The sequence below is a fragment of the Microcebus murinus genome, chromosome 10 (assembly GCF_040939455.1).
Source record: "Microcebus murinus isolate Inina chromosome 10, M.murinus_Inina_mat1.0, whole genome shotgun sequence".
NCBI lineage: Eukaryota > Metazoa > Chordata > Mammalia > Primates > Cheirogaleidae > Microcebus > Microcebus murinus.
In genome coordinates this window covers 194080-431130 of record NC_134113.1, presented here as the reverse complement: position 1 = coordinate 431130, position 237051 = coordinate 194080, and the positions used below count along the sequence as shown (strand labels likewise).

Below are 237051 nucleotides of genomic sequence, written 5' to 3'. Positions count from 1 at the left end.
TTATCTATTAGTTGGCCAATTAATTTCTTTATAGTAGAGACGGGTCTCCCTCTTGCTCAAGCTGGTTTCGAACTCCTGGCCTCAAGCAACCCGCGTGCCTCGGCCTCCCAGAGTGCTAGGATTACAGGCCTGAGCCACTGTGCTGGGCCTATTTAACTGTTTAAAATGGGGTTGATGACTACAGACAGGCGGGCAGAAACAGGAGGGGAGCCAGCCCCGCTGCCAGTCTCTGGGGTGTTCAGCTTGGCGGGTGCTTTACTTCCACTTCTCTGGGGACACGGATGGTGCGAGATGGTGCCCAGCCCCGCTGGGGCAGGCCCTGCCTTGCCCGGGCAGGGTGGCTCCACGTCCCCAACCCCTCCCCCGCGGGCCGCAGTGGCATTCGTGAGGCCCAACAGGTGGCACCCTTCTTCCTCCCTGTCTCCATGGCTCAGGACGGGGCTAAGGGCAGAGGTAGATGGGGAGACTTGGGGGCCGGATACCGCCTGGCTCCAGGGGCGGCGAGGGAGCTCAGGAGCTGGAAGGGGGCATGCTGACTCCTTGCTGGAGAAAAGGCCAAGACCAAGCAGGAGAACGCGGACACCTGGCGATCGTGTGTATCGATCGCCTGGTAACACCCTGCACCTCCGCCACTAAAAGGAAACCACCTTAGAGACTGACCCGTTCCTCTCTCTGGAGTGTATGCTCATGTTGTGTAGCTTTCTTCTCTTCTTCTTTTCTGCAGTGAAAGCTGTTTGTGTGGAATTGCTGCCTTGTCTGTTCACTTGCACCGAGCCTTCTTGCAATTCTTGCAAGCAAGGAGCCAAAGAACCAGGACAACATTTCTCTCAAAAACCCAACCCTGGCCTGGGCGCGGTGGCTCCGCCTGTAATCCTAGCACTCTGGGAGGCAGAGGCAGGAGGATCGCTCAAGGTCAGGAGTTCAAAACCATACTGAGCAAGAGCAAGACCCTGTCTCTACCAAAAAGTAGAAAGAAATTAATTGGCCAACTAGAAATATACAGAAAAAATTAGCCGGGCATGGTGGCGCATCCTGTAGTCCCAGCTACTCGGGAGGCTAAGGCAGTAGGATCACTTGAGCCCAGGAGTTTGAGGTTGCTGTGAGCTAGGCTGACGCCACGGCACTCACTGTAGCCCGGGCAACACAGTGAGACTCTGTCTCAAAACAAAAACAAAAACAAAAACCCAACCCTGACAAGCGTAGGCTGGTCTCTCAGAAATGCCAAGCCGCCCGCACAGTTTTCCTTTCCAGGGCGGGGAGACGTGGGAAGCTGTGTCAGATCCTCTCCCTCCCAATCAAGGGTCCACCTCCCCAGGTGGGGTCTGCACAGTCCCCGCCCCGGTGTGCAAGAGCGGGTTTGGAGCTGAGGGGCAGGGACTAAGAACGCATGCACATGTACAGCCCTGCCCCCATTAGGGTGTTGCGTCATCCACGAACGTCATGGGCGATAGTGGTCCCTAAATACCGTAAGACCATAGTTCTATATTTTTACTGTACTGTTTCTATATCTAGATGTGTTTAGAAACACAAGTACTCACCCTTGTGTTACAGTTGCCTATGATATCCAGCACAGTCACAGGCTGTACTGGTGTGTAGCCTAGGAGCAATAGGCTGTACTGCACCGCATAGCCTAGTTGTATAGTAGGCTGTAGGTTTGTGTGAATACACTCCAACATCCACACAAAGATGAAACCACCTAAGAATGCATTACCCAGAACCCATCCTGTCATTAAGCCATGCATGACTGTATTGTATTTTTTGTGAGAGCCCTCCATTCCATGGCTAGTGGGGCTAGGGTAGGGTAGGCTAGGGTAGGGTAGGGTAGGCTAGGGTAGGGTAGGCTAGTGGGGCTAGGGTAGGGTAGGCTAGGCTGCAGTAACAACTCCCAAGTCATTGGTGGCTGGTCAACTCACGCATGGACTGGCGAGAGAGTCAGGTGGCATCTCTGCACTAGCTCTACCTCCAGAACACATGGCCTCGGAGGTCACTGGCAGTGGAAAACACAGATTGGTGAGGCCCACTGGCCATTTTTGTCCACTGTCTTTTTCTTTTCTTTTTTTTTTTTTTTTGAGACAGGCTCTCACTCTGTCACCTGGACTAGAGTGCAGTGGTATAATCATAGCTCACTGCAGCCTCAAACTGCTGGGCTCAAGCGATCCTTCTGCCTCCACCTCCTAAGTAGCTGGGACTACAGGATGTAGCACCACAGCCAGCTAATTTTTTTTTTTTTTTAATTTTTTGGAGAGGTGGTCTTGTGCAGGCTAGTCTCAAACTCTTGGCCTCAAGCAATCCTCCCCTGCCTCGGCCTCCCAGAGTGCTGGGATCACAGGCATGTGCCACTGTGCCCAGCCTGTCCACTGGCTTTTTAAAAATTTATTTAAAAATTTATTTTTCCTTTTTTTCATGATGTGGGTTATAAAAGTGTTCAGTTGTCCACTGACTTTTTTTTTTTTTTGAGACAGAGTCTCGCTTTGTTGCACAGGCTAGAGTGAGTGCCCTAGCATCAGCCTAGCTCACAGCAACCTCAAACTCCTGGGCTCAAGCAATCCTGCTGCCTCCGCCTCCCGAGTAGCTGGGACTACAGGCATGCGCCACCATGCCCGGCTAATTTTTTTTTTTCTAGATATATATTAGTTGGCCAATTAATTTCTTTCTATATTTATAGTAGAGATGGGGTCTCACTCTTGCTCAGGCTGGTTTTTTGAACTCCTGACCTCGAGCAATCCGCCCGCCTCGGCCTCCCAGAGTGCTATGTCCACTGACTTTTAATTGCTTTGGCCTAGAAGTGATAAAGTTCTACTTAGAGTCCATCAGCCAAAACTAGTCACATGGTCCCAACCAGGGAAATGTGGGGCATATGGTATTTGGTGAGCCACAAAATTATTACCCTTTAGGCCGGGCTCGGTGGCTCACACCTGTAATCCTAGGACTCTAGGAGGCCGAGGGGGGAGGATTGCTCAAGGTCAGGAGTTTGAAACCAGCCTTAGCAAGAGCAAGACCCAGTCTTTACTATAAATAGAAATAAATTAATTGGCCAACTAATATATATAGAAAAAATTAACCGGGCATGGTGGCGCATGCCTGTATTCCCAGCTACTTGGGAGGCTGAGGCAGTAGGATTGTTTGAGCCCAGAAGTTTGAGGTTGCTGTGAGCTAGGCTGACGCCATGGCACTCACTGTAGCCTGGGCAACAAAGAGAGACTCTGTCTCAAAAAAAAAAAAAAAAGGACAATTGCAGACATCCATACACTCATCCCTAAGCGCTTCAGTATGTATGTTTATTATTATACTTGTTCTTGGGTTTTTTTTTTCTTTTTCTTTTTTAGGTAAAATTTATACCTAGTGAAATGTGTGAATCTTAAATGGACTCTTCAATGAGCTTTGACAAATGAACACATCCACATGATCCAAGCACTAGCAAGATAAGGAACATTACTACTACCCCGCAAAGTTCCCTCATGCCTCTTTCTAGTCAGTCTCCATACCCAGACTCCGTTTTTCTGGTTTTCTTCACCCCAGTTCAGGCATCCACTGATCTGCATTCTCTCACTATGATTTTGCCTTTTCTCAAAATTTCATATAAATAGCTCAGGCATGGTGGCTCACGTCTGTAATCCTAGCACTCTGGGAGGCCGAGACAGGAGGATCACTCAAGGTCAGGAGTTTGAGACCAGCCTGAGCAAGACCAAGACCCCGTCTCTACTAAAAATAGAAAGAAATTAATTGGCCAACTAAAAACATAGAAAAAAATTAGCCGCGCATGGTGGCACCTGCCTGTAGTCCCAGCTACTTGGGAGGCTGAGGCAGGAGGATCGTTTGAGCCCAGGAGTTTGAGGTTGCTGTGAGCTAGACTAATACCACAGCACTGTAGCCCGAACAACAGTGAGGCTTTGTCTCAAAAAAAAAAAAAAAAATCATATAAATGGAAGGTACAATGTGGTAGGCTAAATAATTACCCCCCAATATGTTTTTGTGCTTGATCATCTCTGGAACCTGTGAATGTTTTTTGTTTGTTTGTTTGTTTTTCACATGGGGTAAAAGGGACTTTGCATATGTGAATAAATTGAGGATATTGAGATAGAGAGACCATTCTGGGTTATCTGGGTGGGCCCGATGTAAGGGTCCTTTTACAAAGGATGCAGTAGGATGAGAGCCAGAGCAGGCAATGCGATGATGGGATCTGAGAAAGAACATGGAAGATGCAATGCTGCTGGCTTTGGAGACGATGGAAAAGACCATATGCCAAGGAATGCAGGAAAAGCTGGAAAAGTTAAGGAAGCAGATTCTCCCCTGGAGTTTCCAGAGGGAAGTTGACACCTTGATTTTAGGCTCATAGGATTTGTTTCAGATTTGTTACCTCCAGAACTGTAAGATAATAAATTTGTGTTGGTTTAAGCCATTAAGTTTGTAATGTGTTACTGTAGCAATAGGAAACAGATACATAAAAGATACAGTTTTTTCTATGTGGTCTCTTGCACTTAGTATTATGTTTTTAAGGTCGTCAGTTGTACATATCAGTAGTTTGTTCCTTTTCATGAATAGTATAACACTGTATGGATATATGACATTTTGTTTATTCCATTACCAATTGATGGACATTTGGATTGTTTCCACTTTTTGCTTATTATGAATACTGCTGTGTACATTTGTGTACACATCTTTGTTTTTTGTTTGTTTTTGTCTTTATTTGTATTTATTTATTTATTTTTTGAGACAGAGTCTCACTTTGTTGCCCAGGCTAGAGTGAGTGCCGTGGCGTCAGCCTAGCTCACAGCAACCTCAAACTCCCGGGCTCAAGCGATCCTACTGCCTCAGCCTCCCGAGTAGCTGGGACTACAGGCATGTGCCACCATGCCCGGCTAATTTTTTTATATATATATATCAGTTGGCCAATTAATTTCTTTCTATTTATAGTAGAGACGGGGTCTCATTCTTGCTCAGGCTGGTTTCAAATGGACCTCAAGCAATCCGCCCGCCTCAGCCTCCCAGAGTGCTAGGATTACAGGCGTGAGCCACCACATCCAGCCTTGTTTTTATCTTTTTAGGCAGAGTCTCATTCTGTTGCTTGCCCCGGCTAGAGTGCCGTGGCATCAGCGTAGCTCACAGTAACCTCAAACTCCTGGGCTCAAGCAATCCTCCTGCCTCAGCCTCCTGAGTAGCTGGGACTACAGGCATGCACCACCATGCCCAGCTCATTTTTTCTATATATTTTTAGTTGACCAATTAATTTCTTTCTATTTTTAGTAGGGACAGGGGTCTTGCTCTTGCTCAGGCTGGTCTCAAACTCCTGAGCTCAAACAGTCCTCCCGCCTCAGCCTCCCAGAGTGCTAGAATTACAGATGTGAGCCACCACGCCTGGCCTACATTTGTGTACACATCTTTATGTGGACATGTTTTAATTTTTCTTGGGTAGATATCTAGGAGTGAAAGTGTTTGGTTGTATGGTAAGTTTATATTTATCTTTTTAAGAAATTGTCAAAATGTTTTCTGAAGTAGCTATGCCATTTTATGTTCCCACTAGGAATGGATGAAGGTTCCAGTCTTCCATGTCCCCCTCAACACTTGGTACCATCAGTCCTTTTAATTATAGTCATTCAAGGGGGTTTGTAGTGGTATTGTGGGTTAATACACAATACCACTTTTAAGAGTTTTAAAAAAAACATATATTTTGAAATCTAGCCCTTTATTAGATGATTTGCAAATATTTTTCCGCCTTGTGGCTTGCCTTTTATTTTTATTTTTATTTTCTGAGACAGAGTCTTACTCTGTTGCCCTGGCTAGAGTGCTGTGGTGTCAGCCCAGCTCATAGCAACCACAAACTCCTGGGCTCAAGCAATCCTCCTGCCTCAGCCTCCTAAGTAGCTGGGACTACAGGCATGCAGCACCATACCCGGCTAATTTTTTCTATTTTTGGTAGAGACGGAGTCTCACTCTTGCTCAGGCTGGTCTTTTTTTTTTTTTTTTTTTTTTGAGACAGAGTCTCGCTTTGTTGCACAGGCTAGAGTGAGTGCCGTGGCATCAACTTAGCTCACAGCAACCTCAAACTCCTGGGCTCAAGCAATCCTTCTGCCTCAGCTTCCCGAGTAGCTGGGACTATAGGCATGCGCCACCATGCCCGGCTAATTTTATATATATATATTAGTCGGCCAATTAATTTCTTTCTATTTATAGTAGAGACGGGGTCTTGCTCTTGCTCAGGCTGGTTTTGAACTCCTGACCTCGAGCAATCCGCCCACCTCGGCCTCCCAGAGTGCTAGGATTACAGGCTTGAGCCACCGCGCCCGGCCCAGGCTGGTCTTTTATTTTTCTTAATGGTATCTTTCAAAGAGAAAAAATTTATCAACATTTTTATTTAATGGATTCAGCTTTTGGTGTCATATCTAAGAAATGTTTTCTTAACCTAAGGTCCTTCCCCAAATAATACTTCTTATGTTTCTTCCAGTAGTTTATTTATTTTTTTCATTGAGACAAGGTCTTACTCTGTGACCTAGAGTGTAGTACCGTCATCACAGCTCACAGCAACCTCAAGCTTCTGGGCTCAAGTGATCCTTCTGCCTCAGCCTTCTGAGTAGCTGGGACTACAGGTGCACACCACCAGCCACCCAGCTAATTTTTCTCTGTTTTTGTAGTAGAAATGGAGGCATCTCAGTCTTGTTCAGGATGGTCTAGAACTCCTGGACTCAAGCGATCCTCTCACATTGGCCTCTCAAAGTGCTAGGATTACAAGCATTACAAGCACCCAGCCATCTTCTAGAAGTTTTGTAGCTCTTATGTTTAGGTCTATTGTCCATTTTGAATTATTAGGTTGGTGCAAAAGTAATTGCCGTTTTAGCATTGTTGAAATTTGCCATTTGATATTGGAATATATTCTTTTTTTTTTTTTTTTGAGACAGAGTCTCGCTTTGTTGCCCAGGCTAGAGTGAGTGCCGTGGCATCAGCCTAGCTCACAGAAACCTCAAACTCCTGGGCTCAAGCAATCCTCCTGCCTCAGCCTCCTGAGTAGCTGGGACTACAGGCATGTGCCACCATGCCTGGCTAATTTTTTTGTATATACTAGTTGTCCAATTAATTTATTTCTGTTTATAGTGGAAACATGGTCTCGGTCTTGCTCAGACTGGTTTCAAACTCCTGACCTCGAGCAATCCACCTGCCTCGGCCTTCCAGAGTGCTAGGATTACAGGCTTGAGCCACCATGCCTGGCCTGGAATATATTCTTAAATGTGTTTATGTTATAGGTCATTTTAATGTCCATTTCTTGATTTTTGTTGTTTTGCCAATGACTTAGTACTTGCTGTTTATTTTATATTTATTTTAGACTATGGAAATGATGTTAGACAAAAAGCAAATCTGAGCAATATTCTTATTTTAGTTCAAAATGGGTCGTAAAGCAGGAGAGACAACTCGTGACATCAACAACGCATTTGGCCCAGGAACTGCTAACGAATGTACAGTGCAGTGGTGGTTCTAGAAGTTTTGCAAAGGACAGGAGAGCCTTGAAGGTGAGGATCGCAGTGGCCGACCATCAGAAGTTATCAACAACCAATCGAGAGCAATCATCGAAGTTGATCCTTTTACAACTAACTACACAAGAAGCTGCCAAAGAACTCAACATTGACCATTCCATAGTGGTTTGGCATTTGGAGCAAATTGGAAAGGTGAAAACGCTCGGTAAGTGGGTACCTCATGAGCTGACCCCAAATCAGAAAAAATGTCGTTTTGAAGTGTCCTCTTCTTGTATACAATGAGCCATTTCTCGATGGGATTATAATGTGCAACGAAAAGTGGATTTTATGTGACAACCTGCAGTGACCAGCTCAGTGGTTGGACTGAGAAGAAGCTCCAAAGCACTTCCCAGAGCCAAACTTGCACCAAAGAAAGGTGATGGTCACTATTTGGTGGTCTGCTGCCAGTCTGATCCACTACAGCTTTCGAATCCCAGAGAAACCATTACATCTGAGTAGTCTGCTCAGCAAATCAGCAAGATGCACCAAAGCCTGCAGCCAGCATTGGTCAACAGGAGGGCCCAATTCTTCAAAAGTTGAATGCATTGGGCTGTGAGATGTTGCCTTATCCACCATGTTCACCTGACCTCTTGCAATTGACTACCACTTCTATAACCATCTTCACAACTTTTTGTAGGGAAAATGTTTTCACAACCAGCAAGATGCAGAAAATGCTTTCCAAGAGTTTTCAAATCCTGAAGCACAGATTTTAATGCTACAGGAATAAACAAACTTATTTCTTGTTGGCAAAAATTTGTTGATTGTAATGGTTCCTATTTTGATTAATAAAGATGTGCTTGAGCCTAGTTATAATGATTTAAAATTCATGGTCTGAAACCACAATTACGTTTTTTATTTTTCGAGACAGAGTCTTGCACTGTTGCCTGGGCTAGAGTGCTGTGGCGTCAGCTTAGCTCATGGCAACCTCAAACTTCTGAGCTCAAGCAATATACTTCTGCCTCAGCCTCCCGAGTAGCTGGGACTACAGGCAAGCACCACCATGCCTGGCTAATTTTTTCTATGTACTTTTAGTTGTCCAGCTGATTTTTTTTTTAATTATTTTTTCTTTATAAGTGCTAGGATTACAGGCGTGAGCCACCGCACCGGGCCTCCATTCCTTCTTTTGTTCCTGTTGCAGGGCTGCCAGCGGCAGGTGTCGGGGACACACAGTTGTACTTGTCCTCCCAAGTTTTGGTGCCACCCCTGTGGATAGCTTCCCACTCAGCTTCAGTGGCAACCCCATGAGTGGATTTCCAGCCAGTCACGCAGGCACCTTGGCAGGTTTTCTAGCCTTTGTCCTCGTGCACTTGGAGGAGTGTATTCCGGTTATTAAAGCATCAGCTCTATCCCAGGACAACCCAGGAAATGTCTCTGCTGTGTCATTTGGGCTGCCACACACTTCTCCACCAAGGAATGAACTCCCACCTTGGGGAGGTGACCCCTTTCCAAGTTTTGCCCCTTCTTTTTTTTTTTTTTGAGACAGAGTCTCACATTGTTGCCCAGGCTAGAGAGAGTGCCATGGTGTCTTAGCATGAGGTTGCTCACAGCAACCTCAAACTCCTGGGCTCAAGCAATCCTCCTGCCTCAGCCTCAAGAGTAGCTAGGACTACAGGCATGCGCCACCATGCCCGGCTGATTTTTTTCTATATATATTAGTTGGCCAATTCATTTCTTTCTATCTATAGTAGAGATGGGGTCTCGCTTTTGCTCAGGCTGGTTTCGAACTTCGGACCTCTAGCAATCCTCCCGCCTCGGCCTCCCAGAGTGCTAGGATTATAGGCAAGAGCCACTGCGCCTGGCCTGTCTGTCCCTTCTTGAATATAGAGTTATCATCATTCCTTATAATTATTACAATCTCCTGTTATTGATATATTTACATCAAACTTTACCTGTTGAAATCATTGTGTGGTTTCTGTCCTGTTAGTGGACTGTGACTACTGATAAAATTGTGAAGGAGTAAAAAAACCCAAGCAGGGAAGGGGGGCTACGAAGTATGGTGTATGCAGGCTTGACATTTTAAATAGGGTGGCCAGGGGAGCCTTCACTGAGAAGGGGACAATGGACCTAGGAGGCAAGCACCTCTTAGCAAAAGCTAAGGGAAGAGCATGCAAGGATGCAGGGCAACCTGAAGAGGCTGTCACTCAAGCCAACGAACGGGAGCAGCAAGATGAGATTGGACTCTGTGGGACCTTGTGGGCAACAGCAACAACTTTGGCTTTCACACCGTGAGACAAGAGTCCCTGCCGGAAAAATCCAAACTCTGAGATACCCTGTTTCCCCGAAAATAAGACAGGGTCTTATATTTTTCCTTAAGAAGACACCCTAGGGCTTATTTTCAGGGGATGTGTTATTTTTTTTAAGTACGGTACAACATTCTACGTTTATTCAAATATAGTTAAGTTGTCTTCTTCTGGAACATCATCATAACTCTTCAAACCCCAAATTCCATCCTGAATTTCTTGCGACTCTATTTCCTTTAGAACCATTGGCCCCAATCTTTCATGCCGAGCAATAAAGAGCTCTCATGGGGCAGATGAGAAGGGCTGCTCATCTTTTTTACTGCTCTGAGAAGAAATGCATGGGTTGTGCAGATACGCTGCATAGCCATGCCCATCACTAGGTCTTATTTGGGGTAGGGTTATATTGTGCAAATGCTTAGAAGTCCTGCTAGGGCTTATTTTATGGGTAGGTTTTATTTTGGGGGAAACACAGTAGTTAAAAGAATTTTATTGTGAGCCAAACTTGAGGACTATGACCCAGGCCACTCTCAAGAAGCCTTGAGCAAGTGGGCTCGGTGTGGCTGGGTTACAGTTTGATTTTATACATTTCAGGGGGACAGGGGTTACAGGTAAAGTCATAAATCAATACGTGGGAGGCATACATTGGCTTGGCCCAAAAAGGTGGGACATCGCCAAGCGGGAGCATACAGGTTATAGGTGGGTTTAAAGATTCTTTGTCTTGTAATTGGTTAAAGACATGAAGCTTTGTCTAAAGGCTAGGAATGTTTCAACATAAGGAGCCATTATCAGAGATAAGCCAACGGACATGTATTTGTTGTGTAAATTGAGGACCTGCAGATTTGTCTTGCATACCCTTAGGCCTGTTAATGGGTTACAGAGGATGTCCCCAAGAAGGAAGGAGGGCATAAAGCATCTCTGACCTTCCTCCAGACAGTAAATCTAGTTTTAGGATATTCCTTTGGCCACGACGGGGTCCTTTTAGTCAGCTGGTGTGTGTGTGTGTGGGGTGAGCCTGAAAATTTTATTTTAGTTCACACTTATTTTAACTGGATCTCTGGGTGCTCTGCTGATCACAGCACCCCGAGCTGCAGCAAGTACCCCCGGAAAGAAGTGGGGAGCCGGCTGGGAGACTTCTGTTGAGTCAGGTGAGTGGTGCTGGCTGCACATCCAAGTGGAGGAACAGGTTTGCCAACGGATCCAGCGTGGGTGTGACGGGCTCCTGCTGACCGGGGCACGGCCGGAGCACAGGGAGAGAGCCAAGTGCTGGCAGACGGTAGCCCAGTACCGGCACCTGCTGCACCCGGCTTCGCAGGCTGCGGGACAGCCCAGGGACGCGGGGCCTCTCCTCTCGGGTGTGAGGCTGGCGCTTTTTTCCCAACTTGCCATGCAGAGCAGGGCCAGGCCGGAGCCTTCTCCCGAGACGCCTCTCGGGCGCCCTCCGCTGCCGAGGCGCGCCCAGGCCCCGGGAGGAGCGCGGGGCGGCCGGACCGCTTTCGCAGAGCCGAGAGGCCGCGGCTGGTGGCTGGCGGGTGTCGCGGTATTCCTCAAGCGTTCAGTTTTTCCCCCGAAACCTTCCCTCAGCTCACGCTCGCGCCCCAAACAGTAATTCCCGCGTTAGGGTCAGTACGGACAATTCCAGCGCGCGTCGAATGCGCACATGCTCCGTCGGAAACGCCGCGCAAGGGCCCCTGGGGGTACGGGACCGGAGGCTCGGCGGGGAGGAAGGCCCAGAACCGGGGACGCCCGCCGCCTCCACAGGAAGTCCCGCCTCCGGCGCGGCCCGCCGCAGGGTGGTTCTGGGGCGACGTTGCCTTGGAAACGCCTGGTTGCACAACAAAAGTGAACCTTGCTGGCATGAAAGTTAGCCATTGCCGCACAGGGAAAAGGGGGAAACACGCACCCCTAACCGCCACGCTACAGGGCCGCAGACAGCGCGCGCGGCCCAGCCCGCAGCCCTCAGTCAGCGTCTCTCGCAGCTTTGCCTGTCCGGCCCCGGCCCCGCCCCACCGAGGCGTGCGCGCCCCAGGCGCAGGCCCCGCCCCCGACCGTGCGCGTCCCCGCGCAGTCTCCGCCGCCATTTTGGAGCGATCCGAGCGCCGCCCGCGGCCCCGAGCCGGTCCCGAGCCGCCGGCCGGCTGCGCCCGTGTCGTAGGCGCCGCGCCTGGGCCGGGCCCATGTGCGTGCGGCCCTCCCGAGGCCGCCCGGGCTTCGCCTCCACCAGCGCCCTGGCCTCCACGTGGGCCTCCACCTGGGCCTCCAAGGAGCCGCCGCGACGCCCGGCCCGCGGGGCAGGTAAGTGCGACCGCCCGCCCGTGGTCAGTCGGTGACCCCCCTCCCCCCCGCGTCAGTCAGTGACTCTGTCAGTCAGTGCCTGTCAGTCAGTGACCCCGTCAGTCAGTGCTTGTCTGTCAGTCAGTGACCCCGTCAGTCAGTGCTTGTCTGTCTGTCAGTGACCCCGTCAGTCAGTGCCTGTCAGTCAGTCAGTTCCCTGTCAGTCAGTGCCCCGTCAGTCAGTGCCTCGTTGGTCAGTCAGTGACCCTGTCAGTCAGTTCCCCGTCAGTCAGTCAGTGACCCCGTCATTCAGTTCCCTGTCAGTCAGTGACCCCATCAGTCATTGTCTCGTCAGTCAGTGACCCTGTCAGTCAGTTCCTCGTCAGTCAGTCAGTGACCCCGTCATTCAGTTCCCTGTCAGTCAGTCAGTGACCCCATCAGTCAGTGCCTCGTCGGTCAGTCAGTGACCCCGTCATTAGTTCCCTGTCAGTCAGTCAGTGACCCCATCAGTCAGTGCCTCGTCGGTCAGTCAGTCAGTGACTCCGTCAGTCAGTTCCCCGTCAGTCAGTCATTGCCCCCTCAGTCATTGCCCGGTCAGTCAGGCAGTGACCCAATTAGTCAGTTTCATCAGTCAGGACCCGCGACCTCATCAGCCAGTGACCCCATCAGTCGGTCAGTACCTCCTGTCAGTCAGTGCGCCTGTTGGTCACTGCCCTGTCAATCCCCTCATCAGTCATTGCCCCCTCAGTCAGTACCCCCGTCATTCATTGTGCCCTATCAGTGTCCCCCTGGCAGTGCCCCTCCATCGTCAGTGCCTGCCCATCAGTGTCCCCTCTCAGTGGCCCTGCCAGTTGGTGCTCCCCGTCAGTGACCACTCAGCAGTCAGTTTCCCCTGTTAGTCAGTGTCCCCTCTCTGTCAGTACCCCCTTAAGTCAGTATCTCTCCACATCAGTGCCCCTTCTCTTTAGTCAGTACCCCCAAGCCATTCAGTGTCCTTTCCTGTCAGTCAGATCCCCTCTGTCCAGTCAGTGCCCCGTCACTCCACCCCAGTCAGTCCCCCCCAACCATCTTGCCCCCTCATTAGTCTATGCCCCCTCGTGCCACTCAGTGCCCCTCCTACCCCTGCCCTCCCCATCGGTAACCCCCTTCCTTCCCCTGCCTGGCAGGGTCCCCCAAGTCAGTGCCCCATCCCCCTGAGATGCACCCTTCCAGTGCCTTCTCTGTCAGTCCCAGCTGTCATTGCCCACCTCCGCCTGTCGTCCTGTAGTGCCCCCACTGCCCGTGAGTTCCCCTCATAAATGTTCCCCCTCCCTGCCTGTCAAGCTCCCTCCTCTCTTTGCTTTCAGTGCTCCCAGTCAGCACCTGTCAAGGCTCTGCCCCACCCTTGCCTGTTAAGGTGCTCCCTATCAGTTATCCCTGATGTCAGTGCCTGTCCCCTGTCATTGTTCCCTCTTTAGTGCTACCCCCAACCCCTGATCTGTCAGGGACTCTTCCCGTTAGTCCCCTGCCCTGCTGTTAGAGATCTGGCTGTCAGTGTCCCCCCCACTGTTTTTCTTCTGCCTGTCAGTTTGTCACATTTCCCTCTCAGTGACCGCTGTCATCACTCCTCTTGTCCAATCACTGAATCCTCTTTCTGTTACCTCCTCCTCTTTGCATCACTACTCCTCTTTCCTGTCATGCCCCCCTCCCATTATGGCTTCATATGTCATCAGTCACCTACCCCATTCTGTCACCTTCCCAGGCCTGTCACCATAACTCTCCCTGCCCTGTTCCTTCCTCCATCCCATTCCATTTCTTCCTTCATACCTGTCACCTTCCTCCATGCACCTTACTGTGCCCCCTTTGTGATTCCCCTTACCTGCTACTTTGTATCCTTGCAGCCTACTTACCTGTATTGTCCATTCATTTTTTTTTTGAGGCTGACTCGCACTCTGTTGCCAGGCTAGAGTGCTGTGGCATCAGCCTAGCTCACAGCAACATCAAACTCCTGGGCTCAAGCGATCCTCCTGCCTCAGCCTCCTGAGTAGCTGGGACTACAGGCATGCGCCACCATGCCCGGCTAATTTTTTCTATATATTTTTAGTTGGCCAATTAATTTCTTTCTATTTTTAGTAGAGATGGGGTCTCGCTCTTGCTCAGGCTGGTCTTGAACTCCTGAGCTCAAAATATCTGCCCGCCTTGACCTCCCACAGTGCTAGGATTACAGGTATGAGCCACCACACCTGGCCTCCATTCATTCGTTACTACTGATTGGTCCCAGTTTGCTACTGATCCCCTGCCCTGTCACCACACCAGCTTCTCTAAGTCTGTCACTTCCACTTAGTCCCTGTCTCTTATTGCAACCCCCCCATTTTGTCACTGTGCCCACCCATCTTGTTTCTATGCTCTCTTCCAACCTGTTACTTATTGATTGATTGATTGATTGATTGATTGAGGCTGGGTCTCAGTCTGTTGCCCAGACTAGAGTGCGGTGGCATGATCATAGCTCACTGCACCCTCCAACTCCTGGGCTTAAGGGCTCCTCCTGCCTCCAGCCTCTCAAGTAGCTGGGGCTACAGACATGCACCACCGTGCCTGGTCCAGACTGTTATTCTTTCACATACCCCGCCCCTCCACGTCACCTCCTCCCCCATGGCCTATCCCTGCCATCACTGACACCCGTAGCTGGTCACCTCTTCTTCTTTTTTTTTTGGGACAGAGTCTCACTCTGTTTCCCAGGCTAGAGTGCTGTGGCATCAGCCTAGCTCACAGCAACCTCAAACTCCTGGGCTCAAGCGATCCTTTTGCCTCAGCCTCCCGAGTAGCTGGGACTACAGGCATGCGCCACCATGCCTGGCTAATTTTTTCTATTTTTTTTTTTTTTTTTTTTTTTTTTTTTTTTTTAGACAGAGTCTCGCTTTGTTGCCCAGGCTAGAGTGAGTGCCGTGGCGTCAGCCTAGCTCACAGCAACCTCAAACTCCTGGGCTCAAGCAATCCTCCTGCCTCAGCCTCCCAAGTAGCTGGGACTACAGGCATTCGCCACCATGCCCAGCTAATTTTTTGTATATATATTAGTTGGCCAATTAATTTCTTTCTATTTATAGTAGAGACGGGGTCTCGCTCTTGCTCAGGCTGGTTTCGAACTCCTGACCTCGAGCAATCCGCCCGCCTCGGCCTCCCAGAGAGCTAGGATTACAGGCGTGAGCCACCTCGCCCGGCCTAATTTTTTCTATTTTTTATTAGAGATGGAGTCTTGCTCTTGCTCAGGCTGCTCTTGAACTCCTGAGTTCAAAGGATCCGCCCATTTTGGCCTCCCAGAATGCTAAGATTACAGGCATGAGCCACCACACTGGGCCTACCTCTTCTTTTTTTTTTTTTTTTTTTTTTTGAGGCAGAGTCTCACTTTGTTGCCTAGGCTAGAGTGAGTACCGTGGCGTCAGCCTGGCTCACAGCAACCTCAAACTCCTGGGCTCAGCTATCCTACTGCCTCAGCCTCCCGAATAGCTGGGACTACAGGCATGCGCCACCATGCCCGGCTAATTTTTTGTATATATATTTTTAGTTGGTCAATTAATTTCTTTCTATTTTTGGTAGAGACGGGGTCTCGCTCAGGCTGGTTTCGAACTCCTGACCTTGAGCAATCCACCCACCTCGGCCTCCCAAAGTGCTAGGATTACAGGCGTGAGCCACCGCGCCCGGCCTACCTCTTCTTTATGTCCCTTTCTTTCTTGTTCTCTTCCCATTTGACTTTTCTTTTTTTTTTTTTTTTTTTTTTTTTTTTGAGACAGAGTCTCACTTTTGTTGTCCAGGCTAGAGTGAGTGCCGTGGCGTCAGCCTAGCTCACAGCAACCTCAAACTCCTGGGCTCAAGCGATCCTTCTGCCTCAGCCTCCCGAGTAGCTGGGACTACAGGCATGTGCCACCATGCCCGGCTAATTTTTTTTTTTATATATATATCAGTTGGCCAATTAATTTCTTTCTGTTTATAGTAGAGACGGGGTCTCGCTCTTGCTCAGGCTGGTTTTGAACTCCTGACCTTGAGCAATCCGCCCGCCTCGGCCTCCCAAGAGCTAGGATTACAGGCGTGAGCCACAGCGCCCGGCCCCATTTGACTTTTCTAACTCTCATGTCAATTAAGCTCTGGAATGTGAGTAGAAGCTAGGTATGAGAAGAGTCAGGGCTCAGAGTCTTTCAGGTTGAGAGGACAATACATGCAGGTGGGAAAGGGCTCAGTATCCTCCAGGAAACAAGATAAGACTGATGTGGCTAAGGTGAGGGGGAGATAGGAGCTTGGGTTGGAAAGCTGGTCTTCCAATAATGCTGTCCCTTGAAGGTGTAGGTGAGGAGTTGGGCCTTGAGTCTGAGTTGTAGGGGAAACCTGGACTGGAGATTGAGTTGGGGAGTGCCATGATCTTATGGACATTGGTATATGGATAGGAGGGAGGTGAGGTGAAAAGTTGGGAGGTGGGTGTAGTTGTTGCAGTGGTTTAGACTTTGGTGGTTCACTTAGGGAGATATTTTGGAGATAGAGCTGTTGGGACGTGCTGATAGATTAGGAGTATGAGGAAATGAGAGCACTCAGGGTGACTTCCTGGCTTCTTGATGGAACAAATGGGTGGACAGTGGCACTCTTTACTGAAATGGGGAAGCTGGATTGGGGTGGTGGCAGGGGTGGGGGAGTTATTGTAGCTTGAAGGTAGAAAGCAAGTAGTGGGAGTCTGAGAAGTCCAAGGGGTGTTAGGGAGAAAGTTACAGGCGTAACTTTTCATTCAGTGAAAACTTTTCATTCTCTTGCAGAAGAATCTGAAGCCCAAAGCAGAGGTCAGGCCGCAAATATACATCCATCAGTATGGGGATAATGTGTAAAGCCTTGGGAGGAGCTGTTTATTTAAACCACACACATAGCAGAATGTATGAGCATTTTATCGTGTGCTATTGTGTTGAATGCTTTATTTGACTTAACTTCATTTAATCCTCACAATAACCCTAGGGCAGGTGTCCTCAAACTATGGCCCACGGGCCACATGCGGGTGTTTTTGCCTGTTTTGTTTTGTTTTTTGAGACAGAGTCTCACTTTGTTGCTCAGGATAGAGTGAGTGCCATGGCGTCAGCCTAGCTCACAGTAACCTCAGACTCCTGGGCTCAAGCAATCCTCCTGCCTCAGCCTCCCAAGTGGCTGGGACTACAAGCATGTACCACCATGCCTGGCTAATTTTTTCTATATATATATTAGTTGGCCAGTTAATTTCTATTATAGTAGAGATGAGGTCTCACTCTTGCTCAGGCTGGTTTCGAACTCCTGACCTCTAGCAATCCGCCCGCCTCGGCCTCCCAGAGTGCTAGGATTACAAGTGTGAGACACTGCACCCGGCCGCCCATTTGTTTTTTTACTTCAAAATAAGATATGTGCAGTGGTGCAGTATGCATAGGAATTTGTTCATAGTTTTTTTTTTTTTTGAGACAGCATCTCACTTTATTGCCTAGGCTAGAGTGAGTGCCGTGGTATCAGCCTAGCTCACAGCAACCTCAATCTCCTGGGCTCAATCGATCCTACTGCCTCAACCTCTTGAGTAGCTGGGAGTAGCGCCACCATGCCTGGCTAATTTTTTTCTTGTAAAAATATTTTTAGTTGGTCAATTAATTTCTTTCTTTTTTTTTTTTTTTTTTTTTTTTTTTTTTTTTTTCCCTTGAGGTAGAGTTGTCATTAGGTTTTTCTTTTTTTTTTTTTTTTTTTTTTTTTTTTTTTTTTTTCAATTTCTTTCTATTTATAGTAGAAACGGGGTCTTGCTCTCGGTCAGGCTTGTTTCGAACTCCTGACCTTGAGCGATCCGCCCACCTCAGCCTCCCAGAGTGCTAGGATTACAGTGTGAGCCACCGTGCCCGGCCCGCATAGATTTTTTTAAACTATAGTCCGGGCCTCCAACTGTCTGAGAGACAGTGAACTGGCCCCCTATTTAAAAAGTTTGAGGTGCCTTAGGGTGTAGGTACTACAGGCATACCTTGGAGATACTACAGGTTTGATTCCAGACCCCTGCAATAAAACAAATATCATAATAAAGTGAGTCACATGAAGTTTTTTGTTTCTCAGGGCATATAAAAATTATGTTTACATTATACTGTAGTCTGTTAAGTATATAGTAGCCTTATGTCTAGAAAAATAATGTATATACCTTAATTAAAATACTTCATTGGCTCACACCTATATTCCCAACACTTTGAGAGGCCAAAGGAGGATTGCTTAAAGCCAGGAGTTTGAGACCAGCCTGGGCAACATAGCGAGACCCCATTTCTACAAAAAATTTTTTAAAAATTACCTGGATGTGGTGGCATGTGCCTGTAGACCTAGGTACTTGGGAGGCTGAAGTGGGAGGATTGCTTGAGCCCAGGTGTTCGAGGCTGCAGTAAGCTATGATCATGCCACTGCGCTACAGCCTGAGTGACAGAGCAAGTCTCTAAAAACCAAACAACCCCCCCCCCAAATGTTATTGTTGAAAAATGCCAATGATCCTCTGAGCCTTCAGTGAGTCATACTCTTTTTGTTAGTGGATAGTCTTGCCTTGATATTGATGTCTGCTGACTGATCAGAGTGGTGGTTGCTGAATATTGGTGTGACTGTGGCAATTTCTTTTTTTCTTTTTTTTTTTTTTGAGACAGAGTCTCGCTTTGTTGCCCAGGCTAGAGTGAGTGCCGTGGCGTCAGCCTAGCTCACAGCAACCTCAAACTCCTGGGCTCAAGTGATCCTCCTGCCTCAGCCTCACCAGTAGCTGGGACTACAGGCATGCGCCACCATGCCCGGCTAATTTTTTCTATATATATTAGTTGGCCAATTAATTTCTTTCGATTTATAGTAGAGATGGGGTCTTGCTCTTGCTCAGGCTGGTTTCGAACTCCTGACCTTGAGCAATCCGCCCGCCTCAGCCTCCCAGAGTGCTAGGATTACAGGCGTGAGCCACCGTGCCTGGCCAATTTCTTAAAATAATACAATAATGAAGTTTGTCACATGAATTCGCTCCTCCTTTAATGAAAGATTTCTCTGTAACTTTTGCGATGCTGTGGGTAAACAGTAAAATGCTTTCAAAATTGGAGTTAATCCTCTCAAACCCTGCCACTGCATTATCAACTAAGTTTATGGGATATTCTGAATCCTTTGTTGTCATTTCAGTAATGTTCACAGCATCTTCACTAGGAGTATACTCCATCTCAAGAAATCACTTTCTTTGCTTATCCATAAGAGGCAACTTCTCATCCATTCAAGTTTTACTTGAGATTGCAACAATTCGATCATACTTTTAGGCTCCACTTATAATTCTAGTTCTCTTACTGTTTTCACCATACATGCAGTCACTTCCTCCACTAAATTTGATTTTTTTGATACAGAGTTTTGCTTTGTTGCCCTGGCTAGAGTGCAGTGGCATCATCATCGCTCACTGCAACCCCAAACTTTTGCACGATCCTCTTGCCTCAGCCTCCCGAGTAGCTGGGACTGTAGGCATGCACCAGGATACCTGGTTAATTTTTCTATTTTTAGTAGAGACAGGGTCTCATTCTTGCTCAGGCTGGTCTTGAATTCCTGAGTTCAAGCCATCCTCCAGCCTTGGCTTCCCAGAGTCCTAGGATTACAGGCATGAGCCACCATGCCTGGCCTCCACTAAATTTTTGAATTCCTCAAAGTCATCCATGAGGGTTGAAATCAGTTTCTTCCAAACTCTTGTTAATGTTGATATTTTAACCTCCTCCTGTGAATCACGAATGTTCTTAATGGCATCCAGAATGGTGAATCCTTTCCAGAAGGTTTTCATTTGACAGTCCAGATCCATAGGAGTCACTATCTATGGCAGCCATATCTTTACAAAATACATTTGTTAAATAACAAGACTTGAAAGTTGAAATTACTCCTTGATCCATGGGCTGCAGAATGATGTTGTATGGCATGAAATAGCAGGCATGAAAATAACATTAATCTCCTTGTACGTCTCTGTCAGAGCTCTTGGGTGACCAGGTATGTTGTAAGTGAGCAGTAATATTTTGAAAGGAATCTTTTTTTCTGAGCAGTAGGTCTCAACAGGTTAGCTTAAAATAGTAAAACAGGCCGGGTGTGGTGGCCTATTATGATGCTGAGGTGACAGGGTGAGACCCTGTCTCAACAAAAATTTAATAAAACATCCTGCAAACAGATGTGCTGTCATCTAGGCTTTATAATTTAAGGGCCCTAAGATTTTTGGAATGGTAAGTGAACATTGGCTTCAACTTAAAGTCACCAGCTGCATTAGCCTCTAACAAGAGAGTTGGCCTGTCCTTTGAAGGCAGGCATTGACTTCTCTTCTCTAGCTGTGAAAGTCCTAGATGGCATCTTCTTCCATCATAAGACTGTTTGCCTGCATTGAAAATATGTTGTTTAATGTAGCCACCTTCATCAGTGATCTTAACTAGATCTGGATAATTTGCTGCAGCTTCTACATCAGCACTGGTTGCTTCACCTTGCACTTTTATGTTGTGGAGGTGGCTTCTTTCCTTCATATCAGCAATAAGGCTGTTTTGCTTTCTTTCTTTTTTTTTTTTTTTTGAGACAGAGTCTCGCTTTGTTGCCCAGGCTAGAGTGAGTGCCGTGGCGTCAGCCTAGCTCACAGCAACCTCACACTCCTGGGCTCGAGTGATCCTTCTGCCTCAGCCTTTGAGTAGCTGGGACTACAGGCATGCACCACCATGCCCGGCTAATTTTTTATATACATATCAGTTGGCCAATTAATTTCTTTCTATTTATAGTAGAGACGGGGTCTCGCTCTTGCTCAGGCTGGTTTCCAACTCCTGACCTCGAGCAATCCGCCCGCCTCGGCCTCCCAGAGAGCTAGGATTACAGGCGTGAGCCACCGTGCCCGGCCTTTTCTATATATTTTTAGTTGGCCAATTAATTTCATTCTATTTTTTTAGTAGAGACGAGGTCTTGCTCTTGCTCACACTGGTTTTGAACTCCTGAGCTTGAGCGATCCTCCAGCCTTGGCCTCCCAGAGTGCTAGGATTACAGTCGTGAGCCACTCTGCTGGGAATTCTTCATTCATTTTTACAGAGCAGATTTCTATCTAGAATCATTTTCCTTCAGCCTGAAGCACTTTCTTCAGTATTTCTTGTAGTGTGGGTATTATGGGGACAAATTCTTTTAGCTTTTGTTTGTCTGAAAGTATCTTCATTTATTCTTCTGGGGTTTTTTTTTTTTGAGACAGAGTCTTGCTTTGTTGCCCAGGCTAGGGTGAGTGCCGTGGCGTCAGTCTACCTCACAGCAACCTCAAACTCCTGGGCTCAAGCGATCCTCCTGCCTCAGCCTCCAGAGTAGCTGGGACTACAGGCATGCGCCACCATGCCCGGCTAATTTTTTCTATATATATTAGTTGGCCAATTAATTTCTTTCTATTTATAGTAGAGATGGGGTCTCGCTCTTGCTCAGGCTGGTTTCGAACTCCTAACCTCGAGCAATCCGCCCGCTTTGGCCTTATTCTTCTCTGTTTTGAAGGATATTTTTGCTGTATATAGAATTGCATAGGTTGATAGCTTTTTTTTCAGCATTTAATTAATTTATTTTGAGACAGAGTCTTGCTCTGTCACCCAGGCTAGAGTACAGTGGCATCACTATAGCTCACTGCAGCCTCGAGCTTCTGGGCTCAAGCAATCCTCCTGTCTCAGTCTCCCAAGCAGCTGGGATGATAGGTGCATACTACCACGCCCAGCTAAATTTTCTATTTTTTGTAGGGACAAATAGAAAATAGAAAATTGTTTTCTATTTTGCTCTTGCTCAGGCTAGTCTTGAACTCCTGGCCTCAACTGATCCTCCCACCTTGGCTTCCCAAAGTGCTAGCATTATAGACATGAGTCACTGTGCCCGGCCTTCTTTCAGCACTTTAAACACATTATTCTATTGTTTTCTAGCTTCTGTTGTTTCTGATGAGAAGTCAGCTGTTATGCTTATTGTTGTTCACCTAATATAATACTTTTTTTCTGCTGTGTTTAAGGTATTTTCTTTATTTTTATAATTTTTTTTTGTTTACTTTGACTGTAATATTCTAGGTGTGGTATTTGTATTTATCCTTATTGGAGTTTCTTAGTTCCTAGATCTGTGGGTTGATGTTTCATCTTTGGAAACATTGTAGCCATTGCCACTTTATATCTTCTGTCCCATTTTCTTTTTCCTTTACTTTTGGGACTCCAACTATATCTATTTTATTTATTTTATTTTTTAGAGATGGAGTCTTGCTATGTTGCCCAGGCTGGACTCAGGTTCCTGGGCTCAACCAATTCTCCCACCTCAGGCTCCCAAGTAGATGAAACTATAGGCATGTGCCACCATACCTGACTTTATATCTATTTTATATTGTTTGATGTTATTCCACAGTCTTTAGATATGTTAGTATTTTTTAAATTCTTTTTCTCTCCATGTTTACATTTGTGTATTTTCTACTCAAGCTATCTTTATTTATTTTTTTGAGACAGAGTCTCACTTTGTTGCCCAGGCTAGAGTGAGTGCCGTGTTGTCATCCTAGCTCACAGCAACCTCAATCTCCTGGGCTCAAGCGATCCTACTGCCTCAGCCTCCCTAGTAGCTGGGACTACAGGCATGCACCACCATGCCCGGCTAATTTTTTCTTTATATTTTTAGTTGGTCAGTTAATTTCTTTCTATTTATAGTAGAGACGGAGTCTCGCTCTTGCTGGTTTTGAACTCCTGACCTTGAGTGATCCACCCGCCTCAGCCTCCCAGAGTGCTAGGATTACAGGCGTGAGCCACCGCGCCTGGCCCCTTTTGGTTTTTTTTCTGAGTTTGCATTTTTCTGCTCTAATGTTTACCTGTTCATTTCTTATGTTTTCTTTTCCCCAAATCCTTTAACATATTTATAATTGCTGTTTTGACATTATTGTCTGCCAATTCCAACATATGGTCATTTGTAGGTTCTATAGATTGTTTTTTCTCTTGATCATGGGTCACATTTTTCTGCTTTATATGTTTTATAATCTTTGATTGTGTAATGGACATTGTGGATGGTACCTTCTAGAGACTCTTGTTTATGTTATCTACCATAACAATTATTGAATTGTGTTAGGGCAGGCTGTTAAATTACTAGGAGATCATCTTGCTACTGTAGAGGCCTTATTGTAGGCTTTGGTAGGGTTTCTGTTTTGGTTTTGCACTAAGTTTTAGGACATTGCCCTTACTTCTGGAACATGGGTTTTCTAAGACATGGCCAAATGGGGTTATAATGGAAAACCTCTAATGTGGCAGAACTTGAACTCCAAATTTTGTTTTCCCAGTTGTGGACAGCTCCTGAAATCTTTGCTTAGCTCTTTCACCTTGTACTTAGTTCCTTAGAGTTTCATCCCACCATGTGCAGTTTAGGAATCAGTTAAGGATGTGGGAGGAATTTTTTTTTTTTTTGAGACAGAGTCTCATTTTGTTGCCCAGGCTAGAGTGAGTGCCATGGCATCAGCCTAGCTCACAGCAACCTCAAACTCCTGGGCTCAAGCAATCCTCCTGCCTCAGCCTCCCGAGTAGCTGGGAATACAGGCACGTGCCACCATGCCCGGCTAATTTTTTCTATATATATTAATTTCTTTCTATTTATGGTAGAGACGGGGTCTTGCTCTTGCTCAGGCTGGTTACGAACTCCTGACCTCGAGCAATCTGCCCGCCTCGGCCTCCCAGAGTGCTAGGATTACAGGTGAGAGCCACCACCACGCCTGGCCTGTGGAAGGAATTTAATGCAGATTTTGAGGCTCCTTTCTTTGTTGGAATTTCTGTTTCATTTTCAACACTTCTGGTAGCCCTGAACTCTGACCCTTTTTTTTCCTCACTGTAGTAAGATTGATACTTTTACTTTTAAGCACTGTTACACCATGCTCTGTGAGAACTGAGAAGTGCCTCAGGTCAAAAGCCACTTCACTAGCACTCTGTGAGGCCAAGGCAGGTGGATTGCTGGAGGTCAGGGGTTCGAAACCAGCCTGAGCAAGAGCGAGACCCTGTCCTTACTATAAATAGAAAGAAATTAATTGGCCAACTAATATATATAGAAAAAAATCAGCCAGGCATGGTGGCGCATGCCTGTAGTCCCAGCTACTCGGGAGGCTGAGGCAGTAGGATTGCTTGAGCCCAGGAGATTGAAGTTGCCGTGAGCTAGGCCGACGCCACGGCACTCACTCTAGTCTGGGCAACAGAGCGAAAGCGACTTCAAAGTAGAGCTCATCTAGTTTGCTCTCCTTTCAAGGGTTGTGTCCTCTCTAGTTTCTGCATATTTTTGGCTGGTCTCCCGTGCTATCAAATAGCTCTTTCTTATGTTTTGTCCAGAGCTTCTAAGTACTAGCAGGAGGCCTAGTCTGCTTCATCATTTCTGGACCTAGAGCTCTTAGAGCTGTACTTGTAAACCCTATTATTTTGCACACCCAACATGAGGAGAGAAGAGAGACCAGGACTGAACAGAGTTAGAGCAGAGGAACATAGCTCCTGACAAGGAGTAGCTATGGGGTCTGGAAGAAACTAAGAGGGTGTGATGTCAAAGAAGCTAAGAGAGGCTATTGCTTTAAAAAGGAGGGACTGACCTACGTCAGACTGCTGAGATGTTGAGTGAAATGAGAGCTGAGAAGTAGTCTTTGCTGGTCGTTGGTTTCCTTGACAAAGACAGCTTGGTGGAATGATGGTAAGAGAGGCCAGATAGGAGAAGAGGGATTGTGGATAGTGAGTACAGACAGTTCCTTCAGGAAACATTGCCATGCTCAGGGATTGGAGAAATGTCTGTGGGGCTAAAGGAGTATGTGTATGTGTGCATGTGTGTATATATATGTGCGCACGTACAGCCAGTAATGCTCAAGTAAAGGGGGAGAAACTGGAGATACCAGAGGGAGAGGTGCCAGAAATAGCAGTCTTGGGAAGGTGTGAGTGGGGTCTGGAGTACAGTGGAGGGTCTTGTCTCTGATGGGATGGATATAGGACATAGATGATGGTCCTTTTCTGTTTATTATAGACCTTTGGGTGGGTATTTCTTTATCATTCTCTCTTATTTTAACTCTTGTATGATTTTCCTGAAATCTTTTCTCACTCATGTTTAGATGATGAATTTAAGGAGCTAAAAAGAAAGGGGCTTTCAAACTCTATTGGCTTTTTTCCCTATCTTTTGTTTTTAGTCTATCCTAGACCTTTTAAAAACTCTATCTGATAAACCTAATAAGAAATGTGCACATTTATTTGAGTAACAGTGTAAAGCACTCTTGAAAGACTCCAAATCAGACTTTAACAAATGGACAGATACACCAAGTTCTTAGCTAGAAAGTTTCATAAAAATATCAATTCTAAAGTTAGTTTATAAATTTAGTATGATCATAAGAAAAATACCATCACTTTTTTTTCCTGTAGCTAGAAAAGCTTATATTGTTCATATGGAAGAATAAGTAAAATAAATTTCCCCTTGGAAGTGCTGGGGGTGGGAGAGGGAATGGAGCTGGGGGAGTGGGGGAAGTGTGGCTGGTTCTACCACATCTTAAGGTATATTTAAAGCCTTCATAATTAAAATGCTGTGGTATTAGCATTTGTATAGACAAAGCAATGGAACAGATTGAGAAAGCCAGAAATACATCTATGCATATATGGAAATTTAGTGTGTGGGCCAGGCTCAGTGGTTGACACCTGTAATCCTTTTTAAGAGGCATTTTAAGAGGCCAAAATAGGAGGATGGCTTGAGCTGAGGAGATTAAGACCAGGCTGGGCAATATAGCAAGACCCTGTCTCTACAAAAAATAGAAAAATTGGCTGGGCATGGTGCTGTACACCTGTAGTCCCAGCTACTTGGGAGGCTGAGGCAGGAGGATCTCTTAAGCCTAGGAGTTGGAGGTTGCAGTGAGCTGTGATGACGCCACTGCAGTCTAGCTCCAGCAGCAGAGCAAGATCCTTTCTCAAAAAAATCAAAAAACTTCCAAGATAATTGGCTCAGAACCAAAAAAACGAAGAAGAAAAAGCCACAGAGTAGTGTTTATAGTACGCTCTCTTTTGTGCAACAAGGATTGAAAAGAATATGAAAAAAAGTACATATTTTTGTCTTTAAAAAGACACAGTGAAGCAATAAACCAGAAAATTAATAAAAATAGTAGTTACATTGAGAGGAAGGGAGCAGGGTCAGGTGACAGGGATAGGGGTGAGACTTCTGTGAGGTATTTTGTTATAAGTTTCTCTTATAAAATTTGGAAATTTTTTGGCTATAATTTCTTAATATATTTTTATGCCTTTTTCTTTCATATCCTTCTGGGATTTCTGTTATAGGTGTAGACCACTTAAAAGTCCCAGAGGTCACTGAGGCTCTTCATTTTTTTTTTTTCTTTTTGAGGCAGAGTATCGCTTTGTTGTCCAGGCTAGAGTGAGTGCTGTGGCATCAGCCTAGCTCACAGCAACCTCAAACTCCTGGGCTCAAGGGATCCTACTGCCTCAGCCTCCCGAGTAGCTGGGACTACAGGCATGCACCACCATGCCCGGCTAATTTTTTCTATATATATTAGTTTGCCAATTAATTTCTTTCTATTTATAGTAGAGACAGGGTCTCGCTCTTGCTCAGGCTGGTTTTGAACTCCTGACCTCGAGCAATCTGCCTGCCTCAGCCTTCCAGCTCTTCATTTTTTAAAAGTCTTTTTTGGAGGCCGGGCGCGTGGCTCACACCTGTAATCCTAACACTCTGGGAGGCTGAGGCAGACGGATTGCTGGAGTCCTGAAACCAGCCTGAGCGAGACCCCGTGTCTACTAAAATTAGAAAGAAATTAATTGACCAACTTAAAGTATATATACAAAAAATTAGCTGGGCATGGTGGCACATGCCTGTAGTCTCAGCTACTCGGGAGGCTGAGGCAGTAGGATCGATTGAGCCCAGGAGGTTGAGGTTGCTGTAAGATAGGCTGATGCCACGGCACTCACTCTAGTCTGGGCAACAAAGTGAGACTCTGTCTCCAAAAAAAAAGTGTAAAAGTAAAGAACAAAAGCAGACCCAACCCTTCCCTTCCTCATTGAACATAAACACAAACAATGACCCTGACTGTGTTAAGTTGGTGGCATAATCATACAGAGGAAAATATTACTGTCAGTTGACTTACAGATAGTATTTTAGATGTATATCATCCTACTGAGATATATTTTAAGGTCAGAAGAAGAGGAAATTAATCTTAAAATGTATTTAGTAGCCTTTTCTAGTAGTAGCTATTATTTTGAAACAATTGCTTTTATAAATTACAGCAAATCAGTAATTATATTAATCTTGTTAGGAAATAAGATTTGTGGCCAGGCCTGATGGTGTAGGCCTGTAGTCCCAGCTACTCAGGAAGCTGAGGTGGGAGGATTGTTTGAGCCTGGGAGTTTGAGACCAGCATGGGTAACATAGTGAGACCTCATCTCAAAAAAATAAATTAAAAACAATGTTTGAAAAACCCAACTGATTTGTAACAGAAACCGGTATTATTTAGGGATCTACCTTTCAGGACTCTGATTCTTTCTTTTGACTAGTGTGAGATTGCGTAGCCAAATCGTTAGCTGTGAGACCTGCAACCAGTTAAAGGTTGTTTTGAGGATTCAATGAGTTAATACATATAAAGTGCTTACAGTGGCAGCTGACACCTACTCAGTATTCCATAAATGTTTAGCTCTGTGTTTATTACCCAGAGTACAACACAAAAAGATGGAAATGGAAGAGAGTATAGGATGAAAAGATCTCAGATATATGTTGGTGTTCCAGAAGAGGGGGGTGTAGAAAGAATGGGGGAGATGTAATATTCAAAGAGATTATAGTTGAAAATTAGGAAAAAAAATGTATAAAATTGATGAAATCCATGAACCAAACAAATCTTGAGGAGGTTAAATACAATAAATCTACAACCTAAATACAAGAAAAAAGCAATCAAGCAAATTACATCTTGACCAAGTGGGTTTTTCTAAGGAGAATAGGATGGCTTAGCAATAGTAAATCTGTTAATCTTATCCACTACATTAGTGGATTAAAGGAGAAAAAAGAGGCTGGGTATGGTGGCTCACGCTTGGAATCGCAGCACTTTGGGAGGCTGAAGTGGGAGGATCACTTGAGGCCAGGAGTTTGAGACCAGCCTGAGCAACATAGCTAGACTCCATCTCTACAAAAAAATTTTAAAAATTAGCTGGGCGTTGTGGTGCATGCCTGTAGTTGCAGCTACTTGGGAGGCTGAGGTCAGAGGATCACTTAAGCCCAGGATTATTTGAGGCTTCAGTGAGCAATGATTGTGCCACTGTACTTCAGCCTAGGTGATAGAGCAAGATCTGTCTCCAAAAAATAAAAAATTTAAAAAAGGAAGAAAAAGTCCTATTATTTCAATAGATAAAGAAAGGGCATTCTTGGCTGGACACGGTGGCTCATGCCTGTAATCCTAGCTCTCTGTGAGGCTGAGATGGGCGGATTGCTCGAGGTCAGGAGTTCGAGGCCAGCCTGAGCAAGAGCGAGACCCTGTCTCTACTATAAATAGAAAGAAATTAATTGGCCAACTAATATATATAGAAAAAATTAGCTGAGCATGGTGGCGCATGCCTGTAGTCCCAGCCACTTGGGAGGCTGAGGCAGTAGGATCGCTTGAGCCCAGTAGTTTGAGGTTGCTGTGAGCTAGGCTGACGCCACGGCACTCACTCTAGCCTGGGCAACAATGTGAGACTCTGTCTCAAAAAAAAAAAAAAAAAGAAAGGGCATTCAGTAAATTTCAACACTCAGTATAAAACTTTTAGAAAACTAGTAGTACTGAGAATTTCCTTTATATGATATAGTGCTTAGTGGTGAAACTTTAGTTGTATTTTCTTTAAAGTCAAAAACAAGAGTAGTCGGTGGCTCACGCCTATAATCCTAGCACTCTTGGAGGCTGAGGCGGGTGGATTGCTCGAGGTCAGGAGTTTGAAACCAGCCTGAGCAAGAGACCCCCATCTCTACTATAAATAGAAAGAAATGAATTGACCAACTAATATATATAGAAAAAATTAGCTGGGCATGGTGGCGCATGCCTATAGTCCCAGCTACCCTGGAGGCTGAGGCAGCAGGATTGCTTGAGCCCAAGAGTTTGAGGTTGCTGTGAGCTAGGCTGACGCCACGGCACTCACTCTAGCCTGGGCAACAAAGCAAGACTCTGTCTCAAAAAACAAAACAAAACAAACAAAAAAAACCCCTAAACTATGTGCAGATTAAGTTAAACAAAATTAAAACAAAACAAAAAAAAAACAAGAGTAGTTGTTTATTCTTACTATTTCTGTTCAGTTCTATGGTGGGGGTCCTAGCCAGCCTAGTTAAAAGAAAAAGAAGCAAGAATTGTACAAATTATCATTTTTTCAGGTTTCTACATAGAAAATCTGGGACACGTAACACTAATGAGAGTTTAGCAAAGTTGCTGAATTACAAAGATGTGATTTTAAAAAGATTCAGTTTGTATTATTAAGTAGCATCCAAAATGTAAGGAATCTCAGAATGTGTCTAACCAAGACAATGTTTAAGACCTTTATGAAGTAAGTTATAAAATTATGCTGAAAGACATAAAACTTGAGTAAGTGGCAAGATGTATTATGTTAAATGGCTGAGAACCTTCAGTATTTTAACAATATTAGTTTCCCACATTTAATCTCTAAATTCACTGCAATTCCAATTATAATCTCAACATACTCTTTCATGGAATTTTGTAAGGCTGATCTTGAAACTCACTTGTTAGAGTAAAGGGTGAACAACAACCAAGATGAGGTGAAAAATAAGGAGGGAGTGTTGCCATAACAGAGTTTCAAAACTTACTATGAGGCCAACTGAAAAGAGCTTAGAAGGGCCCTATACACATGGGAATTGGGCATGTGATGGAAGTGTTGGTTCGTGTATCAGTGAGGAAAGCAAGTGCTGTCTAGTAAATGGGCTGGGAAATTTTCCTTTTGGGGGAAAAATTAGATTTTTTACCTCATCCTATTTTCTAAAACAAATTACAAGTAGATTTAAGATGTAAACATGAACGAATTAAAATTTTTAGAAGTACGGAATGTCTTTATTTCCTCAAGATAGTGGGAAGGATTTTGTACAAATAAGACAAACATAAGGAAAAAAGTGATAATTTTACATTGAAATTAAACACTTCTGTACATCAAAAGATGCTATATATGGAATTAAGATGGAATTGAAAGATAAGCCACAAATTGAAAGAATATTTTTTTTTTTTTTGAGACAGAGTCTCTCGCTTTGTTGCCCAGGCTAGAGTGAGTGCCATGGCGTCAGCCAAGCTCACAGCAACCTCAAACTCCTGGGCTCAGGCGATCCTCCTGCCTCAGCCTCCCCAGTAGCTGGGACTACAGGCATGCGCCACCAGGCCCAGCTAATTTTTTTTTTTCTTTATATATTAGTTGGCCAATTAATTTCTTTCTATTTATAGTAGAGACAGGGTCTTGCTCTTGCTCAGGCTGGTTTCGAACTCCTGACCTTGAGCAATCCACCCGCCTCGGCCTCCCAGAGAACTAGGATTATAGGCGTGAGCCACCATGCCCGGCCAGATTTTTTTTTTTTGAGACAGTTTCACTTTGTTGCCGGGGCTAGAGTGCCGTGGCATCAGCCTAGCTCACAGCAACCTCAGACTCCTGGGGTCAAGCAATCCTTCTGCCTCAGTCTCCCAAGTAGCTGGAACTACAGCTACAGCCTCCTAAGTAGCTGGGACTACATGCGCCACCATGCCCGGCTAATTTTTTCTATATATATTAATTGGCCAATGAATTTCTTTCTATTTATAGTAGAGATGGGGTCTCACCCTTGCTCAGGCTGGTTTCGAACTCCTGACCTTGAGCGATCCTCCTGCCTCAGCCTCCCAGAATGCTAGGATTACAGGCATAAGCCACCACGCCCGGCCTGGAAGAAGATATTTTAATTACCATTCATATAATCCACAGAGGACTAGTAGCTAGGCTACATAAAGAACTCTTAAGCAGTAAGTGCTTGCCCAATATAAAAATGGGCAAAAATATGAAGAATTAATTCACAGAAGAAGAAACCTGAATGGCCAATAAACCTACGAAAAGGAGCACAGCCTCAGTAATTATAATGGAGGTCCCAATTAAAAGGAGAATTCCATGTTACACTTATCAAAATAAAAAAAATGAAAAAGTTTGACAATGCCAAGGGTAGGCAGTGTGGGGAATGGGAATAAGTGGAGGGGAGTGCAAATTAATTTAGTCAGGCACTTAGAGAGTGGTGTCTAACAAAGTTTAAAGCATATATCCTGTGACTCCGCAATTCTACCTCCAGGCAAATAAAAGCTGAGAAACACCCTGTGCAAAAGGAGACATATGCAAAGTACTCAGGCAACCTTGTTGTGGTAATGACAATTAGAAACAACCTAAAAGTACCTCAGTAGGGAGATGGGTAAAAATTACCTATATAAAGGAATAGTGTCTATAGTGTTTAAAATGAAAGAATTTACCTGCCTGTTTCCTTATAGATAATTTTCAAAAAATTCAAGGTGAGATTAAAAGATTGGAAAGCACATGAATATATTATAAAAGTATTCGAATATATTTTTAAAACAATGTATCATTTGTAGATATGTAAGTAGTAAAAGAATGAAATTATGGATACTGTGAGTTAGTTGCTGAGTTCTTCAGCGTTTTAGAAACATTTTAAATAGGCATATGAGCTCATGTTAATATTTATTAAATCTTAATACATGGATATTTGTTATACTCTTCTCTGGACCTTTTAAAATGTTTTAAAAATTTGGTAATTAAAAATATTTAAAACTAGGTTTTTATAGTGTAATTCTCGAAAAGGTATAAACAGCATCTTGTGAGAGCCCTGGGGAAAGACTCAGAAAGGTTGGCAAATGGGTTGTAGTTGAATTTCAGACATGAAGAGTAGGCAGGAGTTTGCCAACTAGAGAAAGTGGGAAGAGGGCATTCCAGGCAGAGGGAACTGTATTTGCAGAGGTATTAGCTGTGAGAGACATCTTGTCAACAGAAAAGAACCCAGACTATAAAATAATTTAAGGAGGTTTATTCTGAGCTGAGTAGGTCTCACCGTGGTTGGGACACAGTTTGGTCTGTACATTTCAGGGAGACAGGAATTACATGTAAAGTCATAAATCAATACATGGAAGGTGTACATTGGTTTGGCCTGAATAGGCAGGACATTTCCAAGTGGGGAATTACAGGTTATAGGTGGGTTAAAAGATTCTTTGATGTGTAATTGGTTAAAGAAATGAAGCTTTGTCTAAAGGCTTGGAATGTGTTAAGATGAGGACGTCTGTTATTCAGAGACAAGCCACCGGACATAGACTCACAAGATCTGTTAAGTAAATTGAGGACCTGTAGGTGTGATTTAAACTTCATCTTGCAAAGCCTTGGGCCTGGTGCTGAGTTATGAGAACATCTCCAAGATGGGATGGGGGCATGATGAAGCTGTCTGACCTCCCTTCTCAGGGCCAGCAGCTCAGCTTTAGGGTACTTCTGGGGTCTCCTTGGCCAAGAGGGGGTCCATTCAGTCAGCTGGGGGTGCTTAAGATTTTATTTTAGTTCACATTTAACATATTTAGGTAGTAATGAGTTTTGGTGTATTTAGTGAATCAGGGGTGAGGATGAGGAAAGAGTGCCAAAGATACATTGTGTGGTGGTCCCACTTAAGATAATGGGAAGGATTTTGTAAAAATAAGACAAACTACAGGAGTTCAAAACCAGCCTGAGCAAGAGCGAGACCCCATCTCTACTATAAATAGAAAGAAATTAATTGGCCAACTAATATATATATATATATATATATATATATATATATATATATATATATATATAAAAAATTAGCCGGGCAGGGTGGCATATGCCTGTAGTCCCAGCTACTCGGGAGGCTGAGATAGAAGGATTGCTTGAGCCCAGGAGTTTGAGGTTGCTGTGAGCTAGGCTGACGCCATGGCACTCACTCTAGCCTGGGCAACAAAGTGAGACTCTGTCTCAAAAAAAAAAAAAAAAAAAATAAGACAAACTCTACAGGAAAAAAGTGATAATTTTACTACATTGAAATCAAACACTGTTCCATGTAGAGGCTCACAGAAGTATGGTGTATTCTTTGTTCCCCTTTCCTCTTTTTTTTGCATCCTTTTGGATTAAGAGTATTTTTATGATTATCTTTGAGTCTTTGTCTATCTTCCATGTCTCTACTTAACATGTCTAATCTTTCCTCTGGGCTTTTGAAGATATGGGATGCATTTATAGCAACTATTTGTCCTTGTATGTTAATTCATCTGTGTTATTTCTGTGGTGGTTTTGTTTGATTTTCCTCCTCATTATGGTTTGTGTTTTCATGTTCCCTTGCATGCTGGGTACTTTTTGATTGGATGCCTAGACATTGTGAATTTTATCTTGTTGGATGCTGAGTATTTTTGTATTCCTATAAATATTCTTTTTTTTTTTTTTTTTTTTTGAGACAGAGTCTCACTCTGTTTCCTGGGCTAGAGTGCTGTGGAGTCAGCCTAGCTCACAGCAATCTCAAACTATTGGGCTCAAGCAATCCTTCTGCCTCAGCCTCCCGAGTAGCTGAGACTACAGGCATGCACCACCATGCCCGGCTAATTTTTTCTATGTATATTAGTTGGCCAACTAATTTCTTTCTTATTTATAGTAGAGACGAGGTCTCGCTCTTGCTCAGGCTGGTTTCGAACTCCTGACCTTGAGCAATCCACCTGCCTCAGCCTCCCAGAGTGCTAGGATTATAGACGTGTGTCACCATGCCTGGCCCCTATAAATATTCTTGACTTTTGTTCTGGGATAAGGTAAATTACTTGGAAACATTTTGATTCTGGTAGGTGCTGCATTTAAGCTTTGTTAGGTGAAACCATAGTGGTTAATGTAGGGCTAATTTTGCCCACCACTGAGGAAGAGTTTTCTCTTTGTCCAGTACTATGTCCAGTACTATGTCCAGTGCCCCGTGGATGATGAGGTTTTCCACTCTGACTGGCAGGAAGAGGATCTACCTTCGCCCTGTGTTCCTACTAACCTTTTTGAGTGATGTTTTCCTGGCTCATGTGCTTTCCTCACACACGCGCTAATCAGTGCTCAGCTGCAGACTGGAGAGTCAGTATCCTCTGCAGATCTTGAACGCCCTCTGTCCCGCTCTGCCCTCTGTGTTGCTCTGCCCTCTGTGCCACTCTGCCCTCTCTGGTATTCTGCTTATGAACTCCAGCCCCTACCCTCTCTGTACCCCCAGCTCTGTTTTTCTGTGTCATTCTGGGTTGGTTTTGTTTGATTTTTCTCCTCATTATGGAAATGCAAACAAGTCTCATATTCCAACGCTATTTTTAGCCCAACAATTATAACCTGTCAAAAATTATTTATATGCATCTGTTTGTTTTTATTAAATAAGCAAAGGTCAGTTATATAAAAGAATAATTTACAAGAATGGTACTTGGCACTAGGTAGGTTACCTTAATGCTTCTGTGATAAATAGAAGCATTTAGAAAATACCAGCTCTTTTTTTTTTTTTTTTTTTTTGAGACAGAGTCTCGCTTTTTTGCCCAGGCTAGAGTGAGTGCCGTGGCGTCAGCCTAGCTCACAGCAACCTCATACTTCCGGGCTCAAGCAATCCTGCTGCCTCAGCCTCCCAAGTAGCTGGGACTACAGGCATGCACTACCATGCCTAGCTAATTTTTTCTATATATTTTTAGTTGGCCAATTAATTTTTTTCTATTTTAGTAGAGACGAGGTCTCGCTCTTGCTCAGGCTGGTTTCAAACTCCTGACCTTGAGCGATCTACCAACCTCCGCCTCCCAGAGTGCTAGGATTACAGGCGTGAGCCACCATGCCTGGCCTACCAAAAGCATTTTTAAATGTTACTTTTCCATTGGTAGATTCTGTGGAGTCTAGTCCCAGCTAACATGGTTGATTTTTAAAAAAATACATGGTTGATTTATTTTAAAAAATAAATCCCTAAGCTACATGGTAATGGAATACTACATTTGCTTTTTATATAACACAGAAAACAGTGATCAACACTTTGCCAATCTTTTTTTTATCTGTCCTTCTCCCTCTTAAATTTTTTTAGTTCTTGTTCTCTGGTGGAGTATTTTAAAATCAAATCCCAGAAATAATGTCATTTCACCTATGAATAGCTCATTTCTCTAACAGAAAAGGGCAGTTTTTATTTTTGAAAATATAAGTACTATGTTGTTATTATAGCTAAGAAAATGCACAATAATTCGTTACTATCATCTAACTAGCAGTTCATATTCAGATTTTCCCAATAGCTTCAAAAATGTCTTTTTCTAGTTGATCTACTCTGATTGGACCCAAATAAGATGTACATATTACATTTGATGCTCTTAAGTCTCATATTCTAGAATAATTGTCCCTCTCTGCTGCTAAAGTATAATTTTCAAAAGATAAAGTCATGTCTGTCATGTAAATACAAAATGAACAGTCCCAAGCTCCACTTATACATGTTTTGTATGTTACTTTGCCAAGGAATGCGGGTTGCTTCATTTGGAAATGGTATTTAGAGACCACAACTTTGAGTGCTTTTCTTCTAGAAATTGTGATGGATTATCAGTGAGCTATCTAATTGTCTTGTGACTGGAGATATGTGTTTCTTGATGGTGATAGTTTATAGTTATAAAATTGGAAACTAGTGTAGAAATCCTTTGCACTTCCTTGGATTATTTAGTGAGATATTCTAACCACTGAGCCAGTTAACTAGACATAGACTGGGTTTATGTCGTTGGTAAATCTCTTTGGAACAAGCAAATACAAGGGAGTTTGTAGTTTGTTAATCATGAAATATTCTGATAGTTCGAATACTAAGTAAAGGTACTGCTTTTGGTTTCCTTTTTTTTTTTTTTTTGCCTGCCATTTTGTTAACTTTACAAAGGAAGAACTTAAAATAAGCCTTTTCCTCTTATTTTTCAGGTAAAGAGATTATAAATTTACTGAATGAAAAAAATTTTCTTGAAGTTGCATATACTCCAAGAAAAAACTACAAATGTTTTTCTGTTTTGCCTAAATACAAGATTTAAACAAGAAATTTCCACAGACGGTAAGATAAGTTTCCTTTTCAATTTGATTCAGCTTTATTGTGTAATTTACACAAAAATACTGTATTGATGAAACTTCAAAGATGCATGACATCAAAAAATTTAGTTTTGAAGGTGTGCTTATGATCTACTGTCTCTTGGTTGTTTTTTGATCCTCCTGTGTCTGGTTTTGAGATAATCTGTATGTCTGTGGTAGGTTACTTGGTCTCTCCAAGCCAAACGTGTAATCTATATAAAATGAGGACAGTCATCCATATGTAGTGAAGTGTATGTTCCATCTTACTTGTAGGGAACATGTAAGATAGGGCATATACACTGTCATGGTTGCCATTCAGAGCACACACTCATGTAGAAATTGAAAAAGGGAGGGAGAGACTTCTGCTTCCAGCAGTATTAGATTCTCTTAAAAGGCACTTGCATTACAATCCAATTAGATGCTGGATAAATTACAATAAATATAATTTCTTGTGAACACTTTGGTGCATTAAAAATTATGATAACTCTGCAAAAGGCAAAAGAAAAAAGTAAAAGGACCAGTGAGCATTATGATAGCTCTCCTTTGCTTCTTGCTGAAGAAAACATAGATCTTCTAAGGAAAGCATGTTCAGGCCATGTGTGGTGGCTTACGCCTGTAATCCTAGCACTCTGGGAGGCCGAGGCAAATGGATCATTTGAGCTCGGGAGTTTGAAACCAGCCTGAGTAAGAGGGAGACCCCCTCTCTACTAAAAAAAATAGAAATAAATTAGCTGGATAACTGAAAATATATATAGAAAAAAATTAGCCGGGCATGGTGGTGCATGCCTGTAGTCCCAGCTACTCAGGAGGCTGAGGCAGTAGCATTGCGTGAGCCCAGGAGTCTGAGCTAGGCTAATGCCACAGTACTCCATCCCAGGCAACAGAGTGAGGCTCTGTCTCAACAACAACAACAACAACAAAAAGCAAGAAAGCATGGTCAATGTAGGTCTTCAAGATTTCTATAGATTAAATTTAAACAAACTTGAGCTTATAATCAAAATACACGTATACACACACATACACACACACACACACACACACACACACACACACACGGCATTATGAGGAAGAGTTAGCATAATTAGATGCCCTAGGGCTCTAGATATTGATCCAAATAGAACTTTTAGAAATAAAAAAAAGTTGAAAGTAAAAACTCAATATGTGTATTAAACAGATTAAACACAGATGAAGATGGAATTAATAAACTGAAACATATTATATCTGAAGAAATTATTCAAAGTACAACACTGGAGATGGAAGTAAATATATAGTTGGAACTCTAGAATGAAAAAATAGGGAAAATGGAGGTGAGTTATTATTTAAAATATTAAGCTTTGAACTTTTCAGAAACTAATAAGACATAAATCCATAGATTTAAGAAGCACGATATATCCAAAGCAATATTAAACACACATACACCCAAACATTGAAATTGTATAGCACCAAAAAGGAAAAGAGGATATTAAGAAAGAATTAAAAAATTACCTAAAATGGAACATCAACTAGGTTGACAGCAGATATCTCATCAGCATGAACAGAAGCTGGTAGAAAGCAGAATAATTCCTTAAAGCGATGAGAGAATATAAATTGCAGTATAATTGTGTATCAGATAAATTTTGCAAGAAAAACGGCAAGATTTTATATTTTTGAGAATGTTAGCCTGGGTTATTTGGATTACCTTCTCCCCCACCCCATAGAAAACAACTAAAATGGTTGGATTAAAAAGAAATCAAAGAACTGACAATATGGCAAGGAAGTTCTAGATGAAAATTCAACTGAAAGTAAGAACTGAGAAAAGTAATTTGAACATCTTTGAATGGAATCTGCATTTGCCTTGAGGGCATTTGCTGAAGTGGACAAAGAGGGGCTTTGATTTTAAAGGACTCTAGGGTGAAAACAACATTAGCTAAGATCAGCAGCCCTGTCCAGTTGGGGAGCCCAAAAGACCCTCCCCACATTAAATGAAACTCCTCAAGGTAAGGACAAACCACTTGCCTCACTTTATTCACTGCCCCCTTGTGATTGTCTTTTTACTAAATGTAGCAGGAAAAAAAAGAAAAGGGGGAAAAAAACCTGTGTCTCAGAACTCTGGCCATAGATTGGCCTTTGTGAGGATTTTAGCCCAGGTTTACATTGCCTGGTACTTAGGGAAATCAAGCATGAATTTAATTTAAGGTGTTTCTGGCTTGGTAGGGCTTTCAGGCATCTGACAGGAGCAAACATAAAACCACTTTGGAGGAAGTTACCTCCATCATAAGATACAAAACATCTCTACACATTTTTTTTTTTTTTTTTTTGAGACAGAGTCTCACTTTGTTGCCGAGGCTAGAGTGAGTGCGTGGCATCAGCCTAGCTCATAGCAACCTCAGTCTCCTGGGCTCAAGCAATCCTTCTGCCTCAGCCTCCGAGTAGCTGGGACTACTACCAGCTACTGGCATGCGCCACCATGCCTGGCTAATTTTTTCTATATATATTAGTTGGCCAATTAATTTCTTTCTATTTATAGTAGAGACAGGGGTCTCACTCTTGCTCAGACTGGTTTCGAACTCCTGACCTCGAGCAATCCGCCCGCCTCGGCCTCCCAGAGTGCTAGGATTACAGGTGTGAGCCACTGTGCCTGGCCTTCTACACATATTATTTAAAGACATTAGCAGTCTAGGAGAGGAAAAGGAAATGGAAAGGGAACCTCAAAGACTTCAGATATTGGAATTATCAGAAACAGACTGTAAAACAAATGTGCTTTTTTTTTTTTCTTTCCCTTGCACAATATTTTTTATTTTAAAAAATATTTGGCCGGGCGCGGTGGCTCACGCCTGAAATCCTAGCACTCTGGGAGGCTGAAGTGGGCAGATAGTTTGAGCTCAGGAGTTCAAGACCAGCCTGAGCAAGAGCAAGACCCTGTCTCTACTATAAATAGAAATAAATTAATTGGCCGACTAATATATATATAGAAAAAATTAGCCGGGCATGGTGGCGCATGCCTGTAGTCCTAGCTACTCAGAAGGCTGAGGCAGCAGGATTGCTTGAGCCTAGGAGTTTGTGGTTACTGTGAGCTAGGCTGACGCCACGGCACTCACTCTAGCCTGGGCAACAGAGTGAGACTCTGTCTCAAAAAAAAAGAAAAAAAAATATTTTAGGATAGGGTCTCACTTTCATCCATGGTGGGCTCCTGGGGTCAAGCCACCCTTTCTCAGCCTTCCCAGTGGCTGGGACCCCAAGCACACTGACTGCCCAGACGGCTGGGTAGGTGGACCCACAGGGTAGAAACCAAGGAAACTCAAGTCAGCTGACATGAGCTGCAGGTGGGGCCAGCAGGTTATCTGGAGGAAGGAGAGTTAGTGAATCCTAAATGCAAACAAGTTGCTCTTAGAAGATGTCTTCCTCAAACAGTAGTGCTTCTTACTATTAAATAAATAAAATAAATATTTAACAAAATAAAAAATCTGTAGGAAACTATAAAAGGTAATTTAGAATATTTGAAAAAGAATCAAATAGAATTTCTAGAAATAAAGAACATAATATCCAGTGTTAAGAATTCAGTGTGTGGGCCAGGCGCAGTGGCTTACACCTGTAATCCTAGCACTCTGGGAGGCCAAGGCGGGTGGATCATTCAAGGTCAGGAGTTTCAAACCAACCTGAGCAAGAGGGAGACCCTGTCTCTACTATAAAAATAGAAATTAATTGCTAACTAAATATATATAAAAAAAATTAGTCGGGCATGGTGGTGCATGCCTGTAGTCCCAGCTACTGGGGAGGCTGAGGCAGGAGGATCGCTTGAGTCCAGGAGTTTGAGATTGTTGTGAGCTATGCTGACGCCACAGCACCCTAGCCCAGACAACAGAAGTGAGACTCTGTCTCAAAAAAAAAAAAAAAAAAGAATTCAGTGTATGGGTTTAATAACAAAATATATACATTGAAGAGAAAATCAGTTAATCAGAAAACAGATCAGAAGAAATTACCCAGAATGAAACAGAGAAAAAGTAAGAAATACAGAATAGAGGTTAAGTGGCTTAGAGCATGAAGGGAGAATGTCTAATGTACATCTAATTGGTATTCTATAAGGAGAAAAGAGAGAATGGGCAGATTTATTATTAGAAAAGATAAAGACTACAATTTTCCTGACTTGATGAGAGAAATTTGTAGACTTAAGAAGACAAATGAATGGTAAGCAAGATAAATAGAAAGTAAATTTATCACTAGTCAAAAAAGAATAAAACTGCCAAGTCACAAAGACAGAGGGATCTCAAAATAAACCTGAAGAATAAGACAGATTAATTTCATCTGAGCAAGAGGTTGATGGCTGATTTCTTAAGTGCAGCAACAGAAGCAAGAAGTCAGTGCAGTAATGTCTTCATTGTGCTGAAAGTAAACAACTACTAATTTCTAACTTTATCTTAGGCTTTAGGGAGAAAACAGTGTTCTCAAGCAGAAGAACTGAAATTCAAGAAAGAAGGAAAATGTAACATATATCTTATAGTTTATATATAGCAAATATAAATGGACATTAATTGTTTAGTAACATAGTGTTTATGGAGTAAAAACAAGGTAGAATTACATAATACATGAAACAATAGTGTATAAATCAGCAAGGTGAGTAAAGGAAGTTAAAGCATTCCAGTCTTTGTGATAGCTGAGATTAGGATTGACTGCAGATTTCAATAAGTGTACCATTTACAAATTCTAAGGAACCACTATAAGAATAGAAACAGTATACAACTTACAAAGTAAGAGAAGTAGTGGAAGAGAAAGTAGTGGAACTGTATGTGTGTATGTAGAGATGGGTGTCTCACTGTGTTATCCAGGCTAGTCTTGAACTCCGTGGCCTCAAGTGATCTTCCCATCTTGACCTGCCAAAGTTCTGGGATTACTGGCATGGAGCCACCATGCCCAGCTTGATGTCCTTTATTCTTATAAAGAAAAGTTGCAAAAAATTTTGGGGGGCAACAACCAACTTAATAACGCTTCATTGAAAACTTTCCCTTTGAAAGTAGAAAGAAGATAGAGTGCTTGCTTTTACCACTTCTGTTGAGGATTGTAAAGGAGGTTTTAGCCAGCCCAGTAAATCAGAAAAAGAGGGAAAAGGCTGAATGCAATGTCTCATCCCTGTAATCCTCAGCACTTTGGGAGGCCTAGGTGAGAGGATTGCTTTAGCCCAGTTGTTGGAGGTTGCAGTGAGCTATGATTGTGCTTCTGCACTCTAGCCTGGGTGACAAAATGACATCCTGTCTCTAAAAAAAAAAAGGGGGGGGAGAGGGAATAAGGCTGGGTGTAGTGGCTTCACGCCTGTAATCCTAGCACTCTGGGAGGCCAAGATGGGCGGATTGCTTGAGGTCAGGAGTTTGAAACCAGCCTGAGCAAGAGCGAGACCCCATCTCTACTATAAATAGAAATAAATTAATTGGCCAACTAATATATATAGAAAAAATTAGCCAAGCATGATGGCGCATGCCTGTAGTCCCAGCTACTCCGGAGGCTGAGGCAGTATGATTGCTTGAGCCCAGGAGTTTGAGGTTGCTGCGAGCTAGGCTGACGCCACGGCACTCACTCTAGCCTGGGCAACAAAGCGAGACACTGTCTCAAAAAAAAAAAAAAAAAAAAAAAGGGAATAAAGATGTACAAAACTTCTGTAGAGAACAATTTTGAGAGAAGTTAAAGAAGGTTTGAATACATTGACATATATACCTTGGTTTTGGGTTGGAAAACTCAGTGTTGTAAATATGCCACTTTTCCTCAAACTGATCTAGAATTCCAATGTGATCCCAGTCAAAACTCCAAAAGGTTTTGGGGTGGGGTGGAGGGAAGAGTGGAACTGACAAGCTGATTTTAAAATTATAAGAAAGTGAAAAAATCCATGAACACTGAAGACCCTGTTTAAGAATTCTGATTCATTCCATGTTTCAAGGACATCATGAAGACATTGTTTTGAAAGCTGGTATGCTGGCATTTTTGGTATTGGTGGGGTGCTCATCAGTTCTGGTTTGCCCAGGTTTCTTGGTTTTTGCCTGTAGTTCTGGTCTCATTATTAAACCAGGTGCTTTCATCATGAGTCTCTTTGGAAGTCTGATTCTGCTGTTTTGGGAAAGGATTAACTAATTTTGGTTTAGTTTATTATTTTTATTTTTTGAGTTGCTCAATTTTTCCAAATATACAACTCTAGACCAGAGAGTAGCATCTTACAATAATAGATAAAGATTGATTCCTTGGTGTGGTGGTCAGGAAGGAGCATGAGGTAGCATTACACCAGGCCCCAGGCCTGTCTTTTGCCCTCTCTTCTTGCTCCAGTGGGTTCTTGGGGCTTTCCTCTTCTGGATGGAAAGAAAGCCAGGAAGGCACAGCCGTGTCCTCTCATGCTATGTTTTTCTGCCACTGGGAAATGAGTGTGAGTATTAAAACTAATTTTAAAAGGAGAAGAAATGAACACTCGAGCTTATGATACGTGTCAGTGACAGCACATCCCTTCTTCCCTTCATTCAGTAAATTCAGGGTCTATATGTTGAGCACTTATTGTATGACAGGTGCATTATGTAACTCCTATAACCTTTTGAAGAGAGTGTTATTTTATAGGTGAAAAAGCTGAAGCTCAGTGTGTTAGTCTATTTTCTGTTGCTTATGACAGAATATCTGAAACTAGGAAATTTATAAAGAAAAGGAATTTATTTCTTTGAGTTACAGAGGCTAAGAAGTCCAAAAGGGGCCCCATCTGGTGAAGGCCTTCTTGCTGGTGGGGGACGCTGCAGAGTCCCAAGGTGGTGCAGGGCATCTGTGGTGAGGGGCTGAGCCTGCTGACGTGCTGGCTCAGGTTTCTTGCTCTTGTGAAGCCACCAGTCCTCACTCTTATGATAACCCATTAATCCATTAATCCATGAGTAGATTAATCTGTTCACGAGGGCAGAGCCCTCATGACCCAGTCACCTCTTAATGGCCCCACCTCTCAATACTGCACATCAGGATTAAGTTTCAACATGAGTATTGGAGGGATAAATATTTAAACCATAGCACCCGGGGAGATTAAGAAGCTTGCTCAAATTATATTAAGGTACAGACTAAGCTGCTGCAACAGAGAGGTCCCGAAGAACAGTGGCTTGAATGAGGTGGAATACCTTTCTCCCACTTAACATCTAGGCTGGTAGGTGGCCTTCTTCAACCTGTGGCTTCTACTCATGGACCTGGGAGGTTGCTCTGGTTCTTGGTCTTCCAGTAGGTGGAAGGGTCAGAAGAACCAAGAAACCTCAAACCAGGAAGACTTGAGGTTCCAGTGTTACTTCCACTCCCATCCCATTGGCCAGAGTTTAGTCACGTGACTATAGCTGGCTGCAAGGAAGGCTGGAAAAGTTAGGCTTGAGGAGGGTGGCTCTGTACTGAACTATTAATAAAACTGTTACTGTTGGATAGAGGGAGAATGGAAATTGAGGGCAGTGGAATTCTCCCACACCTGCTTAGAGTATGTCGGTAGGGGAGCTGTATGTGATCCCACCCTATGTTCCTGTCTGCCCTGCTCTTCCACTGCACTCCCATTACCATTTGGGGGAGAGGCAGCCTTTGAGAACTTAATGATTCATTGATTCGCTAAACCTATAGAGGATGCCAGCTGTATGTCCAGCCTGGAGTTATGCCCTAGGGATATGAAGGGCTGTCACAGCCCCTGTCCTGAAGGAGCTCTTAGTCTGTTCTGGAAACCAGCACATATGCTAATGTTCCTTCAGAGCCTTGCAGCCTGTGGAGCAGGCTGTACACTACCTCATTCAAGCCACAGTTCTTTGGGACCTCTGGAGCGGCTGGACTCACAGTCTGCACAGGGCTGGCGTGTATTTTTAGCAATCTCAGACAGCTCAGGCTGTCTTTGAATGCCTTCACATAGACTTGTGTATATTATTCTTCTATAGTTATTTTAATTTGCCTTTATGCTTGTGGTTATTTGCTGTTTTCACTTCTCATTTTGGATTTTTATTTACCTATTTGCCCCACTCCATCCCCTTTTTAAAGTTGGACTTTTTTTCTTGTCTTCTTTTCCCAGTGGTAAAAAATTATGCTCAATAATAGACATGGTCTCAGTTATTCTTTGACTTATTGTACAAATATTCATTGCCATTTTTTTCCAGTCCAATGGGATTCAAGCATTCAGCTTGTCTAGTGGTATGTTGGTAAATGTTTAACAACTGGCTCTGTGGGAGAGGAAAAGCCCTCCTGGTTTGCAGCATTTAGTGATTTCCATGGTGTTAACACTCCGCCATGTCCAACTTGCACTACCAGTGTGATGCCCTGGTGGTGGGACTGGGAAGAGAGGCACTCAGGTCAGCACTCTGGCCACCACTGGGCTGTCCTCCATGGGCACAATGAACTTATCTCTGTTTCCTTCTCTTCTTTACGCTTAGGGTCTTTGAGAGTGAAATGTGCTGGGAACTGCTCTAAGCCCTTTTCATGGAGTAACTCGGTTAATTCTCATCTCAATTCTGTGAGATGGGGGTGCTTATTGTCCCCATTTTACAGATGAGGAAACTGGAGCATGAGAGCTCATGAAACTGGCCTCAGGGTCACACAGCAGAGCCAAGACTTGGATTATAATTTTTTTTTTTTGAGATAAGATCTTACTCTGTTGCTTGGGTTAGAGTGCAGTGGTGTCATCACTGTAGCCTCAAGCTCCTGGGCTCAAGCATAAATCTTTAAAAAAAAAGAACGATGAGTGGCCAAAGAGGTACTAGGGCATTTCAGATTCTAATTTTGTCTTAGCAACAGTCTCTACCACAGAATGTTCTTTTTTGAAGGGCTCTTTCATGGAACCCTATGATCATATGGGCAACATTTCTGCTTGAAATCTGCCTTCTGTCTAATGGTTTTTCCAACCTGAAAAAGTAAATAAAGAAGCAGAACTTCAGGTTCCATTCATTTGGCTGTTGGATAAGAGTGAAGACGCTGGTGATCTCGTGCTTGGCACCCCAGATGGCTCATTGAGGATGGTTGTGGCGGTGAAAGGAATCCTTCTGCCCTGTTAGAACTGCAGGTATAATCAGAGATATCTCAGATAAACAACCAGGTCATGAGCCAGTTGTGGGTCTTCTAAGGAAGGGAAATCAAGGCCTTCCCTGTAGCTGAGGGCCAACTGAGGAGCTGCCGGCCTCTCTGTGGAGGGTGTAGTGTAGCTGCTTGGATGTGAGAAGTGTTTGAAGAGAAGAATGCTGTGCTGTGTGCATAAATGTTCTGGAATCAGTTTACACCAGTTCCTTTGATGGTGAAATTAGCTGCAACTAAACCAGTGCCAGCGCAGTGAACTCTTAAAGGAGCCGCTGATATGACCATTTTTGAGTATTTCTTAGAATTTGTGGATAGCTGACAGAAACATGGAAATACTCTTGTTATACATAGATTTTTGATTTAATGGTATAGCAAAGTGAACTGATATAAACTAATGAGGCAGTGGCCAACCTAAATTAACCAGTTTTATTTCAATCATCAGTGCTAATGTAGGTAGAGGTTCTCAAATACTGGAATTTAATACTGGTAAGATGAGCAAAGTAAGTGTAATGAGGTGAGTTTTTCTTAAAATGACATTTTTTTCAAAGTAGAACATTTTCCTCAGTCCTAAGATTATGGTCTGCCTTTTTTTGATATTAAAAAGTCATTGTTTTGGGGGCTGGGCACGGTGGCTCAACCCTATAATCCTAGCACTTCAGGGTGGGGGGGAGGCTGAGGCAGGAGGGTCACTTGAGGCCCGGAGTTGGAGGTTGCAGTAAGCTGTGATGATAGTACTGCTAATGCCACTGCACTCTAGCCTGGGTGACAGGGCAAGAGACTGTCTCCCCAAAAAAAGTCATTGTTTTCTGAAAGTAAGGTAATTGTCGATGTAGTTTACCTTTTCTTTCTTTTCCTTTCCTTCTTTGTGTCTCGTTTTCTTTCTCTTTCTCTCCCTCCCACCTCCTTACTTGGCAGAGTTAAAAAGTTGGTAACCTTCTGTAAATTTTCTAGATTAAAAGACAAAAAAGTTTACTGGCTTGCAAAATCCAGTCTTCTTGTTGTTGTTGAGACAGTCTCATTCTGTCACCTCAGCTAGAGTGCAGTGATGTCATCATAGCTCACAGCAACCTCCAACTCCTGGCCTCAAGCCATCCTCTTGCCTCAGCCTCCCAAGTAGCGGGGACTACAAGCATGTGCCACCATGCCCAGCTAATTTTTCTATTTTTAGTAGAGATGGGATCTCACTCTTACACGGGCTGGTCTCAAATTCCTGAGCTCAAGTGATTGTCCCGCCTCAGCCTCCCAGAGTGCTGGGATTACAGGTGTGAGCCACCGTGCCCAGCCCAATATCCAGTCTTAAAACCACTGAGCTCAGCTAACTTTTACAAACAGGTCCCTTAGGGCTTGATTTAGGGAGTAGAAAGTTAGTGATCTATTGGAACACTGACTGTAAAAATGTCATGGGTTCTCTCAGAAGCCCTTGTATGTCTTGTTTACAGCGTGGATATCCTTGCTAAACTTTCTGTTTAAATAAGCTGATGTTAACTTAGTTTAGATGTTAACTCAGTTTATTGTTTTAAATTTCAAAAGTTAATAAGTGCGTAATATGGTGATAGTTATTTGGGTTTAATTTTGGTTTTGCTGTATAGGATTTGTTCCAAATTTAAGTCCTCTAGAATCTAGTTCTTAAATTTGTTCCAAATTTAAGTCCTCTAGAATCTTTGATTGAATTCATAAAATGTGTGACCTAACCCTACCATGAGGGAACTTGTGGTCCATGGGCTGGCAGGTGGGGCCCCTGGGGTCTATGTTTGAGGTGCTGGTGTCCCGCAGAGCAGTTCAACCGCCCCTGTTGTCAGCGGGTGGAAAGGGTAGATGCCTCTGCGCAATGCTGCCTGTGCTGCACGTGAGGTAAAAAGACCACTTACGTGAAAGGGACCCAGTAAGCCTTAGGACAGACTTAGGACAGCGGCTGATGACGCTGGACAGCATTACAGAAGAAGCCTGGGCAATGGAATGGGTTAATAACTGGGATGGGTGGGGGGCGATTGTCTAGGCAAGACAGGATGGGCCATGAGGTGGTCACTGTGGAGCCTGAGTGGGCACTCGGGGGCTTGTTGCACTGCTCTCTCTACTGTTAGGCTTGTGTGAAACTTCCCAAAATAAGTTAAAATGAAAGCATAAAAAAAAGCAAAAAACAAACAAAAAAACCCAGCCACTTGGGCACAGTGTTGAGGTGGGAATTAGGACTTGGACCTGGGTTCCTGGTTGCCTGGAGGGTTGCTGAACAGCTGTGGCGGGAGAAAAGCACACCGGTGAACTGTACTTCTGAAGAAATTACCCTTGTAGCTACATAGACACTCGACAGACTTGGTGTATTTAAGTCCTACGTGCTTATCCTTATTCCCTCCTATGTCTTTTGGAACCTCTGAGTGTGGGCAGAGTTAACTGTGTCTGTGCCTCCAGGACACCTCGCTCCTCAGTGGTCTGGCAGGGCCCCTGGCTTGCCCTGGTGTTTCCTTCAATGTCCAGTCCTCTCGCTATAGGCGATCAGTGTGATGTGTTTCCTGTGTGTCTTATGTGTGTATTCCTATAAGTGCACATTATTGGCATATGTATTCTAAATTATATAGATGTATTGTGTTATGGACTTGATTCTATTTCATTCAGCCCCACTGTCTCTAGCTGTGCACTCTTTCTTTCCACCTCATCTTCCTGCGTGATCCTCCAGTAGGCAAGAGTGGGATTGCTGGGCCAGGGGTGGGCACTGGTGAATTCAGTAAGTGCTGTCATGGTTACCCCAAAGCAGTGACCCTGTCTCTGCTGTCCAGAGTGTGTGAGGCTGCTCCTTCCACCTGCCCTCCAGCACTGCCAGTGATCTGGCCAGTCCAGCAGGGGGAAAGTAAGAGTACTTAATTATTTTTTCAAAGAACGAGTTTTTAGTTTAGGTTATCTTGCTTTTTAAATTTCCTGTCTCATTGATTCATGTTAGTATATTTACTCTTTCTTTATCTTTTGGTTTATTTTGCTGTTATTTTCTAATTTCAAGTGAATTGATTATTTTATCTAGTTTTAACCTTTCTTACTATACATTCTTTTCTAAAGTATACTTATAGCTGTGTCTCAGAAATTTTGATATATAATAATTTTGTTATTTAATTGTGAATATCTCTTTTTTTTTTTTTTTTTTTTTTTTTTGAGACAGTCTCACTCTATTGCCTGGGCTAGAGTGCTGTGGCATCAGCCTCGCTCACAGCAACCTCAAACTCCTGGGTTCAAGCAATCCTTCTGCCTCAGCCTCCTGAGTAGCTGGGACTATAGGCACATACCACCATGCCCAGCTAATTTTTTTTTTTTTTTTTTTTGAGACAGAGTCTCGCTTTGTTGCCCAGGCTAGAGTGAGTGCCATGGCGTCAGCCTAGCTCACAGCAACCTCAAACTCCTGGCTCAAGCAATCCTCCTGCCTCAGCCTCCCAAGTAGCTGGGACTACAGGCATTCACCACCATGCCTGGCTAATTTTTTGTGTATATATATTAGTTGGCCAATTAATTTCTTTCTATTTATAGTAGAGACGGGGTCTCACTCTTGCTCAGGCTGGTTTCGAACTCCTGACCTCGAGCAATCTGCCCGCCTTGGCTTCCCAGAGAGCTAGGATTACAGGCGTGAGCCACCGCGCCCGGCCAGCTAATTTTTTCTATATATTTTTAGTTGGCCAATTAAACTCCTGACCTCAAGCGATCCTCCCACCTGGGCCTCCCCAAATGCTAGGATTACAGGCATGAGCCACCACGCCCGGCCAATTGTGAATATCTATTAATTACTTCTGTATCTTAAGGGGTTTTTATGGATATGTTATTTAGTTTGAGGCACATAGGATGTTAAAAAACAATTTATTGAGATAAAATTTGCACACTAAAATTCAGTCATTTAAAGTATACAATTCAGTGGCTTTTAGTGTATTCACAGAATTGTGCAACCATCACCACAGTTTTAGAACATTTTCGTCACCTCAGAAAGAAGCACCTTCCTCCTCATTTCCTCCCAGCCTTTCCATCCTCCCTGCCTAAGGCAACCATTAATCTGTTTTATCTGTATGGATTTGCCTTATGCTAGACAGTCTATGTAAATGGTGTCACGCAGCATGTGGTCTTTTGTGTCTGGCTGTTTTCACGTAGTGTGCTGTTTTCCAGGTTTACCCAGCTTGTAGTATGTATCAGAACTGAGTTCCTTTTCATTACTGAATAATATTCCATTCCTTAATGGACATTTGAGTTGTTTCCATTTTTTGCTTTTATGAATAATGCTGGTTTGAATATTTGTGTAAAGCTTTGTGTGTGGACATATGTTTTCATTTCTTTCGGGTGTATACCTAGGAGTAGAATTGCTATGTCATATCCTAAGTCTGTGTTTAATCATTTGAGGAATCTTGCCAGAGTGTTTTCCAAAGCAGTTGCACCATTTTGCATTCCAGCCAGTGATGTATAAGGCTTCTAGTTTCTCCACATTTTCACCAACACACTTGTTATTACATCTGTCTTTTTGATTATAGCCATCCTAGTAGGTATGTAGTAGTATCTCATTGTGTTTTTTTAGTTTTGCTTTGGTTTTTAAGAGACGGGGTCTCACTTTTTCACCCAGGCTGGAGTGCAGTAGTGTCATCATAGGTCACTGCAGCCTCCAACTCCTGGCCTAAAGTGATCCTCTTGCCTCAGCCTCCCAAAGTGCTGAGATTACAGGCGTTAGCCACTGCTCCTGGCCTCTGATTGTGGTTTGGATTTGCATTTCCCTGATGATTAATGGTGTTGAGCATTTTTTCATGTGGTTAGTGGCCACTTAGATATTTTTCTTGAAGAAAAGTCTGTTCAGATGCCTTGCTCACTATTAAATTTGTCTTTTTGGGGAGGATGAGACATTCTTCTACAGATTAAATCTGTCTTTTTATTATTGTATTATAAGAGTTCTTTATATATTCTAGATACAAGTCCCTTCTCAGATACATGATTTGTAAAAATTTTTCTCCCATTTTGTAGGTTGTCTTTATACTTAGTCAAAGGTATCATTTGAAGCACAAATGTTTTATTTTTGATGAAATCTAATTTGTTTATTATTTTCTTTTATTGTTTTTGGTAGCATGTGTAAAAAACTACTTCCAAATTCAAGGTCATGATTTGCCTCTATGTTTTCTTCTAAGAATATTTATAATTTAAGCTCTTAAATTTAGGTTTTTGATCCATTTTGAGTAAATTTTTGTATATGTTCTTAGATAGGAGTCTAGCTTCTTCTTTTTTGAGACAGATTCTTACTCTTGCCCAGGCTAGAGTGCCATGGTGTCAGCCTAGCTCACAGCAACCTCAAACTCCTGGGCTCAAGCGATCCTGCTGCCTCAGCCTCCCGAGTAGCTGGGACTACATGCATGCACCACCATGCCCGGCTAATTTTTTCTATATATATTAGTTGGCCAATTAATTTCTTTCTATTTTTAGTAGAGACAGGGTCTCGCTCTTGCTCAGGCTGGTTTTGAACTTCTGACCTTAAGTGATCCTCCAGCCACGACCTCCCAGAGTGCTAGGATTACAGGCGTGAGCCACTGTACCTGGCCCGGAGTCTGACTTCTTTCCTTTGCTTGTGTATATATCTGATTTTTTCCCCATCAGTTGTTGAAAAGACTGTGCTTTTCTCATTAATGGTCCTGGCACCCTTGTGAAAAATCACTTGACCATATATGTTTGGTTTTATTTCTTAACTCTCAATCCTATTTCATTGGTCTTTATGTCTGTCCTTATGCTGGCACCACACTGTCTTGGTTACTGTAACTTTGTAGTAAATTTTGAAATCGAGAATGTGAGTTTTCCAACTTTGTTCTTTTTCAAGATTGTTTTGTCTGTTCTAGGACCCCTGCATTTCCATGTGAATTTTCAGAACAGCCTGTCAATTTGGTCATAGGATTTTAAAAACCTGTCCTTTAGATATTAATTTCTATACCGTGTTGTGTTTGGAGAACACATTCTATAAGATAATGGTCTTTTGGAGTTTTGTTTTTTTTTTTTGAGACAGAGTCTCACTTTGTTGCCCAGGGTAGAGTGAGTGCCGTGGCGTCAGCCTGGCTCACAGCGACCTCAGTCTCCGGGGCTCAGCGATCCTACTGCCTCAGCCTCCCGAGTAGCTGGGACTACAGCCATGCACCACCATGCCTGGCTAATTTTTTGTATATATATTTTTAGTTGGCCAATTAATTTCTTTCTATTTATAGTAGAGACAGGGTCTCGCTCTTGCTCAGGGTGGTTTCGAACTCCTGACCTTGAGCAATCCTCCCGCTTCGGCCTCCCAGAGTGCTAGGATTACAGGCGTGAGCCACCGCGCCCTGCCAGCTTGAGTTTATTAATATTTACCTTTCTAATGTTGCAACTGTAGGAAAGCATGTAGAGATCCCTCTCATACTCTGACCAGTTTCCCCAGAGGTGACATTTTATAAAATCACAGTAGAACATTACAACCAGGAATTGGCATTGATACAACCTACTGATCTTATTCAGACTTCCCCAGTTTATAATATTTGTGTGTGTAATAGTGCATGTTTAGTGCTCTGTAAGTTTTTCATTTGTGTAGGTTCGAGAATCCATCTTTGTACACACCCACTTCCCTCCTCCCAGCTATCCCTTCCTCAACCCTAATCACCTCAACCAATAATCTGTCCTCCACTTCCAAAATTTTATCATTTTTGCCTGGCAGGGTGGCTCATGCCTGTATCCCAGCACTCTGGGCAGCTGAGGTGAAAGGATCGATTGAGACCAGGAATTGGAGGTTGCAGTGAGTGATGATAACGCCACTGCACTCAACCCAGGGCAACAGAGTGGGACTCTGTATGGAAAAAAAAAAGGAAACTGAACCCCCCTCTTCTCCTCGACTCATTTTTTTTTTTTTTTTTGAGACAGAGTCTCACTTTGGTGCCCAGGCTAGAGTGAGTGCCATGGCGTCAGCGTAGCTCACAGCAACCTCAAACTCCTGGACTCAAGTGATCCTCCTGCCTTAGCCTCCCAAGTAGCTGGGACTACAGGCATGCACCACCATGCCCGGCTAATTTTTTTCTATGTATATTAGTTGGCCAACTAATTTCTTTCTTATTTATAGTAGAGACGAGGTCTCGCTCTTGCTCAGGCTGATTTCGAACTCCTGACCTTGAGCAATCCGCCCACCTCGGCTTCCCCTGACTCATATTAAAATAAATAAATAAAGGCTCAAGTTTTGGTTTAGTTTTTTAAAATCATATCATTTCAAAAATGTTATTGATGAGCCAGGCGTGGTGGCTCACACCTGCAAACTTAGTACTCTGAGAGGCTGAGGCAGGGGGATCATTTGAACTCAGGAGTTTGAGACCAGTCTGAGTAAGAACGAGTCTCCATCTCTACTAAAAAAATAGAAATAAATTACCTGGACAACTAAAAATATATAGAAAAAATTAACCGGGCCTGGTGTGGCGCATGCCTGTAGTCCCAGCTACTTGGGAGGCTGAGGCAGAAGGATTGCTTGAGCCCAGGAGTTTGAGGTTGCTGTGAGCTAGGCTGATGCCACAGCACTCTAACCTGGGCAACAGAGTGAGACTCTGTCTCAAAAAAAAAAAAAGTTATTAATGGAATCATGCAGTATATAACCTTTTGGGACTGATTTTCTTTTCTTTTCTTTTTTTTTGCTTAGGGATGTAATTCCCTAGAGACACATCCAAGTTGTGTGCATCAGTAATTCCTTTTTATTGCTGAGTAGTCTTCATGGTATGTATGTACCACAGTTTGTGTAAATATTTGCATGTCGAAGGTCATCTGGACTGGTTCCAGTTTTTGACTGTTACAAATAAAGCTGCTATGAACATTAGTACACAAATTTCTGTGTGAGTTTAACTTTTTACTTTTCTAGGATCAATGCCCAGGGCCAAGACAGTTTTTATTTATGGATTTCTATCAGTTGCTGCTTTATAGAGGGTGAAGAATACTATAAGGTGCAGACAAGGAAGCCAGCCACCTGTAGCTGCCTTGTCTTGCAAGTTCTTATTTTGGGGAAAAAATCCTTGACCAGGTGGGGTTTCCCTCTTTCCCTGGATTGCATGTTACCTGAGCGTCTGAGTCGTCCTGTTGGCATTTAGAAGAGGGCATCCAACGTGTTTGCGTGAAGGCAGCCGTCTTTTTCTGAAAGTACTTTTAGTAATTATTATTTCTGGTCCTTTAAAGTTTGTTGCTACCACCCAGAAATATCCATCCACACTCCTTACAAGAGGAATAAGGAAGATCTGTTGACCCAGAAGGAAAACTGAATGCAATGTCAGTGTGCACATGGAGTCCTTGCACTGAAAGTCAAAGTAGCTCCACTTGAGGACCTTCAGAGCTCCCCCTCTGGGCTCTCACATCACAGGCAGCATGGGCAGGAGTGAGGCCACCAACCTTTAGCGCAGTCTGGCGCTGGGAGGGGAGAGCACATGCAGAACGATAAAAGTTGTGAAGTGCAGTCTGTGTGGGAAGAAAAGTGCAGTGTCCTTGTGGGAAGGGTGGGGGCCGTGTAGGGAGCATCCTGGGAACCTCTGGAGCCAGCAGGGCTTCCGAAGTGGAGATGAGAGGACATGAAGATGTAGCAGCAAGGACCAGAGGCTGTGGGTGTGGCTGGACGGGAGGCTCCGCATCACAGCTCCCAGGACAGCCCAGGCCGCAAAGACAGGCAAACCAGGGCATGGATGTCTGTGGTCAGTCCTTTATTTTTCTAAGCAAAAATGTCAGGTAAGATAATGCCATCTACTGTTACCATAATTTTGTAATTAATGTTTCATGCAACACTGAAAAGATTCATAATCTCAAAATACAGTTTTAACTTTGTTAAAGATGTAGGCTTTATGTTTTCTTTTTGTATCAGAACAGTGAAAACTTTGTTGCTAACCTACCTGGCCTACAGACTGACATGTGAGACTCACAGTGGTGAGCACACTTTGTCTAGTCCAGGCAAAGACAGCAAGAGCCGGGAGCAGGTTTGGGGAGGCAGAGGAAAGGCTGAGTCCATGGTGACTCCTTAGGTTGCTGTGGCAAGACCTAGTGCCCAGCTGGTGTCCCTGTGAGGGAGGTGCCGGTGCCAAGGACAACCTCGGGTGTTATCAGCCAGGGGGGGACATCGAGTGGAGGGGCTGGGTGGTTGGAGGAGGCAGAGGAGCACAGGGCCAAGCAGAATGAGTTGTCTTGCATTTGACTTGCTGAGTTTGTGTTCTGTGAGACTTTTGGGGGGGAGACATTGAATGTTCACTCAGGATGGAGGGACATTGCTGGCTCTGACACACAGGAGACATCTAGGCATCAGGGTGTGCTGAGCACTGTGGCTAGCTGGTAGAGGCAGTGTGGGGAATGAGGGTGAGCAGGGGGCAGCCCAGAGAAGAACCTGGAGAAGCAGGTCCTGGAGCTGAGAGCACAGCGTCGAGTTACTGAGCAGCTGGGAAGTTGGTGCTAGGCTTTGAGCCTGACCTGGGGAGAGCCCTGCCATTCTGAGTCCCAGGAACACGTGTGCTCATGTTGAGGATGGACTTCTGGACTTTGGTGTAGAGCTGCTAAGGGTAGATTCGCAGAGGGGAGACGGGAGAGTAGTGACCCTTTTGTCTTTGCTTGCAGCCCTGTGGCCGTCACAATGTTCTGGAAGTTTGACCTGAACACCACGTCCCATGTCGACAAACTGCTGGACAAGGAGCATGTGACACTGCGGGAGTTGATGGATGAAGATGACATCCTGCAGGAGTGTAAGGCTCAGAACCAGAAGCTGCTGGACTTCCTGTGCAGGCAGCAGTGTATGGAGGAGCTGGTGAGCCTTGTCACACAGGACCCACCTCTGGACATGGAGGAGAAGGTCCGCTTCAAGTATGTACCGGGGCTGTGACCAGGGCCCGGTGTGCTGGGCAGTGCTGCAGGGAGGCCGGGGCTTTCTGATGGAGAAGCCGGCCTTACACATTACCCCACCTGGAAAGTGAGGAGGCCACTCCTGTGGGATTTGTCATTTGTGATATTTAAGAGTTCGGAATCTCTTGTGTATGTATGTGTTTTCTCATTCTGAGTTATAAGTAAGTTTATGTGAAGTTGGTGCACGTCAGAGGGTTTTGAGTGTCAATATGCTGAAAGAAAAAGACTGATCCCATGGTAGAGAGGCAGGCGGGATTGCAGTGTGAGGGTGTACCATCAGCAGGGGTGCCCCCAGTCCTGGCAAATGACCAGGCAGGAGAGATGTGCGGTACCTGAGTCCTCGCCCCTGAGAAGTGCCTCACTTTGTTAGGAGACGACAGGAAGGGAAAGGGGCAGTGTGGCAAGATGGTTGGAGCCAACAAGGGATTTAGGTCAGGACGGAGGAGTGTGAACAAGGAAGGGCTTGGGTGACAGGGAGGACAGGTAGACCCAGCCTCCCGGCTTCTCAGGTGCAGCTCTGTAAGGAGGCCATGTGGGCTGCAGTGTCCGCAGGTGATAGGAGGGGTCAGGTCAGACACAGCAGCCTCACGAGGAAGCATGAAATATGTGTGTGGTGGTACTGTCTTGGAGTAGGGTCAGCAAACTACAGCCTGCACATCAAATCCTAGTTTGTGTGGCCTATGAGCCTAAGAATGGTTTTACATTTCAATTTAATAAATAGTTGGAAAAAAATCAAAGAAAGAATATTTTGTTACATGTGAACATGACATGGAATTCACATTTAAATGTCCACCAATCCGGTCTTGTTGGACAGGGCCACACTCATCCACACAGAGTGCCGAGTTGGGGAGTCGCAACAGAGACCATCAAAATGTTTATTATCTGGCCCTTTACAGAGCATCTTTGCTGACCTTTGTCTTAGAAGGAAAACAAAGCAGGATAGGAGGATGGGACGTGCCTGTGCTGGGGTTGGTTGGGAGTCAGTGAGTGGTCAGTCAGGTCCTCTCTGACAAGGGGAGCCATGCTGGTTATAGGGGAAGAGAGTTCTAGAAAGAGCAGGGGCTTGCTCCCAAGGAGCCAAGGTTTAGGGATAGGGTGGTCATAGTTAGAGGCTGTCATGGCCTGGGGTTTGCCTGGCCAACACTGGTTGTCTCTTTTTTTCTTTTGAGACAGAGTCTTGCTCTGTCTCCTGGGTTAGAGTACCGTGGCAACAGCCTAGCTCACAGCAACCTCAAATTCCTGGGCTCAAATATTCCTCCTTCCTCAGCCTCCCAAGTAGCTGAGACTATAGGCTCACGCCACCATGCCTGGCTAATTTTTCTATTTTTAGTAGAGATGGGGTTTCGCTCTTGCTCAGGCTGGTCTCGAACTCCTGACCTCAAGCAATCCTCCCACCTCAGCCTCCCAGAGCGCTAGGATTACAGGCATGAGCCACCAGGCCCGGCCAGTTGTCTCAACAACACTATTAATAGCCCCCCATCCCTCTCACTCCCAAATATGTCCTAGTTTGGTGACAAATTGGAACAAAGTAACAGGGGTTGGGGAGGAGAGCTGGGGGGTTCTTCTGGTCAGGGCAGTGGATCCCAGAGCTGCATCAATGAGCCAGGAGAGTTGCTTAGTCAGAGTTTGGGAGAAATCAGTAGTAGATAAGAACAAAAGTAAGCAAACAGTGCAACAAGAAAACTGTTAACCCTGGGGGAGGACTTATGTGAGTAAGCACATATAACTGGAGTAAACACACCGGCTCTGCTGCAGGCAGTATTAATATTTATGTGTTTATGCCAAGGCAAACACTGAATAACCATTTAAGTAAAATTTGTGGTATAATTTTGTAGGGAGGGAGAGGGGAGTCAGGTGGTGTGAGTTAAAGCTTCATCTTCCATTGTTGTAAGTCAATCACAGTGTCTAAAATTGATAAGTGAAGAAGAAATTTTTGTGTATTATTTAGAAACAGAGGTGAATGTCAGAAAACCCTGCTCACAGTCTACAGTGATTGCCTCTGAGGAGTGACCTGGGACAGGGCAGCAAGTCTTCTCACCAGCTCTGTCAGCTGTCCGAGTTTTCAGAGCACATAACCCTTGAAGAAAAAACATTAAAGCACTTTTTTGAGACTGGTCAGAGTGCAGTGGTGTTTACAGTGAGTTGATCACAACGAGTTATAACTTTCATTGTTCCTTCCCCACTCCCACTGACTGTTCCACTTGACTTGTCTTAAAACAGACAAACAAACCCACTTCTCTTGAGAAAAGAAATAGGATGGATGGGTGAGGTGGTAGCTAAAGGAACAAGTAGTATCAAGATTATTATTATTATTATTTTGAGACAGAGTCTCACTCTGTTGCCTGGGCTAGAATGCCATGGTTTCAGCCTAGCTCACAGCAACCTCAAACTTCTGGACTCCCACCTCAGCCTCCCAGAGTGCTAGGATTACAGGCATGAGCCACCGTGCCCAGCCAAGATTATTTTTCAAAGATGGGGAAGAGCCAGGCGTTGTGGTGGCTCCTATAGTCCCAGCTACTTGGGAGCTGAGGTGGAAGGATTGCTTGGGCCTGGGAGTGCAGGGCTACAGTGTGCCACAATTGCACCTGGGCACAGCCACTGCACTCCTAGAGCACTCTGAACAGCATAGTGAGAAACTGTCTCTTAAAAAAAGTGGAGAAGATATAAATATGTGTGTATGCCAGGAGTTGTAAAACTTTATCTGTGAAAGGTCAGATTGTGAATATTCTAGGCTTGTTGCATAAGGCCATAAGGTCTGTTGCAACTACTCAACTCTGAAGTTGTAGCATGAAAGTAGTAAGCAAGTCGATGTGGCTTTGTTCCAATAAAGCTTTAACTAGTGGCTGTGCTTCTCCAGACTCAAGACTACTTCCAGTTGGGGCTGGCTCTGACGGGGTGAATAGCACCTCCTTCAATAGCGTGTGGCCCTTAGAGGTCAGGGTGCTGCCACAGTGCAGGTTGGACACCCTCAGGACTAGAGGTTTAGAGAGAGCTCTTCCTGAAAACAGAGAATCTGCCTGAGCTGTGCCTGTTCAGGAGAAGCTGCTCCTGAGTGGTTTGGGGTCAGGTAGCAGCCACTGACTCTGCTGAGAACCAGAGCTGCTCTAGGTAGGTGAGGCCACATGCTGTCTCTCTTCCTCCAGGCCTGACAAGCAGCGGGGCCCTGCCTCTGTGGAGCAGCCCTTACTTGAAAATCTGCTGCAGCCAGGCTATGCTCAGTCACCTTCCAGATCAGAGTGCTGCCTGCTGCTCACTCAGGCCATGGCAGAAGGTGCCATCCCTGGGATGGGAACCGTGGCAGCCATGTGGCCCAGCCCAAGAACCACACGAATGTTTCTGGTCTTTTTCATGAGGTTCCTGTCTAGTTTGCTTGTCAAGTTCTGGATCATTTGAGAAATAAAACAAAAAAAACAGCAGATAGGCACTAAGGCATTACTTTGTTACTCATAAAGCAGTGTAGTTTATAACTCGGGCTGTGAGCTCACTCCTAATTGCAGAATTAGAGTTGCTCACCCTATGGGAAGCAGCCTGGATCAGGGCAGACCCCAGCAAGAACCCCCTGTCTCAGAAATACTTGCTGCACTCAGGTAGGCCCGAGAGGAAGTGTTGGGAGAGGAAGAGAACTTGTGCCATAAGAATTCCTGGACCCTCCATCCCACATTCATAATTAAACTGTCTGTCTTCATTGATTTCTTCTTTCTCTTCCTTGGTTTACTTCCTATGGTAAATTGTGTTCGCTGGCAGCTCCCTGAGAAAGATTACGGGGTGGTGCTGTTTAGGGACCAAAGTGTCTGAGATGCCTTCTCCTCATGCTTGTTCGAGACGCCCTCTTGTTTGAGTCCAGCTTGGGCATCACCCGTGGGGTTTTGGAGACTCCTGCGGTTCTAGTCTCCAAGTTGGATGCAACAAGCCCTTACTCATATGTGTCACCTCTTTTCTTTCCTCTGTGAGGGCATTGGGGTCCTTTTCTAAACCCAATAATGTGAAATTATTCTCTGGGTCAAGACAGGGATCCCAGAGCTACATGGGTGAGCCAGGAGAGTTTCATTGTCAAAGTTTGGGAACAGTTAGTAATAGAAACTTACAAAACAACGAGAAACTAATAACTCGGGAAAAACATATAAGTAAGCAAATATAACCAGAGTAAACAAATCAGCTCAGCTGTAAGCAGTATTTACATGTTCATAATACAATGAACACTGGATATTGACTTTTTCTCATTTGTTATGCTAGGCACTCCATGGGCCTTTTGATCTGTATGTTCATGACATTAGCAGAGGGAAATTTCTTTTAGTATTTCTGTAATAATATTCTTCCCTCCAGTTTTTCCTCTTTTCTCTCTTTCTAGGACTTCTAATCAGGTGTTAGATCACCGGAATTAATACTTTCCTTATCCATGTTTTGTCTTTCCTTTTTTGGTCCACATCTGAGAGGTTTCTTCAACTTTTAAGCTCTCATCCTTTTATTGACTTTTGAAATTTCTACCATCATATTTTTAATTTCTAAGAGCTCTTTCTTATTCTCAGATATTTTTTTTTTTTTTTTTTTTTTTTTGAGACAGAGTCTCGCTTTCTTGCCTAGGCTAGAGTGAGTGCCGTGGCGTCAGCCTAGCTCGCAGCAACCTCAAACTCCTGGGCTCAAGCAATCCTCCTGCCTCAGCCTCCCGAGTAGCTGGGACTACAGGCATGCGCCACCATGCCCGGCTGATTTTTATATTATATATATTAGTTGGCCAATTCATTTCTTTCTATTTTTATGGTAGAGACGGGGTCTCGCTCAGGCTGGTTTTGAACTCCTGACCTTGAGCAATCCGCCCCGCCTCGGCCTCCCAGAGTGCTAGGATTACAGGCGTGAGCCACCGCGCCCGGCCTATTCTCAGATATTTTAATTAAAGCTTCTAGTTTTTATTCACAGATATACTGTTCCAGTGTATCATCTCTGGAAATATCAGTTTTTAAAGTCTCCTTCTGTTCTCCACACTCTCCTCCTCTGCACGCCTTGTCTCTTGCCTGTCAGCACTGTGCTCCTTTCAAGAGTGAAGCCCCAAACCTTGCACAGAGCTTGGGGTCTGGGCGGGGCTTGCTCACTGCAGGCTTCACCTCGGCGGTTCAGCGGCTGACCCTCTGGTTAGATGACAACTAGTTGACTTTTCTACAGAAAAGGATGCTTCTAGCTCTTAGCTGTGACTATACACTAGTCAGCATCCTGGGAGCTGAGTCAGGAAGAGGGGCTGAGTGTTGTTTTTACCAACTCCCCTCTTTCTGGACAGCACCTGCTCCACCCCTCAGCCGTCATTCAAGAGCTCCAGCCTACTTTTCCCAGGAGGGTGCAGGGAGGGGCCAGGGTCCCACTGCTCTGTGACGGTTTCATTCCACCCTTGCCAGCCACTGCCTCAGTGTTCAGGCCTCTCCTGAGCCATGGGGCCCGAGTCCTTAGCTCCAGTTGGTGTCCCTTCTGTGGGCTCCTGAGGTCCTACCTTCCCTGCACTGAGTTGTGCTCACTAGGCTGCTTTTGTCCCCAGGCCTTGTCCAGTATCATTTCCACTTCTCTTTTCCTGTCTTTTAAATTCTTTGCATTATTTTAACAGAAGTTTGAAAGGGATTATCAACATGTCTGTGTGCTCCATCTGCTGTGTTTAACTGGAATTCCTATTCCTCGTATGAATTTTAAAAACTACTAGAGCAGGCCGGGCACGGTGGCTCACGCCTGTAATCTTAGCTCTCTGGGAGGCCAAGGTGGGCAGATTGCTCAGGGTCAGGAGTTCGAAACCAGCCTGAGCAAGAGCGAGACCCCGTCTCTACTATAAATAGAAAGAAATTAATTGGCCAACTAACATATATATAGAAAAAAAAATTAGCCGGGCTTCGTGGCACATCCCTGTAGTCCCAGCTACTTGGGAGGCTGAGACAGTAGGATTACTTGAGCCCAGGAGTTTGAGGTTGCTGTGAGCTAGGCTGACGCCACAGCACTCACTCTAGCCTGGACAACAAAGCGAGACTCCGTCTCAAAAACAAACAAACAAACAAACAAACAAACAAACTACTAGAGCAGTACCTCTTCTTTGAAGAATAATTGTAAAGTACTGATAAAGAAAAAAAAGGGGCAGACGTGGGAGCCTGTGCCTGTTGGACCGGTGCTTTGGGAGGATCACTTCAGGCCATTCGAGACCAGCCTGGACCCTGTCTCTACAAGAAAAAGAAAAGAGGAAATCTCAGTCCCTCCTACTAGAAAGTCAGCTTCTTGTAGCCCATTTTGTGCCATATATGCACACATTTGTTACTCAGACAAGATCGGTTTGTTCCCTGTGCTCTTGAAACACTTTTCCAAAGCGTGGTCTGTACTTGTTTTTCTCTGCTTCCTCAACTTTGCTTTTCCTCCTCACCCCATGGGATTTGACCTCTCCCTCTCACCCCCATCCATCCTGTCTTGTTTAGAGTCTGGTAGATGCAGAACCTCGCTGTGGCCCTCAGGGTTGCTGGACTGGCCTTTCCCCCTGCTCCATCTGGTCCTCTTGCCCAAGTACCTGAGTGTCAACCACTGTGCTGAGCATGTGTTGTCCAGTCCTTGCCACATCCTAAGGTGGGCACTGGCTACCCCATTTCACAGACAAGGACACTAAAGGCCAGAAAAATCGGCGACTGAGGGGATGCACCTGGGCTTGAGCCACTCCCTGCCCCCAGCTTTCAGACCCCTGTCCTCACACACCTGCCTGTTGTACCCCATGTGCTGACCATGCCTGCGTGGGCCCCAGCCAGGTCCTCTCTCTAGCCGCCAGCCTGCTGGCTTAGCTCCTGCTGTTGGGCCACTCTTTGTGACCCAGAAGGTCCATCACACTCAGCCTGCCCTCATGACTCTGTTCCTCAGAGCTCTAGAAGCTGCTCTTTCTTGTCTGGGCTGGTGAGGAACACCCTCCCCAGCAGCCGAGGCTACTCCCCTCCTTCCCCTTCCACACCTGTTTGGCCACTGTGCTTGGCCAGCCGTGTCGGCCACAGTCTCACAAACCCAGCCCGTAGCTAGTCACAGTGACCACCTGGGCTTAGGCCCAGTGCTGGGGCCTCCTCTGTGCCTGGCACCAGCCATGTGTTGGCAAGAGAAGGAAGGTCATAGCACTGACCTCGTATGTGCCAGGCACTGCTCTGCCTTATACCCGTTATTCCCTGTTATCCTCACAAGAGACCCCTGGGATGGGCAGGTACCCTCACCTGCATATTCAAAGGAGAAAACCTAGACACAGAGAGGTCAGGTGACTTGCCTGGTATAGGGACGGCCTATTCCAAAGCAGTCAGTTCCACTGGGTTCTTGCCTTTCCCGTGCTACCACACACAGGCATGGAGCACTAGGCCTTGTTACTGGCACCACTGTGGAGGCCTCTGTCCTAGCTACGGGCCAAATGTGCCTGTCCTGGGGTGACAGCCGTCACGCACCCCATGTCTGCCAGATGCTAAGCAGGGAGCACAGTGACGTCATCATGGGATTGCACGTAATGGACTAAGGATGATTTTGTATTTGTTTGTACATTTTCACTAAACAAAAAGTACATCACTCACAAATACTGGTATTTCTTAATGCTAAATTGCTTGCCTAACGCCTCATAGCTGATGCTACACAGCAGGCTGCTGCTGTGATGTATCTCCAGCCTAGGGCAGGTGGGGTCTGTGCGTGTAGGTAGGAAGGGAGGAGGAGAGGCAGGTTGAGGAGAGGAGAGGCAGGCTTGATGGGGGGGGTGGCGTGTCTGCAGACGTGGCCTCGTGGTAGTGCGGTCACACAGGAAGTGAGGGCCTGGCGGTGAGCACCAGGCCTGGAGAGAGGAGACACCATAGGCCAGGAAAGTTTATTTAGAAGGTGGAAATAGAGTTAGAGACTGTAGGACGTCTGATTAAAGGGTATGAGGAGCCTTTAAAAGGTATATTAAAAACTTTGAGCTTCTGGTGGTCAAGAATACCAGTTATTCTCAGAAGAATCACGTTTCTGTTCTGTTCTGATCACGCGGGTCTGCTTCCTAAGATGCAGGTTGTTGAAGCAGCTCCTGAGAGTTGGAGAAGACTAATTTCACCTCCAGTTGCTTGGACTGTGCCCTTTTAGATACCCAAACACAGCCTGTGAGCTTCTGACTTGTGATGTGCCACAGATCAGCGACAGACTGGGCGGGGACGGGCGTCTGCTGGGCCTCCTGTGTGACTTCCTGGGCCGCGAGCCGCCACTCAACCCGCTGCTCGCCAGTTTCTTCAGCAAGACCATCGGCAACCTCATCGCAAGGAAGACTGAGCAGGTGAATAACACACGGAGCCCACGTGGCTTTGGATGCTGTCTGGGTGGGTGCTGGTGCCACTGGCGGCCTTGCCAAGGGCCTCAGCATCAGACTGTGGGGCGTACGTGTGGAGTAGCGTGGGGTGCTCTCTGCTAGCTGGGGTTTGAATGGGAATGTGGCATCCCCTGAAGTGTTCTTGAGGGCTGGCTCTGGAACATCTGCCCTTCCTGCCATCCCAGAGTAGGCCAGCTCGTCACGTCACTAGCCAGGTACAGGCCTGAGGTCCTGGGATGTGCCTTTGTCACACAGAACCTTCTGAGGTCTCTGCTTCATCTGTGCTGGTGACGTGTGTCTATCCAGGTCACTTAGTGTTTCAAAGCAAATAAAAGGTAACTTGTAGCATTAGACCTCTGCAGAAGTAACAGGTAGATCCGTCCCATTCAGCTGCAGCGTGCTCCTCCTGGAGTCCACCTGCCTGACATCCGACCTTTGGCCCCTCCACACTGTGGACACATGGGTAGAGGGAGGTGTGAGGGTGCCCTGGGCCTGGACCAGTCCTTCCTGGCCAGTCTTCTTCATCTGTTATCCCCTGCCTGCATCCCTACTGGTTTTGAACCCCTGACATTGAGCCATCCACCCGCCTTGGCCTCCCAGAGTGCTAGGATTACAGGCCTGAGCCACCTCGCCCGGCCCCTACTGGATTATTTTAGAGCAAATCCCAGAGATCAGATCATTTCTTCTGTATTTCAGTATGTATCTCTAAAATAAGGACTTTTTTCTTTTAAATAAAACTAGAATTTTGTTATCACACCCCAGAAATACTAACTGTATTGTTTAATACCATCAAATATCCAATCAGGGAACAAACCAATATTTTGTGTCTGTGTCTTGAGCTCTGAGAAGGTGCAACCCCAGGAAGGTGGACATTTCACTTGAGGAAATTCCGCTGGCGTGTTGTGAGTATCCAGTGGAATGTCATCTTTCATAGATCAGGAATCTGAGGTTTACGAGGGACCCCTGATGACTGCCTCACCTTAAATCTTTTTTTGCAGCAGAATCTAAAGGAAGAGTAGCCGCAGCGGTGGGTGGTAGGGTGGGGTGCTCCCCTGGGGGCGGCTGCAGGATGGGAATGTGAGTTCTGGTCACAGCAGGAACCGTGCTGGATAAAGATCTTTTTGTGTGTGGCCTTTGCAGCCCCATGACTGGATGTATGTTATCTCATGATTTGACTATAAGCTGATCATATGCCTCTGCACTTTCAGATACTTTCTTTATAATTTAACTGCTTCATATAATATTTCCTTTTTCTTCCCTTACCCAGTGCTTGCTGCCTTAAAGTGATATGCATTGAATTCTTTTTTTTTTTTTTTTTTCCCCTGGAGACACAGTCTCGCTCTTGCCCCAGCTAGGGTGAGTGCTGTGGCCTCATCACAGCTCACTACAGTCTCAAACTCCTGGGCTCAAGTGATCCTCCTGCCGCAGCCTCTGGAGTAGCTGGGACTACAGGCGCACACCACCACAACCAGCTAATTTTTTTATTTTCGGTAGAAATGGGGTCTCACTGTTGCCCCTGCTGGTCTTGAGCTCTGAGCTCAAGTGATCCTCCCGCCTCATCCTCCCAGAGTGTTGGAATAAGGGCGCAAGCCACCGTGCTGGCCTTTCCAGTTTTATTTGTACTCATTTGTGTGTGTGTTTATTAAGTTCTATGCCACTTACCACCCATGCACATTCCTGTGTCCACTGTCATGGGGGAGATAGAGAACGGTTCTGACACCAGAAGGACCGTTTGTGTGCCCTTTTGTAACCACATCCTCCTTCCTCCTGTCCCAGCCTTCGCTGACCCTTACGAACCCTGGCAACTACTAATCTGTTCTCAATTTCTAAAATTTTGTCATTTTAAAATGTTAGTTACACATATATAGCCTTTGGGCATCAGCTTTTTTGCCGAGAGTGATTTCCTGCAGATTCATCTGAGCGGCTATGTGCGTCAGTAGTCCTTCCCTTTTTACTGCCACAGCTGTGTCACCACTTGTGTTGGGGCAGTATAGACTGAGTCCAGATTTTGGTGATTATCAATAAAGCTAATGTTAATTCTAATGACATATTTTTTTGTTTTACTTGTGTACAAGATCATGTTGTCTGTGATTAATGACAGTTTTATTTTGTTCTTTACAGTTCTTATTCTTTTTATCTCTTTTTCTTGCCTTCTTGCATTGCTGGAACCTTTAGTACAACGTGGAACAGAAGTGGGGATAGTGGGCCCTTGTTTTATCTGTTACCTTGGAGGACATGTTTCCAACATTTTACAATTGGATATGATGTTCATTGTGGGGGTTTTATAGATTTTTTAAAAAATCAGACTTAGGGGAATTTTCCTAATTCCTAGTTTTTAAAAGTTTATAACATGAATGGTTGTTGAAATTTAGCATATGTTTTATTCTGGCTATTTGACTTGATCATATAATTTTTCTACTCTATTAATAGGTAAATTATACTGATTAGTTATTTAACACTAAACAAATATCACATTCCTGGAACACACTCATCTTGGTTGTGATGTATTATTTTTCTTTTCTTTTCTTTTCTTTTCTTTTTTTTTTTTTTTTTTTTTTTGAGACGGAGTCTCACTCTGTTGCCCAGGCTAGAGTGCTGTGGCATCAGCCTAGCTCACAGCAACCTCAAACTCCTGGACTTAAGTGATCCTTCTGCCTTAGCCTCCCTAGTAGCTAGGACTACAGGCATGCGCCACCATGCCTGGCTAATTTTTTCTATATAATTTTAGTTGTCAGTTAATTTCTTGCTATTTTTAGTAGAAATGGGGTCTCACTCTTGCTTAGGCTGGTTTCGAACTCCTGACTTTGAGAGATCCTCCCGCCTCAGCCTCTCAGAGTGCTAGGATTACAGGCGTGAGACACCGTGCCCTGCCTTATTTTCTCTCTTATGTTGCCAGATTTTGCATCTTTGGTTATCAATGAGATTGGGCTGTAACTTCTTTCTTAAAATGCCATTGTCAGGTTTTAGAATCAAGGTTTTATGTCCTTGTATCAGGAGGAGGCTTTTATCTATGGATTTTGTTTCTTCTGATGTTCTAGAACTATTCAGATTTTCTGTTTCTTCAGTTTAGATAAATGTTTTTCAAGGAAATTTTTCTAAGTTTACACAAATTGGCATAACATTGTTCCTACTAACTTCTCATAATAGTTTTTTTTTTTTTTTTTGAGACAGAGTCTCACTTTGTTGTCCAGGCTAGAGTGAGTGCCGTGGCGTCAGCCTAGCTCACAGCAACCTCAAACTCCTGGGCTCGAGTGATCCTTCTGCCTCAGCCTCCCGAGTAGCTGGGACTACAGGCATGCGCCACTATGCCCGGCTAATTTTTTTTTATATATATATCAGTTGGCCAATTAATTTCTTTCTGTTTATAGTAGAGATGGGGTCTCGCTCTTGCTCAGGCTGGTTTTGAACTCCTGACCTTGAGCAATCCGCCCGCCTCGGCCTCCCAAGAGCTAGGATTACAGGCGTGAGCCACAGCGCCCGGCCTCTCATAATAGTTTTTATGTCTGTAGGATCTTTAGCAATGTCTCTTGTTTCATTCCTGATGTTATTTGCTCCTTCTGTTTTGTTCTTAGTGTTCTCTCTAGGAATTTAATTATGCTTTTCTTTCTTTCTTTCTTTCTTTCTTTCTTTCTTTCTTTCTTTCTTTCTTTCTTTCTTTCTTTCTTTCTTTCCCTTTCCCTTTCCCTTTCCCTTTCCCTTTCCCTTTCCCTTTCCCTTTCCCTTTCCCTTTCCCTTTCCCTTTCCCTTTCCCTTTCCCTTTCCCTTTCCCTTTCCCTTTCCCTTTCCCTTTCCCTTTCCCTTTCCCTTTCCCTTTCCCTTTCCGTCTCGCTTTGTTGCCCAGGCTAGAGTGAGTGCCGTGGGGTCAGCCTAGCTCACAGCAACCTTAAACTCCTGGGCTCAAGCATTCCTTCTGCCTCAGCCTCCCGAGTAGCTGGGACTACAGGCATGTGCCACCATACCCGGCTAATTTTTTCTATATATATTAGTTGGCCAATTAATTTCTTTCTAATTATAGTAGAGACGGGGTCTTACTCTTGCTCAGGCTGGTTTCGAACTCCTGACCTCGAGCAATCCGCCCGCCTCAGCCTCTCAGAGTGCTAGACACCCTGCCTTCCTCCACTCCTGTGTCCGCTCTCCTCTCTCCTCCCTCTTCTTTCTCCTTCTCTCTTTTCCCATACTCCCTTCTTCCTCTTCCTTCTCATCTTAGCATTTGTGAGCAAGCTTGGCTGAGGTCCCCCAGCTGTGTGGACCTTCTCCATGTTTCCGTTGTTCCCAGTGGAATGCTAGGGCTTCCTCAGCCCCCAATCCAGTGGCCTGGGTATAGCAGGCACTTCATCTGTGCCTGCTGAGCTGAGCTGCACTTGTAGTGAGAGGCAAACAGACTCAGCCCAGGAGTCTTGACCTCTCCATTCAACCTACAATCTACCACGTCCGTGTCACCCTCATGGGTTTACATTTAGCTGTTCACACCTCATTGGCACTGTCACTGTCCTGCTGTATGATGCCTCCTTTTCTTTTCTGAAACCTGTCTTGTTTTCCCTTTGACTAGTTTTGAGCTTCTGGCAGTGACTGGCATCTCGTGCACTCTGTGCCCCCTGGGGTTTATGTTCTGGGCCTGGGACTGTCAGCAATGACCATCATCTCCCAGCTCAACTCCATCTGCGCCATCCGTTTCTGTTGGAAACACTTGAACTGTCACATACTGAACTGTGACTGTGCACAGCAGCCGTTGCTGCCCGGCTTGGCACATTCTGCAGAGCCTCAGCTGTGCGGCAGATCGCCCACAGCCTAGGCCTCATGTGCACCACTGCCTGGAAGGACTCTCTGCCTGTCCTTGGAGAGGCCTTTCTTACAGCTTTTTCTAGGCCTTTACATCATTTCTGCTCAATACAATTAAAATTCCTCTTTCTCATGAGAGTTCTCGGAAGAGGCACCTCAGGTTGTTGGGTCTGCACTGCTTGCTTACCAGGTTTGTTTGGTTTCAGGTGATTACGTTCTTGAAGAAGAAGGACAAGTTCATCAGCCTGGTGTTGAAGCACATCGGCACCTCGGCTCTCATGGACCTGCTGTTGCGCCTGGTCAGCTGTGTGGAGCCTGCTGGGCTCCGGCAGGAAGTCCTGCAGGTGAGTCTCAGAGTTCCCTTTCATTCCCTGAGGGAACACCAGGGCCTGTGTCCCCAGCTCTCTGCCCAGTCTGTGTGTCTGTCCTCTGCTCTTCTCAAGGGTTCCTTCTCCGTTGTCCTGCCTCAACCCATTCCGAAGAGCAGAGAGGTCCCTTCTCCCCAGCACTGTCTGGCTTCTGTTCTGTGAAGAGGAGAAATGGGCTTTCCTCACCACACTCACTTGCACTGCCAGCACCACCCGTGGCATAGAGCAGAAGCACAGTGAGGTGCTGGCTCTGTGTCCTGGCACCTGCCTCTGAGGACAGGCCAGCTGGTAGCACATGCAGGCAGAGGCCTATGTCCTGGTGGTCAGTCAGTGAAAGGAGCTGCCTGTTATCCCTGCAAAAAGGAGGATCCTTTCCCAGGGAAGACTAGAAAATCAGTGCTGGACAAACTTCTATTCACTGTTGTTTTGTAGGTTTTGTAACACATTTTATTTTATTTATTTTTGAAACAGAGTCTCACTCTGTTGCCCAGGCTAGAGTGCCATGGTGGCATCAGCCTACCTTACAGCAACCTCAAACTCCTGGGCTCAAGCGATCCTCTTGCCTTAGCCTCCCAAGTAACTAGGACTACAGGCATGTGCTACCACGCCCAGCTAATTTTTTTGTATTTTTTAGTAGAGATGGGGTCTTGCTCTTGCTCAGGCTGGTCTCGAACTCCTGAGCTCAAATGATCCGCCTACAGAGTGCTAGGATTACAGGCGTGAGCCACCACACCCGGCCTGGAATGCATTTTAAAATAAAATGAACTGTTGGGCCTTCTGTCCATTTCCTAGCTCCTAGACTCAGGGGTCATCTAGGTGGTAGACCTCACTGTCAGGTTAATGACTCATTTCCTTGTGGAGCAGCCTCTCACTGAGAGTGAGTGGTGATGGCTGACGTCTGTCTACACAGTGGAGGCAGTGTGAGCATCAGCTCCTGCCGTCAGCTGTTGGGGGGAAGCCTGCATAACCGCAGCAACCTTCTAGCCTTGTGGCTTTACTCAGTTTGCCAAGCAGCCCTGCGGGGCAGGTCATCCCATTTTAAGATAAGGAACTCAAGACACAGGGTACAGCAGTGCAGTGGAGAAGCCAGGTGTGCCTGAGCCCTGACACTCACCCCCATCACCCTCGGACCTCAAAAAGTGTCACACGCTATAGCCCTCACAGTGCTCCTGTGGCCTTGCCAGGGCTGCTCTGCTATTCTGATCCTGGCACGGCCCCGATGCCCCAGGAGCAGCAGAGCCTTGTCTGGCCTTGGCGCCCAGCTGGGTTCCCAGCTATAGCGCATTCAGGCTGATTTGCACCCTGGTCTTCGGACAGATGTCTGGAAGACAGAGCTTGCGTGTATACTTAGGACAGGTGGACATTCCGTTATACTCAAGCTATTCCCAGAGTTTGGGCATCACGTGTCCTTTGTGTTCTCTCTGGTCTGTGTAGATTGGTGTGTCAAGCGGTCTCTTTCCCAGGAGCCTGGGTGTGCGGATTTCTGCTGTATGGAAGGACTTCCCTTCTGTTTGGTTACATGTGAACTGTGACAGTGACAGGCCTTTTTTCCCTTTCAGTGGCTTGATGAAGAGAGGATCATCCAGAGACTTGTGGAATTGATCCATCCGAGTCAGGACGAGGATGTGAGTGTGACGCCCACGAGCTCACCTGTGTGCGCAAATGCCCCGTGCCCAGGCGCTGTTGGGTCACTTGCTGCTGCTGACCCTGGAAGTGAGGGAGGGGGCAGTCACTTCTTTCCTCAGATTTCTTTTTTTTTTTTACTAAAAAGTAATGTGTATGTATTATAAAAACAATTCTAACAGAACTATATTAGTTATCTATGGCTGAGTAACAAATTACCCCAAAACTTATTTTCTTATAACAACAAGTATTTTTTATTTTTAGCAATATCAGTTTCTGTGGATCAGGGATCCAGATGTGGCCTAGTGGCTCAGGGTCTTTCACAAGACTGTGGCCATCTCAGGGCTCAGCCAGGGAGAGTCCGCTTCACAGTCACGGTTCCTTGGCTGTACTCAGCTCCTCAGGGGCTGCTGGCCAAGGCCACCCTCAGCTCTGCACCATATGGGCCTCTCACAGGGCAGCTGGCGTGTCAGTCTTTTGTATGCTCATGTGGGCAGTGGCAGCTGCCACTCTGCTGTATCCTGCTCTTTCGATGTCAGTGGCTAGGGCAGCCTGCATTCAGAAGATAGGTTTATAACTGCATGAATTCTGGGAGGGGATCATCAGGGCCTCCTAGAAGCCACCCACCCCTGAAGCACGGAAACTAGCAGTGGGGCTTCCTCTCTCAACCATCTTCCTTCCCCCCCCCACCAAGGATACGCCTTTTTCTATGCATTATAAGTATTAATATATCCACACAATCTCCTTTGCACATTGATAAACAGTGGTGCTGGCTCACATCTGGGTCCTCAGTGCTGCCCAGCTGCTTTACTTTGTTCCCTGTGCCCCTGGGGCACCCTCAGATAGATGGAGGAGGCCAGGTTGTCACTGGATATCTCCAGGTCTCAAAGGTGCAGCCCAGCCCTGGGTACAAGTGGTGGTGGCTGACTGGCCTCCCCTGATCCTAAAGGCAGGCTCAAGGCCACAGAGCCAACCTGGCTGCTTTAATTTTTCCCTGAAAGAGCCACATAAGGCCGGGCGCAGTGGCTCAGGCCTGTAATCCTAGCACTCTGGGAGGCCGAGGCAGGAGGATTGCTCGAGGTCAAGAGTTTGAGACCAGCCTGAGCAAGAGCAAGACCCTGTCTCTACTATAAATAGAAAGAAATTAATTGACAACTAAAAATGTATATAGAAAAAATTAGCCAGGCATGGTGGCGTATGCCTGTAGTCCCAGCTACTTGGGAGGCTGAGGCAGGAGGATCGCCTGAGCCCAGGAGATTGAGGTTGCTATGAGCTAGGCTGACGTCTCAAAAATAAATAAATAAAATAAAATAAAATAAAATAAAATAAAATAAAATAAAATAAAATAAAATACAGGATCAATAGCATGGTTATATATTCCTTATTTGTCAAAACCTGGGCCAGGAGTGGAGAGCAGTATCTATGTTGTACCATGTTTGACCATTATGAGCTCTATTTTGAATTCCTGAGGGTGGTTCAATACAGCTAAAAAAAAATCTATCCAGATCTACATTTTGATATGGAAAAGGCAGACACAGCCTTCTTTGAAATGAAGCTATTGGTTTGGAACCTTGCAGAAACTGGTTTAGAGAAAGTCTGACACTTCAGAGAAGCGAGCAGCCTGTGCCAGGTGTGCCCAGCAGGTTGGTTCTGCTGCGTTTCTCCTCACCACTGAGGGGCTCTGTTTCCTTTATCTTTTTAGAAGCAGTCGAATGCGTCTCAGACTCTCTGCGACATCGTGAGGCTGGGCAGAGACCAGGGCAGTCAGCTGCAGGAGGCTGCGGAGCCAGACCCCCTCCTCGCCACGATGGAGTCGTGAGTCCTGGTGGGCTGCAGTGCTGGTGGGCTGCTCCTGAGTCAAGGGGATGTCTCTGAGCCCCAGGACATGCTGCCCCCTCCTCTGTTTCAGATTCTGATGAGCTGGTTGTGAAATGCTCCCTGGTTCAGAGCCCAAGTTAATTTGAGGGGCTTGTTTCTCGAGGGAGGGGTCTCCAGAGGAGACCTGGCAGGTCCAGAGAGCTGGGGCCAACAGAGGCATTGCTGGGGTCCTGCACAGGGATGGGAGGCCACCCTGCACCCTGTCTGTGTGTCTGCCAGGCAGGAGTGCGTGGAGCAGCTTCTGAGGAACATGTTTGATGAAGACCAGACCGAGAGCTGCCTTGTCAGCGGGACTCAGGTGTTACTCACCTTGCTGGAAACCAGACGGGCTGGGTGAGTCTCACTCATAAGGGAAAACATAGGAAAGCAGAGTTTGACACTACTGATGTGGCAGCGCAGATGATCAGTCTGGATTATGTCGTTTGTGTTTTTCATCACTTTTTGATTATACAAGTAGTGAAAGGGTCAACCTTGGGCTGGACACGGTGGCTCAGGCCTGTAATCCTAGCACTCTGGGAGGCTGAGGCAAGCAGATCGCTCAAGGTCAGGAGTTCGAGACCAGCCTGAGCAAGAGCAAGACCTCGTCTCTACTAAAAATAGAAACAAATTAATTGACAACTAAAAATGTATAGAAAAAATTAACCATGCATGGTGGTGCATGCCTATAGTCCCAGCCACTCAGGAGGCTGAGGCAGTAGGATCGTTTGAGCCCCAGGAGTTTGAGGTTGCTGTGAGCTAGGCTGACACTGCAGCACTCTAGCCCAGCAACAGACTGAGACTCTGTCTCAAAAAAAAAAAAAAAGAAAAGAAAGAGTCTGCCTTATGGCTGCAGCCAAGTTCCCATTGACCCTCATTGTCTGCTGTGGTTCCACCCCACCCCATAGGCACCCACCATTGCCTTGCAGCGTGTTTACAGATGTGTGTGGAATAGGCGTGGTTGGCAGGCTTTCCCCAAGGCCTCTTCTGAGAAGTCCTCCTGGCCTCTGTGTGTGTGCATATGAGTGTTCCACAGGTTTCCACCCTGGTGCACAGTGATGTGTACACATCCATTGCCTGTGCCAGACTGTAGGCCCTTGCGGGCGTATGTGTTGTAGTCATCTTCATCTCCTAAGCCCCATGTACATACAGATTAATACTGTCTACTGAGCACTGAATGAAGGCAGCTGTCCCCATCTCGCTTTCTCATGCATCAGGTGTCATTTGTTCACCTACCACATCACCAGCATGGGGCTCAGGAGATAGTTGAGATGTGGCCTATCTCCTCTAAGTGTTCCCTGTCTGGCACGGGAGATTCGTGTGTGGACAGGAAGCGTGGTGCAGTGTGGTGAGTGAAGTGGACACTCACCCGGTACCATTTGGGCCATGAGACATGAGGCTACTGGGCGGAGCCTCCAGATCAAGGAGGTTTTCCCTGGAAGGCCACATCTAGTTAGAGACAGTCCTCGGGCTAAGGCAGTGAGGGGTCCCAGTGTGGCGGGGGGCAGTATTGGGTGTGACAGCTGCACCTGAGGTGCAGAGATGGGAGCCAACAGGAGCAAGTTTGAGTGAAAAAGTTAGCGTTTGTGTGGGATACTGGTGCTTGAGACACTCCAGGACCCCAGGCAGATGTTCCAGGAAGTCTTTGGAACTGTCTGTGGATCAAGGGGGCCTAGTCTGGCTCTCAGGTCACAGTGGGTTGGATGCTACCAAGACCATCTGAGCAAATGAGACTTTTGGGGCACTGTGCAAGTGACAAAGGGAGGCCAGGAGAGGAGGCAACAGAGAGAGGGCACTGCAGTTCTCTGGGCACCATCCCTCTTGCCTCCTCCCCAGTCCTCACGCTCCATCAGTGGGCTCAGGCTCCCTGAATGCCATGGGCCCTGCAGTCTCCAGGACATCCCTATCTCCTCTGTCCCTTCAAGTGCTGGGACAGTGTCGGACTCTCTGAAGGTGGCTCTAGTTCTCGTATTTCCGCATGCTATCTAGACCTTCAGTTAGCCCCCGACACTGATAACCTGTACATTTTTTAAAAAGAAAGAAAGAATAGGAAAATGATAAGAAATTGGCTTAATCTTGGTAGTGAGATTATTAGCAGTTCTTCCTCATACTACTTAATGCATATTTATTAGATTATTCCCTAAAAATAGAATTATGACGTTATAATCATTTTCTCTAGTTAGGCAACCGGAATATTGATTTTTTTTATCTTTGTAAATCTGGGAAATCTGGACCACTTCTCAGGGCCGAGCTCAATACTGCATGTAATAGAGGAGATGCTGCAAAAATTAGGAAAATAGAGATAAGCCAGCTGTTTCTCTGTTGTTTTTTTTTATCCTTTTGCATATTAAAAATTTTCATAATGATTACGTATTACTTTTACAAATAACTCAGTTAGAAAAACTTGCTTAAAAAAGACAAAGGGACAATGAGGACAGTTCTGTCTGCTGTTTCTCAGCTGAGTGCTGGGGACAACAGTGAATATTTTCAAAGCAGGAGCAGGAACGGCCTGTCCAGGGGCCACAGCCTAGGTCACTTCTTCTGGCTCTGCATTCTCGAATGTCACCCAGTACCGTTCTTTTCTCTCTGGCAGTCATCAAATCATGTGTGGAGGCCTTAAGTCGTCTCACTGTTGAGATTGCTTTTGGGAAAATTAAAAAGAGCTCTCTTTGGAAGATGATGAGTTGAAACATTGGCTAGGAAGTGAGTAGTGGCCTGGGTGTGCCGCGTCCCCATCTGCTCTCCTCTCCACAGGACAGAGGGCTTGGTGGATTCCTTTTCTCAGGGACTGGAAAGGTCGTACGTTGTCAGCAGCAGTGTCCTGCAGGGCATTGAGCCACGGCTGAAGGACTTCCACCAGCTCCTGCTCAACCCGCCAAAGGTAAATGGCCATAAACGGCTTTTGAGCACCTTTGGAGATATCATAGGATTGGATGATTCATGAGAAGCCCCCACAGTTTATCCCAGGCAAGGCAGAGTGTGGAATGAATGTGACCCCCCCATCTGTGAATGTCCATCTCTGCCTCCATAAGGGAGGCCTGGGAGTGGGACATTTGCAGCCTCCCCAGGCAGCTAAGCCTGAGGTCACCAGAGGGCTGGCCTCCAAGCTGGCGACACCCAGCCAAGGGAAGCTCAGCTCTGGTGGGGGCAGATTTCCCAGAGGAGGCCCTTTGCTCAGCTCAGAGCTCTGGGCAGTATGTAGGCCATGTTGAAGAGGGTGATGTGCACGAAGGCACCTTCCACATCAGCAGTCGACACCCTATCTGCCCAGTCTTTTGCTGCAGCCCCTCTCTCCAGGCGCAACCCCATCCCCCTCCTTGGTGCTCAGCACCCACCCTGATCTGCAATGCAGTTATCTTACCAGCTTGTTTGTTGTCTGCCTCCCTTACTAGTATGTAAGCTTCATGGACACAGGGATTCTGTTACATCAGCCTGGAACATTCAGTTGATGAGAAGGCGGACTCATTATGCTGACTGTGGGATCAGAAAATACCTGCATCCAGTCTTATGAGGCTGGCTTTACCACCAGTCTCTCCCGAGAGTGTTCTCGTGGCGTTTGTTAATTTAACTCTGTGTCCTGAGGCTGGGTCTCCAGAGAGAGCCCTCGTGGCGTTTGTTAATTTAACTCTGTGTCCTGAGGCTGGGTCCCCAGAGAGAGCCCTGTGGGCATCTACAGTCGATTGTGGGGTCTGGCCACCCCCAGACTGGTCCCACGGGCCCCACCCCTGGACACATCTTATATATCAAGGTGCATAGCTCTTTGGCCTGGCAGGCCCAGACTGGAGTGCCCTGGGCTTCCTGGGAACAGTGGACTACCCTGGCCACTCTTTGTGAGTCCCTGAGTGGTTCTTAAGCCTGGCAGAGTGTTTCTTAAGCCTGTCAATCCTCTCATCACCTCTTGCAGGTAACCCTCTGTTGAGGACCCCCACACACATGCCCACTCTCCCCTAGGCTGGGCCCATGTCATAGAGCAATGGAGCAGTTGGCACAGGGGGCTCAGGCACAGGGGGCCCAGCCCTTGATCAGGGGGCTCAGAGAAGCCGGCAGTGACATCATGGTCACAAGTCTCCAACTGGGTGGTGCCTGCTGTGTTTGCAGAAAGAAGCAATCCTGACCACCATCGGTGTGCTGGAGGAGCCCTTGGGGAACGCCCGTCTGCATGGTGCCCGCCTCATGGCCGCACTGCTGCACACAAACACGCCCAACATCAACCAGGAGCTCTGCCGGCTCAACACCATGGACTTACTGCTGGTAAGGGAGCTCCACGGCCAGCCCCCATGTCTCTGAATATGCCGCACATGGTCTGCATACAGGTCAGGGGCAGCAGAGCAGGGTCCATTGGAGCAGGCAGCTGGACCTCAGCACTTGGACAAAGGTCTGCCTAGCAGGAGGTTGTAGTCCCAAGTTCCGAGGCTTGACTGTAGGTTGCTGGTGGGACACAGAGTGACAGTGCCTTAGCCACAGGTTCACAGGAGGTAGTGTATCTATTGTAGAATTGTCCTGAAAGGGTCAGGTGCAGTGGCTCATGCTTATAATCCCAATTATTCAAGAGGTTGAGACAGGAGGATCCCTTGAGCCCAAGAATTTGAGGCTGCAGTGAGATGTGATGGTGCCACAGCTCTCTAGCCCAGGTGACAGAGCAAGACCCTTTCTCTAAAAGAATTGCCCTGAAAGTAGAGGGCAGATCCTGTTGTTTGAGGGAATGGATTAATACATCTGTCTCCTTTCTCATACTCTGACTTAACAAGATAGAAGTTACACTGTAGCTGTTAAATGTAAAATGTACTAAAAGAGAAGCTCTTCGTCTTCCACAAGACAAAGTCACCCTAGCAGTTCTTGTCAGAGCCAGTGGGAAATGCTGTCCGGTGGCCTGCAGGATGCTCTGGGTGTCTGAGAAGAGGATGGTGGGTAGTGCTGGTGGGCAGTGCTGGCTGTGGGCAGCAGCTCCACTGCAGGGAGCACAGGCTGCCCACTGAGAAGAGTGCTGATGGGGGGCATGGCCCCAAGTGGGTGTTGCCAGCAGATACAGCCCCATCCTCTGCCTTCCTCGTGGGCCTCTGCTCCTAGGAAGCTGGAATCTCTCTGCAATCTTAGTCCCAAAATGAGCCGGCCTCAGAGCTGGACCTAAAGTACTGTCCACCTCAGTTCTTTCAGCGTTTGGAAGTTACTGGGCACTGCTGTGACTCTGAACTCCCAGTCTGGAGCAGGGGAGCAATTATAAAATATGACCTGCTTTCCTTTTCCTCTTTTCAAAAGAATTCTCTTTTGTACCCTCTTCCTTTTTTTTATATTTGTTGTGGTAAAATTACATAAAATTTGCCATTTTAAACATTTTTAAGCATACTGTTCAGTGCATTAAGTACATTCACAAACATGTATAACTATTACAACTATCTATTTCTAGAACTTTTTAATATTCTGAAACAGAAACTCTAGCCATTAAACACTAACTCCCCATTACCGCTCTCCAGCCCATGGCAATCACCAATCTACTGTCTCCAAATTTGGCTGTCAAGGTTTTTTGTATCAGTGCAGTGAGTGTATTGCCTTTTTTTGTTTGTTTGTTTTTTACAAAATAGGGTCTCACTCTGTCACCCAGGCTAGAATGCAATGATAACATTATAGCTCACTGCAACCTCAAACTACCAGGTTCAAGTAATCCTCCCATCTCAGCCTAAGTAGCTGGGACTGCAGGCATGTATCACCATGGCAGCAAATTTTTCTTTTTCTTTTTCTTTTTTTTTTTTTTTTTTTTTTTGAGACAGAGTCTCGCTTTGTTGCTCAGGCTAGAGTGAGTGCCGTGGCGTCAGCCTAGCTCACAGCAACCTCAAACTCCTAGGCTCGAGTGATCCTTCTGCCTCAGCCTCCCGGGTAGCTGGGACTACAGGCATGCGCCACCATGCCCGGCTAATTTTTTATATATGTATCAGTTGGCCAATTAATTCCTTTCTATTTATAGTAGAGACGGGGTCTCACTCTTGCTCAGGCTGGTTTTGAACTCCTGACCTTGAGCAATCCGCCCGCCTCGGCCTCCCAAGAGCTAGGATTACAGGCGTGAGCCACAGCGCCCGGCCTCTTTTTTTTTTTTTTTTTTTTTTAAAGAGATGGTGTCTTGCTGTGTTGCTCAGGCTGGTCTAGAATTCCTGGCCTCAAGCAGTCCTCCTGCCTTGGCCTCCCACAGTGCTAGGATTATAGCGTGAGCTGCAGCATCCTGCCGAGTATTTTTGTGTGTGTGTTGGCTTATTTCACTTAGCATAATGTCCCTAAGGCTCACCGAGTATTGTAGTGTATGTCAAAAATTCCCTCCTTTTTAAGGCTGAATTACTGTATTGTGTTATAGACCGCACTTTGTTTATCCATTCATCAGTGGACACTTGGGTTGCTTCCACCTTTTGGCTGTTGTGAGTGATGCTGCTGTGCATTTGTGTGTACAAATACCTGAGTCTCTGCTTTCAGTACTTTTGGATATATACCTAGAAGTGGAATTGTGGAGTCATAGGGCAATTCTGTGGTTTACGGTGTTTTTTTGTTTGTTTTTTTTTGAGACAGAGTCTCGCTTTGTTGCCCAGGCTACAGTGAGTGCCATGGCATCAGCTTAGCTCACAGCAACCTCAAACTCCTGAGCTCAAGCGATCCTCCTGCCTCAGCCTCCCAAGTAGCTGGGACTATAGGCATGCACCATCATGCCCGGCTATTTTTTCTATATATATTAGTTGGCCAATTAATTTCTTTCTATTTATAGTAGAGACAGGGTCTCGCTCTTGCTCAGGTTGGTTTCGAACTCCTGAGCTCAAACGATCCACCTGCCTAGGCCTCCCAGAGAGCTAGGATTACAGGCGTAAGCCACCGTACCCGGCCCTGTGGTTTACTTTTTAAGGAACTACCAAACTATTTTCCATAGAGAGTGCACCATTTTACATTCCTACCATCGAGGAGTTTGTCTTCTCCACACCCTCACCAACGCTTGTTGTTTTCCTTCTTTTGATACAAGCCATCCTATGTGTGGGGGGTGGTATCTCATGCTGCCTTTGATTTGTATTTCCCTAATGATTAGTGATGTGTTGAGCATCTTTTCATGTGTTTGTTGGCCATCTGTATATCTTCTTTGGAGAAATGTCTATTCAAGTCCTTTGCCCATTTTTGAGTTGAGCGGTTTATTTTTTGTTTGAGTTGTAGGAGTTCTTTATATATTCTGGATATTAATCATTTATCAGATATATGATTTTCAAATATTTTCTTCCTTTCTTTGGGTTATATTTTTACTCTTGATAGTAACCTTTTTTTTTTTAAGAGACAAGGTTTCATTCCGTTGCCCAGTCTAGAGTGCAGTGGCACAATCATAGCCCACTGTAGCCTTGAACTCCCAGGCTCAACTGATCCTCCTGCCTCAGCCTCTCGAATAGCTGGGACTCCAAGCACATGCTACCACGCCTGGCAGATTTTTAAAATCTTTTATAGAGCCGGGGTCTCACTCTGTTGTCCGGGCTGGTCTCAAACTCCTGGCCTCAAGTAATCCTCCAGCCTCAGTCTCCCAAAGTGCTGGGATTACAGGCGTGAGCCACTGCACTCAGCCAATAGTGACCTTTGACACACAAAAGTTTTAATTTTGATGAAATGCAGTTACTTTTTTTTTTTTTATTGCTTATGCTTTTGGTCTCATATATAAGAAATCATTGCCTAATCCAATGTCATGAAGCTTTTCCTGTGTGTTTTCTTCAAAAGGTTTTATAGTTTAGCTCTTATGTTTAGGTCTTTGATCTACTTTGAGTTAATTTTTGTTCATGGTGTAATGTAGGGTTCAACTTTAGTATTGCTATGTGGATAATCAGTTTTCCCTGCCTACTTGTTTAAAAGACTGTCCTTTCCCCATTGAGTGGTCTTGGCACCCTTATTGAAAATCAGTCGACCTATATATGTGAAGGATTATTTTGGGGCTATTATATTCCTTTGGTCTGTATATCTATCCTTATGTTAGTACTGCACTGTTTTGATTACTGTAGCTTTGTACAGTAATGAAAGTTTGAAAGTAGGAAGTGTGAGTTCTCCAACTTTGTTCTCCTTTTTCAAAATTATTTTGGCTATTCAGGATCCCTTGAGATTCCATATGAATTTTAGAATGGGTTTTTTCATTTCTGCAAAAAAAAAAAATGCTGTTGAGATAGAGGTTGCATTGAATTTGTAGATCACTTTGGGTAATATTGTCTCAACAATATTATGTCTTCAATCTCTGAACATAGGTGTTTTCCTATTTATTTAAATAAATCTTTAAATTGTTTCACCAGTGTCTTACAGTTTTCATTGTATAAGTCTTTTACCTCTTTAGTTTAACTTATTCTTAAGTATTTTATTCTTTTGGGTGCTATCATATATAAAATTATTTAATTTCCTTTTTGGACTGTTAATTGCTAGTATATAGAAATGCAACTGATTTTTTTGTATTAATTATGTATGGTACATCTTTGCTGAATTCATTTATTAGCTCTTAACAGTTTATGTGGAATCTTTAGAATGTTCCATATATTTTGGGAACAGAGATAACTTACTTTTTCCTTTCCAATTTGAATGCCTTTTATTTCTTTTTCTTGCCTAATTGCTTTGGCTAGGCCTTCTAGAACTTGTTGAATGGAGGAGGTGAGAGTGGGCCTCCTTCCCTTGTTACTGATCTTAGAGGAAGAGCTTTTAGTCTTTCAACAGTGAATATGTTATGAGGTGTGGGCTTTTTGTAGATGCCTTTATCATGTTGAGGAAGGTTCCTTCTATTCCAAGTTATTGATTATTTTTGTCAAGAAAGTATGTGGAACTGTTTTGTTTTTTTTTGAGACAGAGTCTCACTCTGTTGCCCAGGCTAGAGTGAGTGCCGTGGCATCAGCCTAGCTCACAGCAACCTCAAACTCCTGGGCTCAAGCAATCCTTCTGCCTCAGCCTCCCGAATAGCTGGGACTACAGGCATGCTCCACCATGCCTGGCTAATTTTTTTTCTAGATATGTTAGTTAGCCAATTAATTTCTTTCTATTTATAATAGAGATGGGGTCTCGCTCTTGCTCAGGCTGGTTTCAAACTCCTGACCTCGAGCAATCTGCCTGCCTCAGCCTCCCAGAGAGCTAGGATTACAGGCGTGAGCCACCATGCCCGGCTTTTTTAAATGCCTTTTTTTGTATGACTTGAAATGCTCATTTGGCTTTTGTCCTTCATTCTGTTAATGTAGTGTATTACCCTGATTGATTTTCATTTGTTGAACTATCCTTCCATTCCAGGATTGAACCCTACTTTGTCATAGTATGCAGTTCTTTTAATATGGTGCTGAATTCAGTCTGAATTCAGGAGTATGTCAAACAGATGGGCTTCCTGCCTTTCTCCAGCTCCCCACTTCCTGGTGTAAAAGAGGGACCCAAACTCATATCTGGGTGTGGAGTATGCTCTCCATCCCTGTCCCCCCAGCATGTCCCCTCTCTATGTGGGCAGCAGAGGGTCTGGGACATAGGCTGCTATGGCCCCTGGTATGTGTGAGGTGGCCCTTGTCCCCTCAGTGTCCTGGGCTGGAAAAGGCTGTGTGGGAGACAGGGCAGTAGTTTGTCCTCATTCAGCTGCCTCTGTCTTCCGGCAAGTCCCGAGATGGCGAGAACCTCCTCTGGGCTTCAGCCTGTCTTGCCTGGATTTGGGCTCACACTTTGTCTGCTCACTCTGGATGGATTCCTGTGTGCCTGAGAGTTTAACACACTTCTAGTAACTCATGGGTCAGAGACAAAATCATAAAGGAAATCTTCAAATACTTAAAACTGAAGAAAAATAAAAATGCCATATAGCAAAATGTGTAGAATGTAAAGTGGGTTTTATACAAGAAAATATATAGCCTTTAGAAAATAGACTGGAAGGCTGGGCTCAGTGGCGCATGCCTGTAGTCCCAGCTACTTGGGAAGTGAAGGCAGGAGGATCACTTGAGCCCAGGAGTTTGAGGTTGCTGTGAGCTAATACCACTGTACTTTATCCTGGGCAACAGAGTGAGACTGTGTCTCAAAACACACATGCACACACAAAAACAGACTGGAAAAGAAGGAAAGCTAAAAATTAATGAGTTAAACTTTCATCTAAGGACAATAGAATAAACCCACAGAAAGCGGAGAGACTGTTATTCAGATAAGGGCAGAGATTAACGGGACAGAAACCAGCAGGCAGGGGATCAAAGAGTGGATGACTCTTTGAAAAAGCTGCCTGGTGGAGCAGTGGGTCACAAGGAACCATCCTAGAGCAGTTTCCTTGCCGCCTAAGACTGGACAGGTAAGAAGTTAGGGTATATCTGGGAATGGCTTCCCTTCATGTTTGTGATTTAGCTGTTAGGAGAAAACCAATCTAAGAACTCTCTTCTGCCCTCTGTTTACCCAGGACTTGTTTTTTAAGTATACCTGGAATAACTTTTTGCACTTCCAAGTGGAACTATGCATAGCCGCCATTCTCTCCCATGCCGCCCGGGAAGAGAGAGCAGATGCCAGTGGATCCGAGAGCAAGGTGGAGCCTCTGCCTGGGAACTTGAACGGGAACCTGGAAACCCCTCAGCCTGCCGCTGGTCTCCCTGAGAACATGATGGTGACCCACGTAAGTCTAAGCCACCATCCCTGTGACACTTCCCCCTGCAGCCTGAGCCTATCCAACCATGCTGATGTCAGCGTCGATTGTGGGCGTTCTGCAGCCAACACTGCCAGCGCCTTGTGTGTGGCCTGTGACCCTCCTGTGGGGGAGGTGCCGCTCTCCTTTCACCCCCCAAGGATGCCCAGTCACAGACAAACACCCAGGTCTGCCAGGTCACAGAGCCAGCGGCAGGGGAGGGGTGGTGAAGCAGCGTCTGTACCAGGCTGGTGTTGCCTATTGTTGGCTGCCACCCTTGAATGGGGAAGAGTCACCTGGACGCTGCCCCCAGCGTGCCCCTCCTTCCAGGGCTGTGCTGGGGTATCCCCACCGTGTCTGCAGCTCACTGTTAAACCAGACCAAGAGGGAAAAAGCAGGAGAAAGAGAGAAAATGTGTCCAATTGTAATGATAAAACTTTCTGGGGATTTGGACCTTTTAAAAACTAGATGCCTTCACCTTCTCCATGACACTCCTCTCTCTGTCCCCTGGGAAGGCCATGCAGTCATGTGCTCACAGCCTTCTCTTCCTGGGGCCGTGCACAGTGCCTGGTGTCCACATCCATGTCTCACTCCTACCCTGGCTTCTGCATCGTCACACCTGGTAGAGAGCAGGCCTTTCTGAGTATCCTCAGGGAAGGAAGGAAAGGGGCAGCTTGGTGCCATGAGCACATATAGGGCTCGGATGCCATTTGAGGCCACTGGCCTGGAAGGATAGAGGTGGCAGGGCGTGGCCTGGACCAAGCGGCGCAGCTGAGAGGAGGGAAGAGGCTTAGAAAGGGGCTCCCCAGACATCTGGGCAGAGGCCTCATAGACATCAGGGCTGGAGTGGACTTGCAGGTTCCACTCTGCCCGCCCAGGACAGGTGTCCTGGTGCCTGCTGTGTGCAGGCCTGGTAGGGTTCAGTACTGGAGGAGACAGGTCCAGTCTGGCCCACAGCTGGCAATGTGGGGTTGGTGAGAGCCACGTGGTAGAGAGGGGCTGTGCAGGGGCCCAACAGGCCAGCGAGGGACCCTCACCCAGATAGGCTGTGGGTACATAAGGGTGTGAGTTGGGGTCCAAAATAAACGTCCTGGGCACAAGAAACAGTCTGTGTCAGGGCTTGGAAGTGAGAAAATTGCTGAGGGCCTCAGCTCTTCTTCCTTCTGGGCACTGAGGAGGGAGGTGGGAGGATGGCCAGAGGGGCCGGGGGTGTCCAGGAGGCGGAGGAGAGCGAGGCATGCTGTTTTTAGGGCGCTCAGCAGCTGAGCATTTGGGGCCCTGGCAGCCCCTCCCCTCTGGGTTGGGAGGCTGTACATGTGTCGCAGCCCACAGGGTCCCTGGTGCTGACTTCCTCGCTGCCTGCAGGGTCCACTCAGACCTGGTGGCTGCTGGCCCTGCTCAGTCCGGGGGGTGGGGTGCAGCCTTGCAGACCCCGACTCACGCCGCCCACCCCACAGCTGTTCCAGAAGTGCTGCCTGGTACAGAGGATCCTGGAGGCCTGGGAAGCCAACGACCACACACAGTAAGAGCTGCCTGGACACTGAGGTGTGCGCCTCTGAGGGACCCGGGCCTGGCCAGTCAGGGATGCAGAGCTGCCCCTCACCAGGCCACTGGTGACACTACACATGTAACTCCAGGCTCAGTGTGGGCGTCAGGTGTGCAGCACAGCCCTGTGTCCCGGGGCTGCCATGGAAGGGGGCCCTGCTGCTGGGCACACAGCTATGAATGCTGCCCAGGAAGGACACAGGGAGTTGACAAGGGCAGGCCAAGGTATGGGCAGGCCTGCACTGGGGCCAGGGGCAGCCCCTTCCCGGAGTCTGCTCTGGACCCGGTCCAACCGCCTTGCCTGGGCTTTGCCCACGCGTGTTCCCACGCCCATCTTCCTCTTCCCCAAGAACTTGGGGTGCCCTCTTTCGGTACTTGCACTCAGGGATGTGTCTTTATTTTAATTCTTCCATGTCTTCTGGTTAACTGAATGTTCCCTCGAGTCAGGAAGCATGTCCTGCTCATTGTCCTGTGCCAGGGCCCAAGGCTGTCCCCGCCCATTTGCTGTCCTGCTACAGGGGTCCAATACAGTGTGGACGCAGCCCTGGGTCCTCCTATAGGGCAAGGAGAAGCTGATTTGGCCTAGGGGTGTGGAGGCCACGCCCTGTCCGGCCGCGTGCTGGGCCTGAACTTCGCAGCTGACAATCCTGGGCTCAGTTCCTGCTCCATGTGGGCCCCACCACAGTCTTTATGCCTCAGTTTTCCCATGTGTACAGTGGGCTGAGAGCAGTGTCTGTTTCATGAGCACCTCTTGATAGGAGATTGATGAACCTGCTGCACGTGGCAGGTGCTTTCCAGATGAGAGTGTCCTGTGAGCAGGGCCAGGCGGATACTCTGGAGACCAACCTGAGGGCCTGATTGGGCAGCTCTCCCCGCCCCTGGTCTGGGAAGGCCGTGTGGCCGCTCTGATGGTGCCTGTTGCTTTCAGGGCCGCAGGTGGCATGCGGCGTGGGAACATGGGCCACCTCACGAGGATCGCCAACGCAGTGGTGCAGAACCTGGAGCGTGGCCCCGTGCAGACCCACATCCGAGAGATCATCCGAGGTAAGCCCCTTCCCTGGTCACCCCTCTGCAGCAGGTGCAGGGGCCCTGACTGGAGCTGCATCTGAAGTGCCACTGCCAGATGCTGCCCTCTGGCCCCTGCCCCCTGCAGGCAACGACGGCACCACTTGACGGACCCTGCAGCCTCCCTTGTGTCCTCCCCCTCCCACGTTGGATCCCTGCCCAGGGTGGGCCAGGTCTGGTGTGTCAGTTCTGTGGGGAAGACCTGTGGAGACCTTGTCAGGCATCTGAGTAGGTGACACAGGAGACCTAGGCGCTGTCGGGGGACAGTTCATGGCTGGCGCCCAGAAGCCATGAGCATGCCAGGCTCTCCTGCAGCTTACGGGCCACCCAGAGTGCTGCCTAAGTGTGGCAGTCCTCGTCTGCATTCCAGCTTTACGCTGAGCTCAGGTGGTTTTGGGAGCCCTCCTAGCACGAGTCTCAGGGGAGCCAGGAGAGAAGGTTGCGTCCTGTTTCCTGAGAGCAGGTGGTAGGGACAGGCCCACAGCAGCCCAAGCCCTGTTGGGGATGGGCAGTCCTGTGCTGAGCCCTCAGCAGAGCAGCTCCGTGCAGCCTGTGTGGCCCCTCCTCTGTCTGGGCACCACCCCGCTCTCTGCCCATGGTACCCGCCACCCCAGGCACCCTCCACTGCCCACTCCTTCCTGGCACTCTCATGTCCTGCACACACAGTCTAGCTCTGTGGCCATGTCCTTGTCTTCTGTCCTGAGTGCAGGGGCTGAGCAGAGGAGGGGTTGAGTGGGGGAGGCAGGTGGCTCAGATGGGCCTGTGTGGCCTCACTGGGGAGGAGGAAGACACCCTGCAACCCTGAGTAGGGTGTGCCCAGGCCCCTTGAGGTGTGGTCAGAGTGGATGGGCAGGTGGACTCAGAGATCCCCAGGAATTGGTGTATGCACAGATGGGCGAGGACTTTGTTGTTAGGACCCCAGGTTTGCTGGTGGGTGGCAGTCATGTCTACTGTCACATCCAGGACAGTCTGCCCCCACCTCACACAGGGCTGGGCCTCGGTGAGATGGATGCTTGTACTCAGTGAATGTTCAACAAGTGAGTCTGTCCGGGGGGCCTGGCCCTCAATCTGGGGCTACAGCCCCACAGGGATGTCAGAAGGTGGCCTGGCTGGTGCAGGGGTGCCTGTTTGGCATCAGGGCCAGACCTCGGGTGCTTGTGAGCCTGAGGCAGGCACAGGCCTCTTGGGAACGTGCTGGGATCTGCTCCACATCATGTTGAGAAGACCACAGCATAGTGGGTTGGGTGAGTGCGGGCCAGAGGGCAGAGGTAGGTGCTGGCCCATGGCCCTGCCTGATTGGCCACCTTGTCCCTGAGGGTGGTCTTGGCGATGGCCCTCTCCTGTTTAGGTCCCCTGGGCAGGTAGTAAGTGGGGAAGCTCTGGGCGGTTCTCCTTCCCATCCATCAAGTCCCTGCTTTGGGTCTGTCCCAGGACAATAGGGAGGGGATCTCCTTGGTCACGCTCTATAGCCCTGGTGAGATTAAGCCTTTGGCCCATTGTCGCACGTGAGGAGGGTGCGTGGGCCAGGGTGGCTTCGAAAGTGTGGCAGGAGGAGGTCCCTGTGCCACTAGAGGGGCACAGTATGTGGGGTAGAGGCTGGGCCAGAGAAGGCTCCCCCAGATGAGGGCAGTTTGGGGAGATGAGACGAACGCAGGAAGCTCTTTAATCCTACACCATTTCCAGATCATGAATCTTTCTGGGGCTGTGACATCCCCCCACAGATAGATAGACCTCATGCACACACACACACGCGCAAGCGCTCCCCTGCAGAATGCCTGTGAGCGGGGATGTAGAAGGAAGTTGGGATGCTGTCTCAGCCTCTGTTCCAGTTTCTGTGTTTATGGGAGTTGCTCAGGGGCTTACACACCAGCACACTGAGAACTCTGATGCCCACTGAGGTCTCCGAAGCCCTGCTCAGCGTTGCTGTACTCCACCCTTACTATGGCCCCAAGGCCTGTACAACCCTTCCCATCCAGCAAGCCCCTGCTTTGCCCCTCAGATGGGCTGACCATGGCAGCACTGCCCCACCCTCCCAGGACCAGGATGCACCTGCCGGAGCTCCTGGGTGTCCTGTGCCACCTGCACGGAGCTCCCAAGGGCTTACCGGGCAGCACTTCCCTTGCAGGGCTCCCTGCGGATTGCCGTGGCCGCTGGGAGAGCTTTGTGGAGGAGACGCTGACTGAGACCAACCGCAGGAACACTGTGGACCTGGTGAGGAGGCACAGGCTGCTCCTGAGGCGTGTGGCGCAGTGTGAGGACACAGGCAGATGTTCCTGCCTCTGCCCTGCGCTCAGGCCAAGGGAGGCGTGAGGCAGCACAGCACCTGAGCCACGGTCCTGCCTGTGGTCCTAGCACGTGGGCGTCCTACAAGCATGCGGTGCAGCCTCTGCCTGGTGTCCACAGCACAGACCCTGTCCTGTGTTACAGCAGGGCTGGCTCCCTGAGGACCTCTGCAGAGCTGCTGTGACCCCTGGGTCCCTTCCCTCCCACGCCAGCAGCTGTAGCTTATTGGTAGAGGTCTCCTTTTGCCTGAGGCCACATGTGCCACCTGCAGCAGGGGATTGGGCTATCATGGGGCCTCAGCCTCACCTGGGCACCTCCTTACGGCATGGCCTCCCAGGCCCAGAGGTCTGACAAGTGCTAGGCTGGGCAGGGTCCTTGGGGCACTGGACTGGACGGGATCTGGGGCTCTGGGTTGGACGGGGTCTGGGTTGCTGGGCTGGCTCACACTCCCACCCCATCTGGCCTGTGTTTTAGGTGAGCACTCACCACCTTCACTCCTCAAGTGAGGACGAGGACATTGAGGGTGCTTTCCCTAACGAGCTGTCCCTTCAGCAGGTGAGGGTGTGGCCGGCACTCTGCACCCTGCCGGGCCCTTCCCAGCGCCTGTGTGCGCTTGCTAGCTGTTAGTCCTCTAGACGTGTCGCCACTGGGATCTCACTAGCAAAGGGGAGAGGTGGCTCATCCCCAAGCATATGTAGGGGAGAGGGGGTCTGGGGGGAGAGCTCCGAAGTCACTTCACTTTGGTGAGACCACACTTGAAATGTAGAGCCAGTGAGGCGCTATTTCCGACGTGACCATGGTGAACGTGCAGCCTAAGTTTTGATGGAATCCTGAGCTCTCAACAGACAGAATTTAGTGCCCACGTTTGCTAGAAGAGAAACTCCTGAACAGCCAGAGAGATTCTGGTCCCACAGAATGGCCCAGGGTCTGAGGCCTGCTCTGTGACAGATGCCTTCCCTGCCAGGCTTTCTCAGAGTACCAGATCCAGCAGATGACGGCCAACTTCGTGGATCAGTTTGGCTTCAACGACGAGGAGTTTGCAGACCAAGACGACAACATCAAGTGAGTCTGCTCACATGTCCCTCTGGCCTCAGACGCAGGCCAGCTTCCCCTCTCCTCTCTGCCTGCTCCCTGTGGTCTTGCCAGGAATGCAGCCTGGTGTCCCCCAGGAGACAGCAAATGTTCCCTGGCCACTCGAGGGCGCCAAGCCCATGGGACCAGCGCTGGCAGAGGAGGCACTAAGGGTCGGCTCCCTTGCTCTTGCAGTGCCCCGTTTGACAGGATCGCGGAGATTAACTTCAACATCGATGCCGAAGAGGACAGTGTGAGTGAGCAGGGCCTGCTCCAGGGGCACACGGGCATGTTGTGGGGGTAGGGCATGCAGCCGTCTTTCATCCTACTTGCCCAGACTGCTTAGGCTGAACCTGGGGCTCAGCCTTGTCGGGGGGATGAGTGGGGAGCCCTGAGCCAGTGGGACATGTGTGACAGGGATGGGGGGCCCCGTGTGGGAGCTCGGAGCAGAGTTGCTGCCTTGCTGCCCCCATCCCGCCCTCCAGCCAGGCAGGCGTCTCACATCCTGAGGGCTAAGCCCCTCTGGGAACCCAGGGCCTTCTGTCTCTCTGAGGCCCTCAAGAAACTGACTTCCGTGGTATGTCCTGCAGCCCAGCGCAGCTCTGTTTGAGGCCTGCTGCAGTGATCGCATCCAGCCCTTTGACGATGACGAGGAGGAGGACATCTGGGAAGACAAGGAGACTCGCTGTGTCACCCGGGCAATGGCCAGAGCCAGGTGCAGGGGCCCCCCATCCTTCTGAAGCTCTGCCAAGAGGCATGAGGCCCCAGGAATAGGCATTGGATGCCCGGCCATGTTGCTGGTGGTTATACCGCCCCTCACGGAGCGGGAGCCCCAGGGCCTGGAAAGGGTGACCAGAGGTGGCCAGAGCTGAGACCTGGAGCCAATCGATGCTCCTCTCTCATGACCCCCACCCCCACCCTCTCTCTGGCCCCCACCCCAGCCCTAGCCCCCCAAACCCTCCAGTGTTGGGCACCCATCCTGAGCCACTAGGTGTCTGACTTTGTGCCCTCCCTCAAGGTTTGGAGCCCCCCAGGCTTCAGAGAGCTGCTCAAAGAATGGCCTGGAGCACAAAGGCCGGGACGGGAAGGTGCACTTGGAAGCAGACAGGGAGACCCCTGGGGCAGGCACCCCCACGGTCCCTGTGAGCAACGAAGGTGCTCCAACGGAAGCTGATTCAGAAGGTAGCTCTGAGGCCGGGCAGGGGACTTAGGTGTTGGAGACAGGACGTGGTGCCCCGGCCTGGGTGTTATGGGGGCTTCATTTGGAGCCGGGGCTTCATTTGGAGCTGAGGCATCTTGGGCTGCCTGTGGCCTGGGCCTGCAGGGCCTGCCCCTCTGTCTGCACATGGCTGTGCTGCTCTCCTGGGGCAGCAGGCGCCCAGCTTTCCTGGCCAGGGGCCTGCTGTGCGCCGAGCCCAGCACAAGGTGGTCTCCTGCCTCTGCCCCCTCTCCTGTGGTCACTCAGCTGCATCTCCACGGGTGGCATTTATTGTCCAGCTGGTCCCCATCAGGGGCTTGCCCCACATAGTCTGGGCAGCACCAACGTGTCTGTGTCATGGGTGGCCTGACTGCCCGCAGATGCCCTCAGCACAGGGGCACAGCCGGACGTCCAGGCAGGAGCTAGTCTAGCCCACAGGCTCTACCACCCAGCAGACCCTCTTCTCCCCTCTGCCCTGCAGGCGGCACTGAGGCACTCAGACTTGGGGGAGGGGGCGTGGGTCTCTGTTGGGAGCTGCTGGGCTGAGACAGAAGATGGGCTGGGGGACCCTGGGGAGGCAGAAATGTCCCCAGCAGGAGGAAGGTGACCCATACGCAAAGCCAGGGAAGGGGCAGCAGTGCTTGGCGAGCTGCCCTGCATCCCCAGACCTGGTCCTAGCCAGTACACTGGACGGCGTGTGGAGGCAGCCACAGCCCATCCACGTTGTCAGCCCTGCTAGAGGCCCAACGGCTCCCACAGGTGCCCAATAGCCCCACGTCTTGGTGACTCACAAGCGCCCCAGGGGTCACGGTGGTTTATCAGAACCCTTGATCCGCCCCTCTTGCTCTCAGTGTTGCGAGGGCTTGGCGGGCCACGCCACCCTCTGGTGGGGAGCTGCTTCCAGGGGCACTGCCCAGGAGTGAGGCCAAGCGTCTTTCCTGGGAATAGCCCTCTGCTCCTGCCAAGCTCTGTGACCCCGGGGTGGGAGATGCTGCCTCTCCTTTGCCCACAGCACTCCAGGCCTGCCCACACCTGACTACCGTGTCTCTCCCTAGCGGGCACTGCGTGGACAGCAGTGTTTGACGAACCAGTAAACGCGACACCCACAGCCCCGGGAGTGGTGAAGGACGTGGGCTCCAGTGTGTGGGCAGCCAGCGCTTTGGCTCCAGAGGAGAGAGGCTGGGCCAAGTTCACCGACTTCCAGCCTTTCTGCTGGTAACAAATGCGTCAGCATGTGGGGCTGTGCCGGGAAGCCCTGTCGGGGTCGGGGCCAGTGGGTGCCTATCCCCTGAGAGCTCTCCCTGACCTCGTCCTTATTTGCAGCTCCGAGTCAGGGCCCAGGTGCAGCTCTCCCGTGGACACGGAACACAGCCATGCCGAGGGCGGCCGAAGCCAGGACCTGGAGAAAGCCTGTGAGTAGGAGCAGTGATGGCAGCACCCCAGGCTGCTGGGGGGGACCTGGCCTTATCCAATTCCAAGGCCTGAGGCAGGCGGCCCCTCCTTAGGAACAGTGGGAGGAGGTGGCCAAGGCCCTAGATGAGGCCATGTCTCATTGGTGATGCTGGGGCTTGCATGCACCTGTGGGACTGGCCCCGCCATGTGCAGATGGGATCCCCAGCCATGGAAAGTGTGGGGGGGCAGCCAGGCCATCAGGCTGCCCTTTGACCCAGATGTGACCAGGCTGCATGGCCCAGGTCTGCGCCCGGGTCCTGGGCAGCAGCACTTGGGTTCCAGCATAGAGAATTGTTTGGATGGGCTGGTGGCAGGAAGCTGTCCTGGGACCTAATCAATGCCCTTGGCCCCCCCAAACCCCCAATCAGGCTCAGAAGTTCACCTAGAGCAGGCCGAGAGCTCCAGGCAAGTAACAGCTGACCCCAACACTTCTGTCTCTAGTGCTGGGTTCTTTGGACTTGGAGCCGTGGCAGGGCCACACAGGGCTGAGGGGGCCCCCAGGCCTCTGCTTCCTGGTCTGAGAGCAGGGCACAGTCCCCTGTCTTATGGGGTAAGGAGCAGGATAGCCTGCGTGGAGAGCACACAGCAAGTGTGTGAGCTATCTGCCCCTTCACGTGGTTCCTGCACAGTCACACATGTGCAGGCGGTGCAGCATGTGTCATAGGCTGTACTCTGGCCCCACATGGGTTTGGGGGCTCTGAGGTCATGGTGGCTATGCTTGGTGGCCCTTCTGCCCTCACTGGACATCACAGTCCTCCTGTTTTGCAGTTGGCCCAGCCTCCCCGTGTGCCTGGAATGTGTGTGTCACCAGGAAGGCCCCCCTGGTGGTCTCTGACAGCAGCTCCTCAGGGGGGTCTGACAGTGAGGATGATGAGAAGGCAGCTGGTACCATGGAAACCATGAACAGGGGCCCCAGCCAGGAGGCCCCCCTGCTGCCCACAGTGGCCAGGACCGAGGAGGCTGTCGTCAGCAGGTGAGGGGGTGGTGGCCTGCCCAGGCCCCTGGGTGCCCAGTGTGGCTTCCAGGCTCTGTCCTCGGCTCTTAGCTCCCAGAACCCCGTTATCATGCAGGGGCTGGCTCAGGAATTGGGGTGGGGTCTGACACCGGTGCATTTAAATAGAGGGTGGACAGGTTTGGGGGGCTTCTTTGACATAGTATCTGTTTTCTCTGTTGTAAGTAGTTAAGATGAGAAGATGGGGCCTCAGTGTCCCAGATGGCACCCCAGGGACATGGGGTGCAGCTCCTGCCACAGAGGCCCTGTTTGGAGAGCACAGCACAGCTCTTGGGGTTCCGGGAGCAGCTAAGCTGCCTGCACTTGGTGTGCCCTGGATGGCGTGGGCAGGACGAGGCCTCTGACTCACTGTCCGGCAGATGCGCATCTGTGGGGCTTGCCCAGACCGTGTCTGCTGCCCCTTTCTGTGGGGGCCCTATGCTAATTGTCAGACATGTGCCCGCCTCAACCCAGGCACGTCAGGAACACCTGTTGCGCTCGCACAGGAGGATGGGGAATGCTTCAGGAGTGCGCTCGGGGCACCTGAAAGCTGGCTTGGGGTTGGAGGTGGACGGAGGCCCTTGAGAACTGTCCCTGGGGAGTGGGGAGGACATCCCCCTTGTGAGGCGACTGGGGCCCACTGGCCCCTCTAGCAAGCTCAACCCTGTACACCTCCCACAGGAAGAAGGTCTCTGGGCCCCATCAATGAACAGACAGACCCCTCCTGCCTTTGGGGAGTTGGGAGCACCCACACATCAGGAGCTGGTGCTGTCGTGGGACACAGGCTGGGCCAGCAGGAGGTGCCAGGGTCAGGTGGACCTGGCGAGGAGGTGCAAAGGCCCTGAGGTTCAGGGAGCAGCGGGGAGGTCCCTGGGCTGGATCCCACCAGGCTGGACATCTGGGCAAGGACTTGGCATCTGCTCCAAGTGAAACAGTACCCGAGGACCCTCAAGTCCATCCATTGTCCCCAACCATTCCTGGCTCCAGGGTTGGGAAGAGCTGGACCAGGGGTGCTCCCTGCCCAAGTTACCCTTTCCCCTGCCAACAGGTGGGGCAAGTCTGATACCTCAGAGGGCTCTGCCCACTGACCCCTGGGGGGTCCTTCTGGTATTGGGACTCTGGATATCTCCCCTGGCCATGCTATGAGCTCAGTGCCAGGCCAGACTTGTCCCATTGGTGTGGCAGGTCCAGTTTGGGCACGTAGCCTCACCTCACAGTCTGCTTGCAGCTTGTAGCCCAGCTACGTGGCTGGCCAAGGCTCCCTGAGGCCCTGGACCCACATTCCAGCAACCCCAGACACGGCATGGCCTGTCCAGCTAGCTACTCTGCCCTTCGTGGATTTGCAGCAAGAGGGAGTCACAGCCTAGGGTGGGGCCAAGGCCACAGAGACAGCCGTTGGGGAGAGGGAGCCTTGTCCTTGATGATGCCAACACCTGGCAAGAGTCCTGTGGGTTGGACTTCACAAGTCCCTGAGTGGACTTAATTTTTCTTGAGTTTAGAATCACAGAAATTCTTTAAAATCTTTACCCTCTTTTCTAAACATCCCTTAAAAAACTACTTAAGTCTGCTCTGAAAAGCAGGTAACGTTATCCACAGAGCAAGGCACCACGTTCCCCAGACCCCTGCATACAGCCACCCGGAACTCCCACTGTACCACTGCAGCTGTCCCCACCCACCCAGGTGACACAGCTCACTGTATCCCCAACCCCGCCCCCCATCTGAGTGCTCCTCCCTGTGTTAGACTCTGGCTCAGTGTCTGCCCATTTGCTGCTGGTGGCCAGGCTAGGCCTTGGGGTGCCTCACCACCCCAGAGCAGGCCCCAGGTGCCAGCAGGGTCCTGCTCCCATCCTTGGGTGGTCCCCCACCTCCCATGTAGTGTAAGGTTGGAGTTGAAGTCACGTAGTGGGAGCATCCTGGGCCCTGGAGAACAAGGTGCCTCACTTTGAACAGGATCTGAGCGCTGCCTGGAAGGTCTGAGGCCGTGACTGGTGTTTGGAGCTCACATGATTCCTGGGCCGCCCACAGCGGGCAGGGGCAGGGGCAAGAGGAGCCCCATGTGGAGCTCTCAGGCCATCTTCTGGACCGTTGCACCCTGCTGGTCTCCAGAGTGGGGCGTCACTGAGGGTGGGGCACCTATAACCAGAGCCCATGTCTGCCACACAGGGCCGAGAGTACTGATAGCACGCTGCCAGACCCTGCCCGCCCCGCCCCTGAGGAAGTCACCACCGCCCTGGCCATGGCTGCACCCCCGGAGACCACTACCACCACAGCACCGAGCAAGGCTGGCCCCTCTGTGGCCCCCACGGCAGTCTCTTCTGCAGTGGCTGTGGCAGTCCCCCCAGGGCCCATCGTGGCAGTCCCCCTGGGGACAGTGACAAAAGACAGGTGAGCAGGTTGCAGAGGGAGCTAGATGGCCTGGGTCCCCCAGCCTGAGTGGCTCCAATCCCACCCTGTTCCTGCAGGAAGACGGACGCCCTGCCAGGAGGAGCTGCCTTAAATGGCCCCGTGTGATGCTGCTGCTGCCCGGCCACGGCCCGCCCTGGTCAGGCTGCGTCCTTAATCAAGAAAACTACCTGGTGATGCAATTTGGTTTTCTTTTTTAATTTAATTTAATTTTAAAATAAATGCTGCATTGGTAAAGCTGGCAGTTGGAACCAGTCGGACGGCCCAGCTTGCGTCTCTCCTGCCCAACCTGAGTGGGACCCTGGTCACTGGGCCCTGCTGGAGGACAAGGGTGCACCTCGGCCTTCCCCAGGGCTCGAGCACAGCAGTGCCTCAGGTATGCAGCCTCCGCCTGCAGGCCTGGGGCCACATCCTGAGATGCCACCAGGACCTGATGGGCCAGGAAGGGTGTGGACGCTGAAGCTGTTTTCACTGATTTGTTTTTTTAATTAATACAGGAAGAGCCAAGGTTTTTTGCACTTTGTATCCAGTTGTAGCGCAGGGTCTCCCCGGCTCAGGGCGGAGCTGAGGGCCCGGGTAGGGGAAACCCAACTCCCACAAATGTGTGGGAGTCTGGGCAGTAGCAGATCTGGCCAGGCAAGGTCTCAGACCCCAAGGGGTGTAGCAGCTCCGAGCCCTGGGAGCTGGCATTGGACCAGGCTGCAAAATGTGACTGCCTTAAGAAAACAAGACCATCTAAGACTGGTGGAAGTATCCTGTCCCCAGCAGCACTCTGGAGTAGGAGGTTGGGGTATCTGGTGGGAGCTGACCACTGTCGTGTGGGTGGGGGGCACGGTAGGGTGCTGAGGGGCTTGGCACCGGGCAGAGCTGTGCTGTCCTGGAAGGGTCCAGAAGATCATTTACACTGAGTCTATTTCTGATTGTCTGCCAGGGTGCCCAGAACCCCTGATTCCCAATAAAAGCTGTACCCTTCTTATAGGCAGCCTGTGTACTGTTCAGCTGCAGACCTGGGAGCACCAGTCTGGCCAGGGCTGGGCCATCTTCTCCTCCAGCACCTTACTGCTGTTCCCCAGGCCCATCCCTGTGCGTAATAGGTAGGGGTGGAACTGGCCACGTCACAGCAGCAGGTGTGAGCAGATACTGAGCTTTTTCTGTTTAGAATAAAAACGTTCTGCCTGAAGCTCCTGAATCAAACATATTAGTCCATGGGCAGGTGGGCCCAAGGGTGCTGTACCTGAGGACCCCTGTCCATGTGCCAGCTTCCCCTCCCACCCTCTCTTGTCCTCACTGTAATGTTAAGCAGGAGGAGCTGGGAGAGACCAGACCCCCAGGGTTTGTCTGAGAAGTGACTCAGCCAGAGGGGGGTCGAGGCCCAGCTCCCTCCAGCACTCACCCCTCATCTCCTTAGCAGGCCCTGTGGTGCGTCCAGGGCAGCCAGTTGCCATCAGCTGCTCTCAGCTCCCACCACGACTCACCCCTCACACGTGAAATTAGGAGGGCAGGGTCCTTTCTCCCCTTACTCAGACCCATGGGTTTCCTAGATGCTGGAGACCTTGGTCAGAGTCTACCTTATCCGGTCCTGGGGAGCCCTGGGCAGTCTCAACAGCCCACCTAAGGACACCCCCAAGGTGTCCCAGCCCACACAGCCCCCCTCACCCACTGCTCCAGCCAACACCTGGGCCTGGCCTTGCCCACCATTACTGAACCCTTCCCCTCTTCTGCACCTGCTGCTCACTCCCACCCGAGAGCCAGGTCACCAGTGGCCACCCCTGGACACTGTGGGCTTTCTTTCTGCCTTCACAACACCCCTACCCTCTTCTCTACCTGCTACTGCCAGCCCCACCCTGGCCAGTGCCTGTCACAGGCAAGGACACAGCAGCCAGGCAGGTGCCCTGGTGGACTGCTATAGGAACCGAGCAGCCAGCGATAAGCCCAACAACAGACACAAGATGCAGGCCACCGAGGGCCGCTGAGAGGACACCCTCGGGACAAGAGAAAGGTGTCTACAGCAAAAGTCCCAAGAACTGAGGGCGTCACGTCCTGTGGGCATGAGCCCACCCTCTGACACCACCGTCCCATCCATCTGACCAGGGACCAGCCCATCTCCCTGAAGCTGGAACACCTGCCCGGGGCCTGGGCAAATGACCATCCGCCCCTTCCCCACACACCCCTGGAACCTGCCCCTAGCCGTGCCAGGCACCACCTTAGGGCCCAATGGAGCCTCCCAGAGCAAAGCCACAGCCAGAGCCACAGAAGCTCAGAGACAGTGGCCAGCCACCAGGGAAGGCCAACGAGAAGGACACTGACCTCCCCCACAGTGGGCCTGGTGTGGGCTAGAGGGGACCTGCTAGGTAGGCCGAGGACATGCTGGCCCTGAGCTAAGAGCGGGGCATGGGCAAGGCAGGCACATGAGCACGGCGTTAGTTCTTTCTTTATATAGACTCTGGTTCTAGAAACAATTCACCTGCGGCCGGCCGGCCGGGGCCAGCACGCTGATGGGGCTGGACTATTTACAGGCCCATCTTGGGGCTGTACCATGGCCACCTCCCAGCACGGCGCTCAGCTAAGACGCCAAAATAAGTTAGAGCTGGCCGGGCGGGGTGGGGCGGGGCAGGGGGCGGGGCTGTACACACAAGTGCTGGGGATCGGGGCCTCAATACTGTCGAGGGCCGGGGCTGTAAACATGGCCGGGGCGGCCCTGCCCACCCCTAGTGGTCTGTAACGACTGGAAGCAGAGCAGCCCGGGTGGGGCCGGGGAGCTCAGGCGTCTGACAGGCAGCTCTGAATCCGGTCCACCCACTGCTGGGCTGAGGGCACATCCTGGGCACAGAAGTTGTAAACACGACGCGTCGTCTTCACCTAGGAACAGGTGGGTCAGTGACTCCACGGCCCCAGGCAGGAGCCCCTCCCTCCCCACTCCCGGGCCTGGCCGAGGCTCACGTCAAAGAAGGCCTTCTCGTCCACAGTCTTGGGGGCGCCCATGGTGGGTGCGCCTGGTGCCACAGCCTCCACCTCCGCCAGGTCGATGACGCCCTTGCACTCTGTGTCCACACGGTGGTTGTAGTAGCGAAGCTGGAAGGGCCAAAGAGTCAGGGCAGCCGCTCCCCCGGCCCTCCTCCCCCCACCACTCACTCACCTGGTGCTTGGTCTTGTCCAGCACGAACCAGCGGGCCTTCCACGGCTTCATGAAGGCCCCCTTCTTGTACAAGGTACCCTCGTAGGACCTGCGTTTGCAGAGTCAGGGCCAGACTGGCCATCACAGCCCAGCCACACTCAGGCCCCAGCAGCTGCCCCACCCGCTGTCCCAGGCCAGGCTATGCCCCATAGCACTGGCCAGGGGGCCACAAAGAAGCCCTGGGGCAACAGACCCCGGAAGAGGATTATCCCCAGAAAGGAGAGGTGGGGGGTCCATCACACCCCTCCGGACACCACGGAGGGTCCCACAACACCAGAGCCTTGGGGTCTTGGGAAAGCAGCCTCATGCAAGGCAGGTTCGGCCAGGAAGAAAGCTCTCAGCAGGCAGGTCTACGGAGGCTGCCACGGCAACATGGCTCCTCCAGCCTCAGGGTGGGATGCAGTGTCCCACAGCCCCTGCCCCTCCTGCAGCCTGGCTGTGGTCCCTGGTTCCATGGTTCAACTCCGTCCAACACTGGCTTATGCTTGGGGACCAGTGCAGCCTCCCACCCTAAGAAATGACTGGAGCTCCCTAAAGGCACCTGCAGCCCCCACTGAGAACTACCCAGGAGCCCAGACTTTGCTCAGAGATGCCCATGCAGTGGTGGGAGGTGCCCTCTTACCTGTTCTCACTCTCAGCTGTCTGGAACTGGCTGTACAGGGTGCTGGTGCTGCGGCGGGCAGCTTGGCGGGAGCTGGATGCTGTCGAGCCGCTGCTCTGGTCGCTGTCCAGGCTGAGGCTCAGGGTGGAGCCCACAGGCCCCTCCTGCAGGTAGACACCCAGCGAGCGGCGGTGGTGGGGCACGCTGGACACTAGTAGGGAGCTGGGGGTGCCCTGGGGACAAGACAGTGGGGCCTGTGTTGGGGGTGGGCAGATTCCACTTTCTCCTGGCAACACGCTCACGACCACCCCCACCTCCGCTCACATGTACGTCTGGCCGGCATTCGAGGCGCTGTGCAGCCTTCACCCGGTCCCAAGTGTCCTTCCAGCGCTCAGGGGGTCGGCCCAGCTCTGTCTCCAGCCGCTGCAGCTCCTGGGGGAGAATTAGCAAACTATTAATACAAGGTTATTCAGGAGAAAATATCCACACTGAAGCATAAAAAGACAAAATGATAAATATATATATATATAAACATATATATATATATAGGACAGATATAGTGTAATTGGAGTACAGAGGGTGACAAGAGGGAAGGAAGGAATGGGCAAAATGAATATTTGGAGACAACAGTTAAAAAATTTCCCAAACTAACCAGAGGCATCAAACAACATAATCAAGAAGCACTACAAATTCCAAATAGGATACATTAAATACAAACACCCCAAAATGGCACAGAAAAATTGCTGGAAAACAAAAAGAAAAATCCCAAAACCAGATGGAAGAAAAAAAAACATACTCTCTTTGAAACAGCAATAAAACTGATGGCTGACTTCCACTTCCAGCCACGACAGAGGAGTCTCAGACTGCCCTCCGTCCACATGCAACTGTAAAACCGGGCAGGCACAGGGAGCAGCTGTTTTCAGACAGTTGGACTGGCTGGACAACCAGCACTGCAGCACTGAGACCAAGACACAGAACCACACAAGGAGGCCCTACAGCCGCCCACTTTCTGCCTAGCCAGAGTGCAAGGCCGAAATGGCACACCGTGGCCTTGCTGAGCTGAGGATGCAGAGACCCAACGTTGGGGATGGCAGTGCAGGTGGATCCGCAGGGCAGCCTAGTGAGGGGAGGGAGGATCAGAGAAGGAGCTTCAGAAATCTACACAGAGGCCTCCCCGAGTCTTTGGCCAAATTAAGCTTCCATGTGCAAAGCAATGTGCCACACGTCCTGGCAGAGAAAAGGTATTAAAAAGTTGTGAACTGAATCTAAATCCTAGAGGTTATACAATGCTGGAAGATGCAGGAATTCCAAACAGCCAGAGTGGCAAGACCTCACTAAAGACACAAAAACTTCAACTGAAACCCTAGAGAGGCCAGGCCTCAGGAGTAGGGCTCCTAGAACCCTGGAGCTCCTCAGCTTCTTTGTAGAGCCACCCTAACAATGCTTCAGAACGAACTGACCCATGAGTTCACTATCTGTAAGAATAAAACCTAGGATTCTTTAAAGGAAGATAACACAGTCCTGATCCTTGACAAGACAGGATCCACAATGTCCAGCTTAAAAGATGAAAAAAGCAAAAAGGCAGCAAAACAGGAGAAAAAAATTGAAAGAAACAGACTCAGAAATCAAACAGGTTTTAGAATATACAAGAAATTCAAAACAGTTATTATAAACATGCTTCAAGATTTAAAGGAAAGAGACATAATGGTTGAACAGAGGGAGAATCTCTACAGAAAATACAAACTGTTCAAAAATGGAAATTTTAGAGCTGAAAAATACAGTTAAAATAAATTCATTAGATAGGCTTGAGTATATTAAACACAAGAAAGCAGTAATCTTGAAGACAGGACAATAGAAATCATCTACAATAAAGTGCAGAGAGAAAAAAGATTGAGGAATAAGAACAAACATAGCCGCAGTAACCTATGGGACAACAGATTCCAGAAGGAAAGGAGGGAAAGATTATGCAGAAAAAGAAATTTAAAGAAGCAATGCCCTAAAATGTACTAGGTCATTAAATATGAAATGTCCACTTTCTAATCAAAAGTTTATTATATCTCAAACAAGAAGCAGTACAATTAGTCAAAGTATGCACCCAAACTATCAACACTTAATGGTAGCTTGTTTGTGTCAGCAGTAAAGAAGCCTGGAGAATAAGTGGTGATGAAATCAGGAAAGGCATTTTCCACAGCTTGTGGAGCACTGAATATTTTTCCTTGTAAGAAGTGGTCCAGGCCGGGCGCGGTGGCTCACGCCTGTAATCCTAGCTCTCTGGGAGGCCGAGGCGGGCGGATTGCTCAAGGTCAGGAGTTCGAAACCAGCCTGAGCAAGAGCGAGACCCCGTATCTACTATAAATAGAAAGAAATTAATTGGCCAACTAATATATACAAAAAAAAAAAAAAATTAGCCGGGCATGGTGGTGAATGCCTGTAGTCCCAGCTACTTGGGAGGCTGAGGCAGGAGGATTGCTTGAGCCAGGAGTTTGAGGTTGCTGTGAGCTAGGCTGACGCCACGGCACTCACGCTAGCCTGGGCAACAAAGTGAGACTCTGTCTCAAAAAAAAAAAAAAAAAAAAGAAGTGGTCCAAAGCCTGGAAGAAGTGGCAGTCAATAGTCGGTGCAGGTCTGGCGAATACGGTAGATGACAGAGAGTTGCTGAGTCCAGCTGCTGTAGTTTGAGCAGTGTTGTTTGTGCAACATGTGGTCAAGGTTGTCTTGCAAGAGGACTGACCTGTCTCTATTTTTTTTTTTTTTTGGAGACAGAGTCTCACTCTGTTGCCCTGGCTAGAGTGCCGTGGCGTCAGCCTAGCTCACAGCAACCTCAAACTCCTGGGCTCAAGCAATCCTGCTGCCTCAGCCTCCCCAGATGCTGGGACTACAGGCATGTGCGACCATGCCCCACTAATTTTTTCTATATGTTTTTAGTTGACCAATTTGTTTCTATTTTTAGTAGAGACAGGGGTCTCGCTCTTGCTCAAGCTGGTTTCGAGGATTACTGGTGTGAGCAACTGCGCCCAGCCTGGCCTGTCTCTATTGACCAATCTCGGCCACTTAATCGCAATCATCCTCATCATTTCTTCAAATGGGTTCCAGCAGACATCTGCTGTGATCAATTGACCAGGTCTCATGAAGCTATAGTGGATAATACTAGTGCTGGACCACCAAACAGACACCATTAGCTTTTTTTGACGAACATTCAGTTTTGGTCCGTGTTTCGGCACTTCACCTGTATCCAACCACTGTGCTGAACGCTTAACAATTGTCAAAAAGAATCCATTTTTCATCACATGTCACAATACGGTGTAGAAATGGTTCACCTTTGTGTTGTGACAGCAAAGAAAGGCAAGCTTTGAGACAATTTCTCTTCTGACACTTGTTTCACGCAGAACCCATCTCTATCCAGCTGCTTTACCTTGCCCATTTGTTTCAAATGGTCCAATATTGTTGGAATAGTAACGTCAAACCTTGCTGCTAATTCATGCCTAAGTTCAGATGGATTCACTTCTACTACAGCTTTCAGCTCATCATTATACAGCTTGGTTTCAGGTCACCTACGTGGCTCATTTTCAAGATTAAAATCACCAGAATGGAATTTCTGAAACCATCCACATACTGTGTGTTCATTAGCCACATCCTTCCCAAACACTTCGTTATTTCAAGCTGTCTTGTGCTGCAATTGTTCCACCATGAAATTCACAGTCAAAAATTACATGTATTTTTGACTTATCCATGGTTTCACAAAAATTGCTCTAAGAAAAAATTTGAAAGATAACTGCAAGCTGAAACGCACATTTGAAAGACTGAGGATGTACCTTCACAATAAAAATAAAACAAGAAATGTCAGAGATATCAACTGGCAAACTTAGTACTTAGGAAATGGACATTTCATACTTAATAACCTAATATTAAATATAAAAATGATCATCCCCAGGCTGGGCGTGGTGGCTCAAGCCTGTAATCCTAGCACTCTGGGAGGCCGAGGCGGTCGGATTGCTTGAGGTCAGGAATTTGAAACCAGCCTGAGCAAGATCGAGACCCCGTCTCTACTATAAATAGAAATAAATTAATTGGCCAACTAATATATATAGAAAAAAAAATTAGCCGGGCATGGTGTGGTACATGCCTATAGTCCCAGCTACTTGGGAGGCTGAGGAAGAAGGATTGCTTGAGTCCAAGAGATTGAGGTTGCTGTGAGCTAGGCTGACTCCACGGCATTCACTCTAGCCTAGGCAACAAAGTGAAACTCTGTCTCAAAAAAAAAAAAAAAAAAAGGAACCTTAAGCAGGATGAACACAAAGAAAAACCACTTCATGTTCAAATTGCTGAAACTAAAGATGAAGAAAAAATCTTAAAAGTACAGGAAAAAAATGGTGACATTATACACAGTTTAAAAGGATGAGAATGAACACGGACTTCTAATCAGAACCAATGCAAGCAGAAAACAACATAAGGGTATCTTTAAACTGCCGAATGTAAAAACGCTGTCAACCTATCCTATAACCAGAGAAAACACCCTTTAAAAATTAACGGCACAATGAAGACATTTTTAGACAAGCAAAAGCTGAGGGAATTTGTGACCGGCAGATCTGCACTACAAGAAATATTAAGAGTTCTTCAGGCTGAAGGGAAATGACACCAGACCAGATCTACACTGAAAGGTTGAATAATACTGGAAATGGCAAAGATGGAAGGTGTTTTCCTTTTTTCTCAATTTCTTTAAAACAAAGCTGAGTATTTAAACAAAAATAACACATGCTGGGTGTTGATGCTACATGGAGAGGTAAACTGTGAGACGACAGCAGCAGCAGCACAGGAGACAGGAAGGGGCTACGCGGAAGTGCCCGGCCACGAGGTCCCTGCGTGTGAAAGGTGGGTGTCCTTTCAAGATGACTGACGACTGCAGTCCCTGGCAACCACTAAAACAATAACACAGAGGTATAGCTCGAAAGCCAAATTAAGTAGATCAACTAAGAATAATAAAAAATACCCAATTTTTTTTAAAAGAAAAAAAGGAGCAAAAATAGGACAAACAGAAAACAGACTAAACTTAACCCAACCACCTCAATAATTATAGTGAATAAAAATAGACAAAAAAATTTTAATAAAAGAAACCATCAGGCTGGATAAAAAAAAAAAAAAGACCCAACTGTGTACAATAAGCTCACCTTAAAGACACAGAACAGTCAAAAAGTACAAAAAATAAAAGACCAAGCTGATGCTAGTCCTAAGAAAGCTGAGTGTTCTGTTAGCAACAGACCAAGCCCATGTCAAAACAAGTATGACCAGGCCGGGCGCTGTGGCTCACGCCTGTAATCCTAGCTCTTGGGAGGCCGAGGCGGGCGGATTGCTCAAGGTCAGGAGTTCAAAACCAGCCTGAGCAAGAGCGAGACCCCGTCTCTACTATAAACAGAAAGAAATTAATTGGCCAACTGATATATATATATAAAAAATTAGCCGGGCATAGTGGCACATGCCTGTAGTCCCAGCTACTCGGGAGGCTGAGGCAGAAGGATCACTCGAGCCCAGGAGTTTGAGGTTGCTGTGAGCTAGGCTGACGCCGCAGCACTCACTCTAGCCTGGACAACAAAGTGAGACTCTGTCTCAAAAAACAAAAACAAAAAAACAAAAAAAAAAACAAGTATGACCAGACATAAAAAGGGACTCTCTTTTCTGTGTGGGTCACCTTCATCCATAAAGCTATGACCCATGCTGCCCACGCCCCAGGGAGACAGGTGCCTTTGGGCCGGGCCCCACGCTGGGGCAAAGAAATATGCCACTCGTTTTATGCCTCATGAGGCGGGAATCAGGGCTCCCACTTGCTGCACAAGGAAACAGAAGCTCTAAGACACTCAGGCCATTTCAGAGGCCACAAAGCCCTTCGCAGGGAGTGGGGTGCAGACCCTCCCACGGTCTGGATCTGAGGCCCAAACCCTTCTGACTGCTCAGGGAGGCAGCACCCCAGCCTCAAATACCGACGACCCCACCCGCCACCCCCATGGGTCTCTGTCCTGATTCCTCAGGCCAAGCAGACATGCCCACCAAGGATGGCCACGGGAGGGGCCAGACAGGCCTTGATGTCAATCAAGACACTAGAAGACAGAACTTTGTGCTCTGGGTATGTTGAACTTTGGTTTCCGATTTAGTTTAAGTGAATTTGCTGCTGACATGTTGCGTTTGTTCTTTAAAAATTATTTCAGTATCTCTCTCCTCCTGTCTTAGAAGAACAGACATAACTAGTCAATGTATTACAGAAAATGCATCTATTTCAGAGCTGACTTTAAGAGTTTAGATTTTTTACTTTATAAACTGAATAAGGGTATGCCAGAAGCATACAAGGTAACTATAATGGTATGTAAATAAATTTCACTTTAAGTGTAGGTTGTTTTGAGTCTATATAAACTTGTTTTGAAATGCAGTTTCCACTTACAAATGTAATAATAAAAATATCTTTTTCAGCCATGGCTCACGCCTATAATCCCAGCACTCTGGAAGGCCAAGGCAGGAGGATTGCTGGAGGTATTTCGAGACCAGCCTGAGCAAGAGCAAGACCCCATCTCTACTAAAAATAGAAAAATTAGCTGGGCATGGTGGCACGTGCCTGTAGTCTCAGCTACTCAGGAGGCTGAGGCAGGAGGATCACCTGAGCCCAAAAGTTTGAGGTTGCTGTGAGCTAGGCTGACGCCATGGCACTCTAGCCTGGGCAATAGACCGAGACTCTGTCTCAAAAAATACATATTTATCTTTTGCATGATAAAAAATTATTACTTTGATCACAAAAGGCATATTTCATCATTTCAGCTATGAAAGAAAATGTAATATTACTTTGATATTTTTTCTTTTTTCTCAGACAAGATGCTTCAAGATGATTAATATTTCTATTAAATACGTTTAACTGTTAAAAGAACCTAGAAGAGCTGCTGTGCTCACGTTTGGGTGGGTGGGGCAGGCAGTTTGGCAGGGGGAAAATGGTTCCTCGGGAAACACTGACCCTGAGGGCTGACCCCACAGTGTTCCCCGAGTTCTCAAAGGCAGCTCAGGGGAAGACCATATGCCCAGACCAGAGGCCGAGTCCTGAGATCTGGGGTCTGTGACAACAGCCCTCTGGTCACCAGTCTAAAAACACCCACCCAAGGTGGGGTGGGGCCACAGGGCAACCATAGTTACCCCCGGCCAGCGGGCAGGTCACATGGTAGGGGGTAGGCCGGGCCACCCCAAAACCTAGGGGTAACTGGACTAACACGCATGGACACGTACCTACATGTGCACACACATGCACACGCACACACATACACACCCCCGGTGTCTGAGCAACAAGAGGGTGCTAGGCCAGGCCCTGTTCTGGGACCGCACACACCTCCAGCAGGCGTGAGATGGCGTCGGGCTGGGCTCGGGGACAGCTGTCGTAGCAGGGCCACACCACACGGCGCCTGCTCTGGGGAGCACCTCCATCAGGCCGTTCCTCCTCTGGGGGTTCGGGGGGCCCCTGGGCCAGTTCCCAGTCGTAAGGGGGCCCCTCAGCCAGCGTCTCCTCAGTGTAAAAGTCCCACACCTTCAAGTTGGACACGTTGCTGTAGGGCCGCAGGACCTGGGGGTGGGCCTGGTGTTGAGGACCTGGGCCAGGCAGGAGCCACCGGCCCCAACCAGGCCCCAGCTCACCTCTGTGTCCTCAGGCGCATACATGTAGTTGTAGAACACGGGTGTCCGCTTGCTGAGCCGGTCCACATACTCCCACACAGACCTGCACGCCAGCTGGCCCCTGCGCTCCCCCTTCTCCTCGTACAGCAGCCCTGCACAGGGGCAGCGCTGAGCCTGGGCCCCTCCCGGCCACGCGGCTGCCCCAGGCCCCCACTCCCCACATACCCAGCTCGATGCGCTCGTAGTCAGAGTCGAGCAGGAAGGTCCGGAAACGGCGGGACACGTGGTGGTAGCCAAGGAACTTGAGGTAGAACTGGCTGAACTCAAACTCCATGGGGAACTGCAGGTGGACCTGTACGCCACATGGGTCAGGGGTCAGGAGTCAGCACACGGCCCAGCCCCACACACAGCCGCCTACCCACCTGGTGCACACAGTCCAGGAACTGCAGGAACACAGGTGTGAAGCCGCTGCTCTGCCCAGCCAGGGTCTGGGCCCCGCGGTGGCTGAAGCGGTGCCCGAAGGACAGCCACTCCTTCTCCACCAGCAGGCGGAAGCCCTCCAGCGTGCGGTAGAAGGGGTCTGAGAGCAGCTGCACCAGGGACACCACCTGCCAACACCGCCAGCAGGTCAGGGAGGAGCCCCGGGGGCCCCAGTCTGCCCTTGGCTATGCCCGCCACATACCTGGGTGGTGATGTCCCAGCCGTCCTCCAGGCTCACCAGGACGGAGGAGCCCGAGTCCAGGAGCTCCACCACCAGCACCGACACCTGCAGCAGCTTGTGGATCTGCAGGAGAAGCAGCCCTCTCACCACCTGAGACCCGCGGCCTCCGACCTCATCGCTGACCAAGCCACAGGCTCACACGCCCACAGCACCTGAGCGAGGCTGGCAGTGCCTGCAGCCCTGCCAGGTAGGCACACACTAGACAGGCAGGCGGCCCTGGGCAAGCTCAGCTCTTCCTCCAGGACTGAAGAGGAGCCATGGAGATGCCCAGCAGCCCCTCTCCAACCCTTCCAGCACTCGCCAGCCAGTGCCGTCAGTGCCCAGCGGCTCCCAAAGGGGAGCAGAGCAGCGCGACCTGACCCACAAACCACGTCCCGTGTGGGTCCCCAGCCCACCCAGGCCCCACAGGCTGCCCGAGACACCCAGACCCAGGACTGGCCACTCTCTCTGCCAGCCTCCGGCCAAGCCTGGCTGCCCAGGTGCCTTCCAGGCACCAGGACCCTGGGTGGCAGTAGCTGTCACCGCCTGGTGTTCGACGCTGTCAGACAAGCAAACTCAGAGCCCTGGCCACGCAGCTGCAGCCAGGTGGTGAGCGCCGCAACAAGGGGCCAAGGGGCAGGGGCGGCAGAGACCTGAGTCAGCCACTCCGAGTCCTCGAGCGAGCGTAGGAAAGAAGCCGGGCCGGGCTCAGCGGCTGGGCAGCCTGGGACACACGCCTTCAGCAGCTTCTTGAAGCTGGCCTTCACCTGCCGCGCCTCAAACACCTCAATGGGCACCAGCTCCCACTGCTGCAAGGGGTCTGGCCGCACACCCTGGAAGAGGCCGGCCCGGAACCGTGAGGCAGATGTGCCCAGGCCCTGTGCCCCCTACCTGGCCCCACGCCCCCACCTGTCACCTTGAGCTGGGCTTTGTCCCCAATGATGTAGAGAGCTGCACGCTGGGGTCGCAAAAAGCCTGGATCAGAGGGGGCCCCGTTGGCCTGGGGGGGGCCCAGCAGGTCTCTGCCAGCCAGCCGGGAGCCCACGTCGGCGCTGGGCCCACTGCTGCGCCCACTGGCCCGGACACTGCCCCACTTACCTGCAGAGGAGACACCAGGTGAGCACCCCAGCAGGACAAGGGCACCACTTACCTGGGGCTGGCTGGGCCCGGCCTCCAGGGAGGGAGCGGAGCTCCCAGGGCAGGGCAGGGGTGGCCGACAGGACCCTGCAGGGCTGTGCGAGGGAGGAGGGCTGCAACACACAGACGCTGAGACACGAGGTGGTGGCTGGTGTTAGTGTCTAGGGCAGGACTCAGTGTCAGGCAGGTGAGTGCCAGGGGCTGGGTCGTTAGTGTCGGGTGTGGAGGGGGACAATTAGTGCCCGCGATGACTCAGTGCACACTGGGGGCCGTCAGTGCCAGGTAAGGGGGGCCGGCCTGCGCAGGCCCAGTACAGTACCTCGGGGCGCTGTCCGTCGGGAGGCCGAGGCCGCCATGGGGTTGGACAGCGTGGTGACCCTGGCTCTGGGGCTGGGTGCTGGGGGCACAGCAGAGAGGTGGCTCAGGCCTGGGGGTACCCAGCTAGGGGTGCCTACAGCCCAGCAGTTCCCGTGAAGCCCCCCCGGAGCCCTGGAGGTAGCAGGAGTCACTGCCAAGTCCCTGGTCTCAGAGTGGGAGGCACTCCCGTCCTGGCACAAGTGACAGGTAAAGGCCTCTCTACGGTGGGAGGGGCGCAAGTCCCAGGCTCTTCTCTTCCCACTCGGCTGACTCAGAGCAACTCTGTCTCCGAGTCCCCCCAACACCTGCCCGTGTGCCGAGCGGCCCCCCCTCCCAGTCTCTCCTCCCCCAGCTCAGGGGCACGGCTGGTCTGACAGGCACTGCCCAGAACTGCTGTCCACACACGGCCACACAGCAGCCTCCACCGCACACAAGGCAACAACCAGGGCCTGAGAGGCGAGGCCTGGAGAAGAGGTGGCCCGGAGGCGTGCAGAAGAGGAGAGGGGGCTCAGAGCCTGGCCATGCTGGCACAGGATGGAGAGCAGCCTGGTCCAGGTCACAAGCAGACCTGGGCCCGAGGCCATGCTGGGCTGAAACTCACGTGGCCTGGTGAGGCCTGACCTGAGGCGGGGAGGCCATGTGAGGTGGCGGTGGCCCGCGACTAGGCTGCCTGGGGTCACGGGTGCGTCTCTGGGTGCACGGCCATGCCCTGGGCTCACCTGCCTCTCCCAAGGACAGGATGCAGAGGGGTGTGAGGCAACACTCCCCATCCCAGTGCAAGCGGACCCCACAGCCTGCGCCCCACAGCCAGGTCCTCTGACAGCTGCTGCACTGAGGCACCCAGCTCAGGGAGACAGCGGTACGCTGGCAGGACCCAGTCCTGTGAGGAGGTTGCAACCCGGCCAGGGACCCGAGAGCACAGCGGCGGAGCCAGCCCGTGCCCTGCTGGGCAGTGGGGCAGCCCCAGCCACGGCTGGAGACATGCGTGACGGGGGCGCACGGCAGGGGGTGGGGGATGGGGGGAGAGCCCCACCTGCAGGCACTGAGACAAGGTAACTGTGACACACAATTGTATAGTTTGACATGTGGAAAATCAAAAACCACTTTTGAACTAGAGAGCAAGTTCTCCTGACAGGAGTGAGTGTGGGTCAAGTCTGGCGTCCCCCGAGGACGGCGTCCCTGAGTGACCATGAGGGCAGACTCTCGCCCTGCTCCCGGCCCCCCCGGCCCCGTGCGCAGCGCACAGGACAGACCCTGAGGACCGCTGTCGGACATCTCCCCGGGAGGGGCTGCGTAATCCTGGGAGCCAGGGGCACAGCAGACAGATCCAGGGACAGCTCTGCCGGAGGGTGGTGCTATGAGCCCCTAAACCCTCCCGTGCCCCTCGCGGACCCCTAGGAGCTGGGCCCACAAGCTCAAGAGGAGGCACTAAGGGGTCGGGCGGCCTGGGATGACCCCCGGTGTGAGTGTCAACAGCTCACAGCCCGCAGCCCTGTGGCACTGTCGCTGCACCCGCAGAGGCGACAGGCTGGGCACGGTGGGGTGGGCTCGGCAGGCCCCAGTGCAGGAGCCTTCCAGGCCTCACGCCCGGTGCTGGGATGAGACCACCACGCAGAGGACCCATGTGGGGACACACACTGAGCCTGCATGTTGGACGGTAGCTGGAGCTGAGTCCAAGGACAACCTTCGAGGAGCCCCGGCACCCACTGCCAGGGCCAGGTCATGGGGGGCCATGGGGAGAGAGGCCACATGGAGGCTGGGTGGACAGAATCAGGGTCAGACAAGGTTGGGGGCAGAGGGAGAGGTCAGAGGGTCACATGGAGCCAGCTAGGGGAGGGGTGACACAGCAGCTGCCCATGGGAAGCCTCTGGTGGGCGCCCTGGTAACACAGCCCCCTCTGCTGGCCTTCAGGCCCTGCCGGGTCTCACCTCCCAGTGTTCAGCTCCCACAGCTCCCTTCCCTCCCTCCCTCCACTGGACACGGTGTCCCCCCGCGTGGCGGTGGGCGAACAGAGGACACGCGGCACCACGGCTCTCCACCGGGGGCCAGCCCGTGGAGACACAGCCCCCCATCTGGCCCCAGCGCCAGGGCGTTGAGGGCAACAGCTCTGCAGACGCTCTCCGCCCTGCCCGGCCCCGCCACACGGGACAACGGCCCCCGCAGGGTGGGCGCATTTCACGTGACCACAACAACGCAGGGTCAGAGGGAAGCATGGGCGCCGAGGGCCGGCCTGGATCTGCCTCAGTGCACAGGCACCATGGAAGTGCATAGGCAGTGGGGACAGGGACAGTGAGACCAGCTCAGACAAGGCCTAGGGAGCCAGGACAGGTGAGGACAGCATGAGGGGGGGTACGGACTGGGAAAGGAAAGACCGGGGATGCCGCAACGCCGCAGGAAGCAGTGGGGCCCGGCCGTGGAAGTGGCAACTCTGGCAGGAGGTCACGGTGAGGGGGACGTGCAGAGGTGGGTGGTCGGGGCAGGCAGTGCCTGGGGACGCCCAGCTGGTCTGCAAGGGTGTTTCACGCCCAAACACCCCTGACCGAGGCCACTTCTGCCCTGCACCAGCCTGCCCACCATAAACGCCACCACGACCCACGAAATCCTCCCTGCACCACCGCCTCCACTCAGGCGCCCTCACCGTGACTGCCCATGTGGGCCGAGGAGAAGCCGCTGAGCGTGTTGCGCCCTGACGCGTCGGCATAGCGGGGCATGGAGCTGACCACGGCCTGCAGGTACTTCTCCTGCTCCAGGCTGCTGGAGTCTGCCTGGGACTGGCCTGGGAGAGGACGCAGAGCTGGGGCGGCTGGGGCGGGCTGGCGCGGGGCAGACCCGGGGCTGGGCACGGGGAAGGTACCTGGAGAAGGCGCGTTCTGGGTCTTGAAGAGGCCAACAACGCCCTTGCCGTGCAGGCCGCCGGAGCGCAGCAGCACAGCCTTGGAACGCCCGCTGCGCCAGCAGACCACAGGGAAGCGGTTCTGGCGGTAGCAGCGAGACACGCGCTGCAGGGCGTTGTCCTGGACGCTCTGGGGCACGATCAGCAGCCCTGGGTAGCTGCAAGGAGGCGGCGGCATGAGGGCAGCTGGGAAGCCCCCCGCCCCAGTGCACACCCCGGTCAGGGGAGAGCGGCCAAGCCTTGGGGGGCGGGGGAGCAAGCTCGAGGTCCCAGCACGCAGGCAAGGCCCTCTCTGGCCCTCGGCCATGAGCCCGGGCAGCTGTGCTCAGCCAGATGCCCACCAGGCCCTGCAGCCTCAGCCCGGCCACACCTGACTAGGAACCACAACGGGGCCACAGCAGGCAGGGAAGGTGCCCAAGCCCCTGTCCGCGCCACACAGACCCCCTGACTCGAGGGTTAGTGCCCCAAAGAAATGACAAGGACCCAAAGGCCAACATGTCTGATAGGCAACTGACACCAAGCCAAGAGCCCATCCCGGGCATGTCCCGGCCGGCTCACCTGCGGCAGATGGCGTACATGCGGTTGACCGGGGAGACACGGAAGGGCTCGGACTTGGCCCGGCTCAGACTGCTGCTCAGGGTGCCTAGGCCGAGGCGCTGGTAGTCGCGGCAACAAGCCCTCTCCACCAGGCTGCTCATGGTCATGCGGTCTGAGGGCTTCAGGGCTGAGGACGGGGTCAGTGTGTTGGGCTCCAGCTCCTCCGACACTGCGCAGGACAGACACACAGGGTCACAACCCGGAGGCCACCCTGCCACGCCCCGTCCTCCACGGGGGACCCACCCAGAGGCCACCCAGGACTCCCCTCTGCCCCCAACCTGAGATCTCGTCCTCCTGGTCCTCAGGGGGCGGCTGGCCCCGGTGCTCCCAGCTGGGGGGGTTGTACTTCTTGCGGGTGACGTACTGCCGCTCGATGGTCTTCTTGGCGTTCTTCATCAGGTTCCGCGACAGGGTTCTGCAGAGCCAGCCAGGGGACGGCAGATGTGAGGACGTGGACACGGGCTAGGGAGCACAGCGGGACCCAGCTGCCTGGCCCTGGGACCCAGATCCACACCTAAGAGAGGGACCCTTGTCCTTGGTGGTCCGGGATGGCCGGCCAGGGGGGTGGGCGGAGCCCAGAGTGACTGCGAAGGTGTTCCTGATATCCGGTGGGTACCGCAGCTTGTGCAGCTGCTTCCGGAAGAGCTCGGCACTGTCGGACCCCACCTCCTCATCAAAGGCCATTTTGAGCACCTGTGTCAGAAAAAGAAGCCATCAGGGGTCTGGGTGGCCTGAGGCCACTCCCTAGCTATGATGCTGCAGAGTACCTGGGCCAGCTCAGCTCAGCCACAGCAGAGGCAGGCCCCATGCCCCCGTCACTCAGAGTCAAGCGTCTGCACGAACTGTAGTGTCAACAGTTGTATGGCGGGGTCTGGGCTCACACTGCAGACCCAAGGCACCAACCCGAGGGCCAGTGTCCCAAGGAAATGACAGGGACTCAAAGGCCGGCACATCGAATGGGCAGTTTACAGCAAACTGAGAGCCAAGGCAAGGGCCCAAAATCAACAACCCGTCCCAGGGCCACGGCGGACGCGAGCCACCACCTGGAACGTGCAGGAGCGCAGCTGCAGCCCGTCCTGCAGGAGCTGGTCCACGGGCATCTGCACGCTGATGCGCTTCTCCTTGGTCAGCGCAGCCACCGGGAAGGAGCGGACCACCACCTGCTCCCCCACTGACAACGGGCGGGCAGTCAGAGGGAGGGGGTGCAGTCGTGGGGGCTCCGGGTGGGTGGGGAGGAGGAGGCTAGGGCCCATCCCCAGAGGAGCCCTGCACCCTTGAGAACCTGGGGGGCCTGCAGGGAAAGCCCCACCCCACCCCAAAGACCTCACAGGACGGGGACAGTGGGGCCGGGGCAAGGGCCTGAAGGCTCACCCAGCGGGTCGGCGGGCATCCCAGTGAAGATGACGCGGTATGTGGTGAGGAAGACGGCGCCCTCGGCCGGGAGCAGGGCAGGGCCCCCGCCACTGCCGCCGGCGCCCTCCTCTCGCCCGTCGGGCAGCAGAGAGACACGCAGACCGTCCAGCACACACTCCTCCCCGGGCAGCAAGCGCGGCCGCAGCAGCTTGGGCTGCTCAGGCACAGGGCGGGAGCTCAGGCCGCAGCCCAGGCCCCTGGCGCCCGCAGCCCGCCCGGCCCCCGCTCACCTTCTGGATGGGGGGCAGCCTCTTGCTCTCTCGGTGCACGGCCTCCAGGGTCTCGATGTGCATCTGGACGATGTCTGGGGAGAGCAGCTCTCACGCCCTGGCCCGCGCCACCCATCTGAGGGGAGAGAACCCACGCCCAGACCCCATACCTGGCACCATGACATGCAGCCCCTTGAGGTGGTCGCTGGTGACCCCGCTCTCCGTGCAGACCTTGTCCACAAAGCGGTTGATGAAGCGGACCACAGCCCCGGCCACGTCGCAGGTCTCCGCGTCCTCGAAGCCGCTCTCCGTGTCGTAGCTCTCGGCCACACTGCCCGCCATGCTGGGCCAGGGAGGGGGCGGTGGGCACGGGCACAGGCCCCGGCCCTCAGCCCCCGCCCCCGCCCCGGCCCCTGCCCGCCCCCACCTGTTGGTGACCAGGCTGTTGCTGGCGCTCTCCAGGTCGCCCAGCCCCGCGCGCTCCCGCAGCAGGCGGCTCTTGCTGCTGTCCAGGGGCAGCAGGAGGTAGCTCATGCGGTTGGCGTAGTGGATGGCCTGGCTGAACACCGTGCTCTCCTCCTTCTGCACCAGCTCCTGCTGCTTCTCACGGCTCATGGTCGGCCACAGGCGCCGCTGCTCAGAAGCCACGTCCAGGGCAGAGCGCTCGTCCTCCTGGGAAGGTGCCTCCCCAACCTCCTGCCACAGCACCAGGTACATGAGCCAGGGACACCTGCTCCACCCCAGCCCAGGCCCAGGGAGTCCCCACACACCTGGGAGGGGGCCGGGTCCTCAGCGGGCTCCAGATAGAGGGCTCGGATGTGGGTCTGCACGTCCCCATAGAACATGGCCTCCCAGAACTGTGGCGTGCTCCACACCACGTGCTCCTGCACGCAGCTGTATGCAAACTGCGTCACCCCCGGGCTCAGCTTCTGCAGGAGCCAGATGGGAAGTCAACTGGATGTAGCCAGGAGAGGCCTGGGGACAAGACCTGGGTCCCCGAGCACTCACCCGGCAGAAGGCTGTGACCAGGGGCAGCAGGGCGGCCGCGATGCCATGCTCATCCAGAGAGGTGCAGTCCTGAGGGCGGAGCAGTGAGCCCTGTGGACCCTCCTCCTCACCCAGGCAGTGCCTACCTCCAGCCACACCCTTCCTGTCCCCTGGCCACCAGACTGCAACCCACAACCGCTGGCTCCTGCTCCTCAGGATTGCCTGGGAGGTTCAAGATCCGGAGACCCCGTACCCCTGCACTGCCTCCAGCAGGGCTCTCCCCTACCTTCGCCCCTTGCAGACTAGGGACCCCATCCTCCCCACAGAGATCCCCTCATCCACAGAGACCAGACTCTCCTGCCTGTCCCCACTCGTGTGCCACCCCGCCGGCGGGACGGGAGCCCCAGCCTCACCTGCAGGCAGCAGTTCATCATACGGACGACGAAGTCGAACTGCTGGTGATCGAGGACCGCACGGTTCTGCTGCACGTGCAGGTGCAGCTCCTGTGCGAGGCAGCGGCGGGCAGCTCGCCCCTTCAAGGCCCTCAGCACAGCCGGAAGCAGCTGGGGCGGGGCGAGGGGAACACCGGTGAGGGCCGCAGGGAGGCATGGAGACCCACACACGCCCAAGGGGGCGAGGGCCTCGGGTGCCTGGAGGCCAGAGCCCTGCTCCAAGCACGGAGGAGACCGAAAGCCACTCAGCTGAGGGTTCCCCAGCTCTGGGGCTCTGCTGATCAACCAAGACTGAAACTTCCAGTGGACCCAGGACGTCCGTGAGCGCAAGTCCACAGAGACATGGGGGTGCCACAGCTGTGTGCACACAGGCCAGTGAGGAGACGTGCTCTGGAGGGAGGCCCCGTGGCCCCGGCTCAGTGTCCAGAAAGCACGAGCCGGAGCAGGGCAGGTGACCCACGTGGCACAGGCCCTGCCAGAGAAAGGGCTCAGGGCTCGTCCCGTTGTTGTTACTGTCCATGATAAAGCCGGACGCCACGAACAAAACCAGACAGACTCAAGCTGGCTGTCGTGAGAGGCCCAGAGGTGTCACGTGAACACCATGGAGTACACGGCAGCACGCAAGTGAGCTCTGTTTTCTAAAATTTACAAAAAACAGAAAACGTGTGGCCCTTTTCCAGAGGAAGAACACAGAAAAAATGTAATAGTGGAAATCTTAAGGATCCTCCAATTTCCAAAAATTGCAATTAAATGCCCCTTGCTGAACCTCCCCTGAAGGCCCATTCCACCCCCACTGAGATCAAGGAGGGTGACCGACGCCCCCTGTAGTCCGGCCACCTCAGGCAGCCCCACAGCCCACAGTGGGGGCCCCAGCCGGCTCTGAGAGCCACTCCCTGACCCCAGGTTGGGAGCCCCCACTCACCTTCTTGGCCTCCAGCATCTTCCCCTCGAACACGTAGGAGATGCAGTTGCGCACAACCTCCAGCCGGCGGGCGCTGTTGGCCTGCGGCCCGCCACAGCGCTCCAGGATGGCAGCCATGGGGGGCCCAGAGGGCACCGTGGTCCTCCTCTCTGCCTTCACGGCGGGGGGCGCGCCCTGCATCTTGGCGGCGGCCTGGTCCACAATCCACTGCACGGTGCCCTCGTCCAGCCGCGGGAAGGGCCGGGGTGCGCGGCGCAGGTGGCTGGCCTCGCCCGGCCTCTGCACCTTATGCATCGCCACGGCGGGGTACGGGTTCTCCTGAGGGGAGACAGCAGGTGTGAGCGGGCCGGGACCAAGGCAGCACCAGGCCCCTCCCGCTGCCCGTGCATACGTTCTTGTAGAGCTGCTCTGCCAGCTCCTGGACGTGGCGCAGCGCCCGCTGGGGGTGGTTCTCGTCAGCCCGTATCCGTGCCACTTCGTGGGCCACCAGCTGGGGCGGGGGGAGAGGGGGTCAGGGTCAGGCAGGCCAGCGGGGTGGGGGCCCGGGGACGGAGCAGGGCGCACCTCGTCAAACAGGTCCGTGGGGCGGTACGGGACGCCCCGCTCCGACACGAAGCCAGCGAAGGCCATGCCCTCCAGCACCTTCATCAGGAAGTCGTCTTCCAGCAGCCCTCGCTGGCCCAGGAAGGCTGCCTGGGGAGACACAGGGCTCAGCCACCCGCAGTCCACCGGCACTTCCCTCCCTCCCTCCCACGCCCCTGGAGCCCCAGCGCCCACCTTGTGGAAGCGGATGACGGGCTCTGGGTGGATGCGCACCACGTGCAGGCACCAGCGGTAGCCCTGCAGCAGCTGCGCGAAGAGCCGCAGGAAGACGGCGCGCAGCTCCTTGTCCTGGAGCACAGGTGGGCACAGGGGTGAGTACCAGGCACCAGCCTCCCCAGGCTGCCTCGGTGCGGCTCCCCACCCCTCCCCAGGCTCCTCCGCCCACCTCCAGCCCACCCACCCACGGCCAGCCACGCAACTCCTCCGAAACTGGACAAGCTGCTCCCACTCAGGCCCCTCAGAAGCTCTTTGTGACCAGACGCTACGTCCTGGTCTTCAAGGGGCCCCTGCGCCTCGGCTGTGCCGCTCACGACCCCACACCTAACTGTCTACGGCTCCTTCCTGCCCACGAGCACGCAGCAGGAGCCTGGGGCAGCCTGCAGTGGGCCACCAGGCACTTGGCACTGTCGGCCCGGCCGTTGGCGGCAGCAGACCTTAGCGAGAGGGTGGGGGTCTCCACGCTGGAGCAGCAACGATTCCCACCTGCATCTTCAGGGAGGAGGTGGACGTCGCAGGTGGGGGGAAGGCGAGGTCAGCCAGCTCCAGCTCTGGGTCCAGGACCTGTGGGGGCCGAGGGAGCAGGGGGCTGCACACTGGCTTCGGCTCTGAACGCCCCTCACCGCCAGGCAGCTGCAACCCGAGGCCACAGGCTGCAGCCTCCCCGAGGGCCCCTCACCATGCTCAGAACACTGTGCGTCTGGCTCTGCAGTGGCTCCGGCAGAGGTGGAATGTGCACACACTCGGGGACTGTCACCGTGCCTCCATCAAGATCCGCAACTATCACGTCCAGCTGTAGCCAAGGGAGCGAGTGGTCAGAGACCCACAGGCCTGTGCAGTGCAGGGGACACAAACCACAGCCCTTACCAGCTCCTGGGTCTCTGCCTGGAAGGCCGCATGGACCCCGATGATGAACGGCGTGGGTGTGCTGAGGACCTCGAGCAGCTGGGCCGGCAGGATGGGCACATAGGTGAAGCTGCACAGGCCCCAGAGGACGCAGTGAGCCCAGAAGACAGGGCCAGCAGGGAAGCTGGGTGGGGAACGGGCGTGGGGGCAGGAGGCTGTCGGGCGCAGGTGGCACCTGTATCTGAGAGGGAACAGCAATGCCAGGAGGCCCCGGCAGGCGTCTGAGAGTCGCTGGTAGCTCCGGGACAGGAAGAGGACCTTGTGCTCCGTGAGGGCGGCGCAGAACAAAGACAGCACGTTGGTGATGCCTGAAGAGGAGGAGAGGTTTGGAGAGGGCCCTGGGCCCCACCCTGGGCACAGAGAACCCACACCCCAGCCCCAGGAGAGGAAGCGCCCCTGGGCAGGACGGACAGGCTCACCCAGCTGGCGGAAGAGCAGGGCCACGCTGCAGCGGCTGACTGGCAGCGAGTCGGCCAGTGGGGTCTGTATGACCTGCCGGTCACCAGCCCCCAGAGAGATGGTTCTCTGTGGGAAGAGAAGGGTCAGGGCTCAGCAGGTGGACCAGACCCAAGTCGGCCCAGAGCTCTATGGCCCGAGGCAGGCCCTGTGAACAGACAGACCCGAGTGGGACCGGATGAGGTGGTAGCACGGCCCAAGGGGAAGGCCACGCCCCGCCTGTCGCCTGAACAGTGCTGCAGAGAAAACTCAGGGCAGGGGTGGCTGCCTCTGAGCCGGGGTGGGGACGGGGCCTGGGTGGGAAAAGAAACAAAGAATCCATACCGCTCCTTCCTCAACAGAGTCCAGCTGCACAGGACAGACGGGCAGAGAGACACGGTTAGACACACCCAGCTCACGAGAGCACAGGGCAGGGAGCAGACAGACAAGCTGACACCAGGATCCAGAGACAGGCGCACACCCACAGGGAGAGCACAGAGGCGGAGGACGCAGGCCCAAAAGCGCAGAAGCGAGGACCAGGTGAGCAGGCAGGGCCCAGGACAGACGGCAGCGGCACGGAGATGCGGGAGGGCGCGTCCAAGGCCTCGGCCGTGTTCAGCCCTGGCCGGACTCCACGTGCCTACTGGGGACATCCCCTGAGACTGCACCAGGAGAGCCTGTGGGTGTGGGGACACCAGCTGCCCCCAAGACCCACCTGTGAGCCCCCGGCCAGGGGCACAGTGCACGTCAACAGGTTCCCAATCACATTCTCCAGACACACGTTCAGGCCCTCCACATGGATGGCATAGATGAGACCCAGGCTGTTCTGCAAAGACCAGACCAGGAAATGACGGCACAGCTGAGCGGGCACCCTTGTCCCAGCTCACCGCCCCGGCCGCCTGCCTCACCCTGAACACCTCCGCGTGGTCCAGTCGTGACACCAGCACCAGTGTCTTTGGAGCAAACAGCTGGCCGGAAAGGGCGGGCGCTGTGGGCGACAGCCCCACCTGGCCTCCCTCATCCACCGCCTCCTCCCTCTCTGTGGTGTCCTCAGAGCACGCTGCTTCCTGCAGACAGAAGCCCGTTCTCCCAGCTCTCTTCCAGCCAGGGTTGGGGAAGGGAGGACACAGGCGGCTCAGACTGGCCTGGCCCTCCAGGAACTCCACCTCCTGGAGGTGGCCAAAGCCCAAGGGCTCTGCTTCACCCTGCTGCACCCGGGAGCCCCCAAGCTGACCTGTATGGGCTCCGCCGGCTCCCAGAAGGTCAGACAGGCGCAGTAGTGTCGCTCAGAGTTGATGTCCGTGAGGACGGCAACAAAGAAGGTCGGTGGATTCCTCTCGGGACACAGCTGCCACCCGCTGGGCTGGCAAAACTGCAGGGAGGGCTCAGCGGTCAGTTCTGCTGCCCAGCCCTGCGGTGGGAAACCGCCCACTGCCCTGGGGTCTGTGATGCCAGGGCTGGAGGCTCAGTGTGCCCCCCCAGTGCTGTGACCAGGGACGCCTCGGCTCCTCGCCTCCTGGGCCTCAGGAGTAATGGTCTCCGGCTTCCCCAGCTGGGGCGGGAGCCAGGTGATAAGGGAAGGTCCCCACCATCAGGAGCGAGTGACAACATGACACGGTGACGTGGGCACCAGGCAGCCTGCTGCCCCTGCCCTCCACAGCAGCTCTGCCCTCTCCTGTCCCCAGCCGGCAGGAGCCAGGCACTGTGGGGGCTCCCCAGTCCTGTGGGTTCAAATGAGGGGCCACCCAACCTGCCCCCCCACTCACCAGCTCGATCCCCTGGGGGAAGGGGTTGTCCTCCCAGTCCTTCTCCGGGAAGCGCTGCAGAATCTGGCCCTGGCCTTCCCCACTCCCTGAGGACAACAGCGGTGGTCAGAGCACCCCACACTTCCCGCTGCCTCACCCGCCAGGAGGCTCGAGGTTCCAGGTGGCCGCCTGGTGTCCCAGGGTGGAAACATCCCACCCACCAGGCCCTCACCTGGCACCAGACTAACCTCAATTACATAAAAATAGTTCTTGTGCAGAGGCCGCTAGGCAGCCCAGGCCACCAGATCTGGGGGGGAGCAGAGAGAGAAGCTCCCAGATTTCTGCAAGCCACACCCCTCAGCCCCCACCATGTCAGTGCCACACACCAGAGACCTCCTGTCTGTCACAGACTAGCCCAACTTCACACAGCATGAGCCCCTCTAATGAGCGGCAACAGTTCTGGAATGTTCCATAGCCCACTCGGCATCTGCCTCCACAGCCAGCCCCCTATTAAGGCCCTCAGCCCCCCAACTCTCACAGCCTGCCAGGCAGTGAGCACAGCACCAATAGGGCACATCTGGCACGCAGCACATACCCAGAGCTCCCTGTCCCCTGCCAGCCTGGCAGGGTGCAGAGAACCCACTGTCTGTGTGGGGTTCAAGCAGCAGCAGGAGACCACTCATGTGCACGCTCCAAACTACTTCCTATCCACAGCACCTTGAGACAGACAGGTGCCAACACAGCTTCCAGGAGATGGGGCTTAGTGAGCACCTGTTAGAACCATTCCCACAGCCAGAAGGACCCAGAGAGGGTGGAGACGTCATCTCAGGATGCCCAAAAGGCTCCCTGCTCCCCGGGGTCCAGCAGCTCTGGGGAGTATGGGAAGGCAGTGGCCCCTGCACGCAAGCCAGACGACAGGCCCCGAGCACAGTCCCTGGTCCCCTGGGCCAGGGAGGGGGGATTTTGGGGGAAGGAGTGCCAGGAGGCCCATGTCTTCCCCTCGTTTCCTCAGAACCCCATGACCCCTAGTTCCCCTCTTGCCTGCTTCCCCTGAAACCATACCTAAGGGCACTGTTCCCAGGTCTAGTCCACACTGATAGAGTGAAGGCCTGTGCCTGCGGCTACCCCCCTTCAGAACCAAACAAGAAGCAGGACGAGGACCACAATGGGACCCTTAGGGCCCAGCTCCTGCCATGAGGCGGCTCCCTGGGCCTTGCAGGACTCATGGGGCAGGGAGCAGGTGCACAGGAAGACAAAGGCAACCTTGCCTTCACTTCCACATACCACCCACAGGTCCCCAGGGCACAGGGTCCCCCGTCCTCTGCTTGAGTCTCAGCACTGCCGCCCACACCAGGAGGAGCAGGGACAGATGGGTGAGGGAGGGCACGAGACACAGAGCCTCTCGTGGACCCCCGCCCTGAGCCCAAGAAAGCCACAGCATGTGGCCTCTGAGACCCTGCCTGGACACACCCCACGTCCAGCCAGCCTGGGCCTCCCATGCACAGGTGAGCCAACCCAGCAGCCCAACTCCACATGACCCCCAGGTCCCCTAAAGGCAGGGGAGCTGGGCTGCAGCCTTGGAGGACCACCGGCCCCTGGAGGATCCCAGAGACAGGGCAAGGAGTCTAGAACAGGCAGGCCGCTGCCAAGAGGGAGGTGCTGGGGCGGTGAGAGGCCGACTCTGACTCTCAAAAACCTCAGCTTCCTCCTCCCCTCCCCCTGCTACCACTAACACCTGTAGAGGAGGCTGCAGTGGGGCCAGGTGCCTGCCAGTGCCACCCCCACCTCCACACACCCAGGCCTGCACGCCCAGCCGCGGCTCCGCCCCCCACCCACTTCCCCAGAGGCCTTCTTGTGCTGGGCCCCAAACCACCATCTGGGCCCAGCCCTGGCTGGCACCCAGGGCTCACCCAGTTCTTGCCACGAGGCAGCAGGAGGAGGAAGGAAGAGAGGGTGTGCGGACAGGGACAGCAGCCTCTACTCTGCAGCCTCCCACAAGGCCAGGCAGGGGAACGGACACAGGGCTGCTGGTCATCATCCATGCCAACTCTGATATGCCACTCAGCCTGAAAGTCCTCTGAAGGGCTCCACCCTCCACAGAACCAACCCTGAGCTCCACTCTCCTGGAGCTGGGGGTGGAGGGCCAGGTCAGGCCGGCAGAGCAGGCATCTCTCCCTAAGCTACTTGGGGCCATGTCGGCCCTAGACCTGCCCTTTGGGTCTCAGCCCAGTGTCCCCTCCTCTGGGAAGCTCTCTGCCCCAAGCCTGGGACCTGCAGGGACCCCAAGGACCTCCCTCCCTCCACACACACACACACACACACCCCTGTGACCACTGGTACACCTGTCACCAGCAGGTCTGATGGCAAGCGCCAGCTCCTAACACAGACCACAGGCTGATTACGGCTTGTGGAATGCACACAGTCGGCTGCATGACCATCCTCCCCACGCCCAGCCTCACACTCCACACTCCACAAGCAAAAAGGCTCCTCGGTGGGAAGTACAGAGCAGCTTCCACAGCCCCAGGGCCAACAGGATGCGGCACCCCAGACGGGCATGACATGGAAAGGCCCCCAGCTCCACCTCAGAGCTGGCCCTCTCCTCGCGCCTTATGAGAGCCCAGCCTGCTCCTCAGCTCAGTGCCCTCAGGGACCAGGCTGCAGCTTGGCCTCTGGTCTGCATTCTCAGGGTGCAGGGTGTTCTGCCACGTCTCCCCAGTATCCCCCACCCACTCAAGCCCTAGAGCTGCGAGGGTCAGTGACCTACAGCAGCCAAGCTCCTGTCTCAGAGCAGACAAGAGGGAGAGCGTCCTCCACCCCACAGTGACAGGACTGATGCAAACAGCACAGCTGTGTCACAGGGACACCAAGGTTCCCTGGGGCACAGACAGGAGGCAAGTCCCCGTCCACTCCACCTTGGAACCCGGGGATGAGGGGAGGCCAACCCGAGGGCAACACTGGGGCTCCTGTCCTCAAAGCCCCTCAAGGAGAACTCTCTCCTGCAGCCAGCCCCCCCATGTAGGCTGCAGGCCTGAAGGGAGAACACAGACTGCGTGTTCTGTTGTCGGCTGGCAGCACCCCATCACCAGTGCCAGGCTCTGACGCCTGGAGGGCCCTGCCAGGGCCAGCGTGCATTGTGGGGAAGCAGCGGACGGCAGCCTCCTCCGCCCCGCCACACACCCGCTGTCCATGCACCCTGCTGTCCGTGCTGACCAGCACTGGCCAGCTCTGCTGCCTGGGAAGAGCCCAGCTATAGGAAGAGGGAGGAGGAAAGAAGGAAGGACAGCACCTTCCGGCTGCACCACCCACCCAGACCTCAACACGCAGGCGGCGCCACCAGGCCGGCTGCAGTGGAAGGATGCTAGCGAGGGGCCTACGGCTTCCCCAGCATCCTCCTCAACCTCCAACCTCCAACCTCCCCACCACCACAGTCAGCCCAAAGCAGCCAGACGCAGGGCTCCCAGGGTGGGGGCTGAGAGGCAGCTGAGGCCATCCCAAACAGCCCCAACCTGCTCCAGAGGGCGGAAACATGGGTGGGGACAGCAGATGGGGCTCCAGAGTGTGGCCAGCTCATCACGGTCAGGACTGAAAGAGCAGAGGCCATGGAACGAAACGCAGAGGGTCCCGCCCCTCCTCCCAAGTAGGCAAGCAGGCACTCGGTTGCTGGAGCAGGAGGACCACTGCCCAGGTCGAGTGTGCCTCCTGCTCCCACAGACACTGGGAAGCTGCATTAAACTAGCTGGCCACTGTCAAGGCCCTCCAGGGCCAAGCGCTGGCAGAGGGCATCTGTCTAGTCTTCAGGCTGGCCCCAGACCTGAGCCCAGGGTGCACAAGGTGATTCTGACTCACCAGGTGAGGAGCCTACAGATGGGCCAGCGCTAGCCACCTGCACCCTCTGAGGTGAAAGAGTCACAGCCAGCCCAGGCACTCACTGTCTCGGGGGCCCTCCCTACTCTCCTGAGAGGTTACCACTGGCAACCACTAGCAATGTGGAGGCCACCTCAGGCAGAACTCTGGACCAACCCAGGCAGCTGAGACTCACACTCCCACCCAGTGGCTCCAGATAGGAGTCCAGACCCAAACCAGACAAGATATTCGCCACTCCTGACCTCCACCCAAGTGACCCTGCATCCCTGCCTCATGTCCTGGGCTGCCAGAATGCAGGGGTCCTTCCACCCCTTGGAACTTCCTGTTGTGTCTGTCCCTAGAGGGTCTAAACATCTGCTGCTCAACCATTAAGAGGCTCATCGTTTCCGGGGACCTCCCATGTGCCACAGCTGCACGTCTGTATTTATCACATCCTCATGGCAGCACAAGAGGGTTAGTGAGATTCTCTCCATCTCCAGATGAGGAAACTGAGGCAAAGAGAGCCAAATGACTGGCCTGAGGTCACAGAGCTATCAAACCACTGACCTCCACACATTGCTCCCCTGCTTTTGGCTCTCTCTCTCCTCATCCCACCACCTGGTTCTGCCCTCAGTGCATGGCCAGGGTCCCAGCTTATGTCCTTGTTCCTCACAGGGATGGAGGGTCCTCCTAAAGGGTGCCAGCTGGCAGCTGAGCAGCTCCAATCCCAGAAGGCAGTGGTTAGGGGGCTCCATGCCCCCCAATTACAGTGGATAGCTTGGGAATCACTCCTTCCTGCCACTCGGGAAGTAGGTGCCTCAGGCTCCAGCCTTCTACCCTGCCCTCACAGAGGACACATGCCAGAGGTGCCTGCCCCATGTAGATCCAGAGTGGGCACATGTTGGGGGACAGCTAGGGTGTCATGGAACCCAGACACGCCTCCCCGCTCATCTATCTCCACCCCCCACCCCCCCCACCCCCCACCCCCGCCACCACACCTCCCAACTGGCTTCCCCACACTGCCCTCAGGATCATCAGGCCCTGCCCCAGCACCCAGCCCAAGGCCTGGCATGCTGGGACAGCCCTCGGCCTTGTTCCCTGGATCCCATGCACCCTTCCACTTTACTCCTCAATGCCCTCACATGTGACTTGGAGCAGACGGTTCTCCCTCAGGGGGCCAGTACAACACTGACAGTGAGCCTGCCGTGTAGGGGACAAGGACAACGTGGTCCATGTCCATGAGAACTCCCTCTCTGGAGGAAAGGACAGATGCTCATGACCACAGTGCCAAAAGACACATACTTGGATAGAAGGGAGCAGAGAGAAGTGCGAGTGCTGAGAGAGAGGGTGCTGGGGAGGGTCTGTTGACAAGGAAGATGCTGAAGAGGCTTCAGAGAGTACACAGGGTCCAGCAGTTGGAGGCTCAGCAAGAAGAACGGCAAAGGGGAGAGAAAACAGGTCCTGGGTGGTGACAGGGGCTGCTGGACTGACAAGCAGCAGGGAAATTGGGAAGCGGTGGCTCAATCTCACCACCAGGTTTGAGATCCAGCCCCAACCTGACCACACAGCCATCCCCAGGACAACTGCCTCTCTGCACCTGGGATTTGACAACCTGGGTACAAGTCCCAGCCTCTCTGTGCCAGCTTAGACCAGGCACTAAACCTCTCTGTGCCTCACTGCTCTACAGATGGGGCAACAGCAGGGCAACCTTGGTGGGCTGCTGGGAAGAAGTGAGATCACACACACAAAGGGCCGGGCAGGGCCTGGCACACCGAGCTCGCTTGCCAGTGCACTGTCTCCACGGCTGTTGCTGATGTCATTGTCAGGCTCCGTTTTCTCCTACCCCCCTGGGCTGAAGGGCTCTCAGACACAGGCACTGACCCCGACACGGACCTCCTGGACATCGGCACCAGTCACCGCACTGATCCCCCACCCAGGGCTTGGCTTGCAGGGCCCGGACAGGCAGGCTGATCGCCGGGAACGCTCTTCGCTCTACTCTCGACATTTCCTCCTGAAATCCTCGAGTTTCAGGTCAAACACCGCCTCTCCGTGAAACAGCCCCTGAACCCCACCCCTCTTCTGCACCCCGCCAAGACCGCTGAAGGCTTCGGACACAGCTCCGGGTCAGAGGAGGGCTGGCAAGCGACCAGCCAGCGTCTGGAGGCACGGCCACCGCGGTCGCCGGCCGAGCGCGCCCAGCCCACCCGAGGAGCCGGGCAGGCTGCGCCGCTGGGCCCTGCTTCTGCCGGGCCGCCGCGAGGCCACCCCGCCCGGCCCGCGTCCCGGCCGGCGGCCCATGTCCTCGCGGGCTGCGCGGACGCCGCCGCGGCCACCAGCAGGCCGCCCCCGGCCCCGGCCCCGGCCCGGCCACCGCACTCACCGCGCGGGTGCGGCCCGAACGCCACCAGCACGAAGTAGTCCGCGAGCCGCGCCATGGCGAGGGACGCGGGGCGGCCCGAGGGGCGCGGGCGGGCTCCGCGGCTCGGGCACTCGAGGGCGACGCGCTCATGGCCCGGCCTCCGCGCTGGACCTAGCAGCCCGGACGCCCCGGGCCCGCTTCGCGGCAGCGGCGGCGCCCAGGGATCCCGCCGCCATCTTCCCAGCCAGCCGGCCAGCCCGGCGGCGCCGTGCGCCTGCGCGCTCGCGCCCCGCCCCCGGCGTGGGCGGGGCCTCTGCTGCGCGCTCCCATTCGTCTGGCCAGCGCGGGGCCAACGCCCGAGAGCGGAGCCCCGCCCCCCGCTGCCGGCCTCTGGGTGCCGCCCTCCGGCCGAGGACGCGGACGGAGGCTCGCGCGGGTCAGCTGCCCCGGCTCGGCTGGCTGTGGGCGGCGGGAGGAGCTGGCCGGGGCGCGGCCGGGCTTGCGACCACCATACCCGGCGCCGCGCCGTCAGGCGGAGGAAGGCAGGAGTCCCTGCTTAGCGCAGGTCCTCAGAAAAAGGCGCGCTCCCGGCGCTGGCTCGCGCCTGTGTCCCAGCGCTCCGGGAGGCCGAGGCGGGACGCTCGCTTGAGCCCAGGAGTTCGAGACCCGTCTCTACTAAAGATAGAAAAATCAGCCAGGCGTGGCGGTCCGCGGTCCCAGCTACGCGGGAGGCTGGGGCAGGAGGACGCTTACGCCCGGCAGCTTGAGGCTTCAGTGAGCTGTGATGACGCCACTGCACTCGGGCTGGGCGACAGAGCGAGACTGTCGTGGGGGGGAAGGCGCGCTCACATCTCCTTGTAAAGAGCAAGTGTGCTAAGCGTGTGCGGCACGTGGAGGCCGCGGCGCCCGGGCTTCCAGGAAGGCTGCACCACGCAGGACCCCTGGCATCGCCAGCCACCGCACTGGCACAGGGAGGGCAAAGGGGACACACCAGCCCAGGGCGGGATGCCGTGGGAGGGAGCAAAGGGAGCCCCACAGGCTGCTGCAAGAACTGACCCTTTATTTGACTGGCGCCCCTGTTCCGGCCACGTGCAGGAGCCAGCCCAGGAGAAGGCTTGAAACCAAACTCAAAGACAGGAGCTGAGGGAGAGACCCCACCAGGGCGCCATCGCTGTCCCTGGGGCACAGGCCACGCCACAGCCCTCCTCTGCCACTGTTGGTTCACACAGCTGAGAAACCTTCCTCTTGGCCTGAGCTGGCTCAAGTTGGTTTGAGCCAAGCAGGTCCTCACCACCACGTCACCACGCCACGGAGCTTGTGTACGGGCTGGCAGTGATCCGAGGCTGGCTCTCCTTCCAGAGACTGTGGGGACCCCGTGCCCCACTCACCTCACCCCACTCACCAGACCCTTTCGCCGGGCCTTTGGGAGCAGCCATCTCTGAGGTCCTCAGCCTATGGAGCCCCCTTTCCTGTGGGGGTCTTTTCCAGACCACCGTACCCCCTCCAAGGTTCCTGCCATTGTGTCAAGCACCCACCCACTGCGCAGTCAGAGATGGCTGCTCCTGGGCCCAGCTTCCTCCCCTTCTCCCGGACCTGTGGTGTCCCAGACCCTTCTCTCACCCCAGCAGGTTCAGGCCCCCTCCAGGGAGCAACTCCTCAGCCCCATGGCCCCCAGCCATCACACTTCCCATAGCCTGTCATTTTGCCAATGTGTTAAGCCTCCTGCCTGACTTTTTTTTTTCACTGTTCCCATCTGGTGAAAACCCAGTTACGTACAGTCTTGACCATCCCTCTCTTCTGGTCCTGCACCCACCATACAGGTTAGAGTGGCCACAGGGAGACCATGGCCCCAGCCCGGGGTGGACGGCCACTCCTCCCTCACCCCCAGACTGCGCAGCCTGCCGATGTCTGGTCGGCTGTCTTCTGGTCTGCACACCCCTCCATCCTCCAGCCCCACCTCCAGAGTCTCAAGGGACAATTGACTGCCCCTCAGTCACAAAGAAAACAGAAGCCAGGGGGCCTCAAGTTGCACCACCAAACCCCAGTCCTGCGCCCCATGCCCACAGCTACTTCCACTCCCCATGGGCTCTGACCGCTGCCCTCCTCCCCTTCTCGCCGGTCACTGTGAATGTGCCCACCCTACTCAGCCTTTCCCTGTCCACAGGATCCTTGGCATCAGGATCAAACTTAACCTCTCTCACCCTGAAACACTCAAACAAAACCTCCCTGGAACAGGCGTGGTGGCTCACGCCTGTAATCCCAGCACTCTGGGAGGCCGAGGCAGGTGGATCGCTCAAGGTCAGGAGTTCCAAACCAGCCTGAGCAAGAGCAAGACCCCGTCTCTACTATAAATAGAAAGAAATTAATTGGCCAACTAATGTATATAGAAAAAATTAGCCGGGCATGGTGGCGCATGCCTGTAGTCCCAGCTACTCGGGAGGCTGAGGCAGGAGGATCGCTTGAGCCCAGGAGTTTGAGGTTGCTGTGAGCTAGGCTGACGCCACAGCACTCACTCTAGCCTGGGCAACAGAGCAAGGCTCTGTCTCAAAAAACAAAAACAAAACAAAACAGAAAACCTCCCTGGATGCTGTTTGCCCAACCGTTTGCCTCCCTAGCAATTTTTGCCCCACACAGACTTCTCTGAAGCATTCCCTGCTGCCAGCACCATCCAGCCCTCCTGGGGCCCAGTCCCGGGCCACACAGGACTCAGGTCTACGGTCTGCCTGTGTCCACGGAGAGTGGTGCTGGAAGGACAGCCCTGTTGCTCCCCAGAAGCACCTTCTCCAACTAAAGACAAAAAGAAAGAGGCCCTTGGATCTGCCCATGAAGGGCACATGGACAGTCACATGCCAAGAGTGCAGGGGCTTTGGGACCACAGCAGGGGCCTCTGATCCGGTTGGGAGGGGCAGGGGCAGCACAGAGTGAAGCCTGAGGGCAGAGGACACCACTCCCCTCCGGCTTCCAGGGATACAGGACCATGGGCTCGGGGCTGCAGATGGGGAGGTCAGTGATTGTTCTATCGCCCCAGAGTCCGAAAGAAAGAACCAGTGGCCTTGAGGACTATGACCCTCACTGAGGCTGACCTCCACCTGTCTCATATTTTAAAAACCTTGTGAACATAAGGAGTTTTAATCTGGTTTTTTTCTGTATTGGCGGGGTGAATAATAAGATTGCGTTTGTGTCTCAGAAGGATGGTACTAGCTGCGCGGTGGAAGACAGCCTGAGGGCAGAGCAAGGAGGCCTCAGGAGGAAAGGCAGCTGCAAATCTGCCGCCTCTGGGGTCCTTTGCACGTCCCCTCCCCCACCTGACCCTCCAGAGCTGGCAGACAGGATTCTGTCCTCAGCCTCTGGAATTCTGTGCTCACCAAACCTCCCGGAGCCTCACCATCTCTGAAACCCCCCAAACTTCTAGACCTGCCCTCTCTTCAGCCTCAGGCTCTCAAGGCTGGAGTTGACCAGACGCCTGTACCTGGGCAACCCACCCATGGGCACGCCCGCCCTCTCCAGCAGCTCCCTGCAGCGGAGAGCCGAAGCTTCCTCGGGGCTGTGCACAGAGCCTGGAGCCCCCTCACAATGGGCCCAGCCGAATTTCTCAGACCCGCCCATCTCCTGGCACCTGCCTCTCAGCCCCATGTTCACCTGCCTTCCTGGCTGCCACCCCAGCTTCCTAACAAATGGGACCACTTCCTGCCCCCAACTGGTAAAAATATTAATAAATAAAGCAGTGAGTTCTCCACCTTCCTGGGGATGCAAACCACGCTCTTTAGTACAGCACATGCGTATGCAACGCACAGCACTCCTGGATTCCTTCATCCAGCAAATGTTTTTTGAACTCCCATGGCGTGCTCAGCAGGAGGGACAGAGTGCCCAGGCAGGGGAGGAAACACAAAGGGACACAGGGGTGGCCAGACAAGAGAAGCAAGGTCCACTGGGGCATGAGATCCTCGCCCCTCTCAGAAGACAGAGGCTGAGAACCAGTGACAGACACAAGTCGGTTACTGCTGGGCAGGGGACTGGTTCGGGCTTTGTGGAGAACAACCCGGCACTCCGTGTTGAACACACGCTCACTTCCAACCAGAATTCCCACTTCTGAGAAGGTGTCCTATGAGATGCATGCGTGAGCTCACAGCAGCAGCGTTCTTGCCGGGAAAAAACCTGGAAATCACCTGGTTGTGCTTTGATAAAGGATGGGTTAAGTAAATCACACAACACCCACATATTGGAGCAGGACCAGCCATAAGAAAGAAAGAGAGGCCGGGCGCTGTGGCTCACGCCTGTAATCCTAGCTCTTGGGAGGCCGAGGCGGGCGGATTGCTCAAGGTCAGGAGTTCAAAACCAGCCTGAGCAAGAGCGAGACCCCGTCTCTACTATAAATAGAAAGAAATTAATTGGCCAACTGATATATATATATATAAAAATTAGCCGGGCATGGTGGCGCATGCCTGTAGTCCCAGCTACTCGGGAGGCTGAGGCAGAAGGATCACTCAAGCCCAGGAGATTGAGGTTGCTGTGAGCTAGGCTGACGCCACGGCACTCACTCTAGCCTGGACAACAAAGTGAGACTCTGTCTCAAAAAAAAAAAAAAAGAAAGAAAGAAAGAGAGTCTCTGTTTACACACACTCTTACATACTGTGTTTCCCCGAAAATAAGACAGGGTCTTATATTTATTTTTCCTCAAGAAGCCACCCTAGGGCTTATTTTCAGGGGATGTGTTATTTTTTTGTTTTTTAAGTACGGCACAACAATCCATATTTATTCAAATAGAGTGAAGTCGTCTTCTTCTGGAACATCATCATAATTCTCCAAACCCCGAATCCCATCCTGAATTTCTTGCGACTCTATTTCCTTTAGAACCATTGCCCCCAATCTCTCATGTTGAGCCACAGAGCTCCCCTGGGGCAGATGAGAAGGGCTGCTCGTCTTCTTGACCGCTCTGTGAGAAAATGCACAGATTGTGCAGATGCACTGTGTAGACACGCCCGTCGCTAGGTCTTATTTTCGAGGTAGAGCTTATATTGCCCAAATGCTTAGAAATCCTGCTAGGGCTTATTTTATGGGTAGGTCTTATTTTCAGGGAAACATAGGCACGCACGTGTGTGTGACACTCACACGATGCACCGGCGTCCAGAAGAGGTGGGTCAGGACCTGGGAGAGGGACCCAGCATGGGTGGCAGTGTGGGGGAGGGGGTGTCTTACAAAAACCAAGTCATTCTTTGGTACAGGGGGAAAGGACTTTATTTAGAAATAAGGCCGCTTGAGAATCTTGCAGGGGTCGGGAACTGTCTCTGAAGGGAACTGAACGCCTGGGGATTCTCCCCTCCTCCGGGTCCGCCCTCCGGGTGGGCGCCGCCTGGTGCAGAGGCGGCCCCTGACTTGGGGCTCAGCCCTCAGAGCGGGAAGTCCAGCTCCCCTACTCTGGGCCTGGGTTCTCACCAGAAGGTGCCAAAAATGAGGCCGGTCATCCCTGGGGGTCCCAGCAGGCACCGGCCCCCGCCGCGCCCCTGGGAGTGGCCCCATCTCGCTGCCCCTCCGTGCGCCCCCCCTCCCGGTGCGCCCAGGGGCTTGGTAGGAGGTCGGCGCGGGGTGGGGGAGCAGGGACCTGGGGGAGGGGGCAGGGCTGCGGGGGGGGGGGCAGGGGGAGGGGCGCCCCGCCCCGTGCGTGTGTCCTGCTCCGCCTCTGCGGGAAGGGCGCTAGGAGCTCTCCAAGTGGCCGAGGCGACTTCCCGCTAGGACCCCAGACGGCCCTCCGCGGCCGACGGACGCAGGTGCCCAGCCCGGCCCCCGACGCGGGGCTCCCAAGGTGCGGCCGGCGGCTCCAGGCTGAGGCCGCCCCACCTGCGTGGCACCCGCCCGCTCCCCCGCTCGCCATGGCCCCGGTCCTGACGGTCGCCGTCGGTTGCATCAGCCTCCTCTGCCTGCAGCTCCCAGGCGCGCTGTCCCGCGGCCTGGGCGGGGGCCCGCGGCCCGTCAGACCTCGGTGAGTGCGGGGCGGACCAGCCGGGGCCGGCCCTAGCGGGGACCCAGAATGCCCGGGACAGCCTGTCTGCCTCCCTTCACCCCGCACCCCCCACTGGGGAACCCCCACACCTGCTGCTTGGGCTCACCTCTCCAATCAGGGCCCAACCCCCACACCTTCAGCGACGCAAGTCAAGCCGCCTCTCTTCCCACGCACCTGTCAGCAGAGCAGCCCCCTGGTCCCCAGGGGTCTGCTGGGGGAGGCGGGGCTGGAGGGATCCCTGGCTCACCGCTGACCACCCTAAGGGACGGGCCCAGCGGCACTCACCCTGAGTCCTGGGAGCGGCCACCCACCGAGGCCAGGGTGCCCTTTGCCCAGGGAGGTGCTGATACCAGGACATGTGACCCATGCTGCTGGGATGGCCTAGTGGCCGGGACCCAGGCCCTGAGCTCAGAAGGGACCTGGGCTTCCCCTGGCAGAGACCCCAGGCTGTGTGGGGGTGGGGCAGTGGGCTTCCCCTGGCAGAGACCCCAGGCTGTGTGGGGGTGGGGCAGTGGGCTTCCCCTGGCAGAGACCCCAGGCCGTGTGGAGGGGAAACTGGGGGGGCTTGGGGCTCTCTGAAAGTCTGAGCCATTAGGTTGACATCCACATCCCTCTCTGCAGGGAGCACCCAGCCCGGACCTCTTCCAGAGGCCTGCAGCCCTGGCACCCTGCAGCCCGTCCTGCGGTCCGGAAGCTTCATCAGGCCCCCCAGCCACAGAGGAGTGCCCGCCTGGCACCTGCTATGGGTCAGCCCCTCCGGGATGGTGGCGGCCGACACTCAGGTCCCCGAAGACACTCGGGCTCCCACAGGCCCCGAGCCCAGCTCCTGCGGGTGGGCTGTGTGCTGGGGACCTGCCAGGTGCACAATCTCAGCCACCGCCTGTGGCAGCTTGTGGGATCAGCCGGCGGGCGGGACTCAGCGCCTGTGGACCCCAGCAGCCCCCACAGCTATGGCTGAGGGGGGCTGGCCACACCCCTGCCCGCCCCAGCTGGGGTGCTGTGCCCAGCCCCTGGAGCTGCAGCTGAGCCCCGGCCCATCCCTCCGAGCTCCTGCAGACATAAACCTATGCACATGTGTAGACCCAGGCCGGTCTACAAGCAGCGTCTATGCGGCAACGGGGGTCTGCACACCCAGAATTGTGCATACTCAGGGCACAGGTGCCAGGCAGCACCAGATGCTGAAAAGGGCTTCAGAAGGGAGGGGTCTACCGAAGGGTGTGGAGCAGAAGCCAGGGTCCCGAACACACAGGGCCACCTCTGGGCAAGGGGGTGGGAGAGGCTGAAGTATCTGGATGTGCCCTGCTATGCAGTGCGGTCAGCTTGAAGCCCTGCCTTGGCCCTGGGCTGCTGCACAGTTTACCCTTCCATGTGCCTGACCCCAGGTCCACAGCCTCTCCCTCCCCGTGCCCTTGAGACGGGAGGGGTGGCAGGGAGGAGGACAGATGCTGGGGTTCCCTGGGGTCACGAGGGGCCTCTGCGCTGTGACGGAGACCCTGCCTCCTTCCCTGTGGGTGGCCAGGGTGGGGCTCAGCACTTCAGGGCCCCCCCTGGGCTGCTCTGGGGCTGAGCGGACACCCCTGTACCCTAGGACAGGGTGGGGCTGGGATGGGGGCAAGAGCCCCCCAGCCCAAATAGGTCACTTAAGTAAGACCCACCCCAAGTCCAAGGGGCTGGGGCCAGCCCAATGAGGATGGGGTCCACCGGCAATACGGGCTCCCACCCCCGCAGTGCAGGGACCCAGCGGGACCAGCCCCACAGGACTGTGAGCAAAAGAGCCCCGAGCCTGCCCCTGAGGCTCCCCAGGCCCCCGAACTAAGAGAGATCTAGAAGTGCCCATCCTGACTCCATTCCAGCTCTGGGACCACCGGGCCCAGGTAACTCACCTTCCCTCCTGCCCTGCCCTGCCCTGCCCTGCGGGAGGCCTGGGAACCGCAGCAGAGGGTGGTCAGCGTGGTGCGAGCACAGCTGGGCAGTCCAGGCAGGCTGCTTGGCCTCAGTCTGGGTGAGGTCTGGGGACAGCAGGGGTTCCCCAGGAAGGAGCTGCAGAGCCCACAAAGCTGGGCTAGTCTGGCCCAGCGCCTCAGAGTCCTGTGCCCGGTGGCCACTGAAGGGTGTCAGCAGAGGCAGGCAGGGCGTGCACCGCCAGGGCCAGCGAGGAGGGGGGGTGACAGGAGGGTCAGGGGCTCAGTGTTCCCTCCTCAGCTCAGCCGGGACCCTCCCCAATGTTCCCCGGCCTCCCTGGGACCTGGGTAAAGTCCAGTGCCCCCTCCACTGGCCTGTGCCTCAGTACAAGCTGTTCCCTCTGCCAGGAAGCCTCCCCCCCCCCCCCCCCCCGTGACACCTTGCATCCTCCTGGCCCCTGGGCATTGAAGCAGAGGCCCTTGAGACAGGCTGCCAGGCCCTCAGGATCCCACCTGCCCCGGGCTTCTCCATGAAGCTGGACACACTGTTGCCCTCTTGGCATCCTGTGTAGTGTCAGGAGGGTGCCCGTCACAGCCCACAGCATTGCACCTGGTGTGAACCCCCCCCCATGTGCTGGGGGGGTCACTCGGCCCCCACTCGGGCCCAGCGGCAGCACCTGCACCCCCACCTTCCCCAGCAACACCTTCCAGCTTCCCTGGCCAAATTCCTCCCCTCCTTTCACCCCCTCCTTGGAGGAAAATATGCAGACACTTCCTGACCCAGGCACCAGCTGCCCTGGGATGACAGCCTGGTCTCCATCGCCTGGCTGCCGCGTGCTGAGCATGTGTGACCATGTATGACGCGTGCTCACTGGGACGCACTTGAGGATACGGCCCCACCCCCCAGGGCTGATGTTCTAGTGCAGGCGTCCTCAAACTCCGGTCCATGGGCCACATTTATACGGCCCGCCGGGTGCTTTTGCCGCCGCTGCCTGTCCTGCCTAGCAGCGGACTCGTCCTGGGCCCACAGTGCGCGTGTGTGGAATGTGCCCCCGCACTCTCCAACGTCTAAGGGACAGTGGATTGGCCCCCTGCTTAAAAAGTTTGAGGACCCCTGTAGTGGGAAGGGATGAGGAAGTGAGGAGCCTTGAGGAGGCAGGTGGGGATTAGTGGGCAGGGCGGGCTCCAGTTTGCTGTTTTATTTTATTTTATTTTTTCTTTTTCTTTCTTTTTTTTTTTTTTGAGACAGAGTCTCACTTTGTTGCCCAGGTGAGAGTGAGTGCCGTGGCGTCAGCCTAGCTCACAGCAACCTCAAACTCCTGGGCTCAAGCAATCCTGCTGCCTCAGCCTCCCAAGTAGCTGGGACTATAGGCATGCGCCACCATGCCCGGCTAATTTTTTTCTATATATATTAGTTGGCCAATTAATTTCTTTCTATTCATAGTAGAGATGGGGTCTCGCTCTTGCTCAGGCTGGTTTTGAACTCCTGACCTTGAGCAATCCGCCTGCCTCGGCCTCCCAGAGTGCTAGGATTACAGGCGTGAGCCACAGCACCCGGCCTTATTTCATTTTTTCGAGGCAGGGTCTCTGTTGCCCAGGTTGGAGTGCAGTGGCGCAAACACAGCTCACTTTACCCTCAAACTCCAGAGCTCCAGCGATCCTCCCACCTCAGCCTCCCAACTAGCAGGGACCAGAGGCACCCACCACCATGCCTGGCTAGTTGTTTTGTGGGGGTCTCACTATGCTGCCCAGGCTGGTCTCATACTCCTTGGCTCAAAACGATCCTCCTGCCTCAGCCTCCCAAGGTGCTGGGATCACAGGTGTGCACCACTGTGCCCAGCCCCAGTTTGCCATTTTCAGTGGGGCTCCAAGGTCCCCCCCTCTGTTTGTTCCAGGCTTACTGCAGGAGGGGCCTGTTGGGTAGAGTCAACTCTCCACATGCTTCCCACCTCACGCGTGAAGCCCGGTGCTCGGATCTGCACACCCCCGCGCCCTCACCTGCACTCTTCCCAGAGTCTGTCCTCACCCAGCTCCAAGGAGGTCAGCTCCCCAAGCAGGCGTGTTTTTTTTGCTGTGTGGTCCCTGCCGTGTCCTCAGGGCCGGGGCCAGGCTCATCCCTGCCAAGTGGAGTTTGAGTTCGTCTCTGCGAAGATGCCCCACCTTGGCCACGTCCTTGCAGGGCCAGCCCAGGCCAGTGTCAGAAAGAATCCTGCAGAGTCGGTTTATTGAGAATCCCCCCACCCTTCCTATCCAATCAAATTCCTCATCTCCCACCCTTGATCTGATTAGATCAAATTCCCCATCTCCCACTGTTGATGGGATCGCCCTGCAAGAATCCTGCTAAGTGGCTTTGGGAAGAGCCCCCACCCTGATGCCGCCTCTCCGTCCGTCTGCCATCCCCGTCTGCCATCCGCTGACCCCGCTACTCCACAACGGCTGTGAGGTCCAGGCTGTCTCTGCTGCACAGAGTTGAGCTCAGGCTCTCTCCCCTGCTGGGACAATCTTGAATAAACATTTTCTTCCCGTTTAAACAAGTTATCCGAATAATTTTTTCTCAACAAGCTTCTGCGCCTCCCAGAGTGCTAGGTTCCCTGGAGGGCAAGCTTTCACTCCCTGAAACCAGGGTGGGCATGTGCGTGAGGGTGGGGTCTGCAACACCCAGCGGGAGGGGCTGGCCGGGCGGGAGGCTGGGCTGCAGCCAGGGCCTCAAACACCCCGAGCAGGTCAGTTGCTCCAGACGGCAGGCTGAGATCAAGGTGAGAGGGGCTGGGGCCACTGGCGGCCGCTCCTGTGCTAACACATTAACTCGTTGAGCTCAGGAGGGTGGGTGGATGGTCACTCATTACCGAAAGCCGGGGCCAAGGGGCTGGGTGGTGTCTGGTCACTTATATAACCTGTGGGCATATATATAGGGTACCTGGCCCCGGACTCACCTGCCTGCACGCTCTCAGGATGAAGGAGGTCGCGGTACGTACCCAGGCCCCGAGCGGAAGTGGTCCCCACCGCCCACTCACCTGGTAGCCGGCTGCTCCCACCCTCTGCGGCTGGTTCCTGCCGGCCTTCCCGGTCAAAGGGCTCCCTCTTTCCCATTGTGGCCCTGCCGGGGCAGGGGTCAGTGGCACCTGACCTCAGGCTTCCTGTGGACTCAGGTCTCCCCTGCAAAGTGGCGTGCGCCCTGCGCGGGTGCCGGCGGTGCCGTGCGCGCGCTCACCGCGCCCCAAGGCCGCTGGTGGGGGCTCCTGAACTCAGTTGCCCTCAGTCGCCAGGGCTGGGCTGGGCTGGGGGTGGGGGAGCTGTGCGTGCTGGCGTCCACCCCCCCCCCACAGTGGGTGTCCTGGCGACGTGCAACGCGCTAAATCCTCCGTCCAACCAGGGCCTGGACCCTTCCCTGGTCTACAGACCTGAGGCGGACCCAGGCGCAGGCAAAGATAAGGATGGCTTCCGGAACTATGCGGTGAGGACCTGCCCTGCCCTGTGCTCCCCCACCCCGCCCCAGCCACACCTGCCCCTTCGCACAGCTCCTGGGGGGTAGGGGCCCTTTGGGAAGCCCCCCCAACACACACCTTCTGGGGCCCAGCCTGGGACGGGGGCGGCGGGGGAGCCGTGGTGTGAAGGGCGGCGCAGCTGCAGCCTCCGCTGACCTCTCTGGCTTGCAGTCGGGCCCCCTCCTGGACCGCGTCTTCGCCACCTACAAGCTCATGCACACGCACCAGACCGTGGACTTCGTCAGGAGGAAGGTAGGCCGCCGGCGAGCCCCGGCGCTTCCTGCTCCCCTGCGGAAACCTCGCCGGGGAGACGGCGCCTACCCTCAGCCCGGCACCCACGAGTGGCGGGTGGGTGGACGGGGAGGGTCCGACCGCGTGGGTATCCCGCCGACCCTGTGGCCCGGCTGACTTCTCCCCGCCCAGCACGCCCAGTTCGGGGGCTTCTCCTACAAGAAGATGACGGTCATGGAGGCTGTGAGCATGCTGGACGAGCTGGTGGACGAGTCAGACCCGGACGTGGACTTCCCCAACTCCTTCCATGCCTTCCAGACGGCGGAGGGCATCCGGAAGGCCCACCCAGACAAGGGTGCGCCCCACTGCCCGGCCGCGGTGGGGGAGGGGCAGAGGGCAGGGAGGGGGCGGGAGGGGGCAGGGGTGTCTCCTCCTCTCCCAGCAGGCCCCGCCCTGAGTGGGAACAGGCCGCGGCCCCCTTGGCCCCCCACACCCCTAACCCACCTGCCATCTCCCCAACAGACTGGTTCCACCTGGTTGGGCTCCTGCACGACCTGGGCAAGGTCCTGGCTCTGTTCGGGGAGCCCCAGGTGAGGGCAGGGTGGGGAATGGGGAGGCCTGGCTTTGGGCTGGGGGCTGGGGGCACCGCATGGGGGCCAGGCCAGTGCTCACTCCCTGCCCACCCACCCACGGCTGCGGTTCCCCCCCAGTGGGCAGTGGTCGGAGACACCTTCCCCGTAGGATGCCGTCCCCAGGCCTCTGTGGTTTTCTGCGACTCCACCTTCCAGGACAACCCTGACCTCCGGGACCCCCGATACAGGTGCTCCCCTCCCCGGAGCGGGTCCTCCCCGACCCCACGGCTCCTGAGCGCCCCTCACCCTCCTCTCTCTCTCACCACAGCACCGAACTGGGCATGTACCAGCCCCACTGCGGGCTTGACAAAGTTCTCATGTCCTGGGGCCACGACGGTGAGGCCGGTGGGGCAGGGGGCCGGCGGCAGGGGAGGGTCGGCCCCAGCTGCCCGGTGCTGACACCCTCTCTCCCGCAGAGTACATGTACCAGATGATGAAGTTCAACCAGTTCTCCCTGCCCTCGGAGGTAGGTGTGGGGAGGGTGGGCCTGGGGCGCCCGGCTGCCCAGGGCAGCGTGAGTGTGCGAGCCTGGGGATGCTGCTGCTGCCCACAGGCCTTCTACATGATCCGGTTCCACTCCTTCTACCCCTGGCACACTGGTGGGGACTACCGGCAGCTGTGCAGCCAGCAGGACCTGGCCATGCTGCCCTGGGTGCAGGAGTTCAAGTACGGTCATCCCCGGGGTGGGGCGGGGGCGGCCCAAGGGGACAAGGCGGCGAGTCCCTCACGAAGCTCCCTGCCCTTCCCCTGCTGCAGCAAGTTTGACCTCTACACCAAGTGCCCCGACCTGCCTGACGTGGACCAGCTGCGGCCCTACTACCAGGGGCTCATTGACAAGTACTGCCCCGGCGTGCTGAGCTGGTGACCGCCTACCTGGCCCCCCACTGCTGCTGCACCCCCATGCTGGCTGCGTCCCCAGAGTCTGGCCCTGGGAGACAACCACCATCAGACTCAGCACCTAGCCACCTCGGCCTCCCTGGGGGGACACCCCGCTCCCCCACCTGCACTCGCCGCCCCTCATGGCCACTGGTGCCCGACGGCAATAAAGACCTTGAAGGAGTTGTGCTTTTTGACACCTCACTGGGGCCACCAGTGACTGCGTGTCGCGGCAGTAGGGGGTGGCCCGGGCTGAAGAGCTCCGACAGGAGGGCATAGACCAACTCTCGTGACTCTCAGACATGTGTGCCCCACCAGACACGTGTGTGCTGTGGCACCTGCCACAGTGAACATCTCATGCATCCTCCCAGCTCCGTGTCAGAGCCTGGGGCACAAGTCACCCAACCCACCTTCACCTTCTCTCTTTTTTTTTTGAGACAGAGTCTCGCTTTGTTGCCCAGGCTAGAGTGAGTGCCGTAGCGTCAGCCTAGCTCACAGCAACCTCAAACTCCTGGGCTCAACCTCAAACTCCTCCTGCCTCAGCCTCCCGAGTAGCTGGGACTACAGGCATGTGCCACCATGCCCGGCTAATTTTTCCATATATATATTAGGTAGCCAATTAATTTCTTTGTATTTATAGTAGAAACAGGGTCTCGCTCTTGCTCAGGCTTGTTTTGAACTCCTGACCTCGAGCAATCCGCCTGCCTCGGCCTCTCAGAGTGTTAGGATTACAGGCATGAGCCACTGAGCCTGGCCACCTTCACCTTCTTTAAACAGTCTCCAAGCCTACTGGTCTCAGTCTCCCTAAAGAAAAGAAAGAGGCCGGGCACGGTGGCTCACGCCTGTAATCCCAGCACTCTGGGAGGCCAAGGTGAGTGGATTGTTTGAGCTCAGGAGTTCGAGACCAGCCTGAGCAAGAGCAAGACCCCATCTTTACTAAAAATGCAAAGAAATTAATTGGCCAACTAAAAATACATAGAAAAAATTAGCTGGGCATGGTGGTGCATGACTGTAGTCCCAGCTACTCGGGAGGCTGAGGCAGAAGTATCGCTTGAGCCCAGGAGTTTGAGGTTTCTGTGAGCTAGGCTGACACCACCACGGCACTCTAGCCAGGGCAACAAAAGTGAGACTCTGTCTCAAAAAAAAGGAAGGAGGGAGGGAGGGAGGGAGGGAGGGAGGGAGGGAGGGAGGGAGGGAGGAAGGAAGGAAGGAAGGAAGGAAGGAAGGAAGGAAGGAAGGAAGGAAGGAAGGAAGGAAGGAAGGAAAAGAGAAAAGCCCTAGTAGCTAAAGGAATGCATCCATAGAGAGCAACATAAAACAAATGCTCAGGTTAATTGCTGAAAAGCAAACACCCTCAAACGTCCGGTCTGCATGCCTGAGGGCAGCCCCTTCCCTGCAGCCCCACAGCGGCTCTGCAGTCTCAAATCTCTTTTTCTCTGCATGGCTTTGTCACCCAGGTGTGCAGCCCTCCACGCCACACCCTGGCTTTGCAGACATTTCTTCTAATCCAGAGGCTTCCACTCCATCTTCGAGTGATTCATCTCTTTTGAAGAAAGTGGGTCATTTGTCCAAGGGAACTTCCTTCTGGTGGGATTTTGCCGATTGCATTCCCACGCCCTCTGGTAACACTGTCTGTCCTCTGCGTTCCCTGCTCATGGGTACATGGGTTTAGAGGCTTTGCGGATTTGGGTTTGACTTGTGGGCCAGAGTGCTTTTGGAGTGGTGGCGTTTTCCTGGCCCGGAGGCGCAGGGCGTCTGTCTCCTGTGCCGTGGGAAGGGAGCCGCTGGGGTCAAGCTCATCCACATCCCCAACGCACCAGGGCGTGGGCCCGCAGCATGCTGGTTCTTACTCACCTGCCAGAGCACTCGAGTAGCAGAGGCTGCCTCCCGCGTGCTGTGTGCTTGCCCAGCGGTGCTGTTTGATAGGAAAGACAGCACGTGCTCCAGCCTTTCCCTAGAGTTACCAACATGCAAGAGAGTGGGTTCCCCAGCACCCATCAGAGGCAATGGATTTGTGTCTGTATTAAGAATGTGCAGGCCAGTCAGGTGCCGGTGGCTCACGCCTGTAATCCTAGCACCCTGGGAGGCCGAGGCAGGCGGATTGCTCAAGGTCAGGAGTTCAAAACCAGCCTGAGCAAGAGCGAGACCCCCGTCTCTACTATAAATAGAAAGAAATTAATTGGCCAACTAATATATATAGAAAAAATTAGCCGGGCATGGTGGCACATGCCCTGTAGTCCCAGCTACTCGGGAGGCTGAGGCAGTAGGATCGCTTGAGCCCAGGAGTTTGAGGTTGCTGTGAGCTAGGCTGACGCCACGGCACTCACTCTGGCCTGGGCAACAAAGCAAGACTCTGTCTCAAAAAAAAAAAAAAAAAAAAAAGAATGTGCAGGCCGGCCGGGCACGGTGGCTCACGCCTGTAACCCTAACACTCTGGGAGGCCGAGGCAGGAGGATCGTTTGAGCTCAGGAGTTCCAGACCAGCCTGAGGGCAAGAGCGAGACCCCCATCTCTACAGAAAATAGAAGAATTAACCAGGTTTAGTGACGAGTGCCTGTAATCCCAGCTACTAGGGAGGGTGAGCCAAGAGGATCACTTGAGGCCAGGAGTTTGAGCTACATAGTGAGACCCCCCATCTCTACAAAAAGTAGAAATATTAGCTGGGCGAGGTGGCTCATGCCTGTAGTCCCAGCTCCTGGGGAGGCTGAGGCAGGACGATCCCTTGAGCCCAAGAGTTTGAGGTTGCTGTGAGCTAGGCTGATGCCACAGCACTCTAGCCTGGGCAACAGAGTGAGACTCTGTCTCAAAAAAAAAAAAATAAATAAATAAAATAAAATAAAAAGACAAAAAGTAGAAAAATTAGCTGGGTGAGATGGTGTACACCTGTATTCCCAGCTTCTCGGGAGGCTGAGGTGGGAGGATTGCTTGAGCCCAGGAGTTTAAGGTCGCAGTGAGCTGTGATGAGGCCACTACCCACTAGCCTGGGTGATAGAATAAGACCCTACCTCAAAAAAAATATATTACTAAATCTCCATCCTGGAGTTATTTTGGTTTTCTGTGTGACAAACAGGCAGCACCCACAAAACTCCTCTGCCAAATACTAAATACAACAACTGTCTCAAAGAACTCAAGTGACTGAGATGCCAGCTTAACTCGTCACTTTAATGACCCAACACCATCCTCAGTGGAAGGAACGAGTGACAAATGAGCCATGGCTTTTTGGTCTGGGGTATTTTTTTTTTTTTTTTTTTTGAGACAGAGTCTCGCTTGTTGCCCAGGCTAGAGTGAGTGCCGTGGCGTCAGCCTAGCTCACAGCAACCTCAAACTCCTGGGCTCAAGCGATCCTCCTGCCTCAGCCTCCCGAGTAGTTGGGACTACAGGCACGCACCACCATGCCCCAGCTAATTTTTTGTATATATACTTTTAGTTGGTCAATTAATTTCTTTCTATTTTTAGTAGAGCTGGGGTCTCGCTCAGGCTGGTTTCGAACTCCTGACCTCGAGCAATCCGCCCGCTTCGGCCTCCCAGAGTGCTAGGATTACAGGCGTGAGCCACCGTGCCCAGCCGGCGTTTTCTTTAAAGATGAAGAAAGTGGCCAGGCGTGGTGGCTCACGCCTGTAATCCTGGCACTCTGGGAAGCTGAGGCGGGCGGATTGCTCGAGGTCAGGAGTTCCAAACCAGCCTGAGCAAGAGCCAGACCCCGTCTCTACTATAAATAGAAAGAAATTAATTGGCCAACTAATATATATATAGAAAAAATTAGCCAGGCATGGTGGTGCATGCCTGTAGTCCCAGCCACTTGAGAGGCTGAGGCAGAAGAATTGCTTGAACCCAGGAGGTTGAGGTTGCTGTGAGCTAGGCTGACGCCATGGCACTCACTCTAGCCTGAGCAACAAAGTGAGACTCTGTCTCAAAAAAAAAAAAAAAAAAAAAAAAAAAAAGATGAACAAAGTGAGCCTGTCACTTCAAGAACAGCAATGACTGCATTTGTTGCTGATAATAAGGTTGAGATTTTGAGCAAAAACTGGGATTTGGGCAAACCTGTGTCCACCACTATGAATTGACATACTTTACTAAGTATGATATTCCTCATACTTAATAATTTTTCTGGTGAGATTTTTGTTTTTTTTTTGGTGAGACTCTGTCTCACTTGGTTGCCGGGGGCTAGAGTAAGTGCCATGGCGTCACCCTAGCTCACAGCAACCTCAAACTCCTGGGCTCAAGCCATCCTCCTGCCTCAGCCTCCTGAGTAGCTGGGACTACAGGCATGCACTGCCATGCCCGGCTAATTTTTTGTATACATAGTTTTAGTTGGTCAATTAATTTCTTTCTATTTATAGTAGAGATGGGGTCTCGCTCTTGCTCAGGTTGACTTCGAACTCCTGACCTTAAGCGATCCACCCACCTTGGCCTCCCAGAATGCTAGTTTCTGGTGAAATTGATGGTTATATTAATGACTGTAATTTTTTTGAGATTGTATAATGAAATGTGTTAACATTTACAAGCTCTGCATAACAAAAGAACCAATATTTTGGCCCAGCACGGTGGCTCACACCTATAATCCTAGCACTCTGGGCTGCCAGAGGCAGGCGGATTGCTCGAGGTCAGGAGTTCGAAACCAGCCTGAGCAAAAGCGAGACCCTGTCTCTACTATAAATAGAAAGAAATTAATTGGCCAACTAATATATGTAGAAAAAATTAGCCGGGCATGGTGGCACATGCCTGTAGTCCCAGCTACTCAGGAGGCTGAGGCAGAAGGATTGCTTGAGCCCAGGAGATTGAGGCTGCTGTGAGGTAGGCTGACACCACAGCACTCACTCTAGCCTGGGCAACAAAGTGAGACCCTGTCTCAAAAAAAAAAAGAAAGAAAAAAGAAAAGAAAAAGAAATTAATTGACCAACGAAAAATTTATAGAAGAATTAGCCGGGCATGGTGGCACATGCCTGTAGTCCCAGCTACTCGGGAGGCTGAGGCAGGAGGATCGCTTGAGCCCAGGAGTTTGAGGTTGCTGTGAGCTAGGCTGACGCCATGGCACACATTCTAGCCTGGCCAACAAAGCGAGACTCTGTCTCAAAAAAATAAATAAATAAAATAAAATAAATAAATAAATGTAAAATATTGTAAACTGAAACATTTTAAAAATATTTAAAAGTGGCTGGGACTACAGGCATGCACCACCATGCCTGGCTAATTTTTTCTCTATATATTAGTTGGCCAATTAATTTCTGTCTATTTATAGTAGAGATGGGGTCTTGCTCTTGCTCAGGCTGGTTTCAAACTTCTGACCTCGAGCAATCCGCCTGCCTCGGCCTCCCAGAGTGCTGGGATTACAGGCGTGAGCCACCGCACCCGGTCCTATTAATTTCTTTCTATTTTTTGGTAGAGATAGGGGTCTCGCTCTTGCTCAGGCTGGTCTCGAACTCCTGACCTTGAGCGATCTTCCCGACTCAGCCTCCCAGAGTGCTAGGATTAGAGGCATGAGCTACCACACCCGGACTAAATTTATTTTTATATTTTTAGAGACAGGATCTCATTCTGTCTTCCAGGTTAACGTACAGAGGTGTCACCATAGCTCACTGTAATCTCGAACTCCTGGGCTCAAGCGATCCTCCTGCCTGGGTTTCCCAAGTAGCTGGGACTACAGGTGCGCACCACCATGACTGGCTAATTTTTTATTCGTTTTTTTTTTTTTAGAGGTAGAATCTCTCTCAGATGTTGCCCACACTTGCCTCAGACTCCTGGCCTCAAGTGATCCTTCTGTATTGGCCTCCCAAAGTGCTGGGATTACAAGCTTGAGCCACTACACCCAGCTAATTTCCTTTGAGACAGAGTCTCGTTCCATTGCCCAGGTTAGAGTGCAGTGGCATCATCACAGCTCACTGAAACCTAAAACTCCTGGGCTCAAGCGAGCCTCCTGCCTCAGCCTCCCGAGTAGCTGGGACTACAGGTGTGTGCCATGATGCCTGGCTAATTTTTCTATTTTTTAGTAGAGGACTGGATCTCACACTTGGTCAGGCTGGTCTTGAACTTCTGAGCTCAAGTAATCCTCCCACCTCGGCCTCCCAGAGTGCTAGGATTACAGGCGTGAGCTAGCGTGCCTGGCCAAGAAGCAATTTTTTGTGGCATTTAAAATTGGTAGATGGGCCGGGCGTGGTGGCTCACCCCTGTAATCCTAGCACTCTGGGAGGCAGAGGTGGGCGGACTGCTTGAGGTCAGGAGTTCGAAACCAGCCTGAGCAAGAGCAAGACCCTGCCTCTACTATAAAATAGAAAGAAATTAATTGGCCAACTAAAATATATAGAAAAAATTAGCCGGGCATGGTGGCGTATGCCTGTAGTCCCAGCTACTGGGGAGGCTGAGGCAGGAGGATGGCTTGAGCCCAGGAATTTGAGGTTGCTGTGAGCTAGGCTGACGACACGGCACTCACTCTAGCCTGGGCAACAAAGTGAGACTCTGTCTCAAAAAAAAAAAAAATAGAAATAAAATAAAATTGGTAGATGGAGGTGGCGGGGCGTGGCGGGGCATGGCGGCTCATGCCTGTAATCCCAGTGTGTTGGGAGGCCAAGGCAGGAGGATTGCTCAAGGCCAGGAGTCTGAGGCTGCAGTGAGCTATGATCACGCCACTGCACTCCAGCCTGAGTGACAGAGCAATATCCTGTCTCTAAAAAAAAAAAAAAACCACAAAAACAAACATGCAAAAGAAAACTTGGTCAGGCACAGTGGCTCACATATGTAATTCTAGCACTTTTGGAGGCAAAGGGAGGAGGATCTCTTGAGCCCAGGAGTTGGAGGTTGCTGTGAGCTAGGCTGACGCCACGGCACTCTAGCCTGGGCAACAAAGCAAGACTCTGTGCCCCCCCAAAAACAAAAACAAAACCCAGAAGAGAGATTCATAAAGTGAGCTTAAGAGCCTAGGGACAGGCTTGCTTGAACGTGGAGCTCTGTCTGTGCAGGTGGGTTGGAGGGGTCAGAGACCCGGGTGGGGTGGTGGCCAGACACGCTGGGTGGGGGCTGTGTACGGAGCACAGAGCCAGGGCAGGGCAGCGGTGACCTCCAATTGGCAGCCTGACCCCAAACGGAAACCTGGATGGCGCCCCGCCTGGGCTGGTGTCCTCTTCCCTTCCCGGAGGTCCTCAGGCACACTTTCCCTCTTCCAGCTCCCCTCCCCCGCTGCCCCACTCTGCCGGGGAGCCTCTGCTGACCTGTCCACCTCCCTGTCCTTCCTTTGCCCCTGCCCACTCCGACCTGTCTGTCCTTTCCTGAGATCAGGAAGTGGGAGCAGGAGGGAAGGAAGGGACCGTGTCCCGGCAAGTTCTCTGGCCCTGCACTGGCTGCGGGCCCACATCCCACCGCTGGCCTGGCAGCTGACAGGGCCACCAGGCACTTCCGTCCCATTTTGCAGGGGAGGACGCCGAGAACAGGACAGGGAAGGCTGGGCGCGGTGGCTCACGCCTGTCATCCTAGCTCTCTGGGAGGCTGAGGCAGGCAGATTGCTCGAGGTCAGGAGTTTGAGACCAGCCTGAGCAAGAGCGAGACCCCGTCTCTACTATAAATAGAAAGAAATTAATTGGTCAACTAATATATATAGAAAAAATTAGCCAGGCATGGTGGCACATGCCTGTAGTCCCAGCTACTCGGGAGGCTGAGGCAGGAGGATCGCTTGAGCGCAGGAGATTGAGGTTGCTGTGAGCTAGGCTGATGCCAGGGCACTCACTCTAGCCTGGGCAACAAAGTGAGACTCTGTCTCAAAAAAAAAAAAAAAAAAAAAAAAAAAAAAGACAGGGATAGTGCCCACTGAGCCAGGGCAGCACCCTCAGGCCTCCCGGCAGGAAGGAAACACCAGGCTCATGGCCAAGCACAGAAGATGCCTTTATTGGTGCACATGTGTGAAGGACAAGATGGGCTGGTATGGAGAGGACATCGAAGGTGACTGTCTTTCTCCTCTTCCTGCTCAATGGGTCAGCCTCACCCCTTCCCAAGTAGGGGCTACGGCTCCAGACTCAATGCCCACAGCCCAGGGCAGGGGCAGGTCCTGAGCTAGGTCACAGGTTCACCTCTGGGGCCAACAGTAGAGGCAGTGGTGGGGCCCGGCGTCCGGGGACCAGTGGGCCCTCAGGGCAGCACCCAGCAATCCTCTGTGGGCGACACCCCAACCCGCATCCGTCTCGGCAGAACGGCTAAGGCACGGTGGCTGGGCTATGTCCTGTTGCAGGAGGACAGAGCTGTGCTGGGGACCTTCCCTGACCCTCTGGGGGACACATGGCGGACAGAGCACAGCTACTTTTTCCGCCGGTGGGTCCGGGAACCACTGCTGCAGTTGTCGGGGGCTGGGGTGGCCTGTTGGCAGGCAGCCCCCAAGTCCTTCTTGGGGGCTTGCCTCTGCTTCTCCGTCCTGGCCGGTGGGGAAGACCGGGAGGACCAGGGGGCCGGCAGGGCCTGCACGACTCGGACGGCACCCACAGCCAGGAGCAGCCCCCAGAGCAGGGTGGGAGCCTCCAGGGGCGACAGCTGGGTCCGCACCCAGTGCAGGGCCCCGGCCAAGGTGCTGTTGGATCTGCGGGCCCGGGGTGGGCTCTTGTCCTGTGGGGACGATATTGAGGGAGGCCCACAGGGATCACCGCTGTGGCAGGGGTCACCCCTTCCTGCCACCTCCCGCATCCTGACTGATGATACCCCCTCACCTGCAGTCCAAACTGCCTGAGCAGCGTCTCCAGCGTGGGGTCCCCCAGGGACACAGGCGGGAAGAATTCCTCCACCCACTGTCGCCGCCACCACCGTCTGCAACAGGACTGGATGTTTAGTGGGGGGCCAGAGCCCAGGCCCCAGCACCCCACCTGGCGCCCCGGCCTTACCCCTGCTCCCCGGGCTGGGAGAACCAGTATTTGTAGCGCTGGGCCCGAATGTAGGTGGGCGGCTGCTCATGGAAGGGGTACCTGGCCACGTGGCTCTGCAGGAGGCGGATCACTGTGGCAGGGGGAGGGGCTCAGCATGGCCAACCCCAGCCCCATGCCCCCCCCCCTGCTATCCCTCCCCCACGCCTCACCTGGCTCTTTGCCCTGCAGCAGGCGCAAGACCAGGCTGGTGAACCAGGGGCTGTGTGTGTGGGGGCCCAGGGCCGCAAACCACATCTGCCAGTCGAGGCGTGGCTGGTGAGGCGCCACGACCGGGGGCGACCGGCTCACGTTCCCGGGCTTGTACATGAACTCGATTTCCTGCCAGGCGCAGCCACAGTCAGCTGGGCCAGCTTGACCCGGCCCCGCCAGCTCCCACCCCGGGGGGGAGGACTTACCGTCCAGCGGTGCCCGTCATAGCTGCCCTCCAGCACCACCTCAGGCCGCCCACCCAGGCCGGTCATCCGGCGGAAGAGGCCGTAGGAGTTGGCCAGCTGCAGGTGCTCCACGGCGCCAAACAGGCGGTGGGCCCCGGTCCAGAGGCGCCCGTGGGTCCCCGGCTCCACGTAGGAGTACGGCACCTGGAGGCAGGTGGGCAGAGGCTCAGGGCTGCTGCTGCAGCCCCCACCCAAGCTCGCTGACCCCAGCACTACCCACCAGGCTGATCACAAACAGGGACACCGTGGCAGCACCAAGGACGGACAGCTGGACTGCAGCACTGAGCTTCCGAAGCCATCCCCGCACCTGGGTCCACCTGGGGCAGGGACCCAGGTGTGGTCAGGCCCACCTTGCACACCTCTCTCCCTCCCCCCTTCCCGGGCCATGTACCTCCAGATGGCAGCCAGCAGCTCCCAGGCGAGGGAGGCCACACCCAGCCACACCGTGGGCAGGGTCACTGTCTTTAGCCACTGGGAGAACTGGTGGAAGGTGAAGGCTGCGGAGGAGGGGGTGTGAGAAGGGGTGGTCCGGCCCCTCCCTTCTGGCCCCCAGGCTGGTACTCACTGGTTTTGGAGTGGATGGTGCGTTGCGGCCAGTCGATCTCCAGGCCAAAGCAGTACACAGTGCCGTAGGCCAGCAGACCGTATACGGCCAGCTCCAGCATCAGGGCCAGCGAGGCCAGCAGGGCCTTGGGCCAGGCTGTGGAGCAGGGCAGTAGTGGGTTTGCAGAGAGTCCGCAGCCAGGACGCTGGGATGGAGCCAGGGTGGGGGTCACGTGGGGGGTACTGGGGGGACGAAGACACCCTGGGAGGGCATGGGGCTGAGGATGGCTGGCTGCCCAGGACAGGCTGAAACTCACAGGTGGGCATCTTCTTGCGGTGGCCATGGCCAGGCTGAGCAGCCAGGTGCTGGTCGTCCAGGAGGGAGGTGGTGAGCACCAGCGTCAGCAGGTTGAAGAAGTTATAGTTGCCAGTGAGGATGATCAGGACTTGCAACAGCACCTGGGGAGGACCTGCACTCGGCGCTCAGGCCACCCACCCCGGGCCCTGCTGCCCAGAGACGGTCGTCCTCCAACCCCTCTGCCCACCAGGCCTTCCTGATAGCAGTTGCCACCTGTTCCCAGTGAGACACACTGTGCAGGGCTGAACAAGGCCACTCCCCGTCTGTCTGACGGCCGAGGGTCCACACACCTGGGAGTAAAAGGCAGCCAAGCGCAGGCGGCGAATGGGGGCGAAGAACAGAGGGGGCACGGCGATCTCAATCAGGAAGGTGGCCACCACGCTGAGCTTGTGCAGCCAGACAGGCAGGTGGTGGGCCAGCCAGGCGGCGGGCGTGGGCAGGCACTGCGTCTCGTAGTGGTAGGTGAGGGCTGCAGGTGACGGGCAGGTGGTCAGCGCTGGGCACAGCCCCCAGACCACCCCAGGTCCAGGCCGGGACCCTCACCGGTGAGCCCCCACCATGCGGGGCAGCGGCTGGTCAGCTTGACCACGCCTGAGGCGAACATGAGGCGGAACAGCAGCCAGCGCACGAGCCAGAAGGGGAGGGCTTCGTGGGGCAAGGCCCCTGCTGGCCCACCCTGGGAGGCCTGCTTGCCCTGTGGGGGCTGCCTCAGTGGGGCCACCAGCACAGCCAGGAAGCCAGTCTCCAGCAGCAGGGAGTCCCTGCAGGGAGAGGAAGTAGCACGAAGTCCCCTCCCCACCAGGGCTGCTTCCTTCAGAGGGTCCTCCCCTGAGAAGCAAACACCCCCAACCCTACCCACCTCCTGTGGCCCCACACCCAGCAGTCACTCACCACTGGAAGTAAAGGAACACCTGGCCCACCTGTAGGGAGACCGGCTGTTAGGGAGCAGGAGTGTGTGCCTGCAGAGCCAGGTAAGGCAGAGGCAGGGGGGTGGGCTGGGGGACTGCAGTGAGCTGGGGACAGGGGTCCCAATGGTGTGTGGGTGCAGCAGGCAGCCCCACTTGCCTGGCAGGCCGATAGGTAGGCGGCCCAGAGCAGCAGGTAGACGAGCGGGTGGCGCAGCGGGCGCAGCAGCAAGGCACCCAGCGCCAGCAGCGCACCCAGCAGGCTCAGCAGCTCCAGGCCCTGCGCAGTGTCCAGACCCAGCCGCGGGGCTTCCCACAGCAGCGTGGGCGTCTCCCACAGCTGCTGCCAGCGCCCCTTGCCCTGCGGCCGCAGCGTCCTCCGTGCAGGTAGGATGCCCTCCGGGCCATAGAGCCCTGTGGGAGGGCACGTCAGCGCCAGGCCCTGGACACCCCCAGCCTAGGTCAGGGCATACGGCCCTTCCAGGATGTCTGCCCAGGTCAGAACCTGTTGACACCCCGTCTCTGGGCCAGAAGGCCAGTCCAGCTTCCTAGGTTGGGACCTCCCACGTGGGAGCCCGTCTCCTGTTGGCCCGCCAGGTCTGGGGAAGCCCCGCCCCCGCCCAGGTGAGACCCGAGCCCTGCGGGAAACGCACCATTGCACGCGTCCCACCCCACCCCGCGGGACCCAGCCACCGCCCCCGGCCTCGAGCGTCAGGCCTGGACCCCACTGCCCCCGCGACGGCGTGAGCGCGGGGCGCAGACAGGACGCGGGTTCCCACGCACGCTGGGGGGTGCCCCGCCCTGGGCGCCCTCACCCGGGATCTGCGTGTATAGGGAAGCAAAGGCGAACATGTAGACGGCGGCCACGCCCTGGAGGAAGAGCTGCCGCGGGAGCCTGGAGCCCGCCATGTCCGCTACGCGGCCGGCTGGAGCAGAGCCCACGAGTCCAGCGGTCCCGCCCGCGGCCGCCCAAGCCCCGCCCCCAGGCGCCCAAGCCCCGCCCACGGCCGCCCAAGCCCCGCCCATGGAAGCTACAATCCCCGTGGGTCCCGCCTCCAGCAGCTCCAAGCCCAGCCCACAGCAGCCCAAGCCCCGCCCACGGCCGCCCAAGCCCCGGCCCTGGCCGCCCAAGCCCCGCCCATGGCAGCTCCAAGCCCCGCGGGTCCCGCCTCCAGCAGCTCCAAGCCCAGCCCCCGCCAGCCCAAGCCCCGCCCTCGGCAGCCCAAGTCCCGCCTATCCGCGGTAGGCCAAAGTCCCACCCCTCCAAACCCACGCACCGCCCGCCGGGCCCCTCCCACGGCAGGCCAAGTCCCGCCCTTCCGGTCCCCCTCCAGTGCGCCCTGTGGCCTTTCCGGTGTGTTCCTGCAGAGAGGCACCGAGGTCCTGTTCTCAGGGCCTTGGCTCGTGTTACGTCATAGATATGCGCGTGTCGCTGCTTTGAGTACTTTCCTGGGCGGGAACAGCAAAATGGCGCCAGAACTAGTGGCGGGTTGAGTACACCGTATTCCTCGGAAGCCGGTCCTGCGGCCCTCTTGCCGCCCGGCCCCTCCCGGACATGGAGGACGTGGAGGCGCGCTTCGCCCACCTCTTGCAGCCCATCCGCGACCTCACCAAGAACTGGGAGGTGGACGTGGCGGCCCAGCTGGGCGAGTATCTGGAGGAGGTGAGGGCGGCGGGAATGGTGCAGGGCGGGCGCTCTGGGCCCGGAGCTGCGAGCGGTTCCGCCACCTCCTCGCCTGTGGCCATCTGGCCCTCTGGCAGCGCTCGTCCTCAGACTCGCTTCTTTTCTGATTCCACCCTGCCTCCCAGAATCTCTCGCTGGGTTGGCCCGGAGCTGTCATTGCACGTCTCTAGCCGTTAGTGATCCGTGAAATCGATTTAGTGGGTGGTGATCAGCATTTGTCTCTAATGGAATAGACTAGAAACTGTTACCATCTTTGTTTCAGTTATAGTGTGCATGTTTGTGTGTTTGAAAGCTCTGGATTACCACGTAAGAGGGATTTCTTATCTGGGGTGTTCAAACCAGTTTCAAGCTACTGCCGTGTCTCATCCTGTCAGCACTTAGTCTTCCATATTTGACAGCTCTGCTTAGACCTCTGTTAAGGAGCTGTCTACTCCATCTCTGCCCTTCATTTTCACTCCTCAGCCCAGTGCAGTCTGGCTTCCACTGCACTTAAATGTCTCTTGTCTTGATCAACAGTGACCTCATCCTACTGAATCCAAGGTACAATAGTGTCATCTTTTTCAACTCAGCAGCATTTACTGGATTGGCCACTCTCTCCTTTTTGAAACAATGGTAGTATGATTTTCTTCCTATTCCACTACCTACTTTTTCTGTCCTAACCAGTCTCTAAGTGTTGAGTTCCTCAGGAGGGGGCCTGGGTCATCTTCTGACACATTTCCCCCTAAACAATCTCACTTATTTTCATAATGTAAAATATCGCACATATGAGGACAACTCTCAGGTTTATACCTCCATCTGAGGTCTTTCCTCTGAATCTACTTTTACATATCTAGCTGCTTTCTTGACATTCACTAGGATGTCACACAAATATCTCAGATTTAACATGTTTAAAGGGGAGCTCTTTGTTTTTCTGCTCAAACCCTAGTCTTCCTCATCTCTGTCGACCAAAGGCGAAAGCTAAGTGCTGCCATAGTGAAGCTCCACATTCCACACCCTGTTCACCCATGAATTCCATCAGTTATATACCAGAATATCACTTTAATTAATCTGTTCTCTGTTTCTTCCAAGCCACCATTGTCTCTGGCCTGGATTTATGTAAAACCTTCCTGTCTGGGCTCCCTACCCCTGTTTTTATTCCTGACCAATCCATGCTCCACCCAGCAGCAAGTGCGACTCTTAAAAAATTTAAAATCGGGCCACAGCACTGCCGTGCCTTAAACCTCTCAGTGGCTTCCCATTGTACTCAATAAAACCCAAACTTCTTCCTCTGAATCTGGCTTAGCTTCATGCTTTAGCTTCATCTTGGGCTATTCTCTACCATGTTCTTTTCTTTTTTTTTTTTTTTTTTGAGATAGGGTCTCATTCTCTTGCCCAGGCTGGAATGCAGTGGCAATCATAGCTCACTGTAACGTTGAACTCTTAGTCTCAAGTGATCCTCCTGCCTCAGCCTCCTGAGTAGCTAGGACTACAGGTGCATGCCACCATGCCTGGCTGATTTTTTTTTTTAACTTTTTGTAGAGATGTGGTCTTGCTGTGTTGCCCAGGTTTGTCCTAAACACCTGGCCTCAGGCAGTCCTCCTGCCTCAGCTTCCCAAAGTGCTGGGATTACAGGTGTGAGCCATCACATCTGGCCACTACCTTATTCTTTTGAACCAGTCAATCTTCAGCACCCCAAGCTTGTTCTGAGCAGAGGTTACATACTTTCTTCTCACACTAGGGAACGTATATGTGTGTGTGTATTAATATAAGAGAGGTAATGTCTTACCGTGTTGCCCAGGCTGGTCTCAAACTCCTGGGCTTAAGCAGTTCTCCCACTTTAGCCTCCCAAGTAGCTAGGATTGTAGGCATGTGCCATTGTGCTCAGCTTCAGAATATTATTTTATGACTAAGTCCTTTTCATCCTTTAGGTCTTAGTTTAGATGTCTGCTGACCACCCTGTCTAAAGTAATTCCCTCTGTCTTAGCACTTTATGTACATTAGAATGTTTATTGCAAACTATTCTTCAACTTATTTACTTGTTTGTGGTCTGTCTCCACCCTAGAATGTAAATTCTGTAAGGGCACGGACTGCATTTATGCTCTCTTCCCTGTGCTTAGAGTGCCCAGTACACGGGGAGGGGGGTGCAGAATGATTGCTCACATAAAGGCAGTTAAGTTAGCAGAGACAGGACACTCATGTTTGTTAAATGAGCCAGTCATCTGATTACTGACCTTCTCTGCTCTGATGCACAATCTGCCAAGAAAATGAAGAGAATTGGGCTGGGTGGAGTGCCTCTGTATTCAGGTTTCCAGATTAATTTAACCCATTAACTGCCATATGACTTATATTTAACTCATGCTAGTTTTGACCCCAGGACCTCGTGAAGCAAATCTGGTCACAACCTGCAGTGGGTTGGTGAACATCTTACTTGTGAATGTTTTTGTTGTTACATTAATATTGACAAATTAATTCTGAAAATGTGGCTTAAATGAATACAAGTCAATAAATTTCGACTTTCATTAAATGTTTCATTAAATTAGAAAGGATTTTTTTTTTTTTTTTTTTTTTTTAAGACAGAGTCTCACTTCTGTTGCCTGGGCTAGAGTGCCATGGTGTCAGCTTTAGCTCACAGCAACCTCAAACTCCTGGGCTCAAGTGATCCTCCTTCCTCAGCCTCCTGAGTAGCTGGGACTACATGCATGCACCACCATGCCCGGCTAATATTTTCTATTTATATTAGTTGGCCAATTAATTTCTTCCTATTTATAGGAGAGACGGGGTTTCGCTGTTACTCAGGCTGGTTTCGAACTCCTGAACTTGAGCAATCCACCTGCCTCGGCCTTCTAGAGTGCTAGGATTACAGGCGTCAGCCACCGCGCCTGGCCCTGGATTGTTTTGTTTTTGAAGTTTTTATTCTATTTTCCTAATAAAACACTGTGGCCCCAAGGAAGACATTTTTTTTTCTAGTGTGGCAATCAATGTGTTAAGCAGGGTCCCTGGAGACACCTGGTAAATCCACTTCCTGGCTCTGTGTGTAGGCTCATGTGTCTAGCTTTCCAGACCTCTACCCGCTGAAGTCCTGGCTTCTAGTTTTGTCTTTTCCCTCCTTTCTTTTTTTTTTTTTTTTTTTTGGAAACAGAGTCTCGCTTTGTTACCCCTGGTAGAGTGCAGTGGTACATCCGTAGCTCACTGCAACCTCAAACTCCTGGGCTCAAGCCTCAGCTTCCCAAGTAGTTAGGACTACAGGTGTGTGCCAACACTCCTGGCCAATTTTTTTTATTTTTTATTTATTTTTATTTATTTATTTATTTATTTTTTATTTTTATTTTTTTAGAGATGAGGCCTTGCTTGCTATGTTGCTCAGGCTGGTCTCGAACTCTTGGCCTCAAGTGATCCTCCTACTTTGGCCTCCCGAACTGCTGGGATTACAGGCGCGAGCCACTGTGCCTGGCCAACTGCCTACTTCAAACATCACTTGGATGTCTTAACCGAGATTCATATCGAACATGTCCACACTGAACTCTAGATAACCCCCCAACCTACCCTCCCAGAAACCCCAGGTTCTGAGCTCCTTCCCTCCTCTCACCTCCCCTGCTCAACCTGAGTCCTGTCCCCTGCCAACTCCATGCTCCTCTACACAGCGACCACCGCTCTGGCCCAGCCTCCCCCTTGCCTGGACCCCTGTGCTGCTGGTTCTTCCTGCCCTTCATGCCCCTCCCATGTTCTCTTCATGCAACTGGGCTGAGGGTCACTAAAGGGAAGGGGGCCCCCTTCACATTCCCATCGTTCAGGCCAAGGCCTTCAATCCTGAACACTCCGCACAGTTCCTCACACTTCAAAGACTCATGTGCCTTTTCTCTCTCCCCCATTCAGTGACCTGACAGACTCCCTTTATCCTTAAAGAACTAATGGAAGGGGCTCCCCTTGACAATGTCCTCCCAGGCCCTCCTCCTCCTTTGTGCTACTGTGGTGCCTAAAGTCTTGCCTCTTCCCAGCACCCTACACTTTGGCCATGTTTGCACAGTACTCATTTTCCTAAGTAGTTGTGTCCTGTCTCTGCAACCTGCCTCTTTGTGAGCATTCATCTCCTAAAATGCTGCCCCCTTCATCTGTCTGGGGAGCTTCCCTGTGTTTTCCAGGCTTAGCTCTGACATCACTGCTTCACTTGTTCACTGGGTATGTACCGGACACCAGCGTCGGGCACTGGGCTCGAGGCTGGAGTTACCCTAATGCTGCTCACAGTCCCCCTTAAGGGAGGAGGGACTTGAAAACAGTGCGACAAGGTCACACTACTGGGGTGGCAGGGCGGCCCTGGGCACTGAGGCAGGCTCTGCAGGAGAATTGATACTGGGGACAGTCGGGTGGGGGCAGGTGTTCCAGGCAGACAGAAAAGCAAAACGGAAGCATTAAGAAAAACACGTAGGCCTTCAAAGTGTCGTTTGCTGACAGGAGAAGGGCCCACTTTGTGGGGAAGATCTTGGGTGGAGTATGGAGAGAAAATGTTGGTGGACATTTGGATGTCTCTGTGGAGATGCTCGGTGGGTGGCTGCAGGCGCAGCCCTGGAGCTTAGAGAGAGCTCGTCTGGGCATGGGCTTTTGATCATTGGCAACTTGGGCACAGGAGGGACGAGTGCGTGTGGCGGGGGGTGTGCCATGGGCAGAGGAGAAGGCTGAGGGTAGAGCCTGGAACTTTGGTGTTTAAAGGGTGACAGAGGAGCTGGGGCTCAGGGAGGCCGAGGGCTTGCAGAGGAAGGGTAATGACCTACTCAGAACTGTTTCCTGAGTTCTCTGCTTGAAGGATGGAGACCCGGCATTTTTTTATATTTTTCTCTTCTCTCTTTTTTTTTTTTTTTTTTTTTGAGACAGAGTCTCACTCTGTTTTGCCTGGGCTAGAGTGCTGTGGCGTCAGCCTAGCTCACAGCAACCTCAAACTCCTGGGCTTAAGTGATCCTTCTGCCTCAGCCTCCCAAGTAGCTGGGACTACTAGCACACACCACTGTGCCCAGCTAATTTTTTTTTCCCTATATATTTTTATTTGGCCAATTAATTTCTTTCTATTTTTAGTAGAGACGGGGGTCTCGCTCTTGCTCAGGCTGGTTTCAAACTCGTGACCTTGGGTGATCCGCCCGCCTCGGCCTCCCAGAGTGCTAGGATTACAGGCATGAGCCACCACACCTGGCCGAGACCCAGCATTCTGGCTGTGTCTTCCCCACTCTTGAGGTTCCCTTTGCTTCTGTCGGAGTGAGGAGGGGTCTTCCTGCTGGAGTCTGTCAGTTGGCCCTGAGGGGGCAGGTGCAGCACAGAGCGTTTCCGGTGCCTTCTGAAGGGAGCTGGTGTGCGGCTTTGGCTATTTGTGGATGGTGTGCTCTGGGGGCCTTTTTCTTCCCAAACACAGGAAGATTTTTGTTGCAGGAAGTGCAGGGGGGAGGTCACAGACACCTGTCTCTCCCTTCAGAACAATCCAGGTACCACTGTTGAGCCAGAGCTGGACCTGTCTGAGGGGCTGCTCTGGGGTGACCAGGCCAGAGGCCTGGAGGAGGCAGGTGGTGGGTGGCTGTCCTGGAAAAAGTGAGTGCAGACTGGGCCTCAGCATCCCCTTGCCCTGGTGGTGTTTCTTGCAGCTGGACCAGATCTGCATTTCTTTTGACGAAGGCAAAACCACGATGAACTTCATTGAGGCAGCGTTGCTGATCCAGGGCTCGGCCTGCGTCTACAGTAAGAAGGTGGGCCCCGCCTGGCCAGGGGTCTTGGAGTTTGGTGGGGCAGGTGGCAGAGCTCACGCCCCGCCTCTGACCTGCCTTGCCAGCACCTTGGGCCTCGCGCCTGAAGTCTCGACACCTCTTAACGCCAAAGGACAGTTTCTGACTCACAGTGGCATGGCCAGGCAGAGAGGGTCTCGTGTGCTGGTGGGCTCTGTTGTCCCGACCAATGATGCCTGGTGTGCACCCCTTGCAGCAGCCCGGGGTGGCACATGCACATCCCACCCTTCCTCTGCCCCTCCTTGTGAGTGCTTCACTGTCAGCACCTCGGGAACCCCTGCCCCTCACCCTGTGGTGGGACCACCGTTCTGTGGAGGCGTGGGCAAGAAGCAGGTGAAAGGAAGGGGTCTGTCAGGAGCAGTGGTGGCTATCACAGACTCGCAGGGGCTCCTGTAGATGGGGTGGCACTGGCCAGGGCTTGGCGGGGAGGAGCTCTCGTGGGGGTGCTGGCAGGAGTGTGGACAGAGGAGCAGCAGGGACGCAGGCCCTGGTGGCACGGTCGCTGGGCATAGGAGTCCTGGTCTGCAGGGCCTGAAGGCCCAGGACTGTGGGGCCTGCCTTGGGCATCACGTTGAGAAGGCCACGCTTGCCGCTGTGTGGACTGCAGGGGGCAGAGGGGAGTAGTAGGTAGTCCCCGCTGGTAGAGTGCTTCTCATGAGACTACTAGTTTAATTTGGGAATTATTTTTAGTGGCAAAATTGGCAGGACTCGTTCTGGAGGCTTGGAAGCTTCGCAGTGTATGGCGACATCTGATTGGGGAGGCTTTGGGGGAGGGTCGTGGGCCCTGGCGGGTTTCCGTGCCCTCATTGCCTGCCCTGATCACCAGGTGGAGTACCTCTACTCACTCGTCTACCAGGCTCTCGACTTCATCTCTGGCAGGAGGTGAGCGCTGGGGGTGGGAGCTGGAGCTGAGGCCATCCTTGAGCCTCTGCCTCCGCCTACGGGCGGCCCCTGCGGCCTCCTGGGATGCCCATGGATGTACGCACTTCTCTCTCAGGCGGGCCAAGCAGCTCTCTGCGGCGCAGGAAGACAGGGCCAATGGGGATGCCAGCTCAGGGGCTCCCCTGGAGGCGGAGGATGAGGTGAGGTTTCCTGGGCGTTGGCCCTGCCCCTGTGTGCTTGCCTGGGCCCCTCCCCGTGAGCTCCCCTGCCTCCCCGCAGTTGCTGTCACTAGATGACTTCCCGGACTCGCGGGCCAACGTGGATCTGAAGAATGACCTGGCACCCAATGTGAGTGTCCCAGCCCCTTTACCTCGGGTGGGGCTGGCACTTCCCCTGGTAGGTGTCAGAAGGTGGTATTGCTCCTTGTGGGTTCTCCTCCTGGAGTCTGAGGGATTTTTGCTCACCTACCCTCGGCCTCCACGCAGGAGGTCCTCACCGTCCCCCTCCTGCCCATGGCCCTGGTGGCCCCTGATGAAATGGAGAAGAACAACTACCCCCTGTACAGGTAGGGCTTGAGCCCACCAAGGGAGGGAGGCCTGCCTGGGAAGGGTCTCTACAGTAGGTGTGTCTCCGCCAGCACAGCCATCAGGGCGAGGTCCTGGCCAGTCGGAAGGATTTCAGGATGAATACGTGCACCCCCCACCCCAGAGGGGCCTTCATGTTGGAGCCGGTGGGCACGTCCCCCGTGGAGCCCATGGGCATGTCCCCCATGCCAAGGAGCCAGCAGGGTGAGGGCTTGGATGCAGGCCTTGGTGGGGAGGAAGGAGGAGAGGGTCTTCTGCAGGGGGCTCTGTAGGGTGCCCCGAGCTCGCCAGCTCTGGTCTTGGGGGTTCCCTCTCCCCAGGTGCCTACTCTGCTCTATGGAGGTCATAGGTTGGCGGGGACTTATCCCCCTCACCAGTCCTTGCTGTACCTCGATTGTATGTTGACAAGGCCACCCCAGTACCGGGGTCCGATGCCTGGCGGGGCCCCACTCTCTCTGGCCAGCTCAAGGCCGGGGGTCTGCTGGGTCTGCCCTCCTGCCGGCCCCTTGGAGGGGCTCTTGAGACAGCAGGTGGGAAAGCCTGGGGAGGGGCTGGGCTGTGGGCTGACCCTAATCCCTGTCTCTCCCAGATGCCGAGAGGCCTGAGGAGCAGCTGATGGAAGTGTCTATGTGCGGGAGTCCCGTTCCTGTGCCCGGCCTCTCCCATGAGCCCGGTGAGGAGAGCTCCCTGGCAGGCCTGGCTATAAGGGCACCGGGCAGGTCAAGCTCAGCGGACGGTGCTGCTCTCAGCTACTCCAACCTGCCTGCCTGCTTGCTTCCCCCAGGCCTGTGGTGTGGGGGCAGGGAGCGGCTGCACTCAGGCCCTGGCCTCGGCTGAACCTCTGTCCGTCTCGCTTCAGTGTCTGCCCTGATCGCCCTCCCAGGCCTCCTCTGTGGGCAGACATAGATGGCAGCATTTAAAGAGGAGCATTTGCAGAGAAATAGAATAAACCAGACAGAGCACACTAGTGTGATAAAAAGAGTGTGAGGCGCCCCTCTCAGTTCTCTGGGTTCGGAGGGAGAGGCCTATCGGGTCCCCTCGGTGTCAGCCCTGCTGCCGTCTGGTCCTCATGCTCCTTGGGGCTGACCAGGCTCTTGCTTCCTGCCCAGGCACCTCTCCAGAAGGCCCGATGCCCAGTGGCAGGGGTGAGGACGAGGACGCAGAGGAGGCGGGAGAGCTCCCTGAGGCCACAGCCCCCCAGTGTCCCCTGGAGCCTGAGGAGCCCAGGAGCCCACAGCAGGTGGGGCCCACACTGAGGCCTGCAGAGGCTGAGCTGTCAGCTGGGCGAGCCCTGGCTCTGGGCAGAGTTACCTTACACAGGAGGGACAGTGCTATGTCCTGTTGGTCTTTGCCCAGAAGTCAGACTGCCCTGCAGCCAGCCCTAGGCCTAGCCTTGCAGCGAGCGCTTTTGGCTGCAGCATCTGTGTCTCTCCTCTCCGGGCAGAGCTGCCGCTGCTCAGGGGTGTGCTGGCGTTCTAGGGTCTGAGCCCTGTGGAGCGCATGGCCACCTGGGATGGGAGCTGGTCTCCGAGGCTGCCTCTTCTGGGGTCAGGCTGGTAGGAGAGGTGGGTCTGGGGGCCTTTGCTACCTCACTCAACCCCCAGGGGTCAACTCTGTCCAACCTAGACCCAGCCTGATGCATACAGGAGAAAATGTTAACATTTCTTAATTCTGGTTGGTAAATAACATGAAAGTTTGCCATTCTACTTTTCTCTCATATTTTTAAAGGAAAAAAAGTACTCCCATGACTACTAATTTGTGTGTTTGTTCTGTGAACTGCTGCCCCCAAGAACTCCCTGCAGGGCTCTTGGCACTGACCCCGGGGCAGAGCTGCTGGGGTGCCCAGAGTCTTGGGTGGAGAAGGGGGAGGAAGGGGACCGTGGGCTGTTTCTTTGCAGAGTGCTGCCCTGCCCAGGAGGTACCTGCTGCGTGAACGAGAGGGGGCCCCAGAGCCTGTGTCCCGGCTGAAGGTAGGAGTGCTGGGGCCCTGCACCCCCTGGTGGGGAGGGGAGAGCAGACTGGAGGACCTCGGGTCTGCCCCTCATGCCTCTGTTCCTGCTGGCCTTTGGTGGTCCTAGCCTGTGGCCCTTCACGTTTGCAAGGCATCTTCTTCCTCCCAGAATCTCAAGTCCCCTCTCCCACAGCTCTGGGCTCCCTCTCTCGAATGTCCTCCTCTGTGACCCTGCATTAAGTGTGCTTGGCCCCCCTGGGCTGTCACCGCACTTGTGTCTGGACTTCGGGAGGGGAGAGTGTGCACCCCTCATCCTCTCACATCTGCTTGTCCTCTCTCAGGAGACTCCAGACCCCTGGCAGAGCCTGGACCCTTTCGACTCCCTGGACTCTAAGCCCTTCAAGAAAGGTAACTGGGTGGGGGACACCTCCACTCAGGCGCCCGTGGCTGGGTTCGCTAGGTTTGGGGTGGGTGGGCTCTGCGTCCTGACGCACGGCCACTCTGAGACCCCATCCCTGTTTGCCCCCAGGCAGGCCTTACTCTGTGCCCCCTGGTGTGGAGGTGGCTCCAGGACAGAAGCGCAAGAGGAAGGGTGCTGCCAAGCTGCAGGACTTCCACCAGTGGTACCTGGCTGCCTGTGAGTGCAGGTGGTGGGCTGTGGGGCACCCCAGACCCCTGGGAGCTGGGGCCAGGCCAGGGCCAGGGCCAGTGAAGGAGGATTGGCACCTTTTCCCCCAGTGCTGTGAGCAGCCCTTGGCCTGTGGGTAGGTCAGGGGCCCTGGCTCGGTTCCTGCTGACTGGGTTCTCTCACAGATGCTGACCATGCTGACCACAGGAGGTCCCGGCAAAAGGGCCCATCCTTTGCAGGTAAGCTAAGGCCCTATGTGCACTTTCTCAGGAAAGACAGTCTTACTCTCCCTTCCCCTATCCCAGCCCCCTGCCTGGGGTCACCCGAGGCTGTGGGTAGACTGGCGTGGACCTGGGCGGGGTACTCTCACGAGGTCTTTGCAGACATGGAGGTCCTGTACTGGGAGCATGTGCAGGAGCAGCTGAAAACCCTCCGGAAGCTGCAGAGGAGGGAGGCAAGTACCGATCACTAGGCTGTGGTGTGGGACCACATGGGGCTCCCGATGGGAGAGGGCAGTGCCCTTTACAGATGTCTCTCTGGACAGATGGGCAAGCAGTGGCTGCCGAGGGTTGAGGAGAGGCTGTGGCCTTCAGAGGAAGACCGCCTGGAGGATTCCCTGGAGGACCTGGGGGCAGCAGGTGGGTGCCTGCTGGGGGACTGGGTGGCGGGGTTCAGCACCTGCAGCCCGCTGACCAGCTCCCTGCGGGTGTCTCTCCTGCCTCTTAGCAGATGACTTTCTAGAGCCAGAGGAGTACGTGGAGCCTGAAGGGGCAAACCCCAGGGAGTCTGCTGCCGTGGGTAGGTCTGAGAGTGGGCCGCTGCCGGGGAGTGCTGAGGGGCCGCCGAGGATGAGAGGGAGGGGAGAGTGGCCCCACAGCTGCCGCAACTCATCTGCCCCTGCCCCAGATGCAGAGGCCATGCCGGAGTCCCTGAGCTATGAGGAGCTGGTTCGAAGGAATGTGGTAGGCCTCGGTCAGAGTGGGCGGGCAGTGGGGGGGGGCAGGACCCTGCACAGAAGGCAGCAGCTGCCACTGGTCCCCCCTAGGAGCTGTTCATCGCCACCTCCCAGAAGTTTGTGCAGGAGACAGAGCTGAGCCAGCGTGTCAGGGAGTGGGAGGACACTGTCCGGCCCCTGCTCCAGGAGCAGGTGAGGTAGTGCTGCCAAGAACTAGAGCCTCCTGTTGCCTGCCTCGGGTTTGTCCGGGGCCTGCCCGCAGCCGCAGCCAACGTGCCCCTCCCCTGTGCAGGAGCAGCACCTGCCCTTTGACATCCACACCTACGGGGACCAGGTGGTGTCACAGTTCCCACAGCTCAACGAGTGGTGTCCCTTTGCAAAGCTGGTGGCCGGCCAGCCTGCCTTCGAGGTGTGTCGCTCCATGTTGGCCTCCTTGCAGCTGGTGAGTGGCCTGGGGTATGTGGGAGGGGACCAGTTCCCAGACCCTTCTGATGGGGTGCCCCTGCAGGCCAACGACTACACGGTGGAGATTGCCCAGCAGCCGGGGCTGGAGACAGCCGTGGACACAATGTCCCTGAGACTGCTCACGCACCAGCGAGCCCACAAGCGCTTCCAGACCTATGCTGCCCCCTCCATGGCCCAGCCCTGAGTGGGGAACACCGAGGTGGGTGGGGTGGGGTGGGGTTGGGGGCCTGGGAGCCCCATCCCCCATGTGTCCTGAGCTGTGCCTCTGGCTCACTTGTGTTGCTTCCTGGCTGGCCCAGCCTAATAAAGTGGTGTTGCCATCCCACATTACCCCTAAAGAAACCCCTTATATCTGCTCTGTGTAACGACAGTGCTGCTTGGCCTCCATGGACTGCTGGTAGAGACACACACAGATGAAAACGCACCCCATTTAATGACAGCTTGTGGCAGCTCATGATAGCACGCTGCGGAAGGCAGCCATGTGCCGCTGCACACTGTCTACAATCTGCTCAGTTGACCTGCCCCGGCCATAGTAGTCAGTGAAGAGGCCATCTGGGTTGAGCAGGTAGATGGCGATGGAGTGGTCCACAATGTAGTCTTGGTCCTCGTCCTTGGGGCCTGCGCTGTAGTACACACGGTAGCTGCGGCTAGCCTGGGCAACCTGTTCAGTGGAGCCTGTCAGGCCCAGCAGCCTTGGGTGGAAGTCCTGCACGTATCGGGCCATGGCAGCAACATCATCCCGCTCAGGGTCCACAGTGATGAAGACAGGCTGCACTGGAGGCAGGCCTGGCTTGGCTTCCAGCTGCTGCACCACCTGCACCAGCTTCTCCAGCTCATCTGGGCAGATGTCGGGGCAGTGAGTGAAGCCAAAGTATATCAGCACCCACTGGCCCCGGAAGTCAGCCTTGCAGCGAGCCTGGCCTTGGTGGTCCAGCAGGCTGAAGTCACCCTGGCCTACAGCCGCCTGCCGCAGGGCCTCTGTTCGCCGTTGCTGCTGCCACTGCTCCTTTTCTGCCCTTGCTGCCAGCCAGGCTCCACCCAGTCCAGCCCCAAAGAGGGCTGTGACCAGAATCCTGGTTCTTAGCCGAGGGCCCTGGGGCTGGCCCTGCCCACTGGTCTCTGCAGGGCCCTGCCTTGATGAGAGCCAGGACTTCAAATGCAGGGCCTGGCTTCCTGGGGTCCCAGGGAGGACTCGGGACTTAAGCTGAGAGAGCCCATGGCAAGCCTTGGGCCCCCGAGCCAGTAGCAGCATGGACCTGGAAAAGAGCAAAAGTGTCAGGAGCCAGAGGGGAGGAGACAAGAAGGTGCCTGGGCTGCTCCTGTAACTGGAGACAAACTCACTATCTGAAAGACCACCCCCACCCTCAAGTTCACCACCTGTCTGCATGTGTTCACCTGAGCTCAGAACTGCCCCACCTCTGAAACCTCTAAACTACAGCTTAGGCAGCACCAATCACCCACCCCTGGCCACTATCCATGCCTGTCACTTGTCCCTTTTTAACCTGGGAACTTCAGCCTGTCTTAACCCACCCTGTCCTGCACCTGGGCAGCTGAGCTGCTTACTACAGAAGAGCATTCCAAGTGCATGCCTTGCCTGGATTCTTGAGCATGTGTATGTATTTGCAATAAACCCATTTCTTGAAAAGAGGTGGATAACTGGTTTGCAACCCCTGAAAAGTAACTGACTCCTCCAGCCCTTTCCTGACATCTCGGACTACTTCAACCTCGGCTCTCTGGCCACTCCCCACCCACCCAAGTTCAGCAGAGAACCAATGCTACCTATCCACGAGCTCGAACTCTGCCCCTTTCCTGGCAAAGACGGAAGATGTTTCTACTCCCCACAAAACCCCACCCTCTTTACATCCAACAGCACCAATCTTGGCTCACTGCGCACACCCTGCCCTTGCCTGATGACCTCCGTGCCTTTCCGGGGCCCCGGAAAGTTTGCTACCTGGAGGTCTCAGAACTCCCCCTCACCTGAGAGAACCCTCCCGAGGACCCCTTGTGGCCTCCACCCCCAGGCCGGACGGTTCCCCGGCTGCTGTGCCGTCTGAGCTCCGGCTTGTCGCTCCCTCTCTGGACCATTTCCAGACCACCTCGTGGTCACACTGGTCTGAGGACCGCCCGAAGCGACGCGCGAGACCCGAGCACCTTATAACTGTGCTAGCCGCCGAAGACAACCCGTGCATGCTTCGGGACACCTCCCTTCCCGGCGTCTCCCCAGACTCGACTCTCCGTCCGGCGCACCAGGTGGCAACGCGCCGCTGCCGGCCCCGCAGAGCCGAGCGCGTCCCAGGCGCGGGCTGTCCCCTCCCCTCAGACCCCGGGGTCCGCACCTCGCGGCGGGGGTAATGAGTCCGAGCAGCCCGCCCCGGAAGCAGCACCGGCCGCCCCGTGCTTCCGGGTCTCGCAGCAGCCCCGCCTCCCCCGCGCTGCACGCCGGGACCAAGGGATTCGCGCCGTCTCCACGACGCATGCGCCAACAGCGCCGCGCACGGGCGAAGGGTGGCGTGCCCGTGGGAAGTCACGTGTCCAGCGAGGCTGCGAGGCTTTCGCGCCCCGCGCCCTCCCGCCCTCCCCCGCGCGCTGCCGCCCGGGCCCCCGGCGCGCCAGGCACGGACACGGCTTTGCGGCGGTAGGGCTTTATTGCTGCGCGCCGGTCGGCGGCAGGACGAGCTCGGCGTAGGGCGAGGGGGCGGCGAAGGGCGCACGGTCTGAGAGCACGAGCGCCTCCTGCAGGGCCCGGCGCTGCGGGCCGCTGAGCGGGGGGCCGTCCCGGTGCACGCGGAGCCACGGCGTCCCTGCGGGGCGGCGGAGGGGCGGTCAGCGGGCGGGCGGGGCGAGGGCGGGCGGGGCGGGGCGGGGCGGGGCGGCCGGGGCGGGGGCGGCCGGGGCGGGGGCGGCCGGGGCGGGGCGGGGCGGGGGCGGCCGGGGCGGGGCGGGGGCGGCCGGGGCGGGGCGGGGCGGGGGCGGCCGGGGCGGGGCGGGGCGGGGCGGGGGCGGCCGGGGCGGGGCGAGGGCGAGAGCGGGCGGGCGGGGGCGGCGCTCACCGCGGCGCAGCCTCTGGCCCACGTCGACCAGCAGCTCGGCGCCCACCCCCAGGCGGAGCGCATCGCCCGCGCGGCTGCGTCCAGCTCCGAGCTCGTGCAGCACAAGGGCCAGCGGCATCGCATGGATCAGCTCCACCGTGCCTGCGGGGAGAGGGCGTTGAGCGGGGCGCGGGGGCGCGGGGCCGGGGCCGGGGCCGGGGACGGGCGGGCTCCTCCGGCGCTCACCGTCCGCAGGTGAAAGCAGTTCCTCTTGCTCCTGGGCGCGCGGCAGCAGCTGCCGGCGCTGCGCGGGGCTCCCGGAGCACAGCGCTCGGGCCAGGCCCGGGTCTACGCCCTGCCCCGCCAGCATCTGCTCGAAGCGGCCGCGGGCCGAGCCGTCGTCCAGCGCTGCGGCCACCCGCGCGGTGCCCTCCGCCTGCGTCTGGGCCTGTCCGCTGAGCCAGAGCAGGGCGCCCCCTGCCGGCGGGGCGGGGCTTAGGCTGGGCCGGGGCGGGCACCGCGCGGGCCGGCCTAGCTGGAACCCCCCGCCGCCGCCGCCCTGCCTGCCCCTCACCGAGCTTAGTGACCAGGTCCCGGAGGTCCGACGGCCCTGCGCCGTCCATGCACAGCAGCGCCTCCTCCACCTCCAGGGCGTGGCCCACGTTGTGGCCCAGGGGCTTGTCCATGGCGGTCAGGGCTGCGGCGACCCGAAGCCCCAGGCCCGCGCCCACGCCAACCTGCAGAGTCGTGGTTCAGCGGGGACCCGGCCTGGCGCCACCACAGGCCTGGCCTCTGCTGCACCCTGGGTTGCCAGCCCCCAGGATGAGGGCAAGGAAGGCTTAGGGTGGGGACCGGAGCGGGCGCTGTGCCAGACTTCAGCGCTGGGGGCCAGAAGGACCTTGTGCCTGGCCTCTCGGGTGGTCGTCCCAGGCCAGAGGCCAGGTTCTGGGGGTTGGGTGTCACGGAGGGAGGGACGGGACACCGAAAGCAGGATGGCGAGGCGGGCGCGAGTAGAGGGGGGAGGGCCGGTCAGGTCCACATTAAGAGGCCCAGCCCCGCGGAGAGGCCGTAGGCACGCGGGGGCCCCACGGAGGGGCCACAGGCTCCAGCAGGCAGGGTGCTCACCAGCGCTCTCGCCAGCTCCCGGGCCTGCTCCTGGTTCGGGAAGACGGCAGCCTCTCCGAACTTAACGTCCACCACCAGCGCGGACAGTCCCTCCACGACCTTCTTGCTGAGGATGGAGGCTGTCGGGGAGACAGCAGGGGACAATGGAGGGCCAAAAGTCTCCCTGGGAGACTTGAGGGATGCCAACCCTAGGGGCAGGAGGGGTCATGGGCCCTGGGCATTGAGGGCGAAGTCCCCTGGGATGGGGTGGCCACACTGAGCCGGTTGTGAGTCAGGTCACCCCCATGAGTTGGTGGTCAGGCATCCTGTGATGAGGGGACACTGTGATTGGGGGAGGTCCCACTGTCAGGTCACCCCTAATGAAAGGACCCTGGCTGTGAGGTCAGAAGTCAGGGCTCTGTAACCTGCAGCAGGTGGGCCCTGGAGTCGGGTCATGTCACCTGTGATGAGTGGCAGGCTGTCCACGGTGGCTGTCACATCTCTGGCTGCATACAGGATTCCATCCCCAGGAACCAGTTTCTTACTCTGCCCCACAATGCAGCAGCCCACTTGCTCCAGCAGTGCCTGCATCTGGTCAGACAGCCCCCATCCCCCGTGACCCAGATCAATAACCCCATCACAGGACTCAGCAGCAGCCTTGACAGAGATCCAGGACTAGGACCCGTGACCTGTGAATGCTTGCGATAAATCCTCAGCATTGACTCTGACCTTTGTTTTGTCAAAATTCTGATCACTGTTTTATGGCCCCTTGATGATCGGTGGTTTTGACCAAGTCCACATTAATGATCCCGGTCAAAGTTCCACTGATGATCTGACCTAAGTCCACTGACTATCAGAGGCCCATGAATAACTTTGGTCAGTATCTTCATTAGTGATCTTAATGATCTACCCGTGATTCTGGCCAAGGTCTCCGTGAGCTGAGATCAACTGCCAGTGGGTGGCCTCGTACCTGCTCTGGGCTCTGGATGACGTTGAATCCAGGGACAGACTCCAGCTTATCCAAGGTGCCCCCTGTGTGTGCCAGGCCACGTCCACTGATCATGGGCACCTGGTGGGCAGGGATGCTGAGTACACCTGCACAGTGCCTCTCACCCCCACCTACACATGCTCCCTCACCTTCCCTGGGTAGGACTTATGCTGGACTTAAACAGTGTTTAAGCAGTTTTAGTGGGTGCCCAGCTGGTGGAGAGGGAATGAAAATGAAAATTTCCTGGTTGAGGGCCTGGTGTCCGTTGGGGAGGAGGTGGGTACCCAGCCCTGGGGACACAAGACTAGGAGACAGGGGGAGAAAGGTACTGTGTCCCCCCCCCAACTTGGTTCTGTTGCAAGGGGCCTAGTCTGGGGCCTCAGGGGGACCCAAGTTCTATGGGGGTGGCAAGAAGCTTGGGTCCTGTCTTTGAGGGCTCTGTCTGGGCCAGGGGTGGGGTGGGGAGCTGCCTGTGGATGGCTTGGTTGCTGGCTCTCTGGGGTCAGAGGTTCTGGTCTGGAGAGGAGGTGGTCTCTAACCTTGCAGCCACATGCAGCCAGGGCAGGTGCCAGCACCAGGCTGACCTTGTCACCCACACCCCCTGTGGAATGTTTGTCCACCAGCTGCTGGCGCCAGGCCTTTGGCCACTCCAGCTGCTGTCCAGACTCAGCCAGTGCCCGGGTCAGAGCTGAGGTCTCCTCCAGATCCATGCCCTGCAGTCGGACGGCCATGAGCATGGCGCCTGGGTGTGAAGCATTATTATGGTGAGGACGGTGTCCCCAAAGCAGTGGGTCATCCCCGGGGCCAGTGAGGGGTGTGGCCCTCCCAGGGACGGACAGTCTCTGGGAGCTGACCTCCCAGATCAGGGTCAGAAGGGCCCAGTCCTCCCCACGCACCGATCTGTGCGCCCTGCGCGCGCCCGTTCACCACAGCGTCCACGAAGCCTCTGATGTCCGCCTCGCTCAGGCGGCCTCCATCCCGCTTTATGCGGATCAGCTCCGGAAGCTGCTTGGGCTCTGACCGGGCGTCAGGAAGTCCCCGGCTCCCTTCCCCCGAGAGGTCACCAGGCCCTACCGGGGCGGGTGGAGCCTGGGCTCCTGGGGTCGCTGTTGCTGCCATAGCTCCGGGCCTGCGGGGATGCCAGACTCCTCTGGAACCCGCTGCCGCCTGTGTCCTTGTCCCTGCGGCCACGCGCTCCTGTCCCGACCCTGTCCCTGCGTGTCTCTCTGGTGCCACCCCTCTGTCCCTTGTCTGTGTCGCCGTGTCCGTTTCTTTCTCTGTAGTTCCCGCTTCCCACCTCGCAGCTTGCACCTGCCCATACCTGTTCAGCACCGCAGCCCCTGCCCGCTCTGCTTGGGTTCTGCCTTGCGCGCAGCCGCGGGGTCCCGACCGCGGGGTTCACTCGGGGCGCGCCCGTCCGTCGCCTGCGGGCAGCAGCAGGTCCGCGGCGGTCAGTAGCAGCCCACGGACAGCGGGCGGGCGGGGCCGTTCCCTCAGTTAAGTGGGGCTCGCCAAGCGCCGCCTCAAGGAAGTCCTGCTGGCTACGCTCCTGGCCTCTCCCCAAAGTGGATGGCGGGTGCAGGACTTCCTCAAAGTGGCTGGCGGGGTGCAGGGCTTACGGGAATTGGAGGGCCCAGAGGGGCGGCAGGTGGGGTCACCGGCCCATCCCGTCCAGCTTGCCGGGGTCTCCGGAGTCTGTGGGTCCGGAGTGCACCCTTCCACCCGTCCCGGGGGGGTTCGACGGTCGGTCACCGCCCAGACCCTCCGTCTCCCGACCTGGCCTCGCGGGGACACTCGGCCCCGCCCTCGGACGGGTTCCAAAGGTCCGACTTCCCGGACGCCCGGCCCCGCCCTAGCCTCGCCGGGACCCCGGGCGCGCGGGCGCGCACACAGACAGGCGGACGCGACACTGGCTCAGAAACTTTAAGCAGACACTTGTGGGGCCGCGCCCGCCCGGCCGGCCGGTCAGTTGTCCACGTCGGTCACCATCCTGGCCAGGTAGTCTGAGTGCCGGATTCCGAAGGTCCAGCCACCAGGCTTCCGGTACTGCAGGCCCTGGCAGGAGACGCCGCTGACCTCGCGGACCCAGCCGTCCCGCTTCGCGCTGGGACCCCTGTACCCCCGGAGAGCCCTGAGCCCATACCTCAGACCTTAGACCCTCATCCCCCGCTTCTGACCCTTGACCCTGGGATCCCGACCACCTTGTCCACGTTGTAGGCTGCGGGCCCCGGCGTGCTGTCTCGGGGAATCGAAGTCCGCGGTAGCATCGTGAACTGGGGGGCCCGGGACTTGTAGACCCCAGGGTTCACCTCTTGGTAGGCGCTGGGGCCCGGAGTCTGCGGGAGGGCGGAAGGGGTGCTGGGTCTGGCCTCCATTCCCCGCCGGCCAGAGGCGCGGCCCTCCCCGTTGGCCCCTGGCTATGCTGAGCCCGACGGCCCCTCCCCCACCTTGCTGAGGTCCTCGTAGCAGCTGCCCACTGTTCTGCGCCCGTAGATGGAGTACGTTGGGGCCGAGACTTTGCTGATGACGCGCGGGCCCAGGAGCGAGGGCACGTTGTAGGACGCAGGACCTGGGAAGGGGCCAGCGAGGGTTCGGCTGGGGCAGGGGTGTGTCATTGCGGACAGGCACGGGGGCTCCCCTCGGGTGCGAGTGCGGGGTGGTCCCAGCGCCTGGAGCGCGGCCTGGGGTCCGGGGTGGGCAGGTCGCAGGTGCTGTCTTCCGAACCTCACCTGGGGCCTGGCGCTCCGCGGGTATACCCCAGTTTCGGGGAGCGATGCTGTGCCGAGGCGCGCTGGGGTACGTCGCGTTCCCAGCTCGCTCCGGGAAGTACCTGCCTGCGGGGGAACCAAGGGTGTGGGCGGGAACGGGTAGGGGGGCCTGGTGGGAACCGGTGATGGGGTCCTGGGGCTGGGAGAATTGAAGCCACGATTTGTCAAGCCCCGGGGAGGATCGGGGTTCTGGGTTCTGAGATCCGGATATGGGGCTGCCGAATATGGGGCGTTAGGGCACCCGAGGGGAGCTCGGGGTTCAGGTGGGGGAATCCCAGGTGGGCCTCCCTGGAGGCAGCCTGCGTGGGGGTGCCCGGGGCCCCAGGGTCCTGACCCGGTCCGGGGGTGCGGAAAGGCGCTGAGTGGCGCAGGCGGCCAAGGATGGAGTAGGCGGGCGTGCCGTCGCGGCCGCGCACGGTAATGTTGGCGGGCACCAGGTGGCTGGGCCCGGGGCCGCACGTCGTCCGCTGCGTGGGGAGGCTCGCGCCGAAGGTGAAGGCGGGGGCGCGGGGCCGCGACGGGTCGTGCAGGATGTAGCCTGCGGGGCCGTCCGGGCATCACCAAGTGGCCGGGCGAACCGCCCTCCGTCCCCGCGCAGACCCCTCCTCCCTCCCGGGCGCAGTTCTCGGTGCGGGGAGCATCGGCCCGCCCGCTTCGTTCCTGTCCTCAGCCCCGCGCGCCAGGACCCCACACCGGGTCCAGACACAGACCTCCCTGGGCTCTCCTCTCCCCCGGCACCGGCCCACCCCCCACCGCGGAGCCCGCCCCTGCTACCGGTGTTCGCTGGCAGCTTGTATTTGGGCCCCGGGCCTCTGAAGTGCGCCGAGATGGGGCCGCGGGGCCGGTGTGGCCGCCAGGTGCCAACCCAGATGTTGGAGCCCATGGCGCGGGTCGTGGGCGCTCACGGCTTGCAGCACCTGCGGACAGACCGTGGCGCGGGCCCTCCACCTCAGACGCGCCGGACGCGCTGCCCGGTCCCCGGGATCAGCGCGGCCCGGGGGCGGGGCCCATCCCGTATCCCAGGCGCCAGGAAAACAAACGGTGGCTTTCCCCGACTTGGGGGGTTGGGGGGAGCGGTCTCTGCCCCCTACCCAGAAACAAGTTCAGCAGGGGTCTGGGGTGGGGAGGTCCGATGTGCTGTGGCACTAAACCCATGAGCGCCAAGTTTGGACCCAGACTTCTGGGAGTCCCTGGGTCTGTGGGGAACAGGGTATTTTAGTGGTGCTGGGACAGGGTGCCGGAGGAGGGGCCGCACGGGCCGGGATGCACTGACCTGCTGTGGGCGGTGGCCCCGGGTGTGGGAAAACACATCAAAGCGAGGTGACTGGACCCCCCCCACACGCACACACACCCTCCCGCCCTGCCCGGCTCCCAGACCCCATTGTGTCCGGGTCTGCTTCCTGGCAACCAGACTGACTACCCCCCACCCCCACAACCGGTCTCTGCGCCTGCCTCCCCCCAGCGGTAAAGGAGGCCTGTCCTGGGGGCCCTGGACTCTGGTGGGACGGTAGGGTGGGCTGCAGACCAGAATGCCGCCCTCGCCCTTCCCCAAGCTTCAGTACACCCATCCCAGAATTAGACAGATCTGCAGACAAAAAACAGGTATAGGGATAAAGGAATTGAATAATACAAACACCAAGCTCAATTTAATTGTATGTAGAGAGAGAGTTTTGCATCTATTTAAGCCCATGGAATATTTGCAAAAAATAATCATGTGGTGGGCCACAAAATACTCATGTAAGTTGAATAAAGAGATATACTAGGACATATAATTTGATTTACAGTTCAATTCTAAGAAAGCAATAACATGTAAAAAAGAGACAAATATTTTGAAATGAACAGGTCCCTACAAACTAGGGTTTCCTATTAAAAACAACAAGTTAACAAATCCTTTTAAAAAATCTCTGGATGGGCTGAGTGCAGTGGCTCACACCTGTAATCCTAGCACTCTGGGAGGCCGAGGCGTGAGAATTGCTTGAGCTCAGGAGTTCGAGACCAGCCTGAGCAAGAACGACACCCCATCTCTACTAAAAATAGAAAAAATTAGCCAGGTATGGTGGCACCTGCCTGTAGTCCCAGCTACTTAGGAGGCTGAGGCAGGAGGATTGCTTGAGCCCATAAGTTTGAGGTTGCTGTGAGCTAGGCTGATGCCACAGCACTCTAGCCTGGGCAAGAGAGTGAGACTCTGTCTAAAAAAAAAAAATATTCTCTGGATGAAAAAGAGACTTATCTGACATTATAAACTATATATAAAACACTGCAAAAGTAGATTCCCTTCATATCCAACTCCCATAGGATGCAGCTAAAGCTGTATTCTGAGGAAAATTTATACCCTTAAAAATGACTTCATTATTGTATTTTTAAGTTTTTTTCCTGGGAGCATAGATTTAAGTTGCCTTGAATATACACTCCCAGTAACTTCATTGTTAATGAAGAAAAATTTAAAGAAACTTAGTGTTTATCTTACAAACAGGAAAAAGAATAAGTAAAAGAATGAAACAGGCACTAACACAAACAAAACAGTAGAAAGGATAAATAGAATAGGTATTTATTTATTTATATTTTTTCCAGCATATTATGGGGGAACAAATGTTAAGGTCACGTATATTTCCCTTGCCCCCCTCCCCTCTCGAGTCAGAGCTTCAAGCGTGTCCATCCCCCAGTTGGTGTGCAGGTATTTTTAAAAAGAAGACAGATAAGCGGATTAACACTCCAGTGAGCTTGATCAAAGTATACAAGATTAAGAATGAGAAAACAAGATACCAATGCAAAAGAGGATAAAATAATTTAGGAGATTTCATTATGTGAGTCTTGAGACAAATTTAAAAACCCGGACGGCAGGGCGCGGTGGCTCACGCCTGTAATCCTAGCACTCTGGGAGGCTGAGGTGGGCGGATTGCTCGAGGTCAGGAGTTCGAAACCAGCCTGAGCAAGAGCAAGACCCCGTCTCTACTATAAATTGAAAGAAATTAATTGGCCAACTAATATATATATAAAATTAGCCGGGCATGGTGTCACATGCCTGTAGTCCCAGCTACTCGGGAGGCTGAGGCAGAAGGATTGCTTGAGCCCAGGAGTTTGAGGTTGCTGTGAGCTAGGCTGACGCTATGGCACTCACGCTAGCCTGGGCAACAAAGCGAGACTCTGTCTCAAAAAAAAAAAAACAAAAAAAACCTGGACGAAATGGGTTATTTTTCAGCAAAACATTATATAATGAATCTAAGAAGTAAAACAATTTAATAGACAATTTTCTATATGTATCAGTTAGAAATTACATTTGGCAATGAGTATCAGCCTCCCCTACAAACAAACAAACACCACCTCCAACTAATTGATTAAATACCTGGGAGTATTTTCCTGGACTCAGGTAAAAGACATCTGGAAGTAAGTACCCAGCCTGACATCCGGCTCCCTGAAGCCTTTAGAGAACAGGCTTCTTATTTCCATCCTTGGTCCTTACGGTTGCAAGACAGATGTTCCACCTCTAGCCCATGCTCATCTTCCAGAAGAGAAGAGCAGTGGTAGAGGGCGTCAACCTAATAACAGAGAGAGGTTCGCCAAAGGTCATGCGTTTATTAGAGAATGAGCAAAAACACTGCAATGCAGAGTATGGATGTCATGGCAACCATGGCACACTGGAACAGCTTGAGGTAAGGAGATGCTCTTAAAATCAAAAGGAAGAGTACATACATGTAAGTTGTTCTGAAACCAAGGGAATGTTGGTTACAGGGGCTTACTGCAGGAGTTGACATTGGTTTGTTAGTGGAGACAGGGTATCAGGCAAGTGTTTTTGCAGTCTGGTTAGCTGTCCTTATGACTCATGTAGCAAGCTGCAGTTTGGAAAGTCCTTGGCAAAAGTTCTTGTCACAGGCGTGTGTGCATAATAACCCTTTGGAGAGTTTGTAGTGGTTCTTGTTGGCCTGTGTACATGGGGGCTCCTTCTTAACCTAGTGACTCTGTTTTGTTTGGGTTTGACACAAACTCCATCTTGATATTGGCAACTTTCCTGTTTCCTCCTTTTGATCGAATCTTTCTCTGAAAGTATCACTGATCAAATATCCTGTGGTTAGGTTTTGATTGTCCCTGGCTGCCAGGATGGGGCTGTCCTTGTCAATCTGGTCCATGTTGGGAGATGGCTAGCAATTTTAAGTCAGTGTCAAAACCATTTTAGCTACATTTGAGGAATAAAGAAGTTTGGAAAGAGTGGCTGTCAGGTTAAACCTGCCTGGAGTTTATTGTTAAGTTCAGTTTTATTAGTTTCATAGGTTAGCTAAATGGGACCTGATCAAATTAAAAAGCTTCTGCTCAGCCATGGAAACTATCACGAGAGCAAACAGACAACCTCTAGAATGGGAGAAAATATTTGCATGTTACACATCTGATAAAGGGCTGATAACTAGAATCTATATAGAATTCAGGAAAATCAGCAAGAAAAAAATCAAACAGCCCTATCAAAAAGTAGGCAAAGGAGATGAACAGAAAGTTTTCCTTTTTTTGAGACAGAGTCTCACTTTGTTTCCTAGGCCTAGAATGAGTGCCGTGGCATCAGCCTAGCTCACAGCAACCTCAAACTCCTGGGCTCAAGCAATCCTCCTGCCTCAGCCTCCCAAGTAGCTGGGATTACAGGCATGCGCCACCATGCCCAGCTAATTTTTTGTATATATATTTTTAGTTGGTCAATTAATTTCTTTCTATATTTGGTAGAGACGGGGTCTCGCTCAGACTGGTTTTGAACTCCTGACCTCGAGCAATCCGCCCGCCTTGGATTACAGGCGTGAGCCACCACACCCGGCCCAGAAACTTTTCAAAAGAAGACAGAATAATGGCCAACAAACATATGAAAAATGCACATCTCTAATCATCAGGGAAATGCAAATCAAAACTGCAATTAGTGCCTTTTGATAAAGGCAGTGAGAACAGCCTTTATCAAAAAGTCCCCAAACGATAAATATTGGCATCGATGTGTAGAAATAGGAACACCCTTACACTGCTGGTGGGACTGCAAACTAGTGCAACCTCTGTGAAAAGTAACATGGAAATACCTCAAAGAGATACAAGTAGATCTACCATTTGATCCAGCAATCTCATTACTGGGCATCTACCCAAAAGAACAAAAGACATTCTATAAAAAAAGACACCTGCATTTGAATGTTTATGGCGGCACAATTCACAATTGCAAAGATGTGGAAACAACCCAAATGCCCATCAATACATGAGTGGATTAATAAAATGTGGTATATGTATACCATGGAGTACTATTCAGCTATAAGACGCAATGGGGATCTAGCACCTCTTGTATTTTCCTGGATAGAGCTGGAACCCATTCTACTAAGTGAAGTACCCCAAGAATGGAAAAGCAAGCACCACACGTACTCACCAGCAAATTGGCATTAACTGACCAACACCTAAGTGCATATATAGCAATAACATTCATCGGGTGTCGGGCAGGTGGGAGGGGGAGGAGGAGGAGGGGATGGGTATGTTCACACCTAACGGGTCACCGTCTAGGGGATGGACACGCTTGAAGCTCTGACTCAGGTGGGGCAAGGGCAATATACGTAACCCAAACATTTCTGCCCCTATAATATGCGGAAATAAAAATGAAAAAATAAAACACGTGAGAGTCAATTTCGTGCGTCACCTCGGCTGGGCGTGGTGCTCAACTGGCAGCTCTTCTGAGTCTTTGGTTCTTCCCTCCTCCCTGTCTTCAAGCCCCACACGTGGTAGCCACTCCTGCATTTGCTGCTTCATCTGTTACCTACATCAGCAGTTAACTTCATTTTACTAGTTAACAATTCCTTACATTAATTTTTTTTCCTATTCACATTACTGGTGTGGTTTTTACCTGATTGAAACGAGGGATGCCGTGTACCGAGGTGAAAGTGGTGGGGAGCAGAGCTGGCCTGAGTGCGTCCGTCAGGGCTCCGTGCAGAAAACACTGTAGGAGTATTTAAGGTAGAAATAGATTTATTACAGGGACTATAATAAAATTCTTGGGTGGGCTGGCAGTATAGGAGCTGAGAGGTGGCCCTCGGGACTAGTGAGTTTAAGAGGAGACTTGGGTAGCTGTGACTGTGACCGGGACCCTGGCGGGGATCCTGACACCCCTCTCTTGCTGCCTGTGCCACACTCTCTACGCGGGACGGAAGCCTGCACGTCATTTTGCACTTGGAGTCTCACACAGGTGTGCTCAGTCCAACAGCCTCACCCAGAACGCTAGCTGCAAGGGAATCTGCAAAACGCAGCTTTAGCTTTTCCGTTCTAAAGTGCAGGAAATAAACAAAAGGAGGTGCGAATGGAAGCTGAGTGCAAGTGACCACATCCAGGTAGGTGGAAAGTCAAGAGTCCTGATTTGAGCACCTTGGGCTCTATGGCCCACCCAAGTGAAGATGTTAAAGGGGTGCACCTGGTCTAGGTTGGAGATGCAGACCTGGGAGACGTCAGCAAATCATGGGAATGAGAGGGACCACTTAGAGCACTAAATCTAGCCTACCTCCTGTTTTTGTACATAAAGTTTTATTGGAATGCAGCCACATTGTTTGTTTACTAGTTCTATTTTTATTTTTTTTTGAGACAGAGACTCACTCTGTCACCCTGGCTGGAGTGCAGTGGCACCATCATAGCTCACTGTAAGACTTGAGTAGTTGCAAGTTGAGTAGTTGCAAGACTTGAGTTGCAGACTTGAGTAGTTGCAAGAGACCATGACCTGCAAAGGCAAAACCAGTTACAATTTGGCTCTTTGCACAGAAACTTTGCTGTTCCCTAACTTAGGGCGTGTATGTGGATAAAGAACAGGAAGGGAGCTGGGTGTGGTGGCTCATGCCTGTAATCCTAGCACTCTGGGAGGCCAAGGTGGGAGGATCTCTTTTTCTTTTTTTGAAACAGAGTCTCACTTCGTTGCCCAGGCTAGAGTGAGTGCCATGGTGTCAGCCTAGCTCACAGCAACCTCAAACTCCTGGGCTCAGCGATCCTATTGCCTCAGCCTCCCAAGTAGCTGGGACTACAGGCATGCGCCACCATGCCCGGCTAATTTTTTCTATATATATTTTTAGTTGGTCAATTAATTTCTTTCTATTTTTGATAGAGACAGGGTCTCACTCAGGCTGGTTTCGAACTCCTGACCTCAAGCAATCTGCCTGCCTCGGCCTCCCAGAGTGCTAGGATTGCAGGCGTGAGCCACTGTGCCTGGCCTAGGATCTCTTAAGGTCAGGAGTTCAAGACCAGCCTGAGCAAGAGCAAGACCCCGTCTCTACTAAAAATAGAAAGAAATTAACTGGACAGCTAAAAATATATAGAAACAATTAGCCAGGCTTGGTGGCGCATGCCTGTAGTCCCAGCTACTTGGGAGGCTGAGGCAGGAAGGTTGCTTGAGCCCAGGAGTCTGAGGTTGCTGTGAGCTAGGCTGATGCCATGGCACTCTAGCCCGGGCAACAGAGTGAGACTCTGTCTCAAAAACAAAACAAAACAAAACAGAACAGGAAGGGCACAGAGCTCCGGGCACTGCGGCAGCCCTGGGTTGGAGATTTGGGAGACATGAGCACTTATGTCACTCATCAAGAGATTACCATCTCCGGTTCTCAGCGCTTGGGCTGTCAGGTTGTGGGATGTTCTTTGAGTGCAGCCTACAGGTTTCTAATCCTCTCTGGTGATGCTGACCTGGGTGGGATGGTGTTTCACATCTGCGGTGAGGTCCTGTCAGACGGCAGGAAGACTCTGTCTTCCCAACTAGATTACTGTGAAACTGCTGCATAATTATCTGGCATGTGTTAAAGTAAATTTAAATGGAAACCAGGCCTAAACAATCTCTGACCAGACAAAACCAGTGAGGCCTCATAAGGGACCTCAGCCTTTCTTAATTGCAAACCTAAGGGAAACTTTGAGTCATTTCTGGTAAATGCTTCTTTTTGACAGAAACAAAACTTAAGCCCAGCCAATCATACGCAGCCAACTAACACAGGATTATGTAACCAAGGACTTTCCAACAGGATAAACTTGGGCAACTGTATAACTGTAACTACATAACTTCTTTTTTTTTTCTTTTTGAGACAGAATCTCACTCTGTTGCCTGGGCTAGAGTGCCGTGGCATCAGCCTAGCTCACAGCAACCTCAGACTCCTGGGTTCAAGCAATCCTCCTGCCTCAGCTTCCCCAGTAGCTGGGACTACAGGCATGCACCACCATGCCTGGCTAATTTTTTTTCTATATGTATTTTAGTTGGCCAATTAATTTCTATTTTTTTAGTAGAGACGGGGTCTCACCCTTGCTCAGGCTGGTTTCAAACTCCTGACCTTGAGCGATCCACCCGCCTCAGCCTCCCTACGTAATTTCTTTACTGTGCTTCTGCATTTTCCCAATAAATACTTATCTATGACATCTTGTCATTGACCTAGAGAAAAATAAGTGTTTATACTAAAGTATTTTCTCAGAAAGGAAAGAAACTAACCCCAATACTTTTCGAGTTCATATGACTTGAGTAATCTTTAACAAATAAAAATATTGAGGGGGGAGGGGGCGGGTATATACATACATAATGAGTGCAACAATGACATGTGCACCATCTGGGGGATGGTCATGCTGGAAACTCAGACTTGGGGGGGGAAGGGCATTTATTGAAACCTTAAAATCTGTACCCCCATAATATGCCGAAAAATAACCCAATAAAAATATTAGTGAAAATGGATATTGTACCTAGCTTTTTTAGTCAAATAAACTCATGTTACCTTTGTTACAAAATATGTCAACAAGAAAAATAACCTGAGACAAGTAGTTTTGTTTAATGATATTAAAGATATAATATGTCTGCCTGAAGATAGTTTCCAAAATGTTTTTGGTAACTTGAAACCTTAAAATGATACTAAGTTATATTAAATGATAGATATTCATTAAATATCTAGATCATTTCCAAATAAGATAAACTACTAAAACATCAATTGCTAAGCATAACTTTAAGATTATGTATTCTTTTTTTTTTTTTGAGACAGGGTCTCGCTTTGTTGCCCAGGCTAGAGTGAGTGACGTGACATCAGCCTAGCTCACAGCAACCTCAATCAAACTCCTGGGCTCAAGTGATCCTCCTGCCTCAGCCTCCGAGTAGCTGGGACTACAGGCATGCGCCACCATGCCCGGCTAATTTTTTCTCTATATATTTTTAGTTGGCCAATTAATTTCTTTCTATTTGTAGCAGAGATGGGGTCTCACTCTTGCTCAGGCTGGTCTTAAACTCCTGACCTTGAGTGATCCTCCTGCCTCGGCCTCCCAGAGTGCTAGGATTACAGGCTTGAGCCACAGCGCCTGGCCAAGATTATGTGTTTTTGACTTCTTACTGAGTAGCTGGTGATATTTGGGGGGCTGGTTAGAATGTGCTGTGCTATGAAGAAAGATATGTGGTTTTAAAATTATGAAATCATGTATTTGCTAATTTTCACCAGATACTAAGGTTACTAAGAGCTAAGAATTTTAATTCATATATGTAACTAAAACTATTAGAAGTAGTAAGGATAAAAGGAAACAATTGTATATGGTATAAATATGAAAGTTGTACACAGAAAGTAAGATCTGTTTTTAATGAGGAAATGTATACAAAGTGTTTACTTTGTATACTTTTCATTAAGGAAAATAAAAATGTATGTAAAGGCAGGATGACTGTTCCAGAATAAAAAAGAAGAGGCCGGGCGCGGTGGCTCACGCCTGTAATCCTAGCACTCTGGGAGGCCGAGGCGGGCGGATTGCTCAAGGTCAGGAGTTCAAAAAAGAAGAAAATAATAGCAGGGTGTGGTGGCTCACACCTGTAATCTCAGCCCTCCTGGAAGCCGAGGCAGGAGGATTACTCAAGGTCAGGAGTTTGAGACCAGCCTGAGCAAGAGCGAGACCCCATCTCTACTAAAAATAGAAAGAAATTAATTGGCCAACTAAAAATATATAGAAAAAATTAGGTGGGCATGGTGGCGTATGCCTGTAGTCCCAGCTACTCGGGAGGCTGAGGCAGGAGGATCACTTGAGCCCAGGAGTTGGAGGTTGCTGTGAGCTAGGCTAATACCACAGCACTCTAGCCTGGGTGACAGAGTGAGACAGGACAGGACAGGACAGGACAGGACAGGACAGGACAGGAAAGGAAAGGAAAGGAAAGGAGAAAGGAAAGGAAAGGAGAAAGGAAAGGAGAAAGGAAAGGAAAAAGGAAAGGAAAAAGGAAAGGAAAAAGGAAAGGAAAAAGGAAAGGAAAAAGGAAAGGAAAAAGGAAAGGAAAAAGGAAAGGAAAAAGGAAAGGAAAAAGGAAAGGAAAGGAAAGGAAAAAGGAAAGGAAAGGAAAGGAGGGGAAAGGAAAGGAAAGGGGAAAGGAAAGGAAAGGAGTAACATAGATATAGAAAGTGATGAAGTGATGGCTGGGCTTGGTGGCTCACACCTGTAATCCTAGCATTCTGGGAGGCTGAGGCAGGAGGATTCTTTGAGCTCAGGAGTTAGAGACCAGCCTGAGTAAGAGGGAAGCCCGGTCTCTACTAAAAAAATAGAAAGAAATTAGCTGGACAACTAAAAAAATAAATTTTATATATATATATATAAATAAAATTAGCTGGGCATAGTGGCGCATGCCTGTAGTCCCAGCTACTCAGGAGGATCGCCTGAACCCAGGAGTTTGAGGTTGCTGTGAGCTAGGCTGACGTCACAGCACTCTAGCCTGGGCAACAGAGTGAGACTCTGTCTCAAAAAAAAAAAAAAGAAAAAAAGAAAGAACGTGATTAGAGTGATAGGAGGTCTGCGAAGGGGGAATTTTACATGTGGTCAAACTACTAAGATTAGACATATTTTATTAATATTTGTAGTGTTAATAAAATGAGCTCAGTAATGTATTCATGCAAAGTTAGAATTTGGTTTTCTTTTTGTTTTTTGAGAGGTGGAGGGGTTTTTTTGTTGTTTTTTTGAGACAGAGTCTCACTTTGTTGCCCAGGCTAGAGTGGGTGCCGTGGCATCAGCCTAGCTCACAGCAACCTCAAACTCCTGGGCTCAAGCAATCCTTCTGCCTCAGCCTCCCGAGTAGCTGGGACTACAGGCATGCGCCACCATGCCCTGCTAATTTTTTCTATATATATTAGTTGGCCAATTAATTTCTTTCTATTTATAGTAGAGACAGGGTCTTGCTTTTGCTCAGGGTGGTTTCGAAATCCTGACCTCGAGCAATCTGCCTGCCTCGGCCTCCCAGAGTGCTAGGGTTACAGGCGTGAGCCACCGCGCCCGGCCCATAGGTGGAGTTTTGCCGTGATGCCCAGGCTGGAGTGCGGTGGCTGTCAGGTGTGATCATATCAAAGCACAGCCTCCACCTCCTGAGTACCTGGGATGACAGACACAGGCTACCTTCTTGGCTTAGAACTCCCTTTTCCTTTTGTTAAAAAGATAAGGTTTTCTTGGACTGCTTGTCTGCTCTTAATTATGAAAGTTTTTGTCTTTACCTTTTAAGTAGTTGGCCTAGAAAACAAAGATTTTATGTTTGACTAAGATAATTACTTATGCTTTGTGTTGTCTTTTATTAGATCATTGATTATTTTTAAAAAGTGAGTCTTTTCAATTTTAAAAAGCTAATTTTTTTTATAGCTGCATAACTTTCTATATGTGCCTTTAAAATATTTTGTCACTTTAGCGTTGTTTCACAGTGACCTGTGATCCTGTTTAATCAAGTGTTTTAAACCTTTTGACTTTTTTTTTTTTTTTGACAGTTCCCCCAAATCAAATTAAGTCTTTTTGACTGTGAATTGACTTTGGGAGTTTGTTGAAGGGTCCCTGGAATATCTCAAAAGAATTTATTTCCTCTCCTTATAGAAAGAGAGATGTTAAACTAATTAGGATTATTTGGCATATTAAATTGCATGGGGAGCATTGTCAAATACAGGTGATGTTTAGCCTTCTTATGTAACATTTACATGGGTATATATTATTAATATAAATGTCCTCAAATGGTATAAAATTCCTAAATATCTGATATGTTCTAGTATAATGTTATTGGTCATAATTCTATTTATTATCTTAAAATGTTGCATGTCACCAGAACAACCAAAGTTCCTTGGCAGTTGCACGACACAGAATTGTAAGAGATTCATAAGAAAGACCCTGGTAAGGTTTCTGAGAACTCTTAGGTCCCACTGTTGGACTGGGTAAGAACTTCTAAAACTCTAATGGGAAAACTGATTCATAAAACTGCTAATCAATTATCAAGCAAAACAAAAATTAATTATAAGGGACTGAATTAACAGATGAGAATAATTATAATTTTAATGACTTTTTGTGAGAAACATTGCTGATTCTTTAATGTATTGTTTTGTGGATTAAAGGAACCCTTTTCCTCTTTTAAGCTGTTTGTCACTTACAGCAATTTGACAAAATGTATTTTGTAAACAAAAATGGAACTTTAATCTTTTTCTCCCTACCTGATCACTCCAGAATTTGGAAACTCTTATTAAATATTCTTATTTTCAGCTGGATGTGGTGGCTCACGCCTGTAATCCTAGCACTCTGGGAGGCCGAGGCGGATTGCTTGAGGTCAGGAGATCGAAACCAGCCTGAGCAAGAGCGAGACCCCGTCTCTACTATAAATAGAAAGAAATTAATTGGCCAACTAAAATATATATAGAAAAAATCAGCAGGGCATGGTGGCGCATGCCTGTAGTCCCAGCTACTTGGGAGGCTGAGGCAGGAGGATTGCTTGAGCCCAGGAGTCTGAGGTTGCTGTGAGCTAGGCTGACGCCACGGCACTCACTCTAGCCTGGACAACAAAGTGAGACTCTGTCTCAAAAAGAAATTCTTATTTTCATGGCAAACATGAGTATTTGTGTAGGTTCAATTGGAATCTGTTCTCCTTCTAACAGAACATAATTGGACAAATCCTTGGCTTGGCTTCTTAGCCTACAGAGGTTTTTAAAGGTCAAATATGAGATTCCTTATTATCAGATAGTTTAAGAAAAAACTAAGGTTCACTGATACAAAGTCAGTAAAGCCCTTGGATATTACCGAAGCTCGGACTAAAATACCATATTTTAAAATATACACAGGCCATGAAGGAATTTTTTTTAAAAAAGAAGTTGGAAAAAGAAAAAAATAATAAAAAATAATAAAATATACATAGGCCAGGCTCAGTGGCTCTTGCCTGTAATCCTAGCATTTTGGGAGGTAGAAGTGGGAGGATCACCTGTGGCCAGGAGTTCAAGACCAGCCTGGGCAACACAGTGAGATCATGTCTATACAAAAAACAAAACAAAACAAAAATCATGTGGGGCCGGGCATGGTAACTCATACCTGTAATCTTAGCACTCTGAGTGGCTGAGGTGGGAGAATCTCTTGAGCTCAGGAATTCAAGGCCAGCCTAAGCAAGAGGGAGACCCCGTCTCTACAAAAAATAGAAAAATTAGCCGGGCATGGTGGCGCATGCCTGTAGTCCCAGCTGCTGGGGAGGCTGAGGCAGGAGGATCCCTTGAGCCCAGGAGTCTGAGGTTGCAGTGAGATCTGATCAAGCCACTGCTCTCCAGCCTGGGCAACGGAGTGAGACCCTATCTCAAAAAAATAAATAAAATATACATAGAATTACTGTTTTTGTTATATAACCAGGTCAAGTAGAATTAAACTAGACTTATTTTGAAAACGTTTACTGTGATTTTTTTTGGTAAAAATGGGAGTGACTGTAAAAAAAGATTGTATTTCAGTGGAAAACGATAGTGCACGAGTTGTCAATTTCTAGTCCTGTTAATTCTCTTTGAGGTTTTGTTGGCTCCCTGTAAACTGGACTGGATCCTGATGTTTTTTCTAGTTTCACTTAAAATTAAAACTGCCCTTTCCCCAGGGCCTGCAAGCTGAAGCTGGATGACTTGAACTTCAGGAACATAACGGCAGATCACGCGTGGGCAGCCTTCACGCCTGCTGCTGCTGCGGCACGTGCAGAGACCTCCAGAACACGGGATGACACCATCAGACACAGTCAGCTGCATCTTCCTTCCACCGTCTAAAGATGCTGCAAATTCAAGTCTAGAGATCTGGACTTCCTGCCTTTGGGGCTCAAAAACTAAGATCATAATTTACTCCAAATATTAACCTTTGTTTCTCTTTTGTTTTCATAGAATGCCTTGAATTCCTCTTAAGCAATACAATCGGAAACAATCTGGCCTCAATAGTTCTCCAAAACAGAAGTTCTTTTTTTTTTTTTTGAAATTGAGTCTCACTCTGTTGCTGTTGCCTAGGCTGGAATGCCGTGGCGTCAGCCTCGCTCACAGCAAACTCCTGGGCTCAAGCGAGCCTCCTGCCTCAGCCTCCCGAGTAGCTGCGACTACAGGCATGCGCCACCATGCCTGGCTCATTTTTTCTATATATTTTTAGTTGTCCAGCTAATTTCTTTCTATTTTTAATAGAGATGGGGTCTCGCTCTTTGCTCAGGCTGATCTCGAACTCCTGAGCTCAAAGGATCTGCCCGCCTCGGCCTCCCAGAGTGCTGGGATTACAGGCGTGAGCCACGGCGCCTGGCCTAAAACAGAAGTTTTTAATAGTAATACCTTAACAGCTTAATAGGGATGAGCTGGTGCTTTTATTGATTAAAAAAAATGCTGTTTCTATGTTAGCAAATAAAAACTCCTTGCCCAAAATGTAAAGGCTGTTTAGAAATAAATACAAGTCTCTCATCAGATAGCTGCTGCCTCCTTCCCTGACTGACTGAGTTGGTCGAATCTGGGCTCCTGGGGCGCTCTGCTCCAGGGAGTTTTTCAACTCCCACCTACCTTATAGCTGCTCCCTCGTGTGTGGGGTCCTCCCAAGGGCTCCGAATGCTCCCCGGCAGCCACTCTCAGGTCAGATGAGCGCAGATGACCTGGGGAACCAACCTCGGGACAGTGCTGGAGCCTGAGGTGTGGACAGCTATGGCTGCTGCACGACTGTCCCAGCACACCTGCTGCTGCTGCTGCTGCTGCTGACAGCGCCCGACTCTGTCCCCTGGCTGCCGCTGAGTTTCGTGGTAAGCCAGAGTGATGCCACGGTTCAGTCATCCTCTCGGCTTGCTGCGTGACCAAGAGTGGGGAGTTGGGAAAGCAAATTAAAACAGAGACCAGGCCGGGCGAAGTGGCTCATGCCTGTGGATCCTAGCACTCTGGGAGGCCGAGGTGGGCAGATTGCTTGAGGTCACGAGTTCAAAACCAGCCTGAGCAAGAGCCAGACCCCGTCTCTACTATAAATAGAAAGACATTAGCTGGACAACTAATATATATAGAAAAAAAAAATTAGCCGGGCATGGTGGAGCATGCCTGTAGTCCCAGCTACTCGGGAGGCTGAGGCAGAAGGATCGCTTAAGCCCAGGAGTGTGAGGTTGCTGCGAGCTAGGCTGATGCCACGGGCACTCACTCTAGCCTAAGCAAGAAAGCAAGACTCTGTCTCAAAAACAAAACAAAACAAAACAAAACAAAACAAAACAAAAGAAAACGGAGACCAGGCCCGAAGACCTCGAGCAGACTAAACCAGCCAGGCCTCCCGAGGGACCTCAGACATCCCAAATGTGAGTGAAGCTTGACTGGATTACTTGCTTCAGCTGGCAGAAGTGAAAAAACAAGAACAAAACTTGAGTTATTTCTGGTAAATGCTTACATTAGACAAGTAAATTTTGACCGCAGTCAATCATAAATGGCTCATGTGCTACATAACCAGGGACTCTCCAGTGGGACAGGCCAAGTAAGAAAGCTGCGTGACCTTATGACCCTAACCAATCACATAACTGATTACTGCACTTCTGCATTTAGCCAATAAATACTTGCCTTTGACGTTTGGTCATCGCAACAATAAACCTCTGTCGGTCTTGTATTCCCCAATTCATGAATTACTTCTTACTCAAACTCATTTTTGTTAAAAGTAATTTTTTGTCTTTTTTTTTTGAGACAGAGTCTCACTTTGTTGTCCAGGCTAGAGTGAGTGCCGTGGCATCAGCCTAGTTCACAGCAACCTCAGACTCCTGGGCTCAAGCAATCCTCCTGCCTCAGCCTCCCCAGCAGCTGGGACTATAGGCATGCACCACCATGCCCGGCTGATTTTTTCTATATATATTAGTTGGCCAATTAATTTCTTTCTATTTATAGTAGAGACGGGGTCCTGATCTTGCTCAGGCTGGTTTAGAACTCCTGATCTCGAGCAATCCGCCCGCCTCAGCCTCCCAGAGAGCTAGGATTACAGGTGTGAGCCACCGCGTCCAGCCTTTTTGTCTTTTTTTTTTTTCCTTTAAAAAAATTTTTTTTTTTAGCCCAGTTTTTGTCATAATCTGAACTCATCTTACTCAAACTCTTTACATTTTTTTGGGAGGGGGGCAGTCTCACTTTGTTGCCCAGGCTAGAGTGAGTGCCGTGGCGTCAGCCTAGCTCACAGCAACCTCAAACTCCTGGGCTCAAGGGATCCTCCTGCCTCAGCCTTCGAGTAGCTGGGACTACAGGCATGTGCCACCACACCTGGCTAATTTTTTATTTCTATTTTTAGTTGACTAATTTTTTTTTCTATTTTTAGTAGAGACGGGGGTCTTGTTCTTGCTCAGGCTGGTCTTGAACTCCTGACCTCAAGCGATTCTCCTGCCTCAGCCTCCCAGAGTGCTAGGATTACAGGTGTGAGCTATCGCACCTGGCCCAACTCTGTACATTTTATTGTCCCTCAGATTTTTCTTTAACACATGGTTATAAAAAATGCCATTTGTAAGGGACATCACTTATAATTACATCCAGGTTACTGGTACAATTTCTTTTTTTTTGTCACCGGGGCCATCTGGCTGTCCCACCCACAGGTTACATATTAATGATTGGGCATCACTCGTGAAATTGCATTGCACCTGTCATGACGGGGACTAGGTTATGGTTGTGTGCCATTGGCAAAGCTTGGGAGGGACCTGGTGAAAGCCCTGGGCACATTTTTATTTTTTAATTTATTTTTAGGCCGGGCGTAGTGGCTCACGCCTGTAATCCTAGCACTCTGGGAGGCCATGGCGGGAGGATTGCTTGAGGTCAGGAGTTCAAGACCAGCATGAGCAAGAGCGAGACCTCCGTCTCTACTAAAAAAATAGAAAGAAATTAGCTCAACAACTAACCCTAAAATAAATTAGCCGGGCATGGTGGCGCATGCCTGTAGTCCCAGCTACTTGGGAGGCTGAGGCAGCAGGATCACTTGAGCCCAGGAGTTTGAGGTTGCTGTGAGCTAGGCTGATGCCACAGCACTCTAGCCTGGGCTACAGAGTGAGACTCTGTCTCAAAATATATATATATATATATATTTAATTATTATGGGTACATAATGGTTGTATATCTTTTTTTTTTCTTTTTTGTCCACATGCTCTATTCTGCTGGAATGGTTGTATACCTTTATACGGTGCATATGAAGTTTGAGCCATGCATGCAGTGTGCATTAATCAAATCAGGTTAGTTGGGGCAGCCATCACCGTCTGGCATCTATCATTCGTTCGTGTTAGCAACATTCCAGCCCCTCGCTTTTAGCTCCAGGCGTGTTTTTAGCTGGGACGAGGGGAGGACCCAGGAACCAGAGAGATGGAAGGAAACCAGGAAAATATGGTACCATGAGAGCAGAGCTGAGAGAGTTCCAGAAGGCCGCAGTGGCCAAGTGTGCCCAGGAGTCTCCGCCTCCGGGAGCTGCGCTGCTTCACATTCTCACTGTATTACTGGCTATATATATATATATATATATATATATTTTTTTTTTTTTTTTTTTGCGACAGTCTCACTTTGTTGCCTGGGCTAGAGTGTCATGGCTTCAGCCTAGCTCACAGCAACCTCAAACTCCTGGGCTCAAGCGATCCTCCTGCCTCAGCCTCCCGAGTAGCTGAGACTACAGGCATGCGCCTCCATGCCCGGCTAATTTTTTATATATATATATATTTTTTTTTTGTTGTTGTTGTTGGTGTTCAGTTGCGCGGCTAATTTATTTCTATATGTAGTAGAGACGGGGGTCTCGCTCTTGCTCAGGCTGGTTTCGAACTCCTGACCTTGCGCGGTCCTCCCGCCGGCGCCTCCCAGAGCGCTGGGATAACCCCGTGTTTAAACAGCCACCCGCTCACACGTCCCAGGCGGTCGAGGTGGCCGCGCCGGGGACCAGCTCCGGGGCCACCGCCAGGGGGCGCCCCGCGCGCGCGGCGTCGCGGCCGTCCGCGTTTGTGGACCCTCCGTGAAATCCTCGTTCTGTCTGCGGAAGAGGAGATTTAGGCTTTTTTTTTTTTTTTTTTCCTTCTTCTGGTCACTTTGTTCTCATTTCTCACAAAATTTAAGACAGAGGCGTGCGGCGTGTGCGATTTTTACCAGCGTCGGCGTCGTCGGAGCCGCCCTCCTCGGAGCGGAGACCCGCGCTCCGGCACTGAGGTCGCTGGAGGAAGCGGGACGCCTTCCGTGCTCTGTTTCCTCCGCCGCGTCTTCCGGGTTTTCTTGCTTATTTATCAAATGTTGGTCGCGGGTCACGACCGGCCCAGCGACCTTGCCGGGCGGTCTCGGGGGCGGAGACTCGCGCCGCCTCGACGTCCCCCTGGTGGCGCCGCCGGGCGCCGCGCGTCTGAGGAGAGCGGCGACCCTGTCAGCCGCGGCGCGGCGTCCGTCCTCCCGTCGCCCCGGCGCGCGCTCCCGAGGGCGGGCGCGGGCTGGGAATTCTGTGGCGCGGGTCCCGTTCGTTCGTGAGAGAAACCAGCGACGCCTCTCGAAACTACTGACTGGAAAACGCGGTGAGCGCTCCGGGGTCGCGGGCACGACGGTCTGTGGACTGTGTGACGACACTTGGCATCACAACCGCTTGCAAGTGCACACAGTTCAGGGATGTCATTACGTCGTTCACATGCCGCGTGCCCATCGTCGCTCTCTATACCCATAACCTGTCATCGTCCTCGTCATAACTCTGCACGACGGACAATAACGTTCCCTTCCCTCATACCTCCAGTTCCTGGGAACCTCCAATCAACCTTCTGTCTCTACGAGTCTGCCTATTCTAGGTACTTCACGTAAATAGAAGTATACAATATTTGTCCTTTATTTGTTTTTTTTTTTGAGGCAGAGTCTCACTCTGTTGCCCAGGCTAGAGTGAGCGCCGTGGCGTCAGCCTAGCTCACAGCAACCTCAACCTCCTGGGCTCAAGCGATCCTCCTGCCTCAGCCTCCCCAGTAGCTGGGACTACAGGCATACGCCACCATGCCCGGCTAATTTTTTCTATATATTTTTAGTTGGCCAATTAATTTCTTTCTATTTATAGTAGAGACGGGGGTCTCGCTCTTGCTCAGGCTGGTTTCGAACTCCTGACCTCTAGCAATCCCCCTGCCTCGGCCTCCCGGAGAGCTGGGATTACAGGCGTGAGCCACCACACCTGGCCTATTTGTCCTTTTGTGTCTGGCTTGTTTCGGTCAGCACAGTGCACTGTGGCATCAGGGTTTGTTTTTGTGGCTGATTAGTCGTCTGCATAGACGGAGCCACAACTTGTCCACCCACCTGCTGCTGGACGTTCGGGCTGTTCTGCCTTTTGGCTGTTGTGAACAGTGTTGCTGTGAACGTGCAGGCCCGTGTACTTGTTTGAGCCTCTGTTTTCAATTCCTTCAGATATATACCTAGGAGTGGAGTTGCAGGGTCATGTGGTAATTCTACGGATAGCTTTCTTTCTTCTTCTTTCTTTCTTTCTTTCTTTCTTTCTTTCTTTCTTTCTTTCTTTCTTTCTTTCTTTCTTTCTTTCTTTCTTTCTTTCTTTCTCTCTCTCTCTCTCTCTCTCTCTCTCTCTCTCTCTCTCTCTCTCTCTCTCTCTCTCTCTTTCTTTCTTTCTTTCTTTCTTTCTTTCGTTTTCGTGCCATGACTGGGATCTCCATTTCAGCTTTTTGAAGAGCCACCACTAAACTGTTTTCTGCAGTGGCTGACCCGTTTTACATCCCCACCAGCAATGCATGGAAGTTCTATTTTCTTCACATTTTTGCCAACACTTTTATTTTCCTTTTTTTTTTTTGAGACAGAGTCTCACTCTGTTGCCCAGGCTAGAGTGAGTGCCGTGGCGTCAGCCTAGCTCACAGCAACCTCAAACTCCTGGGCTCAAGTGATCCTCCTGCCTTAGCCTCCCAAGTAGCTGGGACTACAGGCATGTGCCACCATGCCCGGCTAATTTTTTCTATATATTTTTAGTTGGACAATTAATTTCTTCCTATTTTTAGTAGAGATGGAGGTCTCTCTCTTGCTCAGGCTGGTTTCAAACTCCTGACCTTCAGTGATCCTCCCTACTCGGCCTCCCAGAGTGCTAGGATTACAGGCGTGAGCCACCGTGCCCGGCCCATGTTTTTCTATTATATTTCTATCATATTTGGTTGTATTTGGCCACCGTGCCCGGCCTAGAAATAACTTTTTTTTCACCTAAAGCTTTTACCATGTCATATGAATTCCATAAGTGGTACTCTCTGATGTATGTAATGAATAAGTCCAGAGTTAATATCTTCTAAGCCTTAAAATTATTCTAGATTTATTTAGGCATATATATATATATATATACCTTTAAACATAAATAAGATTATATAATATGACATTGTTTCATATAATTCTTTCTGCTTATGCAATATTTCTTGCTTTTAAAAGACTCTAATAGGCCTGGCACGGTGGCTCACGCCTGTAATCCTAGCACTCTGGGAGGCCGAGGTGGGCGGATTGCTCGAGGTCAGGAGTTCAAAACCAGCCTGAGCAAGAGCGAGACCCCGTCTCTACTATAAATCGAAAGAAATCAGTTGGCCGACTAATTTATAGAAAAAATTAGCCAGGCATGGTGGCGCATGCCTGTAGTCCCAGCTACTCGGGAGGCTGAGGCAGAAGGATTGTTTGAGCCCAGGAATTTGAGGTTGCTGTGAGTTAGGCTGACGCCACGGCACTCACTCTAGCCTGGGCAACAAAGCAAGACTGTCTCAAAAAAAAAAAGATTCTAATAATGGAGAAACTTTACATTTGATGGGGCTTGCTACTTTATACATATTTTATGTGTATCATAACTGTCCGTTTGTATTTTGTTCTCCATTTGGAATTACGTCCTTGTTTTGCTATAGTCTTCCTCTGCTAAATGTTTCAGAAAGGGCCAGGTGGTGGCAAGGCCAGTTGGGCCCGGGCTGGGTGGCCAGGTTGTGCCGGCAGGTGGGGAGGCTGTGCCCATCCGTGTTGTGCTTGTGTTGTCTCTGGGCAGAAGCTGCAGGCAGGTGGGCACAGACCCTTTCTCCTCCTTGAAGAGACTGGCAGGTCTCCTTCCTCCAGCAGCCGAGTCACCTCAGCTGCTCTCCCTGCACCCATTTTCTTTTCTTTTGGTTTTTTAGATAGAGTTTTACTCTGTTGCCCAGGCTAGAGTGCTGTGGCATCAGCCTGGCTCACAGCAACCTCAAACTCCTGGGCTCAAGTGATCCTCCTGCCTCAGCCTCCCGAGTTGCTGGAACTACAGGCATGCACCACCGTGCCCGGCTGGTTTTTTGTATATATATTTTTAGTTGGCCAATTAATTTCTTTCTATTTTTAGTAGAGTATAGCTCTTACTCAGGCTGGTTTCGAACTCCTGACCTTGAGCGATCCCTGGCCTTGAGCGAACCTGGCCTCCCAGAGTGCTAGGATTACAGGTGTGAGCCACTGCGCTTGGCCCATTTTCTTCATTTTTACTTTTTTACTTGATGGTAAATTGTGACGTTTACATTATCACGGCACAAGTACAACAATCCTTTATGTCTCCCAATCTGTGTAGGTGATTCGAGCACTTTCGAAGTTCTGCTACCTTTTGACCTCTCTCTGGGAAGGGAGGAGGCAAAACTACCACACTTCGGGGAGGTGACATGCCCTCAGCCACCTTCCCGAGAGGGGCTCTTTCCACACAGGGCAAAGTGTGGCCTTTAGTCCCGGCTCCAGGCTCCTTGCCAAGTCTGGGTCCCACCTGGCACCTCCCCCAAGACTCGCTCCCGAGATGGGCTTCCACGAGAAGCAGGTGGAGGAGACAGGCCCCTCCCTAGGAAACCAACACACCTGTCTGGGGGGGCGAGTGTCAGCTCAGATAAGGGAGAGACTGAGACGAGGACACAGAGTTGGGTGGGTAGAGCACCTGGGCCCAGGGCAGCTGGTCTCTGCAGGACCCCAGGTGCTGGCTGAGGCCATGCCTGGAGCAGGGGTGATTTGACCAGGGAGCTGCTTCTCTTCTGCAGGGGGCGGGCTGAGCACTGCCTTGCCTGCGTGTGTCCGCAGTGCCCACCGTGGTCCTCACCCCCTGGGAACCTGGTGGGGACGGCGTCCTGTGCTCGGTGCCTCCCCACTGCCCTCTCCTCCTCGGGCGGCTGCCTGGGGCTCACAAGCTGGGTGGAGTTGCCTGACAGGGCCCTGCGTGGCTTAGAAGGAGGTGTAGGTGGGGGACGTCATCTCCATTCTCTGAAGGTTTTTGGACCCCAGACTTAACCAAGAGGGGGAGCCTGAGCCTGGAACAGAAAATAAGGGCAGTGTCTCGAAAGCCCTCCCTCACCTTGAGGTCCTCCTTAAGATGTGGGGCCCACCCCTGCCCTTTCACTGTCATCTAATAGTCGTGGGGGGAGCTGGGACTAGACCAGGTAAGATACTTGAGGCTTCAAGTTCAGGCTGGGTGCCAGGGACACTCCTTGGCCATGTCCTTGCTGCCTGAGTCCCCAGGCCTGCTATGTCCCAGAGGAAGGTAAACACACACACACACACACACACAACCCTTCCTGGGGGGGCCTGCCTTTGTCCCAGGAGCTCCAGGCTCCTTTTCAAGTCTAGGCCCCACCTGGCCCCTCTCCCAAGACTCGCTCCCGGGATGGGCTTCCACGAGAAGCAGATGGAGGAGACAGGCCCCTCCCTAGGAAACCAACACACCTGTGGATAGGCCTGGGAGCCTGTCTGGGGGCCAGTCGTCAGCTCAGATAAGGGAGGGACTGAGGCTGGGGCCGGGGCAGGTGGTTTCGGCAGGATCCCGGGTGCTGGCAGAGGCTGTAACTGGAGCAGGGCAGGCTGGGCTCGGGGCTCTCCAGGGGCCTGGTGAGAGTCGAGTCTGGGCCGTCAAGACAGTTCGGAAGGGTGAATGGGGCGAGGTCCCAGAAAGTCTTGGGTGGGTTGAAATAAGCCTGGCCTTAAGGAGGGAAATATAACTTTCGGATTATCTTCGTTCCATTCATTTTTTTTCTCTTGACTTGAAAACCCCATCCCCTGCCTGGTGAGCTCTGGGTGAGGAAAGTCCAGAAGCTGCTGGGGGAGGGGAGTGTGGGAGCCTCGGCCTCCGCCCTCCCCCTGCGTCCTGATGGTGCAAACCCCCACTTCATGCCTGGGTGACGGTGCTCACGGCCAGGCCCCAGGCCCAGGGTCTCTCTCCCTCCTCGGGCTGGGAGACCACCACGAGCATGCCCCTCCCCCACTGGCCCGCAGCGGTAGTGGCCTCTCTGGTTTCTGGTAACTTCATCAGGGCCGCATCACGTTGCTGGGGCTGCAGATAGCATCTCCCCGTGGGTAACCCTTCCCTGCCAGAGGCCCCCGAGGCTGGACTCAGGCTCAGAGGAGGGACCCCAGGGTGTGGGACAAAGCGAGGGGTGTGAGGGTCTGCCGGGCAGAGGCAGGTCGGCTGGGAGGCTGCCACCGTGTTTATTGACGCTGCCTCTTGACCCGGGGCCTGCTGGGAAGCGGAAGGGGTCGGAGCTGACGGGGGCGCCCGCAGAGACCCCTGGGCTCCTGGTGCTGCTCTGGACTGTCTCCCCGCGTCTCAGCGGGGCCCTCCTGACACACCCCAGGCCTGCCTGCACGCAGACGGCCCACCCGGCGGAGACCTGGAGGACAGGTCCACCTTAACTGGGCGGCACTCAGGGTGGGTGCAGCTGCCACCTCTGTGCCGTGCACGGTGCCAGCCTGCCACTCCTCACACTGGGTCTGCAGCCCCGCACCATGACGCAGGGCACCTTGGAGCCGCATGGTCCCCTCTGGGGATGGGATGGGGACAGTGACGATGACTGGGACGGTGCCGTACTGGCCTTGCTGGCGCTGGCGGTGGTAGCAGCCACGGCACTGGCTTTGCGCTGGTTTGGCTCTGAGCAGGACCGGGAGGCAGCAGGACCAGCGGTGTCCACAGCCCCGGGGGACCAGCCTACGCAGGCAGGAGGAGTGGGGCCTGCACTGCACCCAAAGTCCAAGGTCAGTGGTGGCAGCAAGGGACAGAACTCAGGGCCGGAGAAGCCAGAGCTCCCAGGGCGCGGCCAGGGCAGTGCCACTGCAGCGGGAGGCAGAGGCCCAGCCGCCACAGCCCGGCTGCCGCTCCAGACGGCCCGCGAGGCGGCCAGCAGGGGGGCCTGGGGCCCGCAGCATGGCAGTGGCACCTCGGCAGGTAAAGGGAAGGAGCCTCCCAGGCCAGGCACTGCCTTCCTGGGTAGCAGCAAAGCAGCGGGGACATCCGCCCCCCTCCTGATCCACTTCACTCCTCGGAGTCCTGGCGGCGATGCGGAGGCGCAGGCCGAGGCGGGTGGCGGCAGTGTCAAGGGGCCAGCTCGCCAGGCCCCCGTCCACGCAGAGCAACAGGACACCGGCCCCTGGCAGCCCGGCGCGGGGCCCTCGGGCTCGCTGGGGAGGGGCCGCGGCGGCCGGCGGGGACAGCTGGACAGAGCCCGCCGCCCCCCAAAGCCGCGCGCTGCCGTGGTGAGCGCGTGGGACGCTGTGGATGCGGCCGCTGCCGGCCTCTGCCTGGGCTCCCCGCTGCCCCCCGGGGCGCAGGGCGTCGTGGCCCCCGACGCAGGCTGGCCCTGGGCCAGGAGGGAGGTCTTGGTCACCCGGACCTTCAGCCGGGTCCCAGGCTCCACGGGGCAGTGGCCGGGGGCGCCGTCCCAAGGGCCGGGGGCCACAGGGGTCTGCTCCCGAGAAGCTGGGGCCGACCGCTCCCCAGGCGACCACCCCTTCCTCAGCCCTGGGCCAGGTGACACGGAGACACGGGGGGACCACAGCGCCGGAGAAGGGAGGGGGTCCTGGAGAGAGGCCGAAGGGGGGGTCCCTGACCTGGGCCCCACGTGGCCTCCGGAGGGAGGGAAGCAGGCAGGGGCCTGCAGCAGCTCTGCGCGGAGCCCCACAGTTACACCCCTGCCGTGGGGCCCTGAGCCGGGTCCACCCTCCTCTTCCACGCTGGCAGCGCAGGCCTCGGGTCTCCTACCTGCACCTGAGACTCTTCCGATCCCCTATTCTTCAGACTCTTTGCCTCTGGGAGTTAGCAAGAGTCCTTCTCAGAGTGAAAATCTCAGAGTGGGGCCAGCCCTAATGTCAATCACAGCCCCAGCCCCAGCCCCAACCCCAGCCCCAGCCCCAACTCCAACCCCAGGCTCAGGCTCAGCCCCAGCCCCAACCCCAGCCCCAGCCCCAGCCCCAACCCAAACCCCAGCCCCAACCCCAACCCCAACCCCAACCTCAACCCAATCCCCAGCTCCAGCCCCAACTCCAGCCCCAACCCCAGTCCCAACCCCAGCCCCAACCCCAACCCCAACCCCAGCCCCAACCTCAACCCCAGTCCCAACCCCAACCCCAGCCCCAACCTCAACCCCAACCCCAACCTCAACCCAAGCCCCAGCCCCAGCCCCAACCCCAGCCCCAATCCCAGGCCCAACCCCAGCCCCAACCCCAGCCCCTGCTCCAACCCCGGCTCCTGCCCTAGGCTCAATGCTTGTGTCTCAGGAGCCCAGTGTGGTTCTCTCCAGGGGCTACCAGGAGGGGCAGATCTCAACGAGCTGGGGAAACCTTATTGCAATGGTTCTTAGAAGCCATCCTTTCCCCAGGCAAGAGAGGCCACAAGGGAGTTCCCCAAAGGCAGCGCCTGGGAGACCTACAGATCTTGGCACTTTCGCACACTCTGGGGACAGACAGCCCGGTTCTCCCTCTGAAGGGGCCATCCCCGGCCTTGAGGACAAGCGCAGCTCTTCAGTGGGGATGGTCTCAGAGGCAGGCGAAGGGGGCTTGGTGGAGGCTGGATGTCAGCCACCAGCAGGAAGCTCCGAGACCAATGGGGCTCCCACGCCGGGCCCTTCCCCAAGCCCAAGAGGAGAGAGAACCTGGGAGAAAAGTCTAGACTCACCGCCTCCCGCTGCAATGCCCAGGACCCCTTCGCAGCCCCCTGTGCAAAGGCAGTCTGGATGCACACCACCGCCTGCTGTGAAGGGGTACTCACAGCCCGTGCCCCGGCCACGCAAACGCAGCCTGTGTGAAATAGCCCAGGGCTCTGAACAGGAGGTCGGCCGGGCAGTCCCAGGGCAGTCCCAGGAGGTAGTGCCCGGGGAGGAGGCCAGGGCTGCAGGCAGCTCCAAGATGCTCACAGAGAAGCAGAAAGAGGCCCGAAAACTCATGGTTTTTCTGCAGAAGCCTGGGAGCTGGGGGGTGGTGCAGGGGCCCCGGCAGCTCAGCTCAAGGGCCCTGGAGCCCGGCACGGCAGCGGCTCTGCCGCGGCGGCTGGACCTGGGCAGCTGCCTGGATGTGCTGGCCTTCGCCCAGCAGCACGGGGAGCCTGGTCTGGCCCAGGAGACCTACGCCTTGATGAGCAACAACCTGCTGCGCGTGCTGGGAGACCCGCAGCTCTACCGGCAGCTGAGCGGGGCTGACCGGGAGCGAATCCTGAGCCTGCGGACGGGCCGGGGCCAGGCGGTGCTGGGCGTCCTCGTGCTGCCCAGCCTCTACCAGGTGAGCCGCTCAGGGCTCACGAGGGGCTCTCGTGGTGAGGAGGCTCCTGCGGCGGGGCCTGTGCCCCTGCCTCCTCGCATGCACCTGCACGTGTTTAACCCCCAGGAGAACACCTGGCGGCCCCTGACCCAGGTGCCCGAGGAGGCCCCGCTCCGGGGCTGCGGTCTCTGCACCATGCACAACTACCTGTTCCTGGCGGGGGGCATCCGTGGCTCCGGCGCCAAGGCCGTCTGCTCCAACCAGGTCTTCTGCTACAACCCTCTGACCGACATCTGGAGCCAGGTTCGGCCCATGCAGCAGGCCCGGGCCCAGCTCAAGCTGGTGGCCCTGGACGGGCTGCTGTATGCCATCGGGGGCGAGTGCCTGTACAGCATGGAGCGCTACGACCCCCGCACGGACTCCTGGACCTTGCGCGCCCCGCTCCCTGCGGGCACCTTCCCTGTGGCCCACGAAGCCGTGGCCTGTCGCGGGGACATCTATGTCACAGGGGGTCACCTCTTCTACCGCCTGCTCAGGTACAGCCCCGCTAAGGACGCTTGGGACGAATGCCCCTACAGCGCCAGCCACCGGCGCTCCAGCGACATAGTGGCGCTGGGAGGCTTCCTGTACCGCTTCGACCTGCTGCGCGGCGTGGGCGCCGCGGTGATGCGCTACAACACGGTGACAGGCTCCTGGAGCCGGGCCGCCTCCCTGCCCCTGCCGGCACCCGCCCCGCTGCGCTGCACTGTGCTGGGAAACACCATCTACTGCCTCAACCCCCAGGTCACCGCCACCTTCACCGTCTCTGAGGGGACTGCTCAGTTCCAGGCCAAGGAGCTGCAGCCCTTTCCTCTGGGGAGTAACGGGGTCCTCTGTCCCTTCATCCTGACTCTCCCCGGCAAGGGCCGGCTGCAGACCTCGCTGTGAGGGGCTGGCAGAGAGCCGGGATATCTGAGGGCAGGTGGGGGGCGCACAGGAGGGGGCTGAGACCAGAACTTCCTGCTGTTGTTTCTGGGACAGCTTTCCCTTTCTGTTGTGATACCTCTCCTGCCTTAAAGGCTGTCAGTTATTTCTGGAGAGCGTGCGACCCCTCTGCCCCCCAGCCCAGGCTCCTTTCTAGCACTCCCCACCTCACCCAGGCTGTTTCCGGCCCCAGTTCCTTACCTGCTGTCTTGGCTAGCTCGCCCACACCCCATCTGCGCGACTCTCCAGTGCCAGGGCCCCAGGCGCCGGGACTTGGCTTGCCAAGGAGCTCAGCTGAGCGGAGAGAGGAGATGGCTGGAAACCATTCACGCTTCTGTGCTCTGTCAAGGGGGGAGAGGGAGCAAAGACGTCCCCAGCTAACACCCTCACCTCTGGGACTTTCTGCCTGCCCTGAGGCCTTTTGGGGGCCTGGCTTGCCTCTGCCCAGGTACCAACCTCACTATCTTCCTGGGTCTGATTGGCGCTGTGGATCCTCGATGGCCCGGGACCCTTTCCTGCGAACTTGGGGTGGGTGGGTGCTGCTCTGCTGTCTGTAGCCCCTGCCCAGACCAGGCCAGGACCACTTGGGCTCACAACCCTCTGCAGCCTCCTGGGGCCTCTCCCAGCCCCTCCAGAATGCCACCCCACTGCCCACGAACCACCCTGTAACTGAGACCTGAGTTTTACCCTAGTCCTGTTCCTGTTTAGCTGTGTGGACTTGGATAAGACATTTAACTTCCCTTTTTCCTTGTCTGTAAAATGAATGCAATGGACACCTGTCACTCAGGAGAGTTGTGGGAGATAAGATCACAAGTGTGGGCACCTTGCACGGTGCTGGGGACACAGCACAATGCATAACGCGTCTCCTCCCTTCCCCAACTTTGAGACCCACTTTAGGGAGGTGAATAAATGTGACTGGACACAGCTGCCCAACCTCTGGCCTGAGTGTCCCTGTGTGGGCCTGTTTTTCTTTTTACTTCATGCTCAGCACAAATGGCGCCAAATACATGTTGGATTCACTGAAAGTGTCCGCATCTTGCACTTGTCATGTGTTGTTCACAGCACAGGACAGAAAGGGTCCTCGGGTTGTGCTTGAAAATAAGTTTATTGAGAAACAAGTACGGTGCACACGGCTGTGTATCCGGGTACCAGCTCCATCCCCCAGTGGCTCCTCCGCACAGGCCGTGGTGGCGTGGCAGCTGGGGTGGGTGGCCCGGGCTGGGCAGCGGGGCCTACTGCTTGCGCTTGGTCTCATTGAGCAGCTCCTGCCAGTTCTTCTCCATCTCCTCCTTGCAGTTGAGGAAGGCGTCCTCCAGCCGGCGCATGGACTCGGCCAGCGTGGGGTTTGTGCGTATCACCACCATGTCGTAGGCCATCCAGGTGGCCTGCACTGCAACAACCAGACAGGCCCGGTCAGGCCGCAGGGTGGGGCTGCAGCTCTGGGGCACCTGCGGGGGCCGGGGGCCTCTACTGTCATCAGCCTCCGGGGGCTGGTCCCCGAGACACCAGTCCCTCCAGGGAGAGAAACCTGGCGGGCTGCTCGTCACCGGGGCCCTAAAATTCCTCCCTACAAACACTAATAACAACATTTCTTAATCTCATGCAACTCTTAACTGCTGGATACACCAGCCCATACAGTAAAAGGCTGGAGGCCAGTCTGACATGAAATGTGGGGGAAATTAGGGGAAACCACAGGTCCTTGTCCACGTGCACTTCACAGTTAGTGGCTGCATGTGACCCCCAAGGAGTTAACACTCACTCCAGCTCACACACAGGTAGGTCTGACCACTCCCAGCCTTGCAAGGCCCCAAGCCTCAGGTTACCTCATGCTGGTGGCCTGGGACGCCTGCCCACCTCCCCCTGGGGCACCTCTGTGCTTTTGTTAAGGCCCAGACCAGGGGCTCCTCCTTTGGAAGGGTGTCCCTGAGCTTTCCCCACTACACTGATGGGCTTTTTCTCGCTCTTTCCCTGTTACAGCAACCCGAGGGCAGCAGTCCCTGGTCTGCAGGTGGGCACATGCTTCTTGTATGAACTCAGTGGAAGTATCCAGAAATCCCACCTCCACTCTTCCCTCCGTCACCTGCCCACTGGCGTGGTTCTATCCCCCACAACCACACATAGCAAAGGTCATTTCCCCTCTGCATGGCAGCTGACTGTAGTAAATACATCCCTTAAAATTACTCTTTGTTGGGCTAAAAAGTACTGGATACTTTGGAAAACTACGTCCTCAAGGTAATTAACCAAAGAGGATATAGGCAGAATGATTAATAATAAATGCACATGTCAGTCCAGGAGCGATGATTCATGCCTGTAATCCCAGCACTTTGAAAGTCCTGGGAGGAGAATCGCTTGAGGCCAGGTGTTTGAGACCAGCCTGGTCAACATAGTGAGACTCTGTCTTCACAAAAAATTTTTAAAAATTTCAGGGCATGGTGGTGCATGCCTGAAGTCCTGGCAACTTAGGAGGCTGAGGCAGGAGGATCACCTGAGCCCAGAAGTTTGAGGTTGCAGTGACCAAGGATCCCCCCACTGCACTCTAGCATGGGTGACAGAGTGAGACTCTGTCTCTAAAATAATAATAATAATAAAAAACAAATAAATGCAGACTATGTATCTATACACAACTAAGGTCACCAGTGTGGCAGACTTGAGGTTTTACACAGAGCACATCTGTTGGGTTAGGAAAAATTGTTAGAAATGGTATGTGCAGTATCTCAACAGGTAGAGTCCATACAACTGTACGGCTAGTACAGGGAGTCCTGAACTTCAGAAGCATGAGTGTCACTTAGGATACTTCTGAAAATGGGGCCCCTCCCACAACTCATAGAGGTTCTTGTCTAGTGGGTGGGGGATTGTGCCTGGAAACCTACTTTTTTTTGAAGACAGGATCTAACCCTTTGCCTGGCTATAGTGCAGTGGCGTAATCACAGCTCATTGCAACTTCAAACTACTGGGCTCAAGTGATCATCCTGCCTCAGCCTCCCGAGTAGCTGGGACTGTAGGAGTGCACCACGGTCCCCAGCTAATTTTCCTATGTTTTGTAGAGACCGAGTATTTTTTTTTTTTAATGACAATGGGAATTTAGTTATTTAATGTAACCACTAATCTAATGTCACCAACAAAATCTAAGCAGTTTTAGCACAAAAGCAGGATTATATTCAGTGGACATGCATTTATCTATACAACTTAACATTACACCAGAAAAGGAATTGAATATAAAAGTTCCCTTGATTTTTGGTAGTTTTCAAATTTCATGGCACAGATTACTAAAAAAAAAAAAAAAACCTGTAAAAACAGATTTTAAATATTTTTAATAAAATGGTAAAAAAAAATTGAATAAGCTTTTAAGTTTTCATATTGGGCTGAAGATTTAAAACATAAAGCTGGCCCCAATCTGTCAAAATTGACAGATAAATATTCACAATGACTAGACAGACTTTAGTTACAATGGTACTTGCTGGAGGTCTACTCCCTCCTATCTAAAAACCCTTTGGGGTTAATTTCTCAATGTGAACATGTATTTTTAAGTACTGCAATAATATAAACTTGGAAACACACCTAGAATCAGGACAGGGACAAAAATATAACACACAAGTCAATCGTATTTCTGACCTGTCAGCATAAAGCCTTCTAGCTCCCAAACACCCAACACTTCAATATAAAAATTAGGAAGAGTACAATGACTTTATCCTACTGGCTGGCATTCTTCTACAGAATTATCTTTCACTACCTATCAAGGCAGAGCTCAAGAGCTCCACTAACCTGCTTCTAGAATATAATTAGCAGAGCACCAAATTTATAAACTGATATGGCAACCCAAAATGTTAAACGCACTTTCCAAATGGAATCAAACCATTGTTCTATGTGCCATGTTATTCTTGAAACTTATGTGGCTACCAATAAGTAGAGACAGAGTCTTGCTCTTGCTCAGGCTGGTCTTGAACTCCTGACCTCAAGCAACCCTCCTGCCTCAGCTTCCCAATTTTCTATTTTGAAAGAGCATTTTGCCCTATTACCCAGGCTAGAGTGCAATGGTGTGATCACAGCAACCTCAGACTTCTGGGCTTAACCAATCCTCTGCCTCAGCCGTACACCATGCCCTATACGTTTTTATTTTTTTGTAGAGACAGGGTCTCACTATGTTGCCCAGGCTGGTCTTGAACTCCTAGCCTCAAGCGCTCCTCTTACCTCGGCCTCTCAAAGTACTAGGATTACAAGTGTGAGCCACTGTGCTTGGTCCAGAACCTACATCTTAACAAGCATCCTGGAACATTCTGGTGCAGGGAGTCTGCAGACTGCCCTTTTAGACAACCTGGACAGCAGGCGAAGCAGGGACCTTGGAGCCAGAGCAGAGTTTTCTTCTCAGCTGTCCAATCACTATTAACAGCTGTGTGACCTGGAACCAGTGGCTCAAACTTACTACCCTAAGTCTCCCTGTCTGTAGAAACCACATACCAATCTCAGGGCTTGCTGTGAGGATTAGATGGGGAATATATATAAACTGCCTAGCATGCACATTATAGACTGAATATTTGTGTCTCTTCTGCTCCCTGACAAATTCATATGTTGAAATCCTAACCCCCAGTGTATTGGGAGATGGGGTATTTAGGAAATGATTAGGTCCTGAGGGTTCAGACCTCATGAATGGGATCAGTACCTTATAAGAAAAGACATGACAGCATACTCTTGCTCTCTGTGAGGATATGTGAGGTTCTATGTGAGGATACAGAGAATGCCCATCTATAAACCAGGAAGAGACACCAGATCTGTTGGCACCTTGATCTTGGACTTCCCAGCCTCCAGAACTGAGAGAAACAATCGTTTGTTTTCAAGCCCTTCGGTCTACGGTGATTTGTTATAGCATCCTAAGATGTGGGGTGTTGCTGTAACAAACACCTAAAAGTGTGGAAGTGGCTTTGGTGCTGGGTACTGGGTGGAGGTGGGAAGAGTTCTGAAGTGCACGCTAGAAGAAGCTGATATTGCCATGGAGGGAGTTTTAAAGGTAATTCTGCTGAGGGCTAAGAAAGACAAGAGGAGATTTGGAGAGAACCGTACATCTCCTTAGAGAACATATAAGGAATCATGAACAGAATATTGGTAAAAATATGGACAGTAAAGGCCATTCTGATATGGCCCCAGACAAAAATGAGGAATGTGTTATTGGAAACTGCAGAAAAATTGATCCTTGTTATAAAGTAGTGAAGAACTTGGGTGAATTGTGTTCATGTTCTAGTGCTTTATAGAAGGTAGACCTTGTAGTGATTACATTGAATATTTGAGGAGATTTGTGTAAAAAAGGGAGAAAATCTTCTTATAAAATAAATAATTGAGGTTCTCAGGGCAAAGAGTTAGGGTGGATAAGAAATTAAAATTCAGGGAAAAAAACACTTCACAGAAATTAATCTCCGGTAGTTTTAGACAGCATTTGGAATTCTGAGTTTCCTAGCCCAATGAGGGGAAATAAATATGCTCAGTTTTAAAATTCAGTGATCATAAAATAAAAACAAATCCATTATTTAAAACACTTTTATCCTAAGAGAATAACTTCCTGTGGGTCTCCTTTATGAGAGGTGTGTGATATAGTGGAAAACAGAAGGTGGTTCTTCTATGTCTATAGTTGTGATCAATAGTAAAAGAAAGTTGGTAAGATAGCACCAAAGCACAGTTCAGAAAGGCAATTCAGACACCAAAACATTATTTCAAGTGCATGGCCCTCTTGTCATTTGATCCAAGGAAAAATAATTAGAATATGTAGAATAGGAAGGACTCACAACCATCAGAAAATCTTCCAGATATATATTTCTCTTGACTTTCTCATTCATTCATTTATTATTTATTGAATGCCACTTTGTGCTGGCATTTAGCAAAGTTGGCCCTGGGGACACAGCGGTTCACATGACAGACACACTCCACCCTATGAAGTGTCCATCCCAGTTGCAGCTAGAGGAGGCAGATAATAAACATACACACATTATAGATTGTGAAAGGTGCTGCAAAGGAAATAAGCAGTGTATGTTGTGACAGAGAAATGGGGTAGGAGGAGTCTCATTCTAGATACATACGTAATACAAATTTTTGTGTGTGTGTGTGTGTCTGTTTCTGGACTCTTATATTCCATTGCTCAACTTGTCTATTCCTAAGGCAATATAACACTATCGTAATTATATAGCTTTCTAGCTTAATTATATAGTTTTGTAATAAATTTTGCTAATTACAGGGTAAACTTCTTGTCCTCATTTGTATTCCTCAGAAGTATCTTAGCTATTTTTGACTCTTAGGTCTCTTGTGAATGTTTTAGAATCAACCTGTCAAGTTCCATGAAAAACCCTAATCGAATTGTGATCAGAACTACTTGGATGGAAGCTGTGAAGAAGTGACACACTTTTTTTTTTTTTTTTTTTTTGAGACAGAGTCTCACTTTGTTGCCCAGGCTAGAGTGAGTGCCGTGGCATTAGCCTAGCTCACAGCAACCTCAATCTCCTGGGCTCAAGCAATCCTCCTGCCTCAGCCTCCCGAGTAGTTGGTACTACAGGCATGCGCCACCATGCCTGGCTAATTTTTTCTATATATTTTTAGTTGGCCAATTAACTTATTTCTATTTTTAGTACAGATGGGGTCTCGTTCTTGCTCAGGCTGGTTTTGAACTCCTGACCTTGAGCAATCCGCCTGCCTTGGCCTCCCAGAGTGCTAGGATTACAGGTGTGAGCCACTGTGCCTGGCCGAACTGACACACTTTTACATTAAGCCTTCCTATTCATGAATGTAGCTATAGTTTCATCAATTTTTATCTTTAATATCTTTTAGTCAGGTTTTGTAATTTTCTGTATAAAGGCCTTGGACATTTCTTATTAAATGTTTTTTGAGGTAATCTATAGATTTTTTTTGTGTGTGTGTATGTGTGTGTGTGTGTATTACTGTTATTATTGTAAATGGTGCCTTTAAAAAATATGTGTTCTATTTCTTTGCTGCTAATATATAAAAATGCAATTAACTTTTGTATATTGATCTTATATCCAGCCATCTCACTAAACTTTATTATTTTCAATCATTTGTATCTTAGATGTTCTACATAGATGTGAAGTCAACCTCCAAAGTGGTCCCCAGTAGTCCCTGCCTCTTGGTAGTCACTCCCTTGTGTAGTCCTCTCTCATATAGCACCAGAGTTGATCCATGTGACTAGTAGAACGTGGCAGAAGTGATGATATATCACTTCTGAGATTTGCTCTGAGGGAAATTTTGTCATGCCATATAGAAAGCCACCTGACAACTGCTACTTCAGTTTGGAAGCAGATTCCTTAGGCCCCAGACAAGTATTTGGAGACTGAAGCCATAGCTGATAGTTTGACTACAACCTTATGAGAACCATATTCAGAACCTCTTCCAGATTCCTGACCCTCAGAAACTGTGTGATAATGTTTCCAATTTTAAGCTTCCAAGTTTTGGTTAATTTGTTATATGGTGATAGATAACAAATACAAGTTTTGGTACTGGGAGTGTGATGCTGTCAGAACAAAAACCTAAAATGTGGGAGTGGCTTTGGAATGGGGCAATGAGTGAAAATTGGAAAAGCTGTAAGGACTTTGAGGAAAGCATTAGTGAAAGTTTAAAGTTCCTTGAACACATTGTTCATAAAATTTTGAACTTTATGGAGGCTGCCAATAAGAGCTTAAAGAAAAGTGAGGAAAATCTTATTGGGAGCTGGAGGAGAGGGGATCTTTGTTATATAGAGGCAGAAAGTTTAGCAACACTGTCATAAGAAGTAATTTGGGCTCATGCCTGTAATCCTAGCACTCTGGGAGGCCGAGGTGGGCGGATCCCTCGAGGTCGGGAGTTCAAAACCAGCTGGAGCGAGACCCAGTCTCTACTAAAAACAGAAAGAAATTAATTAACCAACTAAAAATATATATAGAAAAAATTAGCCGGGCATGGTGGCACATGCCTGTAGTTCCAGCTACTCGGGAGGCTGAGGCGGGAGGATTGCTTGAGCCCAGGAGTCTGAGGTTGCTGTGAGCTAGGCTGACGCCACGGCACTCACTCTAGCCTGGGCAACAGAGTGAGACTCTGTCTCAAAAAAAAAAAAAAAAAAAAAGAAGTAATTTGGAAGGTAGAAAGTGTATCTAATGAACTGTTTATTAGGATTTACCTACATGTTTAACATTTTATTTGTTCTCCATTACCCTGTGATTTCAAGTCTTCTTTTTGGGATCACATTCCTTTTACTTGGAGCAATTCTTAGAATTCCTTTAAAGCAGGTCTTTTTGTGATAAATAATATCAGTTTTGTTCATCTGCAAACGTCTTTATTTTGCCATCATTATTGAAGGATGCATATTTTTTTCTGGATGCATAATTCTGGTGTGGAGGCTAAAGCAACTCCATCTTTGATGCTAACCCACCATGTGGACTTCTGATTAAACCCTGTTCTGGGACTGCCTCTAAGATTTCTACTGCTCCTGTTAATCCTGCCTTTAGATCAGAATAACCCTGACCATAAATCCTGCCCTTAGGCAGATTCATACAGCATTCTTGCCTTTTTCTGTGGGGTCAACTTCAATTGTCCTACACATTCCTTCCCAATGGTATATAAGCCCTAGATTTGGCAGGTAATTGTTCAGGGATCCACCATCTTGTCTCATCTCGCTGCCGCCTAAGCCGTGGATTCTGCTTGTAAATCTCTATGAAATGTTTCTTTCTTTCCCTTTTCTTTTCTTGTTTCCTTCTCCTTCTCCTTCCCTCCTTCCTTTCTTTCTTTCTTTCTTTCTTTCTTTCTTTCTTTCTTTCTTTCTTTCTTTCTTTCTTTCTTTCTTTCTTTCTTTCTTTCTTTCTTTCTTTCTTTCTTTCTTTCTTTCTTTCTCTTTTCTCCCCCCCCCCTCTCTCTCTCTCTCTTTCTCTCTTTCTTCCTTTCTTTTTTTTTTTTTTTGAGACAGAGTCTCACTTTGTTGCCCAGGCTAGAGTAAGTGCCGTGGCGTCAGCCTAGCTCACAGCAACCTCAATCTCCTGGCTCAAGCAATCCTCCTGCTTCAGCCTCCCGAGTAGCTGGGACTACAGGCATGCACCACCATGCCCGGCTAATTTTTTGTATATATATTTTTAGTTGGTCAATTAATTTATTTCTATTTTTAGTAGAGACGGGGTCTCGCTCAGGCTGGTTTCGAACTCCTGACCTTGAGCAATCCGCCCGCCTCGGCCTCCCAAAGTGCTAGGATTACAAGCGTGAGCCACCACGCCCGGCCTTCCTTTCTTTTTTTGAGACAGAGTCTTGTTCTGTCACCCAGGCTAGAGTGCAGTGGTATCACCATAGCTCACTGCAACCTCAAACACCCAGGCTCAAGCTATCCTCCTGCCTAAGCCTCTCCAATACCTGGAACTATAGGCAGAAGCCACTGAGTTCAGCCAGAGCTAATATATATTGTATGGTGAAGAAAGTCTTCACTTAAATATTTATTTTAACTGAAGAATTTCTTCAGTTCTGCTTCAGCTTAAATTCTTAAGTAAAATTAAATGCAATACTCTTTATTTTAAAAGTATCTTGTATGGTATGAAATCATTTTAATGAAAGCTTATCTTTCAAAAAAATTATCCTTCTTTGCTAATAGTACAAGGAAAAAAAAGTTATCCTTCCATGTATCCCTCCATTGGTCCATCACTCTATTTTTGCATATACAGAGACTTGAAATAATGTCCATCCATGTTAACAATAGTTAACTCTGGGAGGCTGGATTTTGATGATTTTCAAGTTTCTTCATATTTTTCTGTTTTGATTACATTTTACTTTGATTAAATTTTTAAAATAAACATGCAACATTTATTTTTATTTTATTTCAAATATATATTTTTTTAGAGACAGGGTCTCACTGTGTTTTCCAGGCTAAAATGCAGTGGTGTAATCATAGCTCACTGTAACCTCCCACTCCTGGGCTTAAGTGATCCTTCCTGCCTCAGCCTCCAGAGTACCTAGTACTATAGGTGCATGCCACTATGCCCAGCTGATTTTTTAACTTCTGGTAGAGACGGGGGTCTCACTATGTTGCCTAGACTGGTCTCAAAAAGCAATCCTCCCACCTTGGCCTCCCAGAGCAATATTTCTTTTAAAAATCATTATTATTTATTTAATAATTATAAACTTAATTATTACATTTAGAATTATTAAAATGCTAATGCTCCCACCTGAAAAATTCTCCTAGATATAGTAGCATGCTAATAAATGAGAAAATATTGATAAAATGGATAATTTGGGAAGAAGTATGAAATATCCAAATTGGCATAATCTTAACAAAGCAATAATCAAAGAAAAAATTGAAAAAGTTATTAAAAATTATCTCTAATGGCCTAGCCATTGAAGTATTCAAAATATTCAAGAAACAGTTGTTTCCAAATACTATACTTATAATTTCAGAATATAGAAAAACACAGAAGACTCTGGAGGTTGAATAGACTGAGACATTACTATAGTTTCACCAATTACCTTTGAGCAAGTTATTTAAGCTCTCTAAGCTCTAGTTTCGTCATCTGTAAATGGAGGTAATAATATCCCTCCTAGGTCTGTCATGAGGAACAAATGGGATAGTGTATATAAAGCAGGTGGTAAAGAGATCAACACACGGTAAATAATAAACATGAGCTATTATTACTATCATTAATAACAGCATGAGGATAGTACTAAATACCCAAGAATCTACAGCCTTCCTGTATACTAGTATTAATTATTTAGCAAATAAAATAGAAAAACATCCATCCATGTAAAATAAGAACAAAACCACAGAAAAAGTAAATGTATTTAGAAATTTATAGAAAAATATTATAAAATCCTTTTGAGACATCTTAATGAATATCTGAATAAGTAGAGAGACATACCATATTCCCGAATGAGGACATTTAATGTTAGATAGATATTCTTCCCATATTAATGTGGAGATTTAACACAATTCTAAATAAAGTATTAAATAAATGAATTTATTGTTCATCTGAGAGAACAGGCATGTGATAAAAGCTAAAAAACATAAGAAAGAAGAACGATGAGAGGAAACTTCCTGATTAATAACAATGAAAATAGTGTGATACTCCTTAAACCTGACACATTATGAAAGAGAATAGCTATCTCTGCTCTACTATATGTAAGAACTTCACAAGTAATAAATAAATCATTTGCAAACTAATGTGATAGGATGAGATGGAGTTTTGGAGGTAAAACACAAAGTAGAACCTTTCCTTGAGCCTGAGGAATTTTGCATTCTCCAGGCTCATTCGCATGAGGCATATAGCAACTAACCTTGTGCGAGGAAATTGTCCTAGGCCATGCCTGGACTTAAGTTTGGGAGAACAGAAAGAGAACTTTAAGCCTTGGAGTCAAGAGGATTTTGCCTATTAATAATGCTTGAAATGTGTGTGTGTGTTTATTTATTTATTGTTATATTAGTTGGTGATTGCTTCCTTGCTGTGGTCACTGGAAGAACTAGACAAAGGCCTTTCTTTTTCTTTTCGTTTCTTTTCTTTTCTTTCTTTATTTTTTTTGAGACAGAGTCTCACTCTGTTGCCCAGGCTAGAATGGCGTGGCATCAGCCTAGCTCACAGCAACCTCAAACTCCTGGGCTCAAGCAATCCTCCTGCCTCGGCCTCCCAGAGTGCTAGGATTACAGGCGTGAGCCACCATGCTTGGCCCCTCAGCCATTTCTAATGAAGGTGCATCTCTATTCAACTCTGTATTCCTAGAATGGCACACAGAAGAAACTCAGTAAATGCTGTTAAACAAGTGAATGTATAATTAGATTGAAAGAATTATATAGCTTGTAGTGGAAAATTATATATACGAGGTCTGTCTGGAAGGTATCTAGTGATTGTTTTTTATTTCAGACAGAGTCTCACTCTGTTGCCCTGGCTAGAGTGCCATAGCATCAGCCTAGCTCACAGCAACCTCAAACTCCTGGGTCTTGCTCTCGCTCAGGCTGGTTTTGAACTCCTTGGACCTTGAGCGATCCACCCACCTCAGCGTCCCAGAGTGCTAGGATTACAGGCATGAATGAGCCACCGCGCCCAGCCAATGATTGTTCATGTAGTGAGAATGGTTTGCGTGACACCGATGTAACCTGGCAGCCAAGGAGAGTGGACTGGAATGCACACCCGTGAACAATGACACCTTCACTATCCTAGTCAGTGGGGCGCTAGGCGCTGTGGAGTGAGCGTGTGCACTGTGTGGCCGTTGCATTCAAATGACTGAGCAAGTAGAGCAAGGATTCTGCATCAAATTTTGCATTAAGCTTGAACACTCCTCCATGGACACTATTCAGATGATTCAGAAGGCTTTCTGGATAATGCAATGAGTGCAGTGCAAATAAAAGTGTGGCACAAATGCTTCAAAAATGGTCAAGAATCTGTTGAAAGTGATCCACGTTCTGGAAGGCCTGCAACAAGCAGAACACCTGAGAATGTTGAGCGTATACAGGCTGCCATCAACAAAGACCAGCGACTGACAGTGCGAGAACTAGAAGCTGATCTGGGGATTCCAAAAACTACTGTGTCCGAGATTTTGACGCAGGATCTTGGCATGAAACGTGTCCTGGCAAAAGGGTCCCGCGGCTTCTGCTACCAGAGCAGAAGGAACATCGTGCTGCATTTGCTAATGACTTGCTTCAAACCATTACCAATGAGCCAGACTTCCTCCAGAAGGTAATAACTGGAGACGAATCGTGGGTCAGCTAGGATCCGGAAACCAAGGCACAGTGGTTCCAGTGGAAGTTGCCTGGTTCTCCACGCCCGAGGAAGGCTCGGCAAAGTCACAGCAAGATCAAGACCATCCTAACTGTGTTTTTTGATTGGAAAGGTGCTGTCCATCATGAGTACGCTCCTCCAGGCCAAACAGTTAATAAGGAGTATTGCCTCAGTGTTTTCCTTGGTTGAGAGATGCAATGTGAGGAAAACAGCTGTTGCTGTGGACAACTGGTGATTGGCAGCTTCCTCACAACAATGCACCACCCACGCATCACTTCTCATGCAGTTTTTTGGTGAAACATCAAATTACCCAGGTGATTCAGGCCCCCTACAGCCCATATTTGGCACCCTCCAACTTCTGGCCTTTCCCAAAACTAAAATCACCTTTGAAGTGGAAGAGATTTCAGACTGTAGATGAGATTCAGGAAAATAAGACAGCTGATGGTGACTCCAACACAGGATTTTGTAGAGTGTTTTAAACAGTGGAAGAGACACTGGGAAAACTGTGTTGAGGTCCCAAGGTACCTACTTTGAAGAGGACTGAGGCGTCATTGTCCTATGTACAGTGCTTCTTGTAGCTTCTTCAATAAATGTCTCTATTTTTCATATTACATGGCTGGATACTTTCTGGCAGACCTCATATATATATATATATATATATATATATATATATATATATATATTTATATATATTTTTTTTTTTTTTTGAGACAGAGTCTCACTTTGTTGCCCAGGCTAGAGTGAGTGCCATGGCGTCAGCCTCGCTCACAGCAACCTCAATCTCCTGGGCTCAAGCAATCCTCCTGCCTCAGCCTCCCGAGTAGCTGGGACTACAGGCATGTGCCACCATGCCGGGCCAATTTTTTGTATATATATTTTTAGTTGGTCAATTAATTTCTTTCTATTTTTGGTAGAGACGGGGTCTCGCTCAGGCTGGTTTTGAACTCCTGACCTTGAGCAATCCGCCTGCCTTGGCCTCCCAAAGTGCTAGGATTACAGGCGTGAGCCACCGCGCCCAGCCTATTCTTTAATATATATTAATATAAAAACACATAGGCCGGGCGTGGTGGCTCACGCCTGTAATCCTAGCACTCTGGGAGGCCGAGGCGGGCGGATTGCTCCAGGTCAGGAGTTCAAAACCAGCCTGAGCAAGAGCGAGACCTCATCTCTGTTATAAATAAAAAAGAAATTAATTGGCCAACTAATATACATAGAAAAAATTAGCCGGGCATGGTGGTGCATGCCTGTAGTCCCAGCTACTCGGGAGGCTGAGGCAGGAGGATCATTTGAGCCCAGGAGTTTGAGGTTGCTATGAGCTAGGCTGACGCTATGGCACTCACTCTAGCCTGGCAACAAAGTGAGACTCTGTTTCAAAAAAATAAATAAATAAATAAATAAAATAAAAATAAAAACACATAAAGACTTGGCACAGTAGCTCACACCTGTAATCCTAGCACTTTGGGAGGCCAAGTTGGGAGGATCATTTGAGGTCAAGAGTTTGAGACCAGCCTGAGCAACACAGTGAGACCCTGTCCCTATAAAAAATAGAATAATTAGCCAGGTGTGGTAGCGTGTGCCTATAGTCCCAGCTACTTGGGAGGCTGAGGCAGGAGGATCACTTGAGCCCAGGAGTTGGAGGTTGCAGTAAGCTATGATGACACCATTGTACTCTAGCCCAGTTCAGAGTGAGACCCTATCTCAAAAAATGAAAATAAATAAATGAATATAAAAACCTTCAAATACATAAGCAAAAAATTGCAAACATTTCTAAGTAGAAATTTTCTAAATCCTGTAATAAATATAATAAATGAAAATTATTTGCAAACAAATAATGTCCCCCAAAATAGTTTGTTTTATTTGAGTAGCATATGCATGCTTCCTAAAATTTGTTTTACGTTATTATTTTCACTGGCAAAACTTAGGCTCACAAATTGCAAGAATTACACATATTCTGAATTAGTAGATAAAATAAAAGTAATGATAGTGGTGTTGCTATCACTCCTAAATTGAGGTATGCTGAATAAAACAACAAAATAACATTCCTTTCCAAAAATGGAGAAAGTTGCTCAATCCCATTGTTGCCTTATTTCACTAAGCTGTACCTCCCATTTCAGTACCTCACCAGTCTTGGCACTACTACTCTTAACACTTTTTATTCAAACAATTCACAGAAAGCATGTTCCAGCCGGGCACGGTGGCTCACGTCAGTAATCCTAGCACTCTGGGAGGCTGAGGTGGGCGGATTGCTCCAGGTCAGGAGTTCGAAACCAGCCTGAGCAAGAGCGAGACCCCCGTCTCTACTATAAATAGAAAGAAATTAATTGGCCAACTAATATATATAGAAAAAATCAGCTGGGCATGGTGGTGCATGCCTGTAGTCCCAGCTACTTGGGAGGCTGAGGCAGAAGGATAGCTTGAGCCCAGGAGATTGAGGTTGCTGTGAGCTAGGCTGACCCACAGCACTCACTCTAGCCTGGGCAACGAAGTGAGACTCTGTCTCAAAAAAAAAAAAAAAAGAAAAGAAAAAAAGAAAGCCTGTTCCAATTCTGTTCACAGGGGTCATATTCACCTGGGTTTGTTGTTTGCTGAGCATGTGAGCATACATCTGGTACTGTGCCAGTTACAAAATAGGTCACAAGTCACTATTTCTGCCCTCAAGAAGATAACAGTCCAGTTGCAGAAATAAGATGCAAACAGACATAAAATAATCAGAAAACAATTCAAGGCAACATTCAGTGTTTAAGTGTCAAATTTTGTGGTACAGTAGTTATGGTGGCTCACACCTGTAATCCTAGCACTATGGGAGGCTGAGATAGAAGGATTGCTTGAGGCCAGAAGTTTGAGACCAGCCTGAGCAAGAGACCCTGTCTCTACAAAAAATAGAAAAAAATTAGCCTGACATAGTGGTGTGCACCTGTCGTCCCAGCTACTGGGGAGGTTAAGATAGAAGAATCACTTGAGCCTAGGAGTTTGAGGTTGCAGTGAGCTCTGATGATGCCCCTGCACTCTAGCTGGGGCAACAAAGCCCTGTCTCAAAACAAAACAAAACAAAACAAAATGAAGAAACCAAAACAAAACAAGAAGGCATTTGATGTGAGCTCAGAAGTTTAAGAAAAATTTGAGCTATTGGAAAGAAGGGGAAGGCACCATGCCTGAAAAGACATCCTACCTGAGATTTTCTCCATCTCTTCCAATAGCTTCTCCAAGTCCTTATTCAGGTCTGATAGCATTTTCAGCATGTTGTCGTAGTTTCTTTCCCCAGGATCAGAATCAGCCATCTAGGTGGTACACAGAAAGAAGCTGCCATGAGACAGACTCATGTTTTAATTTCAGCTCCACTGTTCACATCTGGGTGATTCCTCCAAATAATTCTTTTCCCATCTCTTAGATTCCAACACCACTTACCCCACAGGGCTGTTGTAAAGGTTAAATGAGAACGTGTATGAAGGGCCCAACATAATATTTGGCACATATCACTCATCCTTCCCCTTTCTTTGTTCCTTGTTATACAGAACTTCTACAAATTACAAAAAAATTATTGTCCAGCTGAGGGCTGGAAGGGTTAAAGTGGAAGACATTGTCATCATCATGAGGGAAAAAGGTCTTGCCATAATGGTGACACAATAGTGGAATTTCTTTTGGCAAAACTGTATTGAGTACCTACTAAAATGCAAACTGTTGTGCTGCTATGGTAAGAAGCTACAATCCCTGCCCCTAAGGAATTTCTAGCGTAATACTGGAAGTAAGTCATACACATACCATATGACAAACCAGAATACAAACGATACCAAAGTAAATACCTGAACAGCACTTAATATGCTAAATATGGCTACGAAATTATGGGAGCCTGGAAGAGGGGAAGTTTAATTTTTTTTTTTTTTTTTGAGACAGAGTCTCACTGTGTTGCCCAGGCTAGAGTGCTGTGGCATCAGCCTAGCTCACAGCAACCTCAAACTCCTGGGCTCAAGCGATCCTTCTGTCTCAGCCTCCTGAGTAGCTGGGACTACAGGCATGTGCCACCATGCCCAGCTGATTTTTTCTATACATATTTTTAGCTGGCCAATTAACTTCTTTCTGTATTTAGTAGAGACGGGGGTCTCGCTCTTGCTCAGGCTGGTTTTGAACTCCTGACCTTGAGTGATCCAGCCGCCTCAGGCTCCCAGTGTGCTAGGATTACAGGCGTGAGCCACCGCACCTGGCCTGAAGTTTAATTTTAAAATATGAAATGATTCACAAATTTGCAGATGGAAAAAATTATAATCAAATTAGTTTTCTAGAAGGACTCTCTTGGACATTAGAGGCAGTATTCCATTATGGACAGTACTAGCTGTAGAGTAGAACTTCTTGGGTTCAAATCTTGGCTCCACTCCATATTAGCTGTTTTACCTTTGGCAACCCACTTATCTTCTTGATAATAATTTTTTTGTCATTTTTAAAAGGGAATTATTAATAGTACCTATATCTTATAGGGTTTTGTGAAGATTAAATGATATAAATTATATACTGTTAGTACAATATCTACCATAATAAGCACTTAGTAAATCATACCTATTGTTACTTAAAATATTGAACTCTAAATCACTTCAGATCCTTCCCTGTTATTAATATACATTAATTCATTCCATTAATATTTGATGCTCACTGACTTACCTACAAGGCACTGGGCTAGGTGGGATGGGAGAATAGATTTTTTTTTTTTTTTTTTTGAGACAGAGTCTCACTTTGTTGCCCAGGCTAGAGTGAGTGCCGTGGCGTCAGCCTAGCTCACAGCAACCTCAAACTCCTGGGCTCAAGCAACCCTCCTGCCTCAGCCTCCCAAGTAGCTGGAACTACAGGCATGTGCCACCATGCCCAGCTAATTTTTTCTCTCTATATATATATATTACTTGGACAATTAATTTATTTCTATTTATAGTAGAGGTCTCGTTCTTGCTCAGGCTGGTTTCAAACTCCTGACCTCGAGCAATCTGCCCACCTCGGCCTCCCAGAGTGCTAGGATTACAGGCGTGAGCCACCTCGCCCGGCCGGGAGAATAGATTAATAAGGCTGTATGAGTGGTCAGGGAGCTTTCAGCCTCACGAAGGTGAAGGAATGAGCCAGGTGACCATAAAACAGGGAGGGATGGGCCACAGATGTGAGGTACTGTACTCACTATACGTGTGGACATGTATGGAAAGCCTTCCTGGCCTTTGCTGCAGAGTTAGAGGCCTCCATTCGGTCCTCCTGTGGCTCCCTGGGCCTCCTTCACCATGGTGCCTCTCAGCTAGAGTCTACCTCCACAAGTAGACTATGAAGTTCTGGGGAGCAGGGGCTATCTTTTCAAGGCATTATTCCTAGTGTTCAGCTCAGGGCTAGGAAAATAGCAAGTGCTCAATGTTGGCTGAATAAAAGAAAGAAGGAACGACTACCGTAAAGCTCTAATTCTGAAAGATCTCCCTCCCACCCTCCCCGTTAAGGGCAGGAATTCTGATGGAGGAGCAGAGGGTCCTCCAGCAGACCTGAGAGTTAGATCTGAGAACTAGGGTGCAGGGGCAGGGTGTATGGTCTTTTGGGATCAGTCAATGAGCTAATCCTGTGGGCATGGCGCCATTCCACATTCATGGACCCCGTCCTTTCTGCTGGCCTTACTTTCTTTTGGTAAGGAGGAATAGTTTTCTAAGAGCAAGTGTGGAGGTACAGACAGGGGGCAGGGCAGGGGCGGTACAAAGAGTACCAGGTACACGGAGTTTGAGTCGGGGAGCCCTCTTGGAATGAGAAATGTGAGGGGACATGAAGGGCACCTGGCTCAGCTATTTGCTCCTCTGTGAAGGGTGAGGGTCTGCAGGTGTGTGCAGTGCGGTAACAGAATGCACGTGGGATGCTCAGGCAGGAGGGTGCTGGAGTTAGAGGGCACCCAGGGTCTGGGCATGGTCCTGGCGTACAGGTGTCAGGGAACTGAGGTGGTGTATGGAGTCCAGGTGTCCAGGTGTGGGGGGTGAAGGGTAAGAGGTGCAAGGTGTGTGGAGCTCAGGATTAGCATGTATGGTATGAGAAGACTGAGGGGCGGGGTGTGGGGTGAGAAGGTTAAGGTGAAGGGTGAGGGGTGAGAAGGCTGAGGTGACGGGTCAGGGGTGAGGGATCGGGGTTAGGAAACTGAGGTGAGGGGTGAGGGGTCGGGGGGGGGTAGCGGTGAGGAGGCTGAGGTGAGGGTTGTGGGGTGAGGAGACTGAGGTGAAGGGTGAGGGGTCGGGGTGAGGAGACTGAAGTGAGGGGTCGGCCTGTAGCCCCTATTGCGCGGTGTTGGGTGCTGCGGGGACACTGTGACAGGGTCCAGGCGGAATCTGGGGCTCAGGGTTCGCCGGAGGCTCAGGCACCCCGCGGGCAGGACCGGCTCACCTCCCGCTCGGCCTGCGCTCGAGTCCCGCTCTGCTGCCCCCAGCGGCCGGCAGAAGCATGAGGCGGCTGCTCGGGAACGACGCCCCGCCTCTTTCCGTTACCAGACCCGCCCCCGGTAATGGTCTCTCGCCCTCATTGGCTGGTCTGTGGAGCGGAAGGGGCGGAGCCTCTCCGCGGCCCGCAGGTGGACTTCCGGGTCCCTGGCGGACCTAGGGCCTCGGTTGACTAGGGCCGGAGCCTGATGGAGACTAGTTGCAGAGATCAGGGGGGGCCGGGCTGCTCCTGACCTGGCCACAGAGCCCTGGTTCCTGACCGGTATGTTCCCCCCGTGGCTTCTTCCTGAGCTGAAGGACCCGTGCGCGGGCCCTGTGTCTGACGGCTGTGTCCTCAGTGTCAGGACGGCACTGGACACGAACGTGCTGTTAATAGTAGACATTTGTTGAGCGAGTCGCTGGTTGCCCGGATATTTCCAGTGTCACGACTGCCAGGCCATGGCGGCGCCGGCTGTCAGGAAGCCCACAGATACCAGGCTGGTCTGTCCAGGCCCTTGTGCACTGACACCAGCTGATTGCCACCACATGTCTCCTCCACATCCCGGACACACCGCCGGACTGCACTTCCCGGCTTCCTCGCGACTGAGAGGTGCTCTGTAGCCCTTGGAGGCCAGGCCCGTCAGAGCCTCCCGCAAGAGGCTGTCTGTCTCTCTCCCCCCAGGCAGCTTGGGGGCCAGCTGCTGAGGGCGGGGCTCCTGTCACCTCGGTCCTTGAGTAACGGTGCAGAGCCCCCATCTCAGCCAGCTGCATTTGACGTGAGCAACAATTAAACTTCTACTGGGGTTAAGGGTTAAAGCCATTGAGATTTCAGGCTTTATTTGTTATGGCTGCTAACCTTAATTAGTGCAGATCTGCAGGCATAGGGAAGCTTATTTGGGTCTGGTGGGTTGCCACCTGAGGTTTATACCCTGGTTTAGTATTATCGTTCCTCATTTCACTTATTTGAACCAAGACAGATTTTAAAAACTTTAATGACTGAATTTCAACATTAATTACAAGCCAGCTTGTTGGAAACTGTTTACTGCTCTCCCAGGACGGACTGAGCTGATGTCCCCAGGTTACCAAAATCCAGACACTTTCCCAGAGGAGGTTACACAGGCACCCTAAGAGGCAGAGAACTGGGAGAATACTTTTGGAAGCTCAAGAAAGCTCTGATACGAAATGTAACATTTTGCGAGCATAGGTGTACTTTTATAAGCTCAAGAAGACTCAAAAGAGGTTAGGAGCCTCTGCCCTAGGGATCCTCACATTGCTTTCAAGGTTTTTAACTACCTTCAAAACTGTTACAAGGAGCCTAAATCTCTCCTTAGCCTTTAATTTATATTTTCAAGAGTCTAGGAGACATTTTTACAGGTATTTCTTTCTTTCTTTTAGAGGCAAGGTCTTGCTCTGTCACCCAAGCTGGAGTTCAGTGGCTGATCATGGCTCACGTAATCCTCCTGCCTCAGCCTGCCAAAGTGCTGGGACTACAGGTGTGAGCCATTGTGCCTTGCCATAACAGATATTTCTTATAGGCAAGTCAAATTCACTATTTAAAAATCTAATTTAATCGCCCCAAATAGAAAATGTGAATTATCTTTGACGCTTCCCTATCAGGGTTCCCAGTCCTATCTCAGCACCCTAATTCTCCATTCCTATGGCACTGTCTTAGTTTAAGTCCCTCAATTTCCCCAACTCCACCACCACCACACTACCCCAGGGCAGGTCTCCTTGTTTCTGCCTTTACTGCAACCTATTTTGTTCTAATACCTGGTTAGCCATACTGATCCTGTTAAAATTAGGACAGATTATGTCACCCTCTGCTCAAACTCCAGTGGCTTCTGCCATCATTTAGAGAAGCCAGAGTCTGGCCTGCGAGGCTCTTGCCACCCTGTTCTGACCCCTCCTGCCATTCCCCTTCCTGACTACAGCAGGCACAGGCCCTTCTGTGCTGATCTTCCATCACAGCAGGCACCTCCCTCTTCAAGGTTTTGGCTCTTGCTGTCCCCTCAGCCAGGAATACTCTGTCCTTAGGTATGGTTTGCTCCCTCATCTCCTCCAGGTCTGTAGTCAAGTGACCCCACTCAGGAAGGGCTGCCTTTGCCACTGTCTGAATTTGCTACCTACTCCTCCATTTGTCTCTCCCCTTGTTTACTTTTCTCCTCAGCACTTGTCACAATCTGACTATGTAATTTACACATTCTTCTTGGTCATTGTCTATATCTCCCTTACTAGACTCTAAGCCCCACAAGAAGGAATTGTGTTTGCCGGTTCTGTTCCCTGCTATTCCAGTGCCTTGCACACTGCAGGCACTCAGTAAGTGCAGTCATGCACCATGTAACATTGTTCCTGTCTAGGATGGACTGTGTTTATGACGGTGGTCCCATACGATTATAACGGAGCTGAAAAATTCTTATTGCCTAGTGATGTGGTAGCTGTCATAACATCATAGCACATTACATTACTCACATGTTTGTGGTGATGCTGGTATAAACAAACCTGTGCTGCCAGTCATATACAAGGATAGCACATAGGATTATACATAGTACATGATACTTGATAATAAATGACTATTACTGGTTTATGTATTTACTATACTTGTTATCATTATTTTAGAGTGTACTCCTTCTAGTTGTAAAAAAAAATGTTAACTGTAAAACAGCCTTATGCAGGCCCTTCAGCAGGCATTCCAGAAGAAGGCATTATCATCATAGGAGAAGACAGTTCCATGCCTGTTATTGCCCCTGAAGACTTTCCAGTAGGACAATATTGATGATCCTGATCCTGAGTAAGCCTAGGCTAATGTGTGTGTTTGTGTCTTAGTTTTTATCAAAAGCAGAAAAAAAAATTTAAAAATAGAAAAAAAACTTACAGAATGAAGTTATAAATGTGTTTGTGTTTAAAGCTAAGTATTATTACAAAAGAGTTTTAAAAATTAAAAAGTTTATAAAGTAAAAATGTTACAGTAAGCTAAGGTTAATTTATTATTGAAGAGGCTGGGCGCGGTGGCTCACGCCTGTAATCCTAGCACTCTGGGAGGCTGAGGCGGGTGGATCGCTCGAGGTCACAAGTTCGAAACCAGCCTGAGCAAGAGCGAGACCCGTCTCTACTATAAATAGAAAGAAATTAATTGGCCAACTAATATATACATAGAAAAAATTAGCTGGGCATGGTAGTGCATGCCTATAGTCCCAGCTACTTGGGAGGCTGAGGCAGTAGGATTGCTTGAGTCCAGGAGATTGAGGTTGCTGTGTGCTAGGCTGACGCCACGGCACTCACTCTAGCCTGGGCAACAAAGCAAGACTCTGTCTCAAAAAAAAAAAAAAAGAAAAATTTATTATTGAAGAAATTTAAATAAATTTAGTGTGGCCTAAGTGTACAGTGTTTACAAAGTCTACAGTAGCATATAGTAATGTCCTAGCCTTTACATGCATTCACCACTCACTCACTGACTACGCCAGAGCAACTTCCAGTCCTGCAAGCTCCATTCATGCTAAGTGCCCTATCCAGGTGTACATTTTTATCTTTTATACTATATACTGTATTTTTACTGCACCTTTTCTATGTTTAGATATATTTAGATACACAAATACTTACCACTGTGTAACAGTTGCCTGCAGTATTCAGGACAGTCACATGCGGTACAGGTTGTAGCCAGGAGTAACAGGCTATACCATACAGCCTGGGTGTGTCGTAGGCCAACCAGCTGGGTTTGTGTAAGTATACTCTGTGATGTTCACACAACAACTAGGTCACTCAATGACGAATTTCTCAGAACATATCCCTGTCATCAAGCGATACATGACTGTACTTGCTAAATGGACTATTCCACAAGCCTCCTGGTTTCCTGCCAGTTGCTCTGTCCCCTGATCATGCCTCACCTAGTAGTGAATTCCATATAGGCAGAGATAGTGCCTTGTTCACTGCTGAATCCCCAGGCCAGGGCCAGGTCTGTGGTGGGTACTCAACAAACACTGGTTCCTAAGTGAAAGCCCAGAACTGAATCTAATTCAATTCTGGGGTTTTAGCACCTAGCAGAGTGCTCAGATCTGGATTCACTGAAGCATGTAGCAATAGTAATTAAATGCCTATTTATACTTTTCATAAAAATTATTTTTTATTCTTTTTTTTTTTTTTTTTAGAGATAGGGTCTTACTCTATCACCCATGCTGGAGTGCAGTGAATATCATGTTCATAGTTCACTGCAGCCTCAAACTCCTGGGCTCAAGCATTGATTTAATATTATTTTAATAGAAAAGCTGACCTGAGTGAAGGAGCATGTGTTATTCTGGGTGCCCTTTCACACACATGACCACCTGGCACCCCAACCTCAGGTGTGGGGCTGCAGCTCTTTTCTATGCCTAGGGGGGCCCAAGGGCCTCTGCAGGGTTGTGTTTGAGCCCAGAGGGTGCACAGGGCATACCCATGTGTGGAGGAGGCAGGTGGGCCCTCCTCTCTGGCAGAAACAGAAGTGACTGCAGGCAACAAATGAAGGTTCTAAGCAAGAATTTAGGCCAGGCATGGTGGCTCACGGCTATAATCCTAGTACCTTGGGAGGCTGAGGAGGGAGGAACACTTGAGGCCATGAGCTGAAGACCAACCTGAGCAACAGTAAGACCCCAGCAAGACCAACAGGGGTCTCTACAAAATATAAAAAAAATTTAGCCGGGCATGGTGGCATGCATCTGTAATCCTAGCTACTCAGGAGGCTGAGGAAGGAGAATTGCCTGAACCCAGGAGTTTGAAATTGCAGTGAGCTATGATCATGCCACTGTACTCTAGCCCAGGCAACAGAGCAAGACCCTCTCCAAAAAAAAAAAAAAAAAATTATTTTTATTCCAAGCATCAACATGTGGGTGTGGACAGTGACCTCAGCAGAGACACACATTTCAAAACAGGTCACAAGTCCCTCATGAATAGTTTCCCAGCCTGGCCCTTCCCTTGCCACCTTTCTGCCCTGAGATGGGACAGGGAGAGAGCCTTCTAGTTCCCAAACAAAACACAAGTATCTAAGGGCTGAGAGAGAATTACACAGCCTTATTTTTATTAGTTATCTACCAAGAAAAGGAAAATTTCCCTCCCTGCTTCAACCCCACCTCCACCACCTGGGCCCTCAGGGAGCAGCATCTTCACGGGAGCGCCTTCTGCCAAAGCTGTCCTGGGAGCTTGGGCACCTGTGCATGGCCACCTCTCATACCTGGGAGCCAGCCACAGGCCCCTTCCTCCACAACTTGGGGATGAAAGGGCAGCTGGCATTTCTCCAGCCCTCAGCTGTCAGCCTTGGGAAGTTGGAAAAGGTTTGCGATATCCAGCAGGGCTTGGCGGATGTGGTTCCCAAAGCGCTGGGCATTCTGTGGGAGCCAAGAGCTCAGATGCACCTTCAGGCGTGCCAGCAGCCCTGTCCCCACAAACAAGGACTCCTCCCCAGCCAGGTGGCACCCCCTTCCTCAGGCCTGAGTTGGAGCAGGAGAGACTCACCGTCTCTGAGCTTGAGAATTTGCTGGAGACGTGGAAGAAGATCATGTTCTCGCCTGCAATCATGTAGGAAACCCCATAGCCATCATCTGCCACCTAAGGGCAACACGAGGGGTGAAGGGAAAGACACAGATCAAACCTTGGAGATCTGCAAGCCAAGCTGATGTGCTTGCACTTCCTACAAGGCTCGCAGGAGGGGCCCTACCCCTATATGCTGCATTTTCCCTGAGGACCACCCCCAGGAAACTGAAAACCAAAGAACAGTGACCTCTGCAGTTCTGGACCTCACCCAGGGTTCTAGGACCTTCCAGTTTTCCTCACGGGGCTCATACTTTAGACCATTTCCTCTCTCCAAGGGGGTCTCTAGCCCTCTGACAAACTAGCCCATGTGAAGGTCTCAGTGGGAGACGGCAGCACCCAGTGTGCTACCCAGTCCCCTGAAACCAGCCCTGGACACGGTCACGCTCCAGCGGAGAAGCGATTGGGATGGGTGGGTCCTAGGTAGGTACCTGTCTGCCCAGGTCCATAGCTACCATTCTGCTTCCATGCAGGTCTGGTTATGTTCTCCTCTAAGCAAGGTGCTCCTGCCTCCAGTCTGACCTTGAGGCCCTGCACACCCCACTGAAACCCTTGGGCCCCAGGGCTGCCCACCACCCCCCTTCAGGGGCACTCACAGGGCCAAAGCCACCTCCAGCGCCCAGGTGATGGGGGTACTGGTCAGGGTCAAACATGCGGATCTGGGATTGAGGGATCTGGCTGGTGGAGAGGCGCCATGGTTCTGCGAGCACCTGCAACAGGGAGGCTGCAGTCAGTCAGAGGCACTCAGCACACACTTGTCCAACCAGGCCAGGCACTGTCCTGCCAAGGATGTAGGAATGGACGTGAGTGCCAGAGCTCCCTCACCGCTGCCCTGGCCCCTCATGAATCTTGCCACACGAGTCCCCAGTGACCAGCCTGTCCCTCCCTTTAGCCTCTTTGGCACTGTCGCCACCTGAGAGATTACATATTTGTCTGTCCCCAGGCCCCCAAGACTGCCTACTCCATGAGGAGGAGTTGCTCCCGCTTGGTCCCAGGACCGCAAGCTTGGGTGGGGTGTGGGCAGGAAGGCCAGCCCTGTCCTCCAGGGCAACTTTAGGGGAGTTGCCAGATAGAAAACAGGCTGAGCTCCTGGGCCTAAGAGGTCAGAGGGACAGAGGACACACTCATCAACAACACTGACCTCAGCCAGGAAAGGGGAGCTGACCCCCAGATACTTGGAGACCACGTAAAGGCAGAAGAGGTGCCTGTCGATCCCAGCCCCTGTCATGGCCAGGCGGTACATGTTCTGGTGCTTCTCAGCAGCTTTCCGGAAGAGATCTTGGAGGTCTGGTTTCTGGGGGGCAGAGGTTGAGGGGTGAAGAGAAGCCCTGACCCTTCAGGCAGACGGGCAGTAGAGAAGACACCTCACCATGTGACCAGGACCCCCTTCGTGGGTGGGGGGACTCACCATGTGGGACCCCTCCATCATGGCCTGCACAAAGGCTGTGGATTCGCTGGTACAAGAACGCACGGTCTCAGTCCGTCCCTCCCGGAACATTCTGGTCATCGAGGCCTCATAGGTCAGGCAGAACTTACCCCTGTCCTGGGGTACACAGAGAGGTAAATCTGGCAGGAGGGCACTGGTGCCACCCCGTCCACTCAGCAGCCCAGGGGGGCTCCTACCCGAAAGTGAGCCAGCTGCAGGGCAATCTGCACGAAGGCATCAGGGCTGGTCCGACACTTCTTGATGAGGCCTTTTCCAAAGGACAGGAACTGGAAGCAGTACAACTCCACGTCGTCTGCCAGTGCCTTGGCCACCTTGTAGGAGCTCTCAATGACTGCCTGGCACTGCCAGAGACATGGAAAGGGTCAGCTGGGGTTAGAGCTCTCCAAGCAAGACTCTGGGTCACATCTAGGAGGCATGAAGTTCAGCAGATGAAGGGCAAAGCCGCCGGCCCCAACATCTTTAGGAGGAGGGGCCATGAGGACAACCTGGGGAGAATTGGCCAGCGGGGGCCAGGCTGAGCTTTGTGGGGAAGAGGGAGGGGCTAACAGGTGCTTCATGGACATGATCTTTGCATCACATGTTTTGCTCTACCCACAGATGGCCTTGAGAGGTCTTTGTTCTGGATGCCGGTGTAGACCCTATCCAGTACTGTGAGAAGTTCCTGTCCCTTCCCCTGAGGGTTGGGCCAGATGGTGGGGCAAGGATGGGAGGGGGAGGCAGAGTGACTTAGGTGCCCTGCCCCACCTGCTTAGGAATGTCCCACTGCAGCCGCAGAGGAGGTGCCAGTGCAGAGTTCGGTTTCCCCAGACAGTGCCCAGTCTCTGTGTATCCCAGGTGGAAGCTGTCTGTGCCCAGGGCAAACTACAAGAGAAGGGTCAGACTGAGAGGCCAGCCTCATCCCTCCAAGCCTGCCCTGCAGGTCCCCTCTCCAGGGCTGTTACCTCCCAGAGGTGCCCAATGATGGGGGCATCTGCCCATGAATGTTCAGTGTTGAGACCCAACTGCCCGTTCTTGAAGGAAATGAGAGTGAAAGACTTGTCAAACCACCTGCAGGAGAAGTAGACACCATAATGGCCCTATGTCTATCTCTAACCTTTAACTCTGACTGTAACCACTAACCCTAAAAGTAACCTCTATCCCTAACCCTAACCTCCAGCCTCAAGTTTAACCTCTAACTTCTAACGCTGACCTCTAACTCTCACTGCTAATCATAACCCTAACTTCTAATCTTAATCCTCTAATCTTAACCCTCTAACTCTAACTTCTAACTTTACCCCTAACCTCTAACCCTAACCACTAACCTTTAACTCTAATCTCTAACCTGTGGTGCTGAGGGTGCCATACCTGTTGTAGCAGTTGCCATGTAGCAGGGCCTTGCCGTAGAGGCTGAGGCTAGCCTCGTCTTCAGGGTCATACTGGTAGGACTCCTCATCCAGAGCCACAAAGAAAGCTGCGCGCTCGATGGCCTCCAGGGCAGCCTTGTTCTTGCCGGAGCTGAAGAAGGCTTGGCGTGCCTGTGCCCACTCCATCCTGCAGCACAAGGACTTGGGTGAGGCACCTCCTAGGAACTGGCCGGGCCTGGAGATGGGGGTGCCAGCTGTCTCCACACACTCCCACCTAGCTGCCACCTGCTGGACGTGGGTTACACCTGCTGTCCCACTGATGTTACCACCAGTGTCCTCCACTACCGCAGGTCCTATGCACGGCCTCTCCTGGTTGTGTCTCCAGCCCCCAGTGCCAGGGTGGCAGGCAGGGCTGAGCTCCTCCCCCCTGAACCTGTCAGGACAGCCCTTCCCACGGGCCAGTACCTTCCCCCTGCAGTGAGGGCTGCCAGCTTCTCCTCCCCAGGCTGAGGCGGGGAAGGGTCGTCCAGGATCCTCTGGAACTGCATCTCCAGGTCCCTAGGCTTGAGCAGGCGGGAGCCCTCATAGAGCCACACCTTGAAGAAGCGCCCGTTGTGGTAGACGGCCACGTGCCTGCTCTCCGAGAGATGCTGCAGCACATCTGTGACAGAGGCCATGGTAAGCTGAGGCAGGGCCTTGGGGAGTACCCTGCACACCCAAATGCGCTCTGGGAAGGGTCTGCGTTCCTCACACTGGGTGGCCCCTGCCACCCCTGCTTTGCCCTGGGCCTGCCTTCTCCTGGGGGCAGGATCCATGTGCCTCAACCAGGCCCTGTACTGGGGGCTTCCAACAACAACAGTCCTATGAGGTCATTCGCAGAAGAGGAAACCAAAGCAGCAGGTAAGTTATACCCACTGCAGGAGGAAACATTGCCAGGAACAGGGAAGGCTGCTGCCTCTGCCGGCCCCTGGGTGAGCCCCTCCCCTCTTCCTCTGCAGGCTCCGTGGAAGGCATCCACATCCCTCCTCAGCTGAACACAGGACACCTCCTGCTGCTCTTTACTAACAGGATGACCTTCCCCATGCACAGTGAGCCCCTGCAGGGGAGAGGCTCTGTTCTGGGCCCCTTGGGGGTCCCTGCACCAGCATCAAGCCTACAAATAACAGATGTCTAGTATCTGTCACAGACTGACTACTTTTCATAGTTTCACAACCCCAAGACCCTGGGGATGCTTGGTGGTGAGCAGATAGCAGGGCACCTTGCCACAGTGGGCCACAGCTGAGGGTGGGGCTTGGTCTCAGTGGGTGCCTGGCTGTGGCCTGGTACCTGTCTCCTTGCCGGGGATCCTGGTAGTGTTGAACATCCTCTCCATCTGATAGGAGCACATGGGCACAATGCCCAGTGCCATCACCTGGAGGAAGGCCCAGCACAGCTCAGAGTCAGGTCTCCTCTCCTGTCCCACCCTCAACCCTGACTCAACTCACGGGCTTGATCTCTTCACGGTCCAGTTTACGGCGATACATGATCATGGCATGGATGATGTTTCCCAGGCGGGCCGCCTGCACATCTGTGTTCTTGATGAGCACGAGGTCCTACAAAGAGAGCAGAGCCTGCAGGGTGGGCACCTGTGTTGGGGGGGGGTCACCTGGGTCTCACTGGCCCAAGGACCACCTATCCAGGGACCCGAGGTGTCTTGCTCTTTCTCCAGTACATCCTGCATACACTGTTAGGGTGAACTTCCAGAAATGCACAAGTGACCCCATTAATCCTCTGCTCTAGCTTTGGCCCAAGCTGCTTTTTGATAACCTATTTTATTTATTCATATTTTACTTATTTTGCTTTGAGAAAGAAGTTCTACCACTAATAAATTGTTTAAAATCTCTGGTATGGGCCAGTTGTGTAAGAGTTTCTGGAAGACCAGCTTGTGGGAGTGTTCCAGCCAGCTGCCCTGGACAGTGGGAGGGAGGGGCACACTGTGCAGGTGGGAGGCTGGCTGTGGAGGCCCAGAGTCAGAGGAGGGCCAGTCACATGGGAGAAGGGACAGACAGTGACTTCTTGAGCTCTCAGAGAAGCCTGGCCCTCTGGCCTGGCTGTGGTCTGGCTCCACAGAGGCATGTTTTAGAAAGTTCCCTGGTAATGGTGTCAGGACAGCTGGAAGCTGTCGAGAGTCCAGGAAGGGAACCAAGAAAGGAGGTGACACAGCCTGAGAGACTTAGCGAGGTGGTGACAGGCAGTGGGGTCTCTGGATTCTCCTCATCCTCAGAATCCCCATCTCTCCTAAGCTCTTCTGAGCTGCTCTCCTGAGATCTCTCCTCCTTCCCTCTGCTTCAGGCCTTGCTCCGCAATGCCCACTGGCCCACGGAAACTGCCAGCAGGGCTCTGGGCTGTCCTCCAGGTCTTTTGCCTTGGAGCTGGCACAGAGCTAAGCACACACAGCAGCCCTGTGGGGCTCTGGTTCTCACCATGACATAATAGTTGCTGTTCACCATGAGGGGGCTCCTGCCTCGAAGGTAGATGTACTCTTCCCACCAGTCACTCACCTGTGGGTAGGTAGGAGGTTAGAGCTGGGGAGGGAGCAGCCAGCACACATGGTGGTGAGAATGGGCCCAGGAAGACAAACTTACATAGTTAGTTGCCCACCACGACTTGAATACCAGGTATTTCTGCAGCCTGGGAGCAGTCTTTTCCTGGAATTCTTTGGCCAGCATCTCCATGCGGTAGTATTCCTCATCATCCAACAAGGGTCGCACAGATTCTAAGTACTGTCCAGCCAAGTTATCATCACCATGGGGGCCAGAAAGCAATGGCTACCTCTGTCTTAATCTTCTTCTCAACGCTCCCTCCTCACCCAGCCCCATTACTCTCACGCCCACTCTTTGCACAGAACAGTCCCTTATGTTTGGACAAGTCCTCTGAATCCAGCCTCCCCTGTCCACTGTGATGCTTGAGCCAGGCCCTCACCCGCCGAATTGTGGCTGCCACTTTGGGCACGGGAAGCTTGGGCAGAGATGTCTGAAAGCTGTAGAGCATGGGTCGTCGGCTGCATAGAAGACGGACACAGATCTGGGGGCACAGAGCAGAGTGCTGGGGTAGGAGCCCATGGAAAGAACGGAAACAGACCAGCAAACACTCAAGACCCTCAGAACCATCCTGGCCCCTCTAGAACAAACCCACATGCCAGGCACCAGTGCTCTGCCTGCCTCTCCCCACCCTCGCTCAGAACCCCAAAGGAGGCCCCTGAGATCTCAGACCAGATGCCCAAACCCCTTCACTGGCTTCTGCTCACAACCCAGATCTTGGTGAAGTGGCTGGTCTGGCCATGCATCTCAAACATCCACCCGTGGTAGGAAAGAAGCAGCTTCAGGGTTTGGCGGAAGAAGAAGATGCCTGTCATCCAGACCCCCGTGGAGAAGATGGCCATGCTGAGAAGTTCTCTGGTCTGCGGGCTCTCCTGGGGGCTATACCTATTGAAGAAGGGGTGAGGGCTGCAGGGGGTCATAGCGAGGTCAGCCTTGGGGAGATTTTGACTCCACAGTTGATGGCTGTAACTGTCTCAGGGGAGGCACCAAGGGGGAAGGAACTCCCTGGGCACGCTCATGTCTGATTGCATCAAACACAAGCTGATGTGGGTCTGAGACCATGGGATCCCAGCGGGCTGTCCCTGTGATTAAGTCTACTGTCCTGTATCTGCCCAGCTCGGGAACTTTGCCATTGGGAGCTTGGCCCAGCCCTCCCTCATGACACCTGTGCCCTTTGGTCCGATTCTTACCCCTGAGGGAGGCATTTCTGGATATAACCAACCAGCCCCAAGGAGATGTCCATGTTGCAGTAGGAGGAACCCACTGTTGTCATGACGACGACCAGCCAGCTGGTGGGGCTGCCCGGGTACACACCCCTAAGGAAGCCATTCTGTGGGGCAGAAACAGGCACTCTTATGGAGAAGGCGGGGTGTGAGGTAAGCAGGCACCTGGGAAGTCTTGGGAAAGGGTTCTTGGTCTTTGCCTGGAAGGCTTTCTCCCTTCATCCACCTGCTGTGCTCTTCTTACTCCTCCACACCTTCACCTCACTGTGTCCAACCACACCTTGAGCACCCCTCTGGTGTCTATGCGCTAGTGCCTAAGCCCGGCAGAACTGCCGGCCAAGGTGGTGGTGAGGACCCTGACAATGGGGTAACAGCTGACATCTAGCCTCTGCCTCAGCTCTAAGGACTCTGTTCTGCACCTGCTGGGAGAAAGAGATGGGGACAACCACCTGTGCCCACCTTGATTCGAATCAGGCGTTTCTTCCAGGAGTTGATCCCCGCGAGGTAGATGTGTTTCAGGGCCTCCCGACTGAGCCGGAAGTCGACCCCTTCTGGGGTCACCGTGAACTGGAAGGCCACAGCCTGGTGCGCTTCTGCCATCCTGGGGGTTGGTTGGCACCTGGGAGGGGGCAGGAGGGTACGCGGGCGCGCTCAGGTCGGCCCCGCCCCCGCCTGCCCCGAGGCCCCGCCCCCTGCCCGCGCCCCTCGCCATGAGCCCAGCGGGGCCAACCGCCGCGGGCAGAACCCTCACGCCCACGGTGGCGCAGGGGCGCAGGGTCGCAAGGGTTCGAGCCTTGAAAGCTTGGGAGCCCCAAGGGCAGCGAAGGGCGGCCTCAGGGCGGGAGAGTCATCGAGGGGAGAAGACAGGTGGCGGGGAGACACGCCCCAGGAAGCGGAGTCGGCCTGGACGGAGGCGGGGTTCGGGGGACCCCCAGCCCAGCCGTGCCAACCCCGGCGCCGGCCCCTACTCACAGCTCGGGTTCGCTCCTGTCTGTGTGAGGCTGGCCACTCTGGCCCGTGTCCCCACGTCCTTCAGGCCTGGCCACCCCCGCCCCGCCCTCCCCAGAAACCTGACACCCACTCCCAAATTGGGGTTGAGAAAACAGATGTGGGGCGGGAACCAGAACCCCCCTCCACAGCGGGAGTCAAGAAGGGGGCAGGGTTTCTGCACACTGAAGGCTGCTCAAAGGTCTGGGAGCCTGGGGGTGGTGGCCACAAAGGGTCTCACGTGAGGATGGTGGCATTAGAGCTAAAAATAGCAGAAAGTAGGGGAAAGGTCACCAATGTGTCTCAGCTGTTTCCAGATCCCTGGTGCTCCCAGGTGGCCTTCTGCCTCCAGAGCCCTCTTTGTACCCTCATCTCTCTCCAGTCCTCGCCCCTCAAGTCCTCCTAGTATTTATTATTGCTAAGCTGGAGTCAGAAGAGAGGGGAGGGATAGGCGACCTCGATTGGCAGAGTGGACCCTCAACCACTTTCAAACCCGGAGTACTGAACAGTGAGAGCAGTGGTCACTTTGTCTGTCTGTGTGTACTCGCTTTGGTACTTTCTGCTGCTTCTGAGCAGGGCCAGGACAGGGTGTGAAGGAAGAAGCACATTTATTGTCTTAAGGTACATAGCACAGGGGCTCCCTGCCCACCGCAGGACCTACTCAAACTCGGAGAGAGGTCAGCCTCCTCACCCCCATTCTCACTTGGGGCCTCAGCCCAGTCCCCAGGGCCTTCTGCTCTTAGTCTTTCCCTCCAAGGTCCTGCCCTGGAGGCTCTAGGAGAAATCCAAGGACTAGGAGGGTGGAGAGTCAGGATGAGGGGTGGAAGCTGGTCAGCTGCCTCTTCTGCTGGAAGTAGAACTGGAACCGAGACTGGGCATACTCCTAGGGAAGGAAACCCACACCACGCAGTGATGAGAAGGCTTGGGACAAGCACCCTACAGCCACCTGGGTCTGCCCACAGCCGCCTGGGATTACCCAGGTTTCCTGGAGGACATGCGGCCCTGCTGCTCCCCATGCCCCACCCAGCACTCCCTCCCACCCACCGCAGGGTTACTTACCATGTAACCAAATTCTATGGTGGACATGGATGCCTGGAGGATAGACCACAGACCCCAGAAGAAATGGGATGCCAGAGCATACCTGGGAGTAGTGCAGGAAAAGTAGGGGCATTCGAGTACATTTGGCACTGTTTAGATCCCCTCATCCAGGCTGGTCAATCCCCAAAGCTAACTTCTTCCCACTGTTCTAACCCCTACATCACCCTGACTCTTCCTGCTCTCAAAATGATCCTCCCTGCCAGCCCCAGAGCTCCACCTCTGCCCCACTCTGCACTGGATCCTTATCTGCAGCTTGCAAAGTCTGATTACCTCTTCTTCAATCGCCTTTTCCTCTGTGCCCTGCCCTACCTCCACCCTGTCCCTCCTTCCTCACCGATTGACCTCTACCAGCAGATCTTCTTCCAGTCTTCTCTGCTCCTCTTGGGAGAGGATCTCACCTTTCTTTACCTCTGCCAGGTAATGGCGAATAAAATGGAGCTAAGATCAATGGACAAGAGTCAGGAACTGGAAAAACTATGGAGTATTTCCCAGTTAACCATCTTTCTGGCCATGCCAGACTTCACCTCCCTCCTCCCTCACAGGATGGGTCCTGCTCCCCAGCCTCTGGCCCACATACCTGCTGTCCTTGAGTGGGGTAATCTGTGGGCCTTGCTTTGTAGAAAGGCCATTCCTCATGAGTATAATCATAAACCCATTCACAAAAATGGTTCCCGATGTCAAACCCCCTGCAAGAATAAGGATTTCAGGAATAAGGTATTCAGTCCCCAAATACCCTGGGCAGCTGGAATGCTGAGATGAAGGGGCTGGTCTGTTTTCCCAGGTCCCTATGGGAACAGATCTATGGGAAGCAATCCTCCCACCCTCACCTGTAGTTGTAACTGCTGTACTCAAAATCCACCAGCATGAGGCTGTCAGCATTTTCTGGCTCTGAGAGCAGCAAGATGTTCCCTGGGGGAATAGGGTGAGGTTTGGTCACTCCAGGGCACTCTGGCTCCTCCCCCTTGGGTTGGGAGACTCAGATGCCTTCTCTTACCTTCCTGGATGTCATTGTGGCAGAAGACCACTGGTGATGGGGTAGCGTCTAGTAACTTCCTGCAGAGATATGGGGGCATAGGGTCCTCAGTAGGAGTGACTAGAGGAGGGCGAGAACTACCCTCATAGGCCAGGCCCTGACCCCAGCCCTCAATAAATACTGGGTAGGACACTGTCAGGCACCTGGCACCACCTCCTGCACCTCTTCTGCCCCCACCCTCCCTTTCCCCACCTCTGTCTTGCCTGCCCTCACCTGAGGTTGCCCATCTCATCCTTCAGGCTGTACATCTCCAGTAGGTTCATATGGGGGAGGCCACTGGGGGGCAGGTCCTGAATCTGCTTTAGGTACCTGAAGCCCAAAGAATGGGATATACTTACTCTGCTATCCCTCCCCTCTCCTGTCTACCCCTCAGGCTGGACCATCTCACCCATTTTCCTGTCACTGTGTGACTCTTCTGGCAAGCGTTTGGAAGCCTGTTCTGTGAGAGCCCATGCTAGATACTGGGATACCTAAGCCACTCAACTGGAGGGCTAGACAGAGCACAGACATCCAGCCACACAGCCCAGGGTGGTAACTGCTAGAACAAGAGTTCGGCTCAGGTGTGTAAGAGCCCTGGGGAGGCCCCTGACTCACCGCTCCATGGTCCCAAACAGCCAGTGGGGCTCCTTGGTGAAAGGCATCTCCATGCCATGGAACTGGGCCATCTTCGTGGCAATGGCTGCTGACAACACCGGCTCTCGAAGCTCTCGAGTTTTCAATGGCCGGCTCTGCACCCAGGAGCCTATCAGGGTGGTGAGGGGGCTGGGGCAGGAGGGGGAAGGGATGGGGTAATGGGGGAGAATTCCCTACCTGGGGTGAGGGATGTGAAGGCAGGCACTGGGGAGGGGAGGGGCTGGGGCAGGTGCCAGGGGAGGAGCGGGCGGGGCTGGGGCGTACTGGGATGTACTGTTCCAGTCGGCCCTCTGGAAAGACTCCATAGAGCTGGGGCCCCAGTGACCGCTCTGCAAGGATGGCGAACATCACGCTCTCGAGGACCAGGGAGTCCACGCCCTGAGGGAAGATGGCCAGCAAAGGGGCGGAGTCAGGAGGGGCCAGCAAAGGGGCGGAGTCAGGAGGGGCCAGCAAAGGGGCGGGGTCAGGAGGGGCCAGCAAAGGGGCGGGGTCAGGAGGGGCCAGCAAAAGGGCGGAGTCAGGAGGGACTGGAGGCAAAGTGGCACCGGGCATGGAGGAGTGTCTGCTTTCTCCTCCTACCAAAGTTGGGACTTCCGAGCCCACTGCCCGAAGGCTCGGAGCACAGGCTTTATTATAATAAGGTACCAGTTACTCAGACCGTGAGCCTCAGTGTCCTCGAATGCGCAGCGAGGCAATGCTACTTCAGTGACAGGTCTTAAAGCCATGGCCGCTGGGGCCCGCACTGCCGCCTCACCTGCAGGATGGCCCCGTACAGCCGCAGCAGCACCTCCCGGGGCTCCTCGCCAACGCTCGGCAGGTGGTCCGGGAGCGAGCAGCGGAAGAGCAGGTTACTGAGGCCTCCGCTGCAGACGCACACCAGGCGCGCTCAGCCCGCGGCCAGCCCCGGGGCCCTCCCGGCCAGGCCAGCCGCGGACCCGCCCCTGCCCCGCCCCCGGCGCGGGCACTCGGGGACTGCAACCACAAGGAGTGTCGTGAGGGCCCCGAGGATGACTGCGACCCCTGACCCCGGCCCACGCACCGGAGAGGCTGACCCCTGACCTCCCACCTCACGGGGTAAACCCTCAGCTCCTCGGGCTGTACTAGGCGCCAGGCCCCGCCCAGGTACTCCCGGCACCACTGGTAGGCTCGGCGCTCGGCGTCACGCGACAGCGACGAGAAGCGCCGCCGGTTCGGGGCCGCGTCCGGGCTCTTAGACTGCCGCAAGTTGTCCTTGGCCAGGCAGCCGCCAACAGCCCCGCCTCGGGCCACATCAGTCCCCTCCGCCGCCATGGCGCGGGCTAGGCGGGGCCCAACCCCCGGCAGCGCTCCGCTCCCTTCGGACGGGCTCGGTTCCTTCCGGCCGCGCTCGGCTCCGTTTCCGGCCGGTCTGCGCTTCTCCGGTTATACTCGGGTCTCTCCGGCTCTATTCGGCTCTTCGCGGCGGCGTTCGGCTCTGTCCGCTAACCCTGTTCCGGGGCCTCTTTCCGGAGGCCGAATTCAGCGGGTGGTCTCCGTCGTGCCCCGCCCCTATTAGGAACAATAACCAATGGCTTGTCTCTTTGGGGGTCTGATACACCCTGTGGGCGGGGCCTCGGAATGATTAGCGGCTGTTTGGACGATGGCCCGGAACCAGGGAAATGGATGAGCCAATCAGAAGCGTCGAGAGAGCGGCGTGTCACGTGGGCGGGATGGCCGGTCTTCCGCCGGCGCTAACTGTAGTGTCCTTGGGAGTGGAGCGGGCCGGGTGCTCTGGGACAGGTGTCGCAGAAAGGCGCAGGTGAGGGGAGACCGACCTTCGCCCAGGTCCGGGAGCGGAGGGAGCAGCACGGGCGGCGACTGCAGCAGCTCCGACGGAAGTGCCCCCTCCCTCCCTCCGTGGCCCCGCCCCCGGGGCCGTCGGGCGAGGTGGAAAGTCCCTGCGCGCGCGTGGCCGATCCTGAGCGTGGGTGACGCTGAGGGGAGCGCGTGTGCGCGTGTGCGCGTGTGAGAGAGGCGCAGGGGGCAGAGCGCGGGGACACCTGGTAGGTGCGCAGTAAACATTTCTCGAAAGAATGCGACCCTTGGGACAATTCCGATGACTTCGGGCACACCGAATCCCCAGTCACCTCCGAAACTCCCTTGTCGGTAGAAGCGCATCTCCGAATGAGGAGGCTTCTGTTGCCCCGCTTGAAATTCACGTCTTCGTGCCCCACTCCCCCTCCCCTTGCCTCCAGACCTAGAACCAATTACAGACTCAAACCCAGGAGCGCGTGAAGACCCCTCCCTTGGAGCAGACACCCCTGGGGCTGCATCTTGTCTCTTGGCCTGGGCGCGCTCAGACCCACCTCACTTTGGGGGCATCCCACTTTAAGTGCATGCCTCCTGCATGTCTGCTTCTGCTTCAGGCTGGAGTGGCAACCAGGAAGACCTGCCCCACAGGAATCTGAGACAGTGCCTGTCAAACGGTGGTGTTCTTTGGGGGTAAATAGATGGACATCTGACCAGAATGTTGTTTGATCTGAATAACCAGAAAGAAATCAAGAACTGGCGATCAGCAGGTTAATGTCAGTTCCCGCAGTGGAAGATCATGATCCCTCGCTCTGTATTTACGTCGGAGCTAGTTCTGGGACCCAGAGCCCACTGGTGAGAGGGAGGCTTAGTTGTTTTAGAGAAGAGTCCTACAATGCCACCACCATAAGTATATACAAAAAGTATTCCTCCAGTCCTTCCCTACAGGGACCTAGAACACTTGATAAATATACTTTCAAAAGCTGTTAGATACAGGATCTGAGCTGCCACTTGCACCAGGGCACCTAAAGCATCATGACCCTCCAGTTAGAGTAGGGGCTTATGGAAATCAGATGACAAATGGAATCCTGACTCAAGTCCTGTGGTTACTTCTCTGGTTCCAGTGCATACTTGGGATGACTTTATACCTAGCAATGGGCAGAGCTTGTACATTGATCCCTGACATGTGGAATAAGAACCATATGGTAGGAAGAGCCAAGTAGAAGCCTTTGAAACTCTTCACCCCACCTGAACCCCTCCAAGATAGAAACAATACTGCATTCCAGGTGGAATTGCAGGAATTGTGTCACCCTCAAAGATTTAAAGTGGTGGTCACCATTTCATCCCTTCAGTTACTCAAATGGCCTGTGCAAAATATAGGTAAATTCAAGTAAATGATGGTGAACTACCACAAACTTAGCCAAGTAATATCCCCAGTCACAGCAGTTGTGCTAGATGTGGTATCTTTACTATAATAGATTAATGCACCTGTGGCATTTGATAATGTGTATATTGGTATAGTGGACATTCTTTTCAATTCCCAGTGGTAAAGAGGATCAAAAGAAGTTCACATTTATATGGGAAGGGCAGCCATATACATTGTCTTGCTTCTTGTTGTTTTAACTTTCCTGTTCTCTGTCACAATATAGTCTTTAGGGACCCTATGATCTGGACATTCCACATACACTGATGGCATGCTAATTGGACATGGTGAAGAAAGAAGTGACAAGTGCTCTGGCCTTTGTAAGACAATGCATGTCAGAGAATAAAAGATAAACCCTCAAAAGTTCTGGAGCCTACCACATCTGTGAAATTTTTAGGGGTGGAGTGTTCTAGGGCAAGCCAAGGCATCAGCTCTACGATGAGGACCAGTTACTGCTTCCTGTATCCCTGTCACAAAGGAGGCATAGCACCTGATGCACCTCTGGGTTTTGGAGTCAGCATGCACTAGGGAACATTGTTCTGACCCATTTATTGGGTAATGCAGAAAACTGCCAGTTTTGAGTGGGGCCCAG

The 237051-nt window shown here is 52.0% G+C and overlaps 13 protein-coding genes across 33 annotated transcripts; 5 read left to right on the top strand and 8 right to left on the bottom strand.

The window, feature by feature from the left end:
• The first annotated feature begins 11779 nt into the window (after positions 1–11779).
• Positions 11780–95419, top strand: PPP6R2 (protein phosphatase 6 regulatory subunit 2). Of its 8 annotated transcripts, XM_012789536.3 has the most exons (26): positions 11780–12034; positions 35905–36031; positions 37220–37352; positions 52688–52761; positions 54628–54870; positions 62992–63178; positions 68197–68334; positions 69918–69983; positions 71684–71796; positions 72079–72192; positions 74590–74716; positions 75934–76086; positions 82217–82426; positions 83893–83957; positions 84909–85024; positions 87171–87256; positions 87803–87883; positions 88293–88390; positions 88595–88652; positions 88990–89114; positions 89418–89581; positions 90653–90812; positions 90921–91009; positions 91818–92022; positions 94204–94425; positions 94503–95419. In XM_012789536.3, exons 5-26 carry the CDS (start codon positions 54644–54646, stop codon positions 94549–94551), a joined length of 2853 nt encoding a protein of 950 aa, XP_012644990.2. In that variant the 5' UTR covers positions 11780–12034; positions 35905–36031; positions 37220–37352; positions 52688–52761; positions 54628–54643; the 3' UTR covers positions 94552–95419. The 8 variants fall into 8 exon arrangements, with proteins under 8 accessions (XP_012644990.2, XP_075863000.1, XP_012644989.2 ...); XM_076006885.1 differs by lacking the exon at positions 37220–37352 and having other exon boundaries at positions 94507–95419; XM_012789535.3 differs by lacking the exon at positions 37220–37352.
• A 1437-nt stretch (positions 95420–96856) lies between these two features.
• On the bottom strand, positions 96857–125887 carry SBF1 (SET binding factor 1). 2 transcript variants are annotated; one of them, XM_012789533.3, is made up of 40 exons: positions 125650–125887; positions 119448–119533; positions 118916–119053; positions 118590–118748; positions 118397–118507; positions 117666–117771; positions 117422–117554; positions 117208–117316; positions 117020–117133; positions 116827–116904; positions 116299–116412; positions 116086–116214; positions 115913–116011; positions 115522–115839; positions 114561–114710; positions 114169–114237; positions 113931–114089; positions 113588–113856; positions 113331–113503; positions 113182–113255; positions 112910–113105; positions 112582–112709; positions 112053–112231; positions 111817–111953; positions 111500–111707; positions 110903–111099; positions 110687–110824; positions 108011–108088; positions 107471–107652; positions 107208–107387; positions 106537–106638; positions 106277–106462; positions 106080–106206; positions 105876–106006; positions 105574–105804; positions 98544–98651; positions 98241–98452; positions 97580–97667; positions 97384–97515; positions 96857–97302 (listed from the first exon to the last, which is right to left on the bottom strand). In XM_012789533.3, the coding sequence occupies exons 1-40, from the start codon at positions 125702–125704 to the stop codon at positions 97204–97206; spliced, it is 5682 nt and encodes a 1893-aa protein (XP_012644987.1). In that variant the 5' UTR covers positions 125705–125887; the 3' UTR covers positions 96857–97203. The 2 variants fall into 2 exon arrangements, with proteins under 2 accessions (XP_012644987.1, XP_012644988.1); XM_012789534.3 differs by lacking the exon at positions 108011–108088.
• Positions 125888–131289: 5402 nt separating this feature from the next.
• ADM2 (adrenomedullin 2) lies at positions 131290–132712 on the top strand. Its single transcript, XM_012789527.3, has 2 exons — positions 131290–131605; positions 132248–132712. The coding sequence occupies exons 1-2, from the start codon at positions 131496–131498 to the stop codon at positions 132582–132584; spliced, it is 447 nt and encodes a 148-aa protein (XP_012644981.1). The 5' UTR covers positions 131290–131495; the 3' UTR covers positions 132585–132712.
• Positions 132713–136419: 3707 nt separating this feature from the next.
• MIOX (myo-inositol oxygenase) lies at positions 136420–138934 on the top strand. Its single transcript, XM_012789526.2, has 10 exons — positions 136420–136494; positions 136901–136981; positions 137184–137264; positions 137436–137598; positions 137766–137833; positions 137954–138063; positions 138144–138211; positions 138292–138341; positions 138429–138541; positions 138632–138934. The coding sequence occupies exons 1-10, from the start codon at positions 136480–136482 to the stop codon at positions 138738–138740; spliced, it is 858 nt and encodes a 285-aa protein (XP_012644980.1). The 5' UTR covers positions 136420–136479; the 3' UTR covers positions 138741–138934.
• A 7666-nt stretch (positions 138935–146600) lies between these two features.
• Positions 146601–150863, bottom strand: LMF2 (lipase maturation factor 2). Of its 2 annotated transcripts, XM_012789525.3 has the most exons (14): positions 150700–150863; positions 150045–150298; positions 149871–149899; positions 149523–149740; positions 149270–149448; positions 148939–149080; positions 148644–148778; positions 148470–148575; positions 148299–148395; positions 148040–148222; positions 147794–147962; positions 147603–147714; positions 147432–147528; positions 146601–147330 (listed from the first exon to the last, which is right to left on the bottom strand). In XM_012789525.3, the coding sequence occupies exons 1-14, from the start codon at positions 150791–150793 to the stop codon at positions 147028–147030; spliced, it is 2118 nt and encodes a 705-aa protein (XP_012644979.2). In that variant the 5' UTR covers positions 150794–150863; the 3' UTR covers positions 146601–147027. The 2 variants fall into 2 exon arrangements, with proteins under 2 accessions (XP_012644979.2, XP_075862997.1); XM_076006882.1 differs by lacking the exon at positions 147603–147714.
• A 377-nt stretch (positions 150864–151240) lies between these two features.
• Positions 151241–163113, top strand: NCAPH2 (non-SMC condensin II complex subunit H2). Of its 2 annotated transcripts, none has more exons than XM_012789520.3 (20): positions 151241–151547; positions 157169–157270; positions 158133–158188; positions 158304–158388; positions 158468–158536; positions 158674–158753; positions 158831–158976; positions 159362–159445; positions 159882–160012; positions 160671–160742; positions 161065–161131; positions 161253–161360; positions 161537–161590; positions 161735–161805; positions 161896–161989; positions 162081–162149; positions 162258–162313; positions 162397–162498; positions 162599–162748; positions 162815–163113. In XM_012789520.3, exons 1-20 carry the CDS (start codon positions 151440–151442, stop codon positions 162953–162955), a joined length of 1845 nt encoding a protein of 614 aa, XP_012644974.1. In that variant the 5' UTR covers positions 151241–151439; the 3' UTR covers positions 162956–163113. The 2 variants fall into 2 exon arrangements, with proteins under 2 accessions (XP_012644974.1, XP_012644973.1); XM_012789519.3 differs by having other exon boundaries at positions 162078–162149.
• A 72-nt stretch (positions 163114–163185) lies between these two features.
• SCO2 (synthesis of cytochrome C oxidase 2) lies at positions 163186–165217 on the bottom strand. 2 transcript variants are annotated; one of them, XM_076006880.1, is made up of 3 exons: positions 165075–165096; positions 164923–164968; positions 163186–164027 (listed from the first exon to the last, which is right to left on the bottom strand). In XM_076006880.1, exons 2-3 carry the CDS (start codon positions 164958–164960, stop codon positions 163223–163225), a joined length of 843 nt encoding a protein of 280 aa, XP_075862995.1. In that variant the 5' UTR covers positions 164961–164968; positions 165075–165096; the 3' UTR covers positions 163186–163222. The 2 variants fall into 2 exon arrangements, with proteins under 2 accessions (XP_075862995.1, XP_012644976.2); XM_012789522.3 differs by lacking the exons at positions 164923–164968; positions 165075–165096 and adding an exon at positions 165108–165217.
• Positions 165218–165397: 180 nt separating this feature from the next.
• On the bottom strand, positions 165398–169672 carry TYMP (thymidine phosphorylase). 4 transcript variants are annotated; one of them, XM_012789506.3, is made up of 10 exons: positions 169214–169664; positions 168789–169021; positions 168432–168634; positions 167875–167973; positions 167366–167495; positions 166926–167044; positions 166375–166537; positions 166047–166277; positions 165822–165962; positions 165398–165572 (listed from the first exon to the last, which is right to left on the bottom strand). In XM_012789506.3, exons 2-10 carry the CDS (start codon positions 169009–169011, stop codon positions 165415–165417), a joined length of 1467 nt encoding a protein of 488 aa, XP_012644960.2. In that variant the 5' UTR covers positions 169012–169021; positions 169214–169664; the 3' UTR covers positions 165398–165414. The 4 variants fall into 4 exon arrangements, with proteins under 4 accessions (XP_012644960.2, XP_075862992.1, XP_075862993.1 ...); XM_076006877.1 differs by having other exon boundaries at positions 165822–166277; positions 169214–169672; XM_076006878.1 differs by lacking the exon at positions 167875–167973 and having other exon boundaries at positions 169214–169670.
• Positions 169673–169801: 129 nt separating this feature from the next.
• Positions 169802–172013, bottom strand: CIMAP1B (ciliary microtubule associated protein 1B). 2 transcript variants are annotated; one of them, XM_012789513.2, is made up of 7 exons: positions 171934–172013; positions 171435–171577; positions 170995–171198; positions 170622–170726; positions 170340–170461; positions 170094–170228; positions 169802–169947 (listed from the first exon to the last, which is right to left on the bottom strand). In XM_012789513.2, the coding sequence occupies exons 2-7, from the start codon at positions 171541–171543 to the stop codon at positions 169858–169860; spliced, it is 765 nt and encodes a 254-aa protein (XP_012644967.1). In that variant the 5' UTR covers positions 171544–171577; positions 171934–172013; the 3' UTR covers positions 169802–169857. The 2 variants fall into 2 exon arrangements, with proteins under 2 accessions (XP_012644967.1, XP_012644968.1); XM_012789514.2 differs by having other exon boundaries at positions 169802–169938.
• A 22547-nt stretch (positions 172014–194560) lies between these two features.
• Positions 194561–198226, top strand: KLHDC7B (kelch domain containing 7B). The gene is made up of 2 exons (XM_076006788.1): positions 194561–195578; positions 195645–198226. The coding sequence occupies exons 1-2, from the start codon at positions 194561–194563 to the stop codon at positions 198224–198226; spliced, it is 3600 nt and encodes a 1199-aa protein (XP_075862903.1).
• A 1122-nt stretch (positions 198227–199348) lies between these two features.
• SYCE3 (synaptonemal complex central element protein 3) lies at positions 199349–217712 on the bottom strand. 3 transcript variants are annotated; one of them, XM_076006875.1, is made up of 4 exons: positions 217342–217485; positions 216119–216346; positions 214136–214244; positions 199349–199652 (listed from the first exon to the last, which is right to left on the bottom strand). In XM_076006875.1, the coding sequence occupies exons 2-4, from the start codon at positions 216131–216133 to the stop codon at positions 199495–199497; spliced, it is 282 nt and encodes a 93-aa protein (XP_075862990.1). In that variant the 5' UTR covers positions 216134–216346; positions 217342–217485; the 3' UTR covers positions 199349–199494. The 3 variants fall into 3 exon arrangements, with proteins under 3 accessions (XP_075862990.1, XP_075862991.1, XP_012644969.1); XM_076006876.1 differs by lacking the exons at positions 216119–216346; positions 217342–217485 and adding an exon at positions 217629–217712; XM_012789515.3 differs by lacking the exon at positions 216119–216346 and having other exon boundaries at positions 217342–217484.
• A 4678-nt stretch (positions 217713–222390) lies between these two features.
• CPT1B (carnitine palmitoyltransferase 1B) lies at positions 222391–230983 on the bottom strand. 2 transcript variants are annotated; one of them, XM_076006872.1, is made up of 19 exons: positions 230491–230983; positions 229978–230137; positions 229486–229625; positions 229003–229180; positions 228678–228779; positions 228341–228478; positions 228179–228256; positions 227201–227308; positions 227043–227127; positions 226182–226377; positions 225718–225951; positions 225315–225420; positions 225118–225234; positions 224550–224714; positions 224335–224469; positions 224068–224220; positions 223523–223636; positions 222852–222944; positions 222391–222724 (listed from the first exon to the last, which is right to left on the bottom strand). In XM_076006872.1, the coding sequence occupies exons 2-19, from the start codon at positions 230116–230118 to the stop codon at positions 222641–222643; spliced, it is 2367 nt and encodes a 788-aa protein (XP_075862987.1). In that variant the 5' UTR covers positions 230119–230137; positions 230491–230983; the 3' UTR covers positions 222391–222640. The 2 variants fall into 2 exon arrangements, with proteins under 2 accessions (XP_075862987.1, XP_012644955.1); XM_012789501.3 differs by having other exon boundaries at positions 225718–225903.
• A 113-nt stretch (positions 230984–231096) lies between these two features.
• On the bottom strand, positions 231097–234793 carry CHKB (choline kinase beta). 3 transcript variants are annotated; one of them, XM_076006873.1, is made up of 11 exons: positions 234309–234785; positions 234024–234132; positions 233534–233647; positions 233231–233364; positions 232850–232945; positions 232598–232656; positions 232431–232512; positions 232181–232289; positions 231938–232041; positions 231565–231646; positions 231097–231388 (listed from the first exon to the last, which is right to left on the bottom strand). In XM_076006873.1, exons 1-11 carry the CDS (start codon positions 234557–234559, stop codon positions 231314–231316), a joined length of 1215 nt encoding a protein of 404 aa, XP_075862988.1. In that variant the 5' UTR covers positions 234560–234785; the 3' UTR covers positions 231097–231313. The 3 variants fall into 3 exon arrangements, with proteins under 3 accessions (XP_075862988.1, XP_012644956.1, XP_075862989.1); XM_012789502.3 differs by having other exon boundaries at positions 234336–234774; XM_076006874.1 differs by lacking the exon at positions 232850–232945 and having other exon boundaries at positions 234309–234793.
• Positions 234794–237051: the final 2258 nt, after the last annotated feature.

Coding starts and splice junctions, on each gene's coding strand:
- PPP6R2 (XM_076006884.1), top strand. CDS start 54,644: ATGTTCTGGAAGTTTGACCTGAACACCACGTCCCATGTCGACAAACTG. Junction 72,193..74,589: donor CTGGAAACCAGACGGGCTGG/GTGAGTCTCACT, acceptor TCCTCTCCACAG/GACAGAGGGCTTGGTGGATT. Junction 94,426..94,502: donor GGGACAGTGACAAAAGACAG/GTGAGCAGGTTG, acceptor CTGTTCCTGCAG/GAAGACGGACGCCCTGCCAG.
- SBF1 (XM_012789533.3), bottom strand. CDS start 125,704: ATGGCGCGGCTCGCGGACTACTTCGTGCTGGTGGCGTTCGGGCCGCAC. Junction 113,256..113,330: donor GCTGCATGTCATGGTGCCAG/GTATGGGGTCTG, acceptor TGCTCTCCCCAG/ACATCGTCCAGATGCACATC. Junction 106,639..107,207: donor ACTCGGAGTGGCTGACTCAG/GTCTCTGCCGCC, acceptor CTTCTCCTGCAG/ATCCACAAGCTGCTGCAGGT.
- ADM2 (XM_012789527.3), top strand. CDS start 131,496: ATGGCCCCGGTCCTGACGGTCGCCGTCGGTTGCATCAGCCTCCTCTGC. Junction 131,606..132,247: donor CCGCGGCCCGTCAGACCTCG/GTGAGTGCGGGG, acceptor CCCTCTCTGCAG/GGAGCACCCAGCCCGGACCT.
- MIOX (XM_012789526.2), top strand. Junction 137,599..137,765: donor GAAGGCCCACCCAGACAAGG/GTGCGCCCCACT, acceptor TCTCCCCAACAG/ACTGGTTCCACCTGGTTGGG. Junction 138,064..138,143: donor CTCCGGGACCCCCGATACAG/GTGCTCCCCTCC, acceptor CTCTCACCACAG/CACCGAACTGGGCATGTACC.
- LMF2 (XM_012789525.3), bottom strand. CDS start 150,793: ATGGCGGGCTCCAGGCTCCCGCGGCAGCTCTTCCTCCAGGGCGTGGCC. Junction 149,900..150,044: donor CCTACCTATCGGCCTGCCAG/GCAAGTGGGGCT, acceptor GTCTCCCTACAG/GTGGGCCAGGTGTTCCTTTA. Junction 148,779..148,938: donor CCGCAAGAAGATGCCCACCT/GTGAGTTTCAGC, acceptor CCTGCTCCACAG/CCTGGCCCAAGGCCCTGCTG.
- NCAPH2 (XM_012789519.3), top strand. CDS start 151,440: ATGGAGGACGTGGAGGCGCGCTTCGCCCACCTCTTGCAGCCCATCCGC. Junction 151,548..157,168: donor TGGGCGAGTATCTGGAGGAG/GTGAGGGCGGCG, acceptor TGTTTCTTGCAG/CTGGACCAGATCTGCATTTC. Junction 161,990..162,077: donor GGAGGACCTGGGGGCAGCAG/GTGGGTGCCTGC, acceptor CCTGCCTCTTAG/CAGATGACTTTCTAGAGCCA.
- SCO2 (XM_076006880.1), bottom strand. CDS start 164,960: ATGCACGGGTTGTCTTCGGCGGCTAGCACAGTTATAAG. Junction 164,028..164,922: donor GCGGCTAGCACAGTTATAAG/GTGCTCGGGTCT, acceptor GCTCTTTTCCAG/GTCCATGCTGCTACTGGCTC.
- TYMP (XM_076006877.1), bottom strand. CDS start 169,011: ATGGCAGCAACAGCGACCCCAGGAGCCCAGGCTCCACCCGCCCCGGTA. Junction 166,538..166,925: donor GGGAGCTGGCGAGAGCGCTG/GTGAGCACCCTG, acceptor ACGACTCTGCAG/GTTGGCGTGGGCGCGGGCCT. Junction 165,573..165,821: donor GGGCCAGAGGCTGCGCCGCG/GTGAGCGCCGCC, acceptor GCCGCCCCGCAG/GGACGCCGTGGCTCCGCGTG.
- CIMAP1B (XM_012789513.2), bottom strand. CDS start 171,543: ATGGGCTCCAACATCTGGGTTGGCACCTGGCGGCCACACCGGCCCCGC. Junction 170,727..170,994: donor TTTCCGCACCCCCGGACCGG/GTCAGGACCCTG, acceptor GTTCCCCCGCAG/GCAGGTACTTCCCGGAGCGA. Junction 170,462..170,621: donor CGCGGAGCGCCAGGCCCCAG/GTGAGGTTCGGA, acceptor GCCCCTTCCCAG/GTCCTGCGTCCTACAACGTG.
- KLHDC7B (XM_076006788.1), top strand. CDS start 194,561: ATGACGCAGGGCACCTTGGAGCCGCATGGTCCCCTCTGGGGATGGGAT. Junction 195,579..195,644: donor CTTCCTCAGCCCTGGGCCAG/GTGACACGGAGA, acceptor GAGAGGCCGAAG/GGGGGGTCCCTGACCTGGGC.
- SYCE3 (XM_076006875.1), bottom strand. Junction 199,653..214,135: donor AGAGATGGAGAAAATCTCAG/GTAGGATGTCTT, acceptor TGGTTGTTGCAG/TGCAGGCCACCTGGATGGCC.
- CPT1B (XM_076006872.1), bottom strand. CDS start 230,118: ATGGCAGAAGCGCACCAGGCTGTGGCCTTCCAGTTCACGGTGACCCCA. Junction 224,715..225,117: donor AGTGGGACATTCCTAAGCAG/GTGGGGCAGGGC, acceptor TGTCTCTGGCAG/TGCCAGGCAGTCATTGAGAG. Junction 223,637..224,067: donor GCTCCCCTTTCCTGGCTGAG/GTCAGTGTTGTT, acceptor TCCCTGTTGCAG/GTGCTCGCAGAACCATGGCG.
- CHKB (XM_076006873.1), bottom strand. CDS start 234,559: ATGGCGGCGGAGGGGACTGATGTGGCCCGAGGCGGGGCTGTTGGCGGC. Junction 232,513..232,597: donor CCACAATGACATCCAGGAAG/GTAAGAGAAGGC, acceptor CTATTCCCCCAG/GGAACATCTTGCTGCTCTCA. Junction 232,290..232,430: donor TACAGCAGTTACAACTACAG/GTGAGGGTGGGA, acceptor TTATTCTTGCAG/GGGGTTTGACATCGGGAACC.